We start from the raw sequence: 288,358 nt of genomic DNA, 5'->3' as shown, positions 1-288,358 counted from the left end.
CACCAACGGGGTAGGAATGACGGCTGTGCTGCATCTCATTATGAAGGAAAGTCCCACCTCTGGGATGGTTTCACAGTGTGAGGGGACACATTTCATAAGTGTTAGGTTCAGCGTATGCAAGGAGCACAACAAAAAGAGCCACCTTTTCCTTGGGCATCATTACTGCTGCACAAGGTGGCTCTTTCAGTAACAAATGCCTGGGGGGGACAGGTTCCCTTAAATTTCAGCTGTGGTGTCAGCGTGGCATTCACAGGACACATTGCTGCAACACAGCAGGGGAGAAGCTGGCGTTACTGAACCCCAATAACAGAGGAGCGACTGTTAACTGTGCAGACAGCACTTCCGGGCAGCAACTGGCAGTGTTGAAGCTCAGGGACAGCAGGAGGAGCAGGCTACAGTTATTGCCGCAACACAGCAGGGGAGCAGCTGGCGTTACTGAACCCCAATAACAGAGGAGCGACTGTTGACTGTGCAGACAGCACTTCCGAGCAGCAACTGGGGGTGTTGAAGACCAGGGACAGCAGGAGGAGCAGAGTGTAGGCCAAGGCCTAATTGGAGCAAGTTGAAAGGGAATCTTTAACCCCCCAAGGCGTTTGCAGCTGAAAGAGCCATCTTGTGCAGCACTAATGTTGCAAAAGGAAAAGTTGGCTCTTTTAATTATGCTCCTTGCAAACGCAGAACTACACACTTATAACATGTGTCCCCTGATACCGTGAAACCGTCCCGGAGGTGGGACTTTCCTTCGTAATGTGACACAGCACAGCTATCATCCCTACCCCCTTGGCGCCGTGCGCCGCCTCCTTAGCGTTGTTTGAATATGTCCTGGAGCCTGCGCTGTTATGTTCAACCTTGGCCATGCACAGTTAGCGCTGCACGTCTTCTGACATCATTTGGTGACAGGCTGGCTGCGTCTGTGCGGACGCGCTGCCCGAGATCTCGCCTCGCAGTGTCGTCTAATGTAATCACACTGCGGGCCTGGGATCCATGGGCATGTGCAGTGCATATCTTCGCCTCTCACTCACCTCCTTTCGGCTTCTTCAGAGTGTGCGGCGTCACGGCCGTGGCATGCTATTAGGGATCACCTGACGGTGCACCATCTGAAGAAGGCGGAGGGAGATGAGTGAGAGCCTGAGGTGAAGATATGCACTGTGCATGCCCATGGATCCCAGGCCCGCAGTATGATTAAATCAGAAGACACTGCGAGGTGGGATCTCGGGCAACGCGGCTGCACAGGCCCAGTCCGCCTGAGACCAAATTATGTCAGAAGACGGGCAGCGCAAACAGCGCATGGCCAAGGTTGAACATAACAGCTCCGGCTCCGGGACAGATTCAAGCAACGCTAAGGAGGTGGCGCACGGCGCCAAGGGGGTAGGGATGACGGCTGTGCTGTGTCACATTATGAAGGAAAGTCCCACCTCCGGGACGGTTTCACGGTATCAGGGGACACAATTTATAAGTGTTAAGTTCTGTGTGTGCAAGGAGCTAAACTAAAAGAGCTACCTTTTCCTTGTGCAGCATTACTGCTGCACAAGGTGGCTCTTTCAGTAACAAACGCCTGGGGGGGACAGTTTCCCCTAAATTTGAGTTGTTGTGTCAGTGTGGCGGTCGCAGGATACATTGGGGGGTACACAGCTGGGGATCAGCTGACGTTACTGAAACCCAATAACACTGGGTCATGTGTTTTGACTGTGCTTACAGCACTTCTGAGCATCAACTGGCAGTGTTGGAGCCCAGGGATTACAGTTCAGGTGGTAGAAAGATGAACACAACAGGAGACCTGGATACTGTAGACACCCAATTATTTAATCTGGAAGAGGAGTGGCAAATTCCTGAGAGATCCAGGCCTTGTTCATTTTCAGAAAAGTAAGCCGGTCAACGTTATCAGAGGATAGTCGCATCCGACGGTCTGTTAGTACACCACCTGCGGCACTAAAGACGCGTCCCGATAATACACTAGCAGCAGGGCAAGCCAGCACCTCCAAAGCATACTGGCTTAGCTCTGGCCATGTATCCAGCTTAGAGACCCAAAATTTGAAGGGGGAAGAGCCGTCTGGGAGTACAGTGAGAGGGCAAGACATGTAGTCTGTCCCCATCTGACGGAAACGTTGCCTCCTGCTGACTGGAGCCGTCTGTGATGGTGTAGACATGTGTGGCGGGCACACAAAACTGTGCCACAGTTGGGCCATACTGGTCTTGCTTTGTGCTGAGGCACTGCTTCTGCTCACTCTTTGTGCAGAGCTTCCTCCACTGCCTCGACTCACTGAGCTGCTTTGTAAAGCACTAGCAGCACTGCTCTCACTTGGACTGGAGAAGATGATGGAATTCACCAGAGTGTCTTGGTACTCCCACATTTTACACTCCCGGTTCAACGGTGTTATGAGGCTTTGTAAGTTGTCCCGGTAGCGAGGATCTAGGAGGGTGTACACCCAATATTCAGCCATGTTGAGAATATGGGCGATGCGGCGGTCGTTTCTCAGGCACTGCAGCATGTAATCAGCCATGTGCTGCAGACTGCCAACTGGCCAAGAAACGCTGTCCCCTGCTTGAGGCGTGATCTCTGCCTGCTCTGCATCACCCCACCCTCGCTCTACACACTGACTACTGGAGAATTGTGTAACTCCCTCCTCTGGACCGATGTCTTCCTCCTCCACTGACTCCTCCTCATCCTCCTCACAAAGTGTCCCCTGCCTAGGCCTTTGTGAGAAACCATGTAGCATTGACTGTCCAGAAGCTGATGGAATTGGTGACTCCTCATCCTCCACCTCTTCCACAACATCATCCGTTAGCGCTTGCAGTGTTTGTTGAAGCAGGTAGATAAGGGGGACAGTCATGCTGACTAGTGCATCATCTGCACTCGCCATCCACGTGGAATCATCAAAGGAACGCAAAACCTGGCAGACGTCCTTCATAATGGCCCACTCTGTGGTTGTGAAGTCTGAACGGCGCGGAGTGTGACTTCTTTGCGCCTGATGCAGCTGGTACTCCATTACTGCTGGCTGCTGCTCACACAACCGCTCCAACATATGTAATGTGGAATTCCACCTGGTGGGTAAGTCACATATGATGCAATGTTCCGGAAGGTGGAATCGGTGCTGCAGAGCTGAAATGCGCGATCTTGCCATGCTGGAATGCCGCAAGTGAGCACACTCTAGGCAGACCTTGTGCAGCAGTGCATCAAGATCTGGATAGTCCCTCAAAAAACTCTGCACGACCAAGTTGAGCACATGTGCCAGACATGGGATGTGAGGGAGGTTGCCTATGCCCAGAGCTGCCACCAGATTTCGGCCATTGTCACACACTACCATGCCTGGCTGGAGATTCGCTGGCACAAACCACACGTCGCTCTCCTGCTTGATGGCATTCCAAAGCTCCTGCGCTGTGTGGCTTCGATTCCCCAAAGAAATTAATTTCAAGACAGCCTGTTGACGTTTCGCCACGGCTGTGCTCATGTCGGTCATAACAGGTAAACGTTCATGGGTCCATGTGGAGGTGGACTGTGACGGCTCCTGCAGTGATGATTCTGAGGAACTTGTGTATGAGGAGGAGTCAATGCGTACAGACTGGATTCCTGCAATCCTTGGAGTTGGCAGAACACGTCCTGCGCCACTTGCACGATCTGTACCCGGCTCAACAACATTAACCCAATGGGCAGTGAGGGAAAGGTATCGCCCATGTCCATGGTGACTGGTCCACGCATCGGTGGTGAGGTGGACCTTGCTACTGACGGCGTTCAGTAGCGCGTGTTTTATGTGTCCCTCCACATGCTTGTGCAGGGCAGGGATGGCTTGCCTACTGAAATAAAAGTGGTTGGGCACATTGTATTGTGGGACTGCCAATGCCATCAAGTTACGGAAGCTGTCAGTCTCCATCAGCCTGAATGACAGCATTTCAAGGGACAGTAGTTTTGCAATGCCAGCATTCAGAGCCTGTGCTCGGGGGTGGTTTGCCAAGAATGACCACCTTTTCTCCCATACCTGTGCTACCGATGGCTGTAGACTGGGCTAGGATTGTGAGGATGACTGGGATCATGGTGTTGTGGGTGGAATTACAGTGGGTCTCTGGACAACAGTGCCAGAGGTTCTTCCATGGCGATCCTGTGAGGAAGCCGAACCAGCTGTGTGGGAGCTGGAGGAAGAGGCAACAACACGAGCTGAAGAGGTGGTAGGTGCCGCTGTTGCTTGGCCTAGGTCTTCAGTGTGTTTTTGTTACTCCAACGCGTGCCTGGTCCGCACATGTTTCCACATATTTGTGGTATTGAGGTTGCTGACATTTCTCCCTCTTTTGACTTTCTGATGACACACCTTGCATTTGACAAAGCAAATGTCAGCTGCAACTGTGTCAAAAAAGGACCAGGCACTGCAAGTCTTGGGAGCGCCCATTTTAGCTTTTGGAAAAGGCATGATCCTAACGGGTGCTGAAGTGGAAGCTACAGGAACCACAGTCTTGCCCCTCCCTCTCCCTCTTTGGCCTGTTCAGGGAAGCTCTTCCTCAGAGCTGCTCCCACCACCTTTCTGTCCCTCACGCCATGATGGGTCAAGGACCTCATCATCTACACTACCCTCTGCCACCAACTGCTCCTCCTGGGTAGTCTCGGCAGCCCAGTATGCACCAAAAAGTGGCAACTGAGTGTCATCATCAGATGCGTACTGTGGTGTGGTGACCGGAGGCACTGGCCCACCCGCCTCTTCAGAGTCAGAGAGACAAAGCTGTTGGGCATCACTGCACACTGCCTCTTCTTCCATTTCTCCAATGCTGCTTGGCTGGCCCCCTGTTTCCAAGCCAAGAGATTCAGAGAACAGAAGTAGAGATGGCTCCTGTCCTTGGCTCTCTGACTGCCTGGGCAATTTCGCTGGTGGTAAAAAGACAGATGGGTGCTTTCCAGTGCTCTGTGCCTGAGAGGATGTGGCACTAATTGAAGTCGATACGTTAGCTGCCATCCATCTGACAACGGCTTCAATTTGTTCTTCACGCAGCAGCGGTGTACGGCGATCTCCTACAAAGCTGCGCATGAAGGACTGTTCCCTGCTGAAACTGGGTGATGATGAGTTACTGGTGCCCGCAGCAGGCACAGAATCCCTACGTCCTCTCCCTGCTCTGTGCCCACGCCCACGTGCCTTACTCCCTGCCTTCTTCATCTTGGTTGACTGATAAAGATAAGCAGAAAAGTACTAAGGGCTTAGTGTGCTTATTCCTGAACAGCTCCTAACAGGTATAAGAAACACTAATTTTCTAAAGTGTGGACTAGACTTTAATATGAGCTAATGTGGCCTACACAACTGTAAAGTGGTGTGTTTGGTGAACTTTATTAATTTTATTTTATTTTTTTGCAGAACTGTTTACAGAGTGAGCTGCACTCACACAGAGACCATGCAGACAGCCGTGAACGGCGCTGCAAGGCCAAAACAAGCTCCCCTATGTAATCCTATGTAGTGTTTTTCCACAATCTAGCAGGATACGGAGGGAAAGCCACTAATAGGATAAATTTGAAAAAATGTGCAGCAGGCTGCACTAATTGAGAAACAGACAATGGAACGGTATGAGGCAGTCACGCACCCTGAGCTGACTGCAACCGGCTGTGGCTGCGGACAGACTACAGAGTGATGTGCACTCACACAGAGACCGTGCAGACAGCCGTAAATGGTGCTGCAAGTCCAAAAAAAGCTGCTCTATGTAATCCTATGTAGTGTTTTTCCACAATTTATCTGGATACGGATGGAAAACCACTAATAGGAAATATTTGAAAAAATGTGCAGCTGGCTGCACTAATTGCAAAAAAGGACAATGGATTGAACAGTATGAGGCAGTGACGCACTCTGAGCTGACTACAACTGGCTGTGGCTGCATACAGACTACAGAGCGATGTGCACTCACACACACAGAGACCTTGCAGACAGCTGTGAACAGCGCTGCAAGGCAAAAGCTAGGATCTCACACAGCGGTTGCTAAATTAGCCTTGGTAAAGCACAATGAAGCAAATCACTATCTCTAAACTGGCCCTCAGTCAGAACACAGCGTCCTGTCCCTAACTGAATTCACAGCAGAGTGAGCCCTAAATGGCGGCAGCGACTTTTATAGTGCATCATGACATCATTTCAGCAGCCTATCACATCCATGCCAGTACTTCCATGCCCACCATGCAGATCAGGATGTGCCCACACTTCTAATCATTCCTCATTGGCTGAATTCGGGCACTTTGAATTGTGGGAACTTCCGATTCTGGTATCCGATATACAGAAAACATCTGAACTCGGTATCGGAATTCCGATACCCCAAATATCGGCCGATACACGATACTTGCGGTATTGGAATGCTCAACACTACTCATATCTGGTTATGAGAAAACTGATGGTGACCAGGCTTAACCAACTGCTTAGTCAGGGCCCAAGCACTTGCGCAGGTGCACTGGGTGGTGACGTCGGCCCTGCGTGGAGGTCAGTGCTCCATAACTTTCTGGTGCACATCATGATCTTGCGATGTGGAGGGAAATTCAAGGCCTGGTTGCCTCCAGAAATCTCATTCTGGAGAGCAGACACTGAAGATGCTTCTCTTGTTAGCGAATGGAAGTAACTAAGAACCAGATGTGACAGCTAGTGACCAGTGGGGTATATGGGAGAGATGTTCAAAGAGGTATTATTTAACATTTCTACATTTTAGGTTTTATAATGCTGTTTATTTTCTATTGTCTCTACAGAACTTAGAACATTACTATGGCAGAGTATAACTGCACTATGAATCTAATTTTATGGAAATTTTCAGCTTGACCAATTCATATTTTGCCAGATTGATTTATCTGTAGTATTTTGAATGTTAAAAATGGAGAACTGATGTTAAGTTGATATTTGACTTCTTTAGTGTACCAAAGATTTTTTTAATTATCTTCTAATACAAGGCAAAATTGGCTGCAGCTTTCCAATTGGGTGTGGTGTTATTTTTCTAGTATCTAACAATGAAAAAACACAAAAAATGAGCTTGGTTTAAGTTGGTATACATGCAGCACATAAACACATGTTCACATTGCCCATAAAGTATACTAAACCTACGAGAAACAAGATGAGCAAAAACCCTGCTGTAACTAAATAAGAAAAAAGTGCATCTAAATAACAAAGGGTTCTTAGTAATACTGTTTTAGATCGAAAATAGCATAAAAGCCATCCCACCAGCAACAAGTTGACCCTGATCGGGATGGCTGTTAGTAATACTGTTTTTGATCAAAAAATTTATAATAACCCTGTTATTAAGATGCACTTTTGCTTTTTACTTATTTAGTTACAGCAGGGTTTTTGCTCATTTTGTTTCTTGTAGATTTTGTATTCTGTATCTAACAATGGTTAAATTTGATAAGCATTTTTTTCTGTATCTATTAGTATATGTAACTGAGAAACTGTTTTATTCTGCTCAAGATGTGCAAAATCTTAATTTGCTAATAACTTTCAGTTATATTTATATCTTGAACTGTCCTCCCATCTCTCTACCTGCACCCTCTTCGACCGCTTACAATCTGGCTTCCGGTCACATCACTCCACTGAAACTGCCTTAACTAAGGTCACCAATGACCTATTAACTGCTAAGAGCAAGCAACACTACTCTGTTCTCCTCCTCCTGGACCTGTCCTCTGCTTTTAACACAGTGGACCATTCCCTATTATTACAGACCCTCTCATCCCTTGGCATCACAGACTTGGCCCTATCCTGGATTTCGTCATACCTAACCGACTGGACATTCAGCATCTCCCACTCACACACCACCTCCTCACCTCGCCCCTCTTTGTCGGAGTCCCGCAAGGTTCAGTCCTAGGGCCACTGTTCTTCTCCATTTACACTTTTGGCCTGGGACAGCTCATAGAATCTCACGGCTTTCTGTATCACCTCTATGCGGATGACACACAGATCTACATCTCTGGACCAGATATCACCAGCCTACTAACCAGAATGCCTCAATGTATGTCTGCTATTTCATCCTTCTTCTCCGCAAGATTTCTAAAACTTAATATGGAAAAAACAGAAATCATCATCTTTCCCCATCTCATGTGATCCCCCCCACGAACCTATCCATTACAGTAAACTGCTGCCCACTCTCCCCAGTCCCACAAGCTTGCTGCCTCCAGGTAATCCTTAACACTGACCTATCCTTATATCCAAGGCCTTTCCACTTCCTGCCACCTTCAACTCAAAAATATTTCATGGATCCGTACATTTCTTAACCAAGAATCTGCAAAAACCCTAGTCCATGCCCTCCTCATCTCCCACCTTGACTACTGCAACCTCCTGCTCTGTGGCCTCGAACACTCTCGCACCCCTCCAATCTATTCTAAACTCTGCTGCCTGACTAATCCACCTGTCCCTCTCTATTCCCCGGCCTCTCCCTCTGTCAATCCCTTCACTGGCTCCCCATTGCCCAGAGACTCCAGTACAAAACCCTAACCATGACATACAAAGCCATCCACAACCTGTCTCCTCCATACATCTGTGACCTCGTCTCCCGGTACTTGCCTGCATGCAACCTCCGATCCTCACAAGATGTCCTTCTCTACTTCCCTCTTATCTCCTCTTCCCACAATCACATACAAGTTTTCTATCGCACATCACCCCTACTCTGGAACTATCTACCACAACATATCAGACTCTCGCCTACCATCAAAACCTTCCAAAAGAACCTGAAGACCTACCTTTTCCGACAAGCCTACAACTTGCAGTAACCACCGATTGACCAAACTGCTGCACGACCAGTACTACCCTCACCTATTATATGCTCACTAGTGATGAGCGAGTGTACTCGTTGCTCAGGTTTTCCCGAACACGCTCGGGTGATCTCCGAGTATTTGGGTGATCTCCGAGTATTTGACTGCTCGGAGATTTAGTTTTCATCGTGGCAGCTGAGTGATTTACAGCTACTAGCCAGGCTGAGTACATGTGGGGGTTGCCTGGTTGCTAGGGAATCCCCACATGTAATCAAGCAGGCTAGTAGCTGTAAATCATTCAGCTGAAGTGATGAAAACTAAATCTCCAAGCAGTCAAATACTCGGAGTTCACCCGAGTGTGCTCGGGAAAACCTGAGCAATGAGTACACTCGCTCATCACTAAACCTCACCCATCCCTTGTAGATTATGAGCCATCGCGAGCAGGGTCTTCTCTCCTACTGTACCAGTCATGACTTGTATTGTTTACGATTATTGTACTTGTTCTATGTATACCCCTTCTCACATGTAAAGCGCTATGGAATAAATGGCGCTGTTATAAATAATAATAATAATATTTTAAAAATGAATGTAAAAAAATTCAGATCAAAGTTGCCCATAAGTCTGAGAAAATCATGAAGTGCACATTGTTTGCGATTAACATTGCACTAAGTAGAAGCAGCTTTGTAACTTATTTTTTTCCATATTTGAAAATCACAAATGAAACAGTGATTGGTGTCGGTATTTGCCATAACACAATCCTAAACATTGCATCCAAAACACTAATGACACTAAAGGTACCGTCACACTCAGTGAAGCTGCAGCGATATAGACAACGAGCCGATCGCTGCAGCGTCGCTGTTTAGGTCGCTGGGGAGCTGTCACACAGACAGCTCTCTCCAGTGACCAACGATCAGGGGAACGACTTCGGCATCATTGAAACTGTCTTCAACGATGCCGAAGTCCCCCTGCAGCACCCGGGTAACCAGGGTAAACATCGGGTTACTAAGCGCAGGGCCGCGCTTAGTAACCCGATATTTACCCTGGTTACCATTGTAAAAGTTAAAAAAAAAAACAGTACATACTCACATTCTGATGTCTGTCACGTCCCCCGCCGGCGTCCACAGGGTTAAACTGCTTTCGGCAGGAGCGTTGCTAATGCTGCGCTGCTGCTGAGAGCTTCCTGCACTGAATGTGTCAGTGCCGGCAGTAACAGCGGTGACGTCACCGCTGTGCTCTGCTTTACGGCCGGCACTGACAGTCAGTGCAGGGAAGCTCTCGGCAGCGGCACAGCATTAGCAACGCTCCTGCCGAAAGCAGTTTTAACCCTGTGGACGCCGGCGGGGGACGTGACAGACATCAGAATGTGAGTATGTACTGTTTTTTTTTTTAACTTTTACAATGGTAACCAGGGTAAATATCGGGTTACTAAGCGCGGCCCTGCGCTTAGTAACCCGATATTTACCCTGGTTACCATTGTAAAACATTGCAGGCATCGTTGCTTTTGCTGTCAAACACAACGCTACACACCGATCTGACGACCAAGTAAAGTTCTGGACTTCTAGCTCCGACCAGCAATATCACAGCAGGATCCAGATCGCTGCTGCGTGTCAAACACAACGAGATCGCTATCCAGGAGGCTGCAACGTCACGGATCACTGTCGTTCTCGTTGTAAAGTTGCTCAGTGTGAAGGTACCTTTAGGCCTCACTTGCTCATTGATCTTTCACATGTACAAATAAAGTCAAGTCTTTGTTTTGTTTGCCTTGTTTTATCAGTAAGGGCTGTGGAACAATCTAGGATAAGGCTATGTGCACACGTTGCGGATTAGCCTCAGGAATTTTTTGTGTGGATTCTGCATCTCTTGGCAGAAAACGCAGATGCGGATTTGACGTGTTTTTTTCTGTGGATTTTGTGCGGATTTACTGCGTTTTTTTACCCCTGTGGATTTCTATAATGGAATGGGTACAAAAACACTGCAGATCCGCACAAAAGTAGTGACATGCTACTTATTTTAATCTGCAGCGTTTCCGCACTGAATTTTCCGCACCATTAGCACAGCATTTTTTTTCCTAATGATTTACATTGTACTGTAAATCACTTGCAGATCTGCAGCGGTTCTGCACTGCAAAAAACGCTGCGGATCCGCAGCAAATCCGCAACATGTGCACATACCCTAAAGGTGTTTGGCTGCTATTTTTATTTTTTTGCGTAACCTGTGAACAGATTCTTGTCTTACATTTCTTGTGACACTTAAAGCAGAAAGCGGCTCAGCTCGTTACGGTCTTGTGTATTCATGCTCATCAGCCCCACATATACTCTAAATGCCATATAAAAGAGCAGACATAAGTCTCATACATTTGACCTCCAAATAATGTCATCCATGGAAAAATACCGCACCATGTATTGCCAGATGATGATAATACTCCTATTCTATTACATCATGAGTCACAAAGTAAAACTCTGGTGCAACATGCTGATTAGCATTGAGGGGCTTTATTTTAAAAATTATTATCTTGGATATCACATTAATAGTGGAGGTCAAACTATGTAATAGTTGGATAAACCTTCAGTTATGATACATTGCGGCTCCACATCCACCATGCTTTATCCTCCAGCATGCCTCACCATGATCCCTACACATCTATATAGGGAAGATTTGCTTCACATTTCGTCTTGTGGTCAGCTCATATATAAGAGCTGTGGCTTCCTAGTAGATCTTTATGATGCTAAAGGCTGATCCCTTTTAGTTTTGGAATATAATTACCCTGAACAGTATGTAATTCAGTAATCATGAATATTTAGCGTATCCTAGAGTGAGGCAATAGTATTCAAATTAAATTTAATTGTACTTAATTTTTTCACCCCCCAAATTTTTTTCTTTAACAGATTGAGTTTTGTAATTTGCTTTGTTCCAGTTCAGCAAAATGATGGCTGCCCACCATTTTTGGTGAACCTTTAAAAAGGCTGGCAAAAAATTACTCCAATTGACTGGAAATTACATGTTTAATGCTGAATGATCCTAGGCTGGAGATGGACGAAACTTATAAAAAAAAAATTAAATTGTCCTCAAATTTAAAAAGAATGTATTCTCAAGAAGACAGATTTATTTGTAATGTGTAGTGATGAGCAAATGTACTCATTACTCGGAGGTCAACCAAGCATGCTCGGGAAAACCCTAGCAACGAGTACACTCGCTCATCACTAGTAATGTGCTCTGAACTTTGCTGCACCATATACAGAGCCAGGCAAAAGTAAAAAGATCAACAAAAGAAAATCTGATTCTCATATAACCAGACACCTCCACTGATCGCTTTCCACCATACTGTAATCTACAATAGAGTCATAGGTAGATACAGACTTAAAGCAAGCAATAATGCTGTATTATCCCACCTATGGAATCTCATTTTGAAAATAAACAATTATTTTATAATGCCATAGACAGATTTATTAAACAAAGTTTTAATATAGAACAAAAACCAATACACAACAGCTTTGTAACAGATTCCCCAAAAATAGATTTTTCTGACAATAAGTACTTTATTTAAAATGTATTTTCTTGTTTTAAAAAGTAAAAATAATAATGTATACAAAAACCTATAATAAAACTTTTTTAAACTGAAGTGAACACTGGAGAATTCTCTTGTGGGAATATATGAAATTATTATTTTTTTTTTCTTTTGTCAGTTCTTAATATCTCCTTAAACGTCATAGTGGGCGTTTCTTCTCACCGGACATCTCCTCATTTTGTTTCTGGTTTCTTAGGTCTAAATTTGTTGCTTCTACAGGAAGGACGTTAATCATTGTTTATATCGAAATGGAAGCAAAAGCAGTTTAAAATTTTGTGGCAAAAGTCTAGATCATTCAGTTACTCCCCTCCATTTGCTGAAGGTCAGTTGCACAAATCCAATGACCACCTTGTGTGTCTCATGCACTTGCGAAGTTTTCTTCTGAGGAATACAAAGGGGGAAAAGTCCATAAGCATAAGAATCACATATATACAGGTATGAAGCAATGTGACTTATACAAGAGACCATGCTTCCCAATCAGATTCAGTTATTAAGGCATTAAAAGGGAAATTCCATTCTCCAAGTTCATATCCCAGTATGTGGTTGGTGTAATAATATTGGCAAATATCTCCAATTAGAACTGTAGGATGGTTCTACTGAGTTGCTATGTCGCTTACCCCATGTGCAGGGCATTGTTTGTGCTAGTTATCCTAACCATGGATTCCTAAGCTACTGCAATGCCCAATATTTGTAAAGCTACATAGCGAAACAGAGGCACTATACCAGATTTCTAATTAGAGGTTTTTGCTGTGATTATCATTATTGGGATAAGTTGGAGATATGAATACCCCTTTAACTTAATTTTACATGTTGCTATAAACATGGTGATTAGTGTTGAGCGATACCGTCCGATACTTGAAAGTATCGGTATCGGAAAGTATCGGCCGATACCGGCAAAGTATCGGATCCAATCCGATACCGATACCCGATACCAATACAAGTCAATGGGACTCATGTATCGGACGGTATCCTGTATGGTTCCCAGGGTCTGAAGGAGAGGAAACTCTCCTTCAGGCCTTGGGAACCATATTAATGTGTAAAAGAAAGAATTAAAATAAAAAATATTGCTATACTCACCTCTCCGACGCAGCCTGCACCTTACCGAGGGAAGCGGCAGTGTTCTTTGTTTAAAATTCGCGCTTTTCTTTCCTTTACTGAAGTCCCGGCTTGTGATTGGTCGCGTGCCGACCATGTGGCCGGGACGCAACCAATCACAGCAAGCCGTGACGTAATTTCAGGTCCTTCAGGATTTTAAAATTACGTTCCGGCGTTGTGATTGGTTGCGTCGCAGTCACATGGGCAACGCAACCAATCACAGCAAGCCATGACGTAATTTCAGGTCCTTAAGGATTTTAAAATTACGTCCCGGCTTTGTGATTGGTTGCGTCGCAGTCACATGGGAGACGCAACCAATCACAAGCCGTGACGTCACGGGAGGCTGGACACGCGCGCATTTTAAAATGGGCGCGTGTCCAGCCTCCCGTGACGTCCCGGCTTGTGATTGGTTGCGTCGCGATCAACCAATCACAAGCCGGGAGGCTGGACACGCGCGCATTTTAAAATTTTAAAATGCGCGCGTGTCCAGCCTCCCGGCTTGTGATTGGTTGACCGCGACGCAACCAATCACAAGCCGGGACGTCACGGGAGGCTGGACACGCGCCCATTTTAAAATGCGCGCGTGTCCAGCCTCCCGTGACGTCACGGCTTGTGATTGGTTGCGTCTCCCATGTGACTGCGACGCAACCAATCACAAAGCCGGGACGTAATTTTAAAATCCTTAAGGACCTGAAATTACGTCACGGCTTGCTGTGATTGGTTGCGTTGCCCATGTGACTGCGACGCAACCAATCACAACGCCGGAACGTAATTTTAAAATCCTGAAGGACCTGAAATTACGTCACGGCTTGCTGTGATTGGTTGCGTCCCGGCCACATGGTCGGCACGCAACCAATCACAAGCCGGGACTTCAGTAAAGGAAAGAAAAGCGCGAATTTTAAACAAAGAACGCTGCCGCTTCCCTCGGTAAGGTGCAGGCTGCGTCGGAGAGGTGAGTATAGCAATATTTTTTATTTTAATTCTTTCTTTTACACATTTTTACATTAATGTTGTTTCGATACCGATACCCGATACCACAAAAATATCGGATCTCGGTATCGGAATTCCGATACAGCAAGTATCGGCCGATACCCGATACTTGCAGTATCGGAATGCTCAACACTAATGGTGATTATTAATACTTGTACCTTGTTACATGTTCTTCTAATATATTCATTACTTGTCTTGTATAGATGAGTAATCCATTTTTGTATTAAATGGGGGGACATATCAAATGTGGGATTTATTAAGTTGCATTATTATATTAGCTTAAAGTTATCAATTACCTACTTTATATAATTAACATTAATGATTCCTTTTACAAGCGTCAGATTTACAAGGATCGCTTCTCAGCACGATAAGATTATTTTCTTCCATGATTGCTCTTGTCAATTTATATTTCTGCCTTGAATTAAGTCAGGGGTCTTCATTATGATGGATCTACAGGGGAAAGTGGTCAAAATTTAGTAAGTTTACGATACGATACGATACGATACACTTTATTGATCCCGTGGGAAATTATGGTATCACAGCAGCACAACTTACATCATAAGAATCATAAAATGAATTACATAATTGACATGACAGTTTGTTGACAGAAGGACATTATACATTAGAATAGGACAAACACAGCGGGTGAACTGAAAAGTAGAAGAAATAAAGTAGACATTCACCTTGATGATTTAACCCTAATGTTATTGTTGTACATCCCCATAGCAGTTGGCACAAACGATTTCCTAAATTTTTCCTTCTTACACCTCAGAAGTATTAGCCGGTTACTGAAGGTGCTCTTCTGTCTCATGAATAGCTCATATAGTGGATGTGCATTATTGTTCATAATTGCCCTACACTTTCTCAGAGTTCTTCTCTCCACTACCTCCTCAAGAGAGTCCAGATTGCAGCCGACAGCAGAGCTTGCCTTTTTGATAAGCTTATTCAGCTTATTAGCATCAGAGGCCCACACACTATTACCCCAGCATATGATTGCAAAAAAGATGGCACTTGCCACATTTACATTATAAAGTTCTCTCCACCATTACTGATATATTTTTTTCTGTATAGTTGCCTTTACAAAACAATTTCACAACTCTTGGATAACAAATAAATAAGTTTATTAATTTTTTTAATAAAAATCAATATAATAAGCATGAGTTTCATCACAACCCCATTTAGACCATCAACCCAGTGAAGTCCTACTTTCTGCTGGTAATTACTTTTCATTGCCCTATTACATACATATGTGGCGCCCCTAGGGGTATTTGCCACAAAAATAGTTATTGACACCAAATACAAATATTAAAATAGCAAGACTGCACTACCATCTCCGGCCAGAAGGGGGAGCTCCAGAGACTCCCCTTGATCTATTCTGGTCTGAGGAAAGGACTGGCAGTTGGGTTGAGGAGCTGAAAGTGAGAGGTCGTATAAATGAACTCCTAACAGCCCTATGACGGATTATAGGCCCGTAATACCCATAGTAGGAAAAGAGGAATAGAGAAAAAGGACATTGTGAGAACTGGGTAGCAATAATTTCTACCCAGAATAGGCGCAGAGACGGATACCGGATCCGTGGCTATATTCGTTATATATAATACAGCAACCGGAAGAAAGTGAGGTGATATCAGCTTCACCAGGGTAAGATGCAGCAAAAGACACAGAGTTCAGCGGTACTCCCAAAGGAGGTAAGCCGACAAAAAGGACTCGGGTTGTCCGTTGAACCAGAGCACAGAAGAGACAGATTGGGTCGGCAGCCAGTTCACATACAGCAGCAGGGCCATACAGAAACTGCACATAATAAGAGGTGGAAATCCTGACAGGGTCAAAGTAATTCAGAGTTCTTATACAGACTCCGGTGACAGTATTAGTTGCAAATCCCTTTTTGTTGAAGTAAACTGGTTAAACGTTTCAGCGCCTCAGTCTTTCATTTGGACAATAGCCATCCAGGATCGGGGTCATCACAGCTGAGAGGACCTGCTGCTGATCAAGTAAGTGTCTGTTCCTTCATGATATCCCTTGCACTGTGCATCGCCTGAGGCCACAGCACCGGGTCAAGCCACTAGTGACATCCCCCTCAAGAGACGGACCTCTTTGATATGGTGCTGGGTAACTCGGTCTCCCAGGCGTCACAACTGGCGTCACGAACGGGATTGGGCCAGCCCGTACACCGGGTATTGTGTGCCGTAATTGGAGTCTGAAACTGTGAAAATTTGGATGAAAAATCTTGGAAATTGACTTTGTTAAAGAAAATCCCGTTCCCCATTGAAAACTATTGAAAGTGACTTTTCTCCATTGGTTATAATTTGGTAAAAATGGCCGCCATCCCCTGATGTGATCATCTCATAACCGTTAGGCACAAAACTGTTAATCGAGCTACGTCATTACCCAAGCCCCAGTCTAACTGAAAAACTTCAAAATCCATCATCTTCACAGAGCGTGCGGCAGTTAGAGGCAGCAGGGGGCGTGTCATTGTCATCCTGCTGCACAGAGGAACGAATCTACATTATCTAGACGGAAGCTGGGACCGGAGGGGTCTGGATTAACTAAGGGGGTACAGTATGTCGCAGCACGGAGATGCTGCAGCACCCGGCGACGCTAATGCAGCTGAAAGACAGAGTGTCGATAGAGCGCCTGGCAGCGCAGCAGTGCAAGGAGTGGCGCCCATCATGCCGGTGTTGATGCCATATACCCCGGGTGGCCCGTGGCTTCCAATGTATGAAGGTGAACCTAATACCCTTGACGGTTTCAGGGAAAAGATGCTGGCTCATTTTGATATGTGGGTGAAGCTCAGCGTGTTAGTCTCCTGATGATGCAGTTAAGTGGCCATTAGTGTTGAGCATTCCGATACCGCAAGTATCGGGTATCGGCCGATACTTGCGGTATCGGAATTCCGATACCGGGATTCCGATACTTGCCGCGTATCGGATACCGGAATCGGAAGTTCTAAGATTCAAAAAGCAGAAATTCAGCCAATGAGATTGATTCCAAGTGTGGGCACATCCTGTTTAGCATGGAGGGCATGAAACTACTGGCAAGGCTGTGATTGGCTGGTGTAATGATGTCATGATGCAGTTTAAAAGTCGCTGGCGCCATTTTGCGATCACTCTGCTGTGAATTCAGTTAGTGACAGGACGCTGTTTGCTGACTGAGGGACAGTTTAGAGATAGCGATTTGCTTCTTTGTGCTTTCCAAAGGCTAATTTAGCAACCGCTGTGTTCACCTACTATTCACCTTGCTTTTGCCTTGTAGCGCTGTTTTCACAGCGATCTGCAAGGTCTCTCTGTGTGTGTGTGTGAGTGCAGCCCACTCTCTAGTCTGAGTGCAGCCACATAGGCCATCCATAGCTGGTTGTATTCAGTTCAGGGAGGGTGGTTCATTGCCTCATACTGTTCTTTTTTTTTTTTTTTTCAAGTAGTGTAGTCTGCTGCTAATTTATTCAAAAAAATCCTATTAGTGTCTTTCCACCCGTCTCCAGCTAATTTGTGGAAAAACACTACATAGGATAAAGTAGAGGAGGGTTTTTGGGCCTTGCAGCGCCGTTTACGGCTGTCTGCACGGTCTCCGTGTGACTGCAGCTCGCCCTGTAATCTGTGAGCAGCTGTAGCCTGGTTGTCTCCAGCTCAGGGTTTTTCACTGCGTCATACCGCCAAATCAATTTTCTTTTTTTTCAAAGTAGTGTAGTCTGCTGCTAATTAATTTTAAAAAATCCTATTAGTGTCTTTCCACCCGTCTCCAGCTAATTTGTGGAAAAACACTACATAGGATAAAGTAGAGGAGGGTTTTTGGGCCTTGCAGCGCCGTTTACGGCTGTCTGCACGGTCTCCGTGTGACTGCAGCTCGCCCTGTAATCTGTGAGCAGCTGTAGCCTGGTTGTCTCCAGCTCAGGGTTTTTCACTGCGTCATACCGCCAAATCAATTTTCTTTTTTTTCAAAGTAGTGTAGTCTGCTGCTAATTAATTTAAAAAAATCCTATTAGTGTCTTTCCACCCGTCTCCAGCTAATTTGTGGAAAAACACTACATAGGATAAAGTAGAGGAGGGTTTTTGGGCCTTGCAGCGCCGTTTACGGCTGTCTGCACGGTCTCCGTGTGACTGCAGCTCGCCCTGTAATCTGTGAGCAGCTATAGCCTGGTTGTCTCCAGCTCAGGGTTTTTCACTGCGTCATACTGCCAAATCAATTTTCTTTTTTTTCAAAGTAGTGTAGTCTGCTGCTAATTAATTTAAAAAAATCCTATTAGTGTCTTTCCACCCGTCTCCAGCTAATTTGTGGAAAAACACTACATAGGATAAAGTAGAGGAGGGTTTTTGGGCCTTGCAGCGCCGTTTACGGCTGTCTGCACGGTCTCCGTGTGACTGCAGCTCGCCCTGTAATCTGTGAGCAGCTATAGCCTGGTTGTCTCCAGCTCAGGGTTTTTCACTGCGTCATACCGCCAAATCAATTTTCTTTTTTTTCCAAATAGTGTAGTCTGCTGCTAATTTATTCAAAAAAATCCTATTAGTGTCTTTCCACCCGTCTCCAGCTAATTTGTGGAAAAACACTACATAGGATAAAGTAGAGGAGGGTTTTTGGGCCTTGTAGCGCCGTTTACGTCTGTCTGCACGGTCTCCGTGTGACTGCAGCTCTATCTGTTGTCAGTTCAGCCCCCAAAAAATAAATAAATAATAAAGTTCACCAAACACACCAGTTACACCACTTTACATTTCTGTAGGCCACATTAGCTCATATTAAAGTCTAGTCCACACTTTAGATAATTAGTGCTTCTTATACCTGTTAGGAGGAGTTGCTCAGGAATAAGCACACAAATCCGTTAGTACTTTTCTGCTTATCTTTATCAGTCAACCAAGATGAAGAAGGCAGTGAGTAAGGCACGGGGGCGTGGGAGCCGTCGCGGAGCAGGGAGGGGACGTGGGGATTCTGTGCCTGCTGCGGGCACCGGTGACTCATCAGCACCCACTTTCACCAGGCAACAGTCGTTCATGCGAAGCTTTGTGTCCGAGCGCCGTACACCGCTGCTGCGTGAAGAACAAATTGAAGCTGTTGTCGGATGGATGGCAGCTAATGCATCAACTTCCATTAGTGCCACATCCTCTCAGACACAGAGCACTGGAGAGCAGCCATCTGTCTCTTCACCACCTGCCAAATTGCCCAGGCAGACAGAGAGCCCAGGACAGGAGCCGTCTCTACTTCTGTTCTCTGAATCTCTTGGCTTGGAAACAGGGGGCCAGCCAAGCAGCATTGGAGAAATGGAAGAAGAGGCAGGGTGCAGTGATGCCCAACAGCTTTTTCTGTCTTCCTCTGAAGAGGCGGGTGGGCCAGTGGCTCCGGTCACCACATCGCAGGCCGCATCAGCTGATGATGACACTCAGGTGCCACTTACTGGTGCGTGCTCTGCTGCTGAGACTACCCAGGAGGAGCAGTTGGGGGCAGAGGGTAGTGTAGATGATGAGGTCCTCGACCCATCTTGGCGTGAGGGACAGGAAGGTGGTGGGAGCAGCTCTGAGGAAGAGATTCCCCGTACGGCCCAAAGAGGGAGAGGGAGGGGGAAGACTGCGGATCCTGCAGCCTCCGCTTTGGCACCCGTTAGGAGCATGTCTCTTCCAAAAGCCAAAAAGGGCGCTCCCAAGACTTGCAGTGCCTGGTCCTTTTTTGACACAGTTGCAGATGACATTTGCTATGTCAGATGCAACGTGTGTCATCAAAAAGTCAAAAGAGGGAAAAATGTCAGCAACCTCAATACCTCCAACATGTGGAAACATGTGCGCAACAGGCACCCGGCGGAGTTAGAAAAACACACTGAAGAGGTAGGCCAACCAACAGCGGCAGCTACCACCTCTTCAGCTCGTGTTGCCTCTTCCTCTACCTCACACGCAGCTGGTTCGGCGTCCTCCCAGGATCGCCGTGGAAGAACCTCTGCCCCTGTTGTCCAGAGACCCGCTGTAATTCCACCCGCAGCGCCACTTTCCCAGTCATCCACACACTCCCAGCCCAGTCTACAGCCATCGGTAGTACAGGCATGGGAGAAAAGGCGGCCTTTCTCGTCAAACCACCCACGAGCACAGGCTCTGACTGCAGGCATTGCCAAACTTCTGTCACTGGAAATGCTGTCATTCAGGCTGGTGGAGACTGACAGCTTCCGTGACTTGATGTCATTGGCAGTCCCACAGTACAATGTGCCCAGCCGCTTTTACTTCAGCAGGCAAGCCGTCCCTGCCCTGCAGAAGCATGTGGAGGGACACATAAAACACGCGCTACTGAACGCCGTCAGTAGCAAGGTCCACCTCACCACCGATGCGTGGACCAGTCAACATGGACAGGGGCGATACCTTTCCCTCACTGCCCATTGGGTTAATGTCGTTGAGCCGGGTACAGACCGTGCGAGTGGCGCAGGACGTGTCCTGCCCACTCCAAGGATTGCAGGAATCCATTCTGTACGCATTGACTCCTCCTCTTACACCAGTTCCTCAGAATCATCGCTGCAGGAGCCGTCACAGTCCACCTCCACATGGACCCGTGATGAACGTGTACCTGTTACGACCGACATGAGCACAGCCGTGGCCAAACGTCAACAGGCCGTCTTGAAATTAATTTTCTTGGGGAATCGTAGCCACACAGCGCAGGAGCTCTGGAATGCCATCAAGCAGGAGAGCGATGTGTGGTTTGTGCCAGCGAATCTCCAGCCAGGCATGGTAGTGTGTGATAATGGCCGAAATCTGGTGGCAGCTCTGGGCCTCGGCAACCTCACTCACATCCCATGTCTGGCACATGTGCTCAATTTGGTCGTGCAGAGCTTTTTGAGGGACTATCCGGATCTTGATGCACTGCTGCACAAGGTCCGCCTAGAGTGTGCTCACTTGCGGCGTTCCAGCACGGCAAAAGCGCGCATTGCGGCTCTGCAGCGCCGACACCGCCTGCCGGAACATCGCATCATATGTGACCTACCTACCAGGTGGAATTCCACGTTACATATGTTGGAGCGGTTGTGTGAGCAGCAGCAAGCTGTAATGGAGTACCAGCTGCTTCAGGCGCAAAAAAGTCGCAGTCAGCGCCGTACAGACTTCACAACCACAGAGTGGGCCACTATGAATGACGTCTGCCAGGTTTTGCGTCCCTTTGATTATTCCACGCGGATGGCGAGTGCAGATGATGCACTAGTCAGCATGACTGTCCCCCTTATCTGCCTGCTTGAAAAATCACTGCAAGCGCTAAGGGATGATGTTGTGGAAGAGGTGGAGGATGAGGATTCACCATTTCCATCATCTTCTGGACAGTCAGCGCCACGTGGTTCCTCACAAACGCGTAGGCAGGGGACCGTTTGTGAGGAGGATGAGGAGGAGTCAATGGAGGAGGAAGACATCCGTCCAGAGGAGGGAGTTACACAATTGTCCAGTACTCAGTGTGTACAGCGAGGGTGGGGTGATGACGAGCGGGCAGAGATCACGCCTCCAGCAGGGGACAGCGTTTCTTGGGCAGTTGGCAGTCTGCAGCACATGGTGGATTACATGCTGCAGTGCCTGAGAAACGACCGCCGCATCGCCCACATTCTCAACATGTCTGATTATTGGGTGTTCACCCTCCTCGATCCTCGCTACCGGGACAACGTAGAAAGCCTCATCACACCGTTGAACCGGGAGCGAAAAATGCGGGAGTACCAAGACACACTGGTCAATTCCATCATCTTCTCCATTCCAACTGAGAGAAGTGCTGCTAGTGCATTCCAAAGCAGCTCAGTGCGTCCAGGCCGTGGTGGAGGCTCTGCACAAAGAGGGAGCAGAAGCAGTGCCTCTGCCCAAGGCAAGACCAGTATGGCCGAACTGTGGCACAGTTTTCTGTGCCCGCCACAAAAGTCTACACCATCACAGACGGCTCCAGTCAGCAGGAGGCAACGGTTCCGTCAGATGGTGACAGACTACATGTCTTGCCCTCTTGCTGTACTCCCAGACGGCTCTTCCCCTTTCAAGTTTTGGGTCTCAAAGCTGGATACATGGCCAGAGCTAAGCCAGTATGCATTGGAGGTGCTGTCTTGCCCTGCGGCCAGTGTATTATCGGAACGTGTCTTTAGTGCTGCAGGTGGTGTACTAACTGACCGTCGCATGCGACTATCCTCCGATAACGTTGACCGGCTTACTTTCCTGAAAATGAACAAGGCCTGGATATCGCCGGAATTTGCCACTCCTCCTCCTGATTGAATAATTAGGTCACTGTATACGTTATCCAGGTCTCCTGTTGTGTTCATCTTTCTACCACCTGAACTTAAATTCCTGGGCTCCAACACCGCCAGTTGAGGCTCAGACGTGCCGTCTGCACAGTCAAAACATACGACCCAGTGTTATTGGGTTTCAGTAACGTCAGCTGATCCCCAGCTGTGTAGCCGGCAATGTGTCATGCGACCGCCACGCTGACACAACAACTGAAATGTAAGGGAATCTGTCCCCCCCCCCCCAAGGCGTTTGTTACTGAAAGAGCCACCTTGTGCAGCAGTAATGCTGCCCAAGGAAAAGGTAGCTATTTTTGTTTAGCTCCTTGCACACGCAGAACTTAACACTTATAAAATGTGTCCACTGATACCGTAAAACCGTCCCGGAGGTGGGACTTTCCTTCGTAATGTGACGCAGCCCAGCCGTCATTCCTACCCCCCCGGCGCCGCGCACCGGCTCCTCAGCGTTGTTTTATTCCGTCCAGGAGCCTGCGCTGTTATGTTATCCCGTGGCCAGGCACACTTAGCGCTGCCCGTCTTCTGGCATCATTTGGTGTCTGGATGGCTGCGCCTGTGCGGCCGCGCTGGCAGAGAGCCCGCCTCGCAGTGTCTTCTGATTTAATCCCACTGGGGGCCTGGGATCCATGGACATGCGCAGTGCATATCTGAACCTCCACCTCTCACTCATTTCCCTATGGCTTCTTCAGACTGTTCGGTGTCAGCTGGTCCCTAACAGCATGCCACGGCCGTGACACCGCACAGTCTGAAGAAGCCATAGGGAGATGAGTGAGAGGTGGAGGTTCAGATATGCACTGCGCATGTCCATGGATCCCAGGCCCCCAGTGGGATTAAATCAGAAGACACTGCGAGGCGGGCTCTCTGCCAGCGCGGCCGCACAGGCGCAGCCATCCAGACACCAAATGATGCCAGAAGACGGGCAGCGCTAAGTGTGCCTGGCCACGGGATAACATAACAGCGCAGGCTCCTGGACGGAATAAAACAACGCTGAGGAGCCGGTGCGCGGCGCCGGGGGGGTAGGAATGACGGCTGGGCTGCGTCACATTACGAAGGAAAGTCCCACCTCCGGGACGGTTTTACGGTTGCAGGGGACACATTTTATAAGTGTTTAGTTCTGTGTTTGCAAGGAGCATGATGAAAAGAGCCACCTTTTCCTTTTGCATCTTTTGTGCTGCACAAGCTGGCTCTTTCAGCTACAAACGCCTTGGGGGGGGGTTAAAGGTTCCCTTTCGACTTTCTCAGGCTTCGGCCTACATTGTGTTCCTCTGCTTTTCCACCTGTCCCTGGGCTCCAACACCGCCAGTTGCCGTCCAGAAGTGCTGTACGCACAGTCAACAGTCCCTCCTCTGTTATTGGGGTTCAGTAACGTCAGCTGTTCCCCTGCTGTGTGTGTGGCAATCCCTCCTACCTCCTCCTACCTCCTCCAACCTCCTCCTCCTCCACCTGTCCCTGGGCTCCAACACCGCCAGTTGCCGTCCAGAAGTGCTGTACGCACAGTCAACAGTCGCTCCTCTGTTATTGTGGTTCAGTAACGTCAGCTGTTCCCCTGCTGTGTGTGTGGCAATCCCTCCTACCTCCTCCTACCTCCTCCAACCTCCTCCTCCTCCACCTGTCCCTGGGCTCCAACACCGCCAGTTGCCGTCCAGAAGTGCTGTACGCACAGTCAACAGTCCCTCCTCTGTTATTGGGGTTCAGTAACGTCAGCTGTTCCCCTGCTGTGTGTGTGGCAATCCCTCCTACCTCCTCCTACCTCCTCCTCCTCCACCTGCCCCTGGGCTCCAACACCGCCAGTTGCCGTCCAGAAGTGCTGTACGCACAGTCAACAGTCCCTCCTCTGTTATTGGGGTTCAGTAACGTCAGCTGTTCCCCTGCTGTGTGTGTGGCAATCCCTCCTACCTCCTCCTACCTCCTCCAACCTCCTCCTCCTCCACCTGTCCCTGGGCTCCAACACCGCCAGTTGCCGTCCAGAAGTGCTGTACGCACAGTCAACAGTCCCTCCTCTGTTATTGGGGTTCAGTAACGTCAGCTGTTCCCCTGCTGTGTGTGTGGCAATCCCTCCTACCTCCTCCTACCTCCTCCTCCTCCACCTGCCCCTGGGCTCCAACACCGCCAGTTGCCGTCCAGAAGTGCTGTACGCACAGTCAACAGTCCCTCCTCTGTTATTGGGGTTCAGTAACGTCAGCTGTTCCCCTGCTGTGTGTGTGGCAATCCCTCCTACCTCCTCCTACCTCCTCCAACCTCCTCCTCCTCCACCTGTCCCTGGGCTCCAACACCGCCAGTTGCCGTCCAGAAGTGCTGTACGCACAGTCAACAGTCCCTCCTCTGTTATTGGGGTTCAGTAACGTCAGCTGTTCCCCTGCTGTGTGTGTGGCAATCCCTCCTACCTCCTCCTACCTCCTCCTCCTCCACCTGCCCCTGGGCTCCAACACCGCCAGTTGCCGTCCAGAAGTGCTGTACGCACAGTCAACAGTCCCTCCTCTGTTATTGGGGTTCAGTAACGTCAGCTGTTCCCCTGCTGTGTGTGTGGCAATCCCTCCTACCTCCTCCTACCTCCTCCAACCTCCTCCTCCTCCACCTGTCCCTGGGCTCCAACACCGCCAGTTGCCGTCCAGAAGTGCTGTACGCACAGTCAACAGTCCCTCCTCTGTTATTGGGGTTCAGTAACGTCAGCTGTTCCCCTGCTGTGTGTGTGGCAATCCCTCCTACCTCCTCCTACCTCCTCCTCCTCCACCTGCCCCTGGGCTCCAACACCGCCAGTTGCCGTCCAGAAGTGCTGTACGCACAGTCAACAGTCCCTCCTCTGTTATTGGGGTTCAGTAACGTCAGCTGTTCCCCTGCTGTGTGTGTGGCAATCCCTCCTACCTCCTCCTACCTCCTCCAACCTCCTCCTCCTCCACCTGTCCCTGGGCTCCAACACCGCCAGTTGCCGTCCAGAAGTGCTGTACGCACAGTCAACAGTCCCTCCTCTGTTATTGGGGTTCAGTAACGTCAGCTGTTCCCCTGCTGTGTGTGTGGCAATCCCTCCTACCTCCTCCTACCTCCTCCTCCTCCACCTGCCCCTGGGCTCCAACACCGCCAGTTGCCGTCCAGAAGTGCTGTACGCACAGTCAACAGTCCCTCCTCTGTTATTGGGGTTCAGTAACGTCAGCTGTTCCCCTGCTGTGTGTGTGGCAATCCCTCCTACCTCCTCCTACCTCCTCCAACCTCCTCCTCCTCCACCTGTCCCTGGGCTCCAACACCGCCAGTTGCCGTCCAGAAGTGCTGTACGCACAGTCAACAGTCCCTCCTCTGTTATTGGGGTTCAGTAACGTCAGCTGTTCCCCTGCTGTGTGTGTGGCAATCCCTCCTACCTCCTCCTACCTCCTCCTCCTCCACCTGCCCCTGGGCTCCAACACCGCCAGTTGCCGTCCAGAAGTGCTGTACGCACAGTCAACAGTCCCTCCTCTGTTATTGGGGTTCAGTAACGTCAGCTGTTCCCCTGCTGTGTGTGTGGCAATCCCTCCTACCTCCTCCTACCTCCTCCTACCTCCTCCTCCTCCACCTGTCCCTGGGCTCCAACACCGCCAGTTGCCGTCCAGAAGTGCTGTACGCACAGTCAACAGTCCCTCCTCTGTTATTGGGGTTCAGTAACGTCAGCTGTTCCCCTGCTGTGTGTGTGGCAATCCCTCCTACCTCCTCCAACCTCCTCCTCCTCCACCTGTCCCTGGGCTCCAACACCGCCAGTTGCCGTCCAGAAGTGCTGTACGCACAGAGCCAAACACCTCGCCAATGTGTTAGTGGGGTTCAGCACCGCCAGCTGTTCCCCTGCTGTGTATACGGCAACGTGTACTGCGACCGCCACGCAGTCACAACAAGTTTACTTTAAGGGAACCTGTCCCCCCCCCCCAGGCGTTTGTTACTGAAGGAGCCACCTTGTGCAGCAGTAATGATGCAAAGGGAAAAAGTGCCTCTTTTCGTGATGCTCCTTGCACATGCTGAACCAAACACTTATGAAATGTGTCCCCACACAGCGTTACACCGTCCGGTAGGTGGAACTTTCCTTTGTCGTGTGACGCAGCACAGCCATCATTTTTACCCCCTTGGCGCCGTGCGCCCCCTCCTCAGCGTTGTTTGAATCTGTCCCGGAGCCTGCGCTGTTAGGTTAGCCCTTGGCCATGCACACATGTTGCGCTGCCCGTCTTCTGACCTCATTTGGTGTCAGGCTGGCTGCGCCTGTGCGGGTGCGCTGGCCGAGATCCCGCCTCGCAGTGTCGTCTAATGTAATCCCACCGCGGGCCTGTGATCCGTGCCCGTGCGCAGTGCATATCCTCTCCTCTCACTCCCCTCCCTATGGCTTCTTCAGACTGTGCGATGTCAGCTGGTCCCTAATAGCATGCCACGGCCGTGACACCGCACAGTCTGAAAAAGCCGTAGGGAGGGGAGTGAGAGGAGAGGATATGCACTGCGCACGGGCACGGATCACAGGCCCGCGGTGGGATTACATGAGACGACACTGCGAGGCGGGATCTCGGCCAGCGCACCCGCACAGGCGCAGCCAGCCTGACACCAAATGAGGTCAGAAGACGGGCAGCGCAACATGTGTGCATGGCCATGGGCTAACCTAACAGCGCAGGCTCCGGGACAGATTCAAACAATGCTGAGGAAGGGGCGAACGGCGACAAGGGGGTAAAAATGATGGCTGTGCTGCGTCACACGACAAAGGAAAGTTCCACCTACCGGACGGTTTAACGCTGTGTGGGGACACATTTCATAAATGTTAGGTTCCGCATGTACAAGGACCATAATTAAAAGAGCTAAGTTTACCTTTTCCAGCATTAGTGCTGTACACAATGGCTCTTTCAGCTACAAACGCCTGGGGGGGGGGGGGGGGGGTTAAAGGTTTCCTTTCAACTTGCTCGAGTGCAGGCTTCGGCCTACACTCCGCTCCCCCTGCTCCTCCTGCTGACCCTGGGCTCTAACACCGCCAGTTTTTGCCCAGATGTGCTAGCTGCACAGAGAAAAACACCAGCCAATGTGTCAGTGGGGTCCAGCACCGCCAGCTGTTCCCCTGCTGTGCAGCCGGCAACGTGTCCTGCAAAAGCCACGCAGACACAAGAACTGAAATTGAAGGGAACCTTTCCCCCCTCCCCCAGGTGTTTCTATGTTTTACAGCTACCTTGAACAGCAGTAATGCTGCATGTGTTCAAGGTGGCTCAGAAACTTATTCTCCTTGCCCATGTTGAAGTGAACACGTCTAAAATGTGTCCTCTGTGACCATTAAAACGTCCCTCAGGTGTGATTTGACTTTGTATTGACACACGCAACAAGCTCCTTGGTAACGCTGCCCGTCTTCTGGCATCATTGTTTGGCTGGCTGCGCTTCTGCGGCCGCCCTGACCCACACAACAGCCCTCGTTGTCTTATTTAATGGGACTGCGAGGGTGTGATTGATGGGCAGGATCAGTGCATCAGTTCGCCTGTCCCTCCTCTCCTTCCGCCTTCTTCGGACTGTGCGGCTTCATGGCCGTGGCATGCGATAAGGGATCAGATGACGCCGCACAGTCTGAAGCGGGTGTAAGGACCCGAGTGTGAGAGGCCAACATATGTGCTGCGCCAGGCCCTGAATCCCAGCCCCGCAGTGTTTTAACAATGTTAAGACACTGCGGGGCTGGGATTCATGGTCATCGCGAACCGCACCGGCCGACATTACATGATGCCAGAAGATGGGCAGCGCTAACGGCGCTAGGCCAGGGGATAACACGACAGCGCAGACTCCTGTACAGCAAATAACAACGCTCGGGAGGCTGCACCCAGCACCAAGGTGGGATTCTTGACACCTGTGCTGCGTCTCATTACAAAGGGAACTCTCGCCTCCATTACACAGTTTGACTGTATAAAGGGCTAAATGTTATACGTGTTCCATTCAGCGTGTGCAAGGAGAAAAATTACAAGAGCAACCTTTGACTTGCGCAGCACTGCTGCTGCATAAGCTGTGGCTCTTCTACTTTGTAACCCCTGAGGGGGGGTTAAAGGTGACTTTTGAAATCGGTTCAATTAGGCTTCGGCCTACACTCTGCTCCACCTGCAGAGCCCGGGCTCCAACAACGCTAGTTGCTGTCCGGAAGTGCTGGCTGCACAGAGCCAAACACCTCGCCAATGTGTCAGTGGGGTCCAGCACCGCCAGCTGTTCCCCTGCTGTGTAGCCGGCAACGTGTCCTGCAAAAGCCACGCAGACACAACACACCCAAAGCTGCCGCCTGTGCAGGCTTCGGCCTACACTCCCCTCCCCCTGCTCCTCCTCCTCCTGCTCCTCCTCCTGCTGTCCCTGGGCTCTAACACACCGCCAGTTTTTGCCCAGATGTGCTAGCTGCACAGAGAAAAACACCAGCCAATGTGTCAGTGGGGTCCAGCACCGCCAGCTGTTCCCCTGCTGTGCAGCCGGCAACGTGTCCTGCAAAAGCCACGCAGACACAAGAACTGAAATTGAAGGGAACCTGTCCCCCCTCCCCCAGGCGTTTTTACGTTATCCAGCCACCTTGTACAGCGGTAATGCTGCATGTGTGCAAGGTGGCTCAGAAACGTATTCTCCTCGCACATGTGGAACTGAAAACACGTCTGCAATGTGTCCTCTGTGTGACCATTTAACCGTCCCGGTGGTGTGACTTTCCTTTGTAATGACACGCTGCAACCCCCTTGGTAGCGCTGCCCGTCTTCTGGCATCATTGTTTGGCTGCCTGCGCCTCTGCGGCCGCCCTGACCCACACAACGCCCCTCGGTGTCTTATTTATTGGGACTGCGAGGGTGTGATTGATGGGCAGGATCAGTGCATCAGTTCGCCTGTCCCTCCTCTCCTTCCGCCTTCTTCGGACTGTGCGGCTTCATGGCCGTGGCATGCGATAAGGGATCAGATGACGCCGCACAGTCTGAAGCGGGTGTAAGGACCCGAGTGTGAGAGGCCAACATATGTGCTGCGCCAGGCCCTGAATCCCAGCCCCGCAGTGTTTTAACAATGTTAAGACACTGCGGGGCTGGGATTCATGGTCATCGCGAACCGCACCGGCCGACATTACATGATGCCAGAAGATGGGCAGCGCTAACGGCGCTAGGCCAGGGGATAACACGACAGCGCAGACTCCTGTACAGCAAATAACAACGCTCGGGAGGCTGCACCCAGCACCAAGGTGGGATTCTTGACACCTGTGCTGCGTCTCATTACAAAGGGAACTCTCGCCTCCATTACACAGTTTGACTGTATAAAGGGCTAAATGTTATACGTGTTCCATTCAGCGTGTGCAAGGAGAAAAATTACAAGAGCAACCTTTGACTTGCGCAGCACTGCTGCTGCATAAGCTGTGGCTCTTCTACTTTGTAACCCCTGAGGGGGGGTTAAAGGTGACTTTTGAAATCGGTTCAATTAGGCTTCGGCCTACACTCTGCTCCACCTGCAGAGCCCGGGCTCCAACAACGCTAGTTGCTGTCCGGAAGTGCTGGCTGCACAGAGCCAAACACCTCGCCAATGTGTCAGTGGGGTCCAGCACCGCCAGCTGTTCCCCTGCTGTGTAGCCGGCAACGTGTCCTGCAAAAGCCACGCAGACACAACACACCCAAAGCTGCCGCCTGTGCAGGCTTCGGCCTACACTCCCCTCCCCCTGCTCCTCCTCCTCCTGCTCCTCCTCCTGCTGTCCCTGGGCTCTAACACACCGCCAGTTTTTGCCCAGATGTGCTAGCTGCACAGAGAAAAACACCAGCCAATGTGTCAGTGGGGTCCAGCACCGCCAGCTGTTCCCCTGCTGTGCAGCCGGCAACGTGTCCTGCAAAAGCCACGCAGACACAAGAACTGAAATTGAAGGGAACCTGTCCCCCCTCCCCCAGGCGTTTTTACGTTATCCAGCCACCTTGTACAGCGGTAATGCTGCATGTGTGCAAGGTGGCTCAGAAACGTATTCTCCTCGCACATGTGGAACTGAAAACACGTCTGCAATGTGTCCTCTGTGTGACCATTTAACCGTCCCGGTGGTGTGACTTTCCTTTGTAATGACACGCTGCAACCCCCTTGGTAGCGCTGCCCGTCTTCTGGCATCATTGTTTGGCTGCCTGCGCCTCTGCGGCCGCCCTGACCCACACAACGCCCCTCGGTGTCTTATTTATTGGGACTGCGAGGGTGTGATTGATGGGCAGGATCAGTGCATCAGTTCGCCTGTCCCTCCTCTCCTTCCGCCTTCTTCGGACTGTGCGGCTTCATGGCCGTGGCATGCGATAAGGGATCAGATGACGCCACATAGTCTGAAGCGGGTGTAAGAACCCAAGCGAGAGGCGAACATATGTACTGCGCCAGGCCATGAATCCCAGCCCCGCAGTGTTTAAACTATGTCAATACACTGCGGGGCTGTGATTCATGGGCATCGCGAACCGCACCGGCCAACATTAAATGAGGTCAGAAGATGGGCAGCGCTAACAGCGCTAGGCCAGGGGATAACACGACAGCGCAGACTCCTGTACAGCAAATAACAACGCTCTGGAGGCTGCACCCAGCACCAAGGTGGGATTCTTGACATCTGTGCTGCGTCTCATTACAAAGGGAACTCGCGCCTCCAACACAGTTTGACTGTATAAAGGGCTAAATGTTATACGTGTTTCATTCAGCGTGTGCAAGGAGCGAAATTAAAAGAGCAACCTTTGACTTGTGCAGCACTACTGCTGCATAAGCTGTGGCTCTTCTACTTTCTAACCCCTGAGGGGGGGTTAAAGGTTACCTTTGAAATTGGTTCAAGTAGGCTTCGGCCTACACTCTGCTCCCCCTGCAGAGCCCGGGCTACAACACCGCTCGTTGCTGTCCGGAAGTGCTGGCTGCACAGAGCCAAACACCTCGCCAATGTGTCAGTGGGGTCCAGCACCGCCAGCTGTTCCCCTGCTGTGCAGCCGGCAACGTGTCCTGCAAAAGCCACGCAGACACTTGCTCTTGTACCTTCTGCTCCACATCCTGGTTCCAGTACCGTCAGCTGGTTCCGGGCAGAGCCTTTGGCTTAGGTGCCTCCCTCTGGGTATCCGAGTTCCACCAACGTCAGGTGGTCCTTGGTAGTGCTTTCAGGCACGGGTACCTCCTGCTTAGTAACCGGGTTCCAGTAACGTCAGCTGGTCCTCGGTAGTTCCATTGGCTCTTGGACCTTCGGCTACCCATCCGGGTTCCAGCACCGTCAGCTGGTTCTCGGCAGTGTCTTTTGCTCTTGTACCTTCTGCTCCCCATCCTGGTTCCAGTACCGTCAGCTGGTTCCGGGCAGAGCCTTTGGCTTAGGTGCCTCCCTCTGGGTATCCGAGTTCCACCAACGTCAGGTGGTCCTTGGTAGTGCTTTCAGGCACGGGTACCTCCTGCTTAGTAACCGGGTTCCAGTAACGTCAGCTGGTCCTCGGTAGTTCCATTGGCTCTTGGACCTTCGGGTAGCCATCCGAGTTCCAGTTCCATCAGCTGGTTCTCGGCATTTTCTCAGCCTTCTTGTACCTTCTGCTACATTTCCAAGTTCAAGAGACTAAACACGATGACCCGGAAGAACACCCCTAAGATGACGACGACACCAGAGACGACAACCACCGTGATGACGACGACCCTGGAGACGATGACCCTGAAGACCACCCCGATGACGACGACCCCGGAGACCACCCCGATGACGACGACCCCGGAGACGACGACCCTGGAGACGACGACGACCTGGAAGACCGAGAAGCAGAAGAACAAGAGGCTGCAGAACAAAGAGCAGAAGGACATTAAGCATAACACAAAATATCAGAGCAAAAAAATATTATGTAAATTATAAGCAGAAGAAGACTAAGCAGTGTATGGGGGTGAGTCCGTTCCTCCTCGTGGTGCCCCTGGATAAAGCCTGATGCTGCAGGCCAAACTGAACGCGGACAAATGTAACTGGTTTGTGACAGGCAGAACGGAAGGTGTAATCTTCAAACTTTTATAGATAACAACTACGGGAATGCCTGTCACAAATAAGAATATGATGAAGAAGTTGAATATGATGAAGATAATAGTAAAATAAAAAGAATATGAACAATGTAACCCAAAAAATAATAGGTAGAAGATGAAGAAGAAGATGAATAAGGTGAAGAAGTTGATGTCAAAGAAGCTGATGATGAGGATAATTAAGAAGAAAGCGTGGGAGAAGTAAAAAAGAAGGTGAAGGGCGTGGAAGTAGTGAAACATCAATATCTGACATAAAAAAAAAAAAAAATAACATAGTCAAATTCTTTCTAACGCCGAACTTCATAAAAAAAAATTAAAAATCCTGCTATTCTATTACATTGGGCTAAACCTCTGTCCCTTTAATATCTCCGCCACGTCCTCCAATACATCCTACATTATTCTTAGTTGTTTTCCTTCATGTAGAATGAACCTACAAGTTTATAAAGGGTTTATTTTAATTCCGATATTTTCGTCCCATTGACTTGCATTGGGATCGGGTATCGGTATCGGATTGGATCCGATATTTTGACGGTATTGGCCGATACTTTCCGATACCGATACTTTCCGATATCGGAAAGTATCGCTCAACACTAGTGGCCATGCTAAGCGAGAAGTCACGGCATGGGCAACTGATCTAAAAGGTACTGTTGAACGCATATTTGCTGGATTAAAAGCTACATTTGAAACCACTGCCAGCAGCAAAGCTAAAGTACGATTCTTTAATTGCAAACAAAAAGCTAATGAGGGCGTGAGAGATTTTGCCTTAAACCTGCAGGAAGCCCTTAAATCACTTACACTGGCTGAACCCATTTTTAACACAGGAGCCAATAAACTGCTAAGAGATCAATTTATTGAGGGACTCTACACCCCTTCTCACCGGGGGCATGTGAGCATGCTTGTTTTTAAGAACCCTGAATTGACATTTGCCCAATTAAAGGAGAGCGCTATACGTCTCCAGCTGGCATAGGCACCTCGGGATCAGGATCTCACACAACCCATGGCAGATGCACTTCAGCAACGGGGAATGCCAGTGACATCAGCTACGTCCGGTGCCAGTGCTAAGTCCCTGGGGCCCATTACTAATGAGACTCTTCAGCAAAAGCTCTACTCTTTAACTGATGTTGTTGCTTCAATGGCTAAAACCATGCAGGAGATGAGAGAACCCAAGATGGAGTTGGTAAACCGTAGAGAGGATGTTCCATGGATGAGGTCCCGGAGATACCCGACATGGAGAGGACGGCCCCGTGACCGCTACCAACTGGATGGACAACCCATTTGCTGCCATTGCCAGCAGCCAGGCCTGTTGTGAACTCTGTTTCCAGGCTCCCTCCTGTGGTCATGAGTGGTACTGTGTGAGTTCTCTCTTTGGGCTCCTCCTGGTGGCTCTCTTTGTTATTTTGCAGGTTTCTGGCAGGATCAGCTGTCTCGTCATCTGCTAGTTAGGTTTCCTATTTAATCCACCTGGTCCTTCATTCCTTGCCTGTTGCCGTTGTATTCAGTGCTATTCTGATTGCTCCTGTCTACATCCGTTATCAGTCTCTCCAAGAGAAGCTAAGTTCTGTTTGCTTATTTTTGCTCATCTGTGTTCAAGATGTTTCCTAGTATATGATGAGTTTTTGTCCAGCTTGCTAATATGTGATTTCCCTGCTTGCTGGTGCTCTGGGGTGCTGAGTTGCTCCCCCCACATCGTTAGTTGGTGTGGGGGTTCTCGCATTCTCTGCGTGGATATTTTTGCATAGGGTTTTTTACTGACCGCACAGATCCCTTGCTATTTTCTGCTATCTAGCGTTAGCGGGCCTCATTTGCTTAACCTGTTTCATCTCTGCGTTTGTCTTTTCCTCTTAACTCACCAATATTATTTGTGGGGGGTGTCATGAATCCCCAATGGCTAGGGATAGCACAGGATAAGCAAAGATAATAAATATCGGACGAGCTCTAGGGTGATGGAACCTGGGCTGACCGCTGCCCTACGCCTGACAAACGCAACTAGAGATAGCCAGGGAGCGTGCCTACGTTGGTTCTAGACGCCACGCACCAGCCTAAGAGCTAACTAGTACTGCAGAGAAAACAAAGACCTCACTTGCCTCCAGAGGAATTAACCCCAAAGATATAGTTGCCCCCCACATGTATTGACGGTGAAATGAGAGGAAGGCACACACATAGAGATGATGTATATAGCTTTAGCAAATAGAGGCCCGCTGAAAACTAGAAAGCAGAATGACACAAAAGGGGACTGAGCGGTCAGCAAAAAACCCTAATCAAAAAAACCATCCTGAGATTACAAGAACCCATGTGCCAACTCATGGCACATGGGGAGAACCTCAGTCCACTAGAGCAAACAGCTAACAAAGAGACATTCTAAGCAAGCTGGACAAAAAAACCAAACAACTGAAACTCAGCACTTAGCTTATCCTGAAAGATCTGGGAGCAGGTAGGCAGGAACCAAACAGAGCACATCTGAACACATTGATAGCCGGCAAGGGAAATGACAGAAAGGCCAGGTAAAATAGGAAACACCCAGCCTCTGATGGACAGATGGAAACCAAAGGCCGCAACCCACCAAAGTCACCCAGTACCAGCAGTAACCACCAGAGGGAGCCCGCAAACAGAATCCACAACAGTACCCCCCCCTTGAGGAGGGGTCACCGAACCCTCACGAGAACCCCCAGGGCAATCAGGGTGAGCTCTGTGGAAGGCGCGGACCAAATCAGTCGCATGAACATCGGAGGCGACCACCCAGGAATTGTCCTCCTGACCATAACCCTTCCACTTAACCAAATACTGGAGTTTGCGTCTGGAAACACGAGAATCCAAGATCTTTTCAACAACATACTCCAATTCTCCCTCCACCAGCACCGGAGCAGGAGGCTCGACCGAGGGAACAACAGGCACCTCATACCTCCGCAACAACGACCGATGGAACACATTATGAATAGCGAACGATGCTGGGAGATCCAAACGGAAGGATACAGGGTTAAGAATCTCCGAGATCCTATAAGGACCGATGAACCGAGGCTTGAACTTAGGAGAAGAGACCTTCATAGGGACAAAACGAGAAGACAACCACACCAAGTCCCCAACAAGAAGTCGGGGACCCACGCGGCGACGGCGATTAGCAAACTGCTGAGTCTTCTCCTGAGATAACTTCAAATTGTCCACCACCTGATTCCAAATGTGATGTAGCCTGTCCACCACCACGTCCACTCCAGGACAATCCGAAGACTCCACCTGACCAGAGGAAAAACGAGGATGAAACCCCGAATTACAAAAAAAAGGAGAGACCAACGTGGCCGAACTAGCCCGATTATTAAGAGCAAATTCGGCCAGTGGCAAAAAAGCAACCCAGTCATCCTGATCAGCAAAAACAAAACACCTCAAATAAGTTTCCAAGGTCTGATTAGTTCGCTCCGTCTGGCCATTCGTCTGAGGATGGAATGCAGACGAGAAAGACAAATCAATGCCCATCTTGGCACAAAACGTCCGCCAAAATCTAGACACAAACTGGGATCCCCTGTCAGAAACGATATTCTCCGGAATCCCATGCAAACGAACCACGTTCTGAAAAAACAAAGGAACCAACTCAGAGGAGGAGGGCAACTTAGGCAAGGGCACCAAATGAACCATCTTAGAAAAGCGGTCACACACAACCCAGATAATGGACATTTTCTGTGAAACAGGGAGATCAGAAATAAAATCCATGGAAATGTGCGTCCAAGGCCTCTTCGGGATGGGCAAGGATAACAACAACCCACTAGCCCGTGAACAGCAAGGCTTAGCTCGAGCACACACTTCACAAGACTGCACAAAAGTACGCACATCCCTAGACAAGGAAGGCCACCAAAAAGACCTGGCCACCAAGTCTCTTGTACCAAATATTCCAGGATGACCAGCCAACACAGAAGAATGGACCTCAGAGATGACTCTACTGGTTCAATCATCCGGAACAAACAGTCTTTCTGGTGGACATCGATCCGGTTTATCCACCTGAAACTCCTGCAATGCGCGTCGCAAGTCTGGGGATACGGCGGACAATATTACCCCATCCCTAAGGATACCAGCAGGCCCAGTGTCTCCAGGAGAGTCAGGCACAAAACTCCTGGAAAGAGCATCTGCCTTCACATTCTTTGAACCTGGCAGGTATGAAACCACGAAATTGAAACGAGAAAAAAATAACGACCAACGAGCCTGTCTAGGATTCAAACGCCTGGCAGACTCAAGGTAAATGAGATTCTTGTGATCAGTCAAGACCACCACGCGATGTTTAGCACCCTCAAGCCAATGACGCCACTCCTCAAATGCCCACTTCATGGCCAAAAGCTCCCGATTACCCACATCATAATTGCGCTCGGCGGGCGAGAATTTTCTAGAGAAGAAAGCACATGGCTTCATCACCGAGCCATTAGAACTTCTCTGTGACAAAACCGCCCCCGCTCCAATCTCGGAAGCATCAACCTCCACCTGGAAAGGAAGTGAAACATCTGGTTGACACAACACAGGAGCAGAAGAAAACCGGCGCTTAAGTTCCCGAAAAGCCTCCACGGCCGCAGGAGACCAATCAGCAACATCAGCACCCTTTTTAGTCAAATCAGTCAAAGGTTTAACAATACTGGAAAAATTAGCAATGAACCGACGATAAAAATTAGCAAACCCCAAGAACTTCTGAAGGCTCTTAACAGATGTAGGTTGTGTCCAGTCACAAATAGCCTGAACCTTAACGGGATCCATCTCAATAGTAGAAGGAGAAAAAATGTACCCCAAAAAAGAAATCTTCTGGACTCCGAAGAGACACTTTGAGCCTTTCACAAACAGAGAATTGGCCCGCAAAACCTGAAACACCTTCCTGACCTGTAGAACATGAGACTCCCAGTCATCAGAAAACACCAAAATATCATCCAAATACACAATCATAAACTTATCCAGATATTCACGGAAAATATTGTGCATAAAGGACTGAAAGACTGACGGAGCATTGGAGAGTCCAAAAGGCATTACCAAATACTCAAAATGGCCCTCAGGCGTATTAAATGCGGTTTTCCACTCATCACCCTGTTTTATCCGCACCAGATTATACGCACCACGAAGATCTATTTTAGTGAACCACCTAGCCCCCTTAATGCGAGCAAACAAATCAGTAAATAATGGCAATGGATACTGGTATTTGACTGTAATCTTATTCAGAAGGCGATAATCTATACAAGGCCTCAGGGAACCATCTTTTTTTGCCACGAAAAAAAAACCTGCTCCCAGAGGGGACGAAGATGGACGAATATGTCCCTTTTCCAAGGACTCCTTAATATAATTCCGCATAGCAGTATGCTCTGGCAGTGACAGATTAAATAAACGACCCTTAGGGAACTTACTGCCAGGAATCAATTCTATAGCACAGTCACACTCTCTATGGGGAGGGAGCGAATTGAGCTTAGGCTCCTCAAAAACATCCCTATAATCCGACAAAAACGCAGGGATCTCCGAAGGAGTAGATGAAGCGATAGAAATCGGAGGTGCATCATCATGAACCCCCTGACATCCCCAGCTTAGCACAGACATTGTTTTCCAGTCCAGGACAGGATTATGAGTTTGTAACCATGGCAGACCAAGCACTAGTACATCATGTAAATTATACAGTACAAGGAAGCGAATCACCTCCTGATGAACGGGAGTCATGCGCATGGTCACTTGTGTCCAATACTGCGGTTTATTCATAGCCAATGGTGTAGAATCAATTCCTTTCAGAGGAATAGGAACTTCCAGAGGCTCTAGACTAAAACCGCAGCGTTTAGCAAATGACCAATCCATAAGACTCAGGGCAGCGCCTGAATCCACATAGGCATCGACGGAAATGGAAGAAAGTGAAAAAATCAGAGTCACAGACAAAATGAACTTAGACTGCAGAGTATCAATGGCAAAAGATTTATCAACCCTTTTTGTGCGTTTAGAGCATGCTGATATAACATGAGCTGAATCACCACAATAAAAACACAAACCATTTTTCCGCCTATAATTTTGCCGTTCACTTCTGGACTGAATTCTATCACATTGCATAGTCTCAGGTGCCTGTTCAGAAGACACAGCCAACTGGTGCACGGGTTTGCGCTCCCGTAAACGCCGATCAATCTGAATGGCCATAGCCATAGACTCATTCAGACCTGTAGGCGCAGGGAACCCCACCATAATATCCTTAATGGCCTCAGAAAGACCATTTCTGAAGTTTGCAGCCAGGGCGCACTCATTCCACTGAGTAAGCACCGACCATTTCCGAAATTTCTGACAATATATTTCCGCTTCATCATGCCCCTGAGAGAGGGCTAATAAAGCCTTTTCAGCCTGAATCTCTAGGTTAGGTTCCTCATAGAGCAATCCCAATGCCAGAAAAAACGCATCCACACTGAGCAATGCAGGATCCCCTGGTGCCAATGCAAATGCCCAATTCTGAGGGTCGCCCCGTAGGAACGATATAACAATCTTGACCTGTTGAGCAGGGTCTCCAGAGGAGCGAGATTTCAAAGAGAGAAACAATTTACAATTGTTCCTGAAATTCAGGAAGGTAGATCTATCTCCAGAAAAAAACTCTGGAATAGGAATTCTAGGTTCAGACATGGAAGTGTGAACAACGAAATCCTGTATGTTTTGAACCTTTGCCGCGAGATTACTCAGGCTGGAAGCCAAACTCTGGACATCCATGATAAACAGCTAAGATCAGAGCCATTCAAGGGTTAAGAGGAGGTAAGAAGCAGCTAGACAGCAATTAAGGGCTAGGCAGCAAAACTCTGAAGGGAAAAAAAAAAAAAATTTCCCTTGAACACTTCCTTTTCTCCTGCTTCAGCCCAAACAATTAACACTTTGTGGTCCGGCTATACTGTCATGAATCCCCAATGGCTAGGGATAGCACAGGATAAGCAAAGATAATAAATATCGGACGAGCTCTAGGGTGATGGAACCTGGGCTGACCGCTGCCCTACGCCTGACAAACGCAACTAGAGATAGCCAGGGAGCGTGCCTACGTTGGTTCTAGACGCCACGCACCAGCCTAAGAGCTAACTAGTACTGCAGAGAAAACAAAGACCTCACTTGCCTCCAGAGGAATTAACCCCAAAGATATAGTTGCCCCCCACATGTATTGACGGTGAAATGAGAGGAAGGCACACACATAGAGATGATGTATATAGCTTTAGCAAATAGAGGCCCGCTGAAAACTAGAAAGCAGAATGACACAAAAGGGGACTGAGCGGTCAGCAAAAAACCCTAATCAAAAAAACCATCCTGAGATTACAAGAACCCATGTGCCAACTCATGGCACATGGGGAGAACCTCAGTCCACTAGAGCAACCAGCTAACAAAGAGACATTCTAAGCAAGCTGGACAAAAAAACCAAACAACTGAAACTCAGCACTTAGCTTATCCTGAAAGATCTGGGAGCAGGTAGGCAGGAACCAAACAGAGCACATCTGAACACATTGATAGCCGGCAAGGGAAATGACAGAAAGGCCAGGTAAAATAGGAAACACCCAGCCTCTGATGGACAGATGGAAACCAAAGGCCGCAACCCACCAAAGTCACCCAGTACCAGCAGTAACCACCAGAGGGAGCCCGCAAACAGAATCCACAACAGGGGGGCATCTATATCTCTGGGGGATTTCTCTGAGGCAAGTGAGGTCTTTACTTTCTCTTTAGGGGTAGTCAGTTTCTCAGGCCGTGAAGAGAAGTCTAGGATTTCAGGAAACGTTCCATGGCTGCCTATAGTGTGTGCGGTTAGGATCAGGTTTGCGGTTAGTCCAGTTACCACATCCCCAGAGCTCGTCCTATTATTTTCTACTTAGCTGGTTAGATTTGTGATCCTAAGTCACAAGGATCATAACAGTGCAACAGGCCAAAAGTGTTAAATGCATCGCAAAAGTGGGATAAGAGAAATCCTGAGTTCTGCTGCAGACATGGATATTCAGAGTCTGACTTCTAGTGTGGATCATCTTGCTGCAAGGGTGCAAAGCATTCAGGATTTTGTTGTTCACAGTCCTATGTCTGAGCCAAAAGTACCTATTCCTGAGTTTTTTTCTGGAGATAGATCTAGGTTTCTGAATTTTAAGAATAATTGTAAATTATTTCTTTCTTTGAGACCTCGTTCCTCTGGTGATTCCGCTCAGCAAGTTAGAATTGTTATCTCTCTGTTACGCGGCGACCCTCAAGATTGAGCTCTCTCCCTGGCACCAGGAGATCCTGCATTGCTGAATGTGGATGCGTTTTTTCTGGCGCTTGGATTGCTTTATGAGGAACCTAATCTGGAGAACCAGGCAGAAAAGGCCTTGCTGGCTCTCTCTCAGGGTCAGGATGAAGCTGAGGTGTATTGTCAAAAATTTCGGAAATGGTCGGTGCTTACTCAATGGAATGAGTGTGCCCTGGCTGCAAATTTCAGAGAAGGTCTTTCTGAAGCCATTAAGAATGTTATGGTGGGGTTCCCCACGCCTGCGAGTCTGAATGAGTCAATGGCTTTGGCCATTCAGATTGATCGGCGTTTGCGGGAGCGCAAACCTGCGCACCATCTGGCGGTGTTTTCTGAACAGAAACCTGAGTCTATGCAATGTGATAGGATTCTGACCAGAATTGAACGGCAAAATCATAGACGTCAGAATGGGTTGTGCTTTTACTGTGGTGATTCAGCTCATGTTATCTTAGCATGCTCTAAGCGCACAAAAAACTTTGCTAGATCTGTCACCATTGGTACTGTACAGCCTAAATTCATTTTGTCTGTTACTTTGATTTGCTCTCTGTCATCCTACTCAGTTATGGCTTTTGTAGATTCAGGTGCCGCCCTGAATCTGATGGATTTGTCATTTGCCAAGCGCTGTGGTTTTATCCTTGAGCCATTACAGTTCCCTATTCCATTGAAGGGAATTGATGCTACACCATTGGCCAAGAATAAACCTCAATACTGGACTCAAGTGACCATGTGTATGACTCCTGCACATCAGGAGGTGATTCGCTTTCTTGTGTTATATAATTTGCATGACGTTGTCGTGTTGGGTCTGCCATGGTTGCAGGCTCATAATCCAGTCCTGGATTGGAAAGCTATGTCTGAGTTGAGTTGGGGTTGCCAGGGAATTAATGGCGATGCTCCCTTGGTATCAATTGCTTCCTCTACTCCTTCTGAAGTCCCTGAGTTTTTGTCGGACTACCAGGATGTATTTGATGAGCCCAAATCCAGTGCCTTACCTCCTCATAGGGATTGTGATTGTGCTTTAAATTTGATTCCTGGTAGTAAGTTCCCTAAGGGACTACTGTTTAATTTGTCTGTACCAGAGCATGCCGCTATGCGGAGCTATGTAAAGGAGTCTTTGGAGAAGGGACATATTCGCCCCTCCTCGTCCCCTCTTGGTGCGGGATTCTTTTTTGTGGTAAAGAAGGATGGTTCGTTGAGACCCTGTATAGATTATCGCCTTCTAAATAAAATCACGGTCAAATTCCAGTATCCCTTGCCATTGTTGTCTAATCTGTTTGCTCGGATTAGGGGGTCTAGTTGGTTCACCAAGATAGATCTTCACGGTGCGTATAATCTTGTGCGTATAAAACAGGGCGATGAATGGAAAACAGCATTTAATATGCCTGAAGGCCATTTTGAGTACTTGGTGATGCCTTTTGGACTTTCTAATGCCCCTTCTGTGTTTCAGTCCTTCATGCACGATATCTTCCGAGAATATCTGGATAAATTTATGATTGTGTATCTGGATGATATTTTGGTCTTTTCAGATGATTGGGAATCCCATGTGAAGCAGGTCAGGATGGTATTTCAGGTCCTGCGTGCCAATGCCTTGTTTGAGAAGGGTTCCAAATGTCTCTTCGGAGTCCAGAAAGTTTCCTTTTTGGGCTTTATTTTTTCTCCTTCTTCTATTGAGATGGACCCAGTCAAGGTCCAGGCTATTCATGATTGGACTCAACCTACATCGGTTAAGAGTCTTCAGAAGTTCTTGGGTTTTGCTAATTTTTACCGTTGCTTCATTGCTAATTTTCCTGGTGTGGTTAAACCTTTGACGGATTTGACCAAGAAGGGTTCTGATGTGACTAACTGGTCTCCTGCGGCCGTTGAGGCCTTTCAGGAGCTGAAGCGCCGGTTTTCTTCGGCTCCAGTTTTATGTCAGCCAGATGTCTCTCTTCCCTTCCAGGTCGAGGTTGATGCTTCTGAAATTGGAGCAGGGGCTGTTTTGTCACAGAGAAGCTCTGATTGCTCTGTGATGAAGCCATGTGCCTTCTTTTCAAGAAAATTTTCGCCGGCTGAACGAAATTATGATGTTGGTAATCGGGAGTTGTTGGCAATGAAGTGGGCATTTGAGGAGTGGCGACACTGGCTAGAGGGAGCTAAGCATCGTGTGGTGGTCTTGACTGATCATAAAAATTTGATTTATCTTGAGTCGGCCAAGCGGTTGAATCCTAGACAGGCTCGTTGGTCGTTGTTTTTCTCACGTTTCGATTTCGTGGTCTCGTACCTTCCTGGTTCGAATAACGTGAAGGCTGATGCTCTTTCTAGGAGTTTTGTGCCTGACTCCCCTGGAGTTTCTGAGCCGGTTGGTATCCTCAAAGAGGGGGTAATTTTGTCTGCCATTTCCCCAGATTTGCGACGGGTGTTACAGGAATTTCAGGCGGATAGACCTGACCGTTGTCCATCAGAGACTGTTTGTCCCAGATAGATGGACCAGCAGAGTTATTTCCGAGGTCCATTCTTCAGTGTTGGCGGGTCATCCTGGGATTTTTGGTACCAGAGATTTGGTGGCTAGATCCTTCTGGTGGCCTTCCTTGTCGCGGGATGTGCGTTCCTTTGTGCAGTCCTGTGGGATTTGTGCTCGGGCTAAGCCTTGCTGTTCTCGTGCCAGTGGTTTGCTTTTGCTTTTGCCGGTTCCTAAGAGGCCTTGGACGCATATTTCCATGGATTTTATTTCGGATCTTCCGGTCTCTCAGAGAATGTCTGTCATCTGGGTGGTTTGTGATCGTTTTTCTGAAATGGTCCATTTGGTGCCCTTGCCTATGTTGCCTTCTTCCTCCGATTTGGTTCCGTTATTTTTTCAGAATGTGGTTCGTCTGCACGGCATCCCTGAAAACATTGTGTCTGACAGAGGATCCCAGTTTGTGTCCAGATTTTGGCGGTCCTTTTGTGCTAAGATGGGCATTGATTTGTCTTTTTCGTCGGCCTTCCATCCTCAGACCAATGGCCAAACCGAGCGAACTAACCAGACCTTGGAAACTTATTTGAGATGTTTTGTTTCTGCTGACCAGGATGATTGGGTGGCTTTTTTGCCATTGGCCGAGTTTGCCCTTAATAATCGGGCTAGTTCGGCTACTTTGGTTTCGCCTTTTTTTTGTAATTCTGGTTTTCATCCTCATTTTTCCTCGGGTCAGGTTGAGTCTTCTGACTGTCCTGGGGTGGATTCTGTGGTGGATAGGTTGCAGCAGATTTGGAACCATGTGGTGGACAATTTGATGTTGTCACAAGAGAAGGCTCAGCGCTTTGCTAACAGTCGTCGATGTGTGGGTCCCCGACTTCGTGTGGGGGATTTGGTGTGGTTGTCTTCTCGTTATGTTCCTATGAAGGTTTCTTCTCCTAAGTTTAAACCTCGTTTTATTGGTCCTTATAAAATTTTGGAAATCCTCAACCCTGTGTCATTTCGCTTGGACCTCCCGGCATAGTTTACCATCCATAATGTGTTCCATAGGCCTTTGTTGCGGAGGTATGTGGTGCCTGTGGTTCCTTCTGTTGAGCCTCCTGCTCTGGTGCTGGTTGAGGGAGAATTGGAATACGTGGTGGAGAAGATCTTGGATTCTCGTATTTCAAGACGGAGGCTTCAGTATTTGGTTAAGTGGAAGGGCTATGGTCAGGAGGATAATTCCTGGGTTGTCGCCTCTGATGTTCATGCGGCCGATTTGGTTCATGCCTTCCATGTGGCTCACCCTGATCGCCCTGGGGGTTCTGGTGAGGGTTCGGTGACCCCTCCTCAAGGGGGCGGTACTGTTGTGAACTCTGTTTCCAGGCTCCCTCCTGTGGTCATGAGTGGTACTGTGTGAGTTCTCTCTTTGGGCTCCTCCTGGTGGCTCTTTTTGTTATTTTGCAGGTTTCTGGCAGGATCAGCTGTCTCGTCATCTGCTAGTTAGGTTTCCTATTTAATCCACCTGGTCCTTCATTCCTTGCCTGTTGCCGTTGTATTCAGTGCTATTCTGATTGCTCCTGTCTACATCCGTTATCAGTCTCTCCAAGAGAAGCTAAGTTCTGTTTGCTTATTTTTGCTCATCTGTGTTCAAGATGTTTCCTAGTATATGATGAGTTTTTGTCCAGCTTGCTAATATGTGATTTCCCTGCTTGCTGGTGCTCTGGGGTGCTGAGTTGCTCCCCCCACATCGTTAGTTGGTGTGGGGGTTCTCGCATTCTCTGCGTGGATATTTTTGCATAGGGTTTTTTACTGACCGCACAGATCCCTTGCTATTTTCTGCTATCTAGCGTTAGAGGGCCTCATTTGCTTAACCTGTTTCATCTCTGCGTTTGTCTTTTCCTCTTAACTCACCGTTATTATTTGTGGGGGGCATCTATATCTCTGGGGGATTTCTCTGAGGCAAGTGAGGTCTTTACTTTCTCTTTAGGGGTAGTCAGTTTCTCAGGCCGTGAAGAGAAGTCTAGGATTTCAGGAAACATTCCACGGCTGCCTATAGTGTGTGCGGTTAGGATCAGGTTTGCGGTTAGTCCAGTTACCACATCCCCAGAGCTCGTCCTATTATTTTCTACTTAGCTGGTTAGATTTGTGATCCTAAGCCACTAGGATCATAACACAGGCCACTTTGCACGAAATTGTGACTTAAACGGGAATCCCCTGGGAATGCGGGCCGCTTCGCAGGAATGAATTTTCAAGGCCCAACACCCTGGCACGACAGATACATCGGAGGACGACCCATCATCCCTATCGTGCTGGACAGAATTCCCCTCAACGCTTTGCTGGATACAGGTTCCCAGATTTCATCTATACCATATATCCTTTATAAGAGGTACTGGGCTGAGGTAGATATTGATAAAGGACCCTCTGATGTTGAACTAGATATATGGGCCAGTAATGGTAAGTTGGTACCGAAACTAGGATTCAGGGAGATGACCATAAAGATTGGTAAAGCAGAATTGAAGAAACAGGGTATAATTGTCGTTGATGTTGACCGGCAGAACTATGAACCAACTGTATTGATAGGAATGAATGTGTTAGAGAATTGCTTTTCCGAAGTTATTTCTGTCTTACAACAAATTGCTGAAACTGCCCGATCCTGCCAGCAGAGAGTTCTCTGGAGGGAAATAAAAGTATTAATGTTATGGCAACAGATAGAAGTTGCAGGTGGAGAAATCGGCAGTGTGAGGGTGAGTGATCAACGTCTATTGTAATCCCACCAAAAACAGAAATGCTGGTATGGTATAGAGCGGCCATTGGTACTAAAGGACGAGACTATCAAGCCTTAATAGAACCAGCGTACACCGACAGCAGGCCCACTATACTCACGGCACAAGGGGTGGTCGAGGTACACCGGGGACGGGTGCCGATATGACTTTTGAACTGTGGAGAGGAAGAGGTCACTTTGCCAAGGTACGCTACAGTGGCAAAGTTATATACTGTTGACAACAATGCCATCACAACCGTTGAGCCCTTAGAATCGACCTGTCAGGTTGAAAATAACGGCTCAGATGGAGAATCGGAGGATTGGTGCCAACAGCTAGACGTGGGTGTAGATTCAACACCTATCCATCAAAGACAAGGGGTGTATAGATTAGTGACGGAATATAAACAGGTCTTCAGTAAACACCCATTGGACTTCGGACGGATAGAAGGGGTGGAACATACAATCTCCACCGGTGACCATCCCCCGATAAAAGAAAGATATAGACCCATGCCACCCGCTCACTATCAATGTGCAAAGGACATGCTGAGAGATGAAACAGGCCGGGGTAATAAGAGATAGTTGTAGCCCTTGGGCGGCCCCTCTGGTGATTGTCAAAAAAAAGGACGGAACCATGAGAATGTGCGTAGACTACTGGCGGATTAATAACATCACCCATAAAGACGCCTATCCCTTGCCTAGGATAGAAGAGTCCTTGACTGCTTTGAAATCTGCTAATTATTTTTCCACCTTAGACTTAACAAGCGGGTATTGGCAAGTCCCTGTGGCTGAGAGAGATAAAGAAAAAACGGCATTCACCACACCAATGGGTCTAAGCGAATTTAATCGCATGTCGTTCGGACTCTGCAACGCATCCGGTACTTTCCAGCGACTGATGGAATGTTGCCTCGGACACAAGAACTTTGAGACCGTCCTCCTGTACCTAGATGATGTGATCGTCTACTCAAAGACTTACGAACAGCACTTAACAGACCTGGCAGAGGTGTTCGAAGCCTTATCCAAGTATGGTATGAAAATCAAACCATCCAAATGTCACCTTCTCAAGCCAAAGGTACAATACTTAGGGCACATCGTGAGTTCAGAGGGAGTAGCACCGGATCCCGAGAAAATAACTGCCATAAGGGATTGGCCAAGACCTACCAACGCAAAAGAAGTGAGGCAATTCTTGGGATTAGTGGGTTACTATCGTAGATTTATAAAAGAATTTACCAAATTGGCAGCGCCCTTGCAAGATGCTTTGATAGGGCAGACGAAGAAACCTTCAAACCGAAACCCTCCTTTTCAGTGGAACGACGAAAGAGAAGACTCCTTTGAACAACTAAAGAAAGCACTAACCGGAGAAGAAGTTCTGGCGTACCCGGATTACCATCAACCTTTCATCCTCTACACCAATGCCAGCAATGTGGGATTGGGAGCAGTGCTGTCACAAAAGCAAGAAGGTCGGGAGAAAGTCATCGCCTTTGCAAGTAGAAAACTCTGGCCTACTGAAAGAAATTCAGAAAATTATAGTTCCTTCAAATTGGAGCTACTGGCAGTAGTTTGGGCTGTGACTGAACGTTTCAAACACTATTTGACTGGTGCAGAATTTATTGTCTATACTGACAACAATCCATTGACCCACCTAGACACGGCTAAATTAGGTGCGTTAGAAGAGCGATGGATAGCCCGGTTATCTAATTACAACTTCGTGATCAAGTATCGAGCAGGTCGCAAGAATGGAAATGCCGATGCCCTATCCCGGATGCCACACTTGAGAGATGAAGAAGAAACGGGGGAGCTTGAAGAAATTGAACTAGCAGCCTTTCATCAGCCCAAGGCAAAACATCGTAAGTCAAATACCTATCAGAAACAACAAGAAGTGAATTTTAATCCGTTAGCACACCATAGATGGGCTGACACCCAAGATAGCAATCCGGCTGTGAAGCTAGTGAAGGAACTATTGACTGAGCAAAGTGCATATCCCGATGAGGATGCCCCAGAAGAGACGCATCAACTCTGGAAAGAGAGAGGCAAAATGTTCCTGTATCAAGGGAAACTCTGTAGAAGATACACCAATCCGAAAACACATGAATTGGTTTGGCAGATTATCGTGCCTAAACAAGATGTGAAGATGGTCCTCGAGGCTTACCACAATGGTGCTGGTCACTTTGGTTGGAAAAAGCTAGAAGCACTTCTGAGAGAAAGATTTTATTGGGTCGGGATGAGAAAATCAATCGAACAGTGGTGTAGAAACTGTGGCCCGTGCAACCTCAGAAGGAACGATCAAAAGAGCCAAAGAGCACCACTGCAGCCCATAATCACCAAACAACCACTTGAACTGGTAGCTATGGACCACGTGAAGTTGACACCGAGCCGGTCCGGTTACGTCTATGCCTTGACCATCGTGGACCATTATTCATGCTTCTTGGTAGTAGTACCTGTGAAAGATCTAACTGCAAAAACAGCAGCCAAAGCGTTCCAAACTTACTTTTGTAGACCCCATGGATATCCGGAACAGGTTCTCACTGACCAGGGTACAGCCTTTGAATCAGAGATCTTCAGAGAATTCTGTAATATGTATGGTTGCAAAAAGATCCGGACGACGGCCTATCATCCGCAAACAAACGGCTTATGTGAGAAGATGAACCATATTGTGATAGACCTACTAAAGACTTTACCTGAAACGGAAAGGAATCAATGGCCAGAGAAATTGCCTGACTTGGTGGATCTGTATAATCATGTCCCGGTGAGCTCTACCAACTGCATCCCCGCTTATCTTATGCGTACAAGACCCGGCCAATTGCCAATCGATCTAGAAATGGGAATTCTGAAACCAGACGCAGAAGTTCAAGACTCCAATTGGGATGTCGTACGGCAAAAGCAGTATCACCAAGTGCAAGAGAGTGTGGAAAGAAGCCTCCAGCAAACCAGAGAAAGACAAGAGCGAACTTTCAACCAGAATGCTCTAGCAACTCCATTAAGACCGGGTGACCAAGTACTCAAGAGGAATCGTCGAACCAATAAACTAGATAATCAATGGGAAGCCGTACCCTACACAGTTTTACCAACAAGAATGGATAATCCTAAAATGTGTATCATTAGCAAAAACGGAGGTTTAACATCTGTACTAGTGTCAAGAGACAATCTTAAATTATGTCCGGAAACGTTGAAAGAGCCAGAAGTTGTCCAGCCAGAATCAGAAGTTATTCAACCTATACAGGTTCAACCAGTAAAGGAAAAAGAGGAGGAAATGTATCACACCTGTATAGGAGACTTTCCCAAAACCCTACCAACATACCATGGTGCAGTAGTGGTTCCCATGGTGGCCTTTTATCCAACACCGAACCCAATATTAGAAGTCCCAAGACAGGAAGAGGCTGACCCCGTACTACAAGAGGTTCCAGGTCAGGAAGAACAGATTCCTGATCAGAGTGATCCCATTCACGGTGGACTTGCCAACCCCATAGTGGTGGAATTATCTATAGCAGAGAGGGCAGATACTATATCCGCAGTAGACAGAAGTACACCACATAAAGAGACACCGCTATTACGTAGATCCCAGCGTAGTACCCAGGGTCAATTACCGGCCAGGTATGCGGATTACCAACTATAAGACTATAGTCATTGTTATCGTTCTGTAACATTTAAGCCCAGTACCTACAGAGACTTACCTGTATGAACTTCTTGCATATTCTTGAACTTTTTATCAGCCCGGAAACACTAAATCAAAGCTCCGGAAAGACTGCTTTGTGAACTTTGCTTCCTAGTACCTTCAAGGATAAAACTGTATTAATAGACGCTATTTGAAGTGACTTTTTACAGAATTCCATTTTTTTTGTTTCTTTGAGTGGTTTTTGTGACTTTTCATTTTTAAGACTCTGTACATATCAATTGTTATTTCAAAATGTTATCGTCCCACAGTCCCAGAGAACTGTTCTTAACTAAGGGGCAATGCCCCTAGGGGTATTTGCCACAAAAATAGTTATTGACACCAAATACAAATATTAAAATAGCAAGACTGCACTACCATCTCCGGCCAGAAGGGGGAGCTCCAGAGACTCCCCTTGATCTATTCTGGTCTGAGGAAAGGACTGGCAGTTGGGTTGAGGAGCTGAAAGTGAGAGGTTGTATAACTGAACTCCTAACAGCCCTTTGACGGATTATAGGCCCATAATACCCATAGTAGGAAAAGAGGAATAGAGAAAAAGGACATTGTGAGAACCGGGTAGCAATAATTTCTACCCAGAATAGGCGCAGAGATGGATACCGGATCCGTGGCTATATTCGTTATATATAATACAGCAACCGGAAGAAAGTGAGGTGATATCAGCTTCACCAGGGTAAGACGCAGCAACAGACACAGAGTTCAGCGGTACTCCCAAAGGCGGTAAGCCGACAAAAAGGACTCGGGTTGTCCGTCGAACCAAAGCACAGAAGAGACAGATTGGGTCGGCTGTTATGACCCCAGTGGACAGGGTCTCAGAGGAACGTGTAAGTCTGCGAGATTCAAAAATCCAGCTCATAGGGCTGTGGTAACTGGGTTGACCAAATAGCTACTCCTAACGCCAACACTAGAAGTAGCCGGGGATCATGCCTACGGTGATCGCTAGATGACTCGCGCCAGCCGGAGAATCTAACTACCCCTAGGAGAAGAAAACAAAGACCTCTCTTGCCTCCAGAGAAAGGGACCCCAAAGCAAGATACAAGCCCCCCACAAATAATAACGGTGAGGTAAGAGGAAATGACAAACACAGAAATGAACCAGGTTCAGCAAAGAGAGGCCAGCTTACTAATAGCAGAATATAGCAAGATAACTTATCTGGTCAACAAAAACCCTATAAAAATCCACGCTGGAGATTCAAGAACCCCCGAACCGTCTAACGGTCCGGGGGGAGAACACCAGCCCCCTAGAGCTTCCAGCAAAGGTCAGGATACAGATTGGAACAAGCTGGACAAAAATACCAAACAAAACAAAAGCAAAAAGCAATGAAGCAGACTTAGCTTGAAATACAGGAACCAGGATCATAGGACAAGAGCACAACAGATTAGCTCTGATTTCAACGATGCCAGGCATTGAACTGAAGGTCCAGGGAGCTTATATAGCAACGCCCCTGAACTAACGGCCCAGGTGAGGATATAGGAAAAGACAGAAGCTCCAGAGTCAAATCACTAATGACCACTAGAGGGAGCAAAAAGCAAAATCACAACAGTACCCCCCCCTTAGTGAGGGGTCACCGAACCCTCACCACGACCACCAGGGCGATCAGGACGAGCGGCGTGAAAGGCACGAACTAAATCGGCCGCATGAACATCAGAGGCGACCACCCAGGAATTATCTTCCTGACCATAGCCCTTCCACTTGACCAGGTACTGAAGCCTCCGCCTGGAGAGACGAGAATCCAAGATCTTCTCCACCACGTACTCCAACTCGCCCTCAACCAACACCGGAGCAGGAGGCTCAGCAGAAGGAACCACAGGCACAACGTACCGCCGCAACAAGGACTTATGAAACACGTTGTGGATAGCAAACGACACAGGAAGATCCAGGCGAAAGGATACAGGATTAAGGATTTCCAATATCTTGTAAGGACCAATAAAACGAGGTTTAAATTTGGGAGAGGAAACCTTCATAGGAACAAAGCGGGAAGAAAGCCACACCAAATCCCCAACACGTAGTCGGGGACCCACACCGCGGCGGCGGTTGGCAAAGCGCTGAGCCCTCTCCTGTGACAACTTCAAGTTGTCCACCACAAGATTCCAGATCCGCTGCAACCTATCCACCACAGAATCCACCCCAGGGCAGTCAGAAGGTTCCACATGACCCGAAGAAAAACGAGGGTGGAAACCAGAGTTGCAGAAAAACGGCGAAACCAAGGTGGCGGAACTAGCCCGATTATTAAGGGCAAACTCAGCCAACGGCAAGAAGGTCACCCAATCGTCCTGATCAGCAGAGACAAAACACCTCAAATAAGCCTCCAAAGTCTGATTAGTTCGCTCCGTCTGTCCATTAGTCTGAGGATGGAAAGCAGACGAAAACGACAAGTCAATGCCCATCCTACTACAAAAGGATCGCCAGAATCTGGAAACGAACTGGGATCCTCTGTCTGACACAATATTCTCAGGGATGCCGTGCAAACGAACCACGTTCTGGAAAAACACAGGAACCAGATCGGAAGAGGAAGGCAGCTTAGGCAAAGGAACCAAATGGACCATCTTGGAGAAGCGATCACATATCACCCAGATAACAGACATGCCTTGAGACACCGGAAGATCAGAAATGAAATCCATGGAGATATGTGTCCAAGGTCTCTTAGGGACAGGCAAGGGCAAGAGCAACCCGCTGGCACGAGAACAGCAAGGCTTAGCTCGAGCACAAGTCCCACAGGACTGTACAAATGACCGCACATCCCTAGACAAGGAAGGCCACCAAAAGGATCTGGCCACCAGATCTCTGGTGCCAAAAATTCCTGGGTGACCTGCCAACACCGAGGAATGAACCTCGGAAATGACTCTGCTGGTCCACTTATCAGGCACAAACAGTCTGTCAGGTGGACAAGAATCAGGCCTATCAGCCTGAAATCTCTGCAACACACGTCGCAGATCTGGAGAAATAGCTGACAAGATAATACCATCCTTAAGAATACCAACAGGTTCAGCGACTCCAGGAGCATCAGGCACAAAGCTCCTGGAAAGAGCATCGGCCTTCACATTTTTTGAACCTGGTAAATACGAGACAACAAAGTCAAAACGGGAGAAAAACAATGACCAGCGGGCCTGTCTAGGATTCAGGCGTTTAGCAGACTCGAGATACATCAGATTTTTGTGATCAGTCAAGACCACCACACGATGCTTAGCACCCTCGAGCCAATGACGCCACTCCTCAAATGCCCATTTCATGGCCAACAACTCCCGATTGCCCACATCATAATTTCGCTCCGCAGGCGAAAACTTCCTAGAGAAAAAGGCGCAAGGTCTCATAACAGAGCAACCAGGGCCTCTCTGCGACAAAACGGCCCCTGCTCCAATCTCTGAAGCATCCACCTCAACCTGAAAGGGAAGCGAGACATCAGGCTGGCACAAAACAGGCGCCGAAGTAAACCGACGTTTCAACTCCTGGAAAGCCTCCACGGCAGCAGGAGCCCAATTAACCACATCGGAGCCCTTCTTGGTCATATCCGTCAAAGGTTTCACAATGCTAGAAAAGTTAGCGATAAAACGACGGTAGAAGTTAGCGAAACCCAAGAACTTCTGAAGACTCTTAACTGACGAGGGCTGAGTCCAATCAAGAATAGCTCGGACCTTGACTGGGTCCATCTCCACAGCAGAAGGGGAAAAAATGAACCCCAAAAAGGGAACCTTCTGTACACCAAAAAGGCACTTTGAGCCCTTGACAAACAAAGAATTTTCACGCAAAATTTTAAAGACCATCCTGACCTGCTCCACATGCGAGTCCCAATTATCAGAAAAAACCAGAATATCATCCAGATAAACGATCAAAAATTTATCCAGATAGTTCCGGAAAATGTCATGCATAAAGGACTGAAAAACTGAAGGGGCATTAGAGAGCCCAAAAGGCATCACCAAGTACTCAAAATGACCTTCGGGCGTATTGAATGCGGTTTTCCATTCATCTCCTTGCTTAATGCGCACAAGGTTGTACGCACCACGAAGGTCTATCTTGGTAAACCACTTGGCACCTTTAATCCGGGCAAACAAGTCAGACAACAGCGGCAAAGGATACTGAAATTTGACAGTGATCTTACTTAAAAGCCGATAGTCAATACAAGGCCTCAAAGATCCGTCCTTTTTAGCCACAAAAAAGAATCCCGCACCAAGAGGGGAAGAAGACGGACGGATGTGTCCTTTCTCCAGAGACTCCTTGATATATGAACGCATAGCGGTATGTTCAGGTATCGACAGATTAAAAAGTCTTCCCTTAGGAAATTTACTGCCTGGAATCAAATCTATTGCACAGTCACATTCCCTATGAGGAGGCAATGCACTGGACCTGGACTCGCTAAAGACATCCTGATAATCAGACAAATACTCCGGAACTTCCGAAGGTGTAGAAGAAGCAATAGACACAGGCAGGGAATCCTCATGAATACCACGACAGCCCCAACTAGACACTGACATAGCCTTCCAGTCAAGGACTGGATTATGGGTCTGTAACCATGGCAGCCCCAAAACAACCAAATCATGCATTTTATGTAGAACGAGAAAACGTATCACCTTGCGGTGTTCAGGAGTCATGCACATGGTAACCTGTGTCCAATACTGCGGTTTATTTTCTGCCAATGGCGTAGCATCAATACCTCTAAGAGGGATAGGATTTTCTAATGGTTCAAGAATAAAACCACAGCGCTTAGCAAATGAGAGATCCATAAGACTCAGGGCAGCACCTGAATCTACAAACGCCATGACAGGATAAGATGACAGTGAGCAAATCAAAGTTACAGACAGAATAAACTTAGGATGCAAATTACCAACGGTGACAGGACTAACAACCTTAGATATACGTTTACAGCATGCTGAGATAACATGTGTAGAATCACCACAGTAGTAGCACAAGCCATTCCGGCGTCTATGAATTTTCCTCTCATTTCTAGTCAAGATTCTATCACATTGCATCAAATCAGGTGTCCGTTCAGACAACACCATGAGGGAATTTGCGGTTTTTCTATCACATTGCATCACATCAGGTGTCTGTTCAGACAACAACATGAGGGAATTTGCGGTTTTGCGCTCCCGCAACCGCCGGTCAATTTGAATAGCCAGGGACATGGTATCATTCAGACCTGTGGGAATGGGAAAACCCACCATAACATTCTTAATGGCCTCAGAAAGGCCATTTCTAAAATTAGCGGCCAGTGCACACTCGTTCCAATGTGTCAGCACGGACCATTTCCGAAATTTTTGGCAATACACCTCAGCCTCGTCCTGGCCCTGAGACATAGCCAGCAAGGCTTTCTCTGCCTGAATCTCAAGATTGGGTTCCTCATAAAGTAAACCGAGCGCCAGAAAAAACGCATCAATATCAGCCAATGCCGGATCTCCTGGCGCCAACGAAAAAGCCCAATCTTGAGGGTCACCCCGTAAGAATGAAATAACAATTTTTACTTGTTGAGCAGAGTCTCCAGACGAACAAGGTTTCAGGGACAAAAACAATTTACAATTATTCCTGAAATTCCTAAACTTAAATCGGTCTCCTGAAAACAGTTCAGGAATCGGAATCTTGGGTTCAGACCTAGGATTTCTGATAACATAATCTTGTATACTCTGCACACGAGCGGCAAGCTGGTCCACACTTGTAATCAAGGTCTGGACATTCATGTCTGCAGCAAGCTTAAGCCACTCTGAGGTAAAGGGAAAAAGAAAAAAAAAAAAAAAAAAAAAAAAAATGAGAGAGGGAAAAAAAAACCTCAAAATTTTCTCTTATAATCCCACTTCTGCAATGCATTAAACATTTAATACTGGCCTGGCATACTGTTATGACCCCAGTGGACAGGGTCTCAGAGGAACGTGTAAGTCTGCGAGATTCAAAAATCCAGCTCATAGGGCTGTGGTAACTGGGTTGACCAAATAGCTACTCCTAACGCCAACACTAGAAGTAGCCGGGGATCATGCCTACGGTGATCGCTAGATGACTCGCGCCAGCCGGAGAATCTAACTACCCCTAGGAGAAGAAAACAAAGACCTCTCTTGCCTCCAGAGAAAGGGACCCCAAAGCAAGATACAAGCCCCCCACAAATAATAATGGTGAGGTAAGAGGAAATGACAAACACAGAAATGAACCAGGTTCAGCAAAGAGAGGCCAGCTTACTAATAGCAGAATATAGCAAGATAACTTATCTGGTCAACAAAAACCCTATTAAAAATCCACGCTGGAGATTCAAGAACCCCCGAACCGTCTAACGGTCCGGGGGGAGAACACCAGCCCCCTAGAGCTTCCAGCAAAGGTCAGGATACAGATTGGAACAAGCTGGACAAAAATACCAAACAAAACAAAAGCAAAAAGCAATGAAGCAGACTTAGCTTGAAATACAGGAACCAGGATCATAGGACAAGAGCACAACAGATTAGCTCTGATTTCAACGATGCCAGGCATTGAACTGAAGGTCCAGGGAGCTTATATAGCAACGCCCCTGAACTAACGGCCCAGGTGAGGATATAGGAAAAGACAGAAGCTCCAGAGTCAAATCACTAATGACCACTAGAGGGAGCAAAAAGCAAAATCACAACAGTCGGCAGCCAGTTCACATACAGCAGCGGGGCCATACAGAAACTGCGCATAATAAGAGGTGGAAATCCTGACAGGGTCAAAGTAATTCAGAGTTCTTATACAGACTCCGGTGACAGTATTGGTTGCAAATCCCTTTTTGTTGAAGTAAACTGGTTAAACGTTTCAGCGCCTCAGTCTTTCATTTGGACAATAGCCATCGATCCAGGATCGGGGTCATCACAGCTGAGAGGACCTGCTGCTGATCAAGTAAGTGTCTGTTCCTTCATGATTTCCCTTGCACTGTGCATCGCCTGAGGCCACAGCACTGGGTCAAGCCACTAGTGACATCCCCCTCAAGAGACTGACCTCTTTGATCTGGTGCTGGGTACCTCGGTCTCCCGGGCGTCACACATGTTTCCCTATTATACCTGTGTCAGTGTATATTAACCAGATTATAATGCAATAAGACAGTATGTATAATCCTATTAGATGCTAGAATTTTTTTTAAATTTGTTATATTGGCCTTAATCTTGATGCCAGATCTTGAAGTCACCATTATTGTTAACGTCAATTGACATTGTTTTAATTAAATCGAGTAAACAAACATTCCTTTATCTCAGTGGAGAAGCGCCATTGTCTATTTGTCACTAATATTAAAGCTACTTACAGGTTTTTGTTTAACAAATTTGAATTTAGGTAATTGGCAAAATATATTCTATAATTGAAAGCCAGATATTAACTAAAGAAGCTTTCCTGCTTTTAAATTTTTGTATATATTTAATATTAGAGCAGCCATTGATTTTTATTAATGTAAAATTACGGAATTATAGTTGTCATGTAGATACGGTTCACATATTCTATTCTAGGAGTCCAGAGGCATTTCCTGTCCTCCAGCATCCTCAATATTTTTTCCCGGAGCAAAATACTGAAAAATGTCTCAGTATAGTACGATAGACGCAACCAGTGCACGACGGACGCAACGTGTGGCCATACGTCGCGATCTGTCGGCAATACAAGTCTATGGGAAAATGCAGGATCCTGCAAATTTTTTTGCAGGATCCTACATTTTCAAACATCAACATATTGCGACGGTAGCAGAAAGACGGAAATGTGAAAGTAGCCTAACCTGTTGTGAATTTGGATTCTGGGCTCCCCCGGTGGCCGCTTGTGGAATTGGACTTGTCATCCTCTTTCCTGTTTCACCTGATTCCATCAGTAGTGGGTGTCGCTATTTAAGCTCATTTCTCTGGTGGTTTCTTGCCGGTCAACAATGTTATCTGATGCCTCTCAGTGCTTGTTCCTGCTTCTAGACAACTACTGATAAGTTGGACTTTTGTCCATGTTTTGTTTTGCCTATTTGTTCCAGTTCGCAGCTGAAGTTTTGTTACTGTGTCTGGAAAGCTCTCGTCGATCAGGGATTGCTACTCTGGCGTTATGAGTTAATGCCAGAGTTTAAGGTAATCTCTGGATGGTGTTTTGTTAGTATTTTTCTGCTGACCATGAAAGTATACTATCTGTCTTCTGCTATCTAGTAAGCGGACCTCAAATTTGCTAAGACTATTTTCCTGCTGCGTTTGTTGTTTCATCTGAACTCACCGTCATTATATGTGGGGGGCTACTGTCTTCTTTGGAATATTTCTCTAGAGGTGAGCCAGGTCTTATATTTCCCTCTGCTAGCTATTTAGGTCTTAGGCCAGAGCTGGGCATCTAGCGATTAATAGGAAATGCTACCTGGCTATTTCTAGTTGCGCGGCAGGCTTAGTTCATGGTCTGTATAGTTCCATCTTCCGAGAGCTTGTCCCTCTATAGGCTTGCTATGATCTCTGCCTGCAGAGATCATGACAGTTTGACCGGCCCATAAAGTGTTAAAGACCCAGGTTGAGAAAGGAGAGTTATAAGAAGTCTGCTGGAATTTTTTTTTTTTTTTTTTTTTTTTCCTCCAGTCTGCCTTGCTGCAGCCTTTTTTCTCTCTCTCCTCCTAATCTCTGTATGCTCTGTGTGCACCTGACAATAATGGATCTCCAGAGTGTAACTGCGGGTTTGAATAATCTCATCACGAAAGTACAAAATTTACAAGATTTTGTAGTACATGCTCCGGTATCTGAGCCGAGAATTCCTTTGCCGGAGTTCTTCACAGGGAATAGAGCTAGCTTCCAGAATTTCCGAAATAATTGTAAGCTTTATTTGTCCCTGAAGTCTCGTTCAGCTGGAGACCCTGCTCAGCAGGTTAGGATTGTGATTTCCTTGCTCAGGGGTGACCCTCAAGATTGGGCCTTCTCATTGCCAGCAGGGGATCCTGCGTTACGCGATGTGGATGCGTTTTTTCTGGCCTTGGGCTTGCTTTATGAGGAACCTCATTTGGAACTTCAGGCAGAAAAAACTTTGATGGCACTATCTCAGGGGCAAGACGAAGCTGAAGTTTTCTGCCAAAAATTCCGTAAATGGTCTGTGCTTACTCAGTGGAATGAGTGCGCCTTGGCGGCAACTTTCAGAGAAGGTCTCTCTGATGCCGTTAAGGATGTTATGGTGGGGTTCCCTTTGCCTGCAGGTCTGAATGAGTCCATGACAATGGCTATTCAGATTGATAGGCGTCTGCGGGAGCGCAAACCGATGCACCATCTGGCGGTGTCTATGGAAAAGACGCCAGAAAGTATGCAGTGTGATAGAATTCTGTCCAGGAGCGAGCGACAGAATTTTAGACGGAAGAATGGATTGTGTTTCTATTGTGGGGATTCTACTCATGTTATATCAGCATGCTCTAGGCGTACAAAGAAGCTTGATAAGTCTGTTTCCATTGGCACCATTCAGTCTAAGTTTATTTTGTCTGTAACCCTGATTTGCTCTTTGTCATCCATTGCCACGGACGCCTATGTTGACTCTGGCGCCGCTCTGAGTCTTATGGATTGGTCCTTTGCCAATCGTTGTGGTTTTGATTTAGAGCCTTTGGAGACTCTTATTCCTCTGAAGGGGATTGACTCCACCCCATTGGCTAATAATAAACCACAATACTGGACACAAGTAACCATGCGTATCTATCCGGATCACCAGGAGATTATTCGTTTCCTGGTGCTGTATAATTTACATGACGATTTGGTACTGGGATTGCCATGGTTGCAGTCTCACAACCCAGTCTTGGACTGGAGAGCTATGTCTGTGTTGAGCTGGGGATGTAAGGGTATTCATGGGGACGTACCTTTGGTTTCTATTTCGTCGTCCATTCCCTCTGAAGTCCCTGAGTTCCTCTCTGATTATCAAGACGTCTTTGACGAACCCAAGCTTGGGTCGTTACCTCCGCACCGTGAGTGCGATTGTGCCATAGATTTGATACCGGGTTGTAAATATCCAAAGGGTCGTTTGTTTAGTTTGTCTGTGCCGGAACATGCTGCTATGCGGGAATATATAAAGGAGTCTTTGGAAAAGGGACATATTCGTCCATCTTCTTCTCCCTTGGGAGCTGGGTTTTTCTTTGTCTCAAAAAAAGACGGCTCTTTGAGACCATGTATTGATTATCGGCTTCTGAATAAGATCACTGTTAAGTATCAATACCCATTGCCATTGCTTACTGATTTGTTTGCTCGTATAGAGGGTGCTAAGTGGTTCTCTAAAATTGATCTTCGTGGGGCGTATAATTTGGTGCGGATCAGGCAGGGGGATGAGTGGAAGACCGCATTTAATACGCCCGAGGGCCACTTTGAGTATTTGGTCATGCCTTTTGGTCTTTCTAATGCCCCTTCAGTTTTCCAGTCTTTTATGCATGATATTTTCCGCGATTTTCTGGATAAATTTATGATAATATATCTGGATGATATTCTGATTTTTTCTGATGACTGGGACTCTCATGTCCAGCAGGTCAGGAGAGTTTTTCAGGTTCTGCGGTCTAATTCTTTATGTGTGAAGGGGTCTAAGTGCGTTTTTGGGGTCCAGAAAATTTCCTTTTTGGGGTATATTTTTTCTCCCTCTTCCATTGAGATGGATCCCGTCAAGGTGCAAGCTATTTGTGACTGGACTCAGCCCTCCTCTCTTAAGGGTCTTCAGAGATTTTTGGGCTTTGCCAACTTTTACCGCCGATTTATTGCTGGTTTTTCGGATGTCGTTAAACCACTGACTGATTTGACCAGACAAGGCGCTGATGTTGCTAATTGGTCCCCTCATGCTGTAGAGGCCTTTCAGGAGCTTAAGCGCCGTTTTGCCTCTGCCCCTGTGTTGCGTCAGCCTGATGTGAATCTGCCTTTTCAGGTTGAGGTTGACGCTTCGGAGATCGGAGCTGGGGCAGTGTTGTCGCAGAAAGGTTCCGACTGCTCCGTCATTAGGCCTTGTGCCTTCTTTTCTCGCAAATTTTCGCCCGCAGAGCGGAATTATGATGTTGGGAATCGGGAGCTTTTGGCCATGAAGTGGGCATTTGAGGAGTGGCGCCATTGGCTCGAGGGGGCTAGGCATCAGGTGGTGGTATTGACTGACCACAAAAATTTGATTTATCTTGAGACTGCCAGACGCCTGAATCCTAGACAGGCGCGCTGGTCTTTATTTTTTTCTCGCTTTAATTTTGTGGTGTCATACCTACCGGGTTCTAAGAATGTTAAGGCAGATGCCCTTTCTAGGAGTTTTGACCCGGACTCTCCTGGTAATTCTGAACCCACAGGTATCCTTAGGGAGGGAGTAATTTTGTCGGCCGTTTCTCCTGATCTGCGGCGGTCCTTGCAAGAGTTTCAGGCGGATAGACCGGATCGTTGTCCGCCTGATAGACTGTTTGTTCCGGATGATTGGACCAGCAGAGTCATCTCTGAGGTACATTCTTCTGCATTGGCAGGTCATCCCGGAATTTTTGGTACCAGGGATTTGGTGGCAAGATCCTTCTGGTGGCCTTCTCTGTCACGAGATGTGCGAGTCTTTGTGCAGTCATGTGACGTTTGTGCTCGGGCCAAGTCTTGTAGTTCTCGGGCTAGCGGACTGCTGTTGCCCTTGCCTATTCCTAAGAGGCCTTGGACACACATCTCGATGGATTTTATTTCAGATCTGCCTGTTTCCCAGAAGATGTCTGTCATCTGGGTGGTCTGTGACCGTTTCTCTAAAATGGTCCATTTGGTTCCTCTGCCCAAGTTGCCTTCTTCTTCTGAGTTGGTTCCTCTGTTTTTTCAGAATGTTGTCCGATTGCACGGTATTCCTGAGAATATTGTTTCTGACAGAGGTACCCAATTTGTGTCTAGATTTTGGCGGGCATTCTGTGCTAGGATGGGCATAGATTTGTCTTTTTCATCTGCTTTTCACCCTCAGACTAATGGCCAGACCGAGCGGACTAATCAGACCCTTGAGACATATCTGAGGTGTTTTGTCTCTGCTGACCAGGATGATTGGGTTGCTTTTTTGCCATTGGCAGAGTTCGCCCTCAATAATCGGGCCAGTTCTTCCACCTTGGTGTCCCCGTTTTTCTGTAATTCGGGGTTTCACCCTCGATTTTCCTCCGGTCAGGTGGAATCCTCGGATTGTCCTGGAGTGGATGCGGTGGTGGAGAGATTGCATCACATCTGGGGGCAGGTTATGGACAATTTGAAGTTGTCACAGGAGAAGACTCAGCGTTTTGCCAACCGTCATCGTCGTGTTGGTTCTCGGCTTTGTGTTGGAGATTTAGTGTGGCTGTCTTCTCGTTTTGTCCCTATGAGGGTCTCTTCTCCTAAGTTTAAACCTCGGTTCATCGGCCCTTATAGAATATTGGAGATTCTTAATCCTGTTTCTTTCCGTTTGGACCTCCCTGCGTCCTTTTCCATTCATAACGTTTTTCATCGGTCGTTATTGCGCAGGTATGAGGTACCTGTTGTACCTTCTGTTGAGCCTCCTGCTCCGGTGTTGGTTGAGGGTGAGTTGGAGTACGTTGTGGAGAAAATTTTGGACTCTCGTGTTTCCAGACGGAAACTCCAGTATCTGGTCAACTGGAAGGGTTACGGCCAGGAGGATAATTCTTGGGTCAATGCATCTGATGTTCATGCTTCTGATCTTGTTCGTGCCTTCCATAGGGCTCATCCTGGTCGCCCTGGTGGATCTGGTGAGGGTTCGGTGCCCCCTCCTTGAGGGGGGGGTACTGTTGTGAATTTGGATTCTGGGCTCCCCCGGTGGCCGCTTGTGGAATTGGACTTGTCATCCTCTTTCCTGTTTCACCTGATTCCATCAGTAGTGGGTGTCGCTATTTAAGCTCATTTCTCTGGTGGTTTCTTGCCGGTCAACAATGTTATCTGATGCCTCTCAGTGCTTGTTCCTGCTTCTAGACAACTACTGATAAGTTGGACTTTTGTCCATGTTTTGTTTTGCCTATTTGTTCCAGTTCGCAGCTGAAGTTTTGTTACTGTGTCTGGAAAGCTCTCGTCGATCAGGGATTGCTACTCTGGCGTTATGAGTTAATGCCAGAGTTTAAGGTAATCTCTGGATGGTGTTTTGTTAGTATTTTTCTGCTGACCATGAAAGTATACTATCTGTCTTCTGCTATCTAGTAAGCGGACCTCAAATTTGCTAAGACTATTTTCCTGCTGCGTTTGTTGTTTCATCTGAACTCACCGTCATTATATGTGGGGGGCTACTGTCTTCTTTGGAATATTTCTCTAGAGGTGAGCCAGGTCTTATATTTCCCTCTGCTAGCTATTTAGGTCTTAGGCCAGAGCTGGGCATCTAGCGATTAATAGGAAATGCTACCTGGCTATTTCTAGTTGCGCGGCAGGCTTAGTTCATGGTCTGTATAGTTCCATCTTCCGAGAGCTTGTCCCTCTATAGGCTTGCTATGATCTCTGCCTGCAGAGATCATGACACTAACCTATGCTACTACATCCCCATAAACATATTAACTTAAATAATTGTGCTAAGATTTCTTTGCAGTAAATTTGTAATTCGAGACCAGATTCTATATTAGATCAATGTCCAGTAAGATCCATGCAAAAATGTACCTGATTTTCTGTTCTTTCAGGTGAAGATATACTGCAAAATGCTAACGATATTATAGATATTCACACTATTCAGAGTTAACTGTGCAATGTTTCTGAAAATTATTACATGGGATTAATCAGTTGTTGGCTATATTAAAGTTGTAGCAGTCACAAAAATTTCATGATGTAAACAATGTTATATAATTTTTCCCTTTTGAGGGTTCCAGATGTTACAGATGTGTCACAGTGCAGTATAAAACATTCTACATATCAGGGCTATTGAAAATACATTTATTTTGGTTATGTCAGAAAAATTAGTCCTGTTGATTTGCACTTGTTTTCACCACTCTCCTTTAAAGGCACTCACATGTACCAAAAGGTCAGGATAAAATGTGTAGCTGCTGCTGTATTCTTTACCATTTGTTGCTTCTGGTTTACTGCAAGATTTTAACTATTTCCTATGTATGCCACTTGAGCAACACCCTCAATATTGCTTTATTTTCTGTTTTGCACTCTTTCAAGAATAATCTTTCATCATTTTTTGTTTTCTTTGTGATCCATGGGTAAATCACAGCTTTGATGTGTTATGTGCATTGTTTTTGTATTCTTTTGCTGTGTTGCTTACTTTAGCGTTTACCCTAGCATCTATATTTATGGTTAGTTTTATTAACGGGCCATAGGGAGCTTGATTGCCTCTCTATGACTAAATAAAATCTAAAATATATTATTGGTTTTTAACAAATTTCCAATATCAAACACCATGACCCTCTATAATATATTTACTTTAAGGCTGTTTGTTTAAACAATGAAATTAATTGGGTAGATATCTAGCTTGGGCATTATGTACTACATGAAGGGGAACAAGTAACAACCTCTGGAAAGTTTTGCCAATATTTCACTAGGCAACTAATTTGATTTAGTATTGTATTAGGAGTTTAACACTTGCAAGACACAACACAAGTGCAATCTATATGTTCATAATTAAACCATTTTTATTGATACATAAATATAGAATATCCATCATTGATCTAGAAGAAAAAGCTTAAGAAACCTCTTTTTTGGATGAAGCTTTGGAATGTTCTCTGAGTCACTGTCTTCATTTTCATTTAAGTCCAAGACACCAGGTTGCTCTTCTTCTGTGTCACTACCTGCAGTTGTGTCCTTGGATTCTTCATGGTCTTTGTGAATAGACAAATATGCTTTCATATGCGGTGGCAAAAGTCTCGGCCATTTCCCAAATGGACCTTGCTGCAGAAGGTCTGTCAGACAGATCAATTCCCCTTCTAGATCATCTCCGTGTACCCGACAACCCATATCTTGGAACCAATCCTCTTCTGGGTATGTAGAACTGAGAACGGGGACGCAGCAGCATATCTGTGTGAGCGACAGAAAGAAACATTAGTCAAGGTCTGTAGAAAAGCTAAATACATTATATTGACTAGTCATATTCTAAAAAAAATTACAATGTCAGATATCAATTTCAGATCAGTGGAGATCCATCTATTATAACAGACTATCCTCCAAAAAAAACAAAAAATTTTAAAGGAGTAGTATCTTGAAGAGCTATGCCCTATTGTCAAATATACAGGCCTTAGAAAAATTGGTGAAGTACATCCTCTATGCTTTGTATGGAGGAAATAAAATAACTTCAGTCATCTAAACTAACTCATAATACTGGCAAATATAATATACATTTTAGAAAACTGAAATGTTTAAGAAAAGGTGCAAAAAATCTGACATTAAAAAAATAGCATTAAGAAATTCTAAAACCTCTTCTTTTATGAGTCTTTCTTGAAGTATATGTGCAGAAATTACCTCTTCAGGGTTTTTCTGTGCCAGGATTTCCATTGCCATTTGCTAAATGATTGGTGACCAGCAAACAGCAGTAGGGTTGTGCATCTGCCAAGATGTCTTCTCCTTTTATACAAATCTTAGGAGCTTTACTCCTCCCCTTATTCATCAGTGAAATGTAAATTCACAGGAAACTCCTCCCCTTCTGAACAGAACTACCACACCTAATATACCAGACCAGGAAGGCACTATCTTTTATTAATGTCCCTTGTGAGATGAGTTGGCATGAATTTACTATTTCCTTTATTCAGAATTTCAACAATTTCCACTCAGTAAGAAACATTGTTGGACCCTGAAATTAGCTATTATTTTCCTAATCATTTTTTTTTCTTATGAACCACCTGCTGGTATTACAAGCTATTCCAATGAAGAGAAATATGTCCTTTCTTCAATGTCAGTTAGAAGCCGTATGAGTTGTTTTGAACTTTGTTTCAACCAATATCTCTTGTGGTAGGGTAGCAAAGATGTGGGCTTTTCAAATATGAGGCAGAATTAAGAGCATTTTTCTAGTTGGGTGAATTATCACATTATCTGAATCTGAGTGTTTACATTTGATGTGTTTTTTTTTCCTGCAAATATTAGCATATGTAACTGAGAAAATTGCAACTGAGAAATTCGTTGCTGCTGCAGGAAGGATGGACCATCTTTGGTTCTGCTTTATCAATGCAAACAAGCATTTTAATATCTTGTGGCACAAGTCTAGGTCTTTTCTTTCCTGCATTCATTTATGAAAGGTCAGTTTCACAAATCTAATGACCTTGTGTGTCTTCATGCACTTGTGAAGTTCTCTTCTGATGAATCTGAAAGGGGAAAAAGACAACAATCATAAGGTTCGCATATGAGTTAAAGAAAAAATTAAAGCTTAACCCCCAAGGGTGGTTTGCACGTTAATAACCGGGCCAATTTTTACAATTCTGACCACTGTCTCTTTATGAGTAGTGTTGAGCGATACCGTCCGATACTTGAAAGTATCGGTATCGGAAAGTATCGGCCGATACCGGCAAAGTATCGGATCCAATCCGATACCGATACCCGATACCAATACAAGTCAATGGGACTCAAGTATCGGACGGTATTCCTGATGGTTCCCAGGGTCTGAAGGAGAGGAAACTCTCCTTCAGGCCCTGGGAACCATATTAATGTGTAAAAGAAAGAATTAAAATAAAAAATATTGCTATACTCACCTCTCCAAGGGAACCTGCAGCGTTGTTTGCTTAAAATTCACGCTTTTCTTTCCTTACGTGAAGTCCCAGCTTTGTGATTGGTTGCGTCGCAGTCACATGGGCGACGCAACCAATCACAGCAAGCCGTGACGTAATTTCAGGTCCTTAAGGATTTTAAAATTACGTCCCGGCTTTGTGATTGGTTGCGTCGCAGTCACATGGGCGACGCAACCAATCACAGCAAGCCGTGACGTAATTTCAGGCCCTTAAGGATTTTAAAATTACGTCCCGGCTTTGTGATTGGTTGCGTCGCAGTCACATGGGCGACGCAACCAATCACAAGCCGTGACATCACGGGAGGCTAAACACGCGCGCATTTTAAAATGCGCGCTTGTCCAGCCTCCCGTGACGTCCCGGCTTGTGATTGGTTGCATCGCGGTCAACCAATCACAAGCCGGGAGGCTGGACACGCGCGCATTTTAAAATGCGCGCTTGTCCAGCCTCCCGTGACGTCCCGGCTTGTGATTTGTGATTGGTTGACCGCGACGCAACCAATCACAAGCCGGGACGTCACGGGAGGCTGGACAAGCGCGCATTTTAAAATGCGCGCGTGTCCAGCCTCCCGGCTTGTGATTGGTTGACCGCGATGCAACCAATCACAAGCCGGGACGTCACGGGAGGCTGGACAAGCGCGCATTTTAAAATGCGCGCGTGTCCAGCCTCCCGGCTTGTGATTGGTTGACCGCGATGCAACCAATCACAAGCCGGGACGTCACGGGAGGCTGGACAAGCGCGCATTTTAAAATGCGCGCGTGTTTAGCCTCCCGTGACGTCACGGCTTGTGATTGGTTGCGTCGCCCATGTGACTGCGACGCAACCAATCACAAAGCCGGGACGTAATTTTAAAATCCTTAAGGGCCTGAAATTACGTCACGGCTTGCTGTGATTGGTTGCGTCGCAGTCACATGGGCGACGCAACCAATCACAAGCCGGGACTTCACGTAAAGGAAAGAAAAGCGCGAATTTTAAACAAAGAACGCTGCCGCTTCCCTCGGTAAGGTGCAGGCTGCGTCGGAGAGGTGAGTATAGCAATATTTTTTATTTTAATTCTCTCTTTTACACATTTTTACATTAATGTTGTTTCGATACCGATACCCGATACCACAAAAGTATCGGATCTCGGTATCGGAATTCCGATACCCGCAAGTATCGGCCGATACCCGATACTTGCGGTATCGGAATGCTCAACACTATTTATGAGGTTATAACTCTGGAACGCTTCAATGGATCCTGATGATTGAGATACTTTTCCCCGAGACATATTGTACTTCATGATCATGATAGTGGTAAAATTTCTTTGATATTATCTGCGTTTATTTGTGAAAAAAAAATTGAAATTTGGCGAAAATGTTGAAAATTTTGCAATTTTCCAAATTTGAATTTTTATGCCCTTAAATCACAGATATATGTCACACAAAATACTTAATAAGTAACATTTCCCACATGTCTACTTTATATTAGCACAATTTTGGAACAAATTTTTTTTTGTTTTGTTGGGGAGATAAGGGTTAAAAGATGACCAGCAATTTCTCATTTTTACAACACCATTTTTTTTTTATGGACCACATCACATTTGAAGTCACTTTGAGGGGTCTATATGATAGAAAATACCCAAGTGTGACACCATTTTAAAAACTGCACATCTCAAGGTGCCCAAATCCCCATTAGAAGTTCACTAACACTTCAGGTGTGTCACAGGAATTTTTGGAATGTTTAAATAAAAATGAACATTTAACTTTTTTTTTACTTCAGCTGCAATTTGTTTTATTAGGAGCAGAGTGTAGGCCGAAGCCTGCACTGGAGGCAGTTAGTGTCTGTTGTGTTTGCGTGGCGTTTGCAGGACACGTTGCCAGCTACACAGCAGGGGAACAGCTGGCATTACTGAAACCCACTGACACATTGGCGGGTGTTTTTCTCTGTGCAGCTAGCACTTCCGGGCACCAACTGGCGGTGTTAGAGCCCAGGGTCAGCAGGAGGAGCAGAGCGTAGGCCGAAGCCTGCACTGGAGCAAGTTGAAAGGGAACCTTTAACCCCCCCCCCAGGGGTTTGTTGCTGAAAGAGCCATCTTGTGAAGCAGTAATGCTGCAAAAGGAAAAGGTGGCTCTTTTAATTATGCTCCTTGCAAACGCTGAACTAGACATGATATGAAATGTGTCCCCTCACCCCGTTAAACTGACCCGTAGGTGGGACTTTCCTTTGTAATGTGACGCAGCACAGCCGTCATTCCTACCCCCTTGGCACCATGCGCCACCTCCTCAGCGTTGTTTGTTTCTGTCACGGAGCCTGCGCTGTTATGTTATCCCTTGGCCATGCACACTTAGCGCTGTGTTATAATTTTCCCAATGGCAGGGAAATCAAAATAACAACGGACTAGCTCTCGGGTGATGGGAACTAAAGTGACCGTGACCTGAACCTGACACGACACTGGAAGTAGCCGGGGAGTGTTTCCTACGATGCCCTAGACACCACGCGCCAGCCGGAGATCTAACTACCCCTATCAGAGGAATATACAGGCCTGCCTTACCTCCAGAGATGAACCCCAAAAGGAGATAGCAGCCCCCCACAGATATTGACGGTGAGTCAAGAGGAAAAGACATACGTAGGATGAACAGCAGATTTAGCACAGTGAGGTCCGCTTACTAGATAGCAGAAGTACAGGAAAGAGTCACTTCACGGTCAACTTCAAAACACTACTCAAAAACACCATCCTGAAATTACTTTAAAACTCCAGTGACAACTCATGCCACTGGAGTGGCAATTCCAGTCCACGAGAGCTTCCAGCTACAGAGAGTCACATTGCAAATAGCTGGACAAAAATAGAATAAACTAGAAACAAAATTCAACTTAGCTGAACAGGATCTTGAGGCAGGAGAATGCAACAGAATGCTACTGATACATTGTTGGCCGGCATCAGACCAGCAGCCAAGCAGCCTTAAATAGGAAACTCCCCTAATGGGTGTCAACAGGTGATCAAGGATAGAAGAAGGCAAATAAGTGGCACTACCATAAAACACCACCGGGGGAGCCCACAAACAGAATTCACAACAGTACCCCCCCCTTAAGGAGGGGGCACCGAACCCTCACCAGAACCACCAGGGCGATCTGGATGAGCACTATGAAATGCACGAACCAAATCAGGAGCATGAACATCAGATGCTGTCACCCAAGAATTATCCTCCTGACCATAGCCTTTCCACTTAACCAGATACTGAAGTTTCCGTCTGGAAACACGGGAGTCCAAGATCTTTTCCACCACATACTCCAACTCACCCTCAACCAGCACAGGAGCAGGAGGATCAGCAGACGGAACAACCGGCACCTCATACCTCCGCAACAATGACCGATGAAAAACATTATGAATAGTAAAAGATGCTGGGAGGTCCAAACGAAAGGACACAGGATTGAGAACCTCCAGAATCCTATAAGGGCCGATAAACCGAGGCTTAAACTTAGGAGACGAGACCTTCATAGGAACAAATCGAGAAGACAACCAAACCAGGTCCCCAACACAAAGACGAGGACCGACACACCGATGACGATTAGTGAACTGTTGAGTCTTCTCCTGGGACAACTTCAGATTGTCCACAACCTGTCCCCAAATCTGATGCATTCTATCAACCACAGCATCTACTCCAGGACAATCCGAAGACTCCAATTGACCGGACGAAAAGCGAGGGTGAAACCCTGAATTACAAAAAAAATGGAGAAACCAAAGTGGCAGAACTGGCCCGATTGTTAAGGGCAAACTCTGCCAATGGCAAAAAATCAAGCCAATCGTCCTGATCAGCGGACACAAAACACCTCAAGTAAGTCTCCAAGGTCTGATTAGTACGCTCAGTCTGGCCATTAGTCTGAGGATGGAATGCAGACGAAAAAGACAAGTCGATACCCATCCTGGCACAGAACGCCCGCCAAAATCTAGACACAAACTGAGTACCCCTGTCAGACACTATATTCTCAGGAATACCATGCAAACGCACAACATTCTGAAAAAATAGAGGGACCAGCTCAGAGGAGGAGGGCAATTTGGGCAAAGGTACCAAGTGAACCATCTTGGAAAAACGGTCACACACCACCCAGATGACGGACATCCTACGAGAAACAGGAAGGTCAGAAATAAAGTCCATAGAGATGTGCGTCCAAGGCCTCTTAGGAATAGGCAAGGGCAACAACAACCCGCTGGCCCGGGAACAGCAGGGCTTAGCCCGAGCACAAACATCACAAGACTGCACAAAAATACGTACATCTCGAGACAAGGAAGGCCACCAGAAGGACCTAGACACCAGATCCCTGGTGCCAAAAATTCCAGGATGACCTGCCAACGCGGAAGAGTGAACCTCCGAAATAACTCTACTGGTCCAGTCATCAGGGACAAACAATCTACCAGGCGGACAGCGATCAGGCCTATCCACCTGAAACTCCTGCAAAGAGCGCCGCAGGTCTGGGGAGACAGCTGACAATATCACCCCATCCTTCAGGATGCCAGTAGGTTCGGAATCACCAGGCGAGTCAGGCTCAAAACTCCTAGAGAGGGCATCCGCCCTCACATTCTTAGACCCAGGCAGATATGAAACCACAAAGTTAAATCGAGAGAAAAACAACGACCAGCGCGCCTGTCTAGGATTCAGACGCCTGGCTGACTCAAGATAAATTAGATTTTTGTGGTCAGTCAAGACCACCACCTGGTGTCTAGCACCCTCAAGCCAATGACGCCACTCCTCAAATGCCCACTTCATGGCCAAGAGCTCCCGATTTCCAACATCATAATTTCGCTCAGCGGGCGAAAACTTTCGAGAGAAAAACGCACATGGTCTCATCACTGAGCAGTCAGGACCTTTCTGCGACAAAACTGCACCTGCTCCGATCTCGGAAGCATCTACTTCAACCTGGAACGGGAGCGAAATATCAGGCTGGCGCAACACAGGAGCAGAAGAAAAGCGGCGCTTAAGCTCCCGAAAGGCCTCCACAGCCGCAGAGGACCAATTAGCAACATCAGCACCCTTCTTGGTCAAATCAGTCAAAGGTTTAGCAATGGCAGAAAAACCCGCTATGAATCGGCGATAGAAATTAGCAAATCCCAAGAATTTCTGAAGACTCTTTAGAGAAGTAGGTTGTACCCAATCACAAATAGCCTGAACCTTAACAGGGTCCATCTCCATAGATGAAGGGGAAAAAATATATCCCAAAAAGGAAATTCTCTGAACCCCAAAAATACACTTTGAGCCCTTCACAAATAGAGAATTAGCTCGTAAAACCTGAAAAACTCTCCTGACCTGTTGAACATGAGATTCCCAGTCCTCCGAAAAAATCAAAATATCATCCAAATACACAATCATAAATTTATCCAGATATTCACGGAAAATATCGTGCATAAAGGACTGAAAAACGGAAGGGGCATTCGCGAGACCGAAAGGCATTACCAAATACTCAAAATGGCCTTCAGGCGTATTAAATGCGGTCTTCCACTCATCCCCCTGCTTAATCCGCACTAAATTATACGCACCACGTAGATCGATCTTAGTGAACCACTTTGCCCCCTTTATGCGAGCAAAAAGATCAGTCAGTAAAGGTAACGGATACTGGTATTTAACTGTAATCTTATTCAGAAGTCGATAGTCGATACAAGGTCTCAATGAACCATCCTTTTTACCCACAAAGAAAAACCCTGCCCCCAGTGGAGACAAAGAGGGGTGAATATGACCCTTTTCCAAAGATTCTCTGATATACTCCCGCATAGCAGTATGTTCAGGTACAGACAAATTAAACAAGCGACCCTTAGGAAATTTACTACCGGGAATCAACTCAATAGCGCAGTCACACTCTCTGTGAGGAGGGAGAGAATCAGTTTTAGGCTCCTGAAAGACATCATAAAAATCTGACAGAAATGCTGGGATCTCAGAGGGAGTAGATGAAGAAATGGGAACCAAAGGTGCATCCCCATGAATCCCCTGACATCCCCAGCTCAGCACAGACATTGATCTCCAGTCCAAGACTGGATTATGAATTTGTAACCATGGTAATCCAAGTACTAATACGTCATGTAGATTATATAACACAAGGAAACGAATAATCTCCTGATGGTCTGGGGACAGATGCATAGTCACTTGTGTCCAATATTGTGGTTTATTGCTAGCCAAAGGTGTAGAATCAATACCCTTTAAGGGAATAGAAACCTCCAGAGGCTCTAAATCAAACCCACAACGCTTGGCAAAGGACCAATCCATGAGACTCAGAGCGGCGCCAGAATCCACATAAGCATCCACAGTAACAGATGATAAAGTACAAATCAATGTCACGGACAAAAGAAATTTAGACTGCAAGGTACCCATAGAAAAAGATTTATCAACCTTTTTATCAACCTTCTTTATGCGTTTAGAGCATGCTGATATAACATGAGCTGGATCTCCACAATAGAAGCACAACCCATTTTTGCGCCTGTAATTCTGTCGTTCGCCTCTAGACAATACACTATCGCATTGCATATGCTCTGGTGCCTTTTCAGAGGTCACCGCCAAATGATGCACAGGTTTTTGCTCAGAAGATACCGCCATATGGTGCACAGGTTTTTGCTCAGAAGATACCGCCATATGGTGCACAGGTTTTTGCTCAAAAGATACCGCCATATGGTGCACAGATTTTTGCTCAGAAGATACCGCCATATGGTGCACAGATTTGCGCTCCCGTAAACGCCGATCAATCTGGATAGCCAATTTCATGGCATCATTCAGACCTGTAGGCACAGGGAACCCCACCATGACATCCTTCACGGCATCAGAGAGACCTTCTCTGAAATTAGCTGCTAGAGCGCACTGATTCCATTTAGTAAGCACCGACCATTTACGAAATTTTTGGCAGTATATCTCAGCTTCATCTTGCCCTTGAGAAAGAGCTATCAAGGCTTTCTCAGCCAAAATCTCTAAATTAGGTTCTTCATAAAGCAACCCCAAAGCCAGAAAAAACGCATCTACATTTAATAACGCAGGATCCCCTGGCGACAATGCAAATGCCCAACTTTGTGGGTCACCCCGCAATAGAGAAATAACAATTTTAACCTGTTGCGCAGGATCACCAGCAGAGTGAGATTTCAGAGACAAAAACAATTTACAATTCTCTCTGAAATTCAAAAAACGGGATCTGTCTCCGGTAAAAAATTCAGGCATAGGGATCTTAGGTTCAGACATTGGAGCACGTATAACAAAATCTTGTAAGTTCTGGACCTTTGTAGCCAGGTTATTCAGACCTGCAACCAAACTCTGTGGATCCATGATTCAAACAGGTGTAACCAAAGCCATTCAGAGATTAAGAGGAGAGGAAAAAAAAAAAAAGGCTGAAGACTGCAGTTTAAGCAAGGAGTACAAATAAGCACTAAGGTGCACTTTCCAAACACAGAAGGACAAAAAACCTTTTCATATCCTTTCCTGCTTTAGTGCATAGTTTTAACACATGCGGGCCGGCCAAACTGTTATAATTTTCCCAATGGCAGGGAAATCAAAATAACAACGGACTAGCTCTCGGGTGATGGGAACTAAAGTGACCGTGACCTGAACCTGACACGACACTGGAAGTAGCCGGGGAGTGTTTCCTACGATGCCCTAGACACCACGCGCCAGCCGGAGATCTAACTACCCCTATCAGAGGAATATACAGGCCTGCCTTACCTCCAGAGATGAACCCCAAAAGGAGATAGCAGCCCCCCACAGATATTGACGGTGAGTCAAGAGGAAAAGACATACGTAGGATGAACAGCAGATTTAGCACAGTGAGGTCCGCTTACTAGATAGCAGAAGTACAGGAAAGAGTCACTTCACGGTCAACTTCAAAACACTACTCAAAAACACCATCCTGAAATTACTTTAAAACTCCAGTGACAACTCATGCCACTGGAGTGGCAATTCCAGTCCACGAGAGCTTCCAGCTACAGAGAGTCACATTGCAAATAGCTGGACAAAAATAGAATAAACTAGAAACAAAATTCAACTTAGCTGAACAGGATCTTGAGGCAGGAGAATGCAACAGAATGCTACTGATACATTGTTGGCCGGCATCAGACCAGCAGCCAAGCAGCCTTAAATAGGAAACTCCCCTAATGGGTGTCAACAGGTGATCAAGGATAGAAGAAGGCAAATAAGTGGCACTACCATAAAACACCACCGGGGGAGCCCACAAACAGAATTCACAACAGCGCTGCCCGTCTTCTGACATCACTTGGTGTCAGGCTGGCTGCGCCTGTGCGGTCGCACAAACGCCTGGAGGCGTGTCAGCGTGGCGTTCGCAGGACACATTGCCGCAACACAGCAGGGGAACAGCTGGAGTTACTGAACCCCAATAACAGGGGAGCGACTGTTGACTGTGCAGACAGCACTTCTGGGCAGCAACTGGCAGTGTTGAAGCCCAGGGACAGCAGGAGGAGCAGGCTACAGTTATTGCCGCAACACAGCAGGGGAGCAGCTGGCGTTACTGAACCCCAATAACAGAGGAGCGACTGTTGACTGTGCAGACAGCACTTCCGGGCAGCAATTGGCGGTGTTGAAGCCCAGGGACAGCAGGAGGAGCAGAGGAACAGAGTGTAGGCTGAAGCCTGATTGGAGCAAGTTGAAAGGGAACCTTTAACCCCTCCCCAAGGCGTTTGTAGCTGAAAGAGCCATCTTGTGCAGCAGTAATGCTGCAAAAGGAAAAGGTGGCTCTTTTAATTATGCTCCTTGCAAACGCAGAACTAAACACTTATAAAATGTGTCCTGTTGTGAATTTACCTTTTGGCTCCCTCTAGTGGTTACTAGTGATTTGACTCTGGGTATGTCATTCATCCCTTGTATGCTCACCTGGGTCGTTAGGTCAGGGGTGTTGCTATATAAGCTCCTTGGACCTTCAGTTCTATGCCTGGCAACGTTGTAATCAGAGCTAATCTGTTGTGCTCTTGTCTACTGATCCTGGTTCCTGCTAAATTAAGCTAAGTCTGCTTTCTTGCTTTTTGCTATTTGTTTTTGTTTGCATTTTTGTCCAGCTTGTACATAATCTGTATCCTTACCTTGCTGGAAGCTCTAGGAAGGCTGGAGTTCTCCCCCCGGGCTGCTAGACGGTTCGGGGGTTCTTGTATCTCCAGTGTGGAATTTTGTTAGGGTTTTTGTTGACCATATAAGTTATCTTACTACATTCTGCTATTAGTAAGTGGGCCTCTCTTTGCTAAACCTAGTTCATCTCTGTGTTTGTCATTTCCTCTTACCTCACCGTTATTATTTGTGGGGGGCTTGTATCCGACTTTTGGGGTCTATTCTCTGGAGGCAAGAGAGGTCTTTGTTTTCCTCTTCTAGGGGTAGTTAGTCCTCCGGCTGGCGCGAGACATCTAGCGACCAACGTAGGCATGTTCCCCGGCTACTTCTAGTGTTGGCGTTAGGAGTAGTTATATGGTCAACCCAGTTACCACTGCCCTATGAGCTGGATGATTTTTGTACGTCGCAGACTTACTTGTTCCTCTGAGACCCTCGCCATTGGGGTCATAACAGTGTCCCCTGATACCGTGAGAACGTCCTGGAGGTGGGACTTTCCTTCGTAATGGGACGCAGCACAGCCGTCATTCCTACCCCCTTGGTGCCGTGCCCCGCCTCCTCAGCGTTGTTTGATTCTGTCACAGAGCCTAAGCTGTTATGTTATCCCTTGGCCATGCGCACTTAGTGCTGCCAGTCTTCTGACATCATTTAGGTGTCAGGCTGGCTGCGCCTGTGCGGCCGCGCTGCCCGAGATCCCACTTCGCAGTGTCGTCTAATGTAATCCCACTGTGGGCCTGGGATCCATGGGCATGCGCAGTGCATATCCTCGCCTCCCACTCGCCTCCTTCCGGCTTCTTCAGACTGTGCGGTGTCACGGCCGTGGCATGCTATTCAGGATCAGATGATGGCGCACAGTCTGAAGAAGGCGGAGGAAGATGAGTGAGAGGCTGAGGTGAAGATATGCACTGCGCATGCCATTGGATCCCAGGCCCGCAGTGTGATTAAATCAGAAGACACTGCGAGGCCGGATCTCGGGCGGCGCGGCCACACAGGCGCAGCCAGCCTGACACCAAATGATGTCAGAAGACGGGCAGCGCTAATTGCGCATGGCAAAGGGATAACATAAAGCTGGCTCTGAGACAGATTCAAACAACGCTGAGGAGGTGGCGCACGGCACCAAGGGGGTAGGAATGACGGCTGTGCTGCGTCCCATTATGAAGTTAAGTCCCACCTCCGGGACGGTCTCACAGTATCAGGGGACACATTTTATAAGTGTTAAGTTCTGTGTGTGCAAGGAGCTAAACTAAAAGAGCTACCTTTTCCTTGTGCAGCATTATTGCTGCACAAGGTGGCTCTTTCAGTAACTAACGCCTGGGGGGGACAGGTTCCCTTAAATTTCAGTTGTTGTGTCAGCGTGGCGGTTGCAGGACACATTGCCGGCTACACAGCTGGGGATCAGCTGACGTTACTGAAACCCAATAACACTGGGTCATGTGTTTTGACTGTGCGGACGGCACTTCTGAGCCTCAACTGGTGATGTTGGAGCCCAGGGATTACAGTTCAGGTGGTAGAAACATGAACGCAACAGGAGACCTGGATACTGTAGCCAACCAATTATTTAATCTGGAAGAGGAGTGGCAAATTCCTGCGAGATCCAGGCCTTGTTCATTTTCAGAAAAGTAAGCCGGTCAACATTATCGGAGGATAGTCGCATGCGACGGTCTGTTAGTACACCACCTGCGGCACTAAAGACGCGTTCCGATAATACACTAGCATCTGAGCAAGCCAGCACCTCCAATGCATACTGGCTTAGCTCTGGCCAATGGCCATGTATCCAGCTTAGAGACCCAAAATTTGAAGGGGGAAGAGCCATCTGGGAGTACAGTAAGACGACAAGACATGTAGTCTGTCACCATCTGATGGAAACGTTACCTCCTGCTGACTGGAGCTGTCTGTGATGGTGTAGACATGTGTGGCGGGCACACAAAACTGTGCCACAGTTCAGCCATACTGGTCTTGCCTTGTGCTGAGGCACTGCTTCTCCTCCCTCTGTGTGCAGAGCTTCCTCCACTGCCTCGGCGCACTGATCTGCTTTGTAAAGCACTAGCAGCACAGCTCTCACTTGGACTGGAGAAGATGATGGAATTCACCAGTGTGTCTTGGTACTCCCGCATTTTACACTCCCGGTTCAACAGTGTTATGAGGCTTTGTAAGTTGTCCCGGTAGCGAGGATCTAGGAGGGTGAACACCCAATATTCAGCCATGTTGAGAATGTGGGCGATGCGGCGGTCATTTCTCAGGCACTGCAGCATGTAATCAGCCATGTGCTGCAGACTGCCAACTGGCCAAGAAACGCTGTCCCCTGATTGAGGCTTGATCTCTGCCCGCTCAGCATCACCCCACCCTCACTCTACACACTGACTACTGGAGAAATTGTGTAACTCCCTCCTCTGGATCGATGTCTTCCTCCTCCATTGACTCCTCCTCCTCACAAAGTTTCCCCTGCCTAGGCCTTTGTGAGGAACCACGTAGCGCTGACTGTACAGAAGCTGATGGAATTGGAGACGCCTCATCCTCCACCTCTTCCACATCATCATCCCTTAGCGCTTGCAGTGTTTGTTGAAGCAGGCAGATAAGGGGGACAGTCATGCTGACTAGTGCATCATCTGCACTCGCCATCCAAGTGGAATCATCGAAGGAACGCAAAACCTGGCAGACGTCCTTCATAGTGGCCCACTCTGTGGTTGTGAAGTCTGAACGGTGCGGAGTGAGACTTCTTTGCACCTGATGCAGCTGGTACTCCATTACTGCTGGCTGCTGCTCACACAACCGCTCCAACATATGTAACGAGGAATTCCACCTGGTGGGTAGGTCACATATGATGCGATGTTCCGGAAGGCAGAATCGGCGCTGCAGAGCTGTAATGCACGATCTTGCCATGCTGGAATGCCGCAAGTGAGCACACTCTAGGCGGACCTTGTGCAGCAGTGCATCAAGATCCGGATAGTCCCTCAAAAAACTCTGCACGACCAAGTTGAGCACATGTGCCAGACATGGGATGTGAGTGAGGTTGCCTAGGGCCAGAGCTGCCACCAGATTTAGGCCATTGTCACACACTACCATGCCTGGCTGGAGATTCGCTGGCACAAACCACACGTCCCTCTCCTGCTTGATGGCATTCCAGAGCTCCTGCGCTGTGTGGCTTCGATTCCCCAAAGAAATTAATTTCAAGACGGCCTGTTGATGTTTGGCCACGGCTGTGCTCATGTTGGTCATAACAGGTAAACGTTCACGGGTCCATGTGGAGGTGGACTGTGACGGCTCCTGCAGCGATGATTCTGAGGAACTTGTGTATGAGGAGGAGTCAATGCGTACAGACTGGATTCCTGCAATCCTTGGAGTTGGCAGAACACGTCCTGCACCACTCGCACGATCTGTACCCGGCTCAACAACATTAACCCAATGGGCAGTGAGGGAAAGGTATCGCCCCTGTCCATGGTGAATGGTCCACGCATCGGTGGTGAGGTGGACCTTGCTACTGACGGCGTTCAGTAGCACGTGTTTTTTGTGTCCCTCCACATGCTTGTGCAGGGCAGGGACGGCTTGCCTGCTGAAATAAAAGTGGCTGGGCACATTGTATTGTGGGACTGCCAATTCCATCATGTGACGGAAGCTGTTTATCTCCACCAGCCTGAATGACAGCATTTCAAGGGACAGTAGTTTTGCAATGCCAGCATTCAGAGCCTGTGCTCGGGGGTGGTTTGCCGAGAATGGCTGCCTTTTCTCCCATGCCTGTGCTACCGATGGCTGTAGACTGGCCTGGGAGTGTGAGGATGACTGAGAATGTGGTGTTGTGGGTGGAATTACTGTGGGTCTCTGGACAACAGTGCCAGAGGTTCTTCCATGGCAATCCTGGGAGGAAGCTGAACCAGCTGTGTGTGAGCTGGAGGAAGAGGCAACAACACGAGCTGAAGAGGTGGTAGGTGCCACTGTTGGTTGGCCTAGGTCTGGTCCACACATGTTTCCACATGTTTGAGGTATTGAGATTGCTGACATTTTTCCCTCTTTTGACTTTCTGATGACACACCTTGCATTTGACAAAGCAAATGTCATCTGCAACTGTGTCAAAAAAGGACCAGGCACTGCAAGTCTTGGGAGCGCCCGTTTTGGCTTTTGGAAGAGGCATGCTCCTAACGGGTGCCGAAGTGGAGGCTACAGGCTCCGCTGTCTTCCCCCTCTCTCTCCCTCTTTGGCCCGTTTGGGGAATCTCTTCCTCAGAGCTGCTCCTACCACCTTCCTGTACCTCACGCCACGATGGGTCAAGGACCTCATCATCTACACTACCCTCTGCCACCAACTGCTCCTCCTGGTTAGTCTCGGCAGCACTGTACGCACCAGAAAGTGGCACCTGAGTGTCATCATCAGATGCGTACTGCGGTGTGGTGACCGGAGGCACTGGCCCACCCGACTCTTCAGAGTCAGAGAGACAAAGCTGTTGGGCATCACTGCACACTGCCTCTTCTTCCATTTCTCCAATGCTGCTTGGCTGGCTCCCTGTTTCCAAGCCAAGAGATTCAGAGAACAGAAGTAGAGATGGCTCCTGTCCTACGCTCTGACTGCCTGGGCAATTTGGCAGATGGTGAAGAGACAGATGGGTGCTCTCCAGTGCTCTGTGCCTGAGAGGATGTGGCACTAATTGAAGTCGATGTGTTAGCTGCCATCCATCCGACAACGGCTTCAATTTGTTCTTCACGCAGCAGCGGTGTACGGCAATCTCCTACAAAGCTGCGCATGAAGGACTGTTCCCTGCTGAAACTGGGTGATGATGAGTTACTGGTGCCCGCAGCAGGCACAGAATCCCCACGTCCTCTCCCTGCTCCGTGCCCACGTACCTTACTCCCTGCCTTCTTCATCTTGGTTGACTGATAAAGATAAGCAGAAAAGTACTAAGGGCTTAGTGTGCTTATTCCTGAACAGCTCCTAACAGGTATAAGAAACACTAATTTTCTAAAATGTGGACTAGACTTTAATATGAGCTAATGTGGCCTACACAACTGTAAAGTGGTGTGTTTGGTGAACTTTAATAATTTTTTTTTTTTTTTTGCAGAACTGGCTACAGAGTGAGCTGCACTCACACGGAGACCATGCAGACAGCCGTAAACGGCGCTGCAAGGCCAAAACAAGCTCCTCTATGTAATCCTATGTAGTGTTTTTCCACAATTTAGCTGGATACGGGTGGAAAGCCACTAATAGGAAATATTTGAATAAATGTGCAGCAGGCTGCACTAATAGCAAAAAAGGACAATGGATAGAACGGTATGAGGCAGTGACGCACCCTGAGCTGAATATAACCGGCTGTGGCTGCACACAGACTGCAGAGCGATGTGCACTCACATGGAGACCGTGCAGACAGCCGTAAACGGCGCTGCAAGGCCAAAAAAACCTCCTCTATGTAATCCTATGTAGTGTTTTTCCACAATTTAGCTAGATATGGGTGGAAAGCAACAAATAGGAAATAATTGAATAAATGTGCAGCAGGCTGCACTAATAGCAAAAGAAGGACAATAGATAGAATGGTATGAGGCAGTGAAGCACCCTGAGCTGAATACAACCGGCTGTGGCTGCAGACAGACTACAGAGCGATGTGCACTCACACACACAGAGACCTTGCAGACAGCTTTGAACAGCGCTGCAAGGCAAAAGCAAGGTTCTCACACAGCGGTTGCTAAATTAGCCTGGGTAAAGCACAATGAAGCAAATCGCTATCTCTAAACTGGCCCTCAGTCAGAACACAGCATCCTGTCCCTAACTGAATTCACAGCAGAGTGAGCCCTTACTGGTGGCAGCGACTTTTATAGTGCATCATGACATCATTTCAGCAGCCAATCACAGCCATGCCAGTAGTTACATGCCCACCATGCAGAACAGGATGTGCCCACACTTCTAATCAGTCCTCATTGGCTGAATTCGTGCAGTTTGAATTCTGGGATCTTCCGATTCCGGTATCCGATATGCGGTAAATATCGGAACTCTGTGTCGAAATTACGATACCGCAAATATCGGCCGATACCCGATACTTGCGGTATCGGAATGCTCAACACTAGCTATGGCCAATTATTGTCATATATGTAGGCCTTAGAAAATCATCAAGAGTGAAGTACATCCACTGTTTATTAAGTAGGAAATAGGCTAATGTTCTGTTAAGTAACTCATAATACTGGCAAATATAATAACAGTTTAAAAATGTTAAACATTTAAGAAAAAGTGAAAAAAAAAATACCAAAATCAGAATTATCAATAAGAAATCCAGAACACATTTTTTTGAGTGATACTTCTAGAAATGAAGACTACAGACAAACTTTACATCTTCATAATTTGTCTGTGCCTTGAAATCCAGCAATATTTTTTGCTAAGTGATGGTTTTCCAAATACCGAGAAGTCTTCTCCTTTTAAACAATTCTTATCTGCTTTACCCAACCCATTATTCATTAGTAAAAATGCAAATGCACAGGATGCCTCCCCTACTGAATATTACTACCACACATAACATACCAGACTAAGAAAAGATGAGTGCCTTCTTGAAGTCTAGTGTTCTCATCCTTTATCAGATAGGTTGACATGAAATTTCACTATTTGAAAATTGAAAAAATTATGTATAACTTATTAACACAAAATATTGGACCAAGAAACAAGCTATTTTTTCTCTGATGTCAACTTTTTTTTTTCTATGAACCAGCTGTTGCTATACAATCTGTTACAACCGATGGAAATGTGTTCTGTCTGTTCAATGTCGCAGTTAGGAGACATAAGAGTCATTAGACTTTGGAAAGTCCGGCCACAAGAGATATTGGTAAAAACAATGACCACATATATTAAGTACAAAAAATGTATCTTACGACTGAGTATTTATAAGTGATCAGTGAGTTTAATGTTCTTCTATTTGCCTTTTACAAAAAAATATTAAAAATGTTAGATTGTTTTGTGATTCGCTCTGCCTGAATACAACAAATTGCATCATGCATGCTAAACCATAGATGGCAATATTTATAAAATATCATAAAAAGCTGCTCACCTTCCCAATGCTCCCTGCCCATTGTCCATTCCTCATGACTAGTGATGAGCGAACGAGCTCGGATAAGGTGCTAGTTGAGCATGCTCGGGTGATAACCGACTGCTCGAATAATATGTTCAAGTGCATGTGCCTGCATGTCTGGTGGCTGTTCAACAGCTGCAACACATGCAGGGATTGCCTAACAAACAGGCAATCCCTGCATGTGTTGTGGCTGATGAACAGATGCGAGACCTGCAGCCGCAGGGACTCGAACATATTTCAAGCACACTAAGGACACACGGTTAGCTCACGAGCATGCTCAGATAACACATTATCCGAGCACGTTCACTCATGATGATTACTCATGATTTCATCTATTCACTGTTACATGTTGCATCACTGGAGTTTTTACTCTACAACCGTATTTTTGTCTCCGACCAGAACATGGAGGTCACAGTGAGTCATACGTTTATGATACACATAGAAAATTTTGCAATCTTATGACGTACAGGGATATCCAAGGCCTGGTCAATGCCAGAAGTCCCATTCTAGATGGAAAATGCCAAAGATGTTGATCATGACTAGAGATGAGCGAACCTTTCAATGCCCGGTTTTGTCAAACAGACCCGAACCCTATTAGATTCAGTGGGAGGCAAAACCAAAATGCGTAGACAACACCTAAAAGGGTAAAAAAAGCTTCCCAAATAGCTAAAATTAGGGGCAGACACTAGTGATGAGCGAATAGATTTGGATATTTCCTTATCCGAATAGTTTTAGCGGTCACCGTATAGCAGCATCGGGAACCCGGATACCTGGAGCGCGCCCGATAATCAGCGGTTCGGCGCTACATCTGCAGGTGTTGCGGCTGTGTAACAGTCACAACACATGCATGGAGAGCCTGTTTGTTGACGCCCTAATTTTTATACCAGGAGTGGCATAAGGTCACCCAAAAGCAGTGTTAAAGACTGGTGGAAAGCATGCCAAGATGCAAAAAAGCTGTGATTAAAAATCATGGTTATTCCACAAAATATTGATTTCTGAACTCTTCCTGAGTTAAAACATTAGTATTGTTGTTTCTAAATGATTATGAACTTGTATTCTTTGCATTATTTGAGGTCTTCAAGCAATGCATTTTTTGATATTTTGACCATTTCTCATTTTCAGAAAAAAAATACAAATGTATTGCTTGGAACTTCGGAGACATGTTGTCAGTAGTTTATAGGATAAAAGAACTTACATTTTACTCAAAAATATACCTATAAAGAGAAAAATCAGACAAACTGAAAATTTTGCAGTTGTCTCTTAAATTTACAGCTCTGGCAAAAACTATTTGCATTTTGCAGTGAGAAATAATTATTTGACCCCTGTAGCAAACAAGACTTAATACTTGGTGCAAAACCCTTGTTGGCAAGCACAGCAGTCAGACTTTTTTTTGTAGTTGATGATGAGGTTTGTGCACATGTCAGGAGGAATTTTGGTCCACTCCTCTTTGCAGATCTTCTCTAAATCATTAAGATTTTGAGGCTGTCATTTGGCAACTAGGAGTTTCAACTCCCTCCATAAGTTTTCTATGGGATTAAGGTTTGGAAACTGGCTAGGCCACTCCATGAACTTAATGTGCTTCTTTTTGAGCCACTTCCTTTGTTGCCTTGGCTGTATGTTTTGGGTCATTGTCTTGCTGGAAGACCCAGCCACATCCCATTTTTAATGTCCTGGCGGAGGGAAAGAGGTTGTCACTCAGAATTTTACAGTACATGGCTCCATCCATTCTTCCATTGATGCGGTGAAGTAGTCGTGTGCCCGTAGCAGAGGAACACCCCCAAAACAATGTTTCCACCTCCATGCTTGACAGTGGGGATGGTGTTCTTTGGGTCATAGGCAGCATTTCTTCCTCCAAACACGGTGAGTTCAGTTAACGGCAAAGACCTTAATTTTTGTCTCATCTGACCACAGCACCTTCCCTCAATCACTCACAGAATCATCCAGGTGTTCATTGGCAAACTTCAGAAGGGCCTGCACATGTATAACTCAAAATAGTCCACAAACAAAGTTACCCATAATCAAGGTTGGGTTTCAGTACTCAAAAAAACAAAAAAACATAACAATAACTATCAAAAAAATTACCATCAGGATATAACCAACGCAAAGAAAAAAGTGCATTAAAGTTCAAAAATAAAAAGTATTTTTTTTTTTTCTATTATCAATAAAATAAGAAAAGTGCTAGATTAAAAGAGGGACTTTATTCATATCATCTCATGGTAATCAAAACATACAGCAGCTGCATTCCGCAAATTATTAATTGGCTGCTAACCAAATTGCATAAAAAGAGTATACAGGTAACCTTATGTTTGGGGTATGTTTGAAGGCCACAAACAATATGCCTTAATATAATATAATTCAAAACCTACAATGAATGCCCATAACTGAATGGTAAGGCGGGACAGAGTTGCGGCTTTTATAGTTCAAATGCAAAATTTACAAAACTTTAATATAACACATCAGACAAAGATCAGTAGCATGCCTGCAAAAAGGATTAGTGCAAATGCCTATTTTAATAAGAACGGTCAGCCACAACTGTGGGTATCACATCCTGGCTAAACAAGGAAAAATGGTAATTGATAAAGTGACGGTTTGAGGATAAACTATACCTGTATTGTACAAGCCCGATGGATGAAATGAGGTCCCTCTGCCCCGACGCGCATTTTACTCTTCTTCTTTGGGAGGCACTGCAGGATTTTAAACCTTTACGGCATAATGTGTTACCAATGGTTTTCTTGGCGACTGTGGTCCCAACTGCCTTGAGATCATTAACAAGTTCCTCCCAGTGTAGTTTTAGGCTGATCTCTCACCTTCTTCATGATCAAGGATACCCCACGAGGTGAGATTTTGCATGGTGCCCCAGATCAATGTCGATTGACAGTCATTTTGCATTTCTTCCATTTTCTTACTATTGCACCAACAGTTGTCTCCTTCTCACCCAGTGTCTTACTTATGGTTTTGTAGCCCATTCCAGCCTTGTGCAGGTCTATGATCTTGTCTCTGACATCTTTATAAAGCTCTTTGGTGTTGCCCATGTTGTAAAGGTTAGAGTCTGACTGATTAATTGAGTCTGTGGACAGGAGTCTTTTATAAAGGTGACTATGTAACAGCTGTCTTATGCAGGTAAAGAGTTGATTAGGAGCATCTAACTGGTCTGCAGGAGCCAGAACTCTTAATGGTTGGTGGGGGATCAAATACTTATTTCTCACTGCAAAATCCAAATAAATTTATATAATTTATACAATGTGATTTTCTGGACTTTATTTTTTATATTCTGTCTCTCAATGTAAAAATTAATCCAACCTTAAAATTATAGACTGTTCGTGTCTTTGGGCAAACTTACAAAATCAGCAAGAGATCAAATACTTATTTCCTTCACTGTACGGTATATATATTTTCAGATTTTTAGCTTGGTTTTCATTCTATCATTTTGGAAAAGTGAAACCTAGAGAAAATTCTGCCACAAATTTCTGCTGCACATGCATTTTGCAATGGATTTGCTGTGGATTTTTTGTTGGGTTTCCTATCCTATGACCGCATGGGTGTAAGGAGTGAGCATTTATGCACATGAATGTATGTTTGCAGTGAGCAGCACATGGAGAGATTTTACAAAAGGTTTTTTTTTAGCACAAAAACTTTTCATTACTCTGCTAACAATGTATAGATTATATTGCTTTGACGAGTATAATGAGACACAGAATTGTGTAAAAAGTAGATCATCACCTATAGTGACATGAAATATAATGCAATGTATTATATGTAATAAACTTTTTAAGCTGTGCAGAATAATTATTTTAGTCCATCTTCATCTATTTTACTAGTTTTCATTTGTGGCTTTATAAATGTATACTGTTATTTACCTATACCATACTGCCCTCTGGTGGTTGTTCTGTGTGTTGCATCTGATTCCTTTTGTAAAATAGTTAAGAAAAAAAAACATTTGTATAAAAAAGATTATTCAGTATGCACAGAATGATGTCCAACAATCTATTGGATATGAATATTTTTAAAACAGGCATTTTAAAATATTGTTAGGTTAACAGTCATTGTCTTTTCAGAACTTTTGTTGTTTTTTTTTTTTACATGCTGCAATTCCTATACATTTCAAAAGTTCAGCATAATAAATACAACCTCCAAATAAATATAGCTAATCAAATCCCCCCCCCAATTCCCCATATGTGTATAAGGCCGGCGTCACACTGGCGAGTTTTACGGACGTAAGAGCGCAGAAACTACGTCCGTAAAACTCGCATTACATACGGCACAATTATTCTCAATGGGGCTGCTCCTATTAGCCGTATATTACGGTTCAGTATTATACGGCTTTCTACGGCCGTACAAAATCGCAGCATGCTGCGTTTGTCAGCGTATTGCGCAAAAAAATCGCTAATGAAAGTCTATGGGGGCGAGAAAAATACGGATTCCACACGGACCTGCAGTGTGACTTGCGAGAAATACGCAGCGGTGTTCGTGAAAAGTCGGTAATTCAATTGCCGGCTTTTTCCTTCTCCTTCACAAACCCGACATGATATGAGACATGGTTTACATACAGTAAACCATCTCATATCCCCATTTTTTTTGCATATTCCACACTACTAATGTTAGTAGTGTGTATGTGCAAAATTTGTGCACTGTAGCTTGTAAAATAAAGGGTTAAATGGCGGAAAAAATTGGCGTGGGCTCCCGCGCAATTTTCTCCGCCAGAGTGGTAAAGCCAGTGACTGAGGGCAGATATTAATAGCCAGGAGAGGGTCCATGGTTATTGGCCCCCCCGTGGCTAAAAACATCTGCCCCCAGCCACCCCAGAAAAGGCACATCTGAAAGATGCGCCTATTCTGGCACTTGGCCACTCTCTTCCCACTCCCTGTAGCGGTGGGATATGGGGTAATGAAGGGTTAATGTCACCTTGCTATTGGAAGGTGACATTAAGCCAGATTAATAATGGAGAGGCGTCAATTATGACACCTATCCATTATTAAGCCAATTGTAGGAAAGGGTTAAAAAACACACACACATGATTTAAAAGTATTTTAATGAAATAAACACAGCGGTTGTTGTAATAATTTATTGTTCTCGCAATCCATTTGCAAACCCTCGCTTGGCAAAATAATAAACGCACAATATACATACCTTCTGATGTCAGATCACGTCCCACGATGTAATCCATCTGAAGGGGTTAACTAATATTACAGGCAGGAGCCCTGCTAATGCAGCTGTGTGCTCCGTGCCTGTAATCCCCGGCGAATGAATGAAATGTAGGTCATTGACCTACATTTCCTTCAGTCGCGGTGAGGCGCCCCCTGGTGGATGTCCTCATATGACCTGGAGCGTGGGAAAAAGTTACCAGGCTGCAGTTCATGAGAACATCCAGCAGGGGCGCATCACCGCGACTCAATGTAAGTACAGATCACTGCTTTCCTTTCAGCACCCGGGGATTACAGGCACCAGCGAGTGGTTTATCGCAGCTCGTGCCTGTAATATTAGTTAACCCCTTCAGATGGATTACTTCGTGGGACCTGATCTGACATCAGAAGGTATGTATCTTGTGCGTTTATTATTTTGCCAAGCGAGGGCCTGGAAATGGATTGCGAGAACAATAAATTATTACAACAACCGCTGTGTTTATTTCATTAAAATCCTTTTTAATCATGTGTGTGTGTGTGTTTTTTAACCCTTTCCAACAATTGGATTAATAATGGATAGGTGTCATAATTGACGCTTCTCCATTATTAATCTGGCTTAATGTCACCTTCCAATAGCAAGGTGGCATTAACCCTTCATTACCCCATATCCCACCGCTACAGGGAGTGGGAAGAGAGTGGCCAAGTGCCAGAATAGGCGCATCTTCCAGATGTGCCTTTTCTGGGGTGGCTGGGGGCAGATGTTTTTAGCCACGGGGGGGCCAATAACCATGGACCCTCTCCTGGCTATTAATATCTGCCCTCAGTCACTGGCTTTACCATTCTGGCGGAGAAAATTGCGCAGGAGCCCACGCCAATTTTTTCCGCCATTTAACCCTTTATTTCAGCAGCTACAGCGCTGAAATTTTGCACATACACACTACTAACATTAGTAGTGTGGAATATGCAAAAAAAAGGGGATATGAGATGGTTTACTGTATGTAAACCATGTCTCATATCCTGTCGGGTTTGTGCAGGAGAAATGAAAAGCCGGCAATTGAATTACCGGCTGTTCACAGATATCGCGCTGAATTAAATATAAATACAGAATATATATATATATATGTGTCTCAATGACATATATATATATATATATATATATATATATATATATATATATACTGTATATATGTTTTAATGAACATTTGAGCACATAAATCCATTAGATGTCGGTTTTGCAAGCCTGCGCGAAAATCTCGCAGTACGGATGCCATACGGATTACATACGGAGGATGCCATGCGCAAAATACGCTGACACACCCTGACTACGGATCACTATTTTGGGAACATTTCTCCGTATTACGGCCGTAGTACGGACGTATAATACGTGGCGTATTGTCTTACGCCGAGTGTGACGCCGGCCTTAGAGAGAAAATAGAGGAAAAAAAACAAAATAACGTATCTTTAAAATTAAATAATTTATTTCACATATAAATATTAAAATTAAAACAAGGGAATATCACAAACATTATTGAGGGTCATACAGAGACCAGGAATTGTAACAATTGGACATATTTAAGATGGATTAGGTGTTCTTTGGCATTTATTATTATTATATATGTCCAATTGTTACAATTCCTGGTCTCTGTATGACCCTCAATAATGTTTATGATATTCCCTTGTTTTAATTTTAATATTTATATGTGAAATAAATTAATTTTAACCCCTTCACCCCCGGAGCTTTTTCCGTTTTTTCGTTTTCGGTTTTTGCTCCCCTCCTTCCCAGAGCCATAACTTTCTTATTTTTCCGTCAATATGGCCATGTGAGGGCTTATTTTTTGCGGGACGAAATGTACTTTTGAACGATATTATTGGTTTTACCATGCCATGTAACAGAAAACGGGAAAAAAATTCCAAGTGTGATGAAATTGCAAAAAAAGTGCAATCTCACACTTGTTTTTTGTTTGGCTTTTTTGCTAGGTTCACCAAATGCTAAAACTAACCTGCCATTATTATTTTCCAGGTCATTACGAGTTTATAGACACCTAATATGTCTAGGTTATTTTTTATCTAAGTGGTGAAAAAAAAATTCCAAAGTTTGCTAAAAAAAATGCACGATTTTCCGATACCCGTAGCGTCTCCAATTTTCGTGATCTGGGGTTGGGTGAGGGCTTATTTTTTGCGTGCCAAGCTGGCGTTTTTAATGATACCATTTTGGTGCAGATACTTTTTTTTGATTGCCCGTTACTACATTTTAATGCAATGTTGCGGCGACCAAAAAAACGTAATTTTGACGGTTTGATTTTTTTCTCGCTACGCCATTTAGCAATCAGGTTAATCCTTTGTTTTTATTGATAGATCGGGCGATTCTGAACGCGGCAATACCAAATATGTGTAGGTTTGATTTTTTTAAAATTGTTTTATTTTGATTGGGGCGAAAGGGGGGGTGATTTGAACTTTTATATTTTTTTATATTTTTAAACACTTTTTTTTTTTTATTTTGGCATGCTTCAATAGCCTCCATAGGAGGGTAGAAGCATGCACTACACGATCGCCTCTGCTACATAGAGGTGAAGCACAGATCACCTCTATGTAGCAGAAATGCAGGGTTGCTTTGAACGCCGACCACAGGGTGGCGCTCAAAGCAAATCGGCCATCAACAACCATAGAGGTCTCAAGGAGACCTGTGGTTGTTATGGCAATGCACCGCTGACCCCCGATCATGTGACGGGGTCAGCGGTGCGAGCACTTCCGGCCGCGCGGCCGGGAGCGCTAGTTAAATGCCGCTGTCAGTGCTTGACGGCGGCATTTAACTAGTTAATGGGCGCGGGCGGATCGCGATTCCGCTTGCGCTCATTACGCGCACATGTCAGCTGTACAAAACAGCTGACATGTCACGGCTTTGAGGTGGGCTCACCGTCGGAGCCCACCTCAAAGCAGGGGATCTGCCAGCTGACGTACTATTCCGTCAGCTGGCAGAAAGGGGTTAAAGATACGTTATTTTGATTTTTTCCTCCATTTTCTCTCTAATACACATATGGGGGATTTGATTAGCTATGCTGCAATTCTTGTGTATGGTTGATTGTAAATGAGTTGTAACAAAGTGGAATATTCCATAATTTTCATGGATTTATTCTCAGTATAAAAATATTTCAACAACATATGGAAGACAACTTTTCCCCTTTGCTTGGCTCATTTGAGAAATAACCATTTACGGAAATTTAAGGAAATTTAAGGAAAACCGCAAAATAGGAATCTCATCCAGTATGCATTGGGAGGATTATATTTTTTTGAACCTGATCATCTGGCTTTACAGACACCTACTTGAAATCAAGTCACCAAAAATGTGAATATAAAAAAAATAATCATGATAGGATGAAGCTTGATCACTTTAATTTTTTATTTTTTTCCCATCATGATTACTTAAGTAAAAATGTGTATAAAAGTAAAATCTGTGTTTCCAGCAATCAGTATGGTTGGTGAAATATGGAATAATATAGTGGTTGTGGCAAATATTGTGGGGTCTCTTCACCAGATTAAAATTAGTGCTCACAGGAGACAATAAATTGGGTAAATATATTAGCTGATGAGCCAATAATTGGGGAATGGGTGTTCATTGTCTCTAACTATAGTACCAGCTAAGCAGGGCGGGAATCACCCAATGAGAGCAAAATATGAATTTTAAGAGAGCTTAAAAATCATTACTATGGCAGCCCATCACCCCTGTGTGAATAGAATATTTCCTGGGGATAATGATTATTTTGTGCTTATACATTATAATTTAATAATCGTTCTGTAGATATGGAATGACCACCAGTATCGTTACAATTACATATTGCCTTTATGTTTCTACTATTTTTCACTTTTCCTAGTCTTACAGTGCCTCCAACACACAGTACACATATCATCCACACCCACCAATATCAATGGGTTTGACTTACACCCTATTCTGTGTATGGCAAACTGATTATCGGTAGAGAGGTCGGTCAGGCATGTCAGATTTCAGACTGCTGAACAATTTGTTCTCCAGGAGAGAAGTCGCCGGCAGAGATTCAATAAGTAAAATTATTTTATTGTATTTTTATTGCTTTCTTAAAATGTATGAGACTAACACTGTGGCTACCTTAGGAAAAAAAAAAAAATATGGGGTGGTGGTAGGAGGATCCCCAACTGCCATGTCAAGGGTGTGTATATATATAATATATATATATATATATATATATATATATATATATATATATATATATATATATATATATATATATATATATATATATATAGATAGATAGATAGAGAGAATATATATATATATATATATATATGTCTACATCTATATCTATCTATGTACCAGCACATCAAAGCTAGTGTGAACAGGTGCCAACCAAAAAAAAGCTTAACTTGAGAAATGATAAAGGTTGCACCATGATTTACCAAGAATGATTACTCTAGAACATTAAAACTGCATTACTGCCATAGAAAATGGGGAAAAAAGGAGGAAAAAAAGCACTATTTAGATGGCTACCACCAGAGTAGACGTCAAAACGAAATACAAAGTGTCACCACCTGCCTCATGATGGGTGGATCTGTTGGGGGTTTCACCTGAATCACCTTTTTGTGGGATTTACACGGATACCCCAACGTAAGTGATCAGCGTAGAACGCAACAACGTGATCCAGCCTTATTCTGGAAGTGATCGAAAATTATTATGTACCCCAAAATGTTACCGACAAAACCCCTAATTTATATCACACAAAACCAACCCCCACTCAGGTCCGTCATGTGTCACTAGAACTATAGGAGGTTCCCACATTACTGCTGAAAAACACTCTGGAAAAGCGACATGACTCCCACCCCCTCAAATAAAATCCTGTGAATTCTTCGCTCCAAAATCCAAATGCTCCCTCATTCTGAGCCTGACTGCGCCTAAACCTTATTAAGCTGCTACATGTTTGGCTTTATTGTAATGGAGAGAAGGCACTTAATTCATGGGTACATTTTGTCAGAAGCACAAACTGTGCACAATGTATGGGGACTCTACACTGTATGGGAACTCAATGTATGGACACTAGATAGGCAGATTTGCATTTCTCCAGAAAAAAAAGCATGGCATGGATGTTACAAAATAGTTATTGTAGCCATAGATGAATTCATTTAGAGGTGCAGTTTCTATAATGGTGTCACTTGTGTTTTTTTCTGCTGTTCCGGCACCTTCGGGGCTTCGCAAATGTCGCATGGTTCAGTATGGTTCCTGTATTTCATAGTCCATCACTGCTTTACAGTGTGCATACAGGTGCCTCAAATACGTAGCATCAAATTCCAGGGCTTGAAGGTTGCAAATCAGGCTGTGTTCTTGGCAACCATTTGCGAGCATGGAGTTACTTTGCCCAACCTTAAGTCAGTCATTCGGAATGCTCTGGGTATTATCGCTCACAGCAACTCCAAGCTGTAGATCAAAAGGAAGCCAGCCAACATGCGAGCTGACACTAGATACATGGCATAAGCTCGTCTGCTGTAAGGCTTTTGACCCCCATGTTATGACGCTGCAGAACCTCTTGGCAGAAATTTTCTTTGCAGCAGTGAAAAGAATGAAGGTGCTGAATGAAATCAGTATTGTCATTGTCCTTTGGTGCCAATAGTGATAAGATCATAACTTTTGAGTAGGACACAGTGGAGATGCATTAGCAGACTGATATGTTTGCAATTTTCGTAATTGTGCCGACCTGGAGAATCATGTTGCCAAGTACCATATATACTCTAGTATAAGCCAACCCGAGTATAAGCCGAGATCCCTAATTTTGCATCCAAAAACTGGGAAACTTAATGACTCGAGTATAAGCCTAGGGTTGGAAATGCAGCAGCTACTGGTAAATTTCAAAAATAAAAATTAATTGAGCCATCAGTATGTTAAGTGTTTTTGAATATCCATATTGAATCAGGAGCCCCATATAATGCTCCATACAAAATATGCCCCATATAAAATACACCCCATATAATGCTCCATACAATTTAAGATGGGCCCCATATAATGCTCCATACAAAAATATGCCTCATATAATGCTGCACAAAGGTTGATTATGGCCCCATAAGATGCTCCATAGAAACATTTGCCCCATATGCTGCTGGTGCGATTTAAAAAAAAAAAAAAAAAAAAATGACATACTCCCCTCTTGTCCTGAGCTCCATCTTCTGTGTCTCTGCAGTGACTGTTCAGGCAGAGAGCGGCACGCACACTAAACACGTCATCGCGCCCTCTGACCTGAACGTCACAGCCAGAGGACAAGGGGCTGCGTGTTGTGGTGGAACGAGGACAGGTGAATATCGCAATACTCACCCTCCTGGCGTGGTCTGCACGTCCCTGCTTCTCTGATGCGATGGTCTCTCCGGTGCCAGCAGCTTGTTCCTGTGTTCAGCAGTCACATGGTACCGCTCATTAAAGTAATGAATATGCGCTCCACCCCTATGGGAGTGGAGTCACATCCATATTCATTACTTTAATGAGCGGTACCATGTGACTACTGAACACAGGAAGAGCTGCTGGCACTGGAGACCATCTGAGAATCAGGGACCGTGTCAGGAGCAGGTGAGTATGATGTGGCAGACCGAGGGGAGAGGGGAGACAGACCCATGGGGGGTGATTAGTATAAGCCGAGAGGGGCACTTACTGTATATACAGTAATTTGTATCACACAATGAACACTATAAAAATGTGAGGTATGTATAGTGGGTGGGTGTTTCATAATATTTCATCTTACTTGAATTTTTTTAGCATATTGTATCGTAAATTGAATGGTCTCATTCAAAACTAAATCCTTTTTAACAAAAAATAGCCCTCCGAGTCAGACAGAAAAAAAGTATGACTACTGGAATCAGAGGAGGGAAAAAAAAGGGAAAGCACTACATATCTGTGTCCTTAAGGGGTTAAGGGAACTTTGCAAATTTAATACTTCTCGCTATCATGTTGTAAAATGAATTATCTTATATTTGTTTTACAAGTTTCACAGTATCTTTGGTACACTGAACCTTTTGTAAATTCAATTTCTTGTTTTAACATCTCAGTAGAGAAAAAGATGTAAATCCAATTATTCTTAATATGTATTATTCATGCGGACTTTCCTCTTCTTGTCAGTATTTCTTTTTCCAAAAATGGATTACGCCACTATCTCTCAATAATCTTAATTGTGGCAACAAAGTGAACAATGCTACTATAACCTCTATAAAATATATAGCTAGACTTGTGCTAAAATTATTTTACTCTCAAACTATCAAATTTTACAATAAAACCTGAAGAAATGAACTTCTAAGACGTATAAGTATAAGATGGCATACATGCAATGCGTAGGACCATGTCCACACTGGCCATTAAAACAGAAAAAAAAACAAATGAAATAAAATGAACATATACCCTGCCATAAATTAAAAAAAAAACAATTGTACATATAAACAACATAGGGAAATGATAAACACTTTTTGATAAACATAAAAGCCACCCCGCTAGCACCAAGGCGTACCAAGACGGGATGGTCCGAATTGCTAGTATTTAAGAATTTTTTAATACTGTAACTTTCTGCAGAAACTAAGCAAAATATAATTAGTGCCTAATTAAAGATGGTCATATTTTAGAAAAAAAAACAAAACGTTATTTTGGTGATTTGCTTTCATACCATTTCAGAGAAACTATCACTGGTACATAAACGCATCCATATTTTCCATGAGTCATCAAGTTTTTATCCCCCGCATTGTGTGAATGTGGCACCCATGGAAAAAATTTATTTATTTTTACACACACTCCTACCTTCATGCCATGCAGTATAAATGGTCCCCACAACACCTTGCACTGTTGCACTGTGTAAACGCCCTCAACACAGCCCTCAAATAACCCTCTAGCAAAGGAAAATTGTTTAATGTGTGTGGCAAGCCATTGGCTGGCTGGTGCCCCAACTCTCCTGTTTAATTATTCATTGAATATCATCACTTATGTCCTGCATCATGGAAATGTTTCGGACATCTGCCATAAACAAATTTAAAGGTTACATTGGTCCTTACTGTGGCCCCTTGTCAATGACCATATAAAAATCCGTCTTGGAATCAAAAGTGTTTTTCTGTACAATGCAACCAAAACTAGTTCTAACATGAAGTCCTGTTGAAGTACTGAATCGACACTTTTCCTAACCCAGAAAAAAAATTCTCATGATAAATAGAAATTTAAAAACTAGAAGAGCAAAATGACTCCTTCCGCGAACTTTCACCATCTTGATTTTACTTGAGAAAATGATTTGTATCGAAGACAAGTAACTTTATCTTTATTGCATAAAGATGTAGAAGATGACAGACAAGGGTCCAAGTTGAACTCAATAATGACCATGTTGGGTTTAGGCTCTGCTCAAGTGTTCAGTTGTAATTATATAAAAAAAAAGAAAACACCTGGATGTGTTGCTAATGGAGTTACAATGGATGCACACTTTTGGTTTCTATTTTGCATCTGTTTTTGTTATGTTTGTAAAGGATCCACTTTAACTAGAGGCGTCTTCAATCTTTTTTTAAGCTGAGTTCACACGTCCAATAATCATCCAAGCAACAATCCGTTATACTGGCCGTAAAAAAAAAATTAATTTTTTTGTTTTCCTACAAAAAAATAACAAAAACAAAAACAGAAAAACAAAAAAAAAGAAAAACCCAGATCGATTTTTTTTTAAAGGTTGAAGTTTAAAAACAGATATGTTAAATAATAACTTTTTTTTTTTTTTTTAATAGTGCTAACATATTCCGCAGCGCTCTACAGTTTGCACACAACAAATAGACTAAATAGCAAAACCACTAAAGACTCAAGGTCTCAGAAAATTCAATTTAAAACAGCAGAAAAAAAAGGCAGCAACACTTACCTGCCCAGATCTTGGAACAAATGCACTGCAGGGTGCAGCCAGCCATTAAAGCAAGATGTTAGCAACACAGGTGCAAAATACTAGAACAGCAGCCACTCTCCACCTACCCATTGCTGGAGGGGGTGACTGCTCAGTATACAATTGCACAATGAAGGCCCACATAGGGCGTTGTTCACACAAGGGTACTGCATAGTGTCTGGTTCACAGCCTATTAGTCACGCCCCTACTTTTCGATTAGGCGGACTGGCCATCACACTCAATGCATCCCAGTGCAAACACCCCTTAAGCGAGACCGAACGTGTTTGGGCTTGGCTTCACCCCAAAAAATATAGTGCAAAAAATATACAAAAATAGTGAGGTATTGGTTGATATTTTGGCCAAAATATGCAAGCTCATATCCCACACCAAGGATCCTCATGCTTACAAGTCCTACACTAAACTAAACAGCAAAACCACTAAAGACTCAAGATCTCCAAAAATTCATTATCAAATAGCCATCCATTTTTCTTCCATTTGAAGCAGCCCTTTTTTAACCATGTTTATTTAGTTACATATTTCCTCCTTACCAAGATTAGCAAGGGATCCACTATTGTCTACTATATTGTATACGAGTTTCTTCCATTTAGTGCAAAGGTGGGGCACTTATAACAAATGCTTTGAGTCATTAGGCTACGTTCCTATGATGAGTTTGTGAGTTTTTCTACGCTGCATATTTTCAAAAAAATGTAAGCAATCTATTTTAATAAATGGGTGCAGAAATGCAACAGAAAATCTGCAACATCAAAAACTCACTTAAAACTCATCTTTCGGAACAGCTTTATGGGGCAGCACAGTGGCACAGTGGTTAGCACCGCAGCGCTGGAGTCCTGTGTTCAAACCCCACCAAGGACAACATCTGCAAAGAGTTTGTATGTTCTCTCTGTGTTTGCGTGGGTTTTCTCTGGGATCTCCAGTTTCCTTCCACATTCCAAAGACATACTGATAGGGAATTTAGAGAGTCCCAATGGGGACAACGATGATAATGTGTGCAAATTGTAAAAGCGCTGCGGAATATGTTGGCGCTATATAAAAATAAAGATTATTATTATTATTTTGACTTGGGTGGACTTCCTTTTTTTTTTTCCCCTTCTATAGTCTCTCCATGGTGATCTGGGCAGAAATGGGATGGAGGAATATCTGTGCAACAAAAATGATTTAAATAAATATCTGTATGCTACTCCTGGCTTGAGAAAGGCATGAGGAGGCCAGGGGAAGGGCACACGCTGCGGAATGTTGTGCGGATTTTTCTGCACTGATTTTGGTAAATCTGCAGGTAAACCGCACTGCGGATTTACTGCGGTTTTTGTGCAGATTCCACCAGCGGTTTTACACCTGCGGATTACTATTGAGGAGCAGGTGTAAACCGCTGTGGAATCCGCACAAAGAATTGACATGCTGCAGAATATAAACCGCTACGTTTCCGCGCTTTTTTTTCCACATCATGTGCACTGCGGATTGTGTTTTCCATAGGTTTAGATGGTACTGTAAACGTATGGAAAACTGCTTCAGATCCGCAGCAAAACCCGCAGCGTGTGCACATAGCCTAAAATGTTGCCTTTTATGACCTGCAGATTATAAGTTTAGTAGGAGTTCTGGTGACCTGGAATTCTTTTTCAGGTTGTAAAACACAAAAATAAAGTTAAAATTATTATTAATATTTAAATTATGTAATCATTTAATTACTGCATATTTTCAAAAACATTAAAGTCACTCATTTTACTTAATGGGTGCAGAAAAACCAACATCAAAAACTCATCATGGGTACGTAGCCTTATACTCAAGAATTTTTTTTTTGTTTTCAATTGAGACTGTTAAAGATATACTTTTTATCTTTTGCATTTAGGAAGCAAATGAGAAAAAACAAAACACACAAGTGTGAATTAATAGGGCTGAGTGAACACAAACTGTAAAGTTCAGGGTCCGTTCCAGACATTTAGTGACCGGTACCGAACCCCGAGCACTGACTTCATAGGATGTCAGATTTACTGGTCTGATTTACTGTTCCGATTCGGATCCCTAATAAAGTTTGTTGAAAGGCTGCAGAGCAACCAATTAACAACGCTTAGGCTGTGGACACTTCTGGAGCCATCACTGCTATGCCATGTATTGGCATGGCTCTGATTGGCAGGTGCAGTACGTGACCCAGCCTGTATAAATGCTGGATCAAGAGTGCTGCCATCATTCTGCACTGATTAGTGTAGAGACTGGATGCAGCTGAAGTGAGTGGCAGTATTATGTAGCACAATCTGCCCAAAAGCCACTGTGCATACTCTGCAACACTGCCTGTGGGACTACTGTACCAAATGCTGCTGTGTGTACTCTGCAGCAGTGTCTGCATGAGCAGCATGCATAAGAAAAAAAAAATTCTACTCTGCAGCCATCTTTGCCATTTGTAAGCCAAAATAAGTAATTTTGTTTCTGTACCACTGTCTATGGGAGTAGTGTTGCAACAAAATAGATCTACTCTTCCGCCACCTCAGTGCGAGTAGTGTGCAGAAAAAAACACTTCTAAAAATGAAGAGCATCAAATAGGGGACATGGCCATGGTGGTGTTGCTGTAGCTGCTGATGGTGGTGGTGTAGGGGTTGCAAGGAGAGGATGCGAGTTCTGTGCCTGCTACATCCCCAGATACACGGGTATTACATACCTGGTAATGTGTTTTTTCATGAGACATGATGGCACCACGAGAGAGGGGATCCGCCCATCAAGGACAGGAAACCTTCAAGATAAAAGGGGCGGCTCCTCTCTCCACATCAGTTGTTTACAGAGTACGAGAGGAACTCCGCTGGTTAGTGTACACATAAATAATACATCCTATACGGTTCTATTCACCGATACCCCAGGGAGTGTATAATACAAATAATGCTAATAATGCACCCAACTAATGACTTGATCAAAAGGGTGGGAATATAAGGGTGCCGTCATGTCTCATGAAAAAACACATTACCAGGTATGTAATACCCGTGTTTTTCCATCATGCATGACGGCACCATGAGAGAGTTACAGAGATTTGTATTCTCTTTTAGGGAGGGATCACTGCTTGTAACGCTCTTCTCCCAAATGTGAGATCAGAGGGAGCAGATAGGTCTAGCCTATAATGTTTAAAAAATGTAGACGGAGAGGACCAAGTGGCCGCCTTACAGATTTGGTCGATGGTAGCATCTGCTCTCTCTGCCCACGACGTCGCCATGGCCCTCGTGGAATGGGCTTTCAGACCCTGTGGAACAACCCTGCCTGCTCTACTATACGCTAGAATAATGGCCTCTCTCACCCATCTAGCTATAGTCTATTTCGAGGCTTTAAGGCCCGTCCTTGACCCCTGGAATGCAACAAATAAAGCCCTCTGCTTCCTCCAGGATTTTGTCACCTCTAGATACTGTAGGATACATCTCCTAACGTCTAGGCAATGGAGTCTCTCCTCTTTTTTGTTACTGGGATTGGGACAGAAAGAGGGTAGGGTTATATCCTGAGCCCTATGGAATCTCGATACCACTTTGGGGAGATATGCCAGATCTAATTTTAATACAACCCTATCATCCATAATTTGTGTGTAAGGGGGGTCAGCTGACAACGCGTGTAAATCCCCCACCCTACGGGCCGATGTAAGTGCCACTAGCAAAGCTGTTTTTAATGTTAGTATTTTATCAGAAGTTGTATTTAATGGCTCAAAGGGGCTTTCCGTCAGGGCTGTTAACACTAGATTTAGATCCCATGGTGGAGGAGTAGGAGATGGAACAGAGTCAGCTCTACTACAGGCTCGGATAAACCTCACCACCCACCTATTACTTGCCAGGTCACAGTTGAATAGGGCTGCTAAGGCTGAAATGTGTACTTTGAGGGTACTAACAGCTAACCCCAGATCTAAGCCCTTTTGCAGGAACTCCAGTATTGCTACTATCGGGACCTCCCCTTCCCGTATTGGCCCTGAGCTGGACAGGAATTTCTTCCATATCCTCCCATAGATCTTGGTCGTTACTGGTTTTCTGCTGCTGAGCAAGGTGGATATTAACCCAGCTGAGAACCCTTCTTTCTCTAGTAACAACCACTCAAATGCCAGGCTGTCAAATGAAGCCCGGAGTTCTGCGGGTGGTTGAAGGGACCCTCGGTTAGAAGGTCCTGGTTTTCCGGGAGAACCCACGGGTCCGTCACTGACATCACTTTCAGCCAGTAATACCATGGCCTTTTCGGCCAGAAGGGCGCTATCACAATCACTCTGGCCTTGTCTTCCCTGATCTTCCTCAGAACTGATGGGATTAGACATATCGGTGGGAAGGCATACAGGAGTCCCGACGTCCATTCTATGCTGAAGGCGTCTACTGCCAACGGCCTGTCTGCTGGGTTCAGGGAGCAGAATCTTTGAACTTTTCTGTTGGCTTTTGAGGCAAAGAGGTCTACCCTGGGTTTTCCCCACATGTGCACTATCCGTTGAAAAACGGACTTTTTTAGGGACCATTCTCCTTGCCTCAAGTGGTTCCTGCTTAAAAAGTCTGCCTTTATGTTGTCCACACCTCGGATATGCAGGGCCGATAATGACAGGAAATGCCTTTCGGCCAGAGACATGAGTCTTGTGGTTACGTGCATCAGAGCCCGAGAGCGGGTGCCTCCCTGGTGGTTCACGTATGCGACCGCTGTTCGGTTGTCCGATAGGACTCTCACATGATGCCCTACCAAGTGAGGAAGTAACCTCTCTAGCGCCTTTTCTATTGCTAGGAGCTCCCACTCGTTTGAGGATAGATCTTTCTCTCCTCTTGAGCCCAGGGGTCTTGGACCCATAGTGTGTCTGAGTGAGCTACCCACCCCGATGGACTGGCATCTGTTGTGATTACCTTGGAGGCTGTGAATGTCCAGGGAACTCCTCTTGGGGATGACTATCTGTAACCACCATCTGAGAGATTGGAGCACAGAGTGGGAGAGTGAGCTTCTGCTCTAACTGCCCCTGAAGTTCCCGGTCGTGCTGCAGCACACACCATTGCAGTTCTCTTGCATGGAACTGGGCCCATTTTACTGCCGGTATGCAGGAGGTTAGGGACCCTAACACCGACATGGCCCTTCTTAAAGTAATTTCCGTTTTTTTAATGTGGCCATAATCATCTGTTTGATTTTTCCTTCTTTTTCTTCTGGGAGGCGACACTCCTGTGCCACGGAGTCTACCGTTATCCCCAGGAAATTCTGGACCATAGCTGGCTCTAGCTTGGACTTCTTGAGATTTAGTTGCCATCCCAGTGTCTGAAGAGTGTCCATCACTATCCTGACCTGCTCCTGACAGTGAGAAAAGTTCTTCCCCACTATCAGGAAGTTGTCCAGGTAGGGCATTATCAGAGTGTCTTTTTCTCTGAGATGAGCTGTGACCCCTGCTATCAGCTTTGTGAATACCCGTGGGGCTGTTGCTATCCCAAAGGGCAGAGCCCTGTATTGAAAGTGACGCAACTGGGACCCCATCTGGACTGCCACTCTGAGAAACCGACGATCTTGTTCCATCTTGAGGGTTCCCCGTCAAGGACAGGAAACCAACTGATGACTGATGTGGAGAGAGGAGCCGCCCCTTTTATCTTGAAGGTTTCCTGTCCTTGATGGGTGGATCCCCTCTCTCGTGGTGCCATCATGTATGATGGAAAAACAATACCTTCCTCTGGTGCATGCAGGTGTAAGGATGTTACGCGTCCTTTCATAAAGCAGAGAGTGACTGCACGAATGAAGAGGTCACAAGTAGTGTTGAGCGATACCGTCCAATACTTGAAAGTATCGGTATCGGATAGTATCGGCCGATACCCTAAAAGTATCGGATATCGCCGATACCAATACAAGTCAATGGGACGCCAAGTATCGGAAGGTATCCTGATGGTTCCCAGGGTCTGAAGGAGAGGAAACTCTCCTTCAGGCCCTGGGATCCATATTACTGTGTAAAATAAAGAATTAAAATAAAAAATATTGATATACTCACCTCTCCGGAGGCCCCTGGACATCACCGCTGGTAACTGGCAGCCTTCTTTGCTTAAAATGAGCGCGTTTAGGGCCTTCCATGATGTCACGGCTTCTGATTGGTCGCGTGCCGCTCATGTGACCGCCACGCGACCAATCACAAACCGCAACGTCATTCTCAGGTCCTAAATTCCTAGAATGAGGAGTTTAGGGCCTGAGAATGATGTCACGGCTTGTGATTGGTCGCGTGGTGGTCACATGAGCGGCACGCGACCAATCAGAAGCCGTGACGTCATGGAAGGCCCTAAACGCGCTCATTTTAAGCAAAGAAGTCTGCCGGTTACCAGCGGCGATGTCCAGGGGCCTCCGGAGAGGTGAGTATATCAATATTTTTTATTTTAATTCTTTATTTTACACAGTAATATGGATCCGATACCGATTCCCGATACCACAAAAGTATCGGATCTCGGTATCGGAATTCCGATACTTGCGGTATCGGAATGCTCAACACTAGTCACAAGATGTTGAAAAGGTGTTAGATTGGATGGCTGAAAGTCTAGTTCATTCTCTATCTTCCACCCAGTCCACTGCAGAAAGGTACCAACTCTGCACTGAGGACCATGGTCATCCAGCTTCCACATCACCCCCTTGCAAATCAGCCAAGCAGTCTGAGCCCCTTATGCTTTTTGATGACTCAGAAGTGGAAGAGACTGGGCATTGGTGCACTCAACCACTTGTTAGGTTGGAGAATGAGTACATGGGAGGGCTAGTGCACAAGGTCATTGGACCACCGCAGCACATCAGAGGATGACAAAACACAGGTGCCAACTGCAATGTCTTTCTGCAGTTTGAAGACCGGCAAGGATGGCTGGTGAGAGGCAGTGTGCATGAGGGATGATGATGATGATGCAGGGGATAAGGTCCTAGACTCCACATGGAGCGGAGGCCATCCTAACGATATGCACAGTTCAGAGGAAGAGGAGGTGGCCACAGTGCCACAGTAGCACAGCGGGTGTCTTCTAGCCAGTGCATCGGCTACTATTGCCCGCCGCTGAAATCAGCACATCAAAACTCAAAAGAGCTCCCTGGTGTGGCATTTCTTCAGGAAATGTGTTGACAACAAGCAACAGGTGATTTGCAAGCTGTGTAAATCTTCTGAACCTGAGCACCATCTGCATGATGAGGCATGTGAATTCCAAGCATGAGGTGCAGTGACGTACACGCCTTAAAAATCATGACAGATCTGAGCCTCCTCCAGCTCCCTCTTATGCTGCAGTCTCAGCCTCTTCCTCCTGCTTACGATCAACAGGGCCACCTGCCTCACTGCAAAGAGAATGCGACAGCACCACAACCATTGTAACCAAGCATCTCCACACTGTCCCATTGAAGTGTTCAGCTATACATCCCTAAAATCTACAGATAAAGGAGATACCCCTAGCCACCCATGAGCCATGGTCCAGAATGACATTCCAAATTACTTGCCTTTGAAATGTCGCCATTCAGGCTGGTGAAGATAGATGGTTTAAAAAAAAAATTTGATGACAGTGGCTGTCCCACGGTATGTTCCTCCAAATTACCACTACTTTTCCAGGAATGCCATCCCTGCACTGTGCACACATGTTACAGTCAAAATAAAGTGTGCACTGTGCAACACCATCAATGGCAAGATCCCCATAACCACTGATCTGTGGACCAGTAAGCATGACCAAGAACATTACATCTCCGTAGCTACCCACTGGGTAAATGTAGTGGTGGCTGTGACAGAGGCGAAAGGCATTCTAGCCCATGTCCTACCGCCACCCAGGATTGCTGGATGTATCTCTGTTAAGGTTGCCTCTTCCTCCACCACCTCCTCATCCAGTCACAGTAAGACCTGCACCACCAACATGAGCACAGCCAGGGGGAAATGTGTTATGATCTGGTGACCTTGGAGCCACATGAAACTTTCTCTGGAGTCGGTGGAACCTGTACTGACCGCAAATCCTGAACTAACACCGCAACTAGAAGTAGCCGTGGGGTGTGCCTAACAAACCCTAGACACCTCGACACAGCCGGAGGACTAAATACCCCTATAGATGGAAATAGGAATACTACCTTGCCTCAGAGCAGACCCCCAAAGGATAGGCAGCCCCCCACGAATAATGACTGAGTAGGAGAAGAAAAGACACACGCAGGTAGAAAACAGGATTTAGCAAAAGAGGCCACTCTAGCTAAATAGGAAAGGATAGGACAGATTACTAGGCAGTCAGTAATAAAACCCTTCCAAAAATGTCCACTGCAGATAATACACAAATTTCCACAATCTAACTAAAGACGTGGAATGAATATCTGCAACCCCAGAGAATCCAACAAGACTGAGAAAATACTGACACAATCTAAGCTGGACAAGAAAACACAAAGAATAGCACTGAATTATGAAGCACACAGCATGTGTGCCACAGAAAAAAAACCCAGACACTTATCTTTGCTGATTTGGCAGAAAGGCAGGAACCAGACAGAGGTCCAACACCTCCCAACAACAATTGACAACTGGCAAGGACTAATGAATCCTGCACACCTAAATAACCCAGTCAGAACTGCAATCAGCAGACACACCTGACCAGGACTGCAACCCAGGGACAACTGCATTACCACCTACTACCACCGGAGGGAACCCAAAAGCAGAATTCACAACAGAAATGACAGCAGGCTGTTGTGAAACTCCTCCGTTTTGGGGACAAATTCCACACCACACAGGAGCTGTGGAGAGATGAGTGGTTGCTGCCAGTGAACCTCTTGCTTGGCCTGGTGGTGCGATAACGAGTGAAATTTCGTAGCTCAGACAACTTGCCTGATTTGCAAGGGGGTAAGGTGGAAGACAGATGCAGATGAGCCATAGTTGCAACATTTGCACTTTCAGCAGAGGACCAGGTGGAAAACAATTTGTTAGAATTGATGGCACTCAGCTAATGAATCTAAAACCACGTCTACTTGTTCTGGCCTCACCATTCATCTTGAGCCTACGAAATTTCACAGAACATCCTGTCACCTGCTGGCACCAGAGAAAGTCGTTTCATTCAGGGCATTGCAGGCACAGATCAACCATGGCATCTTTCTCGCTTCAGCACCTACACCACAACGAGCAACATGGCTATGTCTTTTATTTGATGCTTTCTGCATTGTTTTGAACCCAAAAAAGTGCAGAGTACTACGTGGCCTATATACAGAAAGAGAGTAGACAGCAGATTATTTTCAGAGTACACCCCCCAAAAAAAAAACACCAAGTGTTGAATACTGCCATGTCCTACTTCTCTTCCACCTACTCTTCCACCTCCACCTAATCTTGGTCCTCCATCTCCTGGTTCAAGATTATAATTTTTTCCTTTTTTGTTATCTCACATAATTTTCCCTATCTAAATTTGTTTGCAGCGCAATTTTCCTGCTCTTACAACCCTTTAGCTTCCTTTTGCGGCCTCCTATCCTTTACTATGACCATTTAACAGTCACTTCAAACGCACAGAAGTCAGGATTCCCATTGACTTGTATTGGGTTCAGGATCAAGTTTGTATTCTGAACTTTTAACTCTAGATGGGCCAAACCCGAACATCCATGAGTCAGTTCACCTCTATTAATAGCCCTTTAAAAGTATACTTTATCTGGACAATGTTTTGCCTTATGACTAATACTGCACACAATATTCAAGTATTACTGTACATACAATGTAAAAACACTTGAGGACCTTTGTTATTAACTTGGATCAAGCTTTAAATTTTTATTTTTAAATTCAATAGATTTTTCAGATAAAACTGCTGCCAAGGCAAGCCACTCTGTGAATCTCCATAACTAGTCTCCTGTAAAGAATATGAAAAGTAGTTATCGCCAACCACAAATGTTTGTGAACATGATGCTTTCGGTATAATAGATAAAAAGTTCATTTCAATTTAAAGTTAAATCTAGCTAGAAATTAAGGTTTTATAGAGTATTTTATATGTATATGCCTTTTAATACAGAAATGCTTAATGGTTGCACTAAAGTTTACACCGCCAACCTTTCCCTGGAGACTTTAGTAATCAGACCTTGATTTCTATCAGCAATTTCAGTGATAATTTGAACATTTTCTGTGCTCTAGTACTGTACAAAATGGCAATGCACAATTTCACGCGTTGTTAAATCTCACACAAATCCTTATTCCTTTATTTCTTTGGTTTATTCAAGTTTAGCAGCTTAAATGCTGTACATGGTGCAATAAATTACAGGATAACAAGAGCAATAATAAAGGTAAACATGTAAAAGATGTGTTTTATAGCTGACCCTGAACCTCTGGGAGGCGATTGACAGGATATTATTTTAGGACATAGACTTAATAGCCTGTCAATCACTGTGAGAAGGGTGACCTTACAAATCAAGATATATAAAACATGTTTTGGGTTACATGGTGCACTTGAAAAAAAGGCACATCCATCAAGTTCAACTGAGGGATAGGAAATGTTAGAGAAGGGGAAAATGTACAACCAAAATACATTAACTAATTTTCCCTAAAGAGCAGATCCTGATTCAGAGCGTCCACTGAATGGATCAACGTTCAGAACAAGAATTTTATTACCGTATTTTCCGGCGTATAAGACGACTTTTTAACCCCCGAAAATCTTCTTAAAAGTCGGGGGTCGTCTTATACGCCGGGAATCGACTTGTACGCCGGTGTATATGGTGGGTGGGGAGGGGGAGTGATCCTGATGACGAGGGGGCGTCTCACAGGAAAGTGAGTAATCCCCATTACCTTATCCTAGCGGTGCAGCGTGGGGGTGTCAGTGCTGGGAGCGGCGGCAGCTGCTGTGTTCTGGTGCGGCGGCTCCTCTTCTGTGTGGGGCCTCTGTGCTGTGAGGTGGCGGCGGCAGCGGCGTATCTTTATCCAGTTGGGGCTCCTCCGGCATCTCCTTAGCCCTGGAGGCCCCGCCGCAACTCCATCGGTGCAATGTGGTGGCCTCCGGGAAAATGGCCGCTGCTCAGATTCAGATCTCGTGTCCCGAGATTTCGGGACGAGATCTGAATCTGAGCAGCGGCCATTTTCCCGGAGGCCACCGCATCGCACCTATTGAGCTGCCTCCGGGAAAATGGCCGCTGCATTGCACCGATGGAGTTGCGGCGGGGCCTCCAGGGCTAAGGAGATGCCGGAGGAGCCCCAACTGGATAAAGATATGCCGCCGCCACCGCCACCTCACAGCACAGAGGCCCCACACAGAAGAGGAGCCGCCGCACCAGAGCACAGCAGCCGCCGCACCAGAGCACAGCAGCCGCCGCCGCCGCCGCCGCTCCCAGCACTGAGACCCCCACGCTGCACCGCTACGATAAGGTAATGGGGGATACTCACTTTCCTGTGAGACGCCCCCTCGTCATCAGGATCACTCCCCCCCCCCCCCAAAAGGCACATATTCACCGGCCCTATAAGACGACATAGGGTGTATAAGAAGACCCCCGACTTTTAAGAAGATTTTATATTTTAACTGGTAAAGTTGGGGGGTCGTCTTATACGCCCAGTCGTCTTATACGCCGGAAAATACGGTAATTTACGCAAGTATTTTCTTCTAAAAAATAAAAAAAAAAACAGAATTGAAGCCTTTTTTTAAAAAAATGTAAACAATTAACGATGTCCGTTGTGATCAGCTGCCAAGGTAAACTATCCCACGGATTATTACAAATTGTGGTAAAGAAGGCAAGTTGTTTCTGAAGACGGATTTTTTTTTACACTAGTTTTTTTTTTAGATGAAACAGCTTTAGACCATATTTTATGTATGGGTCATGTCACATATATTATACTTGTATAGGTTAAAGAGTAAATAAACTTTCACAATGTTTTGGATGTTTTTTTTTTTTTTTTTAAGATTTTTCAGGCATTTCAATTGCCTGTGCGCCAGTTCCCGAGACCCCCACAGACCCGTAAAGAGGTGCTTGGGACGTGCATAGCTCGGAGTATAGTAAGACTTAAAAGATAGCTACTATCTCCCGAGCTCCTCTATTGAGCGATTGGTGGGATTCTCGAGACTCAAACTCCCACTTTTTGCAGGTAGTTAACGTAACTACAAAATATGAAAAAAAAGTGATGAGTTAAAATTCAGACTATATTAATGTAATTATTTTAATCTTTCCTTAGAACCAAGATCCTCTACGCATCTTTTTAGTACTGTGGCTCTTTGTGCAGTTTCTAACTTCAGGGCATTTTTTTCTATGAACTGGTGCCCAAGTCTGAACTGCAAATTCCAGATGAGGTCATATTAGTGCTGTGTAATGGGATATTATTATGCTTCTGGCCCGCGTGTTCATGCATCTTAATGAGCAACAATATCCTACTGGTCTTAAAGCATGTAATGTCAATCAGCTGCTTCTTATTCTGCCAACTACAAATACATCCAGATCCTTCCTAGTTTTACTCCCTCTAGTGCTCACAGGCTCAATGTAGGTAAAAGTAAAGTTGGATATCTGGGCACTAAGTGAATGCTCCACTCAGTTTGTCCAAGTCCATTTTAAAACTTAACCTCATGTATTAACTATAGTAATGTAAATAGAGTGGTAAAAATAGATAACACTATTAATCCAATTAAGAAATAAGTTGAATAATAGTTGAACAGCACTGACCCACTGTTCCCACAATGAGCTTTTGGTGAGTTTTTGATGTTCTGCAGTATTCATGAATCTAATCTAGGTTATTGCGTTTAACTACTTTGAGTGCATTTTTTTTCTTCATTTTTGACGCTACATTTGTCTGTTTGCCATGTCATGTTTTAAACAAATGATTTTTTTTATACTTCCTGGTATTTGGCTTTGACAATACTTTGATAAATTGTAATCATGTGTGGATTACATGTGTTATTAATGCATTTCCGCTGCGAATACGTGTTAAAAGAATGCATGTGCGTTTTTACTTGCTGGTTTTCTGCATTTAATGCAAGTCTATGAGAAAAGTCTGCATCTAAAACTCGGTGTACTCGTAGGAAAAATGTACATTTTGCAGATTTGAAACACGCACCGCAGCCAAGTTACAGAGAGGGTATGAAATTTCTATAAATCTCAACCACTTTACCAGAATTCTAAAGATGCTGATGTTTTGATGCAGTGATAATATGTAGCATCAAAAATTAATTGTGGACACAGCCTAAGGCCTCTTTCACACGTCCTGATATTTCCAGTACCGGAAAAAACGATCCCGAAGATAACCGTTTCCGTGTGTTGTGAATGTAAGGGTATGTGCAAACATTGCAGATTTCCCTGTGGAATTTTCTGTGCAGATTCTGCATCTCTAGGCAGAAAATGCAGGTAAAAATCCATGTGGATTTGATGTGTTTATGCATTTTTATGCGGATTTGTGTGCGTTTTTATAAGCTAAATAAAGATCTATTATTGAACAAAAGAAAAAAAAAAAGAATTGTGATATCATTTCTTGTCCAACCTCTTCATTTACATACTCCTTTGAACAATGTTTACACACAGAGATAGATAGAGAATAGATAGAGAATAGATAGCGAATAGATAGCGAATAGATAGATGTATCTATAGATCTATCGATAGATATACCAAGCCTGATGTTTTGTAATAAACATAAAATAGTACATAAAGAGTTAAATAAAGACACAATCTGCTTTAGGCCGGGGTCACACTTGCGAGAATATCGCACCTCAATACACGGCACTCGGGACAGGAGCGTTCAGCTGCATAGAAATACATGCAGCCACACACTCTGGTCCCAAGTGCCGGCGGCAGTGCTTGGTATTGAAGTGAGAGACTCATGCGAGTTTCTCGCAAGCGCGACCCCGGCCTAAGTCACAGCCTCCAGAGGAGTAGCTATTTGCATAATTCATCATCCCACCGGGCGCAGCCTCCTCTCGGTCTTGTGCCATCACCCACGCTCTGCAATTATTTCTCGGGCATGTGCCGTGCTTGCTGCCCTGGAACTTACAGTAAGTGATGTAAGTAGATGGCACCCGCACACAGTGTCAGATTCCCAGCCCTGCAGTGTGAATGCAGGCGTGATCTACTTACATCACTTAAGTTCCGGGGCAGCGTCCACGGCTCATGGCAGATAAATAATTGCAGAGCGCAGGCGTGGGTGACGGCACAAGACAGGCGAGGTGGCGCCCGCTGGGATGATGGACGGCTGCGAAGCGCTTGAGTCAGGGAGAAATCATACCTCACTGACTCAATACAGGTATGGCGCGAAATTTATTAAAGTGATTATTTCAGCATTCCTAGGGATACTAAACATGAGAGCCACCCTCACAGAATGCAGCCTTAGTGCTGCTGAAGGTGGCACTTTTACCTTAACCCCTTTCTGACCTCGGATGGGATAGTACGTCCAATGTCAGATCCCCTGCTTTGATGCGGGCTCCGGCTGTGAGCCCACAATAGCGGCGGGTGGAATCGTGATTCACCCACCGCTATTAACTAGTTAAATGCCGCTGTCAAACGCTGCCAGCGGCATTTAACTAGCGCTTAATGCGCGCATCATTGACCCCGTCACATGATCAGGGGTCAGCTATGCATCGGCATGACAGCCAGAGGTCTATTGAAGAACTCTATGGTTGTGGATGCTGGATTGCTGCGAGCGCCACCCTGTGGCCGGCGCTCATAGCAATGCAACAATTCTACTATATAGGAACGGTCTGAGCTTTGCTCCTATGTTGCAGGGGCGATCGAGTTGTGCCAGCTTTTAGCCTCCCATGGAGGCTATTGAAGCATGGCAAAAGTAAAATTTTTTTTTTTTTTTTTTTTTAATTAAGAAAATTTTAAAAAATATACAAAGTTGAAATCACCCCCTTTCGCCCCATTCAAAATAAAAAAAAATAAATAAAAAAAAATCAAATCTACACATATTTGGTATCACCGCGTTCAGAATCGCCCGATCAATAAAAGGATTAACCTAAACGGCGTAGCGAGATAAAAATTCAAAACGCCAGAATTAAGGTTTTTTTTGTCACAACGACATTGCATTAAAATGCAATAACGGGCGATCAAAAGAACGTATCTGCACCAAAATGGTATAATTAAAAATGTCAGCACGGTGTGCAAAAAAATAAGCCCTCAACCGACCCCAGATCAAAAAAAAATAGAGACGCTACGGGTATTGGAAAATGGTGCATTTGTTTTTGGTTTTTTGTTGTTTTTTTTAAGCAAAGTTTGCAATTTTTTTCATAACGTAGATAAAAAATAACCTAGACGTGTTAGGTGTCCATGAACTCGTAATGACCTGGAAAATCATAATGGCAGCTCAGTTTTAGCATTTAGTGAACCTAGCAAAAAAGCCAAACAAAAAAAGTGTGGTATTGCACATTTGTTGCAATTTCACCGCACTTGGAATTTATTTCCCATTTTCCAGTACATGACATGCTAAAACCAATGAGGTCGTTCAAAAGTACAGCATGTCCTGCAAAAAAATAAGCCCTCACATGGCCCTATTGATGGATAAATAAAAAAAAGTTATGGCTCTGGGTAGGAGGGGGGCGAAAAACAAAAATGAAAAAACGAAAATACCCCGGGTGATGAAGGTGTTCATAGGCCCTGGGAGGGTGACAGGTTCCCTTTAAGGGCTTGACTTTTCATAACACTGCCCCTAGTGGCCAAAAAGTAAAATCAGTTCCCTTCACTATTAACAAAAGGAACAGATGGGATTAACCCTTTAATTTACCATAATTTGGCACGTCCCTTCACAGCACTAAGCTTTACTTATTAGGAAAAGGGTGAAATGATAAAATTTTAGTTAAATATTATTGTTAATTACTTGTATTATAATATTACTACAACTAATATTGAAAAAATTGTATCATTCTTATAAACTAAAACTAGATGAAACACTGATAGAACCATAAGAAATAAGATTATGATTAATTCATCAATGTAAGCCTATAGCCTGCCCTTCCATTCATGGTTTAGAACACAACAATTTATCAAGAAAAGACTTAACACGGGCATATTTCAGACTCAAGCATAGTGCAGGAAGAACGAGATTTAAGCATGTAATTTTGTTTGGTGTAATGCTCAGTCATTGTTCTAAATTGCTTTTTATCTCTTCCTGAGGGTAAAAAAAATATGCAATTACCGCACAATGTTTTTCAAATCCATTTGTTTTATTGTTAGGTTTTTAACCATGAACATAAATAGCGAGAAACATAACCGTGCATTTAAAATGCAACAGCGCTGTTGTACTGAATATATAACTCTGCTGTGTGCAAGGAGGCTGAAAATTCTATATTTGTAATAAATACTAATGTACAATATAAAATAGCAGAAGTTATCTGAGAAATAATACCAGTGAGGTTATAAGATGGATTGTCCACTGGCTTTCCAAATACAATATTTAACAGCTAATTGTGGACAAAATAGACAAATAATATTTCATATTATAAGCATTTGAAACAAGAAAGGATAAAATATCCTGCTAAATGCTTTAGGATGGTAGAGATCATTCCAAATTCATAATTAAGCACTCATCTATCAGGAAAAACTGGACAAAGTCCTAGTCCGATCATAGCTCACACAGGAATAATTGGAATTCTCACTGCCAACATCGAGGATATTTTAAATCAACTTATGCTTAAAAGTATTGCCAGACTCTGAAATTATACTGCAGAAGAGAAGTTCACACATAAAAAATCAAAAACAAAACAAAAAAAAAAAACACTATGCACCTCTGAATACAATGGGAAAACCAACGACTGAAGAATGCCGAAGAATGCTGAAATATGCTTTTGCATACTATAGGGAGAAGAAAAAAAACGCTGCTTAAGAACCAGGAACTTGATGATATGGAGGGGTGCCAAAATCCCAACTTCTCAATTGAAAAAAAATTGGGTACTTCAGTTCAATAAAGGCAGATCATTGAGGGTCTTAACAGTGAGAGGCATCATAATCAGCTTTATCCTGGCAAATCTAACTGTAGTAAGGCAATGATCCGATCCAGATAACCCATTTGAAAGTTTGCTGATGCTTTGTGATCTAAAGAAGCGGAAGTTTGGGTTCTGGTAGCCAACTTGAACTTTATTCCACAGTTCAGTTCTGGTACCAGAACCCCATTGGAAACAATGAAGACCCAAATTTTTGAGCTGGAAAATTCTCTCTTGGAAACAAACATTGCAATGGACTTCTGTGAGAAGTCAGTGTTTAGCATCGGACACTAACTTAAGTAGAGATGATAAATCTGACCTTATGAGGTATTACTAGAATGAAGTAACTCGTTTCAAAGAACTGTAGTCCAGCAGCCTCATCACTACTCTATGGCTGCTGGAACCGGGTACTGAGAACTTTCAGTTCAGTTTTCAGTTGTTTGATCCTGCTGTCATGAAGTACTAATGGGTCCACTTGCTTACAATCGGTTTCACTCAACACTACAGATTACTAATTCATATCAGATAGACTGGAACCCTCAGTGGCAATCTGGAGGAACCTTACAGCAAACATTCAATTACCAAGCAGTGACGCCACAAGAAAAATGAAGCATTAAATGGTGTCTATCCATGTAATGCATAAATGTACTGGGTACCATAAAGTGAGAGATACTGTTTGCAGATCCTTGCAACTTTAGATTGGGGACTCCTCTATATAAACCAAGAATTTCTTGGAGTATTTGAAAAGGAGGGTTCTAAATTAGAAAAATTGCTTTACCCTTCAGATCCAGAATTCTCCATTACATATTTCTAAAAATATTAGTAATCCACAGTATGTTTACATTTTCAGTTTAAAGTTTGGAGGTAAAGAACACCAATTGTTGTGCTAATTCCATACATACTAACAATGACAACATTTGCAGTGTTTAAATACCCAAAACAAGAGATTCAAATGGCTAGCACTCAACGCGAGCGAGTGTGACGGTGCTAGTGAGAGGAGCCAAAGGTCCGGTAGACAATAAATGTTGAGATCACGGCACACGTACAAGTTGAAAATTGCTTCAAGTGAGGGTTTATTTATAGTGATTGATAAAGCGACAAACAATTTTTTGACGTTTCGGCTAATTGATAGCCTTGATCACAAAGTCGCTAGGAAAAATAGAAATATATACAATGAGATATTTCAAAGAAAACAGATTGAGAATATCTACAAATAAATATTTACAATATATACATGAATGTGCAGTGGTTTGCAAGCATGTCCAAAGCGATTGCCTTGTATGACAGTACAAAGGTGCCAGAGGATAGAAGTTGCATTAATGTAGAGACATTTCAGAACCAGAGAGTAGTTAAAAAGAAGAGGACAATGGGTGAATTGAAGAGGTAGCTCAAGGTAGCTATGAGATGGCTTACCCCATCTGATGAAGCATCGTAGGTTAAGGTTAGTTATTGCGGAGATAGCTCATATGATATGATGTATCCTGCTGGGAGTAATGGAGAGTAGAGTTGAGCGACTTTTACTTTTTCAGGATCGAGTCGGGTTTCGCGATACCCGACTTTCTCAAAAGTCGGGACGGGTGAAATCGGCCGATTATTGCGAAAAGTCGGGGGCCGACCGAAACACGAAACCCAATGCAAGTCAATGTGGAATCAAAGTCGGCAGTGAGTGGGGGACAGGAAAACACCTACAGTGCCCATTTTAATGCCAAAAACATCAATTCTTGTTACTTAAGCTTGTCAATCTTAATTTACCTTATAATAATAGTTAGGCATTGAAAATTGGGGGTCATTTGGCTAAAGTTGTGGGGGGTAGGGCTGGTTCAAGTTTTTCATGGGCCCAGGAAACGCAGACTACGTCACGGCGGTGTAGCAGGGAGAGGTAAGTATTTAAACTTTGCAAGTGCTGTGATCCTGAGCAAGCAGGGGGGGCCCACTCGTTCGCATTGGCACTGGCACAGGGCCCCTCAAAGTACGGCAGTGTGTTTGATGGCGGGGGCACCTCCCACCAGCAGAGACACTTGTGTACTATGAGGGGCCCTGTGCCAGTGATGTCACCAACGAGTATGCCCCCCCACCTGATGAAGGAACCTGCACTTTCATCTGCACCTTCCTCTTTGTCCTTGTGTAAGGTGGTATAGTATGTGGGAAGGGGAACCTGACTTTCAGCAGGGTCAGATTCTGGCTGTGTAGAGTGCAAGGGGAATGTACCAGCAGACTCATCTAGCAGTGGCTGGGCAATGGGCAGGATGAGAAGGAAACACAGTTAGTAGGCCCAAATAATAAAGTAGGCTAAATGCAGTTCAAATGTGGTAACAGGACTAAACAGGTGGCATTGCTTTGTTGAGTGGAGGACAACTGTAATGAGTGGCAGACACAGTTAGTAGGCCCAAGTAATAAAGTGGGCCAAATGCAGTTCAAAATTGGTAACAGGAGTAAACAGGCGGCACTGCTTTGTTCAGTGGAGGAGAAAAGCAAGGAGTGGCAGACACCGTTAGTAGACCCAACCAAACAAGTAGGCCAAATGCAGTTTAATATCTGAAACAGGATGAAAATTGAGGCTTAGCTTTGTTCAGTGGAGGACAGCTGTAATGAGTGGCGCAGACAGACACATGTAGTATATGTAAACGCCGTGTGCACAGCTGTATTTCTGGTGCAGAGACTAGGTTCCCAAACCATATAGTAAATAATAAAGAAGTCTCGCACTCAACTTGAATCTTTTAGATTGACAAATTTAATTGTATTGGAGTAGCACTGGAAACGTTTCAGCTCTTAATGAGCTTTCATCAGTCACTACAGTGTTCAAAATAAAGAATATATACAGTGTGTAAACAAAATACATAAGGAAACAAAAGTATGTACATAATTTCAAATAATCCAACAATAGCCGAGTGTGCAGAAAACATCATAGATATAGTATTGCAGTGGGTACATGCATATACATACTGGCCCGATATATTGTTAACTCAGAGATTACACATACCGTGCTGTGCCTTTCAGTGTGTGTTAATCATATCTTTGGTTAGAATATAGATCCTAAATTGTGCCTGGGAAGAGGACAGAATTTGTGTCATGGTATAGCAGGGGCTATAGGTGTTGTAGCCTACACAGAATGGAGTGAATACTCACAGTGGATGGCCGCCCCGGGATAGCGTAGTGGATATTGCTGGTATGCAAAGTGCATAGGAGCTAGGATTGAAAATAATAGAGAAACAAGGAGGTTCATGCTAGTTTATAGTATGTTATATAAATTCTATATGCCGTGATCCCCTTCTAAATGTTATTACCTCATTTATATATGTTGTTGGAGGGGGTGGCCTCAATGAGGAGGGCCAGCACTTAGGTAGAGGCTAAGAGGAAAGTAACAAAGAGAATTTGTTTGGGGATGTGAGGTCACTTGTACATGCTGTGTAATAGCGTATAAGATCATACCTGGAGGAGTGTTGCCAGCACAGAAGTAGGGGCTGGAGGGGAAAGTAATAGAATTCATTAGTTTCAATAAGGCCAAGTATATGTGTGACGCTGGAGTGTGTCCGAACATACCTGGAGGGGAGCCGCCTCGACTTGTGTGTCAGTTATCCTCTCAGACGCGGTGTCCACCGCTAGTCTGTGATGTCTATGGAGTGCGCGCTATTTAAACAACACTCGTGCGTCGGGTTAGGGCGCCGAGACCGGATGTGACGTTCTAGCGCAGCTTTTAGTAAAAGTGTATTTTAGCATGTGTGGGCACGATGTAAATAAGAATTATGGCTGTGGGCATGTAATCTGTATGTTTTTTTGAAGAGTGTCCTTATTTTTCAGGGGCAGGAGGGGCCTTTGCATAGAAGGAATATGGGGGAGGAGTGTAAGATAAACAGGAGTAGGCATCCACTGGGGTAGATAGATGAGAGAGTACAGGGTGATATACGTACTGTGTTTGAAAATACTGACTGAGAATTTTATCTTTTAGAGCCGTCTGTACTAATGATGATTGGCACATCACGAATGATCACCAGAGCAAACACCACCTGTCGTGCCACCCTTCACCACGGATACGTGTCTTTATGTGAACGGCACCTCGGTCACGGACTCTTACCACTATCATATGTCCATTTCTATGGACCACTAGGTACCGCACAATACATGGCGTTTAACATTCCACAGGCACCTTTAATACAGTACGTATATCACCCTGTACTCTCTCATCTATCTACCCCAGTGGATGCCTACTCCTGTTTATCTTACACTCCTCCCCCATATTCCTTCTATGCAAAGGCCCCTCCTGCCCCTGAAAAATAAGGACACTCTTCAAAAAAACATACAGATTACATGCCCACAGCCATAATTCTTATTTACATCGTGCCCACACATGCTAAAATACACTTTTACTAAAAGCTGCGCTATAGCGCTGCCAAGTGGAACGCATATCCATAAGGTGGAACGCACAGCCATGTACTTCCGCCCTGACCGGACGCTAGAACGTCACATCCGGTCTCGGCGCCCTAACCCGACGCACGAGTGTTGTTTAAATAGCGCGCACTCCATAGACATCACAGACTAGCGGTGGACACCGCGTCTGAGAGGATAACTGACACACAAGTCGAGGCGGCTCCCCTCCAGGTATGTTCGGACACACTCCAGCGTCACACATATACTTGGCCTTATTGAAACTAATGAATTCTATTACTTTCCCCTCCAGCCCCTACTTCTGTGCTGGCAACACTCCTCCAGGTATGATCTTATACGCTATTACACAGCATGTACAAGTGACCTCACATCCCCAAACAAATTCTCTTTGTTACTTTCCTCTTAGCCTCTACCTAAGTGCTGGCCCTCCTCATTGAGGCCACCCCCTCCAACAACATATATAAATGAGGTAATAACATTTAGAAGGGGATCACGGCATATAGAATTTATATAACATACTATAAACTAGCATGAACCTCCTTGTTTCTCTATTATTTTCAATCCTAGCTCCTATGCACTTTGCATACCAGCAATATCCACTACGCTATCCCGGGGCGGCCATCCACTGTGAGTATTCACTCCATTCTGTGTAGGCTACAACACCTATAGCCCCTGCTATACCATGACACAAATTCTGTCCTCTTCCCAGGCACAATTTAGGATCTATATTCTAACCAAAGATATGATTAACACACACTGAAAGGCACAGCACGGTATGTGTAATCTCTGAGTTAACAATATATCGGGCCAGTATGTATATGCATGTACCCACTGCAATACTATATCTATGATGTTTTCTGCACACTCGGCTATTGTTGGATTATTTGAAATTATGTACATACTTTTGTTTCCTTATGTATTTTGTTTACACACTGTATATATTCTTTATTTTGAACACTGTAGTGACTGATGAAAACTCATTAAGAGCTGAAACGTTTCCAGTGCTACTCCAATACAATTAAATTTGTCAATCTAAAAGATTCAAGTTGAGTGCGAGACTTCTTTATTAATAGACACATGTAGTAGGCCTAAAATAAAAAAGTAGGCTAAATGCAGATCAAAATTTGTAACTGGAGTACACAAGCGGCATAGCTTTGTGCAGTGGAGGACAACTGTAAGGAGTGGTGCAGACAAACAGGTAGTAGGCCTAAAATAGAAAAGTAGGCTAAATGCAGTTCAAAATTGGTAACTGGAGTCCACAGGCAGCATAGCTTTGTTCAATGGAGGACAGCTGTAATGAGTGGCGCAGACAGACACAGGTAGTAGGCCTAAAATAAAAAAGTAGGCTAAATGCAGTTCAAAATTGGTAACTGGAGTACACAGGTGGCATAGCTTTGTTTAATGGAGGACAGCTGTAATGAGTGGTGCAGACAGACTTAGTAGGCCTAAAATAAAAAAGTAGGCTAAATGCAATTCAAAGTTGGTAACAGGAGTACACAGGTGGCATTGCTTTGTTCGGTGGAGGACAACTAGAAGGAGTGGCTGACACAGTTAGTAGGCCAAAATAGTAAAGTGGGCTAAATGTCTGCCAAAACAATGTTCCTAAATAAACAGGTGGCATAGGTAGGTACAGGGGTGGGCTCCTCTGCTGAGTAGCAGACAGTGGTAGTTCGCGCACAGTATTAACTGGTCTAAATGGAGGGCAGGGCCCCTGTATATTTTTACTATCATTTCAACAAATTTGTATTGGCAGTGCCATTGAAGGATTTAACAGCACAGACTACACAGTGGTGGAGCAGGGAGAGGTAAGTTTTGCAAGTGGTAGAGCACTGTTTGAGCTGGGGGGGAACACTCTCTCGTGGACGGTGGTACTGGCACACGGCCCCTCATATTACGACGGTGTGTCTGACGTTGGGTGTGCACCACCACCATCAGAGACACTTCATTGTACTATGAGGGACCCTGTGCCAGTGCCGTCGCCCAAAAGTGGGCACACCCACCTGTACAGGCAAACGGCACTCGCAAGGGTGCTTACGCCAAGTGGTGACCACAGCCCTGGGGGGGGGGGGGGGAAGTCAACCATTTGGGGAGGTACAAAAATGGCCTGTGGTGGACATACAGCAGCTGCAAATGGAGGAATTGGAGCAGTCAGTAAGAGGAGGCCAAAAGCAAGACATTTTTCATGCAAGCTACGTGTCAGCAGGGGAAGGTGGGGCAAAATAATTTGAAATCCATGATTGGTTCATTGTAATGAAGGTTAGATCATCAACATTTCGGGTAGCCAGACGTGTCCTTTTTTCAGTCAGTATTGAACCAGCAGCACTGAAGACTCTTTCTGATAGCACACTGGCAGCAGGGCAAGCGAGCTCCTGTAATGCTTATTCTGCCAATTCAGGCCAGGTGTCTATTTTAGATGCCCAGTAATCAAAGGGGAATGACCTGTGAGGGAGAACATCGGTAAGGGAGGAAAAATAGTTCGTAACCATACTGGACAAATGCTGTCTCCTGTCACTTTGAATCGATGCAGCAGTACATGTCGTGTCTGCGGTCATTGCGAAATCACTCCACAACCTGGTCATAAAAACCCTCTGTCCAACGCCAATTCTGATTTGTGCCCCTCTAACACCTCTGCCATGTTGCCCCCTACAGCTCGTGTGAGAACCATCACCACCGCTGTGTGCTGGGAATGCCTGAACCAAACGGTCTACAAGAGTTGCTTGTTTGGTAGCCAATATTTGCTCAAGGTTCTCATGTGGCATGATATTTTGTAATTTCCCTTTATATCGTGGATCCAGCAGGCAGGCCAACCAGTAATCGTCATCGGTCATCATTTTTATAATGCGGGGGTCCCTTTTTAGGATACGCAAGGCATAATCAGCCATGTGGGCCAATGTTCCAGGTGTCAATTCACTGCTAGTGCTGGGTTGAGGAGCACTTTCTCGCAAATCAACATCACTTGTCTCCCGCAAAAACCCTGTACCTGACCTTGCAACGCCACCAGTTTCTATTGCCCCCTGAGAAGCATCCTCCTCCCATAAATATTCATCCCCATCATCCTCCTCCTCCTCCTCTTCGTCCGCCACCTCGTCCAGGAGAGTTCCCTGAGCAGACAATGGCTGACTGTCATCAAGGCTTCCCTCCTCCTCGGCTGCAGATGCCTGCTCCTTAAAGTGCGTCAAACTTTGCATTAGCAGACGCATTAGTGGGATGCTCATGCTTATGATGGCATTGTCTGCACTTACCAGCTGTGTGCATTCCTCAAAACACTGAAGGACTTGACAGAGGTCTTGTAGCTTCGACCACTGCACACCAGACAACTCCATGTCTGCCATCCAACTGCCTGCCCGTGTATGTGTATCCTCCCACAAATACATTACAGCACGCCTCTGTTCGCACAGCCACTGAAGCATGTGCAGTGCGGAGTTCCACCTTGTTGCAACATCGATTATTAGGCGGTGCTGGGGAAGCTTCAGTGATCGTTGATGGTTCAGCATACGGCTGGAGTGTACGGGAGACCGGTGCATGTGCGAGCAAAGTCTTTGCACCTTCAGGAGCAGGGCTGGTAACACCGGATAATTTTTTAGGAAGCATTGCACCACCAGGTTCAAGGTGTGAGCCAGGCAAGGTATGTGTTTCTGTTCTGAAAGGGCTATGGCAGCCATAAAATTCCTTCCATTATCACTGACTACCTTGCCTGACTCAAGATGTACACTGCCCAGCCATGACTGAGTTTCTTGCTGCAAGTACTCGGCCAGTACTTCCGTGGTGTGTCTGTTGTCACCCAAACACTTCATTTCCAACACAGCCTGCTGATGCTTACCACTAGCTGTTCCATAATGTGACACCTCGTGTGAAACACTGGCAGCTGCGGATGGAGTGGTCGGGCGACTGCGCTCTGTGGACGAGCTTTCGCTTCTGGAGGAGGATGAGGAGGAGGAGGGGTGTCAAACACCTACTGCCAACTGTTTCCTGGACCGTGGGCTAGGCAGAACTGTCCCACTATGGTTGTCCCCTGTGGACCCTGCATCCACCATATTAACCCAGTGCGCCATGATGAACACGTAACGTCCCTGGCCATGCCTACTGGTCCATGCATCTGTTGTGAGGTGCACCTTTCTACTGACTGATTGCCTTAGTGCATGGAGAATGCAGTCTTTGACATGCTGGTGGAGGGCTGGGATGGCTTTTCTCGCAAAGAAGTGTCGACTGGGTAGGTCATAGCATTAAACTGCGTAGGCCATCAGGGCTTTGAAAGCTTTGCTTTCAACCAACCGGTAGGGAATCATCTCTAACGAGATTAGCCTTGCAATGTGGGCGTTCAAACCCTTGTGTACGCAGATGAGAGGATGAGTACTTCCTTTTCCTAATGAGATTCTCTTGTAGGGTGAGCTGGAGAGCTGCATATGGTGGAACTAGCGGGGGTGGTGGTGGACATGGCAGATTGAGAGAGGGTTGGTGATGGTATTCTTGATGTTGGCCTACATAGTGTTTCCTACCAAGAACCTTGTGATTCCCTGACTGCTTTGTCCTTGCGACGATACCTCCACATTTGCTGCTGGTGGTGTCGTAACTGGTGGGCTTACAGTGAGGGAAGCAATGTAGCATTGCTGACTACCTTCATTCTGAGCGGGTGCACCAACGGAACGGGACGGTTGGTAGTTAGTCCAGGTTTGCAAGTGCATGCTTGTTAAATGTCTACGCATGCACGTTGTATTTAAATTTTGGACATTCTTCCCTCTGCTAAAGGTCTTTGAGCATTTCTTACAGATAACTTTGCACTGATCATTTGGATCTTGGTTAAAAAATTCCCACACTGCACTCTTCCTACTATCGAATACCTTTTCAGGCATTGCACGCTGTGCTACTTTAACCAGATGGCCACGCTGTCCTAAAAGTGTTTTTGGTTTTGTCAAACGTTTTTGGCCAGATACAGGCCTGCCAGATGAAAGCTGATGTGATGTAGATGCCTGCTGCGGATCATCCTCCTCCGCTTCAGAGCTACTGCCAGCGGCACCCTCTTCCCCCAATGGCTGCCAATCTGGGTCAACAACTGGGTCATCTATCACCTTCTCTTCAATGTCATGTGCACCTTCCTCTGTGTCACCGTGTAAGGTGCTATAGCGTTCGGGATGGGGCACCATAGTCTCATCAGGGTCAGATTCTGGCTCAGTACACTGCGAGGGCAATGTAGTGATCTGAGTCAATGGAACAGCATAATAATCTAGCTGTGGCTGTGCACTCCATGTCCGATTCATCTTGTAATGGGCTGTTAACTATTTCCCTTTCTAACCCTGGCACGGTATGTGTAAAGAGCTCCATGGAGTAAACTGTAGTGTCGCCTGCCGCATCCTTCACTTTTGTTTTGGGTGAAGGACACAAGGAAGCGACTTATTCCTGACCGGGAGCATCCACTGACGACTCGCTGCTTTTATATATTTCGAGCTTTCTGAAGAGGAGGCGAAAGAGCTAGAGGCTGATTCAGCAAGGAAAGCCAAAACTTTTTCCTGCAGCTCTGGCTTTAAAAGCGGTTTTCCTACTCCCAGATAAGGGAGCCTTTGAGGCCTTGTGTAGCCTGACGATGACGCTGGCTCAACACCTCCAGCCTTAGGTGCTATTTTGCTTTTCCCACTACCACCAGATGCTCCACCACCACATCAGTACCAGCTGGCAATGACCACCCACGGCCTCTTCCACGAGACTTCCTCATTTTTGGGAAAACGTAACGAAAATAACAACCTTTATATGCTACTGTAAAACAAGGTAGAAGGTGTATATAAACTTGTTGACAATTTAAATCTCCCTTTATTTGGGGGGGAGACAGCAGCAAAAAAGAGGCCCTGTGTATTACACTACACAATGTAAAAGGCAGAACGTGGCTGGCAGATATACGACAAACAGAACTGACGTAGATCCACTTAGTAGCAATTTAAATCTCCCTTTTTTTTGGGGGGGGGAGACTGGAGCAAAAAACAGGCCCTGTGTATTACACTAAACAATTTAAGTGGCAGAATGTGGCTGGCAGACATACAACAAACAGAACTGATGTAGATCCACTTAGTGGCAATTTAAATCTCCCTTTTTTGGGGGGAGACTGGAGCAAAAAAAAGGCCCTGTGTATTACACTAAACAATGTAAGTGGCAGAACGTGGCTGGAAGATATATCAAAAAATACAAGGACTTTACTACAATTTCAATCTCCCTACAATGATCTCAGGACAAGTAGGGCAGCCAGCAATAAAAAGGACTGCTGCACACAAAAGTGTGGACAAATAAACAAGATGACAAAAAGGAGCAACAGTGTTTTTGCTTTCAAAAAAGCAGTTGGTTTGCACAGCAGCATACAAACAGCAATGCAGCTATCAGGGAGCCTTATAAGGCAGCCTAATAAGCTACAGAGCTGATGCACAAAAATCTAGCCTCCACTATCCCTGCAAAGAAAAGGTGGTGTCAGACAGTGGAAATCGCTACAGCACAAGCGGTTTGGGGTTAATCTTCCCTCCCTAACGATATCTCTGCTTCTGATGAAGCTGCAGCAACCTCTCCCTATGCTGAGATCGGCAGAAGTAAGATGGCGGTCGGCGTGCACGCCCCTTTGTAGCCCCTGTGACGCCACAGAAAGCAAGCCAATCACTGTCTAGCCCTTCTCTAAGATGGTGGGGACCGAGACCTATGTCATCACGCTGCCCACGCTCTGCATCCTCCTTCATTGGCTGAAAAATGGCGGTAAAAGCATCATACGAAACGTGACTTTGGCGCGAAGATTGCCGACCTCATGGCCGATCCCACACTAGGATCGGGTCTGGTTTCACGAAACCCGACTTTGCCGAAAGTCGGCGATTTTTGAATTTGTCCGATCCGTTTCGCTCAACCCTAATGGAGAGCATGTTACCCGAGGTTAGGCCAGCAGTATCATATAGTTAATTAATTACAGTCTGTTTACATATATCCATACATGCTGCAAAATAAAATCTAAAAGTACCAGAATGCCAATTTTGAACATAGTTTGCCTCTTTTGATTCCAACCCTTCTATTCATGGGACTGTCCCAGCAAAATTGGGAACGCTGGCAAATATGTAGTGCATCCCTTATAATTTCATATGCCAGCCACAAGAGTTGAGCAAAAAGATGTTGAAGACCCTGGTTCAGCTGCCATAATGGTTCAGATCAGAGCCCTGTAAATTTCCTTTGCCAAACAATTATATATATATATTTCAGGAAATCCAAATTTAGTGTGTGAACATATATTTCCATTGAAAATTAACCTTTAATATTACAATAAAAACCACCAACCCAGTGAAAAAGTATATATATATATATAAATCAAAATATGTGACCTAGTAAAACTAACCTGCAAGATACCCTACACTAGGTCTATATTGCTATATTGCCCCTGCCTAGCTGTGGAGGTTGGCACCCTAAGGCTGTTGTCACACTAGCAGCATTTGGTCAGTATTTTACATCAGTATTTGTAAGCCAAAACCAGGAGTGGGTGATAAATGCATAAATGGTGCATATGTTTCTCTTATTCTTTTCCTCTATTTGTTCCACTCTTGGTTTTGGCTCACAAATACTGACCAAATACTGCTAGTGTGACTGCAGCCTAAGGCCGGCGTCACACTAGTGAGTTTTACGGACGTATGAGAGGTGCAGAAAATATGGATTGCATACGGTACAATGATTCTCTTTGGCCCAGCTCCTATCTGCCGTATTTTACTGATCCGTGTCACCGTATTGCGCAATTTAAAAAAAACGCCAATGAAAGTCTATGGGGGCGAGATAAATACAGATTACACACGGACCATGCGTGTGACTTGCGAGAAATACACACCGGTGTTCTAGAGAAAAGCCGTCAATTCAGTGCGGTGTACAATAAAATCACACTGACAGAATAGAATAGGTAGAATAAATGTGTACATAGAAAATAAATATACATATATTTATTTTCTATCAGTGAGACACATATATTTATATTTATATTTCATACAGCGCTAGATAGAAAAGCCGGTAATTCAATTGCCGGCTTTTCCTGTCTCCTTCACAAACCCGACATGATAAGAGACATGGTTTACATACAGTAAACCACCTCATATCCCTTTTTGTTTGGCATATTCCACACTACTAATGTTAGTAGTGTGTATGTGCAAAATTTGAGCGCTCTAGCTGGTAAAATAAAGGGTTAAATCGCGGAAAAAATTGGCGTGGGCCATATGGATTACATACGAAGGATGACATGCGCAAAATACGCTGCCACACCCTGCCTACGGATGACATACGGATCACTATTTTGGGAACATTTCTGCATATTACGGCCGTAAAAAACGGACCGTATTTTCATATGCTGAGTGTGACGCCGGCCTAAGAGTACAGTTTGGCGCCCCCACTCACTGTGGGCTATCCCTCACTGCCCTATTCCAACCATATAATAATAGGTGGAAAAACAATTCATAAATAGTACAGAAATGAAAAAAGAATTTTATCAGCGGGTATCTCAGCAAGCAAAAAATTATTATACAAAATCATCCAATTTCATGATTAAAACTCCATAATAGCAGTAAATCGCCACACTATGAGTTTGACAATTAGGCTCAGACGCATCCCCTAGATAGGTGACCATCACACATGATTCAGATGGCACATAATAGTATTAATTGGAACTCCTTCAGAATCAGTATTCCATAGCTATATTCATAATCCAGCCACATTAGTACCAAATAGGCAAACTAGCCCAGAAACAATACAATAAGCATGATCAAACAGCTAGGAGTACACTTAGCATGAATCAGATGCCATCGTCCATCATGGCATCTGGCATCTATATTGTGATACCTCCTGATGAACCATGCTACTGACGGGGAAACATATCGGGGGCATCTGATTCATATATACTTCATATATACACTGCTCAAAAAAATAAAAGGGAACACTTAAGCAACAGAATATAACTCCAAGTAAATCAAACTTCAATGAAATCAAACTGTCCACTTAGGAAGCAACACTGATTGACAATCAATTTCACATGCTGTTGTGCAAATGGAAAAGACAACAGATGGAAATTATTGGCAATCATCGATGATGTATGTAGAATCTCCTGAAGAAGGGGTCTCACTGACCTTGGAAACACATTGAATAAACCACCGCCTAATTTCATCATCCTTTAGAACTTCATTATTAAGGCAGCGCAGATTTAACCCACACCTCCTACACAGTTGATCTTGTCATACGGTCGTTGAACGGCCTGTGGATCTGCAGCAGCCGAAATCTCTACACGCTCTTCATTCAACAAAATCAGGTGAGCAATTCTAAGAAAGCTCTCTAGGTTATCTGTAGGATAAGACCCTATTTTGCGCTTTGTGTCTCCACTTTTTGCCTTATAGTGACAATCATCAAGACACTCAAAGCAGTGTTTCTGCAGGTGGGGACCACAGACCACATCTCAGTACCAATGCTGTCTGACTGATGTTTTGGTCACTTTTGAATGTTGGTTGTGCTTTCACACTTGTGGTAGCATGAGATGGACTCTACAACCCACACAAGTGGCTCAGGTAGTGCAGCTTATCCAGGATGGCACATCATTGCGAGCTGTGGCAAGACGTTTTGCTGTGTGTCAGAGACTGGAGGCACTACTAGGAGACAGGCCAGTACACCAGGAGATGTGGAGGGGGCCATAGGAGGGCAACAACCCAGCAGCAGGACCGCTAACAGCCTTAGTGCAAGGAGTAACTGAAGGAGCACTGCCGGAGCCCTGTAAAATGACCTTCAGCAGGCCACAAATGTTTATGTGTCTGCACAAACGGTTAGAAACCGACTCCATGAGGATGGTCTGAGTGCCCGACATCGACAGATGGGGGTTGTGCTCACAGGCCAACATCGTGTATGATGCTTGGCATTTGCCAAAGAACACCAGAATTGGCAAATTTGCCACTGGCGCCCTGTGCTCTTTACAGACGAAAGCAGGTTCACACTGAGCACATGTGACCGATGTGACAGAGTCTGGAGATGCCATGGAGAGCGGTCTGCTGCCTGCAACATCCTTCAGCATGATTGGTTTGGCAGTGGGTTCGTAATGGTGTGTGGTGGCATTTCTTTGGAGGGCCACACAGCCCTCCATATGCTCGCCAGAGGTAACCTGACTGCCATTAGGTACCGAGATGAAATCCTCAGACCCCTTGTGAGACCATATGCTGGTGCGGCTGGCCTTGGGTTCCTCCTAATCCAGGACAATGCCAGACCTCATGTGGCTGGAATGTGTCAGCAGTTCCTGCAAGATGAAGGCATTGAAGCTATGGACTGGCCCACCTGTTCCCCAGACCGGAACCCGATTGAACACATCTGGGACATCATGTCTTGCACCATCTACCAACGTCACATTGCACCACAGACTGTCCAGGAATTGGCGAATGCTTTAGTCCAGGTCTGGGAGGAGATCCCTCAGGAGACCATCCGCTGTCTCATCAGGAGCATGCCCAGGCATTGTATGGAGGTCATACAGGTACGTGGAGGCCACACACACTACTGAGCATCATTTCCTTGTTTTGAGGCATTTCTACTGAAGTTGGATCAGCCTGTAATTTTATTTCCCACTTTGATTTTGAGTATCGTTCCAAATCCAGGCCTCTGTGATATTAATTTTGATTTACATTGATCATTTTTATCTTTTATTGTTCTCAACGCTTTCCACTATGTAGTGAATAAAGATTTACAACTGGAATATTTTTTCAGTGATATCTAGGATGTGGTATTTTAGTGTATATACTTTTTCACTGGGTTGGTGGTTTTTATTGTAATATGAACGGTTCATTTTTAATGGAAATATATGTTCACACCCTGCAAATTTCCTACCTTCAACTGGTGTTTCTTCCGATTAGTAGGCCCATATGAGATCATTAAAGTGTTAAAGTGTCCCACGTCAATGATTATGTCATTCTAGGCATATTAATTAGCAATGACGGCAGGATGGAACTTCCCGACCTTGAACGTATGAATAAGTCATGGCAATTTTGCAGACAGGAGATTTGGGCGGGGATCGACGGATTTTCAGCTTACATGACAGCTGAAACCCGGCTCTCACTGCTAGGAACAGTGCCTGTAGTGATCCCGGCAGTTTAACCCCTTAAATGGCCTAAATGTTGCAATACAAATCGAAGAGGAAGGGGGGCTCTCTCACAATGTCATCATGAGGGCCCGATCTGGCCACAATTACTTGACTGACATCTAGGTCACCAGGCTCTAGCAAGTTTTTTAGACCGTGCACTGCATATGGTCTAAGAAGCTTGTGTGAAGGCAGAAATGAGTTATAGTGCATTGCAATGCATTAGAACAGCGATCTGACTGCTGAAAGTGAAATTCCCATAGAGGAACCCAACAAAAAAACAAAAGCAATTGGTATATTCCCAAATTTCTGTTTTTTGTTCATTTGCGTTCCAAAAATTGTAATAGAACATGATAAAAAAAGTCATGTGCCCAAAAATGGTGCCAATAAAAGAAATCATCTCGTACCGCATAAAATAAGCCACCACATTACTGTTAACTAGTTATGAGCGAGCGAGTATACTCGTTGCTCGGGTGATCGAGTATTTTTAAGTGCTCAGAGATTTATTTTTCGCTGCCTCAGCTGCATGATTTACAACTGATAGACAGCTTGAATACATGTGGGGATTCCCTAGCAACCAGGCAACCCCCACATGTACTCAGGCTGGCTAGCAGCCGTAAATCATGCAGCTGGGTTAACAAAAACTAAATCTCCGAGCAGTTACAAATACTCGGAGACCACCAGAGCATGCTCGGGAAAACCCGAGCAACAAGTACACTCGCTCATCACTACTGTCAACAGAAATATGGAAAAAGTATAGCTCTCAGAATATGGTGATGCAAAAACTAGTTTGCGCAATAAAAATAGTGTGCGACAGCAGCCATAAATTTAAAAAAAACTATATAGATCTGGCATCTCTGCAATCGCACCTACCCAAAGAATAGAGTAGTTTTATCTTTTATACCACACAAGGAATGGCATAAAAAAAATAAGTAAAACCAATTGAACTTCTGCCTCCCAAAGATCGCAATAGGCTCGGCTCACATTTATCCTGCGCTCTAAGCTGAGAGCTTACATCGGGGTTTCCGTGTAAATCTTTGAAATACGTGATTCAGACGGAACACCTGGCAAAAGATTCCCTATAATGAGGCTTATGGGGACATTGGATGCTGTCTGGCCTTTGATCCGTCGGGGTCTGTCTTTTTAGGCATGCATAAAAAACGCGGTCAGCCACACAATTTTGTGTATGTCTAAAAAGAAGAACACCACTCAGACACCAGATGGAGTCCAGAGTAAATCTGCTGCCTTATAATAGTGAATGAATCCCTCTGGGGTTTCATCTGAATCATGGGCAGCACGGTGGCTCAGTGGTTAGCACTGCAGCCTTGCAGCGCTGGAGTCCTGGGTTCAAATCCCACTAAAGACAACATCTGCAAGGAGTTTGTATGTTCTCCCTGTGTTTGTGTGGGTTTCCTCCAGGCAATCCGGTTTCCTCCCACATTCCAAAGACACACCGATAGGGAATTTAGATTGTGAGCCCCATCGGGGACAGAGATGATAATGTGTGCAAACTTGTAAAGTGCTGCAGAATATGTTAGTGATATATAAAAAAATAAAGATTATTATGTCACTCAGAGATTTAGATAGAAAAAACAATGTAAGCGCTCAGCATAGAGAGACTGATAAATGCGATTCTAAATGTTATGTAAAATGTTCCAAATAAAAGTTTTAACTCCATCAAAAAAAAAAAAACGAGCCCCAACTCAGGTCCGTCATCTGTTAGGCTGGTTTTACGTTTGCGGCCGCAATGCAGTGACGTATTAACAGCCATGAAAAAATATCGAGCTTGCTTACGCTTGTTTTTGCAGTACGCCTTTTTTTTTCCCAATACTTTTGCCATAGTATTGGAAACCCGAAAAAAAGCGATCCGCAAGTTTTTTGCGGTCCGTTATTGCGGCAGACCGTGAAAATTGTGGCAATATGGCCCACAAAAAAGGCCTGCAAAAAACACGGTAAGTGTAAAAGAAGCCCTAATGGAAATATTACTGGTGGTACAAAAGCTCTGGAAAAGCGCTTTGGCTCCTCACCTCCCAAAAGAAATCCAGCGAATTCTGCACTCCCAAATCCAAATGTTCCCATTCCTTCCTAAATATATGTTTGAGTCCTCAAGGCTGCATATCTCACGGCCATTAGGTGCAACACATGCGGGGATTTCCTAACAGCTATGAGTAGGGTTGAGCGAAACGGGTCGATCATTTTCAAAAGTCGCCGACTTTTGGCTAAGTCGGCGTCTCATGAAACCCGATCCGACCCCTGTGCTTGTCGGCCATGCGGTACGCGACTTTCGCGCCAAAGTCGCGTTTCAATGACGCGAAAAGCGCCATTTCTCAGCCAATGAAGGTGAACGCAGAGTGTGGGCAGCGTGATGACATAGATCCTGGTCCCCACCATCTTAGAGAAGGGCATTGCAGTGATTGGCTTGCTGTCTGCGGCGTCACAGGGGCTATAAAGGGGCGTTCCCGCCGACCGCCATCTTACTGCTGCTGATCTGAGCTTAGGGACAGGTTGCTGCCGCTTCATCAGAAGCAGGGAGAGCGTTAGGCAGGGTCCACTAACCACCAAACCGCTTGTGCTGCAGCGATTTCCACTGTCCAACACCACCTTCGGTGTGCAGGAACAGTGGAAGCTATTTTTTTTTTTTTTTCCCCTCAGCGCTGTAGCTCATTGGGCTGCCCTAGAAGGCTCCGTGATAGCTGTATTGCTGTGTGTACGCCACTGTGGAAACCAACTGCTTTTTTCAAAGCACATATCCTCTTGTTCCTTCCTTTCTGCACAGCTATCTTTTTTGTTTGTCCACACTTTTTATTTAATTTGTGCATCAGTCCACTCCTATTGCTGCCTGCCATACCTGGCTTACATTACTGCAGGGAGATAGTAATTGTAGGACAGTTTTTTTTTTTTTTTTGTTTTTTTTTTGTGGGAGATTAAGATTGGCATTTCTGCTACAGTGCCATCCCTGTGTGTGCCATCTCTCACTGAGTGGGCCATAGAAAGCCTATTTATTTTTTCCGTGATTTGTGTTCTAAAATCTACCTCAACACAGAAACACTACATCAATCAGTGGGAGAAAAATATTGGCCTCAGTCAGGGCTTGTGTGCCACTGCTGTGTGTGCGCTATCTCTCATTCAGTGGGCTATAGCAAGCCTATATTTTTTTTTTTTTTTTTTTTTTAATATTATTTGGTTTCAAAAGTCTCCCTGAAAAAAAAAAAAAACCTAAAAAAACAGTGGGAGAGTAATATTGCCCTTTCAGCTTGTGTGCCAGTCTTGACTCCTGGGTGTGCCACCTCTCTCCCTCTCATTCAGTGGGCCATAGAAAGCCTATTTATTTTTTTTTTTAAATATTATTGGGTTTCTAAAGTCTCCCTGAAAAAAACAAAAAATACATAAAAAAACAGTGGGAGAGTAATATTGCCCTTTCAGCTTGTGTGCCAGTCTTGACTCCTGGGTGTGCCACCTCTCTCCCTTTCATTCAGTGGGCCATAGAAAGCCTATTTTTTTTTTTTTAATATTATTTGGTTTCTAATTCTCCCTGAAAAAAAAAAAAAAACCTAAAAAAACAGTGGGAGAGTAATATTGCCCTTTCAGCTTGTGTGCCAGTCTTGACTCCTGGGTGTGCCACCTCTCTCCCTCTCATTCAGTGGGCCATAGAAAGCCTATTTATTTTTTTTTTTAAATATTATTGGGTTTCTAAAGTCTCCCTGAAAAAACAAAAAATACATAAAAAAACAGTGGGAGAGTAATATTGCCCTTTCAGCTTGTGTGCCAGTCTTGACTCCTGGGTGTGCCACCTCTCTCCCTTTCATTCAGTGGGCCATAGAAAGCCTATTTTTTTTTTTTTTAATATTATTTGGTTTCTAATTCTCCCTGAAAAAAAAAAAAAAACCTAAAAAAACAGTGGGAGAGTAATATTGCCCTTTCAGCTTGTGTGCCAGTCTTGACTCCTGGGTGTGCCACCTCTCTCCCTCTCATTCAGTGGGCCATAGAAAGCCTATTTATTTTTTTTTTTAAATATTATTGGGTTTCTAAAGTCTCCCTGAAAAAACAAAAAATACATAAAAAAACAGTGGGAGAGTAATATTGCCCTTTCAGCTTGTGTGCCAGTCTTGACTCCTGGGTGTGCCACCTCTCTCCCTTTCATTCAGTGGGCCATAGAAAGCCTATTTTTTTTTTTTTTTTAATATTATTTGGTTTCTAATTCTCCCTGAAAAAAAAAAAAAAACCTAAAAAAACAGTGGGAGAGTAATATTGCCCTTTCAGCTTGTGTGCCAGTCTTGACTCCTGGGTGTGTCACCTCTCTCCCTCTCATTCAGTGGGCCATAGAAAGCCTATTTATTTTTTTTTTTAAATATTATTGGGTTTCTAAAGTCTCCCTGAAAAAACAAAAAATACATAAAAAAACAGTGGGAGAGTAATATTGCCCTTTCAGCTTGTGTGCCAGTCTTGACTCCTGGGTGTGCCACCTCTCTCCCTTTCATTCAGTGGGCCATAGAAAGCCTATTTTTTTTTTTTTTAATATTATTTGGTTTCTAATTCTCCCTGAAAAAAAAAAAAAAACCTAAAAAAACAGTGGGAGAGTAATATTGCCCTTTCAGCTTGTGTGCCAGTCTTGACTCCTGGGTGTGCCACCTCTCTCCCTCTCATTCAGTGGGCCATAGAAAGCCTATTTATTTTTTTTTTTAAATATTATTGGGTTTCTAAAGTCTCCCTGAAAAAACAAAAAATACATAAAAAAACAGTGGGAGAGTAATATTGCCCTTTCAGCTTGTGTGCCAGTCTTGACTCCTGGGTGTGCCACCTCTCTCCCTTTCATTCAGTGGGCCATAGAAAGCCTATTTTTTTTTTTTTTTTAATATTATTTGGTTTCAAATTCTCCCTGAAAAAAAAAAAAAAACCTAAAAAAACAGTGGGAGAGTAATATTGCCCTTTCAGCTTGTGTGCCAGTCTTGACTCCTGGGTGTGTCACCTCTCTCTCTCTAATTGTGGGCCATAGAAAGCCTTTTTTTTTTTTTTTTTTAATATTATTTGGTTTCTAAAGTCTCCCTGAGAAAAAAAAATAAATAAATTAGGTGGGAGATTAATATTGACATTAGTGCTTGAGTGACAGTCCTGCGTGTGTGTCATCTCTGTGATTTTGTGCCACAGAAAACAGAGTGTGTAACATTGTGCCTGATTTTCCTTGTGGTCTCACCAACCTGTTAAGGGATATTGAAATCATACTGAAGTTATAGCTCACCGTGTAAGTTGTTTGATAGCAACAAATAAAGTTACTTTGGTTAAGATTTTAAAACAATGAGGAAGTCTGGTGCAAGAGGTCGTCGTGGGCGTTCATTGTCAGCTGGTAATGATGGTAGTGGTAGTGGAGCATCAGGTGGTCGTGGGGATAAAAATATTCCACCTAAGTCTGGAGCTGTGGAGCCAGTTTCGTCGTCAGGCTACACAAGGCCTCGAACGCTCTCTTTTCTGGGAGTAGGAAAACCGCTTTTAAAGGCGGAGCAGCAACAGCAAGTTTTGGCTTACATTGCAGACTCAGCCTCTAGCTCTTTTGCCTCCTCTTCCGAAACTGGTAAATGTAAAAGCAGCGCGTCGCTTGTGGATGTTCACGGTCAGGGACAAGTCGCTTCCTTGTCCTCCTCAGCAAAAACTACAACAAGAGAGAAGGATGCAGCAGGCGACACAACGGGTCACTCCATGGAGCTCTTTACACATACCGTCCCTGGCTTAGAAAGTGAAACATTTAACAGGCCATGCCCATTACAAGTATATTCTGACATGGAGTGCACTGATGCACAGCCACAGCCAGAGTACTATGCTGCTCCTTTGACTCAGACCACCACATTGCCCTCTCAGGGTACAGATCCACAATCAGACCCTGATGAGACTATGTTGCCCCGCCACGAACGCTATACCACCGACCGACACAGTGACACAGACGAAGTTGCACACGAGCTCGAAGAGGAGGTAATAGATGACCCAGTTATTGACCCCGATTGGCAGCCATTGGGGGAACAGGGTGCAGGCGGCAGTAGTTCAGAAGCGGAGGTGGAGGAGGGGCCGCAGCAGGCATCAACATCGCAACAGGTTCCATCTGCCGGGCCCGTATCTGGACCAAAACGCGTGTCAAAGCCAAAACCTGTTGGAGCACAGCGTTGCCATCCGGTTAAAGCTCAGTCTGCAATCCCTGAAAAGGGATCAGAGTCTAGGAAGAGTGCAGTCTGGCATTTTTTTAAACAACATCCAACTGATCAGCGCAAAGTCATCTGTCAAAAATGTTCAACTAGCTTAAGCAGAGGTCAGAATCTGAAAAGTCTAAATACTAGTTGCATGCATAGACACTTAACCACCATGCATTCTCAAGCCTGGACTAACTACCAAACGTCCCTCAAGGTTGTAGCACCCTCGGCCAATGAAGCTAGTCAGCAACGCAACATCCCTTCCGTCACTGTAAGGCCACCATTTTCCGCACCACCGGCAGTATCTGTGCAGGTTTCTTTGCCAGCCAAAAGCAGTCAGGGTCAGGGAATCACCAGTTTTGTAGGAGGAAATATTGCATGTAGGGCACCGGCGGAAACAATACCGTCTCCAACCGTCTCTCAGTCTGCCATGTCCACCGGCACACCCGAAAGTTCCACGATCTACAGCTCTCCAGTCCAGCTCACCCTACATGAGACTCTGGTTAGAAAAAGGAAGTACTTATCCTCGCATCCGCGTACACAGGGTTTTAACGCCCACATAGCTAGACTAATCTCGTTAGAGATGATGCCCTACCGGTTAGTTGAAAGCGAAGCTTTCAAAGCCCTGATGGAGTACGCTGAACCACGATACGAGCTACCCAGTCGACACTTTTTTTCCAGAAAAGCCATCCCAGCCCTGCACCAGCATGTTAAACAGCGCATCGTCCATGCACTCAGGCAATCTGTGAGTACAAAGGTGCACCTGACTACAGATGCATGGACCAGTAGGCATGGCCAGGGACGTTATGTGTCCATCACGGCACACTGGGTGAATGTGGTGGATGCAGGGTCCACAGGCGACATCAATTTAGGGACAGTTGTGCCTAGCCCACGGTCTAGGAAACAGTTGGCTGTAGGCGTTCGCACCCCCTCCTCCTCCTCCTCGTCCTCCTGCAGAAGCTACAGCTCTTCCACAGAACGCAGTCGGCCAACCACTCCATCGGCAGATGACACTGTTGCACACCAGTTGTCCCATTATGGGCCAGCTACTGCCAAGCGTCAGCAGGCTGTATTGGCTATGAAGTGTTTGGGCGACAACAGACACACCGCGGAAGTTCTGTCCGAGTTCTTGCAACAAGAAACGCAGTCGTGGCTGGGCACAGTAGATCTTGAGGCAGGCAAGGTAGTGAGTGATAACGGAAGGAATTTCATGGCTGCCATCTCCCTTTCCCAACTGAAACACATTCCTTGCCTGGCTCACACCTTAAACCTGGTGGTGCAGTGCTTATTGAAAACTTATCCTGGGTTCTCCGACCTGCTCCTCAAAGTGCGTGCACTTTGCTCACATATCCGACGTTCGCCTGTACACGCCAGCCGTATGCAGACCTATCAGCGGTCTTTGAACCTTCCCCAGCATCGCCTAATCATAGACGTTGCAACAAGGTGGAACTCAACACTGCACATGCTTCAGAGACTGTGCGAACAGAGGCGTGCTGTTATTTATTTGTGGGAGGATACACGGGCAGGCAGTAGGATGGCAGACATGGAGTTGTCAGGTGTGCAGTGGTCGAAGATACAAGACATGTGTCAAGTCCTTCAGTGTTTTGAGGAATGCACACGGCTGGTTAGTGCAGACAACGCCGTAATAAGCATGAGCATCCCCCTAATGCGTCTGCTGATGCAAAGTTTGACGCACATAAAGGAGCAGGCGTCTGCACCAGAGGAAGAGGGAAGCCTTGATGACAGTCAGCCATTGTCTGGTCAGGGCAGTGTACAGGACGAGGTAGCGGGCGAAGAGGAGGTGGAGGACGAGGAGGATGATGGGGATGAGTATATTTTTAATGCGGAAACTTTCACGGGGGCACAGGAAATTGGTTGCGTGTCACGGCCGGGTTCTGGTTTTTTGAGGGACACAAGTGACGTAGATTTGCCTGCAACTGCCCCTCAACCAATCACAACCGGAGATTTGACAAGTGGAACTTTGGCCCACATGGCGGATTATGCCTTACGTATCCTACAAAGGGACACACGCATTACGAAAATGATGAACGATGACGATTACTGGTTGGCCTGCCTCCTTGATCCACGCTATAAAGGCAAATTGCAAAATATTATGCCACATGAGAACTTGGAACTAATATTAGCAACCAAACAATCAACTCTTGTTGACCGTTTGCTTCAGGCATTCCCAGCACACAGCGCACGTGATCGTTCTCACACGAGCTCCAGGGGGCAGCAGACTAGGAGTGTTAGGGGTGCACACATCAGAAGTGGCGTTGGACAGAGGGGTTTTCTGACCAGGTTGTGGAGTGATTTTGCTATGACCGCAGACAGGACAGGTACTGCTGCATCAATTGAAAGTGACAGGAGACAACATTTGTCCAGTATGGTTACTAACTATTTTTCATCCCTTATCGATGTTCTCCCTCAACCGTCATTCCCATTTGATTACTGGGCCTCCAAATTAGACACCTGGCCAGAATTGGCAGAATATGCATTGCAGGAGCTTGCTTGCCCGGCAGCAAGTGTCCTATCAGAAAGAGTATTCAGTGCTGCAGGGTCAATATTAACCGAAAAAAGGACTCGTCTGGCTACCCAAAATGTTGACGATCTAACATTCATTAAAATGAACCACAACTGGATTTCAAAATCTTTTGCCCCACCTTGCCCGGCCGACACCTAGCTTTCCTATGAAAAGCTCTTGCCTGTGAATTACTTTTCTAATGTCTAATTTGCTGCTGCAGATTGTACAGCATACGACATGTTTACACCTCCCTAAATGGCCAAACTCCCCACACGGGGCCGTGGTATCGCGACTTGGCGCAAGCACCCGTGAGACTGCTGTTTGTCTGAAGAGGTGGGTGTGCTCGCTTTTGGTTGACGGCATTGCTACTGGGTCCCTCATAGTACAATGTAGTGTCTCTGGCGGTGGTGGTGCGCACCCAACGTCAGACACACCGTTGTAACATGAGTGGCCCTGGGGCGGTCCCGCCGGCCTCAAGAGAGTTCCCCCCTACCCCAGCTCAAACTGGGCTCTACTACGTGCAAAATTATGTCGCACAGCTCCACCAATCTTTAGTCTATTCGCTGACATCATTCAATGTCTGGCACTGACAATACAAATTTGTAGACATCTATGATGCAACTTAAAGTAGTCTGTGTCTGTGTCCTATATTGGCACCATTAAATAGTTACTGCCAAATTACTATGTCAGAAACACAGCAGATGAGCCCACCCCTGTACCTAAGTATGCCATCTTTTTTTTTGTTTTGGTTGTTTTGCGAGACATTAACATCTATTTATATTTTGGGAGTACTGGGACAGACACTCCTTGCACTACTCCTCCACTCAGCACCAAGCTGCCTGCCCGTGTATCCATGTAACCGCTGTAAAACTGCCATGAGCCTATTGTTTGTTATTTTAGGCCTTTGATAGCCTGTCTGCGGTCCCTACTCCTCCACTGACCACCAAGCTGCCTGCCCGTGTATCCATGTAACCGCTGTAAAACTGCCATGAGCCTATTGTTTGTTATTTTAGGCCTTTGAAGCCTTTCTGCGCTCCCTCCTTCCACTAGTCCTCCACTGACCAGACCACTGCTGCCCGTGTACCCCTGGAACCAATTTTAAAGTGCCTACAGCCAGCCCATTTTATTGTGTTAGGCCTTCGAAGCCTGTCTGCGGTCCCTCCTTCCACTAGTCCTCCACTGACCAGACCACTGCTGCCCGTGTACCCCTGGAACCAATTTTAAAGTGCCTACAGCCAGCCCATTTTATTGTGTTAGGCCTTCGAAGCCTGTCTGCGGTCCATACTTCCACTAGTCCTCCACTGACCAGACCACTGCTGCCCGTGTACCCCTGGAACCAATTTTAAAGTGCCTACAGCCAGCCCATTTTATTGTGTTAGGCCTTCGAAGCCTGTCTGCGGTCCATACTTCCACTAGGCCTCCACTGACCAGACCACTGCTGCCCGTGTACCCCTGGAACCAATTTTAAAGTGCCTACAGCCAGCCCATTTTATTGTGTTAGGCCTTCGAAGCCTGTCTGCGGTCCCTCCTTCCACTAGGCCTCCACTGACCAGACCACTGCTGCCCGTGTACCCCTGGAACCAATTTTAAAGTGCCTACAGCCAGCCCATTTTATTGTGTTAGGCCTTCGAAGCCTGTCTGCGGTCCATACTTTAAATACTCCTCCACTCAGCACCAAGCTGCCTGCCCGTGTATCCATGTAACCGCTGTAAAACTGCCATGAGCCTATTGTTTGTTATTTTAGGCCTTTGATAGCCTGTCTGCGGTCCCTACTCCTCCACTGACCACCAAGCTGCCTGCCCGTGTATCCATGTTACCGCTGTAAAACTGCCATGAGCCTATTGTTTGTTATTTTAGGCCTTTGAAGCCTTTCTGCGCTCCCTCCTTCCACTAGTCCTCCACTGACCAGACCACTGCTGCCCGTGTACCCCTGGAACCAATTTTAAAGTGCCTACAGCCAGCCCATTTTATTGTGTTAGGCCTTCGAAGCCTGTCTGCGGTCCATACTTCCACTAGTCCTCCACTGACCAGACCACTGCTGCCCGTGTACCCCTGGAACCAATTTTAAAGTGCCTACAGCCAGCCCATTTTATTGTGTTAGGCCTTCGAAGCCTGTCTGCGGTCCCTCCTTCCACTAGGCCTCCACTGACCAGACCACTGCTGCCCGTGTACCCCTGGAACCAATTTTAAAGTGCCTACAGCCAGCCCATTTTATTGTGTTAGGCCTTCGAAGCCTGTCTGCGGTCCATACTTTAAATACTCCTCCACTCAGCACCAAGCTGCCTGCCCGTGTATCCATGTAACCGCTGTAAAACTGCCATGAGCCTATTGTTTGTTATTTTAGGCCTTTGATAGCCTGTCTGCGGTCCCTACTCCTCCACTGACCACCAAGCTGCCTGCCCGTGTATCCATGTAACCGCTGTAAAACTGCCATGAGCCTATTGTTTGTTATTTTAGGCCTTTGAAGCCTTTCTGCGCTCCCTCCTTCCACTAGTCCTCCACTGACCAGACCACTGCTGCCCGTGTACCCCTGGAACCAATTTTAAAGTGCCTACAGCCAGCCCATTTTATTGTGTTAGGCCTTCGAAGCCTGTCTGCGGTCCATACTTCCACTAGTCCTCCACTGACCAGACCACTGCTGCCCGTGTACCCCTGGAACCAATTTTAAAGTGCCTACAGTCAGCCCATTTTATTGTGTTAGGCCTTCGAAGCCTGTCTGCGGTCCATACTTCCACTAGGCCTCCACTGACCAGACCACTGCTGCCCGTGTACCCCTGGAACCAATTTTAAAGTGCCTACAGCCAGCCCATTTTATTGTGTTAGGCCTTCGAAGCCTGTCTGCGGTCCATACTTCCACTAGTCCTCCACTGACCAGACCACTGCTGCCCGTGTACCCCTGGAACCAATTTTAAAGTGCCTACAGCCAGCCCATTTTATTGTGTTAGGCCTTCGAAGCCTGTCTGCGGTCCATACTTTAAATACTCCTCCACTCACCACCAAGCTGCCTGCCCGTGTATCCATGTAACCGCTGTAAAACTGCCATGAGCCTATTGTTTGTTATGTTAGGCCTTTGATAGCCTGTCTGCGGTCCTTACTTTAAATACTCCTCCACTCACCACCTAGCTGCCTGTGTATCCATGTAACCGATGTAAAACTGCCATGACTGCCTACTGTTTGTTATTTTAGGCCTTCGAAGCCTGTCTGCGGTCCATACTTCCACTAGGCCTCCACTGACCAGACCACTGCTGCCCGTGTACCCCTGGAACCAATTTTAAAGTGCCTACAGCCAGCCCATTTTATTGTGTTAGGCCTTCGAAGCCTGTCTGCGGTCCATACTTTAAATACTCCTCCACTCACCACCAAGCTGCCTGCCCGTGTATCCATGTAACCGCTGTAAAACTGCCATGAGCCTATTGTTTGTTATGTTAGGCCTTTGATAGCCTGTCTGCGGTCCTTACTTTAAATACTCCTCCACTCACCACCTAGCTGCCTGTGTATCCATGTAACCGATGTAAAACTGCCATGACTGCCTACTGTTTGTTATTTTAGGCCTTTGATAGCCTGTCTGCGGCCCCTACTTGCAATACTCCTCCACTGACCACAATGCTGCCTGGAGTGCCTGCCTGTGTATCCATGTAACCGATGTAAAACTGCCATGACTGCCTACTGTTTGTTATTTTAGGCCTTTGATAGCCTGTCTGCGGCCCCTACTTGCAATACTCCTCCACTGACCACAATGCTGCCTGGAGTGCCTGCCTGTGTATCCATGTAACCGATGTAAAACTGCCATGACTGCCTACTGTTTGTTATTTTAGGCCTTTGATAGCCTGTCTGCGGCCCCTACTTGCAATACTCCTCCACTGAGCACAATGCTGCCTGGAGTGCCTGCCTGTGTATCCATGTAACCGATGTAAAACTGCCATGACTGCCTACTGTTTGTTATTTTAGGCCTTTGATAGCCTGTCTGCGGCCCCTACTTGCAATACTCCTCCACTGACCACAATGCTGCCTGGAGTGCCTGCCTGTGTATCCATGTAACCGATGTAAAACTGCCATGACTGCCTACTGTTTGTTATTTTAGGCCTTTGATAGCCTGTCTGCGGCCCCTACTTGCAATACTCCTCCACTGACCACAATGCTGCCTGGAGTGCCTGCCTGTGTATCCATGTAACCGATGTAAAACTGCCATGACTGCCTACTGTTTGTTATTTTAGGCCTTCGAAGCCTGTCTGCGGTCCATACTTCCACTAGGCCTCCACTGACCAGACCACTGCTGCCCGTGTACCCCTGGAACCAATTTTAAAGTGCCTACAGCCAGCCCATTTTATTGTGTTAGGCCTTCGAAGCCTGTCTGCGGTCCATACTTTAAATACTCCTCCACTCACCACCAAGCTGCCTGCCCGTGTATCCATGTAACCGCTGTAAAACTGCCATGAGCCTATTGTTTGTTATGTTAGGCCTTTGATAGCCTGTCTGCGGTCCTTACTTTAAATACTCCTCCACTCACCACCTAGCTGCCTGTGTATCCATGTAACCGATGTAAAACTGCCATGACTGCCTACTGTTTGTTATTTTAGGCCTTTGATAGCCTGTCTGCAGCCCCTACTTGCAATACTCCTCCACTGACCACACCAATGCTGCCCGTGTACCCCTGGAACCTATTTAAAAGTTCATAGAGCCTAGTTATATATTTTATTTACTATTAATAAGGCCATGATGGACTACGCTGTACCACGCTACAAGCTAACCAGTCGACACTTCTTTTGCGAGAAAAGCCATCCCAACCCTCCACCAGCATGTAGAAGACCGCATTGTCCATGCACTCTGGCAATCTGTGAGTACAAAGGTGCACCTGACAACAGACGCATGGACCTGTAGGCATGGCCACGGAAGATTACGTGTCCATTACGGCGCAATGGGTTAATGTGGTGGATGCATGGTCCACAGGGGACAGCCTACTAAGTCTGTCTGCAGTCCCTAATTCAAATTGTCCTCCACTGTCTAAATCGGAACTTCCACCTTCTGGCTTTCGGCCTATAGTATCAGAAATTAAACTGCATTTGGCCTTCAACTTTGGTTAGGGCCTACTAACGGCTTCTGCCCCTCCCTGGTGTTGCCCTCAACTAAATAAAGCTGAGCTTCAACCTTCCGGCTCTCATTATGTGGTTTTAAAAAAAAAAATGGTGGTTAGGGCCTACTAACGGCTTCTGCCCCTCCCTGGTGTTGTCCTCAACTAAATAAAGCTGAGCTTCAACCTTCCGGCTCTCATTATGTGGTTTAAAAAAAAAAAATGGTGGTTAGGGCCTACTAACGGCTTCTGCCCCTCCCTGGTGTTGTCCTCAACTAAATAAAGCTGAGCTTCAACCTTCCGGCTCTCATTAAGTGGTTTTAAAAAAAAAATGGTGGTTAGGGCCTACTAACGGCTTCTGCCCCTCCCTGGTGTTGTCCTCAACTAAATAAAGCTGAGCTTCAACCTTCCGGCTCTCATTATGTGGTTTAAAAAAAAAAAATGGTGGTTAGGGCCTACTAACGGCTTCTGCCCCTCCCTGGTGTTGTCCTCAACTAAATAAAGCTGAGCTTCAACCTTCCGGCTCTCATTAAGTGGTTTTAAAAAAAAAAAAATTGGTGGTTAGGACCTACTAACGGCTTCTGCCCCTCCCTGGTGTTGTCCTCAACTAAATAAAGCTGAGCTTCAACCTTCCGGCTCTCATTATGTGGTTTAAAAAAAAAAAATGGTGGTTAGGGCCTACTAACGGCTTCTGCCCCTCCCTGGTGTTGTCCTCAACTAAATAAAGCTGAGCTTCAACCTTCCGGCTCTCATTAAGTGGTTTTAAAAAAAAAATGGTGGTTAGGGCCTACTAACGGCTTCTGCCCCTCCCTGGTGTTGTCCTCAACTAAATAAAGCTGAGCTTCAACCTTCCGGCTCTCATTAAGTGGTTTTAAAAAAAAAATGGTGGTTAGGGCCTACTAACGGCTTCTGCCCCTCCCTGGTGTTGTCCTCAACTAAATAAAGCTGAGCTTCAACCTTCCGGCTCTCATTAAGTGGTTTTAAAAAAAAAAAAAATGGTGGTTAGGGCCTACTAACGGCTTCTGCCCCTCCCTGGTGTTGTCCTCAACTAAATAAAGCTGAGCTTCAACCTTCCGGCTCTCATTATGTGGTTTTAAAAAAAAAAATGGTGGTTAGGGCCTACTAACGGCTTCTGCCCCTCCCTGGTGTTGTCCTCAACTAAATAAAGCTGAGCTTCAACCTTCCGGCTCTCATTAAGTGGTTTTTAAAAAAAAATGGTGGTTAGGGCCTACTAACGGCTTCTGCCCCTCCCTGGTGTTGTCCTCAACTAAATAAAGCTGAGCTTCAACCTTCCGGCTCTCATTAAGTGGTTTTAAAAAAAAAAAAAATGGTGGTTAGGGCCTACTAACGGCTTCTGCCCCTCCCTGGTGTTGTCCTCAACTAAATAAAGCTGAGCTTCAACCTTCCGGCTCTCATTAAGTGGTTTTAAAAAAAAAATGGTGGTTAGGGCCTACTAACGGCTTCTGCCCCTCCCTGGTGTTGTCCTCAACTAAATAAAGCTGAGCTTCAACCTTCCGGCTCTCATTAAGTGGTTTTAAAAAAAAAATGGTGGTTAGGGCCTACTAACGGCTTCTGCCCCTCCCTGGTGTTGTCCTCAACTAAATAAAGCTGAGCTTCAACCTTCCGGCTCTCATTAAGTGGTTTTAAAAAAAAAAAAAATGGTGGTTAGGGCCTACTAACGGCTTCTGCCCCTCCCTGGTGTTGTCCTCAACTAAATAAAGCTGAGCTTCAACCTTCCGGCTCTCATTATGTGGTTTTAAAAAAAAAAATGGTGGTTAGGGCCTACTAACGGCTTCTGCCCCTCCCTGGTGTTGTCCTCAACTAAATAAAGCTGAGCTTCAACCTTCCGGCTCTCATTAAGTGGTTTTTAAAAAAAAATGGTGGTTAGGGCCTACTAACGGCTTCTGCCCCTCCCTGGTGTTGTCCTCAACTAAATAAAGCTGAGCTTCAACCTTCCGGCTCTCATTAAGTGGTTTTAAAAAAAAAAAAAATGGTGGTTAGGGCCTACTAACGGCTTCTGCCCCTCCCTGGTGTTGCCCTCAACTAAATAAAGCTGAGCTTCAACCTTCTGCTCCAAATTACCATTTTAAAAAATGCAATAGGCTTTTCCGGCCTACTAAAGGTGTCTGCCCCTCCCTGGTGTTGTCCTCAACTGAACAAAGCTGAGCTTCCACATTCTGGCTTTCGCCCTATACTATCAGATATTAAACTGCATTTGGCCTACTAGTGTGGTTAGGCCCTTGAAACAGTGTCTGCTGCTCTTGGGTTTGCTACTCCACTGAACAAAGCAATGCCGCCTGTTTAGTCCTGTTACCAATTTTGAACTGCATGTAGCCTACTTTATTCTTTGGCCCTATATCTGTTTCCTCCTCATCCTGCCCATTGCCCAGCCACTGCTAAATGAGTCTGCTGGTACATTGACCTAGACCACTACATTCCCCTTGTACTCTACACAGCCAGAATCTGTCCCTGCTGAAAGTAAGGTTCCCCTTCCCGCATGTTATACCACCTTACACAGGGACAAAGAGGAAGGTGCAGATGAAAGTGCAGGTTCCTTCATCAGGTGGGGGGGCATACTCGTTGGCGACGTCACTGGCACAGGGCCCCTCAGAGTACGCAAAAGTGTCGCTGCTGGTGGGAGGCGCCCCCGCCATGCAAACACACCGCCGTACTTTGAGGGGCCCTGTGCCAGTGGCAATGCGAACGAGTGGGCCCCCCCTGCTTGCTCAGGATCACAGCACTTGCAACTTTTAAATACTTACCTTTCCCTGCAACACCGCCGTGACGTAGTCCGCATTTCCTGGGCCCACGAAAAACTTGAGCCAGCCCTACTCCCCCCACAACTTTCCCCCAATTCCCTATGCCCAACTATTATTATACAGTTAATTAAGATTGGCAAGCTTCAGAAACAAGAATGGATGTTTTTGGCATTAAAATGGGCACTGTAGGTGTTTTCCTGGCCTCCACTCACTGCCGACTATGCTTCCCCATTGACTTGCATTGGGTTTCGTGTTTCGGTCGATCCCCGACTTTTAGCGATAATCGGCCGACTGCACTCGACTCGACTCTGGACAAAATCGGGTTTCCCAAAACCCTACTCGATCTTAAAAAAATGAAAGTCGCTCAACCCTAGCTATGAGACTTGCAGCCGCGGGGATTCAAACAAAATATTCAAGCATGCCCAAGATACTCGGATAGCATCCGAAGCAAGTTCACTCATCACTATTAGTTATATATGGAGATGGATACTCTTAGTAAGCACCTGTGCATGCCTGTTTCTCTTTTGGAAGTGACTGTCAGTCTTGTGATATTTGTATGAAAGTGAAACCAGGCTTTCCAAAATGGTAATACTCCATTAACGAGGCTCCCCTTGGATAACATATTATAGAGACAGAATGTTTAAAATACCTCTTCATCATAAAAGGTCATCTAAAGAAAATTATTTTCTAAAGACAGTCTGCTCTATCCGATATCCAGAAGTTTCTGAGGAAACGAAGATTACATGCCTGCCATAAAAATTAATCAATTCACGACATGATAACCATGTCATGATTGGGAAGGCCTTCCTGAAAATTGACGTACAGATACATCATGGCAATCATGCAAACACAAACTCTGCCTGCAAGATCATCGCCAGAGGCTCGACTTAACTGATGGCCAAGCTCCGGCAATCACAGCCAGGGACAGTGCCCACACTGACCATGACTGTTCAACCACCTAAATTCCGCAATCAATAGCAATCGCAGCATTTAAAAGGCTTGGAGAGACAGGGGGCTCCCTCTCCCACCCAATAGACATCTCAGGGACATAAATGCATGCTGCCAATAGTAGTCATGACAACCTAGGTCAAATAATGACCTCCAGATCTGACAGCTATAGTGGCCCCCTTAGACCATACTAGGAGCATGGCCTAAAAAATTTGTTTTGTCAACAGTAATAAAAGTGGTAAAAGTTGAAGTCCCATAGAGGGACTATGTAAAATAAGTAGCAAAAGTTTAGATTTTTCATCATAGAGACGAGCAAAACGTAGTCAAATGCATTAAAAGAGACGTTCGTAAATAGGACACAGCTAAAATCATCTAGCACTGCAAAAAAAACAAGCCCTCATTCAGTTCCACTAGCAGAAAAATGAAGCTATAGCTGTCAGAATAAGGCCATGCAAAAGATATTTTCTATAAAACATTTGTATAATGTGTAAAAGCAGCAAAACATTAAAAACCACTATAAATGTGATACCGCTGTAGTCGTACTGATGCAAAGAAGAAAGCTGTCACTTATCCCGTAACGTCAATGAATTAAAAAAATAAAAACAATTTTTTTTCGAGAACGTGCAAGGATAATATGTTACCCGAATATCTTGGGTGTGCTTAAATATTATGTTCAAGCCCCAGCGGCTGCATGATTTGCGCCTGTTAGCCTTAATACACGCAGGGATCACATTTGTTAGGCAGTCCCCCACATGTGTTGCGGCCACAAAACATGCAGCAAAGTACGGTCACTCACAATTTTATGCACGGCTGAAAACCAGAACACCACGGAACAAAGGAATAATGGAGTCCTGAGTCTGCCTGTCTCATTAGTGAATGGATCAGATGGAAATTTCTTCAGAATCACTTATTTCAGAGATTTAGATGGAAACTCTGATGTAAGTGCTCAAATACTGTAAATGAACTGATCCAAAGTGTTCTGTGACCCAAAATGCCATCAATAAAAGCTTCAGTTCAACCCATAAAAACCAACTCTTCACTAGGGTCCATCACCTGTTAACAGAAATATAAGGGGCATCCACATTACTGGAAGCACAAAAGGTCTGGTAAAGCAAAATGGCTCCCACCAAAAGAAATCCAGTGAAATCTGCACTCCCAAATCCAAATTCCTCCCTCCATTCTGAGCCTCACAATGTGCCAACATGTTTGACATTAATGTAGTGATAAAAGCCTACTTAATTTATGGGTACATGGCTTCAGAAGCACAAGCTGGCCACAATGTGTTGAGCATTACAATTGTATATTTGCAATTATCACTCTGCAACTTCCACTGCGTGTTTGTTTCTAGAAAACAAGCAGTCAAAATAGTAATTACACCAGTAGATGAATTCCCAGAGAAGAAAATTCCAATAAGGGGTCAATCAAGAGGAGTTTCTGCTGTTCTGGGGCATAGAGGCTCTCCACAATGGAGTCCACAAAGTATTCTAGAAAAATTGATGCCACTTAAGTCAAATACAGCTCCTCCCCTCCTGAGCTCTGCTGTGTGGAAAAACTGTACTGTACAGAAACTTATGGAATATTGCCACTCTCTGGAGAATTGTGTAATATATTATAGGGCCCTTTTAATCCATTTCCACTTGTGAAAATGAAAAATCTGTTATACTAACTGTATTTTAGTGATAAAAATGCCTATGGTGTCAATAGGCTCACTGCACACCAAGATGAATTGAAGGGTGTAGTTTGTAAAATGCAGTCACTTATTGGGGTTTCTGCTGCTCTGGCATCTCAGTGGCCCTGCCAATGTGACGTGGCAATCATTCCAGCAAAACATAGCACTCCTACCCTTTCGAGCTTTGTCACAGTGATTAAACTACTTTTAAACTACTTTTCAGGCACAGTGAAAAGTCACTGGCAAACTGCTCGAGGGGAGACAAGTTTCACTAAGGCTACTAGCTTCAGTGATATGAAACCCGGAATTTTGCTCCAGCACACTGTGTTGAGAGGAAATAAACGGCCATTTTGTGGACAACCATAGAGAGGGTGGGAGGTTGTCCACCCTTTCTCCAATCTTAAAGAGACAGTGTTCCTGTGTCTACCTCCATGTGCAGCTGAGTGGGCTGAACTACTACACCACATATAGGATATTGGCATACGCAGGAGAAATTGGGTAACAAATGATGTGGTCCATTGTCTCCCAATAGCCCTTTTGAAAATGTAAAGCTTAGGGCTAAAACATTAGTGGGAAAAAAATGTTTCCACAGCCCAATCATATATAATTCTGAGTTATCTGTGGGTTTAAAATTCTCACTACACCCCTAGATGAATTCCTCTAGAAGTGTAGTTTCCAAAATGTGATCACATGTGGGGAATGGCTGCTGTTTTGACAATTGTGGCTCTTCAAATATGACATTGAGCCCGCAGTCTATTCCTGCCAAATCTGTACTCGTCAAATATCGATCCTTCTCTTCTGAGCTCGGCCATGTTCACAAATAGCTCCCCCCTCCTACATACAGTACAGACCAAAAGTTTGGACACCTTCTCATTTAAAGATTTTTCTGTATTTTCATGACTATGAAAATTGTAAATTCACACTGAAGGCATCAAAACTATGAATTAGCACATGTGGAATTATATACTTAACAAAAAAGTGTGAAACAGCTGAAATTATGTCTTATATTCTAGGTTTTTCAAAGTAGCCACCTTTTGCTTTGATGACTGCTTTGCACACTCTTGGCATTCTCTTGATTAGCTTCAAGAGGTAGTCACCGGGAATGGTCTTCCAACAATCTTGAAGGAGTTCCCAGAGATGCTTAGCACTTGTTGGCCCTTTTGCCTTCACTCTGCGGTCCAGCTCACCCCAAACCATCTCGATTGGGTTCAGGTCTAGTGACTGTGGAGGCCAGATCATTTGGCGTAGCACCCCATCACTCTCCTTCTTGGTCAAATAGCCCTTACACAGCCTGGAGGTGTGTTTGGGGTCATTGTCCTGTTGAAAAATAAATGATGGTCCAACTAAACGCAAACCGGATGGAATAGCATGCCTGTTATGACCCCAATGGCGAGGGTCTCAGAGGAACGTGGAAGTCTGCAGAATACAAAAATCCAGCTCATAGGGCAGTGGTAACTGGTTTGACCATATATCTACTCCTAACGCCAACACTAGAAGTAGCCGGGGATCATTCCTACGTTGATTCTAGATGACACGCGCCAGCCGGAGAATCTAGCTACCCCTAGTAGAGGAAAACAAAGACCTTTCTTGCCTCCAGAGAAGGGGACCCCAAAGCTGGATAGAAGCCCCCCACAAATAATGACGGTGAGGTAAGAGGAAACGACAAACACAGAAATGAACCAGGTTTAGCACAGAGAGGCCCGCTTACTGATAGCAGAATAAAGAAAGGTAACTTATATGGTCAACAAAAACCCTATCAAAATCCACACTGGAAATTCAAGAACCCCCGAACCGTCTAACGGTCCGGGGGGAGAACACCAGCCCCCCTAGAGCTTCCAGCAAAGGTCAGGATATAGATATGGAACAAGCTGGACAAAAATACAAAACCAAAACAAATAGCAAAAAGCAAAAGGCAGACTTAGCTGATATAACTGGAACCAGGATCAGTAGACAAGAGCACAGCAGACTAGCTCTGATAACTACGTTGCCAGGCATAGAACTGAAGGTCTAGGGAGCTTATATAGCAACACCCCTAACTAACGACCCAGGTGCGGATAAAAGGAATGACAGAAAAACCAGAGTCAAAAAACTAGTAACCACTAGAGGGAGCAAAAAGCAAATTCACAACAGTACCCCCCCCTTAGTGAGGGGTCACCGAACCCTCACCACGACCACCAGGGCGATCAGGATGAGCGGCATGAAAGGCACGAACTAAATCGGCCGCATGAACATCAGAGGCGACCACCCAGGAATTATCCTCCTGACCATAGCCCTTCCACTTGACCAGGTACTGAAGCCTCCGCCTGGAGAGGCGAGAATCCAAGATCTTCTCCACCACGTACTCCAACTCGCCCTCAACCAACACCGGAGCAGGAGGCTCAGCAGAAGGAACTACAGGCACAATGTACCGCCGCAACAAGGACCTATGAAATACATTGTGAATGGCAAACGACACAGGAAGATCCAGACGAAAAGATACAGGATTAAGGATTTCCAATATCTTGTAAGGTCCAATAAAACGAGGTTTAAATTTGGGAGAGGAGACCTTCATAGGAACAAAGCGGGAAGAAAGCCATACCAAATCCCCAACGCGTAGTCGGGGACCCACACCGCGGCGGCGGTTGGCAAAGCGCTGAGCCTTCTCCTGTGACAACTTCAAGTTGTCCACCACATGATTCCAGATCTGCTGCAACCTATCCACCACAGAATCCACCCCAGGACAGTCAGAAGGCTCCACATGACCCGAAGAAAAGCGAGGATGGAAACCAGAGTTGCAGAAAAAAGGCGAAACCAAGGTGGCGGAACTAGCCCGATTATTAAGGGCAAACTCAGCCAACGGCAAGAATGTCACCCAATCGTCCTGATCAGCAGAGACAAAACACCTCAAATAAGCCTCCAAAGTCTGATTGGTTCGCTCCGTCTGTCCATTAGTCTGAGGATGGAAAGCAGATGAAAACGACAAATCAATGCCCATCCTACTACAAAAGGATCGCCAGAACCTGGAAACGAACTGGGATCCTCTGTCTGACACAATATTCTCAGGGATGCCGTGCAAACGAACCACGTTCTGGAAAAACACAGGAACCAGATCGGAAGAGGAAGGCAGCTTAGGCAAAGGAACCAAATGGACCATCTTGGAGAAGCGATCACATATCACCCAGATAACGGACATGCCCTGAGATAGCGGAAGATCAGAAATGAAATCCATGGAGATATGTGTCCAAGGTCTCGTCGGGACAGGCAAGGGCAAGAGCAAACCGCTGGCACGAGAACAGCAAGGCTTAGCTCGAGCACAAGTCCCACAGGACTGCACAAATGACCACACATCCCTTGACAAGGAAGGCCACCAAAAGGACCTGGCCACCAGATCTCTGGTGCCAAAAATTCCCGGGTGACCTGCCAACACCGAGGAATGAACCTCGGAAATGACTCTGCTGGTCCACTTATCCGGAATAAACAGTCTGTCAGGTGGACAAGACTCAGGCCTATCAGCCTGAAATCTCTGCAACACACGTCGCAGATCCGGAGAAATAGCTGACAAGATAACTCCATCTTTAAGAATACCAACAGGATCAGCGACTCCAGGAGCCTCAGGCACAAAGCTCCTAGAAAGAGCATCGGCCTTCACATTCTTTGAACCTGGTAAATACGAGACAACAAAATCAAAGCGGGAGAAAAACAATGACCAGCGGCCTGTCTCGGATTAAGGCGTTTAGCAGACTCGAGATACATCAGATTTTTGTGATCAGTCAAGACCACCACACGATGCTTAGCACCCTCGAGCCAATGACGCCACTCCTCAAATGCCCATTTCATGGCCAATAACTCCCGATTGCCCACATCATAATTTCGCTCGGCAGGCGAAAACTTCCTAGAGAAAAAGGCACAAGGTTTCATAACAGAGCAACCAGGGCCTCTCTGCGACAAAACGGCCCCTGCCCCAATCTCCGAAGCATCCACCTCAACCTGAAAGGGAAGTGAGACGTCAGGCTGGCACAAAACAGGCGCCGAAGTAAACCGGCGTTTCAACTCCTGGAAAGCCTCCACGGCAGCAGGAGCCCAGTTAGCTACATCGGAGCCCTTCTTGGTCATATCCGTCAAAGGTTTCACAATGCTAGAAAAATTAGCGATAAAACGACGGTAGAAGTTAGCGAAGCCCAAGAACTTCTGAAGACTCTTAACCGACGAGGGCTGAGTCCAATCAAGAATAGCTCGGACCTTGACTGGGTCCATCTCCACAGCAGAAGGGGAAAAAATGAACCCCAAAAAGGGAACCTTCTGTACACCAAAGAGACACTTTGAGCCCTTGACAAACAAAGAATTTTCACGCAAAATTTTAAAGACCAACCTGACCTGCTCCACATGCGAATCCCAATTATCAGAAAAAACCAAAATATCATCCAGATAAACAATCAAAAATTTATCCAGATACTTCCGGAAAATGTCATGCATAAAGGACTGAAAAACTGAAGGCGCATTGGAGAGCCCAAAAGGCATCACCAAGTACTCAAAATGACCTTCGGGCGTATTGAATGCGGTTTTCCATTCATCACCTTGCTTAATGCGCACAAGGTTGTACGCACCACGAAGGTCTATCTTGGTGAACCACTTGGCACCCTTAATCCGGGCAAACAAGTCAGACAACAGCGGTAAAGGATACTGAAATTTGACAGTGATCTTATTTAAAAGCCGATAATCAATACAAGGTCTCAAAGATCCGTCCTTTTTTGCCACAAAAAAGAATCCCGCACCAAGAGGGGAAGAAGACGGACGAATATGTCCTTTCTCCAGAGACTCCTTGATATATGAACGCATAGCGGTATGTTCAGGTACCGACAGATTAAACAGTCTTCCCTTAGGAAATTTACTGCCTGGGATCAAATCTATAGCACAGTCACAGTCCCTATGAGGAGGCAGTGCACTGGACTCAGACTCACTGAAGACATCCTGATAATCAGACAAATACTCCGGAACTTCCGAAGGCGTAGAAGAAGCAATAGACACAGGCAGGGAATCCCCATGAATACCACGACAGCCCCAACTTGAGACTGACATAGCCTTCCAGTCCAGGACTGGATTATGGGTCTGTAACCATGGCAGCCCTAAAACAACCAAATCATGCATTTTATGTAAAACCAGGAAACGTATCACCTCGCGGTGTTCAGGAGTCATGCACATGATAACCTGAGTCCAATACTGCGGTTTATTTGCTGCCAATGGTGTAGCATCAATACCCCTAAGAGGTATAGGATTTTCTAATGGTTCAAGAGTAAATCCACAGCGCTTAGCAAATGACAGATCCATGAGACTCAGGGCAGCACCTGAATCTACAAACGCCATGACAGGATAAGATGACAGTGAGCAAATCAAAGTTACAGACAGAATAAATTTAGGTTGCAAATTACCAACGGTGACAGGACTAACAACCTTAGCTATACGTTTAGAGCATGCTGAGATAACATGTGTAGAATCACCACAGTAGTAGCACAAGCCATTCCGGCGTCTATGAATTTTCCGCTCATTTCTAGTCAGGATTCTATCACATTGCATTAAATCAGGTGTCTGTTCAGACAACACCATGAGGGAATTTGCGGTTTTTCTATCACATTGCACCGAATTAGGTGTCTGTTCAGACAACACCATGAGGGAATTTGCGGTTTTGCGCTCCCGCAACCGCCGGTCAATTTGAATAGCCAGGGACATGGTATCATTCAGACCTGTGGGAATGGGAAAACCCACCATAACATTCTTAATGGCTTCAGAAAGGCCATTTCTAAAATTAGCGGCCAGTGCACACTCATTCCAATGTGTCAGCACGGACCATTTCCGAAATTTTTGGCAATACACTTCAGCCCCGTCCTGCCCCTGAGACATAGCCAGCAAGGCCTTTTCTGCCTGAATCTCAAGATTGGGTTCCTCATAAAGTAAACCGAGCGCCAGAAAAAACGCATCAAGATCAGCCAATGCCGGATCTCCTGGCGCCAGCGAAAAAGCCCAATCCTGAGGGTCGCCCCGTAAGAACGAAATAACAATTTTTACTTGCTGAGCAGAATCTCCAGATGAACAGGGTCTCAGGGACAAAAACAATTTACAATTATTCACGAAATTCCTAAACTTAAACCTGTCTCCGGAAAACAGTTCAGGAATCGGTATTTTAGGTTCTGACCTAGGATTTCTGATAACATAGTCTTGTATGCCCTGCACACGAGTAGCCAGCTGGTCCACACTTGTAATCAAGGTCTGGACATTCATGTCTGCAGCAAGCATAGCCACTCTGAGGTAAAGGGGAAGAAGAAAAAAAAAAAAAACTCTGAATCTTCTTTCTTATAATCCCTCTTCTGCAATGCATTAAACATTTAATACTGGCCTGGCAAACTGTTATGACCCCAATGGCGAGGGTCTCAGAGGAACGTGGAAGTCTGCAGAATACAAAAATCCAGCTCATAGGGCAGTGGTAACTGGTTTGACCATATATCTACTCCTAACGCCAACACTAGAAGTAGCCGGGGATCATTCCTACGTTGATTCTAGATGACACGCGCCAGCCGGAGAATCTAGCTACCCCTAGTAGAGGAAAACAAAGACCTTTCTTGCCTCCAGAGAAGGGGACCCCAAAGCTGGATAGAAGCCCCCCACAAATAATGACGGTGAGGTAAGAGGAAATGACAAACACAGAAATGAACCAGGTTTAGCACAGAGAGGCCCGCTTACTGATAGCAGAATAAAGAAAGGTAACTTATATGGTCAACAAAAACCCTATCAAAATCCACACTGGAAATTCAAGAACCCCCGAACCGTCTAACGGTCCGGGGGGAGAACACCAGCCCCCCTAGAGCTTCCAGCAAAGGTCAGGATATAGATTTGGAACAAGCTGGACAAAAATACAAAACCAAAACAAATAGCAAAAAGCAAAAGGCAGACTTAGCTGATATAACTGGAACCAGGATCAGTAGACAAGAGCACAGCAGACTAGCTCTGATAACTACGTTGCCAGGCATAGAACTGAAGGTCTAGGGAGCTTATATAGCAACACCCCTAACTAACGACCCAGGTGCGGATAAAAGGAATGACAGAAAAACCAGAGTCAAAAAACTAGTAACCACTAGAGGGAGCAAAAAGCAAATTCACAACACATGCCGCTGCAAGATGCTGTGGTAGCCATGCTGGTTCAGTATGCTTTTAATCTAATATATAAAGCTGAATGTGTGTGTGTGTGTATGTATGTATGTATGTATGTATGTCCGGGATTGGCATCTGAACCGTAGCAGCTACAGCCACAAAATTTTGCACAGTCACACGTCTGGACCCCGAGAGCGTCATAGGCTATGTTGTGAGGTGAAATTTTAACCCCGCGCTTTCCAATTCACCAAACAATTTTGCCCCTATCTACATAATGGGGAAAAAGTGAAAGGAAAAGTGTTGGAGGCGTCGCAGCTACAGGCACAAAATTTTGCACAGTCACACGTCTGGACCCTGAGAGCGTCAAAGCTATATTGTGAGGTGAAATTTTAACCCCGCGCTTTCCAAGTCACCAAACAATTTTGCCCCTATCTACATAATGGGGAAAAAATGAAAGGAAAAGTGTTGGAGGCAAATTAACAGCTGCCAGATGTGAACAAGGGGGACTTAAAGAATGACAGCGATGGCACCAAAGAGTATATACTGTACAGTTGCTAAGGTGGGGCCCCAACATGGGATAATCACACCACCACGGGGATATGAACACACACACAAAATGCGCCACACACTACCACGTGCTCGAACACATATACCACCCTCAGTGCACATTTCACCACACATACACCAACCTCGCCACATAAAAGTAGAAACACAAAAGTCGCCGCTCAAAACTCGCCACGCGCAAAACTCTCCACATGCAAAACTCGCCACACGTGCAAAACTCGCCACACGCAAAACTTGCACACGCAGAAAAATTGCCACACGCAGAAAAATTGCCACATGCACAAAAGTTGCAACACATGCAAAAGTTGCCTCACACAAAACTTGCACATACTCAAAAGGCACCACACATAAAACTCACCACGCGCAAAACTCGCCATGCGCAAAACTTGCTGCACACAACTTGCTACACTAACCTGTCACATGCAACTCGACACACAAAAAGTTGCTACACGCATGTCGCCACACAAAACTCATCTCACAAAAGTCCCTACATGCATGTCGCCACACGCAACTCAACACACACAACTTGACACACGAAACTCGCCCTAAAACACACACAAGTCTGGTATCCTTCAAAAATAAAAATCTGATTAATAAGCAGACAAACTACAAGAGCAACAAATGTACCATATAGGAATCCGGCAGCTGTCAGTCACATGACCAGTCTATTATGTGTATGTGTGAGCTAATATATACTGCCAGGGGGTGGGCTTACTGTTGGCTGGGGATTTATCAGGCTGCCATTTTAGCTTACAAATACTGAGGTAAAAATACTGACCAAATAACGTGTGAACGAGGGCTAATACAGGAGGAGATGGCATACAGCTATATACTATATACAGGAGATGACACACAGGTATATACTATTTACAGGGGAGATGACACACAGGTATATACTATATACAGGAGGAGATGACACACAGATATATACTATATACAGGAGAGATGACACACAGGTATATACTATATAGAGGAGGAGATGACATACAGGTACATACTACATACAGGAGGAGATGACATACAGGTATATACTATATACAGGAGGAGATGACACACAGGTATATACTATATACAGGAGCAGATTACCTACAGGTATATAGTATATACAGGAGGAGATGACACAGGTATATGCTATGTATAGGAGGAGATGACATACAGGTATATACTATATACAGGAGATGACACACAGATATATACTATATATAGGTGAGATGACACACAGGTATATACTATATACAGGAGATTACATACAGGTATATCTAATATATAAAGCTGAATGTGTGTATGTATGTATGTGTGTATGTCCGGGATTGGCATCTGTACCGTCGCAGCTACAGCCACAAAATTTTGCACAGTCACACGTCTGGACCCCGAGAGCGTCATAGGCTATGTTGTGAGGTGAAATTTTAACCCCGCGCGTTCCAATTCACCAAACAATTTTGCTCCTATCTACATAATGGGGAAAAAGTGAAGGGAAAAGTGTTGGAGGAAAATTGACAGCTGCCAGATGTGAACAATGAGGACTTAAAGAATGAGAGCGATGGCGACAAAGAGTATATACCGTACAGTTGCTAAGGTGGGGCCCCGACATGGGATACTCACCACACACGGGGATATGAACACAAACACAAAATGCGCCACACACTACCACGTGCTTGAACACATATACCACCCTCAGCACACATTTCACCACACACACACACCAACCTCGCCACATAAAAGTCGAAACACAAAAGTCACCACTCAAAACTCGCTACATGCAAAACTCGCCATATGCAAAACTAGGCTCACGCAAAACTCGCCACACGTGCAAAACTCACCTCATGGAAAACTCACCTCATGCAAAACTTGCACACACAGAAAAATTGCCACATGTACAAAAGTTGCACCACATGCAAAAGTTGCCTCACACAAAACTTGCACATACTCAAAATGCACCACACATAAAACTCGCCACGCGCAAAACTCGCCATGCACAAATCTTGCTGCACACAACTTGCTACACTAACCTGTCACATGCAACTCAACACACAAAATGTTGCTACACGCATGTCGCCACACAAAACTCATCTCACAAAAGTCGCTACATGCATGTCGCCACACGCAACTCAACACACACAACTTGACACATAAAACTCGCCCTAAAACACACACAAGTCTGGTATTGTCCTTCAAAAATAAAAATCTGATTAATAAGCAAACTACAAGAGCAACAAATGTACCATATAGGAAATACGGCAGCTGTCAGTCACATGACCTGTCTATTATGTGTATGTGTGAGCTAATATATACTGCCAGGGGGGAGGGCTTCCTGTTGGCTGGGGATTTATCAGGCTGCCAATAGCAACCAATCACAGCTCAGCTTCTATTTTGCTACAGTTAATTAACCTGAGCTCTGATTGGTTAATATAGGCAACAAAGACATTCTCAGTATAACAAAGCTAATATATGTTGTGAAATGCTTCTATTTGCTTAGTTTTTGCCTTTTAATAATTACATTTCTATCTATTTGTTTTGTGGTTTTTGTGTGCAGAATAAATTTTTGTTAACACATTCTATTTTGCTAACAGCAGTCATTAACCCGGGCGAAGCCGGGTAGTACAGCTAGTTTTGAATAAATCTCTAACGGTGTCACCAGAAAAGCACCCCCACACCATCACACCTCCTCCTCCATGCTTCACAATGGGAACCAGGCATGCAGAGTCCATCCGTTCACCTTTTCTGCGTCGCACAAAGACACGGTGGTTGAAACCAAAGATCTCAAATTTGGACTCATCAGACCAAAGCACAGATTTCCACAGGTCTAATGTCCATTCCTTCAAACAAGTCTCTTCTGCTTGTTGCCTGTCCTTAGCAGTGGTTTCCTAGCAGCTATTTTACCAAGAAGGCCTGCTGCACAAAGTCTCCTCTTAACGGTTGTTGTAGAGATGTGTCTGCTGCTAGAACTCTGTGACATTGACCTCGTCTCTAATCTGAGCTGCTGTTAACCTGCGATTTCTGAGGCTGGTGACTCGGATACACTTATCAGAAGCAGAGGTGACTCTTGGTCTTCCTTTCCTGGGGCGGTCCTCATGTGTGCCAGTTTCTTTGTAGAGCTTGATGGTTTTTGCCACTGTGCAGCGCCCCAGAGTCCTGGTCATTGCAGTAATGTCGTTCTTCCACCAGGGGGAGTGATATTACATCTGATGACAATAAAGGAGATCTTCCTACCAGGTATCACAAACCATACACCACACTTCACACTCCAGACCACCAGGGGGAGCCTTGCTCCTATCTACTAGGGCACTCTTCACAGAAGGGTAAAACTGGTGGGCTGGATAGAAAGTTAGGGAGAAGCTGGCTGGGCTTTGCCCAGGCAACACCTGTCAGGCAGACAGGGGGAAAGGAGGAACAGTCATTTTTCTATATTTTCATAATAGACCTAAATTTACTAGTATCAAAGTAGAATGTGTCACAAAATAGCAGTCTCAGAATCACCAGGATATGTTGATGTGTTCCAGAGTTATCACATAAATCCAAGTGTCACAGGTCAGAACTGAAAAACTTGGCCTGGTTAGAAAGGTGAAAAAAAGATTTTGGCATGAAGGGGGTTAATGGTGACCATGGAACACATGGGCTTTTTGGGTTCATCAAAACAGGAACATATTAGATGACATTAAAAATTTGCATTATAAAGAGGTGGTTAATCCCACGTTTTTTAGTTTTTGTTCCAATTCCCACTGATCTCATTTATTTTTACTTTTCACAATGCGTGTCAAATGTATTCCTGTATTACCCATTGAAAACGTAATAAAATTAATGTGAACAGCTCTATAAATATATGCTGTGCACACACACTGACAAATATATTTTACACTAAACTGTACTTCTCATACATCACTTCCCAACTTTAGTGCATAATTGCTACAGTAAATGTGTCAACAATTCCTCTCATTCCACAATCTTAGCAACATAAATTTCCTTTCCCATATTTAATGCATGACAAAATATAAAAATCTCTAAAGATATCACCAAGTAAGTACATCCAGCCTTAAATGTGTCTAGAATTATATCATTTTTATTCAGTCTGTTTTGAACAAGTGTCAAAAAATTATTCATGTTATGATCTAGTTATTTTTGCTACGATCCCTTCAGGAACCATCTGTTATTGTATTCGGTCCCATATATTACTGTTCTTGCTCCAGAACAGCAGTGAATACAGTTCACATTGAGAGGCTGTCCTCATTTACCCATTTACTGCACGAAACAGCTGATACATTGCAGATGCTCGGTGTGGCTAGAATTACTTTCTCGAGAACGTATTTCGTAACACATAAATTACTTTGGCTGGTCTTATGCTGGTTACAATCCAATATTTCAGCCAGCTCATTGGATGTGGATATACTACAAGCCTGTTTGACCTGGACCAAACAATTGCAGCATTTATTTCACATATCTTATTTTCTCCCTATGCTCCGACACCAATGTACTATTTTTCTGGGAGACATTTCTCGGGATGTTTATTGACACCTCTACGTTGTCTGTTATTTCGGTGCATGTAACCTCTATTGTACCAACTCAATTACTACGTTTTGCTTGTTGCCACCTTTATATTATGAATCACTTTATTCTTGTCATCTAAGCTACATTCGTCTTCCGTTTCATTTTCCAGCCCTAATGTCGGAGAAGATAATCTCACTGATTGTAGCTGTCGAGATGTACTGCCGGAGAATTGATAGCATGGCAGCTTTTCCTTTTTCTCTCTCTCCCTTTACTACAGAAATACTGTGAATATATGTAATTACTGTTCAGTCACTGTCACCTTATCACCAGTTATCCTATCATCTCAGTGTAGCCTTTGTTTCCTTATAGGAGTGTAAGACATGCCGCCTGCAGTTTTTTATGTTACGTAATCTTTTCTTTTTTAGAACATTCCTTTTTTTCTTGTTAAGCATATTCTCCTTTCATGTTTACCCATTTAAAATTCTAAAAAACAAAATTAAAATGGTATAATGACGAAGAAGGATTTGTAGTCACATGCATCTAACAAAGAATAGATTCTTTATTGAAAACTATTTTTCCCAAAACACTTTGCAGAACTTGCAATGCTGACTGTGCCAGAACAATTTACTATTCTTAGGTCCACTTAAGTCTATGTTTCTGGTATGTGTGGCATATTTCACTCATTTTCACACGTAACAGAGACACATACATAGGCACACTCCATAATTTATGGGGCTGCACATATTTCTACTTTTCCCGGAATTACAGATGACAGCCGCATGTCATCTGTGTGACATGCACTGGAATAGAATGCGAAATACCGGATTACTTACCGGTAATGCTCTTTTATAGAGCCCACGACAGCAGCCACTAGAGAGAGGGGATCCACCCCTAGGAACAGGAAACCTACAGAAAGATAAAAGGGGTGGCCCCCCTCGCTCCTCAGTTGTATTACAGAGAATAGGAGGAACCGCCGCCAGGTTTTTAGTTAATAGGCTCAGGTATATGTACATAATTACAACCTTATACTATATTGTTCTATTATTTACACCTCACCACAAAAGCACCACGTGCGACTATAAAAAAAAGGGAGGGATGTGAATGGGTGCTGTCGTGGGCTCTATAAAAGAGCATTACCGGTAAGTAATCCGGTATTTTCTATTCGCCACGACAGCACCCACTAGAGAGATTTACAGAGACTATAGATTGGGTGGGTTTACTGAGTCAAGGACCGATATCCCAAAGGTTAGATCAGAGACGGAAGATAGGTCTAATCTATAGTGCTTATAGAAGGTACTAGGCGAAGACCAGGTTGCGGCCTTACATATAAGGTCTATTGGCATGTTCGCCTTCTCTGCCCAGGAAGTCGACAAGGCTCTTGTAGAGTGTGCTCCTACATGCAGTGGTGGATCTCTTCCTTTAGCTTTATATGCCAAGATTATGGCATCTCTGATCCAGCGTGATAACGTATTCTTTGTGACTCTGGATCCCTTGTTTTCACCCTGGAAAGACACAAAGAGAGCCCTACTCTTCCTCCAGCCCATATTCCTCTCTAAATAGGCCAGAACAGTCCTTTTAACATCTACGGTATGAAGTCTCACTTCTTATGGAGTTGAGTGGTCTCTATAAAAAGTAGGTAGAAAGATCTCCTGGGATCTATGAAAACTAGTGGCTACTTTAGGAAGATAACACGGGTCTGTTTTCAAAATTATTTTGTCAGATATTACAGATAAAAATGGAGGATCTATTGATAAGGACTCGAGATCACTCACTCTCCTAGCAGATACTAATGCTACCAACAATACCGTCTTTAATGAAACATTTTTCAATGAGGTTGTATGAAGAGGCTCAAAGGGGCTCTGTGTTAATGCATCTAGGACTAGAGTTAGATCCCACTAAGGGACCTGCGGTATATTGATTGGTTTTGACCGCTCACATGCCGATACAAAACGGGATATCCACCTATCGCCTGCAACATCTTAATTAAAGAGAGCTCCTAGAGCTGAAATTTGAACCTTCAGAGTGCTTCCATCATGGCATCTCCCCTGGAAATGGTGCTCAAGCCCTGTGACCCCGGAAGTTCAGCCAACCACTTCCGGGGCACCAACGCCATCGCGCGTGTGCCTGCAATGCTGCCGGACCCTGGATGCTCTGCTTCAGCAGCTTTACTGTCACATACCGGCTCCTTCCATCCGCTAATCCCAGACTCTCACCAGCCCTGCACAGTACAATGAGGAGCCGGAGGGTTTACAGGGTAAGCGCTCCTCCGCACTTACTTGTTTGCCATTCAGGACGGCGCCGCTATGCACCTTCCATCGGGTTACAAACAGTATCCCAGCAGGGATCTGTTTGTTATTTCACAGCCGGATACCAGACGAGGGGGGAGCCAACAGGATCATTCCCCCGACTCTGTTTACCCGCTCTGGAGCCCCTGCCGCTCAGCAGAGATGAACAGGTGGCAGTCCAGGTGGGTTTTCCTCTTCGTCCACAACATCCACTGGAGTCTTCTCTGTGGGTTCCCATCTAGGAACAGGAAACCAACTGAGGAGCGAGGGGGGGCAGCCCCTTTTATCTCTCTGTAGGTTTCCTGTTCCTAGGGGTGGATCCCCTCTCTCTAGTGGGTGCTGTTGTGACAAATAGAAAATAGAAATTAAAGATTTTCATGTGTTAAACATGTGCAAAGAGATAGATATCCATGAGATTTACAATTAGAGCCTTGTGTGAGTAGCTTACTGTACATGTATTAACCTAAAAAAAAATACATGGGACCCCCCCATTTTTTGGTAACCAGCAAAGGTAAAGCAGACAACTGTAAGCTGATACTGGGCTGGGAATGTTCTTGGTTAATGGCCCTTCCCAGTCTTAATATAGATTGTAGCCAACCCATATGTGGAGCATTATATGAGCTGTTCCAATTCTGGGGCTTGGTTTTCTCTCCGATTGCCATAGCACAAGGGCAATCAGGGTAATGGGGCTTGGGGTTGATGTCAGCAGCGAATTGTCCAAAACACAGCCATCATCAAGCTTTGGTGTTAGTAATGGAGAAGTTTCTATCAGACATCTCTGAAGAGTGGTAATGTGAATGACGTCAACACTGTTCAGAGCCGCCCGGTCACTAGCAGTGTGATACAGCAGTGGCTGTTTGCAAAGACTATGGAACCTCAGAATGAGGCTCCACAGGATTTGTAAACAAGAGGATTAGATGGGACTTCGCCTACACAAGACCTGCATGGGAACTTTTATTCTTTTAATAAAGTGGTGAACGAAGAAAAGTCTGTTTTATTTCTTTGTGTTATGTTCTTTTCAGGTTTCTATTTACTGGACTACGTCAGATTCTGTGGACTATGGCAGAACTGCATGGGATTTTTATTTTCTGAATAAAATGTTGAACCAGGGAAGGTGTTGGTGAGTATTTATTTAACCCCTTTCGAACATCGGGCATAATAGTACGCCGATGTCTGATACTTTGATGTGGGTTCCGGCGCTAAGCCCACATATTTTCCGGGACATGTCAACTGTTTTGAACAGCTGACATGTGCCTGCAATAGCTGCGAGTGGAATCGTGATCCACCCGCAGCTATTAACCAGTTAAATGCTGCTGTCTAACTGACAGTGACATTTAACAAGGGCTTCCAGCAATCACGCCAGAAACCCAACCACTGGTGACCCGGATCACATGATCGCAGGTTACCGGTGTGTTGGCATGACAACCTGAGGTCTCCTGGAGACCTCTATGGTTGTCAGTGCTGGATTGCTGTGAGCGCCATCCAGTAGTCGGCGCTCATAGCAAGTGAGTAATTCTGCTATATAGAGGTGATCCGATCATCGCCTTTATGTAGTTCAGAAGATCGAGTTGCGGCAGCTTCTAGTCTCTCATGGAGACTATTGAAGCATGCCAAAAGTAAAAAAATGTTTCTAAAAATATAAAAAAAATATAAAAGTTCAAATCATCCCCCCTTTTGCCCCATTCAAAAAAAAATAAAAAATCAAATATTTGAATACACATAGGAAAAAGGAAAAGGGATAAAGTTCAGCTCACCAATTTCAGCAGGTGTCCTGGTATATTTGCCTGCACAAGGGCGCAAGTCTTGATGGATTGTGAATAAAATTCACGCACAGAGGTGCTCTGATCAGGGCCATTGCCCACAGGAAAAAAAAACAAACAAACAAAATGGAAAGAAGATCTCCAGCGTGAAGACTTGAATTAAAAGTTCGGTTTATTCAAACAATTCCATTAAAATATTCATGGTGATACAGCAAATGGTAGAGTACCTGGTACAACCAACGCGTTTCGACCTGTTGAGGTCACACATTTGGTATCACTGCTTTCAGAATCGCCCAATCAATAATAAAAAAAAAAGATTAACATAATTGCTAAACGGCGTAGCGAGAAAAAAAACAAAAACCGCCAGAATTACTTTTTTTGGTCGCCGTGACATTGCATTATAATGCAATAACGGGCAATCAAAAGATCGTATCTGCACTAAAATGGTATTAAAAACGTCAGCTCAGCAAGCAAAAAATAAACCCGCACCCAATGAGATCCTGAAAAGTGTAAACGCTAAGGGTTATGAAAAAAGGCACAATTTTTAAAATTTATTTCTATTTATTTATTTTTTTTAACAAAGTTTGGAATTGTTCTTCACTAGGGTTGAGCGAAACGGGTCGATCATTTTCAAAAGTCGCCGACTTTTGGCTAAGTCGGCGTCTCATGAAACCCGATCCGACCCCTGTGCTTGTCGGCCATGCGGTACGCGACTTTCGCGCCAAAGTCGCGTTTCAATGACGCGAAAAGCGCCATTTCTCAGCCAATGAAGGTGAACGCAGAGTGTGGGCAGCGTGATGACATAGATCCTGGTCCCCACCATCTTAGAGAAGGGCATTGCAGTGATTGGCTTGCTGTCTGCGGCGTCACAGGGGCTATAAAGGGGCGTTCCCGCCGACCGCCATCTTACTGCTGCTGATCTGAGCTTAGGGAGAGGTTGCTGCCGCTTCGTCAGAAGCAGGGAGAGCGTTAGGCAGGGTCCACTAACCACCAAACCGCTTGTGCTGCAGCGATTTCCACTGTCCAACACCACCTTCGGTGTGCAGGGACTGTGGAAGCTATTTTTTTTTTTTTTTCCCCTCAGCGCTGTAGCTCATTGGGCTGCCCTAGAAGGCTCCGTGATAGCTGTATTGCTGTGTGTACGCCACTGTGGAAACCAACTGCTTTTTTCAAAGCACATATCCTCTTGTTCCTTCCTTTCTGCACAGCTATCTTTTTTGTTTGTCCACACTTTTTATTTAATTTGTGCATCAGTCCACTCCTATTGCTGCCTGCCATACCTGGCTTACATTACTGCAGGGAGATAGTAATTGTAGGACAGTTTTTTTTTTTTTTTTTTTTTTTTTTTGTGGGAGATTAAGATTGGCATTTCTGCTACAGTGCCATCCCTGTGTGTGCCATCTCTCACTGAGTGGGCCATAGAAAGCCTATTTATTTTTTCCGTGATTTGTGTTCTAAAATCTACCTCAACACAAAAACACTACATCAATCAGTGGGAGAAAAATATTGGCCTCAGTCAGGGCTTGTGTGCCACTGCTGTGTGTGCTATCTCTCATTCAGTGGGCTATAGCAAGCCTATTTTTTTTTTTTTTTTTTTAATATTATTTGGTTTCTAAAGTCTCCCTGAAAAAAAAAAAAAACCTAAAAAAACAGTGGGAGAGTAATATTGCCCTTTCAGCTTGTGTGCCAGTCTTGACTCCTGGGTGTGCCACCTCTCTCCCTCTCATTCAGTGGGCCATAGAAAGCCTATTTATTTTTTTTAAAAAATATTATTGGGTTTCTAAAGTCTCCCTGAAAAAACAAAAAATACATAAAAAAACAGTGGGAGAGTAATATTGCCCTTTCAGCTTGTGTGCCAGTCTTGACTCCTGGGTGTGCCACCTCTCTCCCTTTCATTCAGTGGGCCATAGAAAGCCTATTTATTTTTTCCGTGATTTGTGTTCTAAATTCTACCTCAACACAAAAACACTACATCAATCAGTGGGAGAAAAATATTGGCCTCAGTCAGGGCTTGTGTGCCACTGCTGTGTGTGCTATCTCTCATTCAGTGGGCTATAGCAAGCCTATTTTTTTTTTTTTTTTTTTTTTTTTTAATATTATTTGGTTTCTAAAGTCTCCCTGAAAAAAAAAAAAAAACCTAAAAAAACAGTGGGAGAGTAATATTGCCCTTTCAGCTTGTGTGCCAGTCTTGACTCCTGGGTGTGCCACCTCTCTCCCTCTCATTCAGTGGGCCATAGAAAGCCTATTTATTTTTTTTTTTTAATATTATTTGGTTTCTAATTCTCCCTGAAAAAAAAAAAAAAACCTAAAAAAACAGTGGGAGAATAATATTGCCCTTTCAGCTTGTGTGCCAGTCTTGACTCCTGGGTGTGCCACCTCTCTCCCTCTCATTCAGCGGGCCATAGAAAGCCTATTTATTTTTTTTTAAAAATATTATTGGGTTTCTAAAGTCTCCCTGAAAAAACAAAAAATACATAAAAAAACAGTGGGAGAGTAATATTGCCCTTTCAGCTTGTGTGCCAGTCTTGACTCCTGGGTGTGCCACCTCTCTCCCTTTCATTCAGTGGGCCATAGAAAGCCTATTTATTTTTTTTTTTAAATATTATTGGGTTTCTAAAGTCTCCCTGAAAAAAAAAAAAAAACCTAAAAAAACAGTGGGAGAGTAATATTGCCCTTTCAGCTTGTGTGCCAGTCTTGACTCCTGGGTGTGCCACCTCTCTCCCTCTCATTCAGTGGGCCATAGAAAGCCTATTTATTTTTTTTTTAAAATATTATTGGGTTTCTAAAGTCTCCCTGAAAAAAAAAAAAAAAACCTAAAAAAACAGTGGGAGAGTAATATTGCCCTTTCAGCTTGTGTGCCAGTCTTGACTCCTGGGTGTGCCACCTCTCTCCCTCTCATTCAGTGGGCCATAGAAAGCCTATTTATTTTTTTTTTTAAATATTATTGGGTTTCTAAAGTCTCCCTGAAAAAACAAAAAATACATAAAAAAACAGTGGGAGAGTAATATTGCCCTTTCAGCTTGTGTGCCAGTCTTGACTCCTGGGTGTGCCACCTCTCTCCCTTTCATTCAGTGGGCCATAGAAAGCCTATTTATTTTTTCCGTGATTTGTGTTCTAAATTCTACCTCAACACAAAAACACTACATCAATCAGTGGGAGAAAAATATTGGCCTCAGTCAGGGCTTGTGTGCCACTGCTGTGTGTGCTATCTCTCATTCAGTGGGCTATAGCAAGCCTATTTTTTTTTTTTTTTTTTATATTATTTGGTTTCTAAAGTCTCCCTGAAAAAAAAAAAAAAACCTAAAAAAACAGTGGGAGAGTAATATTGCCCTTTCAGCTTGTGTGCCAGTCTTGACTCCTGGGTGTGCCACCTCTCTCCCTCTCATTCAGTGGGCCATAGAAAGCCTATTTATTTTTTTTTTTAAATATTATTGGGTTTCTAAAGTCTCCCTGAAAAAACAAAAAATACATAAAAAAACAGTGGGAGAGTAATATTGCCCTTTCAGCTTGTGTGCCAGTCTTGACTCCTGGGTGTGCCACCTCTCTCCCTTTCATTCAGTGGGCCATAGAAAGCCTATTTATTTTTTCCGTGATTTGTGTTCTAAATTCTACCTCAACACAAAAACACTACATCAATCAGTGGGAGAAAAATATTGGCCTCAGTCAGGGCTTGTGTGCCACTGCTGTGTGTGCTATCTCTCATTCAGTGGGCTATAGCAAGCCTATTTTTTTTTTTTTTTTTTATATTATTTGGTTTCTAAAGTCTCCCTGAAAAAAAAAAAAAAACCTAAAAAAACAGTGGGAGAGTAATATTGCCCTTTCAGCTTGTGTGCCAGTCTTGACTCCTGGGTGTGCCACCTCTCTCCCTCTCATTCAGTGGGCCATAGAAAGCCTATTTATTTTTTTTTTTAAATATTATTGGGTTTCTAAAGTCTCCCTGAAAAAACAAAAAATACATAAAAAAACAGTGGGAGAGTAATATTGCCCTTTCAGCTTGTGTGCCAGTCTTGACTCCTGGGTGTGCCACCTCTCTCCCTCTCATTCAGTGGGCCATAGAAAGCCTATTTATTTTTTTTTTTTAATATTATTTGGTTTCTAATTCTCCCTGAAAAAAAAAAAAAAACCTAAAAAAACAGTGGGAGAATAATATTGCCCTTTCAGCTTGTGTGCCAGTCTTGACTCCTGGGTGTGCCACCTCTCTCCCTCTCATTCAGCGGGCCATAGAAAGCCTATTTATTTTTTTTAAAAAATATTATTGGGTTTCTAAAGTCTCCCTGAAAAAACAAAAAATACATAAAAAAACAGTGGGAGAGTAATATTGCCCTTTCAGCTTGTGTGCCAGTCTTGACTCCTGGGTGTGCCACCTCTCTCCCTCTCATTCAGTGGGCCATAGAAAGCCTATTTATTTTTTTTTTAAAATATTATTGGGTTTCTAAAGTCTCCCTGAAAAAACAAAAAATACATAAAAAAACAGTGGGAGAGTAATATTGCCCTCTCAGCTTGTGTGCCAGTCTTGACTCCTGGGTGTGCCACCTCTCTCTCTCTAATTGTGGGCCATAGAAAGCCTTTTTTTTTTTTTTTTTTAATATTATTTGGTTTCTAAAGTCTCCCTGAGAAAAAAAAAAAAATAAATTAGGTGGGAGATTAATATTGACATTAGTGCTTGAGTGACAGTCCTGCGTGTGTGTCATCTCTGTGATTTTGTGCCACAGAAAACAGAGTGTGTAACATTGTGCCTGATTTTCCTTGTGGTCTCACCAACCTGTTAAGGGATATTGAAATCATACTGAAGTTATAGCTCACCGTGTAAGTTGTTTGACAGCAACAAATAAAGTTACTTTGGTTAAGATTTTAAAACAATGAGGAAGTCTGGTGCAAGAGGTCGTCGTGGGCGTTCATTGTCAGCTGGTAATGATGGTAGTGGTAGAGGAGCATCAGGTGGTCGTGGGGATAAAAATATTCCACCTAAGTCTGGAGCTGTGGAGCCAGTTTCGTCGTCAGGCTACACAAGGCCTCGAACGCTCTCTTTTCTGGGAGTAGGAAAACCGCTTTTAAAGGCGGAGCAGCAACAGCAAGTTTTGGCTTACATTGCAGACTCAGCCTCTAGCTCTTTTGCCTCCTCTTCCGAAACTGGTAAATGTAAAAGCAGCGCGTCGCTTGTGGATGTTCACGGTCAGGGACAAGTCGCTTCCTTGTCCTCCTCAGCAAAAACTACAACAAGAGAGAAGGATGCAGCAGGCGACACAACGGGTCACTCCATGGAGCTCTTTACACATACCGTCCCTGGCTTAGAAAGTGAAACATTTAACAGGCCATGCCCATTACAAGTATATTCTGACATGGAGTGCACTGATGCACAGCCACAGCCAGAGTACTATGCTGCTCCTTTGACTCAGACCACCACATTGCCCTCTCAGGGTACAGATCCACAATCAGACCCTGATGAGACTATGTTGCCCCGCCACGAACGCTATACCACCGACCGACACAGTGACACAGACGAAGTTGCACACGAGCTCGAAGAGGAGGTAATAGATGACCCAGTTATTGACCCCGATTGGCAGCCATTGGGGGAACAGGGTGCAGGCGGCAGTAGTTCAGAAGCGGAGGTGGAGGAGGGGCCGCAGCAGGCATCAACATCGCAACAGGTTCCATCTGCCGGGCCCGTATCTGGCCCAAAACGCGTGTCAAAGCCAAAACCTGTTGGAGCACAGCGTTGCCATCCGGTTAAAGCTCAGTCTGCAATCCCTGAAAAGGGATCCGAGTCTAGGAAGAGTGCAGTCTGGCATTTTTTTAAACAACATCCAACTGATCAGCGCAAAGTCATCTGTCAAAAATGTTCAACTAGCTTAAGCAGAGGTCAGAATCTGAAAAGTCTAAATACTAGTTGCATGCATAGACACTTAACCACCATGCATTTTCAAGCCTGGACTAACTACCAAACGTCCCTCAAGGTTGTAGCACCCTCGGCCAATGAAGCTAGTCAGCAACGCAACATCCCTTCCGTCACTGTAAGGCCACCATTTTCCGCACCACAGGCAGTATCTGTGCAGGTTTCTTTGCCAGCCAAAAGCAGTCAGGGTCAGGGAATCACCAGTTTTGTAGGAGGAAATATTGCATCTAGGGCACCGGCGGAAACAATACCGTCTCCAACCGTCTCTCAGTCTGCCATGTACACCGGCACACCCGAAAGTTCCACGATCTCCAGCTCTCCAGTCCAGCTCACCCTACATGAGACTCTGGTTAGAAAAAGGAAGTACTTATCCTCGCATCCGCGTACACAGGGTTTTAACGCCCACATAGCTAGACTAATCTCGTTAGAGATGATGCCCTACCGGTTAGTTGAAAGCGAAGCTTTCAAAGCCCTGATGGAGTACGCTGAACCACGATACGAGCTACCCAGTCGACACTTTTTTTCCAGAAAAGCCATCCCAGCCCTGCACCAGCATGTTAAACAGCGCATCGTCCATGCACTCAGGCAATCTGTGAGTACAAAGGTGCACCTGACTACAGATGCATGGACCAGTAGGCATGGCCAGGGACGTTATGTGTCCATCACGGCACACTGGGTGAATGTGGTGGATGCAGGGTCCACAGGCGACATCAATTTAGGGACAGTTGTGCCTAGCCCACGGTCTAGGAAACAGTTGGCTGTAGGCGTTCGCACCCCCTCCTCCTCCTCCTCCTCCTCGTCCTCCTGCAGAAGCTACAGCTCTTCCACAGAACGCAGTCTGCCAACCACTCCATCGGCAGATGACACTGTTGCACACCAGTTGTCCCATTATGGGCCAGCTACTGCCAAGCGTCAGCAGGCTGTATTGGCTATGAAGTGCTTGGGCGACAATAGACACACCGCGGAAGTTCTGTCCGAGTTCTTGCAACAAGAAACGCAGTCGTGGCTGGGCACAGTAGATCTTGAGGCAGGCAAGGTAGTGAGTGATAACGGAAGGAATTTCATGGCTGCCATCTCCCTTTCCCAACTGAAACACATTCCTTGCCTGGCTCACACCTTAAACCTGGTGGTGCAGTGCTTATTGAAAACTTATCCTGGGTTCTCCGACCTGCTCCTCAAAGTGCGTGCACTTTGCTCACATATCCGACGTTCGCCTGTACACGCCAGCCGTATGCAGACCTATCAGCGGTCTTTGAACCTTCCCCAGCATCGCCTAATCATAGACGTTGCAACAAGGTGGAACTCAACACTGCACATGCTTCAGAGACTGTGCGAACAGAGGCGTGCTGTTATTTATTTGTGGGAGGATACACGGGCAGGCAGTAGGATGGCAGACATGGAGTTGTCAGGTGTGCAGTGGTCTAAGATACAAGACATGTGTCAAGTCCTTCAGTGCTTTGAGGAATGCACACGGCTGGTTAGTGCAGACAACGCCGTAATAAGCATGAGCATCCCCCTAATGCGTCTGCTGATGCAAAGTTTGACGCACATAAAGGAGCAGGCGTCTGCACCAGAGGAAGAGGAAAGCCTTGATGACAGTCAGCCATTGTCTGGTCAGGGCAGTGTACAGGACGAGGTAGCGGGCGAAGAGGAGGTGGAGGACGAGGAGGATGATGGGGATGAGTATATTTTTAATGCCGAACCTTTCCCGGGGGCACAGGAATTTGGTTGCGTGTCACGGCCGGGTTCTGGTTTTTTGAGGGACACAAGTGACGTAGATTTGCCTGCAACTGCCCCTCAACCAATCACAACCGGAGATTTGACAACTGGAACTTTGGCCCACATGGCGGATTATGCCTTACGTATCCTAAAAAGGGACACACGCATTACGAAAATGATGAACGATGACGATTACTGGTTGGCCTGCCTCCTTGATCCACGCTATAAAGGCAAATTGCAAAATATTATGCCACATGAGAACTTGGAACTAATATTAGCAACCAAACAATCAACTCTTGTTGACCGTTTGCTTCAGGCATTCCCAGCACACAGCGCACGTGATCGTTCTCACACGAGCTCCAGGGGGCAGCAGACTAGGAGTGTTAGGGGTGCACACATCAGAAGTGGCATTGGACAGAGGGGTTTTCTGACCAGGTTGTGGAGTGATTTTGCTATGACCGCAGACAGGACAGGTACTGCTGCATCAATTGAAAGTGACAGGAGACAACATTTGTCCAGTATGGTTACTAACTATTTTTCATCCCTTATCGATGTTCTCCCTCAACCGTCATTCCCATTTGATTACTGGGCCTCCAAATTAGACACCTGGCCAGAATTGGCAGAATATGCATTGCAGGAGCTTGCTTGCCCGGCAGCAAGTGTCCTATCAGAAAGAGTATTCAGTGCTGCAGGTTCAATATTAACCGAAAAAAGGACTCGTCTGGCTACCCAAAATGTTGACGATCTAACATTCATTAAAATGAACCACAACTGGATTTCGAAATCTTTTGCCCCACCTTGCCCGGCCGACACCTAGCTTTCCTATGAAAAGCTCTTGCCTGTGAATTACTTTTCTAATGTCTAATTTGCTGCAGCTGATTGTACAGCATACGACATGTTTACACCTCCCTAAATGGCAAAACTCCCCACACGGGGCCGTGGTATCGCGACTTGGCGCAAGCACCCGTGAGACTGCTGTTTGTCTGAAGAGGTGGGTGTGCTCGCTTTTGGTTGACGGCATTGCTACTGGGTCCCTCATAGTACAATGTAGTGTCTCTGGCGGTGGTGGTGCGCACCCAACGTCAGACACACCGTTGTAACATGAGGGGCCCTGGGGCGGTCCCGCCGGCCTCAAGAGAGTTCCCCCCTACCCCAGCTCAAAATGTGCTCTACCACGTGCAAAATTATGTCGCACAGCTCCACCAATCTTTAGTCTATTCGCTGACATCATTCAATGTCTGGCACTGACAATACAAATTTGTAGACATCTATGATGCAACTTAAAGTAGTCTGTGTCTGTGTCCTATATTGGCACCATTAAATAGTTACTGCCAAATTACTATGTCAGAAACTCAGTAGATGAGCCCACCCCTGTACCTAAGTATGCCACCTTTTTTTTTTGTTTTGGTTGTTTTGCGAGACATTAACATCTATTTATATTTTGGGAGTACTGGGACAGACACTCCTTGCACTACTCCTCCACTCACCACCAAGCTGCCTGTGTATCCATGTAACCGCTGTAAAACTGCCATGAGCCTATTGTTTGTTATTTTAGGCCTTTGATAGCCTGTCTGCGGCCCCTACTTGCAATACTCCTCCACTGACCACCAAGCTGCCTGCCCGTGTATCCATGTAACCGCTGTGAAACTGCCATGAGCCTATTGTTTGTTATGTTAGGCCTTTGATAGCCTGTCTGCGGTCCCTACTTTAAATACTCCTCCACTGACCAGACCACTGCTGCCCGTGTACCCCTGGAACCAATTATAAAGTGCCTACAGCCAGCCCATTTTCTTATGTTAGGCCTTTGAAGCCTGTCTGCGGTCCCTACTTTAAATACTCCTCCACTGACCACCAAGCTGCCTGCCCGTGTATCCATGTAACCGCTGTAAAACTGCCATGAGCCTATTGTTTGTTATTTTAGGCCTTTGATAGCCTGTCTGCGGCCCCTACTTGCAATACTCCTCCACTGACCACAATGCTGCCTGGAGTGCCTGCCTGTGTATCCATGTAACCGATGTAAAACTGCCATGACTGCCTACTGTTTGTTATTTTAGGCCTTTGATAGCCTGTCTGCAGCCCCTACTTGCAATACTCCTCCACTGACCACCAAGCTGCCTGCCCGTGTATCCATGTAACCGCTGTGAAACTGCCATGAGCCTATTGTTTGTTATGTTAGGCCTTTGATAGCCTGTCTGCGGTCCCTACTTTAAATACTCCTCCACTGACCAGACCACTGCTGCCCGTGTACCCCTGGAACCAATTATAAAGTGCCTACAGCCAGCCCATTTTCTTATGTTAGGCCTTTGAAGCCTGTCTGCGGTCCCTACTTTAAATACTCCTCCACTGACCACCAAGCTGCCTGCCCGTGTATCCATGTAACCGCTGTAAAACTGCCATGAGCCTATTGTTTGTTATTTTAGGCCTTTGATAGCCTGTCTGCGGCCCCTACTTGCAATACTCCTCCACTGACCACAATGCTGCCTGGAGTGCCTGCCTGTGTATCCATGTAACCGATGTAAAACTGCCATGACTGCCTACTGTTTGTTATTTTAGGCCTTTGATAGCCTGTCTGCAGCCCCTACTTGCAATACTCCTCCACTGACCACACCAATGCTGCCCGTGTACCCCTGGAACCTATTTAAAAGTTCATAGAGCCTAGTTATATATTTTATTTACTATTAATAAGGCCATGATGGACTACGCTGTACCACGCTACAAGCTAACCAGTCGACACTTCTTTTGCGAGAAAAGCCATCCCAACCCTCCACCAGCATGTAGAAGACCGCATTGTCCATGCACTCTGGCAATCTGTGAGTACAAAGGTGCACCTGACAACAGACGCATGGACCTGTAGGCATGGCCACGGAAGATTACGTGTCCATTACGGCGCAATGGGTTAATGTGGTGGATGCATGGTCCACAGGGGACAGCCTACTAAGTCTGTCTGCAGTCCCTAATTCAAATTGTCCTCCACTGTCTAAATCGGAACTTCCACCTTCTGGCTTTCGGCCTATAGTATCAGAAATTAAACTGCATTTGGCCTTCAACTTTGGTTAGGGCCTACTAACGGCTTCTGCCCCTCCCTGGTGTTGCCCTCAACTAAATAAAGCTGAGCTTCAACCTTCCGGCTCTCATTATGTGGTTTAAAAAAAAAAAATGGTGGTTAGGGCCTACTAACGGCTTCTGCCCCTCCCTGGTGTTGCCCTCAACTAAATAAAGCTGAGCTTCAACCTTCTGCTCCAAATTACCATTTTAAAAAATGCAATAGGCTTTTCAGGCCTACTAAAGGTGTCTGTCTGTGTGCCCCTCCCTGGTGTTGTCCTCAACTAAATAAAGCTGAGCTTCAACCTTCCGGCTCTCATTATGTGGTTTTAAAAAAAAAAATGGTGGTTAGGGCCTACTAACGGCTTCTGCCCCTCCCTGGTGTTGTCCTCAACTAAATAAAGCTGAGCTTCAACCTTCCGGCTCTCATTATGTGGTTTTAAAAAAAAAATGGTGGTTAGGGCCTACTAACGGCTTCTGCCCCTCCCTGGTGTTGCCCTCAACTAAATAAAGCTGAGCTTCAACCTTCTGCTCCAAATTACCATTTTGAAAAATGCAATAGGCTTTTCAGGCCTACAAAAGGTGTCTGTCTGTGTGCCCCTCCCTGGTGTTGTCCTCAACTAAATAAAGCTGAGCTTCAACCTTCCGGCTCTCATTATGTGGTTTTAAAAAAAAAATGGTGGTTAGGGCCTACTAACGGCTTCTGCCCCTCCCTGGTGTTGCCCTCAACTAAATAAAGCTGAGCTTCAACCTTCTGCTCCAAATTACCATTTTGAAAAATGCAATAGGCTTTTCAGGCCTACTAAAGGTGTCTGTCTGTGTGCCCCTCCCTGGTGTTGTCCTCAACTAAATAAAGCTGAGCTTCAACCTTCCGGCTCTCATTATGTGGTTTTAAAAAAAAAAATGGTGGTTAGGGCCTACTAACGGCTTCTGCCCCTCCCTGGTGTTGTCCTCAACTAAATAAAGCTGAGCTTCAACCTTCCGGCTCTCATTATGTGGTTTTAAAAAAAAAAATGGTGGTTAGGGCCTACTAACGGCTTCTGCCCCTCCCTGGTGTTGTCCTCAACTAAATAAAGCTGAGCTTCAACCTTCCGGCTCTCATTATGTGGTTTTAAAAAAAAAATGGTGGTTAGGGCCTACTAACGGCTTCTGCCCCTCCCTGGTGTTGCCCTCAACTAAATAAAGCTGAGCTTCAACCTTCTGCTCCAAATTACCATTTTGAAAAATGCAATAGGCTTTTCAGGCCTACAAAAGGTGTCTGTCTGTGTGCCCCTCCCTGGTGTTGTCCTCAACTAAATAAAGCTGAGCTTCAACCTTCCGGCTCTCATTATGTGGTTTTAAAAAAAAAAATGGTGGTTAGGGCCTACTAACGGCTTCTGCCCCTCCCTGGTGTTGTCCTCAACTAAATAAAGCTGAGCTTCAACCTTCCGGCTCTCATTATGTGGTTTTAAAAAAAAAATGGTGGTTAGGGCCTACTAACGGCTTCTGCCCCTCCCTGGTGTTGTCCTCAACTAAATAAAGCTGAGCTTCAACCTTCCGGCTCTCATTATGTGGTTTTAAAAAAAAAATGGTGGTTAGGGCCTACTAACGGCTTCTGCCCCTCCCTGGTGTTGCCCTCAACTAAATAAAGCTGAGCTTCAACCTTCTGCTCCAAATTACCATTTTGAAAAATGCAATAGGCTTTTCAGGCCTACTAAAGGTGTCTGTCTGTGTGCCCCTCCCTGGTGTTGTCCTCAACTAAATAAAGCTGAGCTTCAACCTTCCGGCTCTCATTATGTGGTTTTAAAAAAAAAAATGGTGGTTAGGGCCTACTAACGGCTTCTGCCCCTCCCTGGTGTTGTCCTCAACTAAATAAAGCTGAGCTTCAACCTTCCGGCTCTCATTATGTGGTTTTAAAAAAAAAATGGTGGTTAGGGCCTACTAACGGCTTCTGCCCCTCCCTGGTGTTGCCCTCAACTAAATAAAGCTGAGCTTCAACCTTCTGCTCCAAATTACCATTTTGAAAAATGCAATAGGCTTTTCAGGCCTACTAAAGGTGTCTGTCTGTGTGCCCCTCCCTGGTGTTGTCCTCAACTAAATAAAGCTGAGCTTCAACCTTCCGGCTCTCATTATGTGGTTTTAAAAAAAAAAATGGTGGTTAGGGCCTACTAACGGCTTCTGCCCCTCCCTGGTGTTGCCCTCAAGTAAATAAAGCTGAGCTTCAACCTTCTGCTCCAAATTACCATTTTAAAAAATGCAATAGGCTTTTCAGGCCTACTAAAGGTGTCTGTCTGTGTGCCCCTCCCTGGTGTTGTCCTCAACTAAATAAAGCTGAGCTTCAACCTTCCGGCTCTCATTATGTGGTTTTAAAAAAAAAAATGGTGGTTAGGGCCTACTAACGGCTTCTGCCCCTCCCTGGTGTTGCCCTCAACTAAATAAAGCTGAGCTTCAACCTTCTGCTCCAAATTACCATTTTAAAAAATGCAATAGGCTTTTCAGGCCTACTAAAGGTGTCTGTCTGTGTGCCCCTCCCTGGTGTTGTCCTCAACTAAATAAAGCTGAGCTTCAACCTTCCGGCTCTCATTATGTGGTTTAAAAAAAAAAAAATGGTGGTTAGGGCCTACTAACGGCTTCTGCCCCTCCCTGGTGTTGCCCTCAACTAAATAAAGCTGAGCTTCAACCTTCTGCTCCAAATTACCATTTTAAAAAATGCAATAGGCTTTTCAGGCCTACTAAAGGTGTCTGTCTGTGTGCCCCTCCCTGGTGTTGTCCTCAACTAAATAAAGCTGAGCTTCAACCTTCCGGCTCTCATTATGTGGTTTTAAAAAAAAAAATGGTGGTTAGGGCCTACTAACGGCTTCTGCCCCTCCCTGGTGTTGTCCTCAACTAAATAAAGCTGAGCTTCAACCTTCCGGCTCTCATGTGGTTTTAAAAAAAAAATGGTGGTTAGGGCCTACTAACGGCTTCTGCCCCTCCCTGGTGTTGCCCTCAACTAAATAAAGCTGAGCTTCAACCTTCTGCTCCAAATTACCATTTTAAAAAATGCAATAGGCTTTTCCGGCCTACTAAAGGTGTCTGCCCCTCCCTGGTGTTGTCCTCAACTGAACAAAGCTGAGCTTCAACCTTCCGGCTCTCATTATGTGGTTTTAAAAAAAAAATGGTGGTTAGGGCCTACTAACGGCTTCTGCCCCTCCCTGGTGTTGCCCTCAACTAAATAAAGCTGAGCTTCAACCTTCTGCTCCAAATTACCATTTTGAAAAATGCAATAGGCTTTTCAGGCCTACTAAAGGTGTCTGTCTGTGTGCCCCTCCCTGGTGTTGTCCTCAACTAAATAAAGCTGAGCTTCAACCTTCCGGCTCTCATTATGTGGTTTTAAAAAAAAAAATGGTGGTTAGGGCCTACTAACGGCTTCTGCCCCTCCCTGGTGTTGCCCTCAACTAAATAAAGCTGAGCTTCAACCTTCTGCTCCAAATTACCATTTTAAAAAATGCAATAGGCTTTTCAGGCCTACTAAAGGTGTCTGTCTGTGTGCCCCTCCCTGGTGTTGTCCTCAACTAAATAAAGCTGAGCTTCAACCTTCCGGCTCTCATTATGTGGTTTAAAAAAAAAAAATGGTGGTTAGGGCCTACTAACGGCTTCTGCCCCTCCCTGGTGTTGCCCTCAACTAAATAAAGCTGAGCTTCAACCTTCTGCTCCAAATTACCATTTTAAAAAATGCAATAGGCTTTTCCGGCCTACTAAAGGTGTCTGCCCCTCCCTGGTGTTGTCCTCAACTGAACAAAGCTGAGCTTCAACCTTCCGGCTCTCATTATGTGGTTTTAAAAAAAAAATGGTGGTTAGGGCCTACTAACGGCTTCTGCCCCTCCCTGGTGTTGCCCTCAACTAAATAAAGCTGAGCTTCAACCTTCTGCTCCAAATTACCATTTTGAAAAATGCAATAGGCTTTTCAGGCCTACTAAAGGTGTCTGTCTGTGTGCCCCTCCCTGGTGTTGTCCTCAACTAAATAAAGCTGAGCTTCAACCTTCCGGCTCTCATTATGTGGTTTAAAAAAAAAAAATGGTGGTTAGGGCCTACTAACGGCTTCTGCCCCTCCCTGGTGTTGCCCTCAAGTAAATAAAGCTGAGCTTCAACCTTCTGCTCCAAATTACCATTTTAAAAAATGCAATAGGCTTTTCCGGCCTACTAAAGGTGTCTGCCCCTCCCTGGTGTTGTCCTCAACTGAACAAAGCTGAGCTTCCACATTCTGGCTTTCGCCCTATACTATCAGATATTAAACTGCATTTGGCCTACTAGTGTGGTTAGGCCCTTGAAACAGTGTCTGCTGCTCTTGGGTTTGCTACTCCACTGAACAAAGCAATGCCGCCTGTTTAGTCCTGTTACCAATTTTGAACTGCATGTAGCCTACTTTATTCTTTGGCCCTATATCTGTTTCCTCCTCATCCTGCCCATTGCCCAGCCACTGCTAAATGAGTCTGCTGGTACATTGACCTAGACCACTACATTCCCCTTGTACTCTACACAGCCAGAATCTGTCCCTGCTGAAAGTAAGGTTCCCCTTCCCGCATGTTATACCACCTTACACAGGGACAAAGAGGAAGGTGCAGATGAAAGTGCAGGTTCCTTCATCAGGTGGGGGGGCATACTCGTTGGCGACGTCACTGGCACAGGGCCCCTCAGAGTACGCAAAAGTGTCGCTGCTGGTGGGAGGCGCCCCCGCCATGCAAACACACCGCCGTACTTTGAGGGGCCCTGTGCCAGTGGCAATGCGAACGAGTGGGCCCCCCCTGCTTGCTCAGGATCACAGCACTTGCAACTTTTAAATACTTACCTTTCCCTGCAACACCGCCGTGACGTAGTCCGCATTTCCTGGGCCCACGAAAAACTTGAGCCAGCCCTACTCCCCCCACAACTTTCCCCCAATTCCCTATGCCCAACTATTATTATACAGTTAATTAAGATTGGCAAGCTTCAGAAACAAGAATGGATGTTTTTGGCATTAAAATGGGCACTGTAGGTGTTTTCCTGGCCTCCACTCACTGCCGACTATGCTTCCCCATTGACTTGCATTGGGTTTCGTGTTTCGGTCGATCCCCGACTTTTAGCGATAATCGGCCGACTGCACTCGACTCGACTCTGGACAAAATCGGGTTTCCCAAAACCCTACTCGATCTTAAAAAAATGAAAGTCGCTCAACCCTATTCTTCACCACTTAGATAAAAAAAAAAAAGAACCTAGACATGTTTGTCTCTGAACTTGTAATGACCTGGAGAATCAGAATGGCAGGTCAGTTTAGCATTTAGTGAACCTAGTAAAAAGCAAAAAACAAGTGTGGGATTGAACTTTTTTTGCAATTTCACCACACTTGGAATTTTTTTCCCATTTTCGAGTACACGACATGGTAAAACCAATGGTGTCATTCAAAAGTACAACTCATCCCGCAAATGGCCATATTGACGGAAAAGTAAAAAAAAAAAAAAAAAAAAAAAAAAGAATCTGACTTTGAGAAGAAGGGGAGCAAAAAAAAAATGCTCCGGGGCTTAAGGTGTTAAAATAATAGTGTACCTTTATCTAGCAGTTATGCAACAAACCCTGCAAAGATATGCAAACATCACAATTTACCAGTAATTTCCTTGAGTTTGCTGTTGGCGTGTGTCATAAAGGCACTGTAAAAAAGGAAAATTGAACGTTTGACTTTGTAACCTGCCCCACAAGGCACAGTTCATGTCCAGAAGCCTTTCCCAAGACCCTCGCGTGAAAGACAATTTGTCCACCATGAAATACTGGCTGTGCACCTTTCTTGACCCACGGTACAAGGAGAAATGTCCTTCTCTGATGTCGGAGGCAGATGTGCCATTTTTAGCGCATGCATGCCAGAGGGCCGTTGTTAAAGAGTTGCTGAAAAGATTACCCTCAGACAACGCTGCTGGCAGAGGTACCGTCTCTTTTCACCCACAAGGATTACAAGGGGAGTAACACAAAAACGAGGTGCAACTTAGGGTTGTGGGAGGGGTGGGGGAATGTCCACAAACTGGGGTAATTTCAAGAAATCGTGACATCAGCAAGGGCTATCTGTGGGTGTAGCTATGACGAAGAGGGAGAAGTTGACCAAGATGATGAAGGACTACTTAAGTAACCATACCAGCTTCCTTCATGATTCTTCAGTGCCCTTTACCTATTGGTTGTCTCTTTCCTTTGAGAAGGCTGCTTCTAAGTAAAATGAGGCTTGTACATGTTCCTGACGTGAGTTTCAGGCCTGACAGACTGATCACAATACAGGCTCTCGCTTGTATATACTGTATTGAGAATTTAATTAGAATGCTTTTGGCGTCTGATAGAAACCAATTTACTGACATTATGATACAGCAGTTGGGGAAGCTGTATGCTCATTCACCTTACAGCTGCTTCACCCACTATGACAGTGGCTCCATTAAGATGCGGTGGCCAAAATGAACTGTGGGGCTCACAAAACTCAGGTTTCACGGCACCTGCTGGAGCTCTGAAAATGTGAAGCGAGGGCTGCATAAAGACAAAGCAGTGGAAATGGTGGTGGTGGGGGGTGATACTCAAAATTCTAATGGGTATGTTTTAGCTGGCATTTAAAGTGATGGGGAATATGTATTCCACTATCTAGCTAACAGTTTTGAATGAGCTAGGGACCTCCCAAATGTAGGAGTGAAAGACCTTACAAATGTAAAAAAAAAAAATTAAAGCCCAAACGCTCGATGTGAAAATATGCTAAAAGGGGAGAGATATAGATATTTTGCATTATATACATGTAATTATGAAGGAAAAAATGTTTTAGCATTTTTTCCTTTTAAAAAAACAAATTTAGGTTTGGTGTGGTAGGTCTTGTTATAAATCTGTAAAACCTACACAATAGTCTGACATTATTTCCAGATACCATATGTAAGTCAGAAAGGCATGCAGGCATCTTCTCCATGCTCTTCCCATTTAGTTTTAGCTCTTTCCCATCCATTTCAGCTTTTTCCCCCCATGCCCCCAGACCTGTTGTTATTGGGGACCAGCAGAAAAATATTCGGCTTTCCCATTGACTTGCATTGATTTTGTTATACGGTACGAATATATGAATATTCATGCCAATTTTCCCAAATATTTCACTATTCGCTCATCACAAATCAATTGATATCTGCAGACTTGTCGTAGTGTGGTGGTTATAGAATACATGCACAAGTTTTGTTCATATGACATGAATAGCTGGACTCCTAATGGCTGACTTAACGATAAGGAAATCTGTTCCATGCAAATTGAAGGTGTGAAATTTTTATGAATTTGCTGAAGATGACAAAATCTCAGGCAATGTTCACATCACGCTTTAGCTCAACATCAACGGGTCCTTCCTTATGTCTGAAATCCTGGAAAATGGGATTCAAGCGTAACGCATTGCTGGGAACAGTGACTAGAATGATGCAGACGTAGTCAGTGTGCTCTGTCAGACAATTTTTGGTCATCTGCTTGAGGCGGACTCCAAGACGTGATTGATTGTGTCTTGGAGCCAGACCCAAATACACTGATAAAATGATGTCCATCAGAGAACACGGTGTCTCCGTCTGCATTAGCAGATGGAGTCACGTATGCACTGAAAGTGACTAATATAAATCTATAAATCTATTTGCTAATGCCACATGTGAGTTACTTCATCCAAAACTTACAAACAAAATTACTAATTTGTGAAACTTTGTTGCTTTTTTTTTGGCTGCAGTGGTTAGGCTCTCTACTTAAGTAATACCAGCATTTGGGGCCAAACTATTAAAGAAGCTGCCCAGGTTTGTAAAGAAAATGTCCAGTCACTGTACATGACTGCAGACTTACGAGTCCTCACAGCGCGCGCATGCTGTCGGGATTCTCCATCAGGTGTCTGTGGGGGTGGTCATGTGACCACAAGTACATGATATGCATACTTCCAGGCACATTCCAACTAGACTTAAGTGCACATCTAGTCGGAATGTTTCTGGAAGTATGCATGTTGCATACTTGTGGTCACATGGCTTTCTGCACCAGAGAATCCTGATCCAACTTGTATCGTGCGTTATGAGGATTCAACCGTCTGCAGTCACATAGCGTGACTGCAGACTTTCGTCACAAACCTGATCAATCCCTTTAAATGCTGTCTTGTACAGTATACTAATGTCTTCTGAACCTGCCAATATCAATGGGTTCGGTTGACACTCATTGGAATGGGGGCCCGGACAGCTTTTTATCGTGGGAGGTATCAATTCGACATGTTCAATTTATTTGTTCTCCTGAAGATAAGAAACCTCCAGGCCTGTCAGCCAGCCATCTCATGTCTATGGCAGGAGTAGGCTCTGTTCACTATGGCACCAATTCATTTGTAGCAGAGATATGATAACTATGATGGATCAGTCTACAAATAGATCCAATTAAAAAGGTTTATTTTTTTTTGTTAGTTTCAGAACACACAAAGAAGAAAAAGTAAATAATATTTCGGTTAACAAAGATCTATTCCAATGATGTGTTCACACTGAAGTGTTTTCAGAAGAAACTAATCAAAACTCAAAGTATTTGTACAAAAGGCGCAGATTCTGACCTGCGTTTTCTGCCAAGCAATGCAGAATCTGCACAGAAAATTCCAGTCAAATCTGCAATGTGTGCATATAGCCTTAGTGTTTTTTTCCCTAGATTTTCTGCTCCATAAAAGAAAAAAAAAAAAAAAAAAAAGCCTTTCACTGTGAGCACACTCTGTGCAGTAAAACATGTCAAAAATTGCATTATTTCACAGCTTTTCTGGCATCATCCATTTTGTATATAGCCATTTAGTCCATGCATTTTTCTTGAGAATATTCCATACTTTGAGAATGCTGCATTTTCAGAAACATGACACCAATTTAAAAATGCTACAACAAACACCTCAAACCAAAATGCTGTATAAATTTATGATACAATAGACTTTACAATGTGTTACCGGGTCTAACAGAGTTAACATACCAATGCAATAAATTACAGAGAAACAGGCGAATACAGCTTACCAGTCCAGCAGCTCCTGTTTGATGCCTGAAAGTTCCTAGACTAAGGTGCTATGGTAGTAGGTCCTTAAAACAGATAAAATTCTAGCACCTGGTGTTACAAAAACAAACAAAAAAATCATTTAGTCATCATTAAAACCATAGCTTAATATTTGCTGTGGTCATGGGCAGAAACTACGCATTTCCAGTGTGCCAACCCTTAGTCAAAGCTACAGATCAAAAGTTACAGTGGTTATAAAACAAACTGATCAATAATTTTTATATATGGATAAAACTGAAGAAAGCGCACGAGCAGAATGTGACACATACAAGTACACTTTCAACATATCACAAACAAACAAAAAAAAATGGGGAGACTCAGGCTATGTGCACATGCAGGGCTGCCACTAGAAATTTCGGGGCCTCATACTGGCAAAATTTCCGGGGCCCCCTTGAGACTCCGCCCAGGCTCCACCCCAGCCCCGCCTCCACGCTCCACCCCTCAAACTGTCCACAGTCCCACCGCTCTCTCTTGGAAAATCTCCACTTCTCACCTATCACACATTGACAGTTCCCATCACCAGATCACACATGTAGCCGGCAGTTTTTTTTTTGGCCAATAGATTTTTTTAAGCCACCAAAATGACAAGGTAGACACTTTTGGCCGGGCCCTACTCTACTGTAACCTATTAAATATTTGTTAAAATATGCAGTACAATTTAGGTATATTTTTATTTTTCAATTTTTAAAATGACCTATAATACCACATACAAGGAACAAATACCACAGCACCATGACCAGACACCATATTATCACCACAGTGACCTATAATACTATCTACAAGGCACAAATACCGCCACACCATGACCAGATGACATATTACCACCACAGTGATCGAATAATATCAAATACAAGGAACAAATACCACAACATCATGACCAGACCACATATTACCACCACATAGTGACTGAATACTACAATACTGATCAATAATAAAAAAAACACAATACTATCACCATAAGTGCCATTATACACAGGAGATGTGTACTTAGTATGCAGTGTCTGTGTACAGGTAATACAGTGATCACCAGTGACATTATACACAGGAGCTCTGTATATAGTCTATAGGTAATCCAGTGATCACTGGTGATATTATACACAGGACCTCTGTATATAGTATACAGTGTATAGTGTCAATGTATAGGTAACACACTGACTCACCAGTGACGTCTCTAGGTGAAGTCCTTCATCTTTCATCCCGCACAGACCACCATCACTTCATGCAGCCAGGACTCGTTTCTGCAGGAAATAACAGTTATCTCGAGTTCCACTTGCAGAACACATTACTTAATTTTCCCAACTTCTACATTACACCACATGAAGAAGGCGACATAGTGTCAATCTACACAGTAATAGGACCGCCCCTCCATTTAAAACAGTATACTCAAAAAATAAAATAAATACATCACTGCAGTAATAATATCCCTTAATTAGCCCCTATGGTAATAATATTCGCCATCCTGGCCCCGTGTGTCTCATTACTGGGGTCAGCCATATGTTCTCCCATCCTGCCCTAATGAGTATCCATCCTGCCCCATATGATCTCCCCATCCTGCCCCATCTGTCTCCATCGTATCCATCCTGCCCCATGATCCTGCCCCATCTGTCTCCAATCATGCCCGTATCACCATTCTGCTCCGTCTCCAATCAGGCCCCCATTTCTGCAATCATGCCCCCTGTGTCTCAATTCTGCCCCATCTGTTTCCATTCCTGCCCCAGTGTCTCCAGTCATGCCCCAGTGTCTCCAGTCATGCCATGTCTGTCATCCTGCCCCGTGTCTCCAATCAAGCCCTGTTTCTCCTTTCTGCCCCCCCGTGTCCAGCGTTCTGCCCCCCGTGTCCAGCGTTCTGCCCCCGTGTCCAGCGTTCTGCCCCCCGTGTCCAGCGTTCTGCCCCCCGTGTCCAGCGTTCTGCCCCCCTGTGTCCAGCGTTCTGCCCCCCTGTGTCCAGCGCTCTGCCCCCTGTCCTTTCTGCCCCCCGGGTCCAGCATTCTGCCCCCTGTCCTTTTTGCCCCTGTGTCCAGCGTTCTGCCCCCCCTGTGTCCAGCGTTCTGCCCCCCCTGTGTCCAGCGTTCTGCCCCCCCTGTGTCCAGCGTTCTGCCCCCCCTGTGTCCAGCGTTCTGCCCCCCCTGTGTCCAGCGTTCTGCCCCCCTGTGTCCAGCGCTCTGCCCCCTGTCCTTTCTGCCCCCCGGGTCCAGCATTCTGCCCCCTGTCCTTTTTGCCCCTGTGTCCAGCGTTCTGCCCCCCCTGTGTCCAGCGTTCTGCCCCCCCTGTGTCCAGCGTTCTGCCCCCCCTGTGTCCAGCGTTCTGCCCCCCCTGTGTCCAGCGTTCTGCCCCCCCTGTGTCCAGCGTTCTGCCCCCCCTGTGTCCAGCGTTCTGCCCCCCCTGTGTCCAGCGTTCTGCCCCCCGTGTCCAGCATTCTGCCCCCCGTGTCCAGCATTCTGCCCCCCCTGTGTCCAGCGTTCTGCCCCCCCTGTGTCCAGCGTTCTGCCCCCCCTGTGTCCAGCGTTCTGCCCCCCCCTGTGTCCAGCGTTCTGCCCCCCTGTGTCCAGCGTTCTGCCCCCCGTGTCCAGCGTTCTGTCCCCTCCTGTGTCCAGCGCTCTGCCCCCGTGTCCAGCTTTCTGCCCCCCTGTGTCCAGCGCTCTGCCCCGTCCTTTCTGCCCCCCATGTCCAGCGTTCTGCCCCCTGTCCTTTCTGCCCCCGTGTCCAGCGCTCTGCCCCCTGTCCAGCGTTCTTCCCCCTGTCCTTTCTGCCCCTGTGTCCAGCGTTCTGCCCCCTCCTGTGTCCAGCGTTCTGCCCTTCTGTGTCCAGCGTTCTGCCCTTCTGTGTCCAGCGTTCTGCCCCCCTGTGTCCAGCGTTCTGCCCCCTCCTGTGTCCAGCGTTCTGCCCCCTCCTGTGTCCAGCGTTCTGCCCCCTCCTGTGTCCAGCGCTCTGCCCCCTCCTGTGTCCAGCGCTCTGCCCCCTCCTGTGTCCAGCGCTCTGCCCCCGTGTCCAGCGCTCTGCCCCCGTGTCCAGCGTTCTGCCCCCCTGTGCCCAGCGCTCTGCCCCCTGTCCTTTCTGCCCCCCGTGTCCAGCGTTCTGCCCCCTGTCCTTTCTGCCCCCCGTGTCCAGCGTTCTGCCCCGTCCTTTCTGCCCCCGTGTCCAGCGTTCTGCCCCCTGTCCTTTCTGCCCCTGTGTCCAGCGTTCTGCCCCCTCCTGTGTCCAGCGTTCTGCCCCCCTGTGTCCAGCGTTCTGCCCCCTGTGTCCAGCGGTCTACCCCGGACCCCCCACCCAGATCGCCGCTCTCAGTAAAAAAAACAAAAAAAAACAAGCTCTACTTACCTCCCGCGCTCCTGCTTTCTCCAAGCAGCTGCAGCGTGCACTCGCCGGCGACTGACAATGACGTCAGACGCTGGCGACATGCACGCTGCGGCTGACGTCAGCTGCCAGCCTCAGATTGGCTGGCGGCTGTTAACTATTGACGTGCGGGCACGGGCCCGCACGTCAGTAGCGCTGCAGCGCCGGCTGCAGCTAAGGGCCCGGTTCAGCCTGCGGCTGCCGGTAGGGGCCCGGTGGGCAGATGAGACCGGGCCCGATGCGGGCCCTCTCTGCCCACCGGGCCCCATACGCCAGTCACGGCTGTAATGCCCTGATGGCGGCCCTGTGCACATGTTGCGGATTCTTGCACCATTTTTGCAAAATCCGCAGGTGAAACGCCCTGTGGATTACCTGCAGATTAAGGCTATGTGCACAGGTTGCGGATTTTGCTGCGGATCCGCAGCAGCTTTCCATGTGTTTGTAGTGCAATGTAAACCAATGAAAAACGCAATTCGCAGTGCCCATGCTGCGGAAAAAAAACGAGCGGAAACGCTGCGGGTTACATTCCGCAGCATGTCAATTCTTTGTGCGGATTCCGCAGCGGTTTACACCTGCTCCATAATAGGAATCTGCAGGTGTAAAACCGCAGGTGGAATCCATACAAAATCCGCATAAAATACGTGGTAAATCCGCAGGTAAAACGCAGTGCCTTTTACCTGCGGATTTCTCAAATCCGAGGTGGAAAAATCCACAGAGCTCCAAACTACATGTGCACATACCCTTACCTGTGGATTCCTATGAAAGAGCAGGTGTAAACTGCTGCGGAATCCGCACAAAGAATTGACATACTGCGGAAAATACAACGCTGCGTTTCCTCGCGGTATTTTCCACAGCATGTGCAAGGCGGATTTCGTTTTCCATACATTTACATGGTACTGTACAACGCATGGACAACAGCTGCCGATCCACAGCAAAATCCGCAACGTGTGCACATAGCCTCAAGAGATTGAAGTTAAGCTCCCACAATGAGTTTCTGGTACGTTTCTCACAAGGTGCATTGTCACTGCGCTAGAAGACACAGCATTTCATGGCTTATTCACGCGTCAATATTTTGCATCATTGCTTGTATGTCAAAACTTATAGAGAAAAACTATAATTGAAAGATTGACACTTGTTCTGTGTTTTGCCCTAGGAATACTGATCAAAAAATTCTGGTGGGAATAAAGTCTTATAATTCCAATAAAAAGTATATGATTATTAAAAAAATCATGCCCACTGTTTGTTTTTGTTTGATTCCATTTTTTAAAGCAGCATAAGGCCATGTGAACTCGTTCAGTATTTGGTCAGTATTGTCCCTCAGTATTTGTAAGCCAAAACCAGGAGTGGAGCAATCAGAAGTAAAGTATGACAGAAACACATCACCACTTCTGCAGTTTTCACCCACTTCTGGTTTTGGCTTACAAATACTGAGGGACAATACTGACCAAATACGTGGCCTAAATTGACCTGCGATGCATTTTTTAAATCTGCAGCAGGTCAATTTTTCTTGTAGGCACGCTGAGTTTTATATGCAGCAAATTTCCTCACAGACATGAGAAATCCACTAAAATCACTCATAATCCGCACATGATTTTCTCAATAAATTTTGACAAAGCCAAATACCAGAAAATATCAAGAACTAAAGCAGCTTTATTTTAAAACATAACACACCCAAAAAAGAGGGGAAAAAAAATGCAAAAACGTAATAAAAGATAAGAAAACACACTAAAAAACACAATGGAAAGAAAATATGAAATGGAAAAAAAAGTAACATAATTTACCTAATGTGTGCAGAATATGTGCAATATCAAAAACTTACCAAATAATCATTGTGGGAATGTAACCTTAGTGGGTAAAATAGTTGTGTGTGACATTTGCCTCATGGAGTGGAGAAAGGCCAGAGAGAGAGCCGGTTGATCATCTGATCTATGACAGCTGCTGAGCAAAAGGCAAGAAAATGCTCAATCGATGAGCATTTCACTTGACCTGAGATGTCCAGGGTGCACCATAACCAGATAGGGATCAAATTAGAATCATGACCATAAGGCCGGGGACACACTTAACGTATAAAAAAACGGTCCGTTTTTCACGGCCGAGAATCGCACAAATGTTTCAAAAACAGTGATCCGTGTGCAGTGCGAGGATGCGATTTCCTCGCATCAAATGATCCGTGTGACATCCGTGTGACATCCGTATGGCATCCGTATGCCGAGATTTTCTCGCAAGCTTGCAAAACCAACATCTAATGGATTTATGTGCTCAAATGTTCGGGAAAACATATATACAGTATATATATATATATATATATGTCATTGAGACACATATATATATATATTCTGTATTTAGATTTCATTCAGCGCGATATCTGTGAACAGCCGGTAATTCAATTGCCGGCTTTTCATTTCTCCTGCACAAACCCGACAGGATATGAGACATGGTTTACATACAGTAAACCATCTCATATCCCCCTTTTTTTTGCATATTCCACACTACTAATGTTAGTAGTGTGTATGTGCAAAATTTCAGCGCTGTAGCTGCTGAAATAAAGGGTTAAATGGCGGAAAAAATTGGCGTGGGCTCCCGCGCAATTTTCTCCGCCAGAATGGTAAAGCCAGTGACTGAGGGCAGATATTAATAGCCAGGAGAGGGTCCATGGTTATTGGCCCCCCCCGTGGCTAAAAACATCTGCCCCCAGCCACCCCAGAAAAGGCACATCTGGAAGATGCGCCTATTCTGGCACTTGGCCACTCTCTTCCCACTCCCTGTAGCGGTGGGATATGGGGTAATGAAGGGTTAATGCCACCTTGCTATTGGAAGGTGACATTAAGCCAGATTAATAATGGAGAGGCGTCAATTATGACACCTATCCATTATTAATCCAATTGTTGGAAAGGGTTAAAAAACACACACACACATGATTTAAAAGTAGTTTAATGAAATAAACACAGCGGTTGTTGTAATAATTTATTGTTCTCGCAATCCATCAGGACCACCCTCGCTTGGAAAAATAATAAACGCACAAGATACATACCTTCTGGTGAACCGTCTCGTCCCACGAAGTAATCCATCTGAAGGGGTTAACTAATATTACAAGCAGGAGCCCTGCAAATGCAGCTGTGCTCCGTGCCTGTATTCCCCGGCGAATGAATGAAATGTAGGTCATTGACCTACATTTCCTTCAGTCGCGGTGAGGCGCCCTCTGGTGGATGTTCTCATGAACTGCAGCCTGGGAACTTTTTCCCACGCTCCAGGTCATATGAGGACATCCACCAGGGGGCGCATCACCGCGACTGAAGGAAATGTAGGTCAATGACCTACATTTCATTCATTCGCCGGGGATTACAGGCACGGAGCACAGCTGCATTTGCAGGGCTCCTGCTTGTAATATTAGTTAACCCCTTCAGATGGATTACTTCGTGGGACGAGACGGTTCACCAGAAGGTATGTATCTTGTGCGTTTATTATTTTTCAAAGCGAGGGTGGTCCTGATGGATTGCGAGAACAATAAATTATTACAACAACCGCTGTGTTTATTTCATTAAACTACTTTTAAATCATGTGTGTGTGTGTTTTTTAACCCTTTCCAACAATTGGATTAATAATGGATAGGTGTCATAATTGACGCCTCTCCATTATTAATCTGGCTTAATGTCACCTTACAATAGCAAGGTGACATTAACCCTTCATTACCCCATATCCCACCACTACAGGGAGTGGGAAGAGAGTGGCCAAGTGCCAGAATAGGCGCATCTTCCAGATGTGCCTTTTCTGGGGTGGCTGGGGGCAGATGTTTTTAGCCACGGGGGGGCCAGTAACCATGGACCCTCTCCTGGCTATTAATATCTGCCCTCAGTCACTGGCTTTACCATTCTGGCGGAGAAAATTGCGCGGGAGCCCACGCCAATTTTTTCCGCCATTTAACCCTTTATTTCAGCAGCTACAGCACTGAAATTTTGCATACACACACTACTAACATTAGTAGTGTGGAATATGCAAAAAAAATGGGGATATGAGATGGTTTACTGTATGAAAACCATGTCTCATATCCTGTCGGGTTTGTGCAGGAGAAATGCAAAGCCGGCAATTGAATTACCGGCTTTTCTATAGAACACCGCTGCGTATTTCTCGCAATGCACACGCATGGTCCGTGTGTAATCCGATTTTTTCTCGCACCCATAGACTTGCATTGGCGAGTCTCGGCCGAGATACGCTGACAATCGCAGCAGGCTGCGAGTTCCCTCGGATCCGAAATACGGTGGAGAAAATATCGGATGATGGGAGCTGCACCATAGATTAACATTGTGCCGAGTGCTATGCGATTTTTTATCGCATAGCACTCGTCCGTATTACGGTCTAGTGTGACCCCGGCCTTATACAGATCCTTAGGCTACTTTCACACTGGCGTCGCCTGGCGGACGTCACAATGCGTCGTTTTGGAGAAAAAACGCATCCTGCAAAATTGCCCGTAGGATGCGTTTTTTCTCCATACACTTGCATTAGCGACGCATTGCGACGTATTTGCCACACGTCGCATCCGTCGTGCGATGGATGCATCATGTTTTGGCGGACTGTCAACACAAAAAAAGTTACATGTAACGTTTTTTTGTGCGTCGCGTCCGCCATTTTCGACCGCGCATGCGCGGTCGAAACTCGGACCCCTCCTCCCCGCTCATCACACTGTGCAGGGGATGCGTTGTAAAACTGCATCCGCTGCCCACGTTGTGCTAATTAGCACACCGTCCGTTGGTACGTCGGGCCGACGGTTTGCGACGGCCTCGTACCGACGGACAAGTGTGAAAGTAGCCTAAGATTCAAATGTGAATATAAATATAATCCAAACAGTTTCTAAGCGACCTGAGTGTATATGTGAAAGATAACCTCCCATCTATCTATAAGTGCATTCTGCATCAGGAGAGAAAACTGCACAGTGTGAACAGGCACATATTATATTAGATACGCATGTTGCTTGAGGAGAAAAACCCATCCCAGTGTGAATTGTCACATAAAGGGCCACACATATACAGTATATGCAAGCTGCATGAGGAGAAAAATGTGCCCAATGTGAACAGCTACACAGAGCACTACATTTACTGTGAAAATACAGGAAAGCAATATGTGTGAAACCGACCGAAGGCTACAATCATACATCCCTTGTACATGTCTGTGTGTTGTCTGTGTTTTTTTTAAGTCAAACGGCACACTGTCCCAAAGAGTTTCATTGATGAGAGAGAGAGACCCCAGAATGGAAAATGCTACCGAGCATGCTCAATTTTAAAAACGTAGCATGCTCAATTTAAAAAAAAAAAACGGAATCCGTTGCCGGATTCAGTCATTTGACGGATCCGGCGCCATAGGCTTCCATTATAGCAAACACCGGACGCCACCGGATCCATCGCTGTCCGTTTTTTCGAAACGTTACTATGTCCATTTTCTCCGGCCACCGGAAAATACATTTTTGACGGAACCAGCAAAAAACGGATGAAACGTGAGGCCATCCATCGCAATCTGTCGCTAATACAAGTCTATGAGAAAAAAACAGATCGGCAGCAACTTTTGCCGGATCCGTTTTTTTAAAAATTCACCAAATTGAGCCTGATGTCAAAAAACTGTTGTGTGAAGTAGCCTTACACAAACCAAAAAATATTACTCTACCAGGGGCGGATTATAATAGGGTCAATCTGGGCGGTAGCCCAGGGCCCAGTGGTGTGGGGGGGCCCTGGGCTACCGCTCAGATTGCCTGCCGCCATCAGGGCATTACTGCCCTGACTGGCATATGGGCCCGGTGGGCAGAGAGGGGGCCCGCATCAGGCCCCGTCTCATCGGCTCACCGGGCCCCTACCGGCGCTGCGGCAGTTTCACTTATTGACGTGCGGGCGCGCTGCTGGAGGGAGCTCGCCGCTGGAGTGCACAGGTCAGGTGAGGAGAACTCGTTTTTTTTTGCTAATTGCATACCAGGGGGCCCGGGTGGGCCAGAATGCTGGACACTGTCTGTGGGCAATATGCTGGACACACTGGGGCAGATTGCTAGTGGACACACTGTCTGGGGGCAACGCTGGACACACTGGGGCAGATTGCTGGGCACACTGTCTGGAGGCAATGCTGGACACACGGGGGCAGATTGCTGGACACACTGTCTGGGGGCAACGCTGGACACACTGGGGCAAATTGCTGGACACTGGGGCAATATGCTGGACACACTGGGGTAATATGCTGGACACACTGGGGGTAAAATGCTGGACACACTGGGGGTAATATGCTGGACACACTGGGGCAGACTGCTGGACACTCTCTGGGGGCAATGCTGGACACACTGGGGCAGATTGCTGGGCACACTGTCTGGAGGCAATGCTGGACACACTGGGGCAGATTGCTGGACACACTGTCTGGGGGCAATGCTGGACACACTGGGGTAGATTGCTGGACACACTGGGGGCAATATGCTGGAGTCAGACACTGGGGCAGATTGCTGGACACACTGTCTGGGGGCAACGCTGGACACGGGCAGATTGCTGGACACTGGGGCAATATGCTGGACACACTGGGGCATATTGCTAGTGGACACACTGTCTGGGGGCAATGCTGGAGACACTGGGGCAGATTGCTGGACACTGTCTGGGGGCAATGCTGGGGACACTGGAGCAGATTGCTGGACACACTTTCTGGGGGCAATACTGGACACACTGCGGCAGATTGCTGGCCACTGGGGCAATATGCTGGACATACTGGGGCAGATTGCTGGACACACTCTCTGGGGGCAATGCTGGACACACTGGGGCAGATTGCTGGGCACACTGTCTGGAGGCAATGCTGGACACACTGGGGCAGATTGCTGGACACACTGTCTGGAGGCAATGCTGGACACACTGGGGCAGATTGCTGGACACACTGTCTGGAGGCAATGCTGGACACACTGGGGCAGATTGCTGGACACACTGTCTGGGGGTAATGCTGGACACACAGGGGCAGATTGCTGGACACACTGGGGGCAATATGCTGGAGTCAGACACTGGGGCAGATTGCTGGACACACTGTCTGGGGGCAACGCTGGACACACTGGGGCAGATTGCTGGACACTGGGGCAATATGCTGGACACACTGGGGTAATATGCTGGACACACTGGGGGTAAAATGCTGGACACACTGGGGGTAATATGCTGGACACACTGGGGCAGACTGCTGGACACACTGGGGCAGACTGCTGGACACACTCTCTGGGGGCAATGCTGGACACACTGGGGCAGATTGCTGGGCACACTGTCTGGAGGCAATGCTGGACACACTGGGGCAGATTGCTGGACACACTGTCTGGGGGCAATGCTGGACACACTGGGGCAGATTGCTGGACACACTGTCTGGGGGCAATGCTGGACACACAGGGGCAGATTGCTGGACACACTGGGGGCAATATGCTGGAGTCAGACACTGGGGCAGATTGCTGGACACTGTCTGGGGGCAACGCTGGACACAGGGGCAGATTGCTGGACACACTGTCTGGGGGCAATGCTGGACACACAGGGGCAGATTGCTGGACACACTGGGGGCAATATGCTGGAGTCAGACACTGGGGCAGATTGCTGGACACTGTCTGGGGGCAACGCTGGACACAGGGGCAGATTGCTGGACACTGGGGCAATATGCTGGACACACTGGGGTAATATGCTGGACACACTGGGGGTAATATGCTGGACACACTGGAGGTAATATGCTGGACACACTGGGGCAGATTGCTGGACACACTGTCTGGGGGCAATACTGGACACACTGGGGCAGATTGCTGGACATACTGTCTGGAGGCAATGCTTGACACACTGGGGCAGATTGCTGGACACTGTCTGGGGGCAATGCTGGACACACTGGACACTGGGGCAATATGCTGAACACACTGGGGGTAATATGCTGGACACACTGGGGGTAGTATGCTGGACACACTGGGGGTAATATGCTGGACACACTGGAGCAGATTGCTAGTGGACGCACTGTCTGGGGGCAATGCTGGACACACTGGGGCAGATTGCTGGACACACTGTCTGGAGGCAATGCTGGACACACTGGGGCAGATTGCTGGACACACTGTCTGGGGGCAATGCTGGACACACTGGGGCAGATTGCTGGACACACTGGGGGCAATATGCTGGACACACTGGGGGTAGGACTGGAGGCATGGGCAGAATGTGGATACGGGGCATGATTGGAGACACGGGGCAGAATGAAAGACATGGGGCAGGATTGGATCATGGGGCAGGATGGATATGATGGAGACAGATGGGGCAGGATGGGGAGATCATATGGGGTAGAATGGATACTCATCGGGCCCCGTCTCAGTCTGCTCACCGGGCCCATACCGGCGCTGCGCCTGCACGTCAAGTTAACAAAAGCCGCCAGCCAATTGGAGGCTGGCAGCTGAAGTCGGCCACAGGCGCAGCGCACACGTCACCGGCGTCTGACGTCAGGTGAGGAGAACTCGGTTTTTTTTTGTTTTTTTTTTGCTAACGGCAATCCGGGGGGCCCGGGCGGGCCAGAATGCTGGACACTGTCTGTGGGCAATATGCTGGACACACTGTGGCAAATTGCTGGCCACAATGTCTGGGGCAATGCTGGACACACTGGGGCAGATTGCTGGACACAGTCTGGGGGCTATGCTGGACACACTGGGGGCAATGCTGGACACACTGGGGCAGATTCCTGGACACACTGGGGGCAATGCTGGACACACTGGGGCAGATTGCTGGTGGACACACTGTCTGGGGGCAATGCTGGAGACACTGGGGCAGATTGCTGGCCACTGGGGCAATATGCTGGACATACTGGGGCAGATTGCTGGACACACTGGGCGTAATATGCTGGACACACTGGGGGTAATATGCTGGACACACTGGGGCAGATTGCTGGACACACTGTCTGGGGGCAATGCTGAACAAACTGGGGCAGATTGCTGGACACACTGTCTGGGGGCATGTTGTGAATTCCGTTCTCGGACTCCCTCCTGTGGTCATGAATGGTACTTTGGTTGGTTCTGCTCTTGGACTCCCTCTGGTGGCTTCGAGCGGAACTGCTGGTCACTGAGGTTGGCTTTATCAGCTGCTCTCGTTTATTGCTATGCTGCTTCCCTATTTAACTCCACTCAGATCATTACTTCATGCCAGCTGTCAATGTTTCAGTATTGGTTCAGATCTCTCTTGGACTTCTCTGAGGACCTGTCTACTCCAGCACAAGCTAAGTCTTTGCTAGTTCATTTGTTGTTACTGCTAATTTCTAGTCCAGCTTGCTATCATGATTTTCCCTTGCTAGCTGGAAGCTCTGGGGTGCAGAGTGGCACCTCCACACCGTGAGTCTGTGTGGGGAGTCTTTTTGCCTACTCTGCGTGGTTTTTTGTAGTCTTTTTTGCTGACCACATTGTTCCCTTTTCTATCCTCTGACTATTTAGTGAAATCTGGCCTCCTTTGCTAAAACCTGTTTCATTCCTGTGTTTGAGACTTTCCTCTTAACTCACAGTCAATATATGTGGGGGTCTGCCTTTACCTTTGGGGAATTTCTCTGAGGCAAGGTAAGGCTTCTATTTCTATCTTTAGGTGTAGTTAGCTCTTAGGCTGTGAAGAGGTGTCTAGGGAGAGTTAGGTACGCTCCACGGCTATTTCTAGTGTGTGTGATAGGAGTAGGGTTTGCGGTCAGCAGAGTTCCCACTTACCCAGAGCTAGTCCCGATTTTGAATTTACTCATCAGGTCATTCCGGGTGCTCCTAACCACCAGGTCCATAACAGTACAGCTGGCCCTAAAGTGTTAATGCATCTCAAAAGAGGGATAAGAAGTTCTGAACCCATTTTTTTTTTCTTTGCAGTGTGTTTTGTCTCTCTTTTCCCCTTAACCTCTGGGTGGTTCAGGACTGAGGTGTAGATATGGATATTCAAGGTCTGTCCTCTTGTGTGGATCATCTCACTGCAAGGGTACAAAGCATTCAAGATTATGTAGTTCAGAATCCGATGTTAGAGCCTAGAATTCCAATTCCTGGTTTGTTTTCTGGGGATAGATCTAAGTTTCTGAATTTCAAAAATAATTGTAAACTGTTTCTTGCTTTGAAACCCCGCTCCTCTGGTGACCCCATTCAGCAGGTAAAAATTATTATTTCTTTGTTGCGTGGCGACCCTCAAGACTGGGCATTCTCCCTTGCGCCAGGAGATCCTGTATTGCTTAATGTAGATGCGTTTTTTCTGGCGCTTGGATTGCTTTATGACGAACCGAATTCTGTGGATCAGGCAGAGAAAATCTTTCTAGCTTTGTGTCAGGGTCAGGATGAAGCGGAGATATATTGTCAGAAGTTTAGAAAATGGTCTGTGCTTACTCAATGGAATGAGTGTGCCCTGGCAGCAATTTTTAGAAAGGGTCTTTCTGAAGCCCTTAAGGATGTTATGGTGGGATTCCCCACGCCTGCTGGTCTGAATGAATCAATGTCCTTGGCCATCCAAATTGATCGGCGTTTGCTCAAGCGCAAAATTGTGCACCATTTGGCGGTGTCCTCTGAGCAGAGGCCTGAGCTTATGCAATGTGATAGAACTTTGACCAGAACTGAACGGCAAGAACACAGACGTCAGAATAGGCTGTGTTTTTACTGTGGTGACCCCACTCATGCTATCTCTGATTGTCCTAAGCGCACCAAGCGGTTCGCTAAGTCTGTCACCATTGGTACTGTACAGCCTAAATTTCTTTTGTCTGTTACTCTGATTTGCTCTTTGTCATCCTACTCGGTTATGGCATTTGTGGATTCAGGCACTGCCCTGAATTTGATGGACTTGGAGTTTGCCAGGCGCTGTGGTTTTTTCTTGGAGCCTTTGCAGTATCCTATTCCATTAAGGGGAACTGATGCCACGCCGTTGGCCAAGAATAAACCTCAGTACTGGACTCAGTTGACCATGTGCATGGCTCCTGCACATCAGGAAGATATTTGCTTTTTGGTGTTGCATAATTTGCATGATGTGGTCGTGTTGTGTTTGCCATGGCTACAGGTTCATAATCCAGTATTGGATTGGAAATCAATGTCTGTGTCTAGTTGGGGTTGTCAAGGGGTACATGGCGATGTTCCGTTGGTGTCAATTTCTGCTTCCACTCCTTCTGAAGTCCCTGAGTTTCTGTCGGATTACCAGGATGTATTTGATGAGCCCAAATCCAGTGTCCTACCCCCTCATAGGGACTGTGATTGTGCTATAAATTTGATTCCTGGTAGTGTTTCCTAAGGGCCGACTTTTTAATTTATCTGTGCCAGAGCACGACGCTATGCGGAGTTATATAAAGGAGTCCTTGGAGAAAGGGCATATTCGCCCGTCTTCATCACCGTTGGGAGCAGGGTTCTTTTTTGTGGCCAAGAAGGATGGTTCTCTGAGACCCTGTATAGATTACCGCCTTCTCAATAAAATCACGGTCAAATTTCAGTACCCTTTGCCTCTGCTGTCTGATTTGTTTGCTCGGATTAAGGGGGCTAGTTGGTTCACCAAGATAGATCTTCGAGGGGCGTATAACCTTGTGCGTATTAAACACGGCGATGAATGGAAAACAGCATTTAATACGCCCGAGGGCCATTTTGAGTACCTGGTAATGCCATTCGGGCTTTCAAATGCTCCATCTGTGTTTCAGTCCTTTATGCATGACATCTTCCGAAAGTATCTGGATAGATTCATGATTGTATATTTGGATGATATTTTGGTCTTTTCGGATGATTGGGAGTCTCATGTGAAACAGGTCAGAATGGTATTCCAGGTCCTTCGTGCTAATTCCTTGTTTGTGAAGGGGTCTAAATGTCTCTTCGGAGTTCAGAAGGTTTCCTTTTTGGGCTTCATTTTTTCCCCTTCTACTATCGAGATGGATCCTGTTAAAGTTCAGGCCATTTATGATTGGACTCAACCTACATCTGTGAAGAGCCTCCAGAAATTCCTGGGCTTTGCTAATTTTTACCGTCGCTTCATCGCTAATTTTTCTAGTGTGGTTAAACCTTTGACTGATTTGACAAAGAAATGTGCTGATGTGGTGAATTTGTCCTCTGCGGCCGTTGAGGCTTTTCAGGAGCTGAAACGTCGTTTTTCTTCGGCCCCTGTGTTGCGTCAGCCAGATGTTTCGCTCCCTTTTCAGGTCGAGGTTGATGCTTCTGAGATTGGAGCAGGGGCTGTTTTGTCTCAAAGAAGTTCTGATGGCTCTGTGATGAAGCCATGTGCCTTCTTTTCTAGAAAGTTTTCGCCTGCTGAGCGTAATTATGATGTTGGCAATCGGGAGCTGCTAGCTATGAAGTGGGCATTCGAGGAGTGGCGACATTGGCTTGAAGGAGCCAAGCACCGCGTGGTGGTCTTGACAGATCACAAAAATCTGACTTATCTTGAGTCTGCCAAGCGGTTGAATGCTAGACAGGCTCGATGGTCGCTGTTTTTCTCCTGTTTCGATTTTGTAGTCTCATACCTTCCAGGTTCTAACAATGTGAAGGCGGATGCCCTTTCTAGGAGTTTTGTGCCTGATTCTCTGGGAGTCCCTGAGCCGGCTGGTATTCTCAAAGAGGGGGTAATTCTGTCTGCCATCTCCCCTGATTTGCGGCGGGTGCTTCAGGAGTTTCAGGCTGATAGACCTGACCGATGTCCAGCGGAGAAATTGTTTGTCCCTGATAGATGGACTAGCAGAGTTATTTCTGAGGTTCATTGCTCGGTGTTGGCTGGTCATCCTGGGATTTTTGGTACCAGAGATTTGGTGGCTAGGTCCTTTTGGTGGCCTTCCTTGTCACGGGATGTGCGTTCTTTTGTGCAGTCCTGTGGGACTTGTGCTCGGGCTAAGCCCTGCTGTTCTCGTGCCAGTGGGTTGCTTTTGCCTTTGCCAGTCCCGAAAAGGCCTTGAACGCATGTTTCCATGGATTTTATTTCAGATCTTCCTGTCTCTCAAAGGATGTCTGTCATCTGGGTGGTTTGTGATCGCTTTTCTAAGATGGTCCATTTGGTACCCTTGCCTAAATTACCTTCTTCCTCTGATTTGGTGCCATTATTTTTTCAACATGTGGTTCGTTTGCATGGCATTCCGGAGAACATTGTGTCGGACAGAGGTTCTCAGTTTGTCTCTAGGTTTTGGCGGTCCTTTTGTGCTAAGATGGGCATTGATTTGTCTTTTTCTTCGGCTTTCCATCCTCAAACAAATGGCCAAACCGAACGAACCAACCAGACTTTGGAAACCTATCTGAGATGCTTTGTTTCTGCTGATCAGGATGATTGGGTGACCTTCTTGCCATTGGCTGAGTTCGCCCTTAATAATCGGGCTAGTTCGGCTACTTTGGTTTCGCTTTTTTTTTTGCAATTCTGGTTTTCATCCTCGTTTTTCTTCGGGGCAGGTTGAGCCTTCTGACTGTCCTGGTGTGGATTCTGTGGTGGAAAGGTTGCAGCAAATGTGGACTCACGTAGTGGACAATCTGATGTTTTCCCAGGAGAAGGCTCAACGTTTCGCTAACCGCCGTCGTTGTGTTGGTCCCCGACTTCGTGTTGGGGATTTGGTTTGGTTGTCTTCTCGTTATGTTCCTATGAAGGTTTCTTCTCCTAAGTTTAAGCCTCGTTTCATTGGTCCTTATAAGATTTCTGAAATTCTCAACCCTGTGTCATTTCGTTTGGTCCTTCCAGCTTCTTTTGCCATCCATAATGTGTTCCATAGGTCGTTGTTGCGGAGGTACGTGGCGCCTATGGTTCCCTCCGTTGATCCTCCTGCTCCGGTGTTGGTTGAGGGGGAGTTGGAGTATGTGGTGGAAAAAATTTTGGATTCTCGTATTTCGAGACGGAAGCTTCAGTACCTGGTTAAGTGGAAGGGCTATGGTCAGGAGGATAATTCCTGGGTTGTTGCCTCCGATGTCCATGCTGCCGATTTGGTTCGTGCCTTTCATTTGGCTCATCCTGATCAGCCTGGTTGTTACTGCTAATTTCTAGTCCAGCTTGCTATCATGATTTTCCCTTGCTAGCTGGAAGCTCTGGGGTGCAGAGTGGCACCTCCACACCGTGAGTCTGTGTGGGGAGTCTTTTTGCTTACTCTGCGTGGTTTTTTGTAGTCTTTTGTGCTGACCGCATTGTTCCCTTTTCTATCCTCTGACTATTTAGTGAAATCTGGCCTCCTTTGCTAAAACCTGTTTCATTCCTGTGTTTGAGACTTTCCTCTTAACTCACAGTCAATATATGTGGGGGTCTGCCTTTACCTTTGGGGAATTTCTCTGAGGCAAGGTAAGGCTTCTATTTCTATCTTTAGGTGTAGTTAGCTCTTAGGCTGTGAAGAGGCGTCTCTGGAGAGTTAGGTACGCTCCACGGCTATTTCTAGTGTGTGTGATAGGAGTAGGGTTTGCGGTCAGCAGTATTCCCACTTACCCAGAGCTAGTCCCAATTTTGAATTTACTCATCAGGTCATTCCGGGTGCTCCTGACCACCAGGTCCATAACAGGGGCAATGCTGGACACACTGGGGCAGATTGCTGGACACGCTGTTTGGGGGCAATGCTGGACACACTGGGGCAGATTGCTGGACACACTGGGGCAATGCTGGACACACTGGGGCAGATTGCTGGACACACTGGGGCAATATGCTGGACACACTGGGGGTAATATGCTGGACACACCGGGGGTAATATGCTGGACACACTGGGGCAGATTGCTGGACACACTGTCTGGGGGCAGTGCTGGACACACTGGGGCAGATTGCTGGACACTGTCTGGGGGCAATGCTGGACACACTGGGGCAGATTGCTGGACACACTGGGGGTAATATGCTAGACATACTGGGACAGATTGCTGGACACACTGGGGGTAATATGCTGGAGACACTGGGGCAGATTGCTGGACACACTGGGGGCAATATGCTGGACACACTGGGGCAGATTGCTGGACACACTGGGGGCAATATGCTGGACACACTGGGGGCAGGACTGGAGGCATGGGCACAATGTAGATACGGGGCATGATCGGAGACATGGGGCAGAATGAAAGACATAGGGCAGGATTGGATCATGGGTCAGGATGGATACGATGGAGACAGATGGGGCAGGATGGGGAGATCATATGGGGTAGAATTTATACTCATGAGGGCAGGATGCGAGAATATATGGCTGGAGCCAGGAATGAGATAAACAGGGCCAGGATGGGGAATATTATTACCATAAGGGCTAATTAAGGGATATTATTACTGCAGTGATGTATTTATTTTATTTTTTGAGTATACTGTTTTAAATGGGGGGGGGGCGGTCCTGTTACTGTGCAGAGTGACACTATATCGCCTTTTTTTCTTCATGTGGTGTAATGTAGAAGTTGTGAAAAATTAAGTATGGTGTTCTGCAAGCGGAGCCTGAGATAACTGTTATTTCCTGCAGAAACAAGTCCTGGCTGGAAGAAATGATGGCGGTCTGTGCTGGATGAAAGATGAAGGACTTCACCTAGAGACGTCACTGGTGAGTCAGTGTTACCTATACACTGACACTATACACAGGAGCTCTGTATATAGTATACAGTGTATAATGTCACCAGTGATCGCTGTATAACCTCTACACAGACACTGCATACTAAGTACAGATCTCCTGTGAATACTGGCACTTATGGTGATAGTATGGTGGGGGTTTTTTTTATTACTAATCAGTATTGTAGTATTCAGTCACTATGTGGTGGTAATATGTGGTCTGGAAATAGTGTTGCGGTATTTGTCCCTTGTATGTGCTATTTGGTCACCAAGTGGTGGTAATATGTGGTCTTGACATGGTGTAGCGGTATTTGTTCCTTGTATGTGATATTATTCGATCACTGTGGTTGTAATTTGTGGTCTGGTCATGGTGCAGTGGTATTTGTTCCTTGTATGTGATATTGGTCATTTAAAAAATTGAAAAATAAATCAAATATACCTAAATTGTATTGCATATTTTACCAAATATTTAATAGGTTACAGTAGAGTAGGGCCCGGCCATTTTTCTGGAATAATCTGGTTCAGGTATATCACATGACCCCCATCACATGACCCCCATCACATGACCCCCGTCACATGACCGGGGGGCCCACAGTGTCTGAACAGCCCGGGGCCCTGGCTACCCTTAATCCACCCCTGTACCCTACAATAACAATTCGTGAAAGAAGCCTTAGGCTTCATTCAGATTCAGATGTTCATGATTTCTCGCATACTTAAAAACACGGACCACTATTCACTAAACTGCTCTCTCGGCTCTTCTCCTACCTCTTTGATCGCTCCTTAATTGTATCATGTGCTGACTATTTTTCCTCTCCTCTTTCTCTTAGGGCTCTTTCACATGTCAGTATTTCCCTTATATGTGTGGTGACAGTTTTCACATGTGCCGGAGACACTTACACAAGTAGACACATTCAAGTGAATGAGTCTGTGCACATGTCAGTGTGTTTCCACGGACCGTGTGTCCATGGGCAAAATACTTTTGACATGTCTTGTTTTTTAACAGCAGCACAGGCCGCAAAACATCATGCACATGTGCACACTGATGACACAGTGAGGGATGGCGCCTGGTTATCAGTGGTACTATTCATGCTATTCCCTGGTGCCGGGTGCTGAAGACAGCTCTTTTCATTCTCCTCTGCACACACTGCAATCAATCAGCACTAGCAGGGGAGAATGTTGAGAGTTGTATTCAGCTGATAACAGCGAGCGCAGGCGGTGGCAGCTAATGAGAGTATTCATCAGCTGCTGCTCGCGCTATATATAAATACAAAAAAACACATGGGGTTCCCCTGTATTTTTGATAACCAGCCAGGCAAAACTGACAGCTGAAGGCTGCAACTCTCAGCTGTCAGCTTTAGCAAAGCCAGTTGTCAGGAATAGAGGGGTTTCCACACTGTATTTTTTAATTATTGAAATAAATAATTAAAAAAAATGAAATGGGGGCCCCCCATTTTTTTACAACCAGCCCAGCTAAAGCAGACAGCTGGGGGCTGGTATTCCCAGGCTGGTAAGAGTCCATGGATATTACTCCCCCAACCTAAAAGTAGCAATCTGCAGATGCCCCAGAAAATACACAAGTATTAGATGAACCAATTCTGGTGCTTTGCCCAGCTCTTCCCTCTTGCCCTGCTCTTCCCTCTTGCCCTGTGGTGGTGGCAAGTGGAATTCATATTTGTGGGGTTGATGTCACCTTTGTATTGTCTGGTGACATCAAGCCCATGGCTTAATAACAGAGAGTCATCTACTGTATAAAACACCTATTCATTACTAATCCTATAGTTGCATTGTAAATAAACACACAGCCAAAATAAAGTCCTTTACTTGAAATACAAACAAAGCACACTTATCCTTTTTTATTTAAAAATAACAAACACAGTTATACTCACCTAATACCCATTCCATTGAAGCCCTCATCTCCTGTAATAAAACAAAGATTAAGAAAAATATATACCTCCTCACCTCTCCATCACTCTGTCCCACGCCATAATCCATGTCTGGGGATAAACAGTTTTCAACCTGAACGGTACCAAGATGTCACCGTCCAGGCTGAGAACCAATGAGGAATGAGCTGCTGCGAGTACAGCATCAGTGAGCAGTGGCGACCTCATGAAATTATTTGTAATACTTGTAGAATAAATACTTTTTGCATTCGAGAATCTGGATCCAGTACTTCTTTTCTTTGCATCCATCCAGTGCCAGTCATTGCACTGGTTACCCATTCATTACAGAATACAATATAAACTTATCACTCTCATCCACAAAGTGCTCCACTGTTCAATAGAACGCAGTGAAACTACGCTGCATCCGGATCGTAGGCACATAGCCTATTCCTTCTCCTATTCGTTACAATATTAATCATTCTGAGCACACGGATGGCACATCCATGTCGTCCATGGACTGTAAGTGGTTTTCATGGACTAAGACTTGTTTGGGTAATTTTGATCCTTGACTCAGATCTAATATGGACGTCATCGTGAATTGGTCCCCCTCAAAATACGGGCACGTTAACTGCACGATAGTCTATAATGGGCAAGTGTTCTATCCGTGGAAGTAATGGCTAGAACATCTATGCCATTCTTGGATGTCTTAGGCTACTTTCACACTAGCGTTGGTACGGGGCCTTCGCCATGCGTCGGCCCGACGTACCGACGGACGTTGTGAAATAAATGCACAACGGGGGCAGCGGATGCAGTTTTTCAACGTATCCGCTGCCCCATTGTAATGTCCGGGGAGGAGGGGGCGGAGTTTCGGCCACACATGCACGGTCGAAAATGGTGGACGCGACGCACAAAAAAAGTTACATGGAACTTTTTTGTGCCGACGGTCCGCCAAAACACAACGCATCCGTCACACGACGGATGCGTTGTGCAGATGCAAGTCTATGGAGAAAAACGCATCCTGCGGGCAACTTTGCAGGATGCGTTTTTTCTCCAAAACGACGCATTGCGACGTACGTCACACGACGCTAGTGTGAAAGTGGCCTTAATGAGGTTCTATACTCGCACAAACTATTTTAACCCCTTTAAGGCCGGGATCACACATGCGAGAAACACGTCCGTGTCTCGCATGTGAAACCCAAGCTCTGGTGCCGACACTTGGGAGCGGAGCGTGCAGCTCCATGTGTTCCTATGCGGCCGCACGCTCCGCTCCACAGTGCCGGCGCCAGAGTTTGGGTTTCATATGCGAGACACGGACGTGTTTCTCGCATGTGTGATCCCGGCCTAAGCCACAGCCTATTTTCATTTTTGCATTTCTGTTTTTTGATGTCCTCCCCAGAGCCATAACTTTTTTATTTTTCCATCAATATGGCTATGGCCATGTGAGGACTTGCTTTTTGCGGGACGAGTTTTGTACTTTTGAACGACACCATTGATTTTACCATACCATGTACTGAAAAAAGGGGAAAAAATTCCAAGTGTGGTGAAATTGCAAAAAAAGTGCAATTCTACAACTGTTTTTTTTTTTTTACCATGTTCACCAAATGCTAAAACTGATTTGCCATTATGATTCTCCAGGTCATTACGAGTTCGTAGATACCAAACATGTATAGGTATTTTTTTATTTAAGTGGTGAAAAAAAATCCAAATTTTGTAAAGAAAACAAATTGCGTCATTTTCGGAGACCCGTAGCGTCTCTATTTTTCTTGATCTCGGTTGGTTGAGGGCTCACATTTTTATTGATAGATTTTAGTGTAGACACGATCTTTTGATTGCCTGTTATTGCATTTTAATGCAATGTTGCAGTGACCAAAAAACGTAATTCTGGTGTTTTTACTTTTTTTCTCGCTATGTCATTTACCAATAGGATTAATTATTTTTATATCTTGATAGATCAGGCGATTCTAAACGTGGTGATACCAGATGTGTGTCATTTTTTAAACTGTTTTATTTTGAATAGGGCGAATGGGAGGGAGGTCATTTAAACTTTTATATATATACTATACTATACTCTAACGCATCGGGTATTCTAGAATATGTATGTATATATGTATGTCGCGCTGTGAGTGGGGGTTAAATTCCGCGCCAATATCGCTGATTGGTCATGCCCGGCTTTACGATCAGTGAAGTGTGGTTCAAATCCCGCGCCAATTTGCGGCCGGACTGCGCCTGGTGCTGATTGGTCGTGGTCGTGCCCGGCCGGCCGCGACCAATCACCGAAGCGGTGTTTAAATCCCACGCCAATATCGCTGATTGGTTGCTGCTGGCCAGGCACAGCCAATCAGCGAAGCATGGTTCAAATCTTGCACCAATTCGCGGCCGGACTGCGCCTGTCGCTGATTGGTCGCAGGATGTCGGGGGTTGGGGGCGCTGGATGTCGGGGGTTCAGGGCGCAGAATATAGTACAGCCACGTAATATATAGCAGTGACGTAGTATATATCACAACCATGTAGTATATAGCACAGCCACGTAGTATATAGCACAGCCACGTAGTATATAACACAGACAGCCATGTAGTATATAGCACAGCCACGTAGTATATAGCAGGCACATAGTATATAGCACAGCCACGTAGTATATAGCACAGCCACGTAGTATATAACACAGACAGCCACATAGTGTATAGCACATTCACGTAGTATATAGCAGCCACGTAGTATATAACACAGCCCACGTAGTATATAGCACAGCCCACGTAGTATATAGCACAGCCCACGTAGTATATAGCACAGCCCACGTAGTATATAACACAGACAGCCACGTAGTATATAGCACAGCCATGTAGTATATAGTAGCCACGTAGTATATAACACAGCCCACGTAGTATATAGCACAGCCCACGCAGTATATAACACAGCCCATGTAGTATATAACACAGCCCACATAGTATATAGCAGTGTGGGCACCATATCCCTGTTAAAAAAAATAATTAAAATAAAAAATAGTTATATACTCACCTTCCGGAGTCCACCGAAGCTGTCCCACTCCTTGTGATGTGGCCGGCAGCTTCCGTTCCCAGTGATGCATTGCAAAATTACCCAGATAGATATTTTTTTAATGTTTTTAAAAACATTTTTTTTTTCTTTTCACTTGCATCAATAGTCTCCATGGGGGACTAGAAGCTGCGATCATGCGATCGCTTGTGCTACACACAGCAGAGCTGCAGCCCTGCTCTATGTAGCATAATTGCTCACTTGCTATGAGCGCCAACCACAAGGTGATGCTCATTGTAACCCGGCAAAGACAACCACAGGGGTCTGCTACAGACCCCGAGTTGTCATGCCAACCCATCTGCAACCCACAGTCATGTGACAGGGGCGCCAATGGGTGGGATTAGTGAAGTGCTTCCCAGTGTAATCACATTAAATGCCGCTGTCAGAGATTGACAGTGGCATATAACAGGTGAACAGCTGTGGATGGATCCTGATTCCACCCTCGGCTGTTAGGGGCACAGGTCAGCTGATGAAATCAGCTGACATGTGCCAGGAAAGATGTCGGCTCAGCGCCGGAGCCAACATCAAAGGGAAAGACATGTCATGAAAGGGTTAAAGTCAGTCCTGCTTAAGTCAATCACTATGAATATATGTCTCTAAAAAGAGACTGTAACGCAGGGGTGTCAAACTGCATTCCTCAAGGGCTGCAAACAGGTCATGTTTTCAGGATTTCCTTGTATTGCACAGGTGATCATTTAATCACCTGCACAGAATGATTCCAGCACCTTGTGCAATGAGAAGGAAATCTTGAAAACACGCATTTGAGGCCCTTGAGGAATGCAGTTTGACACCCCTGCTGTAACGGCTTGTTACTTATCAGACTTTGAGCCATGTTGATGTAATGATTATACATTGGAAAAGGGCCCTGTTATTTTGTTGCTGCTGATGTTGTTGCTGACTTTGGCAAGTGTTCCTGAGCAAGCAGCAGCTCCACTATTATTATTACTTTGGACGGTTATCAAGAACAGCTTAAAATTATTGTCGTAAGTAGATTAAAATCAGCTGGGACTATTTTATTAAAATCATATGCAATGGACTTTAATCTAACCATAAAGCAAGTGCATAAGGTAAAAATCTATCTCCAATATATGTCAGTAGTTTAGTCTGATGACTTCTAGACAGGTGCGGCTTGTACGTATGTGAATGTGACTTCTGATGAATGCAGATTAGTACCCCCTAAGTAGCTGTTTACTCTTTGCTTTGAACACTTGATATTCATGTAGCTTAAAACACGAGTTTTATTTTTTGAGAAATGTGAGCAGGAAAAAAATGTAAGAGATTACATAGCTAAAGCGAAGATTGCTCATACATTAAACTTATAAATTTATTTTTGCAGTTCTTTTTTCTGTTTTTTTTTTTTTTTTTTTTTTTAAACACCATATGGTGTTGTAAAATGCCTAGGATTCACAGGCTTAATTATTGTTTTTTATTTTTTTGCAGCATGTTTTACCGAATTCATACATCCATGTACTGACAATCATGTCTGGATTAGTCGCGGTTCTCCTGACCTGAAGTCAACAGCCTCATATTTGTTTACGAGGCTGTTGAGTTCTGGTAGGGAAACCTGCCACCAGTCCATATGTTATGGTATGTAATCTGACCATATTTCACGGACATCTGAATATGGCATGTGGGTCTGTTTACACTTGCTGATTGCTGTAGTTAAATGATTGCTGTTTGACTACATGTAAGTGAATCTGCAGTACTTTAATAGTGTTGGTAGACAGGCTGACCACACTTCAGTGCACACAGAATAATTGTTAATTCAAACTTTTTCTGTGTATAGAATGTCATTGTTCTTGGCAGGACATGTCGGGCTTACACGGACTATGTGTTGCTGAAAGCGATGATATTTTAGCAAGATTAGAAACAATTTCTCTCAATGAACAAACGTTTTGTTCTTTCATCAGATGACCAGTTGCCTACTTAGGTGAGTCAATGAGATCAAGCAATCCAGATTATTGGCTAGTGTGGAACGCGCATTCACGATTATCAGCCAACTCAAATGCAATTAAAGATAGTTTATTTTGAACATATACAATATATCGATGATACCCAACAGACGACCTCAGGCTGCATGTGGTGGCCCTCATATATTGAAAATCTGACCCTAAAGGCTCACGCTCATCTGTGTACATAAAATCGATCCGATGTTCCTGAAAACTAGGACGAGAGTCATGCAAGTACAATGCAATTTTTCTCAAGTAGCATCCGTATGACATGCATATGCAATGCGTTTTTCGCATGCCTCTTCAATTTACAACCAGCCTATTATTGTAGGGCATTTTAGATTGCTAGGCCTATATAAACTCCTTACAAAAATGTCCGATGCTGATCACATCAATATTTAACTGGGTAAAGACCTCTCATATTTTTTTCTCAAAATTTATTGAACATCCAACTTGCAGCTATGGCCAGTCTAAACTTTGTGTTCAATACGACTGAACAACTCCTGCATAACTGAGTGTAATCCAGGGAATTTGGGCCTGCTTATACTCCGAGTAGGAGTTGAATATACTGATTTCATCTACTTCTCTTCAGACAAGCTACAAGAGGCCATTTTTCCCATATGTATAGGCAACTACTTAGGCATCCGACAAATTTTTTGCTTAGTGCAGAATGACTATGAGCACCTTCGACTGGCTACTGGAGGAGCTTCGGCCATGCCTTACTTTTCAAAACACTCGGTTCTGCAAATGTATTCTGCATAAGAATGTCTACTGCTTGCCCTGAGGTAAGATTACAGACATATTTTTATTTATTATTATTAGGGTTGAGCGAAACGGATCGGTCATTTTCAGAAATCGCAGACTTTTAGGCAAAGTCGGGTTTCATGAAACCCGAACCGATCCTAGTGTGGGATCGGCCATGCGGTACACGATCAGAGCGCCAAAGTCGCGTTTCGTATGACGCTGTTACCGCCGTTTTTCATCCAATGAAGGAGGACGCAGAGTGTGGGCAGCGTGATGACATAGGTCTCTGTCCCCACCATCTTAGACAAGGGCATGGCAGTGATTGGCTTGCTGTCTGCGGCATCACAGGGGCTATAAAGGGGCGTGCACGCCGACCGCCATCTTACTTCTGCCGATCTGAGCATAGGGAGAGTTTGCTGCAGTTAGTCAGAAGCAGGGACAGAGTTAGGGAGGAAATATAAACCCCCAAACCGCTTGTGCTGGAGCGTTTTTCACTGTCCCACACCACCTTTTTGTGCAGGGACAGTGGAGGTCGTATTTTAGTGCAGCAGCTGCATAGCTGAGTGCACGGTGCTGTGCAAACCAACTGCTTTTTTCAAAGCAAAAATCCTGTTGCTCCTTTCTGCACAGTTACCTGTCTTGTTTATTTGTCCACACTTTTTTGTTGTGAAGTCCTTTTTATTGCTGCCATACTTGTCCTGAGATCATTGTAGGGACTAGGGAGTGTGTTATTGCAGTAATTTATTTATTTTTTTTATAATAATTACAGACACTTTCTGCCACGTTCATAGTGTTGTGTTATACCACTGTGCCAGAGTTGTGGTTCAGTTTCTCCCCCCAAAAGTGAGATAGTAATTCTCACACAGTTAATATTCTGCTGTACTGCTAGTGTGTCGTATATCAGGCAGCCACTTTCTGCCACGTTCATAGTGTTGTGTTATACCACTGGGCCAGAGTTGTGGTTCAGTGTCTCCCCCCAGAAAATGAGGAAGTCTGGTGGAAGAGGCCGTGGGCGGGGGTTGCCAGCTAGTACTGATGGTGGTGGTGGTGCTGCATCTGGTGGTAGTGGCAAAAGCACAGTAGCACCGAAGGCTGGAGGTCTTGAGCCTGCGTCATCGTCTGGCTACACAAGGCCTCGAAGGCTCCCTTACCTGGGAGTAGGAAAACAGCTTTTAAAGCCGGAGCAGCAGGAAAAAGTTTTGTCTTTCCTTGCTGACTCAGCCTCTAGCTCTTTCGCCTCCTCTTCCCAAAGTTCAAAATCTAAGAGCAGCCAGTCGTCAGTGGATGCTTCCGGTCCAGAAAAAGACATTTCCTTGTGTCCTTCTCCCAAACCAAAAGTGAAGGATGCGTCAGGCGACACTACAGGTTACTCCATGGAGCTCTTTACCCATACCGTGCCAGGGTTAGAAAGGGAAATTGTACACTGCCCATTACAAGAAGAATCGGGCATGGAGTGCACTGATGCACAGCCACAGCTAGATTATGATGCTGTTCCATTGACTCAGATCACTACATTGACCTCGCAGTTTCCTGAGCCAGAATCTGACCCTGATGAGACTATGGTGCCCTGTCCCGAACGCTATAGCACCGGCTTACACGGTGACACTGAGGAAGGTGCACATGACATTGTGGAGGAGGAGGTGATAGATGACCCAGTTCTTGACCCAGATTGGCAGCCATTGGGGGAAGAGGGTGCCGCTGGCACTAGCTCACAAGCGGAGGAGGGTTATCCGCAGCAACACCAATCTACATCGCAACAGCTGTCATCAGCCAGGCCCGTATCAGGCCCAAAACGTGTGACAAAAACAGTTTTAGGACAGCGTGGCCAACCGCTGAAAGTTGCACAGCGTGCAATGCCTGAAAAGGAATTCCATAGTAGGAAGAGTGCAGTGTGGCAGGGAATCAGAAGGTTATTGGTAGGAAGCACTGTATGTAGGCCAACATCACCAACTGTCTCTCAATCCGCCATGTCCACCACCACCACCACCGCTAGTTCCACCATCTGCAGGTCTCCTGTCCAGCTCAACCTAGAAGAGACTCTTGTGAGGAAAAGAAAGTACTTATCCTCTCATCTGCATACACAGGGTTTGAACGCCCACATTGCCAGATTAATCTCGTTCGAGATGATGCCCTACCGGTTGGTTGAAAGCAAAGCTTTCAAAGACCTGATGGCCTACGCAGTACCACGCTATGACCTACCCAGTCGCCACTTCTTTGCGAGAAAAGCCATCCCAGCCCTCCACCAGCATGTCAAAGACCGCATTGTCCATGCACTGAGGCAGTCTGTCAGTGGAAAGGTGCACCTCACCACAGATGCATGGACCAGTAGGCATGGCCAGGGACGTTACGTGTCCATCACGGCGCACTGGGTTAATGTGGTGGATGCAGGGTCCACAGGGGACAGCCATAGTGGGACAGTTCTGCCTAGCCCACGGTCTAGGAAACAGTTGGCAGTAGGCGTTCGACACCCCTCCTCCTCCTCCTCCAGAAGCGACAGCTCGTCCACAGAGCGCAGTCGCCTGGCAACTCCATCCGCAGCTTCCAGTGTTGCACACGAGGTGTCTCATTATGGAACAGCTAGTGGTAAGCGTCAGCAGGCTGTGTTGGAAATGAAGTGTTTGGGCGACAACAGACACACCGCGGAAGTACTGGCAGCAAGAAAGTGAGTCATGGCTGGGCAGTGTACATCTTGAGGCAGGCAAGGTAGTCAGTGATAACGGAAGGAATTTTATGGCTGCCATAGCCCTGTCACAACTTAAACACATACCTTGATTGGCTCACACTTTGAACCTGGTGGTGCAGTGCTTCCTGAAAAATTATCCGGAGTTACCAGCCCTGCTCCTGAAGGTGCGAAAACTTTGTTCGCACATCCGCCGGTCGCCCGTACACTCCAGCCGTATGCTGAACCATCAGCGATCGCTAAATCTTCCACAGCAATGCCTAATTATAGATGTTGCAACAAGGTTGAACTCCACACTGCACATGGTTCGGAGGCTGTGTGAACAGAGGCATGCTGTCATTTATTTGTGGGAGGATACGCATACACGGGCAGGCAGTTGGATGGCAGACATGGAGTTGTCTGGTGTGCAGTGGTCGAAGCTACAAGACCTCTGTCAAGTCCTTCAGTGTTTTGAGGAATGCACATGGCTGGTAAGTGCAGACGACGCCATCATAAGCATGAGCATCCCACTTATGCGTCTGCTGATGCAAAGTTTGACGCACATTAAGGAGCAGGCGTCTGCAGCCGAGGAGGAGGGAAGCCTTGATGACAGTCAGCCACTGTCTGGTCAGGGAACTGTCCAGGATGAGGTGGCAGATGAAGAGGATGAGGAGGAGGATGATGGGGCTGAATATGTATGGGAGGAGGGAGCTTCTCAGGGGCAATAGAAACTGGTGCCTTTGCAAGGTCTGGTGCAGGTTTCTTGCGGGACACTTGTGATGTAGATTTGCAAGAAAGTGCTCCTCAACCCAGCAGAAGCAGTGAATTGACACCTGGAACATTGGCCCACATGGCTGAGTATGCCTTGCGTATCGTAAAAAGGGATCCCCGCATTGTCAAAATGATGACCGATGATGATTACTGGTTGGCCTGCCTAATGGATCCACGCTACAAAGGGAAATTGCAAAATATCATGCCACATGAGAACCTAGAGCAAATATTGGCTACCAAACAAGCAACTCTTGTAGACCGTTTGGTTCTGGCATTCCCAGCACACAGCGGCGGTGATGGTTCTCACACGAGCCGCCGTAGGGGGCAACATTGCAGAGGTGCTAGCGGTGCAGAAATCCGAAGTGGCGTTGGACAGAGGGGTTTTATGACAAGGTTGTGGAGAGATTTTTCAATGACCGCTGACACGACAGGGACAGCTGCATCGATTCAAAGTGACAGGAGACAGCATTTGTCCAGTATGGTTACAAACTACTTTTCCTCCCTTATCGATGTTCTTTCTCACAGGTCATTCCCCTTTGATTACTGGGCATCTAAACTAGACACCTGGCCTGAATTGGCAGAATATGCATTACAATAGCTCGCTTGCCCTGCTGCCAGTGTGCTATCAGAAAGAGTCTTCAGTGCTGCTGGTTCAATATTGACCGCAAAAAGGACACGTCTGGCTACCCAAAATGTTGATAATCTAACCTTCATTAAAATGAACCAATCATGGATTTCACATTCTTTTGCCCCACCTTCCCCTGCTGACACGTAGTTTTCCTTTAAAAAGGTCTTGCTTTTGGACTCGTCTTACTGACTGCTCCAATTCCTCCATTTGCTGCTGCTGAATGTCCACCATAGGCCATTTTTAACACCTCCCTAAATGGGCTGACTCCCCCCACGGGCCCGTGGTCACTACTTGGCGCAAGCACCCGTGCGAGTGCCGTTTGCCTGGACAGGTGGGTGTGCCCACTTTTGGCCGACGGCACTGGCACAGGGTCCCTCATCGTACAATTAAGTGTCTCTGGTGGTGGGGGTGCACACCCAACGTCAGACACACCGTCGTAATATGAGGGGCCCTGGGCCAGTACCGCCGCCCACGAGAGAGTGTCCCCCCCAGCTCAAACAGTGCTCCACCGCTGTTTAGTCGGTGCTGTTAAATCCTTCAATGGCACTGCCAATACAAATTGAGAGATGATAGTAAATATACACAGGGACCATGCCCTCCATTTTGACCTGTGAATACTGTGCGCGAACTACCACTATCTGGTACTCAGCAGAGGAACCCACCCCTGTACGTTGCTTTGCCACCTGTTTATTTATGAACATTTTTTTTGCAGACATTTAGCCCGCTTTACTATTTAGGTCAACGTACTGTGTCAGCCACTTATTCAAGTTGTCCTCCACCAAACAAAGCAGTGCCACCAGTTTACTCCTGTTACCAGTTTAGAACTGCATTGAGCCAACTTTTTATATTTTAGGCCTAGTAAGTCTGTCTGCGCCACTCCTAGCAATTGTCCTCCGCTGACCAAACCAGTGCTGCCTGTGTACCCCTGTTACCCATTTTAAACTGCATTGAGCCAACTTTTTTATTTTAGGCCTAGTAAGTCTGTCTGCGCCACTCCTACTAATCGTCCTCCGCTGACCAAAACAATGCACCCTGTGTACCCGTTAACCATTTTGAACTGCATTGAGCCTACTTTTTTATTTTAGGCCTAGTAAGTCTGTCTGCGCCACTCCTAGCAATCGTCCTCCGCTGACCAAACCAGTGCTGCCTGTGTACCCCTGTTACCCATTTTAAACTGCATTGAGCCAACTTTTTTATTTTAGGCCTAGTAAGTCTGTCTGCGCCACTCCTACTAATCATCCTCCGCTGAGCAAAACAATGCTGCCTGTGTACCCGTTACCCATTTTGAACTGCATTGAGCCTACTTTTTTATTTTAGGCCTAGTAAGTCTGTCTGCGCCACTCCTAGCAATCGTCCTCCGCTGACCAAACCAGTGCTGCCTGTGTACCCCTGTTACCCATTTTAAACTGCATTGATCCAACTTTTTTATTTTAGGCCTACTAAGTCTGTCTGGGCCACTCCAGTCCTGACAATCGTCCTCCGCTTAACAATGCTCTGCCGCCTGTGTACCCCTGTAACCAATTTTAAACTGCATTGAGCCAACTTTTTTAATTTAGGCCTACTACGTGTGTCTGTCTGCGCCACTCAATACAGCTGTCCTTCACTGCACAAAGCAGAGCCTTAATTTGCAGCCGATATCACATATTAAAGTGCATTTGGCCTACTAGTTTGGTTGGGCCTACTAACAGTGTCATGATCTCTGCAGGCAGAGATCATAGCAAGCCTATAGAGGGACAAGCTCTCGGAAGATGGAACTATACTGACCATGAACTAAGCCTGCCGCGCAACTAGAAATAGCCAGGTAGCATTTCCTATTTAACGCTAGATGCCCAGCTCTGGCCTAAGACCTAAATAGCTAGCAGAGGGAAATATAAGACCTGGCTCACCTCTAGAGAAATATTCCCAAGAAGACAGTAGCCCCCCACATATAATGACGGTGAGTTCAGATGAAACAACAAACGCAGCAGGAAAATAGTCTTAGCAAATTTGAGGTCCGCTTACTAGATAGCAGAAGACAGATAGTATACTTTCATGGTCAGCAGAAAAACACTAACAAAACACCATCCAGAGATTACCTTAAACTCTGGCATTAACTCATAACGCCAGAGTAGCAATCCCTGATCAACGAGAGCTTTCCAGACACAGTAACAAAACTTCAGCTGTGAACTGGAACAAATAGGCAAAACAAAACATGGACAAAAGTCCAACTTATCTAGTAGTAGTCTAGAAGCAGGAACAAGCACTGAGAGGCATCAGATAACATTGTTGACCGGCAAGAAACCACCAGAGAAATGAGCTTAAATAGCGACACCCACTACTGATGGAACCAGGTGAAACAGGAAAGAGGATGACAAGTCCAATTCCACAAGCGGCCACCGGGGGAGCCCAGAATCCAAATTCACAACAGTACCCCCCCCTCAAGGAGGGGGCACCGAACCCTCACCAGATCCACCAGGGCGACCAGGATGAGCCCTATGGAAGGCACGAACAAGATCAGAAGCATGAACATCAGATGCATTGACCCAAGAATTATCCTCCTGGCCGTAACCCTTCCAGTTGACCAGATACTGGAGTCTCCGTCTGGAAACACGAGAGTCCAAAATTTTCTCCACAACGTACTCCAACTCACCCTCAACCAACACCGGAGCAGGAGGCTCAACTGAAGGTACCACAGGTACCTCATACCTGCGCAATAACGACCGATGAAAAACGTTATGAATGGAAAAGGACGCAGGGAGGTCCAAACGGAAAGAAACAGGATTAAGAATCTCCAATATTCTATAAGGGCCGATGAACCGAGGTTTAAACTTAGGAGAAGAGACCCTCATAGGGACAAAACGAGAAGACAACCACACCAAATCTCCAACACAAAGCCGAGAACCAACACGACGATGACGGTTGGCAAAACGCTGAGTCTTCTCCTGGGACAACTTCAAATTGTCCATAACCTGCCCCCAGATGTGATGCAATCTCTCCACCACCGCATCCACTCCAGGACAATCCGAGGATTCCACCTGACCGGAGGAAAATCGAGGGTGAAACCCCGAATTACAGAAAAACGGGGACACCAAGGTGGAAGAGCTGGCCCGATTATTGAGGGCGAACTCTGCCAATGGCAAAAAAGCAACCCAATCATCCTGGTCAGCAGAGACAAAACACCTCAGATATGTCTCCAGGGTCTGATTAGTCCGCTCGGTCTGGCCATTAGTCTGAGGGTGAAAAGCAGATGAAAAAGACAAATCTATGCCCATCCTAGCACAGAATGCCCGCCAAAATCTAGACACAAATTGGGTACCTCTGTCAGAAACAATATTCTCAGGAATACCGTGCAATCGGACAACATTCTGAAAAAACAGAGGAACCAACTCAGAAGAAGAAGGCAACTTGGGCAGAGGAACCAAATGGACCATTTTAGAGAAACGGTCACAGACCACCCAGATGACAGACATCTTCTGGGAAACAGGCAGATCTGAAATAAAATCCATCGAGATGTGTGTCCAAGGCCTCTTAGGAATAGGCAAGGGCAACAGCAGTCCGCTAGCCCGAGAACTACAAGACTTGGCCCGAGCACAAACGTCACATGACTGCACAAAGACTCGCACATCTCGTGACAGGGAAGGCCACCAGAAGGATCTTGCCACCAAATCCCTGGTACCAAAAATTCCGGGATGACCTGCCAATGCAGAAGAATGTACCTCAGAGATGACTCTGCTGGTCCAATCATCCGGAACAAACAGTCTATCAGGCGGACAACGATCCGGTCTATCCGCCTGAAACTCTTGCAAGGACCGCCGCAGATCAGGAGAAACGGCCGACAAAATTACTCCCTCCCTAAGGATACCTGTGGGTTCAGAATTACCAGGAGAGTCCGGGTCAAAACTCCTAGAAAGGGCATCTGCCTTAACATTCTTAGAACCCGGTAGGTACGACACCACAAAATTAAAGCGAGAAAAAAATAAAGACCAGCGCGCCTGTCTAGGATTCAGGCGTCTGGCAGTCTCAAGATAAATCAAATTTTTGTGGTCAGTCAATACCACCACCTGATGCCTAGCCCCCTCGAGCCAATGGCGCCACTCCTCAAACGCCCACTTCATGGCCAAAAGCTCCCGATTCCCAACATCATAATTCCGCTCTGCGGGCGAAAATTTGCGAGAAAAGAAGGCACAAGGCCTAATGACGGAGCAGTCGGAACCTTTCTGCGACAACACTGCCCCAGCTCCGATCTCCGAAGCGTCAACCTCAACCTGAAAAGGCAGATTCACATCAGGCTGACGCAACACAGGGGCAGAGGCAAAACGGCGCTTAAGCTCCTGAAAGGCCTCTACAGCATGAGGGGACCAATTAGCAACATCAGCGCCTTGTCTGGTCAAATCAGTCAGTGGTTTAACGACATCCGAAAAACCAGCAATAAATCGGCGGTAAAAGTTGGCAAAGCCCAAAAATCTCTGAAGACCCTTAAGAGAGGAGGGCTGAGTCCAGTCACAAATAGCTTGCACCTTGACGGGATCCATCTCAATGGAAGAGGGAGAAAAAATATACCCCAAAAAGGAAATTTTCTGGACCCCAAAAACGCACTTAGACCCCTTCACACATAAAGAATTAGACCGCAGAACCTGAAAAACTCTCCTGACCTGCTGGACATGAGAGTCCCAGTCATCAGAAAAAATCAGAATATCATCCAGATATATTATCATAAATTTATCCAGAAAATCGCGGAAAATATCATGCATAAAAGACTGGAAAACTGAAGGGGCATTAGAAAGACCAAAAGGCATGACCAAATACTCAAAGTGGCCCTCGGGCGTATTAAATGCGGTCTTCCACTCATCCCCCTGCCTGATCCGCACCAAATTATACGCCCCACGAAGATCAATTTTAGAGAACCACTTAGCACCCTCTATACGAGCAAACAAATCAGTAAGCAATGGCAATGGGTATTGATACTTAACAGTGATCTTATTCAGAAGCCGATAATCAATACATGGTCTCAAAGAGCCGTCTTTTTTTGAGACAAAGAAAAACCCAGCTCCCAAGGGAGAAGAAGATGGACGAATATGTCCCTTTTCCAAAGACTCCTTTATATATTCCCGCATAGCAGCATGTTCCGGCACAGACAGATTAAACAAACGACCCTTGGGATATTTACAACCCGGTATCAAATCTATGGCACAATCGCACTCACGGTGCGGAGGTAACGACCCAATCTTGGGTTCGTCAAAGACATCTTGATAATCAGAGAGGAACTCAGGGACTTCAGAGGGAATGGACGACGAAATAGAAACCAAAGATAAGTCCCCATGAATACCCTTACATCCCCAGCTCAACACAGACATTGCTCTCCAGTCCAAGACTGGGTTGTGAGACTGCAACCATGGCAATCCCAGTACCAAATCGTCATGTAAATTATACAGCACCAGGAAACGAATAATCTCCTGGTGATCCGGATTGATACGCATGGTTACTTGTGTCCAGTATTGTGGTTTATTATTAGCCAATGGGGTGGAGTCAATCCCCTTCAGAGGAATAAGAGTCTCCAAAGGCTCTAAATCAAAACCACAACGATTGGCAAAGGACCAATCCATAAGACTCAGAGCGGCGCCAGAGTCAACATAGGCGTCCGTGGCAATGGATGACAAAGAGCAAATCAGGGTTACAGACAAAATAAACTTAGACTGAATGGTGCCAATGGAAACAGACTTATCAAGCTTCTTTGTACGCCTAGAGCATGCTGATATAACATGAGTAGAATCCCCACAATAGAAACACAATCCATTCTTCCGTCTAAAATTCTGTCGCTCGCTCCTGGACAGAATTCTATCACACTGCATACTTTCTGGCGTCTTTTCCATAGACACCGCCAGATGGTGCACCGGTTTGCGCTCCCGCAGACGCCTATCAATCTGAATAGCCATTGTCATGGACTCATTCAGACCTGCAGGCACAGGGAACCCCACCATAACATCCTTAACGGCATCAGAGAGACCTTCTCTGAAAGTTGCCGCCAAGGCGCACTCATTCCACTGAGTAAGCACAGACCATTTACGGAATTTTTGGCAGAAAACTTCAGCTTCGTCTTGCCCCTGAGATAGTGCCATCAAAGTTTTTTCTGCCTGAAGTTCCAAATGAGGTTCCTCATAAAGCAAGCCCAAGGCCAGAAAAAACGCATCCACATCGCGTAACGCAGGATCCCCTGCTGGCAATGAGAAGGCCCAATCTTGAGGGTCACCCCTGAGCAAGGAAATCACAATCCTAACCTGCTGAGCAGGGTCTCCAGCTGAACGAGACTTCAGGGACAAATAAAGCTTACAATTATTTCGGAAATTCTGGAAGCTAGCTCTATTCCCTGTGAAGAACTCCGGCAAAGGAATTCTCGGCTCAGATACCGGAGCATGTACCACAAAATCTTGTAAATTTTGTACTTTCGTGATGAGATTATTCAAACCCGCAGTTACACTCTGGAGATCCATTATTGTCAGGTGCACACAGAGCCATACAGAGATTAGGAGGAGAGAGAGAAAAAAGACTGCAGCAAGGCAGACTGGAGGAAAAAAAAAAAAAAAAAATTCCAGCAGACTTCTTATAACTCTCCTTTCTCAACCTGGGTCTTTAACACTTTATGGGCCGGTCAAACTGTCATGATCTCTGCAGGCAGAGATCATAGCAAGCCTATAGAGGGACAAGCTCTCGGAAGATGGAACTATACTGACCATGAACTAAGCCTGCCGCGCAACTAGAAATAGCCAGGTAGCATTTCCTATTTAACGCTAGATGCCCAGCTCTGGCCTAAGACCTAAATAGCTAGCAGAGGGAAATATAAGACCTGGCTCACCTCTAGAGAAATATTCCCAAGAAGACAGTAGCCCCCCACATATAATGACGGTGAGTTCAGATGAAACAACAAACGCAGCAGGAAAATAGTCTTAGCAAATTTGAGGTCCGCTTACTAGATAGCAGAAGACAGATAGTATACTTTCATGGTCAGCAGAAAAATACTAACAAAACACCATCCAGAGATTACCTTAAACTCTGGCATTAACTCATAACGCCAGAGTAGCAATCCCTGATCAACGAGAGCTTTCCAGACACAGTAACAAAACTTCAGCTGTGAACTGGAACAAATAGGCAAAACAAAACATGGACAAAAGTCCAACTTATCTAGTAGTAGTCTAGAAGCAGGAACAAGCACTGAGAGGCATCAGATAACATTGTTGACCGGCAAGAAACCACCAGAGAAATGAGCTTAAATAGCGACACCCACTACTGATGGAACCAGGTGAAACAGGAAAGAGGATGACAAGTCCAATTCCACAAGCGGCCACCGGGGGAGCCCAGAATCCAAATTCACAACATAACAGTGTCTGACGCTCCTTGGTATTCTCCTGTGTTTTTCTCCTGAGCTTCAATCTTCAGGCTTTCAGCCTATAGGAATTTTAAAACTGCATTTGGCCTACTGGTTTGGTTGGGCCTACTAACGGTGTCTGCTGCTCCTTGCTGTTCTCCTCCACTGAACAAAGCAGTGCTGCCTGTTTACTCCTGTTACCAATTTTGAACTGCATTTAGCCTACTTTATTCTTTGGGCCTATATCTGTGTTTCCTCCTCATCCTGCCCATTGCCCAGCCACTGGTAGATGAGTCTGCCGGTACATTGACCCAGACCACTACACTCCCCTTGCACTCTACATAGCCAGTATCTGACCCTGCAGAAAGTCTGGTTCCCCTTCCCGCATACTATACCACCTTACACGGGGACAAAGAGGAAGGTGCAGATGAAAGTGCAGGTTCCTTCAACAGGTGGGGGGTCATACTCGTTGGCGACGTCACTGGCACAGGGCCCCTCATAGTACGCAAAAGTGTCTCTGCCAGTGGGAGGCGCCCCCGCCGTCAATCACTACGCCGTACTTTGAGGGGCCCTGTGCCAGTGGCAATGCGAACGAGTGTGCCCCCCCTGCTTGCTCAGGATCACAGCACTTGCAAAGTTGAAATACTTACCTCTCCCTGCTCCACCGCCGTGACGTAGTCCGCGTTTCCTGGGCCCATGAAAAACTTGAGCCAGCCCTACTCCCCCCACAACTGTTGCCAAATGACTTCCAAATTTTCAATGGCTAACTATTATTATAAGGTAAGTTAAGATTGACAAGCTTAAGTAACAAGAATTGATGTTTTTGGCATTAAAATGGGCTCTGTTGGTGTTTTCCTGTCCTCCACTCACTGCCGACTTTGGTTCTCCATTGACTTGCATTGGGTTTCGTGTTTCGGTCGGATCCCCGACTTTTCGCAATAATCGGCCGATTTCACCCGACCCGACTTTTGACAAAGTCGGGTTTCGCGAAACCCGACTCGATCCTGAAAAAGTAAAAGTCGCTCAACCCTAATTATTATTATTATTATTTTCCCTTTGTGTAAAATTTGCCATAAATACAGTTTATATTTATGGATGAGTTGGCCTGTGGACGTTCAGGTTCATAGTGTTTTTCAAAACCTGTGTCCAAAGTTCGGTGTGGTTACCTGAACATGATCCCGGAGCCAACGCCCATATAAGTCAATTGGGGCACAAACTTTGTTGCTCAAAAATGGTTGTAAAATGGTCATAGTTAGGGTTAGAGGGGCTGCAATAGCATGAAAAATGGTGATAAGAGAAGGAAATTTGCCCTGCAAAAAATGTGCATATGACAAATAATTGAATTTATTCATTTATCATAAAACTTAAACCCAGGAGGCGGAGGTCCAAGTGGAGGAGTGAAGCAGGACCTTGCATTGCTATGTTACTGTACTTGTTATTAAATACATTTTAATATGGTGTAGGGTCCCCCTTATTTATATTTACCAGCTAAGGCAAAGCAGACAGCTGGGAGCAGGTGTTATTAGGCTGGGTATGGGCCAATAACAAGGGAGCTTCCCAGCCAATTCATGTGAGCTCACAGCTGTCTGAATAGCCTTTAGTGGGTATTAAAAGGGGGGAAACCCCTTTTAATAACCAGCAAAAGCTAAGCAGCCTAAAAACTTACTGCCGGCTCTCATGCTGCGCAGTAAGTTTTCAGGGTGGGAGCAGTGACATTAGTAAATTTACCACAGTTCAGCAGCTATGAACTGTCATAGCCTTACTGACATAACCTCTCCTAACATCAGCCTGGTACTCGCACTGCACAGTGAGCTGAGAAAAAAATCATAGCTGACCACAGAATTATTAAATAACATTAGTCAGAATGCAATCTAATTGCACTCGTCCAATTTATATACGGATGAGCCCTTAGGCTGTGTGCCCACAATGAGTTTTTGGCAAGATTTTGACACTGAGTATGTTTGCTGCATAAAAAAATATAGCGTTTTACAGTTCCAGCAAAGCGGATGGGATTTATAGAAATCTTGTGCCCACTGTGCTTCTTTTTCACTCAGTGTAAACTAAAGCTACACTTCCATTATGAGGTTTTGGTGAGATTTTGATTTTGCACATTTTCTGCACCTATTAGGTAAATTAGATTGTGTTTTTTTCATTCTGTTTTTGAGTGTTTTTTTATATGACTTATATCACGTTTTATCTGCACATAAAACTCAGTGTACTCGAAAGAGAAATTGACATGTTGCAGACTTGAAACACACATCGCAGGTCAGTTTATCTAATCTACTAAAATCTACTTACCATTCCCTTAGGCCAGGGTCACACTTGCAAGTGCAATGCGAGAAACTCGCGCATCAATACCCGGCACTGTCGCCGGCACTCGGGATCGGAGCATTCAGCTGCATAGAAATACATGCAGCCGCACACTCCGGTCTGAGTGTCGGTGGCAGTGCCGGGTATTGATGGGAGAGACTAGCGCGAGTTTCTCGCATTGCACTCTCAAGTGTGACCCCCAACCTGAGGCCAGTCTCACACGTCCAGATAATTCCGGTACCGGAGAAAACAGTACCGGTTTTATCCGTGTCCGTGTGTTCACGTAGGCCATCCGTGTGGGATCCGTGTGATGTCTGTGAGTATGCTTTTAGGGTCCATGTGCTGTACGTGTGCTGCAACAATTTTTACAATTTTAACCCTATGACAGGAAAAACGCACACGGACAGCACACGGACAGCATCCGTGTGCGGTATGTGTTTACACAGACCCATTGACTTTAATGGGTCCGTGTGATCCGTGCGCTCCCACGAACACTGACATGTCTCCGTGTTTTGCAAACGGACACGCGGTCCGTGAAAACACGCTGACATGTGCAGAGACAAATTTATTTTAATGTGTCTATGTGAGTCAGTGTCTCTGGTATGTGAGGAAACTGTCACCACACATCCTGGAGCCACTGACGTGTGAAACCGGCCTTAGTCTAACAACATCATGGCATCATGAGGCCTAGAGATTGCCAGAGGTGTTGATAACCACTGTGAAGACACACGAGGACTGGATGCACTTAGAAAAGAAATAAGTGGAGAGCTACATGGAGAAATCTGTGAGCGCATTAAAGAGATGGGTATTATATTTTTTTTCATTTTTTTAAGTCCTTTCCGGGACTTTAAAAGTGCCAAGCAAATCACAAAAATGCTAAGCAAATTTGATTCACCTCAAATCAATTCTCTTACTTCTACTTATGAACCATCATTGTTTCAACATAGCTATAGACATTTTAGTCCTTATTGGCCATACAGTTGTTCAAATTTGCTTTTTCATGGTCAATGACACCGGGCAAAATATCTTTCTAGGAAAGGTATTTCTGGAAAGATCTTTTTTGAACCTTTGAATCTTAAACATAGCTGATTTTTTTCCCACAATGGTACGTAATTAGTAGGGTAAAACAATAATTCAATTTTGAAACATGGTGTGAAGTTTTGATTTTTTTTTTTTACGTTTTCTGTAGTGATCAAAACTAAAATCTTGAACACAGATGGCAAAAACATATGACACACCAAAAACAAATAGATGAAAAATTGACAATCACACAGAAAAGAAAAAAACGGTCCATATTTCAGAGAATGCAAAACAGACACCACTATAAATAAGGCCTGATATGTATGACCAACTTTACAGCACAGCTGCTCTGCTTTATTGTATGTTTAAGGCCATATTCACATAACTGTTTTTCATCCTTGTGTTGCTCTTCAACATAAACAGTACAGAAACATAAAGCCTGATTTATTAAGGCTTTTATTCCAGAATTCTGACATAAAACATCTTAACAAGTCATAGTATTTTTTCAAAACTCAGACATTGCGCAAAAAATTGCCACATTTGGTATTTCGATGCCAGTTTCATCCAGCTACACCAACAGGGGCGTAACTACCGCGGCGACCGCTGCGACCGGGCCCGGCGGGTCAGGGACCTAATTTCCGCAGGAAACAATGATGTACTAGTCCATAAATAAAATATACAAAATCTTTATTAAAGACATTTAAAATACAAAAATACGACATTCACCAGGTGTTTGTCAGTTTACAACCTGTAACAATATAACACCAAGGGCCCCACCCCCACCGGTTACCCCACCATTTATAACAACTCAGCTATAATGCTTTCTAACAAAGAATAAATACTGGTGCTCATGCACCTATTGTATATCACATATATGTGATCCACTGCGATATATCCCGATATGAAACCCTATACAGGAGCTCAGTTAGTTATTTATTTATATATCACCCTACACCAGTATAAGGCACGCACTAGTATAATGGTATCACAAGGATATCCCTATTTTAATATTAACATCTATGTGATTGATTATCAATGTTACCTTATAAAATATATAACTAGTGCTACGCCTTTTTTAACAGGTGCAGGGCGTATAGTCACATAAAGATATCAAGGAAATATACTCCGGTTTCTCAACCTGTCACATGTGTGAGTGACCATGAATAACTCCCTATAGCAGGCCTCATGCTAGGAACAATAACTATGTACTCACATAAATGCAAGGTGCGCAGCAGATACGGGGAACCAGGGGGGGGTGAGCGGGTCAGGGGCCCGGCAGGTCAGAGCAGTGGCGTATCTGGGGGGGCAGCCTGGGCATGTGCCCCAGGCGCAGCCGACAGGGGTGCGCCAGCGGGCCGCCTGATGATGCGGCGGTCCAAGGATGGGGTTGGCAGGGCCAGGGAGCGGGGGCTGTCTAATTATACTCACCTACTCCTGGCGTAGTCCCTGCAGGTCCCTGGCTGCTTCTTCCTGTACTGAGCGGTCACATGGTACCGCTCAGTACAGTAATGAATATGCGGCTCCACCTCCCATAGGGGTGGAGCCGCATATTCATTACTGTAATGAGTGGTAACGGTGACCGCTCAGTACAAGAAGAAGCAGCAGCGCCAGGGAAGCAGGGACTCAACCGTGCCAGGAGCAGGTGAGTATAACTGGGAGGGGAGCGCTGCGCGATAGTCACCTCTCCTCGTTCCAGCCGCCGCTCAGTCTTCTGCAGTGACGCTGAGGTCAGAGGGCGCGATGACGTAGTTAGTGTGCGCCTGACCCGTCAGTGCAGAGGAGGCGGAAAATGGAGCGGCGAATGGAACGAGGAGTGGTGAATATTGAAAGTGCCAGGGGCCTGAGCGATGGAGAGGTGAGTATGTGATTTTTTTTTTTATCTCAGCAACAGCAAATGGGGCAAGTGTCTGTATGGGGCCATAACGTTTGTGCAGCACTATATGGGGGCCATAATGTTTGTGCAGCACTATATGGGGGCCATAATGTTTGTGCAGCACTATATGGGGGCCATAATGTTTGTGCAGCACTATATGGGGGCCATAATGTTTGTGCAGCACTATATGGGGGCCATAACGTTTGTGCAGCACTATATGGGGGCCACAATGTTTGTGCAGCACTATATGGGGGCCATAACGTTTGTGCAGCACTATATGGGGGCCATAACATTTGTGCGGGCCATAACGTTTATGCAGCACTATATGGGGGCCATAACGTTTGTGCAGCACTATATGGGGCCATAACGTTTGTGCAGCACTATATGGGGGCCATAACGTTTGTGCAGCACTATATGGGGGCCACAATGTTTGTGCAGCACTATATGGGGGCCACAATGTTTGTGCAGCACTATATGGGGGCCATAACGTTTGTGCAGCACTATATGGGGGCCATAACATTTGTGCGGGCCATAACGTTTGTGCAGCACTATATGGGGGCCATAACATTTGTGCGGGCCATAACGTTTATGCAGCACTATATGGGGCCATAACATTTGTGCAGCACTATATGGGGGCCACAATGTTTGTGCAGCACTATATGGGGGCCATAAAGTTTGTGCAGCACTATATGGGGGCCATAACATTTGTGCGGGCCATAACATTTGTGCAGCACTATATGGGGGCCATAACATTTGTGCGGGCCATAACGTTTGTGCAGCACTATATGGGGGCCATAACGTTTGTGCAGCACTATATGGGGCCATAACGTTTGTGCAGCACTATATGGGGGCCATAATGTTTGTGCAGCACTATATGGGGGCCATAATGTTTGTGCAGCACTATATGGGGGCCATAATGTTTGTGCAGCACTATATGGGGGCCATAATGCTTGTGCAGCACTATATGGGGGCCATAATGCTTGTGCAGCACTATATGGGGGCCATAACGTTTGTGCAGCACTATATGGGGGCCACAATGTTTGTGCAGCACTATATGGGGGCCATAACGTTTGTGCAGCACTATATGGGGGCCATAACGTTTGTGCAGCACTATATGGGGCCATAACGTTTGTGGAGCACTATAATGGGGCAAGTGTCTGTATGAGGTCACGTTATACAACTTTGCAATAAAGCTATAGTGTGCAAAATGAATAGGGAAAATATGAATTTGGGAGGAAAATATTTTGGCGTGGGGGGGGGGGGGAGGGCCATCTGAAAGTTCGCACCGGGCCCATAATTTTGTACTTACGTCACTGTACACCAATATGGGCAAGGAATGGGTGGGATATTGCTAGGCCGGCCTATCAAATTCGTGAGAAGTTAAGCCACTTTGGTGGTATAATTTAGGCCAGAAATGTATGCCAGTCTCTGACTGACATACATTTCTGGCGGTGGCGCACAACAGTTAACAGAATTTACTAAGTGCCATTGGCCTCTAATTCACTATTTCATTAAGTGGTGTTGGCCTCTTAAATGGAATCTAAGAACCCAAGATAGAAAAGCACTACTGTAAGGCATGCACACTACACCAAAAAGGATCAATAAAAGTAATAATAATCTATATTGGCACACAATTGCAAAACGTGACATAAAGCATAAGTAAAAACTTATAGGAACAACCACTCAAAACCCCCTGCAATAGATGAAATTCAACAGGGTGTAATTTGTATATAACGACCCAATAGCAATAAAGCAATATAGCTCATAATCAATATAGTCCAATGCATCCTGGAGTATATATAGCTTATAAATCCCAAAAATATGAAGTTAGGACAAGTCCCTAGTATGACCCAGAAGACCCAAATAAGGGTCTAAACATTCAGTGCTGCAAATACATCAAGAGGAACCCCTGCAGTCAGGGTGCCATAAAAGGACCAAACCTGAGCTGTGATGATGGGGAACGCTGTCAGCAATGGATAGATAAAGCAAGGCTAGTAAAAGGGTTGGATCAAGCAGAAGTGGACATAAGCAGGGGACCCGAAAGTAACCCCACGCGTATCGCCGTAACCAGTACGGCTTTGTCAGGGGAAGTCTTAAATTGAATCTTTCAGCAGTAGTGATAAGCGAGCGTGCTGAGATAAGGTGTTATCTGAGCATGCTCTGGTGCTAACTGAGTGACTTTGGTGTGCTCAAATAATATGTTCGAGTCCCTGCGGCTTCATGTCTCGCTAATGTTCGACAGCTGCAACACACGCAGGGATTGCCTAACAAACAGCCAATCCCTGCATGTGTTGTGACATTTGAACAGCCGCGTGGCAGCAGCAGGAACTGGAACATATTTTTAGATCACGCCAAAGACATTCGGTTAGCACCAGAGCATGCTCAGATAGCACCTTATCCGAGAACGTTCGCTCATCACTAGTCAGCAGGTTTTTGCTACCACATCTGAGAGCAGAATAATGTAAGAAATGTGACCTTGAATCAAACGATGTATCACTTAGTATACTGGGTGTAAACAGAATAACAGTTTTTAGATGTAAGCATGTAGCAGAGCTCAGAAAGCTGCCCACACCCACACACCAGCTTTTTATGTACGTTGTCTATTGACAGTGAGCTGCTTATCAGAGAAGGGGGCATAGTAGGACCATTTGACATGAGGGAGGTAATCTGGGCAGTATAATAATCTCCTGCTGATAAAACATTCATTATATGGAAACAGTAAACAGCCTAATAAATGACACATCCCTGAAATCTGTGCCTTAGTCCCTACCTTATGCTGTCCTCAGAGTACATAGCAAACACCTGCTGACAGATCCCTTTTAAATATCACTTTGTTCATTTGATGCACTAATCCAACAGCCATTACCAAATTCAAAGCACCATATTTGTACTGTACACATATCATCGTTATAAGATCAGTACTTGTACATAAAATTATTAATGAAGATTATTTTGCACAAAGCTTTTCACCCACAAAAATGTATTTTCCCCTCCTGGAACCCCATTCAACAAAATTATGTTTGCTGAACACATAACATGAGATCATAAAACTATATGACAGCACAATTATTTTTAGCTACTAGCAAGTTTGCCATATTGAAAGGCTCGTTAAAGGGTCAATAGTGACCTGTAGGATCACTGCCTCCAACAGTTGGCGCTATAGAGTTTTAGTCCTCTTCTTCTTGGAAGAGACAATTTGCATAGCTACTAGCAACACATACATGAGAATTAACTAGAATTATTCTAATAAATTTCTTCATTCTCCAGCGTTGGAGGAGTAGGGAGAGAATGCACAGGAAATCACCACTACTTTGTTCGTACAATTCCTTGACACAGGTTCAAAGTATTTCTATTGCTGATTTAACCCAATATCTGAATCCTGTCCTTAATAGGAATATATAATCAGAAAATGACCTACTGATTAAGTCATGTTTGGAGGTTAAGCCTATTTTTAAAGAATTTTAGCAGAGTTTTTTCTAAATCTTACAGTCTTTTTCTCTGACCGCTAAGCACAATAGCTGACCACTTTCTGTTCTGTAAAGATCCATTTCCTTTAATCATCTTAGTATCATCACAGACAAGAAATATAACACAGGATGAGACTATGAAAAAAAGGTAATGGGCGGAGTTCTTCTTCTCCCCTCTCTGCGCAATGACTCTGCACAGATGACAGAGCATGCCAAAAATCTCTCCTATCTGTAGACTATCGTTTCCCAATGTATCTACAGTAAAACTTATGTGACTATGCTGAATTGTAAACACACAAAGTAACGCTAAAATCTACAATTAGAAAATAAAAATAGTGTAAAAGTTATTTATAAAGTTGTATATCACAATCTGGTTTCAATTCATATAAAAAACCATGTAGGTAATGCATTGGAATTGTCTCTTATTTAAAACATGAAAGTTCACAAATGCTGTATCTATCCAAAGTGTCATAGAATTAGTCATTTCTGATTATTACAAGTTTTACTTTTTCATTGTTTAACACTTTATCTGGAGATATGTATTCACATTTCCCGTAGGATTGCACTAACAACTTTAGATCTGGCTGTTACTTGTCATAAATAGTATTCTGTAAGACTGTGTAACTGTATATCTGTGAATCCTATAGAAATAAAGTGTCATATAAAAGTGACTGCTCTGCCATCTGAGTCATATGCTGCAATAAAATTCTTATTTAATGGTGTTAACTGATCCGGTATATCTTCAGGCATGTGAGCTCGGAAATAAACAGCGTATATAAAATAACATGAAAGTTATAGTTGCAAACCACTTAAAATGAGATATCAAATACCAGCAGATATTAAATATCTCTTAAATGCATAAAGTATAAGATTAATAGTCAAAACTCATCATTACAGAGTATTCCTTTAAAAAAGTATTTAGATACTGATATCCGTGAATATATTAACATTAGGGGTATTAAGCACAAAACACTGAACTGGAAACTTATGTTTCATAATATTTAGTGGCAATTAAGGGGTTGTGAATTCTAGCAACTAGCTCCAGAAACTTAATAAGAGTGTCATCAGAATATGATATATTGTTTAAATCGGCTTTTTGTGTTGTGGTGTTTTTTTAATTTGGCAATTTTTTTGTCCAGTATCACATTTGTATTAAAAATAAAGAATAGAAATCTTGCACGTTTTATAATGGCATCTGGGGCTGTTTTAGGACTTTGAGAAGGGGTTGTCCACTACTAGGACAACCCCTTCTCAATCTGAATATTTGCCCCGTTAACATAAAAACACTTAGGTCACATCCACACTAGCAGTATTTGGTCAGTATTTTACATCAGTATTTGTAGGCCAAAACCAGAAGTGGAGCAATCAGAGGAAACGTATAACAGAAACTTATGCACCACTTCTGGTTTTGGCTTACAAATACTGAGCTAAAATACTGAACAAATATACTGAACGTGTGAACGTGGCCTTATACTCAGTCACCTCCCATACCAGCACCATTCCAATGGTGTCGGCACTCATGTTCCTGGGGATCACGTGAGGTTATGTCTTGTAAGCCTGGCACCCAATCACCACTAGCGTCACTGCCCCTGCTTTCGGAAAAATCAAATATCAAGAGGAAGTCAAAGAGCAGGAGTAGCCCTGACTTCCTTTTGATGGTCCACACATCCAAAGGCGGGGACAGTGAAATTAGCAAAGATAGGGCTCAGGGCTCGCATGGCGTAAAAACCTCATGTGAGCCCTTGGAATATGAAAGCCAACACTGCTGGAATGGCGCTACCACTGGAGGGGATTATAAATGTTTTTATTTTAACAGTGGCAAACATTCAGGTTGAGAAAGGGTTATCCTAGTAGTGAGCAACCCATTTAGCTATGTGTTGTTTCAGGGAATCCACATGTACATCAGTAGCAGTGAACAGACTTCTGACCCTGTCTTATGTATTAAACCACCTAATAAGTGGGTGCAAAAGTATTGTGAATGGAGGTGGAGCAGGCTCAGCTGAGACATTGTTTGGTAGATCCTGTGACACCAGCTGTGTATAGAGGCTTGACTTGTCATTGTAATCCTGCCTTTGATGATAAGAAGCTTGCTGAAAACTCTTCCTGAAAGGACAAAAAGTGTAAGAAATCCCCAGTGGCCAATGTAAAAATTGCAAGATCGCTAATTTTGTTTTTTAATAAAAAAATTGTCAAGAAAAAAAACATTGGCAAAGTTTTAAAAGTACAGATAACAGAAAAAGCTAATTTAAACAATAAGGCCTGGGTCACACTTGCAAGTGTAATGTGAGAAACTCGAGCATCAATACCTAGCACTGCCGCCGGCACTCGGGACTGGAGCGTTCAGCTGCATAGAAATACATGGAGCCACACGCTCCGGTCCTGAGAGTCGGCGGCAGTGCCGCGTATTGATGCGAGAGACTCGCAAGTGTGACCCTGGCCTTAGTCTTTTTCTGATGACACATTCCCTTTAAAGGGAATCTATCAGCTGATTCATGCTGCATTATCCACATGCAGTTTTAATCATAGCCCAGCTCTGTTTCTGCAGCCATATATGTTTTCCTCTGAATCACTGCACTGTTCACTTTAAAATGGTGGCTGGGGTTGTTGAGACTAGTATGACTGGTCCGAGAGGCAGGTCACTTTTGGCTTCTCCCCATCCCTATCTCTCTATACATTGTAGCATAGCGCCTACTACGTGTCTTGGGGGACACTCGCTTGGCAGCAGAATCAAAGCACTCGGGCACGGTTTTCTATCAAAAACAGTCTTTTCGGTTTATTTCACATAATGTAAACCACATCCACAGGAACCTGGTAACAGTTTGAACACAGTCTGCATATATTCATCTTTACCACAGATCGTCTCTTACCCCAGTCAGCATTATACACGGTTTTCAGACCGTTACCCGTTGGCAACCTTTACGGGTTCCTGGACACCCCTTGGCCTCTGAGGTGCCCATACACAATGTCTCTCACTCTGACCCCGGTCAGTGTCACACGGTTCCTTCAAGTTACCTGTTGGTGCTGTACAGGTTTCCCAGATCCCTCTTCTCCACAGAGGTATCCATCAGACGTTTCTCACTCACACTGACTTCAGGTCAGTCCCAAGTCCTCAACACAGACCTCCCAGGTCTACGGTCTCCAGGTGCTTCCAGGACGACTCCACTCGCCAGAGCCTCCAACACCAACCCTCCATGCTATGTCCAGCACGCAGGCTCTCCAGCCTGGAATGGTCACTGTGTGCTTCCAGGACGTCTGTCCCCACCTGGGACCGCCCAGCACACAGGCCACTTTGCAGTGTCCTGCCAGGACACACGGAAGTGTGTCCACCCTGACGGACACTTAACCACTAACACTCACACTCCACCATGTGCTCCACACACCTCCTTTACATAGGTGTAACCACACCCAGGTACCTGTCACATGGCTAGTCAGGTGAGCGTGACATCACCACAGGTCCTTGCACACTATATACATGCCTCAATGCATATCTCAAGGAGCACACACAGCGCCCCCTATCTGCCACAGGGGTCGCTATACCACAACATACAAATATGAAAAATACCTGTCTACAACAAGGCTAAGTTCCCATGATGAGCTTTTGGTGCTTTTTTGATGTTGCAGAACTTCTGCACATTATTAAAATTGTTATTTGCTATTTTTCATTGCGCTTTTGTTTGCCCTTTTTAATATGCGTTTCTGACGCTGCATTTTTGTCTGGCTTGTCATGCTTTAACCCCTTCACCCCGAAGCCTGTTTTCACCTAAGTGACAGGGCCAATTTTTAGAATTCTGACCACTGTCACTTTATGAGGTCATAATTCTAAAACGCTTCAACGGATCCTGGCGATTCTGACACTGTTTTCTCGTGACATATTGTACTTCATGATAGTGGTAAAACTTCTTCGATATGACTTTCATTTATTTGTGAAAAAAACAAAAATTTGTCGAAAATTATGAAAATTTAGCAATTTTCAAACTTTTAGTTTTTATGCCCTTAAATTAGAGAGTTATATCTCATAATATAGTTAATAAACAACATTTCCCACATGTCTGCTTTACATCAGCACAATTTTGGAAACATAATTTTTTTTGTTAGGGAGTTATAAGGGTTAAAAGTTGACCAGCGATTTCTCATTTTTGCAACAAAATTTGCAAAACCATTTTTTTTACGGACCACCTCACACTTGAAGTGACTTTGAGGGGTCTACATGACAGAAAATGCCCAAAAGTGACACCATTCTAAAAACTGCACCCCTCAAGGTACTCAAAACCACATTCAAAAAGTTTATTAAGCCTTCAGGTGCTTCACAGGAATTTTTGGAATGTTTAAAAAAATTGAACATTTAACTTTTTTTTCACAAAATTTTTACTTCAGATCCAATTTGTTTTATTTTACCAAGGGTAACAGGAGAAATTGGACCAAAAAAGTCGTTGTACAATTTGTCCTGAGTACGCGGATACCCCACATGTTGGGGTAAACCATTGATTGGGCACATGGCAGAGCTCGGAAGGGAAGGAGCGCCATTTGACTTTTCAATGCAAGATTTGCTGGAATTGAGATCGGAACCCATGTCGCGATTGGAGAGCCCCTGACGTGCCTAAACAGTGGAAACCCCCACAAGTGACACCATTTTGGAAAGTAGACCCTCTAAGGAACTAATCTAGATGTGTGGTGAGCACTTTGAACCTCCAAGTGCTTCACAGAAGTTTATAATGTAGAGCCGTAAAAAAAAATTCATATTAATTTTCACAAAAAAATGATCTTTTTGCCCAAAATTTTTTATTTTCCCAAGGGTAACAGGATAAATTGGACCACAAAAGTTGTTGTGCAATTTGTCCTGAGTACGCTGATACTTCATATATGGGGATAAACCACTGTTTGAGCGCATGACAGAGCGCGGAAGGGAAGGAGCGCCATTTGACTTTTCAATGCAAAATTGGCTGGAATTGAGATCGGAACCCATGTCGTGTTTGGAGAGCCCCTGACGTGCCTAAACAGTGGAAACCCCCACAAGTGACACCATTTTGGAAAGAAGACCCCCTAAGGAACTTATCTAGATGTGTGGTGAGCACTTTTAACCCCCAACTGTTTCACTAAAGTTTAGAATGTAGCGCTGTAAAAATTAAAAAATCATTTTTTCTTTCCACAAAATGATGTTTTAGCCCGCATTTTTTTTTCCCAAGGGTAACAGGAGAAATTGGACCAAAAATGTTATTGTCCAATTTGTCCTGAGTACGCTGATACCACATACATTGGGGGGAACCACTGTTTGGGCGCACGGCAGAGCTCGGAAGGGAAGGAGCGCTTTTTGAAATGCAGACTTAGATGGATTGGTCTGCAGGTGTCATGTTGCATTTGCAGAGCCCCTGATGTACCTAAACAGTAGAAACCCCCCAAAAGTGACCCCATATTGGAAACTAGACCCCCCTCGGAACTTATCTAGATGTGTTGTGAGAACTTTGAACCAACAAGTGTTTCACTACAGTTTATAACGCAGAGCCGCGAAAATAAAAAATATTTTTTTTTTCACGAAAATGATATTTTAGCCCCCACGTTTTTATTTTCCCAAGGGTAACAGGAGAAATTGGACCACAAAAGTTATTGTCCAATTTTTCCTGAGTACGCTGATACCCCATATATGGGGGGGAACCACTGTTTGGGCACACGGCAGAGCTCGGAAGGGAAGGAGCGCCGTTTGAATTGCCGACTTAGATGGATTGGTCTGCAGGTGTCATGTTGCATTTGCAGAGCCCCTGATGTACCTAAACAGTAGAAACCCCCCACAAGTGACCCCATATTGGAAACTAGACCCCCCACGGAACTTATCTAGATGTGTTGTGAGAACTTTGAACCAACAAGTGTTTCACTACAGTTTATAACGCAGAGCCACGAAAATAAAAAATATATATTTTTCCACGAAAATGATATTTTAGCCCCCACGTTTTTATTTTCCCAAGGGTAACAGGAGAAATTGGACCACAAACGTTATTGTCCAATTTGTCCTGAGTACGCTGATACCCCATATATGGGGGGGAACCACTGTTTGGGCGCACGGCAGAGCTCGGAAGGGAAAGAGCGCCGTTTGAATTGCAGACGTAGATGGATTGGTCTGCAGGTGTCATGTTGCATTTGCAGAGCCCCTGATGTACCTAAACAGTAGAAACCCCCCACAAGTGACCACATATTGGAAACTAGACCCCCCAGGGAACTTATCTAGATGTGTTGTGAGAACTTTGAACCAACAAGTGTTTCACTACAGTTTATCACGCAGAGCCGTGAAAATAAAAAATATTTTTTTTTCCACTAAACTGATATTTTAGCCCCCACGTTTTTATTTTCCCAAGGGTAACAGGACAAATTGGACCCCAAAATTTGTTGTCCAACTTGTCCTGAGAATGCTGATACCCCATATGTTGGGGGGAACCACTGTTTGAGTGCACAGGAGAACTCGGAAGGGAAGGAGAACTGTTTTAGTTTTTCAAAGCAGAATTGGCTGGAATTGAGATCGGATGCCATGTCGCGTTTGGAGAGCCCCTGATGTGCCTAAACAGTGAAAACTCCCCAATTCTAACTGAAACCCTAACCCCAACCCTAACCCCAGCCCTAACCCTAGCCCTAACCCCAACCCTAACCCTAGCCCTAACCCTAGTCCTAACCCTAGCGCTACTTTCACACTAGAGTTTTTTTGCATACGTCGCAATGCGTCGTTTTGGCGAAAAAACGCATCCTGCAAAGTCATCTGCAGGATGCCTTTTTTCCCCATAGACTAACATTAGCGACGCATTGCGATGTATTGACACACGTCGCAACCGTCGTGCTGTCGTGTTGTGTGGCGGACCGCCGGCAGCAAAAAACGTTACATGTAACTTTTTTTGTGCCGACGGTCCACCATTTCCAACCGCGCATGCGCGGCTGGAACTCCGCCCCACTTCCCCGCACCTCACAATGGGGCAGCGGATGCGTGGAAAAACAGCATCCGCTGCCCCCGTTGTGCGGCGCTTGCACAGTATGCGTCTGTACGTTGGGCCGACGCAGCGCGACGGCCCCGTACCGACGCTAGTGTGAAAGTAGCCTAACGGGAAAATGGAAATAAATATATATTTTTTAATTTTATTATTTTTCCCTAACTAAGGGGGTGATGAAGGGGGATTTGATTTACTTTTATAGCGTGTTTTGGGCGGATTTTTATGGTTGGCAGCCATCACACACTAAAAGATGCTTTTTATTGCAAAAAATAGTTTTTGCATCACCACATTTTGAGAGCTATAATTTATCCATATTTTGGCCCACAGAGTCATGTGAGATCTTGTTTTTTGCGGGACGTGTTGACATTTTTATTGGTACCATTTTCGGGCACATGACATTTTTTGATCGCGTTTTATTCCGATTTTTGGGAGGCGGAATGAACAAAAACAAGCAGTTCCTGAAATTCTTTTAGGGGGGAGGCGTTTATACCATTCCACGTGTGGTAAAATTAATAAAGCAGTTTTATTCTTCAGGTCAGTACGATTACAGCGATACCTCATTTATGTAATTTTTTTATGTTTTGGCGCTTTTACACAATAAAAACTATTTTATATAAAAAAATAATTGTTTTTGCATCGCTTTATTCTGAGAGCTATAACTTTTTTATTTTTCTGCTGATGATGCTGTATGGCGGCTTTTTTTTCACGGGACAAGATGACGTTTTCAGTGGTACCATGGTTATTTATATCCGTCTTTTTGATTGTGTGTTATTCCACTTTTTGTTTGGCGGTATGAGAATAAAGCGTTGTTTTTTGCCTCGTTTTTTTTTTTACGGTGTTCACTGAAGGGGTTAACTAGTGATATAGTTTTATAGGTGGGGTCGTTACGGACGCGGCGATACTAAATATGTGTACTTTTATTGTGTGATTTTTTTTTATTTAGATAAAGAAATGTATTTATGGGAATATTTTTTTTTTTTCTTTATTTAGGATTTTTTTTTTCTTTTTTTTTTACACAGGTGGACATTTTTTTTTTAACTTTTTTACTTTGTCCCAGGGGGGGACATCACAGATCGGTGATCTGACAGTGTGCACAGCACTCTGTCAGATCACCGATCTCACACACAAGAGCAGAGGCTTGCCGGCGCCTGCTCTCAGCAGCTCTTGCAGGCGCAGGCAAGCCAGGTCAGTAAATGACCCGGAAGGAGTCCCGCGGCCATCTTGGATCCGGGGACTCCTTCCAGGTCACTGGAGCAGCGCAATCTCATCGCGTTGCTCCGGTGGGAGAGCGCAGGGAGCCCCCGTCCCTGCGCGATCCCCCTCTATGCCGCTGTCACTATTGACAGCGGCATCATTGGGGTTAAATGCCCGCGATCGGCGATAGCGCCGATCGTGGGCATTGCTGCGGGGTGTCAGCTGTCATATACAGCTGACACCCGCACCCGATCACCGCGGCGCTCAGCGCGAGACCGCGGTGATCGATGCGCCGTACTAGTACTGCGGCTGGCACTAATGCAGTGACGGCAGCGCCGTACTAGTACGGCGCATGGCACGAAGGGGTTAATAAAGCTGCTTTGTTTTGATACTTCCTGTTTTCTTTACTTTGACAAAACTTTATTGACATACTTAGGTGAGGAATACATGTGTTTTTTATATGTCTCAACCACGGAAAAAAAGCACTAAAAATGCATTTACATTTTTTTGCTGTGGATTTTCTGCAGCTAATGTAAGTCTATGGGAACATCCACTCAGCATACGCATAAGAAAAATTGACATGCTGCAAATTTGAAAAATTCACTGCAGGTCAGTTTATGCAAAGTTAACAAGTAGCACAGTGGGCAGGAGATTGCTATAAATCCCATCAGCTTTTGCTAGAACTGTAAGTCGCTGCATTTTTGATGCAGCAAAAACATGCAGCATCGATAACGCACTAAAGGCTCATTGTAGGAACATAGTGCAACGGTGCCCAGGATGGTAGCCGTGAGCCAGTGTCTTGAGTCCAACGCCCCAGTATGTTACAGAAAACAGAAGCCTGCTTTGGCTGTGTGCTTGTATGTGCTGCTGTTGTGACTGTGGACACCTCCTGACTCGTCTTGTCCGCCGCGCTTAGCATGGCTGTGAATCCATGCGACCCTATGAACGGAAGACCACAACAGTGTATAAAAGCAAGATAAACTTTACTGTTCATTTTAGTCATCAACAAAGCCCATCAGGAGATGCAAACATCTTTCTTTTGGTGACAGAGCAGTGGCTTGTCCTCAACAAACAAATTTCAGCGCACAGTAGAAGAAACCTCTCACTAGCAGAGTTAGAGACTTGCAAGCTTCCTAGAGAGATATAACACTTTAGCAGCTCCTTTCCTGTGCTCACTATCTTGAACCCACTTTTCAGGAACCACTTAAATGAAGAGCCTGTGACTAACTTATTTACTGTACGTGCCCCCAGCCTCGCTGCACTGTCTCTTCTCGGACTTGACGGACACTTTCTATTCCTGGAGACCCGTACGGACTCTCACAAAGTGCTGGACCAAAGTTCTCTTCACAAACTCACCTGCTAGAGGTATTTCATGGTCACCACTCAAGCTCCTTTCTTTAATAGTCTTCCTTCTCTGTCTGTATTCTTCTCTGTTCTCCTCTTTCTCACACACACTTCGGTGGCAATCACTTAGGTTGGGTTCACACTTGCGTACCAGGGCTTTGCAGAGGGCTGCGTATTTCTTCCGCTAAGCCCCGCCTACTTCTGCATGCATCCTGCATACCTATATTTAACATTGGGTACGCAGGACATGCGGATGTATGCAGATGTATGCGGATGCGTCTTTTTGAAGCACCTGCCATCCGCACAAAGCGCAACTTGTTGCGTTCCCATGCAGTCAGCGGGCGCATCAAAACAACGCATCTGCATACATCCGCATGTCCTGCATACCCAATGTTAAAGATAGGTATGCAGGACGCATGCTGAAGTATGTGAAAGTAGGCGGGGCTTAGCAGAGGACATATGCAGCCCTCTGCAAAGCCCCCAAACACTAATGTGAACTTAGCCTTAGACCAGAGGGGTGTCCTTACTTCTCTCCTTGTCCGAACGACTTACTGAACACTTCTTCCAGTTCCTCGCACTAACCAGAGATTCCCAAATCTCCTTCCCACAATGGGCTGGCCTTAACTCTAGCCCCGAAGCAGCTGTCTGTGGATGGATACCATGCTTGGCATAGGTGGTTTTCCTTTATTGGATGTTTTCCTTTATCGGATGCTACCCTTCCCGTGGTTGTTCCTTCCCGGGGAAAGGCCTGGCTATTCACTGCTTGCGTTGAGAAACACGTGATGGTGTCTCCGCAGCTACTCTACATGCATTTGCATATTGGGGCAGTGTTCTGGATCACTGCGTTGAGAAACACGTGATGGTGTCTCCGCGGTGTTGGATGTTTTGGTCTCCACGAGGTCAATCATCTGTACCTTTATTAACTCTAGCACTGTCTCTGTTCCACTGCTGCTGACAAAACTAAACCTGTGACCTACTTCTAGACAGTGACATCTTGTAACCCTGAGTTAGTATTGCAGCCTCCAAGGCAATTAATAATTGTTATCACAAGGAAACATATCAGGAACAAAACATTATTCACATTCTATACCACAGCAGCATTGATGTTTTCAGGGGAACACAGCAGCTGGTCCATCTCCTCACAGTATCCTAACAGTACAGGCCTCTAATTCTCTGATTCACGCAGCTTATTCGGGCAGCATTAGAGGAAATCTGATAGCAGCATAATATAAGCAAAGAGACCCTGAATCTAATGATGTATCACATAGTTTGTATCACTTAGACATTCTGACATAATCAAAGTTTTTATATTTAGCAATGCAGCAGAGCTGGGAAAGCTTCCACCGTCCACACCATGCTCCGCATATACAATGTCTATAGACCCTGAGCTGCTTATCACAGTAGTGGGCGGAGTCGTTCTTGGGCTCACAGCTGCTGTGTCCCAGCAATGATAAGGGTACCGTCACACAGTGCCATTTTCATCGCTACGACGGTACGATTCGTGACGTTCTAGCGATATCGTTACGATATCGTAGTGTCTGACACGCTACTGCGATCCGGAACCCCGCTGAGAATCGTACGTCGTAGCAGATCGTTTGAAACTTTCTTTCGTCGTCTAGTGTCCCGCTGTGGCGGCATGATTGCATCGTGTGACACAGGTTGTATACGATGTGCGCACAGTAACCAACGGCTTCTACATCGCAAATACGTCATGAAATTATCGCTCCAGCGCCGTGTATTGCAACGTGTGACTGCAGTCTACGACGCTGGAGCAATAATCATACGACGCTGCAACGTCACGAATCGTGCCGTCGTAGCGATGAAAATGGCACTGTGTGACGGTACCCTAAGTTCCTGCTGCTAAAACAATCATTGCAAGTAAACAACAGGACAGAGCTTGATAAAAGGACAGCTGAAATCTGTATTTTAACCCCTATCTCATGCTGTCTTTAGATTACTTATCTGCTGACAGATTATCTTTAATCTAATGCCGGGTTCCGTTTGAAAAAAAAAAAAAAAAAAACACAAAGTATATTATATGGAAAAAAAAGTAATTTTTGTGTACCTATTTGTGGCATTGTATGTATAATTTATATTATAATATATATTTTGTAGGTATAAAATGTATCAAATGAACTTCCATAAGAATGTATTATTTTATTATTATTATTGTTTGGATTTATTTTTAGAGCACCATTGATTCCATGGGGCTGTACATGAGTAGGGTTTACATACAAATTGCAAGTAGAAATTACAATGAACAAAGTAATAGTGACAGCCATGTACAGAGGGGTGAGGAGCCTGCCCTTACAGGCTTACATTCTATCATAATAAACTTGCAGTATTTGGGAGGGGTAGTAAACAAGTAGTTAAATTATTATTTTTTTTTACTTATTTTTCTCAGTAAGAAAGACCCTGACAGGTGCTTCTTATTCCCCTCTACTTATTGGAAGCATTTGGCCACACCGAGCTTGAATGTGAATGAGGGTTGAACAAGCATTCGCCAACAGCTATCTAATGTGTTTGGCCAAAGATGATTAAAATGATTGTAAGGGCTCAGGCACTTGGCCATATTTTTGAACCGACTAAGATCCAACAAAACTTCGGATCGCACTTGGACCAATGTTATTCTTTTGAGCCATGCATATATCCAATTTTTTTCCTCGGATTGAGCCAGTCCTAGTAAAAAAAATCACAACCTGCCCGAGTTGGATCCAATTATCAGATCACACTCGTCAATAAGTCAATGAGTCCTTGGAAACCATCGGATGTCATCTGAGTGCAATCAGATTCCCACAGACTGACAGAATGGGGAAGAGAATCCGAGAGAATTGGATACAAAATGATCACACTCTAATCAAACTCTGATGACAGACTGATCAGAGTGGGATTTGCATAATTGCCCCAATTCTCTTGGATGGGAGAAAATATGGTTGTCTGCACCCACCCTGCTGTTTTCACTGCAGGTACTCCATAGCTCTCTTGTTTTCTAGCAGTAGCAATTTATTGAAGTCAAACATTTATTTCATCATTTAGACGTCTATTTTTCACTTACATGTTCTCTCCATGTTTTTCACGGATAGAACATACTGTATATACTCTATATAGTCTTTGAAGATGTTCATCGTGTGTCCCTCCCAAAAATTCACAATCGTTCTTGGAAGTCTATGGGACTGTGAAAATCACTGACAGCACACAGTTGCCATCCACGTGCAATCCTTGTATTGACTGGTTTTCACATTGTAAAGGCCAGAAGAAATTACATTCTTTTTTATTGTACAAGAAAATCATTAATGGTAAAATTAGACATACTTATTACTTACCAAACACTAAACAAAATCTGATTTAATCTTTTGTTTAACTCTAGGATAGTAGAATCATAATGAATCCAGTTCACTGTTTAAGGCCGGGATCACACGTGCGAGAAACTCGAGCGAGTCTCGCATCTCAATACCCGACACTGCCGCCGCCCCCTTGAACCGGAACGTTCAGCTGCATAGAAATACATGTCGCCATACACTCTGGTCCCGAGTTCCGATGGCAGTGCCGCGTATTGAGATGCGAGACTCGTGCGAGTTTTTTGCAAGTGTGATCCCGACCTAACAGGAAGGTTCACCATCATCACTTTATTACCCATAGCATTCTTTTACCGCAATGCTCCAATTACCCCAACAACATGTTTCAGTCATTCCATTTGTTTTTCTATGTTGTGATCATTTCATGTCGAATGTCACCACAGCACATTGTTATTACACAGGCAGATACTTGTCGATTAACATAATTCCGTGGGGCGTTTTGAAGTAAATAATCTTGTGTCTCATGGCAGCAACACACACCACCTCATTACTTCTATGATTCACTGTTAAAGCTTTTACGGCCTCATCACAATGTATAAAACCAGAGTAAATTACAAAAGGTGCAGTCAAGTGCAACAGGAAAATAGAGGACAAAGCTGGAAACACTTCAGTTTATTTTGAAATAAATACAAATATTTTCTTTGTATGAAAATTATAATAATATATAGGACATTTAAAGTTTTTCAGCTCATTTTCTTTCACTATAACGCTTAACTTTGGAACTGACACTGATACAGATTGTAAAATAAGTATTAAACGCGTCTGCAATTTTCTAAGTAAATATATTTCTAAAGGTGCCATTGACGTAAAATTCTCACCAGATGGCGGCAACAACCCATCCAATCCACACAGGCAAAGAAATCAAACCATAGATGTATATCATTTAAGTTATATGTAATAATGAGAAATTACCCAGAGAAAATGTATTGGACATGCTTACTGAAATTTAGCTAAAGGGGTTGTCTGGTCCAAATCGATAAGCCTATAGTCACTCTGTGTGACTGCAGAATTATAAATCCCCGCCAGCGCATACACTGTGTGTTACGGGGATTCGCCAGTTTCTGAGTTGGGACTGGAGGGTATGTGTGATTTCTACATACTCTTGGCCAGTGGGCATGGCCTCGCTTCTTTAAACTTGTAGAGGAAGGCGGCGCCATTTAGTCAGCCACGCCCACTGGATAGCCGCATCACTAGACAGGGAACGACCATGCTCAATACAAGTGTATGGAATGAGGCCATGCCCACTAGACGGCTTCTGCCTGGGAGTACGTATAACTCATAAATACCCTCCAGTCCCAACTCAGAAACCGGCGAATCCCCACAGCACACAGTGCGTGCGCTGGGGTGATTCCTAAGTCTGCAGTCACACAGATTGACTGCAGACTTTTCGATTTGGACCGGACAACTCCTTTAATACTTCATACAAAAGAACTTGTTGGTGATGAAGCGTCAAGACTCCTCCTGTATGGAGAAACTAGTCTTATGCATTGCTCAGGTGTGATTTTGTCCCATTCGTCCATAGAAGCACTCTTTACATCCTGAAGGTTACGTGCGCTTCTTCTATGACATTTTAGCTTTAGTTCCTTCATAAATTTTCGTTTAGATTCAGGTCCGATGATTGGCTGGGCCATTCTAGCAACTTTAGTTTTTTTCTTTGAAACCAATTGGGAGTTTCCTTGGCTGTGTGTTTGGGGTCATTGTCTTACTGAAATGTCCACCCTCATTTCATCTTCTTCATCCTGGTAGATGGCAGCAGATTTTTATTAAGAAAGTCTCAGTATATTTGTTCATTCTTTCTTCCTTAAATTACAGTTTGTGCATGTAGTGATGAGTAGTGTTGAGCACTCCGATACCGCAAGTATCGGGTATCGGCCGATACTTGCGGTATCGGAATTCCGATACCGAGATCCGATACTTTTGTGGTATCGGGAATCGGTATCGGATCCATATTACTGTGTAAAATAAAGAATTAAAATAAAAAATATTGATATACTCACCTCTCCGGAGGCCCCTGGACATCACCGCTGGTAACCGGCAGCCTTCTTTGCTTAAAATGAGCGCGTTTAGGGCCTTCCATGACGTCACGGCTTCTGATTGGTCGCGTGCCGCTCATGTGACCGCCACGCGACCAATCACAAGTCGTGATGTCATTCTCAGGCCCTAAACTCCTCATTCTAGGAATTTAGGACCTGAGAATGACGTCGCGGCTTGTGATTGGTCACGTGGCGGTCACATGAGCGGCACGCAACCAATCAGAAGCCGTGACGTCATGGAAGGCCCTAAACGCGCTCATTTTAAGCAAAGAAGGCTGCCGGTTACCAGCGGTGATGTCCAGGGGCCTCCGGAGAGGTGAGTACATCAATATTTTTTATTTTAATTCTTTATTTTACACATTAATATAGATCCCAGGGCCTGAAGGAGAGTTTCCTCTCCTTTAGAGCCTGGGAACCATCAGGATACCTTCCGATACTTGGTGTCCCATTGACTTGTATTGGTATCGGGTATCGGTATCGGGTATCGGTATCGGCGATATCCGATACTTTTCGGGTATCGGCTGATACTATCCGATACCGATACTTTCAAGTATCGGACGGTATCGCTCAACACTAGTGATGAGGAAATTTATTCGAGTGGAATTGAGTACTCCTAAAATTTTACAAATTTTGCAAATAATCATATTCTAATGAATACAGAACTTGTGTAATTTGCTACCTACGAATTCAGCAAAATAGCAGCCAGTTGTGTCTGCCACTTTGCCGAACCATAGTGGGCCAGGCAAATGATTTAAAGATTGGAGAAAAACGGCACATACACAAATCTCATTTGAAAAAGTTACTTTTCTATTGATTATCCATAAGAAATTGAAAAAAGATTAAAATTCAGATGGCATGGTCTGAAAATTCACTGATGCGTTTCTGGCATCTCAGCACCCTTATTCGTAGTGTAAGTAGCGTGACTCTACAAATAAGGGCGCTGCAATACCAGAAACATGTCAGTGAATATTCAGATCATGCCATCCGAATTTTCAATTTTTTAAATTTCTTATGGGCAATTAATAAAGAAGTAAAGTTTTTTACTGAGATTTGTGAATGTGGCGTTTTCCTCCAATCCTTATTTACCAAGTTGGAAGCACAAAACAGGAGTTTCACCCACAGACATGATGTACAATAACAAATCGATCGATCGATGTGAATACTTTTCTGCCCAATGATGACAAAAGTATTCTAGGAGTGATACCTTTATTGGCTAACCAGAAAATAATATGCTTACAAGCTTTCAGAGCACAGTGGCTCCTTCTTCAGGCAAGATTACAAATACATTAATAAGAAAAAAAACACATTTAAAGAATACTACAGTAGGATATTTGTTCAGAATGGTGGGAAGTGTGATGCCTCTTAAAGACATGCAAAGACGTGTAAAAATATAGACATGGTAAGCTCATATATGACTTTATTTTGCATATAGGTTAAAAAAAGTAAATAATACTCACCTCATCCCTCACTTTCCTGCCATCCCCACAGCTTGCCATTTTGTATGTTCCACCTATTCTTTTCTCCTGTCTCCGTCACATGCATCCTCCTTAGCCTCTGAACTCCAGACTATGACCTCCAGCTTGACTAGGCTTCTGACATCACTGTTCACAGTCGCCTTGCCATCCAAGCCTAAATGACAGTACAATGAGTGTCACCTGAGTGACGGCACTGTTTGCAATGATATTAGAGGCCTAGACAAGCCAAAAGCTAGAGAGTATAGTGAAGAGGCCAAAGTTGATGCACATGACTGGGGAAAAGCAGAGGCATGGAAGACTAGATAGTGTTCTGTGGGGATGGCAGGACATGAGGTGAGCATTATTTTTTTCCTTTTTCTTTGAGCTCTTAAGTTTATTATGCTCTAAGTTCTGTAGAGATCTGTAACACCCCAGGTTCCTGGTTGTTACAGTGCCATTGCTTTACTCACTGGGAGAGTGATGTCACGCTTGGAAGCGAGGAAGGCTCCCTTTAACAGGTATTCAGCACATACAACATCGTTCTGACTCCAGGCCAGAAGGGGGAGCTCTACACCCGACTTCAGGGGAGTTGCTCTCTCTGGTCGGGAGGAGGAGTCAGTTGCTAGGCAGTTGCTAGGCAGTTGGGGAGAGTTAGACAGTTGGTGAGAGGAGAGCGAGGTGTGAGGGAGGAAAGCTGGGGCCATGCAGATGAGTGATTCTGTAGCTCCTGGGAAGAAAAAAGAGAGCAGAGCAACTTGTAAAGAGACTGAGGGGAGGAAGGAGCAAAGGCGAAGTGAAGAGCTGGAGAGAGAAGTTGCGACTGAACTTTCTCCATGCTGAGCGCATATACCGGTAGCCGGAAGACCGAGGTTGTGGGGGTAACTTCATGCCCCATGGCAGAAACCGGCCGATAGCTAGATTTCAGGTTACCTGTCCACCATTAACACCCGAGGACACAGTAGCGGATAGAGCCCAGGTGGTGATAGAGATCCTGTATAAAGGCTCGAGTTACCTGTCATACGAGTTAGTGTTCTACCAAAAGGGGGACTGAGAGAGAACGTGAGGACCTTGTGTGAGGCCTAAGGCAGCAAGGGACTACAACAACAAAGCGCTAGAAGGAAGGCTTCCAACTCCACCTGGTTAGCAAGATTCCTGAGATGCTTCCAAGCTGGCCGGACCAGCACCTGTGATCCGGTACCCTGGACTGTGACTGCCTGAATCATACAGTAAAGAGGTAAAGAGACTGCAATCCTGTGTCCTCCGTTTATTTCTACACCACCTACCACCTGTCCTTACTACATGGGGAGCCCTGGGGACCCAGCTTCACCTGTGGGAAGCCATACCATCCCAGCTGCCATAACATCACCCCAGCAGCCCCCTTTAAGCAGCGTCGGTCATCTCTGAATGGATACCACAGGTGGCGTCACAAACTTTTATTATTCAACTAACCCCTTTAAAGACCGTCCCTTTAACATGGGCGCCCAGGGCCACCGACCAGGTCGCCACCACCATGACGCATCCCTTTAAGTACCGAGTTCCCCACGGCCCTGGCGGGCAACTCAGATCCCAGAGCATGAAAAGTAACATTCAATGTGCACCTATTAACTTTGAAGCAAATCAAATTTCCATGTAAAATCCTTGAGATTTGGCAAATGGCCATCTTGGTCAGTTTGAGCATCTATACTGGAGAGCGGTGCAATAATGAGTATCTGCAGGTGACAGTGAAGAATGGAGGAAGTTCCCTGCATGTTTGGACTGCACATCAGCAAATGAAGTTGGGAATTTCGTCAGGATTGATGGAGTCCTTGATGCTGAGAAATCCATCAAGCAATATCTTCAGGGAGGCATGTGATTGGCTCCAAATTTACTCTGCAACAAGATGACAACCCTAAACATACATCAAATGCCACTAACTTCTTCACCCCAGGGCGATTTTCAGTTTTTTTGTTTTTATTTTTTCCTCCCCTTCTGCCAAGAGCCATAACTTTTTCATTTTTCTATCAATAGAGTCGTATAAGGGCTTGTTTTTTGCTGGACGAGTTGTAGTTTTGAATTACATCATTCATTTTATCATGTGATGCACAGGAAAGCAGGAAAAAATTTCCAAGTGTAATTCCACAATTTTTTAGGGGGAGGGTGTTTATTTAACATGTTCAGTATATGGTAAAACTGACCTGGAAATATGATTTTCCAGGTCAGTAGAAATACGCAGGCACTAAACATATATAGTGTATTTTTTATTTAAGTGGTAAAAATAAATTCGTAAATTTGAAAAAAAAATAATTTTCTTTTGTCACAATTTTCCAATACCCAAAACATTTTCATTTTTATTGATATGAGTCTATATGATGGATTATTTTTTGTACCTTGAAGTTTTTACTGATACACTTTTGGTGTACATACAATGTTTTGAAAACCTCTTATTGCATTTAGTTGCAAGGTTCCGACGGCTAAATATTTTGGCGGTTTGATTTTCTTTTGTTACTCCGTTTACCGATCAGATTAATTTCATTTATATATTTATAGATCAGACTTTTATAAATGCAGCAATACCAAATATGTGCATTTTTTTTTAATTGTTTCTATTTTTAATGGGACAAAAGGGTGTGATTTGAACTTTTGGATTTTGTTTTTTTGTCCAAATTTTTAAAAACGTTTTTCACTTTTTAGAGTATTTAATATTCCGCTTAAGAGACTTAAAGCTGCGATCATCTGATCTCTTGTGCTATGAATAGAGAAAATCACAATCTCCTTTGAACACTGGCCACGGACTGAAAAAGGGGGTCATTTGGTCTTTAAAGAGATTATTTAAAGGCATCATATAAAAAAATGATTTCCAATGAATGCAACAAAACAATGGCTGTTGACTCCCTCCACTGTCATTGTATGTGTTCCTATAATTTCTTGGTTACAGTGGTGCGTGATGAAGTCTCATCCACTTAATCTGACAGCAACCAATCATCACCCCCTCCTATCACTACAGACAGCTTGTTCTTATGATGAGCTGTGATTGACTGTCGTAGTTACATACTCTGGATGAGACATTGCTAAGATAATAACAGAAAGATGTGAAATCTTGGGATTAATAAAAGACGTCTCTACAGAAGAACTCCACTGGAAAAAAAATCTGCTTCACTCAAGGTATCAAATTAAATATAGAAGCAATTTGACATCTGTGGCTCTCTAGCTGTTGCTAAAAACAACTATCATTCCACGTCAGCCTCAATGCAACAGTTAAGAGACCATTGATTATACATAGGACCAATTATACAAATATATTGAAGAACAAAGCAATAGGTGTACACAAAAAAAATGCAAAAATGGAGACATAGGATGCCTTATAGATTTGGGCTGTATTTGATGAATACTAGGCCATTTTGCTGAATTCTAGCTAGCAAAATACTGAAAAAAAAATTCTTACCCCATTGTTTACCTGTTCTGCCTTCCCAGCCTGCTGTTTAGTGCTCACTGGAGATGACTTGATCTTTTGGAATTTGAGTTTGCCAACTTTGCTGAATTTTCCCCAAAAAAATGATTTGCGGCTAAAAAAATTGCATGAAATTCAATACTGGATATCTTGTAATTGCTCAGAAAATACATGGGAGGAGAGAGAGATCCCTGCTGACCATAAGAACTTACCGTCTATTCTACAGAAGAGAGCGAGGACCTCACTGATTGTAAGAGCTTGCAATGTACAGGAGATGGAGAGAAATATGACTTTGTTGGCCATAAGAGCTAACACTCTATACGTGAGGGAAAGAGAGAGGAACCTGCTGACCATAAGAGCTTACACTTTATCGGACAGAAAGACCTACCAGTGACTCTGGAGATTGAAAATGATTGTGCCATTGGGAACCAGGAACTGCTGATCTGTGATGATCTAAGTACTGACTACTACTGTACAAGGTATGATAATTTGTAAGATGCCACAGCTATAGGGCATTATGGGGAGCCCCCGCAGAAATGCAAAATGACGTTAGTCTGCTCTCTGATGCTTCAGCAGTGTGGGAAATGGTGCCGAACAAGCTTTCCGTGCCGTTGATTGAATCTCAAAATTTTCCAATTCATGTGAAATCACAAATTTCAGGAAATTCATTTTGAACTGAATCTTCTGCAGATTGATCCTCTCACCTTTAGTGCTCATGTCTTCTATGGTGTCTTTTACCACAATTTTCACTTGATGCTGGGCTTCTAGCTCCAAGTAGACTTCAGACGCCACAACACATGTGGTCCAAGGTACTGACTAGGCCTTCAATGACATTCTTTATGACATTATGCTATCATGATTTCTAGGACCTACTGCAGACTGTGGAAGAATAGAGAGGAAATGAGGATCACCAGACAACGCGCTGTGGTGGCTGGACAGGTAACTGGGAAGGTGAGTATTTTTCACCTTGTGTTTCACCCCATCTGTGTAGAGCGCTAAGAACATAATAAGAAACATTACATTATCATAGAACAACTTTGATGCAAATCAAATTTTTCTGCTAAATTAGAACAATCTGCCAAACTCGATTCTCAGAAGATTCACTCATCTGTAAAGAATACAGTTTCAGTAACTATTGCATGTGTCATTTCAATTCTAAAATACTAAAATAACTATCCAAGCTATTTCAAACATTTGCAGCTTGCTTGGGAATTTGTAGTTGCTTAACCCATTACCTTCGCAGCCAATTTTTGAGTTTGCTTTTTTATTTTTACCTCTCCTTTTTTAATTAATTTTATTTTTATTTTTTTAATTGTGGAACAATATAATGTAGGCAGCATCTGCCTAGTGCACAGCAGGCTTTGATTATGAGCCTGCTCCAAAGTCCTTTACACACTCCATGATGTAATAGTATGTCGTGGAGCATTAAAGTGATTCTGTCACCAGGTTTTTCCAATATAAACTACAGTCACCATCTTTACAGCAGTCTAGCAAGCCATATATAAGTCCCACATGTCCCCTACATAGCTCAAATTATAACTTTCTTTATCCCCCCATATGGCACTGTCGAGTCTGATGGGTGTCGGTGGTCTTGCTTCGCAACCCTCTTTCCCCTCGCAATAGTCATCCTTCTGCCCTGCTTCATGTGGATGACGCGTGCTATATCATCCATACAGTGTCCTCAATCATGGTCCTTTGCAGGCATACTTTGCTTTGCCCTGCCAAGGGCAGAGCAAAGAACTGTAATGCGTATACACTGGTAGAGCCCAAAGAGCGCCAATGTCCCAGAAGTAAAGCCAGCGCATTCTCATCACAGTACTCTTTTCTGCTCTCAGCAAGGAAGAGGAAAAACCACCTGCACAGGAGCAAGATTGGGGACACTGTGTGGATGAGGAAGGGGAAAAAGGTATTTTTTGGGCTATGCAGAGGGAATTAGGGATTTGTACACATCTTGCTACATTGCTATAAAAGAAACAGGAAAGGTAGTGGCCATAGTTTATATTGGGAAAACTTGCTGATAGGTTTCTTTTAAGGGGTTAAACTATAATTGTTTACAATCGGCAATAAATGATTGCCAAGAAGAGTTTGAAAAATACAATTTTAGCAACCACAATCGGTCTATAGGGAAGCTTCAAAATACTTCTGTGTATTTTCAGTAATCTTTAGATTACAGCTGTTTGCATTTAAGATTTAAGAAAAAAATGTGGCAGCAATCCAAGATTTACGTACAGTTGAGAAAATCAGAACCTGAATATCTGTCTTATAGCTGGGAAATGGATCCAAAAATAGAGAAAGATGAGTAACAACATCAGTTTGTAGTTCAAACATGTCCTTCTTTTAGTGTCACCTTCAATACCAACAAAGTCAAGGGGAAACTTTTTTTCTGCTACAGTTTAACTGCATAAAATAAATGAAAAAAATACAAATTCATTCAAGGAACATCCTTTTTAACTTTTTTCATTAATGGGAACCTGTCATGTCCCCCACGCCCTCCAACCCCGCAGCATTCACTTATTTATAGAGTTGAGCGAATATGTTCTGAGTAGGTTGCCAAATCAGAATTTGCCATATTAGTACCTTAATCATGCTGAATTTATGTTTGACGATCGATTCCAAACATACTCTTTCATTTCTACTCCCATTGACGCCAATGACATTCGGCTGTATTCGGCGAATATTGCAAAAACAATATTCCCTGCCGATCGTAATCGTAACCGAATTTTGAAAAATTTACAGTGCGTAACTCTACTTATTTATGAGGATGACAACAGCTCCTTCAAATTATGCTATCACACCCACAGGGGCGTGATAACATGTACAGAGTGCTGTCTTGTGTGGGGCAACTATCGAGTAGTCAAAGCCCTCATTATCATAGGAAAATGGGTCAATGTAAATGCTTTCTTTTAAAATCTCATTTGTACAGAAAAATTGTTATACAGGAATTGTTAAGCAGGGAATTTACTCATAAATAAGTGAATGCTGTTGGATTGGATGGCATGGGGGATTTGACAGGTTCCCTTTAAAGTTTGATATTTCACTTTAAGTTCTATATGTGGTAATCTTTTCTTTTACATAACAACATCATACCATGACTGGACAATACCACCTTATCATAACTAGGTAACACCAGACCATTATTGGACAACACAATCAAACCTTGCTCGGATAACACCAGTGACTGGACAATGCTACCATAACATGATTAGACTGGAAAACCCCACCACACTGTTACTGGATAACACCGACATACTATGAATGGATAATACCCCCATACTTGGCTGGATAAAATCATCATACTATGACTGAACAATAACACAATACCATGACTGGAAAATACCACCTTACTATGACTGGGTAACACAACCCAACATCGATTGGATGTATTCATCTTACCATGTCTGTACAACAAAACCAACCACTTGCCTAGATATCACCGCCATACCATGACTTGATAACACCACCAAACAATGACATGATACCATTATCAAACTGTGACCGTACAACACCACTATACCAGAACTGGACAGAAACACAATACCATCACTAGAAAACTCTAACATACTATGACTGGACAAGACAACCAAACCTTGACTGTATATCACCACCATACCATACCATGACTTGACAACACAACACATCCAACCCTTGACTTGATATCACCATCATACTATTACTTAATAACACTACTAAATATTGACTGGGTGACACCACCTGATGACAAAATTATACCATGACTGGTTAACACCTCTGTATCATGACTGGACAACACAACCAAATGTTTAATGAATTTTAACACCATAACATGACCAGATAACCTCCCATATGGTTTGACCTAAAAACAACACTATAGCAAGACTGCATACCATGAATAATAATGCAACCATACCATGAATGGTCAAAGCCACTATACTTTAATTGAACAATGCTACCAGACCATAAGTGGACAATAAAGCCATTTCATTACTTTACAATACCACCATACCATGACTAGATAACTGTACCATAAAATAACTAAATACCTCCGTGACTCAATACTATCTTCATACATCTGCTGGAAAAAATATAGAATTGCAAAAATTTCAACTAAGTAAATATTACTGTCATACTAAAACTGAATACATTGATCACATAGTTGGGTTAGATACCAAATAAGCACACTTCTGACTAAAAAAATGAATGAAATAGCGAGAAACAGCTTTCTCATGTGCATTTGTTTTTAGTTGGAGGAGGATAATGGACTGGTCTCGTCATACTTTCAACTACTTAATGCCATTTTGAGAACAAGGGGCCCAAACATTATGTGTGGAAGGCTTCACTAACAAATGCAGAAGAAGAACCAGGGCTGAATACTGACAACGAAGAACCTCTGTGCAGAAATTACACCCAGGCCTCCCCTCTATCCATCAGGCTTCACCAGCGTAAACATAAGCACATTTACATGTACAGTATATTCCCATTAGGAACAATATAATAAAATGTACACATGATAAAACATAATGTAATGCATGCACATTCATAAATTAGGAGCTCCTTCACATAGTACACACATGCAAATAAGTATAAATATGTAATTACTTATAGAGCATTCGTATACACAGCAATATTTTTTTGATGCACACATGACGTGACCGAGCAATTTTTTTGAGGGGAAGTCAATCATTCATAGTTCTAACAGTCATATATTTTTATTTTTACATAGGGTTAGGTTTATGAGATTTTTTTTTTTGGGGGGGGGCAAAATGAACTGTAATTTTTTATATGTACTATATTGTCAGACACGTAGGTAAGAGTTACATTTGTGTCAACTTTTTTTGTGGACTCTATTTTTTACAATAAATACCTATCAGCATAAATAATCTGTTAACTGTATTATATGGAATGTATGGAATGTTACGATTACATGGTGTGGCAGATCGACCCACACGGCTGCTCATAGAGGTAGACACAGGAAAGCTGTCTATTTAAATTTTTCACTGGTTTATTTAGGAATAGGATAAACCAGTGAAAGGTTGGCAACCTAAACAAGGCCTTTTTCGGCCTAACGGGAAAAGAAAACTTAAAAAAACAAATGGCACAGTCCGTGTTGCTGCGGGGAAACAAACATAGGGGGAAATTAAGGTCCAGCCTTCCTTTTTCTTCAAACACAGCTCTGGAGCTCACATCTTCAGGCACACCCAACACTGAATGACTCAGAAGGCTGATTATTTACCTCATAAACCACAACCTGGGGTGAAGATATGGTGAGCAGCTGCCCTCCCATTCTATACTGTTCACTAAACCTGTCCCTTAACTTGGCCGATTAACCCCTCTCAGCACTTAGTGTGCTGGAGCATTTTTCTAGGTTCTTACCACTGAAGCTAAGAACCTCAGTGAAACATATCTCTCCTCCAGTATTTTGCTAGTGACTTTGTCACAATGGAAACCAAGGACATCTATGTTATTTACTGGTTTCTGTTGTTTTCCATAGTTTTTTAATAATTTTTTTAGGATAGAAAAATAATTTTCTCTATTATTTTCCCCTCAATATATAAGTTTATAGAGATGTATCCCTATGCACCAGTAGAATTTGCTCTCTTGTGCAACTGGATCAGGGATCCACAGGCGAGATTGGCCAGTGGCACTGCAGGTAACTCAGACATTTCTTTGATTGTTCTATTTTCCATCATGTAGTTTCTCCTTCTCCTCGCCCATCCCTCTCCACGTCTTTCTATAGTTTTCTTTACAGTAAATTATTATTTTGTCTTCTTTGAAATTGGTCTGTTCTAGGATTCTAACTCACAACCTCTTGCATAGCAGAGAGAAAATGGTAATGAGCCCACAATTGCAACAATCTTTAAAGCAATCTAAACTTTATTGTGCAAATTGATTGCAGGAAAGCATGAGAGCAACAGTACGGGAAGTATCATAAACAACTGGAAAGGACAATAAGGCATCATATTGAATTTTATAAGGTAGCCGGAATCAATATTACCATATAATATACCTATATAAAAGTCAGGATATGCAATACAATAAATGTGTCAATATAAGACTAGGTAGTCAGTGGAAACATACCCATAAAAAGTCCTCTCTTGTTGGAATGACACATTTCAGTGCCCAGCCTTCGCCTGCTGTTTAGGATGCTTCCCTCACTGTTGGACTCATGTTTTATTGTAGTCAACTAGCACAATAAACTTTATATTTTTATAGATATTATTTCAATTTTGGGCTCATTACCATTTTTGTCTTTTCCCTTTCTTATCTGTTTATGATTATGGTTGCCCTTTTATAAAGTCCTAATTTCTATACCCCCTATTTATTGGTTACTTGATTATATGTTATATTTATTAGATTTCTTAGGGGTACTTGTTCTGTTAAGCATTTTTTATTTGTTCTTGCGAAGCCATAGTCATGAGCCACAGGCTGCAAATAGGAATGGTACTGAAATAGGAATATTTCTTCCTGTCCAAAAAGATAGCGTATTCTTCTTCTTTGCAGGCATATTGTACTAATACATACATAAATATATACATACATACAGATGCAACAAAGCAGAACTGTGGTTGAGGCAATATGTCCCCAGCCAACATTAGGTAGTAAAGAGCTTAGGAGTTACCCATAACATGTCCAGCTTTCTGCTCCCGTTGCGTTGGGTGCAGGCTGAGACAATGCTGAAAACAATTTACCGATGATTTGGTAGTCCAAGACCCTGTGACAAGTTTCCTTTAAATAAAATAAAAGATCTGATAATTTGTTTTTATTAGAGGATGCATTCATTTTAAATTATGTTTTTTGAGTGATTACCTGTTGAGAATGCTAATTATGTTTACTTTATTCTATCAGTTATTTCTCAAGGGAAATTCTATAATTAATTAATTATCCATCACAGACGAGCATTTCATTGTAGAATATACTATTAGATATTAGCTTTCAATTATGAATAACTCAAGACCCTTCTCAGTGTTTTATCTTTTAATGATTAAAAAAAAACATGTGATATGCTAATTTTTAAGAGACAATTTAATAGACAGATTCATGTTAATTGATAATATTATAAGCTTCAATTTTTTTAAACAATGTTTTATACTATTATAAATATGAAAAGTACGTATTTATACCAGAAAAAATATTCCTTTACCTATGACACTGGAAATGGATAAACATACAATATTCACAACAGGTTTTTATTTAACTCTTTCATATCCTGTATTGTATTAATTTGTCAGTGGATCTATGATGTTCTCATGAGCTGCTTTTTTCAATCAGTGAGGGCACAGGCGCAGTAGCTATGCCCATGAAATCACATGGGAGTGCTAGCTAGATTATATAGCTGACAACTGCATTAATTGATAGCTATTTGATCCGCCAAACCTGCTAGGCTCTAGACTTAACCTGTATTACAGTATATTGGTGACATATGCATTAATAGATAGCTGCTTGATCTCCTATGCCAGACCTGCTCTACGTATGGCCCACAGGACGCATGTGCCTGCCACAGGATTTTCTATGGCTCGTGGAGCTGTCCGGAAGATGCTGGCTCACTTCTCCCTATATTAAAGTTTATTTACATCTATCAGACATGAACAGATTTGACAACTTTGGTGCAGGGATCAGGGAAAAGAAGCAGTCGTCAGCGGTGTTTCCGGAGCTGCATTCATACACTGACTGTGTTTCTGGTACTGAAGTCGTGCACTGAAGGTGTTTGTGGTGCTGTGTTCATGCACAGATGATGGTTCTGGTGAAATATTCATACACAGACGGTGGTTCTGGTGCTGGATTCATAAACTGACAGTATTTCTAGTGCTGCATTCAGTACTGAAGGTGGTTCAGGTGCTACATTCATCTACTGACAGTGTATCTGGCACTGCATTCATGCACTGACATTGTTTCTGGTGCTGCATTCGTGTATTGAAGGTGGTTCTGGTGCTGTATCTATGTATTGATGGTAGTTCTGGCGCTGTATTCATGTACTGATTGTGTTTCTGATGCTGTTTCCTGCACTATCGATGTTGCTGGTGCTTCATTCATGCATTGCCAATGTTTCTAGTACTACAGTGATGCATTGACTGTGTTTCTGGTGCTGTATTTATGAACAGACTGTGGTTCTTGTGCTACATTCATGTACAGACAGTACCTGCCATGTGCCCAATGTAATAAACTTTTGAAAAGCAGCTGTGGGTCCAAAATGGTCACTATTAGGGTTGAGCGACTTTCATTTTTTTAAGATCGAGTAGGGTTTTGGGAAACCCGATTTTGTCCAGAGTCGAGTCGAGTGCAGTCGGCCGATTATCGCTAAAAGTCGGGGATCGACCGAAACACGAAACCCAATGCAAGTCAATGGGGAAGCATAGTCGGCAGTGAGTGGAGGCCAGGAAAACACCTACAGTGCCCATTTTAATGCCAAAAACATCCATTCTTGTTTCTGAAGCTTGCCAATCTTAATTAACTGTATAATAATAGTTGGGCATAGGGAATTGGGGGAAAGTTGTGGGGGGAGTAGGGCTGGCTCAAGTTTTTCGTGGGCCCAGGAAATGCGGACTACGTCACGGCGGTGTTGCAGGGAAAGGTAAGTATTTAAACGTTGCAAGTGCTGTGATCCTGAGCAAGCAGGGGGGGGCCCACTCGTTCGCATTGGCACTGGCACAGGGCCCCTCAAAGTACGGCGGTGTGTTTGCATGGCGGGGGCGCCTCCCACCAGCAGCGACACTTTTGCGTACTCTGAGGGGCCCTGTGCCAGTGACGTCGCCAACGAGTATGCCCCCCCACCTGATGAAGGAACCTGCACTTTCATCTGCACCTTCCTCTTTGTCCCTGTGTAAGGTGGTATAACATGCGGGAAGGGGAACCTTACTTTCAGCAGGGTCAGATTCTGGCTGTGTAGAGTACAAGGGGAATGTAGTGGTCTAGGTCAATGTACCAGCAGACTCATTTAGCAGTGGCTGGGCAATGGGCAGGATGAGGAGGAAACAGATATAGGGCCAAAGAATAAAGTAGGCTAAATGCAGTTCAAAATTGGTAACAGGACTAAACAGGCGGCATTGCTTTGTTCAGTGGAGTAGCAAACCCAAGAGCAGCAGACACTGTTTCAAGGGCCTAACCACACTAGTAGGCCAAATGCAGTTTAATATCTGATAGTATAGGGCGAAAGCCAGAATGTGGAAGCTCAGCTTTGTTCAGTTGAGGACAACACCAGGGAGGGGCAGACACCTTTAGTAGGCCGGAAAAGCCTATTGCATTTTTTAAAATGGTAATTTGGAGCAGAAGGTTGAAGCTCAGCTTTATTTAGTTGAGGACAACACCAGGCAGGGGCACACAGACAGACACCTTTAGTAGGCCGGAAAAGCCTATTGCATTTTTTAAAATGGTAATTTGGAGCAGAAGGTTGAAGCTCAGCTTTATTTAGTTGAGGACAACACCAGGCAGGGGCACACAGACAGACACCTTTAGCAGGCCGGAAAAGCCTATTGCATTTTTTAAAATGGTAATTTGGAGCAGAAGGTTGCAGCTCAGCTTTATTTAGTTGAGGGCAACACCAGGGAGGGGCAGAAGCCGTTAGTAGGCCCTAACCACCATTTTGTTTTTTAAAAACCACTTAATGAGAGCCGGAAGGTTGAAGCTCAGCTTTATTCAGTTGAGGACAACACCAGGCAGGGGCACACAGACAGACACCTTTAGTAGGCCGGAAAAGCCTATTGCATTTTTTAAAATGGTAATTTGGAGCAGAAGGTTGAAGCTCAGCTTTATTTAGTTGAGGACAACACCAGGCAGGGGCACACAGACAGACACCTTTAGTAGGCCGGAAAAGCCTATTGCATTTTTTAAAATGGTAATTTGGAGCAGAAGGTTGAAGCTCAGCTTTATTTAGTTGAGGGCAACACCAGGCGGGGCACACAGACAGACACCTTTAGTAGGCCGGAAAAGCCTATTGCATTTTTTAAAATGGTAATTTGGAGCAGAAGGTTGAAGCTCAGCTTTATTTAGTTGAGGACAACACCAGGCAGGGGCACACAGACAGACACCTTTAGTAGGCCGGAAAAGCCTATTGCATTTTTTAAAATGGTAATTTGGAGCAGAAGGTTGAAGCTCAGCTTTATTTAGTTGAGGGCAACACCAGGGAGGGGCAGAAGCCGTTAGTAGGCCCTAACCACCATTTTGTTTTTTAAAAACCACTTAATGAGAGCCGGAAGGTTGAAGCTCAGCTTTATTCAGTTGAGGACAACACCAGGCAGGGGCACACAGACAGACACCTTTAGTAGGCCGGAAAAGCCTATTGCATTTTTTAAAATGGTAATTTGGAGCAGAAGGTTGAAGCTCAGCTTTATTTAGTTGAGGACAACACCAGGCAGGGGCACACAGACAGACACCTTTAGTAGGCCGGAAAAACCTATTGCATTTTTTAAAATGGTAATTTGGAGCAGAAGGTTGAAGCTCAGCTTTATTTAGTTGAGGGCAACACCAGGGAGGGGCAGAAGCCGTTAGTAGGCCCTAACCACCATTTTGTTTTTTAAAAACCACTTAATGAGAGCCGGAAGGTTGAAGCTCAGCTTTATTCAGTTGAGGACAACACCAGGCAGGGGCACACAGACAGACACCTTTAGTAGGCCGGAAAAGCCTATTGCATTTTTTAAAATGGTAATTTGGAGCAGAAGGTTGAAGCTCAGCTTTATTTAGTTGAGGGCAACACCAGGGAGGGGCAGAAGCCGTTAGTAGGCCCTAACCACCATTTTGTTTTTTAAAAACCACTTAATGAGAGCCGGAAGGTTGAAGCTCAGCTTTATTCAGTTGAGGACAACACCAGGCAGGGGCACACAGACAGACACCTTTAGTAGGCCGGAAAAGCCTATTGCATTTTTTAAAATGGTAATTTGGAGCAGAAGGTTGAAGCTCAGCTTTATTTAGTTGAGGACAACACCAGGCAGGGGCACACAGACAGACACCTTTAGTAGGCCGGAAAAGCCTATTGCATTTTTTTAAAATGGTAATTTGGAGCAGAAGGTTGAAGCTCAGCTTTATTTAGTTGAGGGCAACACCAGGGAGGGGCAGAAGCCGTTAGTAGGCCCTAACCACCATTTTGTTTTTTAAAAACCACTTAATGAGAGCCGGAAGGTTGAAGCTCAGCTTTATTCAGTTGAGGACAACACCAGGCAGGGGCACACAGACAGACACCTTTAGTAGGCCGGAAAAGCCTATTGCATTTTTTAAAATGGTAATTTGGAGCAGAAGGTTGAAGCTCAGCTTTATTTAGTTGAGGGCAACACCAGGGAGGGGCAGAAGCCGTTAGTAGGCCCTAACCACCATTTTGTTTTTTAAAAACCACTTAATGAGAGCCGGAAGGTTGAAGCTCAGCTTTATTCAGTTGAGGACAACACCAGGCAGGGGCACACAGACAGACACCTTTAGTAGGCCGGAAAAGCCTATTGCATTTTTTAAAATGGTAATTTGGAGCAGAAGGTTGAAGCTCAGCTTTATTTAGTTGAGGGCAACACCAGGCAGGGGCACACAGACAGACACCTTTAGTAGGCCGGAAAAGCCTATTGCATTTTTTAAAATGGTAATTTGGAGCAGAAGGTTGAAGCTCAGCTTTATTTAGTTGAGGACAACACCAGGCAGGGGCACACAGACAGACACCTTTAGTAGGCCGGAAAAGCCTATTGCATTTTTTAAAATGGTAATTTGGAGCAGAAGGTTGAAGCTCAGCTTTATTTAGTTGAGGGCAACACCAGGGAGGGGCAGAAGCCGTTAGTAGGCCCTAACCAAAGTTGAAGGCCAAATGCAGTTTAATTTCTGATACTATAGGCCGAAAGCCAGAAGGTGGAAGCTCCGATTTAGACAGTGGAGGACAATTTGAATTAGGGACTGCAGACAGACTTAGTAGGCTGTCCCCTGTGGACCATGCATCCAACACATTAACCCATTGCGCAGCATTGGTGTGGTCAGTGGAGGAGTATTGCAAGTAGGGGCTGCAGACAGGCTATCAAAGGCCTAAAATACCAAACAGTAGGCACTCATGGCAGTTTTACATCGGTTACATGGATACACAGGCAGGCAATCCAGGCAGCATTGTGGTCAGTGGAGGAGTATTGCAAGTAGGGGCCGCAGACAGGCTATCAAAGGCCTAAAATAACAAACAGTAGGCAGTCATGGCAGTTTTACATCGGTTACATGGATACACAGGCAGGCACTCCAGGCAGCATTGTGGTCAGTGGAGGAGTATTGCAAGTAGGGGCCGCAGACCGGCTATCAAAGGCCTAAAATAACAAACAATAGGCTCATTGCAGTTTTACAGCGGTTACATGGATAGACGGGCAGGCAGCTTGGTGGTGAGTGGAGGAGTATTTAAAGTAGGGACCGCAGACAGGCTTCAAAGGCCTAACATAAGAAAATGGGCTGGCTGTAGGCACTTTATAATTGGTTCCAGGGGTACACGGGCAGCAGTGGTCTGGCCAGTGGAGGACTAGTGGAAGGAGGGACCGCAGACAGGCTTCAAAGGCCTAACATAAAAAAATGGGCTGGCTGTAGGCACTTTATAATTGGTTCCAGGGGTACACGGGCAGCAGTGGTCTGGCCAGTGGAGGACTAGTGGAAGGAGGGACCGCAGACAGGCTTCAAAGGCCTAACATAAAAAAATGGGCTGGCTGTAGGCACTTTATAATTGGTTCCAGGGGTACACGGGCAGCAGTGGTCTGGCCAGTGGAGGACTAGTGGAAGGAGGGACCGCAGACAGGCTTCAAAGGCCTAACATAAAAAAATGGGCTGGCTGTAGGCACTTTATAATTGGTTCCAGGGGTACACGGGCAGCAGTGGTCTGGCCAGTGGAGGACTAGTGGAAGGAGGGACCGCAGACAGGCTTCAAAGGCCTAACATAAAAAAATGGGCTGGCTGTAGGCACTTTATAATTGGTTCCAGGGGTACACGGGCAGCAGTGGTCTGGCCAGTGGAGGACTAGTGGAAGGAGGGACCGCAGACAGGCTTCAAAGGCCTAACATAAAAAAATGGGCTGGCTGTAGGCACTTTATAATTGGTTCCAGGGGTACACGGGCAGCAGTGGTCTGGTCAGTGGAGGACTAGTGGAAGGAGGGACCGCAGACAGGCTTCAAAGGCCTAACATAAAAAAATGGGCTGGCTGTAGGCACTTTATAATTGGTTCCAGGGGTACACGGGCAGCAGTGGTCTGGCCAGTGGAGGACTAGTGGAAGGAGGGACCGCAGACAGGCTTCAAAGGCCTAACATAAAAAAATGGGCTGGCTGTAGGCACTTTATAATTGGTTCCAGGGGTACACGGGCAGCAGTGGTCTGGCCAGTGGAGGACTAGTGGAAGGAGGGACCGCAGACAGGCTTCAAAGGCCTAACATAAAAAAATGGGCTGGCTGTAGGCACTTTATAATTGGTTCCAGGGGTACACGGGCAGCAGTGGTCTGGCCAGTGGAGGACTAGTGGAAGGAGGGACCGCAGACAGGCTTCAAAGGCCTAACATAAAAAAATGGGCTGGCTGTAGGCACTTTATAATTGGTTCCAGGGGTACACGGGCAGCAGTGGTCTGGCCAGTGGAGGACTAGTGGAAGGAGGGACCGCAGACAGGCTTCAAAGGCCTAACATAAAAAAATGGGCTGGCTGTAGGCACTTTATAATTGGTTCCAGGGGTACACGGGCAGCAGTGGTCTGGCCAGTGGAGGACTAGTGGAAGGAGGGACCGCAGACAGGCTTCAAAGGCCTAACATAAAAAAATGGGCTGGCTGTAGGCACTTTATAATTGGTTCCAGGGGTACACGGGCAGCAGTGGTCTGGCCAGTGGAGGACTAGTGGAAGGAGGGACCGCAGACAGGCTTCAAAGGCCTAACATAAAAAAATGGGCTGGCTGTAGGCACTTTATAATTGGTTCCAGGGGTACACGGGCAGCAGTGGTCTGGCCAGTGGAGGACTAGTGGAAGGAGGGACCGCAGACAGGCTTCAAAGGCCTAACATAAAAAAATGGGCTGGCTGTAGGCACTTTATAATTGGTTCCAGGGGTACACGGGCAGCAGTGGTCTGGCCAGTGGAGGACTAGTGGAAGGAGGGACCGCAGACAGGCTTCAAAGGCCTAACATAAAAAAATGGGCTGGCTGTAGGCACTTTATAATTGGTTCCAGGGGTACACGGGCAGCAGTGGTCTGGTCAGTGGAGGACTAGTGGAAGGAGGGACCGCAGACAGGCTTCAAAGGCCTAACATAAAAAAATGGGCTGGCTGTAGGCACTTTATAATTGGTTCCAGGGGTACACGGGCAGCAGTGGTCTGGCCAGTGGAGGACTAGTGGAAGGAGGGACCGCAGACAGGCTTCAAAGGCCTAACATAAAAAAATGGGCTGGCTGTAGGCACTTTATAATTGGTTCCAGGGGTACACGGGCAGCAGTGGTCTGGCCAGTGGAGGACTAGTGGAAGGAGGGACCGCAGACAGGCTTCAAAGGCCTAACATAAAAAAATGGGCTGGCTGTAGGCACTTTATAATTGGTTCCAGGGGTACACGGGCAGCAGTGGTCTGGCCAGTGGAGGACTAGTGGAAGGAGGGACCGCAGACAGGCTTCAAAGGCCTAACATAAAAAAATGGGCTGGCTGTAGGCACTTTATAATTGGTTCCAGGGGTACACGGGCAGCAGTGGTCTGGCCAGTGGAGGACTAGTGGAAGGAGGGACCGCAGACAGGCTTCAAAGGCCTAACATAAAAAAATGGGCTGGCTGTAGGCACTTTATAATTGGTTCCAGGGGTACACGGGCAGCAGTGGTCTGGCCAGTGGAGGACTAGTGGAAGGAGGGACCGCAGACAGGCTTCAAAGGCCTAACATAAAAAAATGGGCTGGCTGTAGGCACTTTATAATTGGTTCCAGGGGTACACGGGCAGCAGTGGTCTGGCCAGTGGAGGACTAGTGGAAGGAGGGACCGCAGACAGGCTTCAAAGGCCTAACATAAAAAAATGGGCTGGCTGTAGGCACTTTATAATTGGTTCCAGGGGTACACGGGCAGCAGTGGTCTGGTCAGTGGAGGACTAGTGGAAGGAGGGACCGCAGACAGGCTTCAAAGGCCTAAAATAACAAACAATAGGCTCATGGCAGTTTTACAGCGGTTACATGGATACACGGGCAGCTTGGTGGTGAGTGGAGGAGTAGTGCAAGGAGTGTCTGTCCCAGTACTCCCAAAATATAAATAGATGTTAATGTCTCGCAAAACAACCAAAACAAAAAAAAAGGTGGCATACTTAGGTACAGGGGTGGGCTCATCTGCTGAGTTTCTGACATAGTAATTTGGCAGTAACTATTTAATGGTGCCAATATAGGACACAGACACAGACTACTTTAAGTTGCATCATAGATGTCTACAAATGTGTATTGTCAGTGCCAGACATTGAATGATGTCAGCGAATAGACTAAAGATTGGTGGAGCTGTGCGACATAATTTTGCATGTGGTAGAGCACATTTTGAGCTGGGGTAGGGGGGAACTCTCTAGAGGCCGGCGGGACCGCCCCAGGGCCCCTCATGTTACAACGGTGTGTCTGACGTTGGGTGCGCACCACCACCGCCAGAGACACTACATTGTACTATGAGGGACCCAGTAGCAATGCCGTCAACCAAAAGCGAGCACACCCACCTCTTCAGACAAACAGCAGTCTCACGGGTGCTTGCGCCAAGTCGCGATACCACGGCCCCGTGTGGGGAGTTTGGCCATTTAGGGAGGTGTAAACATGTCGTATGCTGTACAATCAGCTGCAGCAAATTAGACATTAGAAAAGTAATTCACAGGCAAGAGCCTTTCAAAGGAAAGCTAGGTGTCGGCCGGGCAAGGTGGGGCAAAAGATTTCGAAATCCAGTTGTGGTTCATTTTAATGAATGTTAGATCGTCAACATTTTGGGTAGCCAGACGAGTCCTTTTTTCGGTTAATATTGAACCTGCAGCACTGAATACTCTTTCTGATAGGACACTTGCTGCCGGGCAAGCAAGCTCCTGCAATGCATATTCTGCCAATTCTGGCCAGGTGTCTAATTTGGAGGCCCAGTAATCAAATGGGAATGACGGTTGAGGGAGAACATCGATAAGGGATGAAAAATAGTTAGTAACCATACTGGACAAATGTTGTCTCCTGTCACTTTCAATTGATGCAGCAGTACCTGTCCTGTCTGCGGTCATAGCAAAATCACTCCACAACCTGGTCAGAAAACCCCTCTGTCCAACGCCACTTCTGATGTGTGCACCCCTAACACTCCTAGTCTGCTGCCCCCTGGAGCTCGTGTGAGAACGATCACGTGCGCTGTGTGCTGGGAATGCCTGAAGCAAACGGTCAACAAGAGTTGATTGTTTGGTTGCTAATATTAGTTCCAAGTTCTCATGTGGCATAATATTTTGCAATTTGCCTTTATAGCGTGGATCAAGGAGGCAGGCCAACCAGTAATCGTCATCGTTCATCATTTTCGTAATGCGTGTGTCCCTTTTTAGGATACGTAAGGCATAATCCGCCATGTGGGCCAAAGTTCCAGTTGTCAAATCTCCGGTTGTGATTGGTTGAGGGGCAGTTGCAGGCAAATCTACGTCACTTGTGTCCCTCAAAAAACCAGAACCCGGCCGTGACACGCAACCAATTTCCTGTGCCCCCGGGAAAGGTTCGGCATTAAAAATATACTCATCCCCATCATCCTCCTCGTCCTCCACCTCCTCTTCGCCCGCTACCTCGTCCTGTACACTGCCCTGACCAGACAATGGCTGACTGTCATCAAGGCTTTCCTCTTCCTCTGGTGCAGACGCCTGCTCCTTTATGTGCGTCAAACTTTGCATCAGCAGACGCATTAGGGGGATGCTCATGCTTATTACGGCGTTGTCTGCACTAACCAGCCGTGTGCATTCCTCAAAACACTGAAGGACTTGACACATGTCTTGTATCTTCGACCACTGCACACCTGACAACTCCATGTCTGCCATCCTACTGCCTGCCCGTGTATCCTCCCACAAATAAATAACAGCACGCCTCTGTTCGCACAGTCTCTGAAGCATGTGCAGTGTTGAGTTCCACCTTGTTGCAACGTCTATGATTAGGCGATGCTGGGGAAGGTTCAAAGACCGCTGATAGGTCTGCATACGGCTGGCGTGTACAGGCGAACGTCGGATATGTGAGCAAAGTGCACGCACTTTGAGGAGCAGGTCGGAGAACCCAGGATAAGTTTTCAATAAGCACTGCACCACCAGGTTTAAGGTGTGAGCCAGGCAAGGAATGTGTTTCAGTTGGGAAAGGGAGATGGCAGCCATGAAATTCCTTCCGTTATCACTCACTACTTTGCCTGCCTCAAGATCTACTGTGCCCAGCCACGACTGCGTTTCTTGTTGCAAGAACTCGGACAGAACTTCCGCGGTGTGTCTGTTGTCGCCCAAGCACTTCATAGCCAATACAGCCTGCTGACGCTTGGCAGTAGCTGGCCCATAATGGGACAACTGGTGTGCAACAGTGTCATCTGCCGATGGAGTGGTTGGCAGACTGCGTTCTGTGGAAGAGCTGTAGCTTCTGCAGGAGGACGAGGAGGAGGAGGAGGAGGGGGTGCGAACGCCTACAGCCAACTGTTTCCTAGACCGTGGGCTAGGCACAACTGTCCCTAAATTGATGTCGCCTGTGGACCCTGCATCCACCACATTCACCCAGTGTGCCGTGATGGACACATAACGTCCCTGGCCATGCCTACTGGTCCATGCATCTGTAGTCAGGTGCACCTTTGTACTCACAGATTGCCTGAGTGCATGGACGATGCGCTGTTTAACATGCTGGTGCAGGGCTGGGATGGCTTTTCTGGAAAAAAAGTGTCGACTGGGTAGCTCGTATCGTGGTTCAGCGTACTCCATCAGGGCTTTGAAAGCTTCGCTTTCAACTAACCGGTAGGGCATCATCTCTAACGAGATTAGTCTAGCTATGTGGGCGTTAAAACCCTGTGTACGCGGATGCGAGGATAAGTACTTCCTTTTTCTAACCAGAGTCTCATGTAGGGTGAGCTGGACTGGAGAGCTGGAGATCGTGGAACTTTCGGGTGTGCCGGTGTACATGGCAGACTGAGAGACGGTTGGAGACGGTATTGTTTCCGCCGGTGCCCTAGATGCAATATTTCCTCCTACAAAACTGGTGGTTCCCTGACCCTGACTGCTTTTGGCTGGCAAAGAAACCTGCACAGATACTGCCGGTGGTGCAGAAAATGGTGGCCTTACAGTGACGGAAGGGATGTTGCGTTGCTGACTAGCTTCATTGGCCGAGGGTGCTGCAACCTTGAGGGACGTTTGGTAGTTAGTCCAGGCTTGAAAATGCATGGTGGTTAAGTGTCTATGCATGCAACTAGTATTTAGACTTTTCAGATTCTGACCTCTGCTTAAGCTAGTTGAACATTTTTGACAAATGACTTTGCGCTGATCTGTTGGATGTTGTTTAAAAAAATGCCAGACTGCACTCTTCCTAGACTCGGATCCCTTTTCAGGGATTGCAGACTGAGCTTTAACCGGATGGCAACGCTGTGCTCCAACAGGTTTTGGCTTTGACACGCGTTTTGGGCCAGATACGGGCCCGGCAGATGGAACCTGTTGCGATGTTGATACCTGCTGCGGCCCCTCCTCCACCTCCGCTTCTGAACTACTGCCGCCTGCACCCTGTTCCCCCAATGGCTGCCAATCGGGGTCAATAACTGGGTCATCTATTACCTCCTCTTCGAGCTCGTGTGCAACTTCGTCTGTGTCACTGTGTCGGTCGGTGGTATAGCGTTCGTGGCGGGGCAACATAGTCTCATCAGGGTCTGATTGTGGATCTGTACCCTGAGAGGGCAATGTGGTGGTCTGAGTCAAAGGAGCAGCATAGTACTCTGGCTGTGGCTGTGCATCAGTGCACTCCATGTCAGAATATACTTGTAATGGGCATGGCCTGTTAAATGTTTCACTTTCTAAGCCAGGGACGGTATGTGTAAAGAGTAGTGTTGAGCATTCCGATACTGCAAGTATCGGGTATCGGCCGATACTTGCTGTATCGGAATTTCCGATACCGAGATCCGATACTTTTGTGGTATCGGGTATCGGGTATCGCAACAACATTAATGTAATAATGTGTAAAAAAGAGAATTAAAATAAAAAATATCGCTATACTCACCTGTCCGACGCAGCCGGGACCTCAGCGAGGGAACCGGCAGCGTTGTTTGTTTAAATTTCGCGCTTTTACTTGGTTACGTGAAGTCCCGGCTTGTGATTGGTCAGGGCGGCCATGTTGCCGGGACGCGGACCAATCACAGCAAGCCGTGACGAAATTACGTCACGGCTTGCTGTGATTGGTCCGCGTCCCGGCAACATGGCCGCCATTAACCAATCACAAGCCGTGACGTCACGGGAGGCTGGACATGCGCGTATTTTGAAAAGCGCGCGTGTCCAGCCTCCAGTGACGTCCCGGCAACATGGCCGCCATTAACCAATCACAAGCCGTGACGTCACGGGAGGCTGGACATGCGCGTATTTTGAAAAGCGCGCGTGTCCAGCCTCCAGTGACGTCCTGGCAACATGGCCGCCATTAACCAATCACAAGCCGGGACGTCACTGGAGGCTGGACACGCGCGCTTTTCAAAATACGCGCATGTCCAGCCTCCCGTGACGTCACGGCTTGTGATTGGTTAATGGCGGCCATGTTGCCGGGACGCGGACCAATCACAGCAAGCCGTGACGTAATTTCGTCACGGCTTGCTGTGATTGGTCCGCGTCCCGGCAACATGGCCGCCCTGACCAATCACAAGCCGGGACCTCCCGTAACCAAGTAAAAGCGCAAATTTTAAACAAACAACGCTGCCGGTTCCCTCGCTGAGGTCCCGGCTGCGTCGGACAGGTGAGTATAGCGATATTTTTTATTTTAATTCTTTCTTTTACACATTAATATGGTTCCCAGGGCCTGAAGGAGAGTTTCCTCTCCTTCAGACCCTGGGAACCATCAGGAATACCGTCCGATACCTGAGTCCCATTGACTTGTATTGGTATCGGGTATCGGTATCGGATTGGATCCGATACTTTGCCGGTATCGGCCGATACTTTCCGATACCGATACTTTCAAGTATCGGACGGTATCGCTCAACACTAGTAAAGAGCTCCATGGAGTGACCCGTTGTGTCGCCTGCTGCATCCTTCTCTCTTGTTGTAGTTTTTGCTGAGGAGGACAAGGAAGCGACTTGTCCCTGACCGTGAACATCCACAAGCGACACGCTGCTTTTACATTTACCAGTTTCGTAAGAGGAGGCAAAAGAGCTAGAGGCTGAGTCTGCAATGTAAGCCAAAACTTGCTGTTGCTGTTCCGCCTTTAAAAGCGGTTTTCCTACTCCCAGAAAAGAGAGCGTTCGAGGCCTTGTGTAGCCTGACGACGAAACTGGCTCCACAGCTCCAGACTTAGGTGGAATATTTTTATCCCCACGACCACCTGATGCTCCACTACCACTACCATCATTACCAGCTGACAATGAACGCCCACGACGACCTCTTGCACCAGACTTCCTCATTGTTTTAAAATCTTAACCAAAGTAACTTTATTTGTTGCTGTCAAACAACTTACACGGTGAGCTATAACTTCAGTATGATTTCAATATCCCTTAACAGGTTGGTGAGACCACAAGGAAAATCAGGCACAATGTTACACACTCTGTTTTCTGTGGCACAAAATCACAGAGATGACACACACGCAGGACTGTCACTCAAGCACTAATGTCAATATTAATCTCCCACCTAATTTATTTATTTTTTTTTCTCAGGGAGACTTTAGAAACCAAATAATATTAAAAAAAAAAAAAAAAAAAGGCTTTCTATGGCCCACAATTAGAGAGAGAGAGGTGGCACACCCAGGAGTCAAGACTGGCACACAAGCTGAAAGGGCAATATTACTCTCCCACTGTTTTTTTATGTATTTTTTGTTTTTTAAGGGAGACTTTAGAAACCCAATAATATTTTATAAAAAAATAAATAGGCTTTCTATGGCCCACTGAATGAGAGGGAGAGAGGTGGCACACCCAGGAGTCAAGACTGGCACACAAGCTGAAAGGGCAATATTACTCTCCCACTGTTTTTTTATGTATTTTTTGTTTTTTAAGGGAGACTTTAGAAACCCAATAATATTTTTTTAAAAAAATAAATAGGCTTTCTATGGCCCACTAAATGAGAGGGAGAGAGGTGGCACACCCAGGAGTCAAGACTGGCACACAAGCTGAAAGGGCAATATTACTCTCCCACTGTTTTTTTATGTATTTTTTGTTTTTTAAGGGAGACTTTAGAAACCCAATAATATTTAAAAAAATAAATAAATAGGCTTTCTATGGCCCACTGAATGAGAGGGAGAGAGGTGGCACACCCAGGAGTCAAGACTGGCACACAAGCTGAAAGGGCAATATTACTCTCCCACTGTTTTTTTATGTTTTTTTTTTTTTTTTCAGGGAGACTTTAGAAACCAAATAATATTAAAAAAACCAAAAAAAAAAATAGCCTTTCTATGGCCCACTGAATGAGAGAGAGAGGTGGCACACCCAGGAGTCAAGACTGGCACACAAGCTGAAAGGGCAATATTACTCTCCCACTGTTTTTTTATGTATTTTTTGTTTTTTAAGGGAGACTTTAGAAACCCAATAATATTTAAAAAAAAAAATAAATAGGCTTTCTATGGCCCACTGAATGAGAGGGAGAGAGGTGGCACACCCAGGAGTCAAGACTGGCACACAAGCTGAAAGGGCAATATTACTCTCCCACTGTTTTTTTATGTTTTTTTTTTTTTTTTCAGGGAGACTTTAGAAACCAAATAATATTAAAAAAACCAAAAAAAAAAATAGCCTTTCTATGGCCCACTGAATGAGAGAGAGAGGTGGCACACCCAGGAGTCAAGACTGGCACACAAGCTGAAAGGGCAATATTACTCTCCCACTGTTTTTTTATGTATTTTTTGTTTTTTAAGGGAGACTTTAGAAACCCAATAATATTTAAAAAAATAAATAAATAGGCTTTCTATGGCCCACTGAATGAGAGGGAGAGAGGTGGCACACCCAGGAGTCAAGACTGGCACACAAGCTGAAAGGGCAATATTACTCTCCCACTGTTTTTTTATGTTTTTTTTTTTTTTTTCAGGGAGACTTTAGAAACCAAATAATATTAAAAAAACCAAAAAAAAAAATAGCCTTTCTATGGCCCACTGAATGAGAGAGAGAGGTGGCACACCCAGGAGTCAAGACTGGCACACAAGCTGAAAGGGCAATATTACTCTCCCACTGTTTTTTTATGTATTTTTTGTTTTTTAAGGGAGACTTTAGAAACCCAATAATATTTAAAAAAATAAATAAATAGGCTTTCTATGGCCCACTGAATGAGAGGGAGAGAGGTGGCACACCCAGGAGTCAAGACTGGCACACAAGCTGAAAGGGCAATATTACTCTCCCACTGTTTTTTTATGTATTTTTTGTTTTTTAAGGGAGACTTTAGAAACCCAATAATATTTAAAAAAAAAAATAAATAGGCTTTCTATGGCCCACTGAATGAGAGGGAGAGAGGTGGCACACCCAGGAGTCAAGACTGGCACACAAGCTGAAAGGGCAATATTACTCTCCCACTGTTTTTTTATGTATTTTTTGTTTTTTAAGGGAGACTTTAGAAACCCAATAATATTTTTAAAAAAAAATAAATAGGCTTTCTATGGCCCACTGAATGAGAGGGAGAGAGGTGGCACACCCAGGAGTCAAGACTGGCACACAAGCTGAAAGGGCAATATTACTCTCCCACTGTTTTTTTATGTATTTTTTGTTTTTTAAGGGAGACTTTAGAAACCCAATAATATTTAAAAAAAAAAATAAATAGGCTTTCTATGGCCCACTGAATGAGAGGGAGAGAGGTGGCACACCCAGGAGTCAAGACTGGCACACAAGCTGAAAGGGCAATATTACTCTCCCACTGTTTTTTTAGGTTTTTTTTTTTTTTTCAGGGAGACTTTAGAAACCAAATAATATAAAAAAAATAAATAAAATAAATAGGCTTGCTATAGCCCACTGAATGAGAGATAGCACACACAGCAGTGACACACAAGCCCTGACTGAGGCCAATATTTTTCTCCCACTGATTGATGTAGTGTTTTTGTGTTGAGGTAGAATTTAGAACACAAATCACGGAAAAAATAAATAGGCTTTCTATGGCCCACTCAGTGAGAGATGGCACACACAGGGATGGCACTGTAGCAGAAATGCCAATCTTAATCTCCCACAAAAAAAACAAAAAAAAAACAGGGACTGTCCTACAATTACTATCTCCCTGCAGTAATCTAAGCCAGGTATGGCAGGCAGCAATAGGAGTGGACTGATGCACAAATTAAATAAAAAGTGTGGACAAACAAAAAAGATAGCTGTGCAGAAAGGAAGGAACAAGAGGATATGTGCTTTGAAAAAAGCAGTTGGTTTCCACAGTGGCGTACACACAGCAATACAGCTATCACGGAGCCTTCTAGGGCAGCCCAATGAGCTACAGCGCTGAGGGGAAAAAAAAAAAAAAATAGCTTCCACAGTCCCTGCACACCGAAGGTGGTGTTGGACAGTGCAAATCGCTGCAGCACAAGCGGTTTGGTGGTTAGTGGACCCTGCCTAACGCTATCCCTGCTTCTGACGAAGCGGCAGCAACCTCTCCCTAAGCTCAGATAAGCAGCAGTAAGATGGCGGTCGGCGGGAACGCCCCTTTATAGCCCCTGTGACGCCGCAGACAGCAAGCCAATCACTGCAATGCCCTTCTCTAAGATGGTGGGGACCAGGATCTATGTCATCACGCTGCCCACACTCTGCGTTCACCTTCATTGGCTGAGAAATGGCGCTTTTCGCGTCATTGAAACGCGACTTTGGCGCGAAAGTCGCGTACCGCATGGCCGACAAGCACAGGGGTCGGATCGGGTTTCATGAGACGCCGACTTAGCCAAAAGTCGACGACTTTTGAAAATGATCGACCCGTTTCGCTCAACCCTAGTCACTATATCTCTAAATCTATTCCTTGAGTGGTGTAGTTTACAAATCGGGGTCACTTTTTGGTGGTTTCTTCTGTTTTGGCAGATTGGAGTAAAGTAAGGTTTTCTATGGAACGGTACCATAATTGGATTGTAATATCTTCTCAATTTGGTTTGGAAAATAAAAGCATGCCACTTGGATGTTCATACCAAAAGAAATATATGTCAGGTAAGTGATGAGAAGCGAAATAGAAATGTGAGTAATATGTACTTTGTTTACTGAGACTCTTTGTACTCTGTAGTCCTCAAATATTTATGAGCTCTGAAAAAAATTCTTACAATGTGACAATGTTGTTTTGTGCAATCAGCAATGTTAGTGTGTATTATTTATTGTGCCTAAAAATGTGCATTGCCATTTAAACTGTCTGAAATTCCACTTTCAGAACAAAAAAATGATTGATCCTTAAAGGGGTTTCCAACTTAAATAAAAGAGTGTATATAGATATCTTAAAGTATAAAATGCTAAAACAACTCTCACTGTCTGATCCCTCTTCGCTCTAGTGTAGCTAACTTTGGAAGTTTTCTGATAAGCCCATAAGCAATGACATCTCATTCTTTAGTCAAATGACTACTGAGGAATATGACTGGCTACAGCAATATGTTAGGTAAGGGATGAGACATCATGCATGTGTCACACTGTAATGATGATGTTGCCCTAGGTCTACTAATCAGAAAAATCAACAGGCAGCAAGAAAAGTAGATTTTGCTTCTTTTTTTTTTTTAAAGGCAGTTTTTATCTTTTATAGATATTTATCCCTTATAATTCCATTATATCCCATATAATATTACAATATACAGCCCATATCATACAGTATCAACATAATAGATTACTATATAATTTGTAGCATTTAAATAATAGAGATCAGGTCTTTCCATCAGATTCTGTGATTGAAGGGCTAAATTTGAAGCTTCTCTTTTATACATTAATTCCAGTATTCTTTTTATAGACAGCAACAGAGTTATACTGACTTTACTATAGGAGTAGGTGAAGCTTGAAAAATTGCTATGGAATATTTTTGCTGACAGTATGCATAACTACTGGTGATGAGCGAACATACTCAGATAAGCATGCTCGGGTGCTAACCGAGTGACTTCAGTGTGCTCAAAAAATATGTTTGAGCCCCGAGGCTGCATGTCTCACGGCTGTCTGACAGCCACAACACATGCAGGGATTGCCTTGTTGTTAGGCAATCCCTGCATATTTTGCGGCTGTCGAACAGTCTTGAGACATGCAGGTGTGGGGACTCGAACATATTATTTGAGCAAGCCGAAGACAGTCGGTTTAATATCAAAAGGATTTCTGTGGAATAGCTCCGCGCTGCTGAAGATATGAAGATGTCAATCTGGACAGGACTTGATGATGGAATACTGGTTTATTCGACGATTTTCAAAGATTTAATTACTTCTTCATCAGGAAGTAACCACATGTATATTTTGCACAGTGACTAGCAGTGACACCATCAAGGTTACTGCCGGTCACTGAAGCTGCGTTCCCAGCCGGCAAATGAACTGTGGGCTGCTATATTTAGGCTGGGGGGTAAATATCCATGGCACCTTACCAGCCTGAGAATACCAGCCCCCAGATGTCTGCTTTAACAAGGCTGGTTGTCAAAAATGGGGGGACCCCACAGTATTTTATTAAATTATTTATTTAAATAATTAAAAAATATGATGTGGGGACTCCTCTATTCTTGAAAATACAGGGGAACCCACACCGGGTTTTTTTTATTATTATTTATTTACAGTGCAGGAGCCGGCTGGTGAATACTCCTATCAGACGCTCCTGCACTCACTGTTATTATTATTATTATTATTATTTATTGTTATAGCACCATTTATTCCATGTCGCTTTACATGTGAGGAGGGGTATACATAATAAAACAAGTACAATAATCTTAAACAATACAAGTCATAACTGGTACAGGAGGAGTGAGGACCCTGCCCGCGAAGGCTCACAATCTACAAGGGATGGGTGAGAATACAGTAGGTGAGGATAGAGCTGGTCATGCAGCGGTTTGGTCGATCGGTGGTTACTGCAGGTTGTAGGCTTGTCGGAAGAGGTGGGTCTTCAGGTTCTTTTTGAAGGTTTTGATGGTAGGCGAGAGTCTGATGTGTTGTGGTAGAGGGTTCCAGAGTAGGGGTGATACGCGAGAGAAATCTTGAATATGATTATGGGAAGAGGAGATAAGAGGGGAGTAGAGAAGGAGATCTTGTGAGGATTGGAGGTTGCGTGTAGGTAAGTACCGGGAGACGAGGTCACAGATGTATGGAAGAGACAGGTTGTGGATGGCTTTGTACGTCATGGTTAGGGTTTTGTACTGGAGTCTCTGGGCAATAGGGAGCCAGTGAAGGGATTGACAGACGGGAGAGGCCAGGGAATAGCGGGGGGACAGGTGGATTAGTCGGGCAGCAGAGTTTAGAATAGATTGGAGGGGTGCGAGCGTGTTAGAGGAGAGGCCACAGAGCAGGAGGTTGCAGTAGTCAAGGCGAGAGATGATGAGGGCATGGACTAGGGTTTTTGCAGATTCTTGGTTGAGGAATGAATGGAGTCGTGAAATATTTTTGAGTTGAAGTTGGCAGGAAGTGGAAAGGGCTTGGATATGTGGTTTGAAGGAGAGATCAGCGTCAAGGATTACCCCAAAGCAGCGAGCTTGTGGGACTGGGGAGAGTGGGCAGCCATTTACTGTAATGGTTAGGTTAGTTGGGGGGGTCGCATGAGATGGGGGAAAGATGATGAATTCTGTTTTGTCCATGTTAAGTTTGAGAAATCTAGAGGAGAAGAAGGATGAAATAGTGGACAGACATTGAGGGATTCTGGTTAGTAGGGAGGTGATATCTGGTCCAGAGATGTAGATCTGTGTGTCATCATCATAGAGGTGATACTAAAAGCCATGAGATTCTATGAGCTGTCCCAGGCCAAAGGTGTAAATGGAGAAGAGCAGGGGCCCAAGGACTGAACCTTGTGGGACTCCGACAGATAGGGGCGAGGTGAGGAGGTGGTGTGTGAGTGGGAGACGCTGAATGTCCGGTCTGTTAGGTATGATGAGATCCAGGATAGGGCCAAGTCTGTGATGCCAAGGGATGAGAGGGTCTGTAATAATAGGGAATGGTCCACTGTGTCAAAGGCAGCCGACAGGTCGAGGAGGAGGAGGACAGAGTAGTGTCGCTTGCTCTTGGCGGTTAAGAGGTTGTTGGTGACCTTAGTTAGGGCAGTTTCAGTGGAATGGTGTGACCGGAAGCCAGATTGTAAGCGGTCAAAGAGAGAGCAAGAAGAGAGATGGGAGGACAGTTCAAGGTAAACGTGTTGTTCCAGTAGTTTGGAGGCATAAGGGAGAAGTGATATAGGGCAATAGCTAGATACAGAGGATGGGTCAAGAGAGGGCTTTTTGAGGATAGGTGTGATGGAGGCATGTTTAAAGCTTGAGGGGAAAACACCAGTTGTTAGTGATAGGTTGAAGAGATGGGTTAGGGTTGGGATGAAGACTGTGGTGAGGTTTAAGATGAGGTGGGATGGGAGTGGGTCAAGTGCACAGGTGGTGAGATGCGATCTTGAGAGTAGAGTGGAGAGTTGATCTTCTGTAATGGTGAAGAAGTTGGTTTGGTTATTAGCAGCTGCAGGCGTCGACTGATGGGAGCAGTAGTCCCATCAGCCAACACCAATGACCGGAGGTAAATTTTATACCTCTGATCATAGCTGCGGGCTCATGCTGTCATCTGACAGCTTGGGAACCGTGGCTGTCTGACCAGGTGTGATAATTTTACTGCCATTCAGAAGCAGTGTTTGCTGTGCTGTCATGCACCTGACAGCACGACAAACACCCTGTGTTCTGGCTGCCTAACCCAAACAGCAACACAGAATTCCTGGTGAAGTCCGTGTTCAGTGTCCATGCCAAAACAGTAGGTGTTCGGTACAGACGCCAAACTTTACTGCTCGGGTTCGCCCATCTCTACTAATAACTACACATCTACCTGAGCGTCATATAAGGACCTTATCAAAATCAACTATTGACCTATTTGGTAATCAATATGGCTACATAGCCTAATTCAAGGAATAAAAATGTTTAGAAGCAGAACACGTTATTTTATTAAATTAAATGGAATGGAATAAAAATACTTTATAATTTTTATTTCATTCTGAGCTATTATTCATATTTTTCCATTTAAACTTGGAATATTTACGAATCACAATTGAAAAATATTTAAGCAATGTAACAAAACATTGACTGTAAACGGTAGATTAAAATAATAAGGTCAACAAAACTGCACAATATATTTATTTATCTCACTTATATAGCACCATTAATTCAGCAGGACTTTACACATCATCATCGCTGTCCCCATTGGGGCTCACAATCTAAATTTCCTAATACTATTTCTATTAACTTATTACAGGGTATATGTTCATTTTGGTTTTTTTCTTGGACTTTGCCTGTGAAATGGCCACAGTGTGAACGTGTGCCTACACATTGCATGTATACTAACTTAGGCTCTAGCTAATTTCTTTGGTTTTACTGTAGTTTCTTGTACTCTGTACAAACAGTGGTGTGGTCCCTTTTTATGAGCTAGGCATTTTATCTACAGTGCAGACCAAAAGTTTGGACACACCTTCTCATTTAAAGATTTTTCTGTATTTTCATGACTATGAAAATTGTACATTCACACTGAAGGCTTCAAAACTATGAATTAACACATGTGGAATTATGTACTTAACAAAAAAGTGTAAAACAACTGAAATTATGTCTTATATTCTAGGTTCTTCAAAGTAGCCACCTTTTGCTTGATGACTACTTTGCATATTCTTGGCATTCTCTTGATGAGCTTCAAGAGGTAGGTATCTGAACAGTCGGGCCTGTATCTTGCTCTACCCTTACCGATATTGAGGTTGGTTAACACAAAGTGAGGTTTTAATACCAGAGACAAGATATGACCACCCGTATTGGGTACACCTTGTTGCTTTATTGCTTTTATTATTAAAATAATGCTAAGTACCCTATCTTATTTATATGTACTTATACTAGTTACTTATTTACTTACTACAGGGAATATGGTTATTTTGTTTTTGTCTTCAGTTTTGAACTCACTATGAGAGTCTTTGGAGTGTTTGAGGAAACCAGAGTACCTAGAATTAAACCACGCAAACACAAGAAGAACATAAATATTCCTTACAGATGTTGTCCTTGCTGGGATTTAGCGCCAGGACTCTAGGGCTGCATGGCTACAGCGCTAACCACTAAGCAACTCTATGAGGATTTTATCAGCATTCCACCTTTTTAGTCAGACACCCACTGTAAAGCAAAAGATAAAATTGTAAGCGAATGTATAACAGCAGTAGAGTTACATTTAGTTCACAAAAGGACAAACTGGATTTACTAGTATTGCAAAAACTCAGATCAAGGGGGTCTTCTTGCTATGAGTACAGAAGTGTCAATCCCTACACCCTACTCTGGTCAGTCTGAGGTTCAAAGGGTTAACAAATGGTCATTATAACCTAGAATAATATTTCCTATGTACATGGTATTTGAAATGCAAGGCTCTGGCCCCTAAATTCGCCAACCGTACAGTCACGAACACCAATTTTTAAATAGTCCATTTAAGGTCATTGTGGAATGCCAAACCTAGGGTCACTTATCTAAAACCTGGGTTGAAGAAAAGAAAGTTGTTCCCATGTGAGGATTAGCACCTGCTGATTGAGATCCATAATTCATTTCTCCATCCCTCAAGGAAACAGAAGATAACTGTAGACAGAAATGTTTAGGTATTTCTGTTATTTTTCCCTTTTTATTTTAAAACCGTTTTTCATATTTGTGTGACATTTTCTTTTTATCTTTTTATATATTTTCTTGTAAGCACTGTATTTTTATATTAAAGCTAAAATATTTCATAAGTTTGATCATTGTATGCTCTAAAGAATCCACAGCCTTTCAGAGAGTGTGTGGCTTTTGTTGAATGTCTGACAGTAATATATATTTTGGGGATTCATCACCCTATGTGTTTGATGAGTGGTGGCGGCGTGTTGCGTATTCGTGTTGTGTAGTCTGTGTTGGGGTGTGATTCATAATCACTTTATAGCCTAGAACCGAGGATGAGTGTTGGTTTGAGTGAGAGGAAATAAATTAACCCTTGCAGGCACACTCACGTCATGTGTTGAGAAGTGTGTACGTAACACCCACTTTAAAAAAATAACAATTACAGAGAGAATGATTTTTTTTTCTTTTAATATTTCCATAAAAGAACGAAATAGATAAATCTCTATATGGGTTCTCAACTTTCAGCCTCCTTTAAAATAAAAACATCTCCAAACAAATACAGAAAAAATAGCAGATTCTATATATAAATGTACACAATTCTATTAATCAATAAATGTAAAAATTATTGTATACTCAAACCTAGGGCGCAACACCTTGTCTATTTTGTTTGCAGTTATATAACCCATTGGCCAGTCAGTAGAAGATATTTTATTCTTGTCAGATAAAATGAAATGTAGGAATTAAGCAATTCATCATGAACATTCATCAAGCTTAAATATGGTTTGCCATAGGCTAAATAGGACTAGAGGAAAATCTTTTCAATTGATTAAAATATCAGAAGTTCAAGAGAAAGCATGCAAATAAGAATGTAAACTTGGTGATATGTCTGTTCAAGAAGATTAATGATCAGTTTTCTGATCCATCTGTATATATATATATTAGGCTCCAATACAGAAGACATAAATATCAAATAAGCGGGTATAGAGTCAGAAAGGGTAGCAAGGGCTCCAAAGTAACAGTGACACTGGTGGTCAATGTTCAGCTACGTGCAAATATTACATTACCTTCTTTCATAAATTTACCTGTGTTTCTATATAATAACAAACTAGGTAGTTTGTTGAGTGAATGAAGAGATGTTACTTTTGTCTGTATATAGTGGATCAAATGTATTGGGCGAACTACTGGGCTCATTTTGGGGGTAAGTGGCTTACTCCTGCTCAGGGGCTCACTGGGGATTGACGTGTTCCCCATGGGGCAGTCCAAGCTTGAGCGGGTATGGTTTCACCAATGTTAAGTAAGCAGTATTCTTGTCTTATACTTTTAGTTAGAGGACTTTTTTTTGCATAAATGTAATAAACAGCCTAAACTATCAGAAACAGCTATAAACTTTGTATGAGTGGAATGGTTGCTCAATGGTTAGAAAAGGTAAGAGTTGTATGAAGGTTGTCCATTCTGTACGTTTTTGCGTTTCTTCAAACAAAGCAATAAACTATAAATTTTAACTAATTTTCTGTGTTGTGTTTGAAATAGCAAAAGTTGAATTCAAATGGTGAAAGGGAGTGTTGAGCAATAATAACCCCTTAATGATCACCGATACGCCTTTTAACGGCGACAGTTAAGGGTACTTATTCCTCAGCACCGCTTTTTAATGGAGCTGAGAAATAAGTTTATTGTGCCTCCCAGCGTCAGAAAATCTCTGGGATCTCGGCTAACAGGGGGTAGCTGAGACCCCAGGGAACATGATTTGGGTCGGTTTTTACCGACCCCAGTGTTGCGATCACCGTTATTCATGGAATAACGGCAACAACAAAAAAGTCCAATTTCCTATTTATTTTTTTCTCCTCTTATATGATCTATCGCATCAGAGGAGAGAGAAAAGGGGTCCCTCAAGCCCCCTAGTACCTCCAGTATCACCCGCTACCTCCGGTTGTGTCCCCCGGCCCTCAGCGTCTTCTTCCAGGAAGAGATCTGCCAGCTGGCATCCAGCAACAATAGGAGATTTTTCCTACCGGTTCATTTTGATCTCTGTGATAGACCCTATCACAGTGATCAAAATAAGAAAAAATAGTAAATCAAATCCCCTTTATCCCCTTTGTCTGCTGTCTCTAACATCATGTCCTCCCTCAATCTGAAACTAAATCTCTCCATAACGGAACTTCTTGTGTTTCTCCCTTCTACTACCTTCACTCTACCCAACATCGAAATTACCCTGGAGGGTTCAACCATAACTCCCAAGCAGCATGCCTGCTGTCTTGGGGTCATATTCGACACCGAACTTTCCTTTGCTCCCCATATCCGATCACTCACTCGCTCTAGTCACCTGCATCTTAAAAACATCTCCAGGATCCGACCTTTTCTCACCTTTGAAACTGCTAAGACTCTTACTGTCGCTCTTATTCATTCTCGTCTGGACTACTGCAACTCTCTTCTGATCGGTCTCTCTCTTACCAAACTTTCTACTCTCCAACCCATCTTGAATGTGGCAGCCAGGGTCATATTTCTGTCCAGCCGCTTCACCGATGCCTCCAGGGGTGGGATTCAGCCGGTACGACCCGGTACGGGGCAGCCGTTTACTAAAATTTCTATCTGCCAGCGTTCCGGTAATCAGGGCCGCGGGAGGATGCGGGGGGGCGGCGCCTGAGCAAGGTGTGTTTTTTTTTTGTTTTTTTTTAATAATGCGGGGTAGCGCGGCGCCAGGCGCGGGGTGGCAAAGGGGCATGTGCCCCCCGGGCCGGTCACTTAGCAGCGATTCGGGCTGCTGGTGGCCGGCGCTGTTCTCTATGTCCGGCCAGCTGCATCATCACACTCCCAGTGGAGCTGACACGCCCCCTCCTGCTCCCTGTGTGCGGCCTCCTGAAGAGGGAACATGGCTGCATTTACCTGCAGGAGAGGATCTGGTGGATGACTCAGACTGACATCAGGGGGAGCTTCAGCTCTGTGTGCGGTGAGGAGATGGACGCCGCTGCTCACCTCCCGATAAGTCCAGGGCCGGTCCCTCTATAGTATTAGCGGGCGCTCTGCTGATGCTCACAGATTTATTGCAGGAGTCTGAACTTTCACCCTGTCAGTGCCAGGTCATCGGCTCCAGGGTCACCAGACTGCAGGAAAGTTCAGTCTCCTGCAATAAATCTCCCTATACTGATAGTGAGCAGAGACTGTCTGCAGAATCCAGCACTGGAGTGATCACGCCTGAACCTGGTGACTGGACATCACATGCTGTATACATGGCCCTGTATATATACAGTGCATGTATGTCCAGGGCCAGGTGCAGGATGGATCCATCCAGTGTATATAATGTTGTGTATCTGTGCCCATAGTATACAACTATCAAGGGCCTGGAGCACTCTGAGCTACAAAATGGGTCGCCCGCCCCTCAAATCCTCTGCACAGGCCTTTGTGCGCACTCTCGGTGCCCACGCTGACCAAGGCCATGGCGGCCCTCATTCATGCTTGCGTATGTAGCTGCGGCCTTTGTCAGTGAGGGAAAACAGGAAAGCGCACACACCTGGACCTGTGCAGAAGATTGAAAAGGCCGCCACTGCGTGCACAGACGCCCGAGCCTCACTGTGTCTGACCCTGGCCAGAACCAGTGTAAGAGAACAGCGCTCTCCTCACCAATCCCCGGCCGGCATCTGATCCATTATATAGGTGATACTGCAGCTGATGTGTATATACGTTATATAAGTGATACTGCTGTATATATATACTGGAACTATACACTGCAATCATAGTATCACCTATATATTGTATATGCAGCATTTGCAGTTTGACCTGTCTAATGTATATTGACTGTTGTATATACAGTATATAAGTGATACTGCCATTATATACCGCAGTAGCAGTATCACCTATATAATGTATGTACAGCAGTCTATATACATTATATAGGTGAAACTGCGACTACGGTATGTACGTTATATAGGTTATACCACTGTAATATACTGCGACCGCTGTGTATAGCCCATATAGGCCAGCCGCAGTGTGTGTGTGTGTATGCATATATATATACACACACACACTCTCTGTAGCTGCCCTATATGGGCTATACACAGCGGTCGCAGTATATTAGTGGTATAACCTATATAACGTACATACCATAGTCGCAGTTTCACCTATGTAATGTGTGTGTGAGTGTATGAGTGTGTGTCTATGTATGTGTGTGTGTGTATATTATACCCATACATACACAGACACACACCACTCTGATTAATCGTGAAAAAAGTGCGGACTCTTTATTGGCCCAAATGGCAATGTTTCGGATCAATAACAGAGCATTTCTCTGATATGGAACTGAAATGTTGCCACATGGGCCAATAAAGCGTCCACTGCTTTAAGGGATTGTCTCCCACTAGGACAACCTCTTCTTAAACTAAAGCCTATACTCACCTCCTTTGCCAGCGCCGTTCCCACAGTGGCTGTGATGTGTTGTGACACGTGATGCCCGGCGCCAATCAGCGCTGGTGTCACTGTCTCTGCCTTCAGACAAACTGAACATGAAGAGGACGTCCAGGATGAGCTGCTTGATCCTGGACACTGGCACGGGAGGCAAGTGTAGGCTTTATAATTTTATCAGGGCCAAACATTTAGGGGTTGTCCTAGTAGCGGACAACCCCTTAAAGATTTGGTGCTGCTCAGTTATGATATATATATATATATTGCCTGCGTGGTGTAAATCTGTAAATCTAAGTATCTGTATATATACACTGCAAAGTACCACTCCTCCTGTCCTGTATATATATACACTACACAGTACCACTCCTCCTGTCCTGTATATATACACTGCACAGTACCACTCCTCCTGTATATGTACACTGTACAATACTCCTCCTCCTGTCCTGTATATATACACTGCACAGTACCACTCCTCCTGTCCTGTATATATACACTGCACAGTACTACTCCTCCTGTCCTGTATATATACACTGCACAGTACCACTCCTCCTGTCCTGTATATATACACTGCACAGTACCACTCCTCCTGTCCTGTATATATACACTGCACAGTACCACTCCTCCTGTCCTGTATATATACACTGCACAGTACTGCTTCTCCTGTCCTGTATATATACACTGCACAGTACCACTCCTCCTGTCCTGTATATATACACTACACAGTACCACTCCTCCTGTCCTGTATATATACACTGCACAGTACCACTCCTCCTGTCCTGTATATATACACTGCACAGTACTGCTTCTCCTGTCCTGTATATATACACTGCACAGTACCACTCCTCCTGTATATGTACACTGTACAATACTCCTCCTCCTGTCCTGTATATATACACTGCACAGTACCACTCCTCCTGTCCTGTATATATACACTGCACAGTACCACTCCTCCTGTCCTGTATATATACACTGCACAGTACCACTCCTCCTGTCCTGTATATATACACTGCACAGTACCACTCCTCCTGTCCTGTATATATACACTGCACAGTACCACTCCTCCTGTCCTGTATATATACACTGCACAGTACCACTCCTCCTGTCCTGTATATATACACTGCACAGTACTGCTTCTCCTGTCCTGTATATATACACTGCACAGTACCACTCCTCCTGTCCTGTATATATACACTACACAGTACCACTCCTCCTGTCCTGTATATATGCACTGCACAGTACCACTCCTCCTGTCCTGTATATATACACTGCACAGTACCACTCCTCCTGTCCTGTATATATACACTGCACAGTACTGCTTCTCCTGTCCTGTATATATACACTGCACAGTACCACTCCTCCTGTCCTGTATATATACACTGCACAGTACCACTCCTCCTGTCCTGTGTATATACACTACACAGTACCGCTCCTCCGTTCCTGTGTATATGTACACTGCACAGTACCACTCCTCCTGTCCTGTATATATACACTGCACAGTACCACTCCTCCTGTCCTGTGTATATACACTACACAGTACCGCTCCTCCGTTCCTGTGTATATGTACACTGCACAGTACCACTCCTCCTGTATATATACACTGCACAGTACCATTCCTCCTGTCCTGTATATATACACTGCACAGTACTGCTTCTCCTGTCCTGTATATATACACTGCACAGTACCACTCCTCCTGTATATGTACACTGCACAGTACCACTCCTCCTGTATATATACACTGCACAGTACCACTCCTCCTGTCCTGTATATATACACTGCACAGTACCACTCCTCCTGTTCTGTGTATATACACTACACAGTACCGCTCCTCCGTTCCTGTGTATATATACACTGCACAGTACCACTCCTCCTGTATATATACCCTGCACAGTACCATTCCTCCTGTCCTGTATATATACACTGCACAGCACCACTCCTCCTGTCCTGTATATATACACTGCACAGTACCACTTCTGTCCTGTATATATACACTGTACAGTACCACTCCTCCTGTCCTGTTCTTGGAGAGGCGACATTGATCTTTGGGAGGGTTAATATTGGTTTATATTGGAAAACCCATTTAAATGGATTATGCCAAGTAATCCCCATTCCCGAGAGCTTTGTAGTCGCTGGAGTCTGACCGCTGGGACCCCCATGATCTCGAGAACAGGCGCTCTATAGAGCTTGTACACGGACAATTGTCCTGTGCAGTACATTTGCTTTAGTCGTTTGTTTCTTTGAATGACTTTAATACCGTATGTCACAACGTATTCTTGTCATTAAGGGAGACAAACTGCTTCAAAAAATATGAATCGTGCCACTGGGCGTGGCTTATTAGTATGGGCGGGGTTATTGAAAATGGGCGTGGCCAAAATTCCGGCCGCCGCGACTTAGAGGACCTGTTGTTAAAAATTTGAATCCCACCCCTGGATGCCTCCATCTTGTGCCAGTCATTACACTGGCTACCCATTCGCTACAGGGTCCAGTATAAACTCATCTCTCTTACCCACAAAGCTCTCCACAGTTCTGCACCGCCTTATATCTCCTCTCTCATCTCTGTCTATCGCCCTACATGTGCCCTCCGTTCTACAAATGACCTAAGGCTAACATCCCCTGTAATCCGAACCTCGCACCTCTGTCTCCAAGACTTCTCTCGTGCTGCGCCAGCTTTATGGAATACACTTCCCCAGACGATCAGACTGATACCTAGCCCCGACCTGTTCAAGCGCGCTTTAAAAACCCATCTCTTCAAACAAGCCTACCACATCAACTACTCAGTAAACTAACTTTGCCCTGTTCACTCCTTCCAAATATTACTCTGAATCTGCCCCCTACTATTCATCTGTCTCCACACCCTCCATGCACATGATAACTGCACTTGATACTTGACTATTGCACTTAAACACACGGGCTTATGACCGGATCATGCAGCTTTATATGAAAATCCCTATTTATTATAATTGCCAGATCTGAAATAACAAGCACTTTTCACCTATTGTGTCCCCCCCATTTCCTTGTAGATTGTAAGCTTGTGAGCAGAGACCTCACTCCTAATGTCACTGTTTAAATTGTCTTAACTTGTATTGAATTTGTCTGTACATGTCCCTGCTTAATTGTAAAGTGCTGCGGAATATGTTGGCGCTATATAAATAAAAATTATTATTATTATTATTATTATTATTATTATTATCACCCCCTTAGTTAGGTAAAAATAATAAAATAAAAAAATGTATTTTTTTCCATTAGGGCTAGGGTTATGGTTATTATAGGGGTTATTGCTAGGGTTAGGGTTGGGTTAGGTCTAGGGTTAGAGTTTGGGCTAGGGTTGAAGCTAAGGTTAGGGTTGGGCTAGGGTTAGGGTTGAGGCTAGGGTTAGAGCTAGGGTTGGGGTTAGAGCTAGGGTTAAGGTTGGGCTATGGTTAGGGTTGCGGCTATGGTTAGAGCTAGGGTTAGGGTTGGCTAGGTTAGAGTTGGGGCTAGGGTTAGGGTTGCAACTAGGGTTAGGGTTGGGGCTAGAGTTGGGTTAGGGTTGTGGTGTTGGGGTTAGGGTTGTGGTTAGGGTTTGGATTTAGGGGTAGGAGTGTGTTGGAGTTAGGGTTGCTGCTAGATTTGGGGGGTTTCCACTCTTTAGGTACATCAGGGGGTCTCCAAATGCGATATGGCGCATGCCATGGAGTCCATCCAATTTTGCATTAAAAAAGTCAAATGGTGCTCCTTCCCTACTGAGCCCTGCCATGCGCCCAAACAGTGGCTTTCCCCTACATACGGGGTATCAGCGTACTCAGGGGAAATTGCATAACAAATTTTTTGGTCCATTTTCTCCTGATACTCTTGTGAAAATAAAAAAGGTTGGTTCCAAAGTAAAATTTTTGTGAAATTTTTCATTTTTTCCTTCCACATTGCTTTAGTTCTCATGAAGCACCTGAAGGGTTAATAAACTTCTTGAATGTGGTTTTGTGCACCTTGAGGTGTGCAGTTTTAGAATGGTGTCACTTTTGTATATGTTATGTTATATTGAACCCACAAACTCACTTCAAATGTGAGGTGGTCGCTAAAATTGGTTTTGTAAATTTTGTTGGAAAAATCGCTGGTCAACTTTTAACCCTGATAACGTCCTAAAAAAAAAATTATGTTTCAAAAATTGTGCTAATTGTGTTAACTCTTTTGTGCGATATGACTCTCTGATTTAAGGGCATTTACATTAAAACTTTGAAAATTGTGACATTTTTGAATTTTTTTGCCAAATTTCCATTTTTTTCACAAATAAAACCAAGTTATATAGAATAATTTTTACCACTATCATGAAGTACAATATGTCATGAAAAAACTCTCTCAGAATCAGTGGGATCCGTTGTAGCGCTCCAGAGCTATAACCTCATAAAGTGACAGTGGTCAGAATTGCAAAAATTTGCTTGGTCATTAAGTACCAAATTGGCTCTGTCACTAAGGGGTTAATATGTCCCTTGCACTAGGGTTGAGCGAAACGGATCGTTCATTTTCAAAAGTCGCCGACTTTTGGCAAAGTCGGGTTTCGTGAAACCCGACCCG

General features: G+C 45.1%; 1 long non-coding RNA gene across 1 annotated transcript; it reads right to left on the bottom strand.

Moving 5' to 3' along the window:
• Nucleotides 1-63,968: 63,968 nt before the first annotated feature.
• On the bottom strand, nucleotides 63,969-188,742 carry LOC143785913 (uncharacterized). Its single transcript, XR_013218148.1, has 4 exons — nucleotides 188,597-188,742; nucleotides 183,408-183,495; nucleotides 65,603-65,645; nucleotides 63,969-64,368 (listed from the first exon to the last, which is right to left on the bottom strand). It is a non-coding gene; the product is annotated as an uncharacterized LOC143785913 (long non-coding RNA).
• Nucleotides 188,743-288,358: the final 99,616 nt, after the last annotated feature.

This window comes from Ranitomeya variabilis, chromosome 7, assembly GCF_051348905.1.
Source record: "Ranitomeya variabilis isolate aRanVar5 chromosome 7, aRanVar5.hap1, whole genome shotgun sequence".
NCBI classification, from domain to species: Eukaryota; Metazoa; Chordata; class Amphibia; order Anura; family Dendrobatidae; genus Ranitomeya; species Ranitomeya variabilis.
This window is presented reverse-complemented; position numbering and strand designations above follow the sequence as displayed.